The sequence below is a fragment of the Malus domestica genome, chromosome 15, assembly GCF_042453785.1.
Source record: "Malus domestica chromosome 15, GDT2T_hap1".
In the NCBI taxonomy this organism is placed as follows: Eukaryota; Viridiplantae; Streptophyta; class Magnoliopsida; order Rosales; family Rosaceae; genus Malus; species Malus domestica.
Window position 1 is genome coordinate 53,391,625 of NC_091675.1, and position 239,956 is coordinate 53,631,580.

Here is a 239,956-nt window from a genome sequence, read left to right on the forward strand (position 1 = left end):
ACTTTTAACCTCAAATTTTACTCAATTTCTCTCCAATGCATTAGAAAAGTTAGAGTCGTATATGACTCCAGAATCAAGTGCAAAGTCATTTGATTCTGCATTTGGCTCCAAGAGTCATATGTCTCTGCATTTGCCTCCAAACGTTATATTTGACATCTGAAGGATTGTATTAAATACACGTAAGTATTATAGCCAAATCCATTATTTTATTCTTATTTGATGTGGAAATGATATAACATTTGAAGTCAAATTTGACTCCAAAATTGACTTTCTAACTTTTAACTTTAAACTATTGCACGGATGATTGAGTTAGGACAGTATCAATGAGATTAGCGAAACCCGTCTGTTTCTCTGAAAATTTAACAGAACTTACCTGAGTCTCTGAAAATTTAACAAAATTGAGCTCATGTCTTCACAGTATTGAATAATGTCCCATGTTCGAATTCGTGAAAGAAGGGAAACAAATATAAAACAATCGAAACAAAAATGCAGTGGGAGTTCCCACTCTTCAAAACAATTATTGGAGCAGCTCGGGCCTTCAAGAAACCAGATAGCCGGACGAGATGGTGTAGAACGAAGAATTAGAGGATCAAAAATAGCCCATTCGCTTGGAGATGGCCGTACAATCTGGAATTCAAGACTGGTTAACATAGAGAACGGGCACCAGCCCCGCCATTTTTCCATCCCTGCCGGGGCGTTTCTTCTTCACCTGTAAGGAGTAAAAATGCCATACATTAGCAACTGATATGAATACACTATGTTGCCTCACTAGCGAGGACGTAAGAGAATGGCCCTTCGAAGAGCAACTAGAGAAAAAGAGGTCCAGATGAAAAATATTAGGCGAATTCTACTTTTAACGAGACAAAATCGAGGTTATCCAAGTACATTACGCTAATTGATTCATCTTGCTTCCTAGATATTGGAGTACTTAAAAGCACGAACAAGATTTTTTTCGTTTTCCTTTTGTTGTTATTTAGTACTATTCACTCTGTAAACTTACGTAAAACCAGCCATCCACTTCATACTCAATGTCAACCTCTTCTCCCGCTGTTAAACTTAACTGCAAGTCCAGAAAAAACCCGTATTAATCACCTTGTAAAAGACGGCAATGGTTAATTTTTCAACTTCTGCATCGTTTATCAAGCAGAACACCTGCTGCATGTTAGGAAAGGGAAACTCCATGCTTTAAGGTCAGACTGAATATTGACTTACCTCATCATCTCCACCAGCAGTGAAGTCATAGAGTGCCGTTCCATGCTGAAGATTTCCAGAAGAAATGCGTTCGTCATCGTGAGAACCATAACTCTGGGATCCTCCCCCAGCTAAGGGATTTTCAAATGACTCAAATCTTTGCGTGACAGGTGACGAGTATGGCGGAGGCTCTTCTCTAATCTGCAAAGAATTAGAAGAATTACAGTTATGAAGGAATCATAAAATTAAAAAACTAGTTAGAAGAGAGGCAATGAGCACTAACCGGAGAACCTAAACCCTCACCGTATGAGGGACCTCCCGTAGATGGATTGCTATATCTGCTTCCTCCAGACATCTCCTGTTACAAATAATTAACTCATCAAACAACTGAATCCTATATGGCAGATGATAGAGTGTATTTCAATTAAAAATCTATAATCCTCTCCGGGCATCAATCAGGCAATGAGTTTGTATGGGTAAAGAAAATGCTTTGATCTTAGTTCTTATAGCAAGTGATAACTGTGCATCAACCCTTTCCATGATACCTTATGCTTAGAAAAAATGTTCAAAATTCAAATCTTAAAAACATAAAAGCTATACTTCGGTCGAGTCATGGTTGAACCAACTTCATGGTATTGAACTGTAAAAAAATATTAGAAAGATAATAACTTCTTAATGCATAATGATTATCGCATGGTCAGTATCTAGAACTGCATTAACGTTCTAGAGCCTAATAAGAAATCTTAAGCCTAGAACCTCATGTTAATTATTGACTCAAACATGTAGTCAAAGTCCAAATCTTTGGGCTACTTTTGTGGTAAAAAATTGTTGGTTGGCATGCTACATGTGGGAAACAAAAATTACATGCAATTGTGCCTAACTCTTTTTGACTTGATGTTAGGCCTTTGGCCATTGATGTCTTTGAGAAGCTTTTCTTTGGCTATAAAAGGAGAGCAAGGTGCAACCCATAAGTATGGAGAAGTAGAGAAGAACAAGGAAGAGAGAAAAATAGCAAGAAGCCATTTGGCATAGAGAAGAATTTTCTCAAATTGTCTTGCTTTGTATTTTTGGTTTTCTCTTCCTATTGTAAGTGTGAGAGCTTGGGGTTATTTGGGTCTTTGGGAAATTGAGTGATAAACACTATTGTATGTTCTCATTGATTATAGTGGAATACTCCGTCGTCTCCAAACTGGATGTAGGCATTGCCGAACCAGTATAAATCTTGGTGTTCTTGTTGGTGTTGGTTTTATTCTGTTCTGTCTTACTATTCACTTACAGTTGAATGCCGCTTCCGCACAACAAGTGGTACCAGAGCCCAGTTCCATGAATAGTGTTGGCGCTACAGTTCCGTGAACAGTGAATTGCTACAGTATCTGTGAACAGTATTGTACCTGTGAACAGTGCTGTATTTGTGAATAGTGCTGAGTAGATGGCTGGAGATAAAGATGAATCTGTAAAGAAGGGGTCAACATCGTCTTCATCCAATAGACATCCAACCACTACTACAAGGTTAGAGGTTGATAAATTCAATGGCTCTAATAATTTTGGTATGTGGCAATGTGAAGTTATGGATGTGTTGTATCAACAAGAGTTGGATATGGTTCTGGAAGATAAACCAGAAGATATTGATGACAAGCAGTGGACGCGAATTAATCTTCATGCTTGTGCTGCTATTCGATCGTTCCTTGATAAGGAGTTGAAATACCCGTATATGAAGGAAACTTCTGCTAAGGAGTTATGGACAAAATTGGAGGAGAAGTATATGACCAAGAGCGCAGAAAATCGTCTCTTCTTGAAGAAGCGACTCTTCCGATTTCAGTATCGTCCAGGTATCTCTATGCACGAACACCTCAATGATTATAATAAAATACTTGCTGATTTAGCAAACCTTGATGTGAAAATTCCTGACGAGGACAAGGCACTATGTTTGTTAAATTCATTGCCTGATGATTATGATCATTTGACAACTACTCTGTTGTATGGAAAATCCGAGGTGAAACTTGATGAGGTGTCTGCGGCATTGGTGAATCATGAGTGTCGTAAGAAGGAACTGAAGACTCACAATTCACAAACCGAGGCATTTGTTGCAAGGGGTCGAACAGAGGAAAGAAAATCTGGGAAGCGGGGAAAATCTCGTTCAAAGTCACGAGGGAAGTTTCCTGCTAAAGATGAATGTGCTTTTTGTCGCCAAAAGGGGCATTGGAAGAAAGACTGCCCCAAATTGAAGAACAAAGAGAAGGAGAAAGCGGGTTCTGAAGCAAATATTGCAAAATCTGGAGATGATGATTTCGAGTTTGCTTTGGCTAGTTCATATGCTGATGGTCACTCAAATGAGTGGATTTTGGATTCAGGTTGCACCTATCATATGTGTCCCATTCGAGAATGGTTTTCTAATTTCAAGGAGCTGGATGGTGGAGTTGTTTTGATGGGTAATAATAATGCCTGCAAAACACAAGGGATAGGCAAAATCTGTTTGAAGATGCATGATGGAACAGTCAGAGAATTAAGTGATGTTCGGTATGTACCGGATATGAAGAAAAATCTCATCTCACTAGGTGCATTGGAATCCAAGGGTCTCAAGATCACCATGGAGGGTGGAGTTCTTAAAGCTGTGTACGGGGCACTGGTGGTGATGAAAGGTACAAGACGAAATAACTTGTATTTCTTGCAGGGGAGTACAGTTATTGGTGGAGCAGCTGTCACCGAAGCTGCTGACGCAGATAGCACAGACACCACGAGGTTATGGCATATGCGTCTTGGGCATGCTGGTGAAAAAGCGTTGCAAGGATTGGTGAAGCAAGGCTTATTGAAAGGTGCAAAGGCATGCAAATTGGAATTTTGTGAGCATTGTGTGTTGGGTAAGCAAACTAGAGTAAAATTTGGCACTGCTATTCACCACACTAAGGGCATTCTTGATTATGTTCACACTGATGTTTGGGGACCTTCCAAGAATGCATCTTGGGGAGGTAGCCATTATTTTGTCTCCTTTGTTGATGACTTCTCTAGAAGAATATGGGTGTACACCATGAAGCATAAAGATGAAGTCTTGAAGATATTCCTGAAGTGGAAAAAGATGATTGAAACGCAAAGCGGTCGAAAGATCAAGACTCTCAGATCAGACAATGGGGGTGAATATAAGTCTGATCCTTTCTTGAAAGTTTGTCAAGATGAGGGTATTGTGAGGCACTTCATGGTTAGGGAGACACCGCAACAGAATGGGGTGGCAGAGCGCATGAACCGTACTTTGCTTGAGAAAGTTCGGTGTATGTTGTCTAATGCTGGATTAGGCAAGGCGTTTTGGGCTGAGGCACTCACTTATGCAAGCCATCTCATTAATCGATTGCTAGCTGCTGCGAACGAGGGCAAAACGCCCATGGAGGTATGGTCTGGTAAACCTTGTACTGATTACAAGTTTTTACACATATTTGGTTGTTCTGCTTACTATTATGTCAGAGAAAGCAAGTTGGATCCAAGAGCAAAGAAAGCTCTATTTATGGGCTTTAGCACTGGCGTGAAGGGATACCGACTCTGGTGTCCAGATGAGAAGAAATTTGTTGTAAGCAGAGATGTGACTTTTGATGAGGCTGCTATGGTTAATCAGAACAAGCATGAAGGTGAAACTGAAGCGACCGAAACCATGAGGAGCTCAAAGCAGGTGGAGTTACTGAAGACTCCAGTTGTTCCAGTAAGGTCTGATGTTTCAAACACTAGTCCTACAGTTAATTCTGATGATGAGGACGAGGATGATGAAGAGGAGGCACCTACCCAAGAGCCTCCACAGCAACAAGACTATATTGCAACCAGAAGATCGAGAAGGGAAATCCGAAAGCCTGCTCGATTTACTGATATTGTGGCATATGCACTTCCCGTTATTGAAGATGATATTCCATCCGCCTACAAAGAAGCTGTCATGAGTTCAGAGTGCGAGTTGTGGAAGAAATCTATGGATGAGGAGATGAAATCTCTTCATAAAAATGAGACTTGGAAGCTGGTTCAGTTACCAAAGGGGAAGAAAGCAATTGGTTGTAAATGGGTGTATGCCAAAAAGATGGAATCTTTGGGAAAAGACAATGTAAGATTCAAAGCCAGATTGGTAGCTAAAGGCTACGCTCAGAAGGAAGGCATTGACTACAATGAGGTATTTTCTCCTGTAGTAAAACATTCTTCTATTCGTATTCTGTTGGCTTTGGTTGTGCAGTTTGACCTTGAGTTGGCCCAACTTGATGTCAAGACTGCGTTCTTACATGGTAATTTGGAGGAAGAGATTTATATGTCTCAACCAGAAGGTTTTAAGGTTGCTGGAAAGGAAAATTGGGTTTGCAAATTGGAAAAATCATTGTATGGCTTGAAGCAGTCTCCAAGACAATGGTACAAGCGATTTGATCGATTTATGATCGGGCAGAAGTACACAAGAAGTCACTATGACCATTGTGTATACTTTCGCAAACTACAAGATGGAACCTTCATTTATCTGCTTTTATATGTTGATGATATGCTTATAGCATGTAAGAGCAAAGTGGAGATTACAAGGTTGAAGACTCAACTAAGTAATGAATTTGAGATGAAGGACTTGGGAGAAGCTCGGAAGATACTAGGTATGGAAATTGAAAGAGATAGAGCGAAGGGCAAGATTAGTCTGTGTCAGAAGCAATATTTGAAGAAGGTACTACAACGTTTCAGGATGAATGAAAATTCAAAACCGGTTAGTACACCTCTTGCCTCTCATTTCAAACTTAGCGCTTCTATGTCTCCTAAAACTGTTGAAGAGAGTCAGTACATGGCTCAAATTCCTTATGCAAATGTTGTTGGTAGTTTGATGTATGCTATGGTGTGTACTAGGCCTGATATTTCACAAGCTGTTAGTATTGTCAGTAGATATATGCATAATCCAGGAAAAGGGCATTGGCAAGCTGTGAAATGGATTCTACGGTATATTCTGGGTACTGTGGATGTTGGTTTATTGTTCCAGCAGGATAAAGTTACTGGTACATGTGTTGTTGGATATGTGGATTCTGATTACGCAGGTGATTTGGACAAGCGTAGGTCCACTACTGGTTTTGTATTCTCTATTGCTGGAGGTCCAGTAAGTTGGAGGTCGATTCTGCAATCTACAGTTGCTTTGTCGACTACTGAGGCAGAATACATGGCTGTGACAGAAGCTATAAAGGAAGCCATCTGGCTTCAAGGGTTGCTTGATGACTTAGGGGTTCAACAAGACCATGTGGATGTTTATTGCGACAGTCAGAGTGCTATTCATTTAGCAAAGAATCAAGTTCATCATGCACGTACGAAACACATTGACGTGAGGTTCCATTTTGTTCGTGAGATTATTGACGAGGGAGATATTCTTCTTCAGAAGATTGGGACCGCTGACAATCCTGCGGATATGTTAACGAAGCCAGTTTCGTTGCACAAGTTTAAGCACTGCTTAGACTTGATTGGCGTTTGTAAAATTTGTTGATTGCCCCATGGGGGAATTGGGAGACGACTATTAGGAGTTCTACTTAGAGGGTTTGAGTCAAGGTGGAGATTGTTAATTATTGACTCAAACATGTAGTCAAAGTCCAAATCTTTGGGCTACTTTTGTGGTAAAAAATTGTTGGTTGGCATGCTACATGTGGGAAACAAAAATTACATGCAATTGTGCCTAACTCTTTTTGACTTGATGTTAGGCCTTTGGCCATTGATGTCTTTGAGAAGCTTTTCTTTGGCTATAAAAGGAGAGCAAGGTGCAACCCATAAGTATGGAGAAGTAGAGAAGAACAAGGAAGAGAGAAAAATAGCAAGAAGCCATTTGGCATAGAGAAGAATTTTCTCAAATTGTCTTGCTTTGTATTTTTGGTTTTCTCTTCCTATTGTAAGTGTGAGAGCTTGGGGTTATTTGGGTCTTTGGGAAATTGAGTGATAAACACTATTGTATGTTCTCATTGATTATAGTGGAATACTCCGTCGTCTCCAAACTGGATGTAGGCATTGCCGAACCAGTATAAATCTTGGTGTTCTTGTTGGTGTTGGTTTTATTCTGTTCTGTCTTACTATTCACTTACAGTTGAATGCCGCTTCCGCACAACACCTCAACAAATGTGAAAGTGGAAGTATATTATTAAAAAAAGTTAAAAAACAAAGAAAATATTTATTCGAATTTGACCAATGCATCTCATACCGGCCGTGAACTGAAAAGTGAAGGGTAGTTCATTCCGCCAAAGTGAGATGATATCGAAGTTTCAACTGATCCCGTGGATTCTGGGGAAGATGTCCCGGATGACCTCGCATCATCTTCCTACAATCCAGATGAATATAATTAGTGACAACCTCCTCATTGTATACATGATTACTCCAAGGTTATTGCATGCAATGCCAGCCCAGGAACATTATGTAAACACACATACCTCCAGCTCAGAAGTCTCCAAAAGGGTCTTCGCCCACATATCATCATAACTAACTGAAGGCCTAGAGATTATGTTCTCTTCATCAACATCGGGAGCATCAGTTCCAGCACCAGCAAGAAATTCATTAACCTAACAGGAAGTCGAGGTGAAATAGTCATCCATTTGAAGTGGACCAAGACATTCTACTGTAAGCCAATGTTGCATACAAACTATAGTCCCAATTCCACTTTCTAAGACAAACCTTAAACCAGTAATTTATAACACAGAAAAACAGTATCTACGAAAAATTCCCACTCAAATTCCTTTTAAAAGTTAGACTACAAGATTCAACAGAGGAAAGGAATAATAATAATATGTTTAATGATCTCTCAAATCAGAATTATACAAATACTGTTTTCAAATTTAGCGTTTGTATTGAGACATAAGATAGCAAGATGTTGATAAATATCTCACTTTTGGTCAGGACTAATATATTTAATTTCTTTCATCTGTAAAATTTAAAGTTTACTTTAGATCAATTAAATATTTTACCCTGCTCACTGCCGGTGCATTATTTCCTAAGAGTCCGTCATCACCAAGGTTTGCTGCCCAAGCATTTACAAGGTCATCATCAAGCACATCAGGATCTTCAGGTGCTGGTTTAGATTTGTACATAAGATCAGAAATTCCAGTAGCAACAGCTGGATCACTCAAACCAGTTGATGCACTAATATTGTGCCGCGTGCGGTAGATGTCGATAAGTTTTCCACTGTCAAAAGATTATGAAGGGAAATCAAATAAGAAATGCAGATAGAAAAGAAGGTAAAACTGGTATTCAAAAGAAATCACACTCGCCGTCAAATGAAAAGAGTTTTAGTATGTGGGAATCATCTCATTAAAATTTAGAGTTAGACCGATGATTATTGACACAGTCAATCCCTCATAAAAGTGCTTTGTAAGCACTAAGCAGTGATTAGTTGTAAATTACCCTCACTCTTGACTAATGCTCATACCAAATGGGACATGCTTAAAATCCTTAGACAAGGATCATAATAAACTTTTCTTCTATTTGCACCTCATAAGTACAGTGACAATTAGTTTAATAGTTACTTTGGACAATATTTTCTAACTGTGTCATGCTTAGTACTTTTTTTTAAGATTTCCAGGAGGTTTTGGAATTTGGAGCAAATTTCCATGTTTACATGTATACTATTTTCTGAGCAGTGAATAGATAACATATTTGAGGAATTATGGTTTTACCTAACAGAGAGATCGTCTAATTAAAGCATTGGTGCAAACTGCTGACATTCTTTTTCTGGACATTTGCTAAAGAACTAGAAAATTGCATCTCCACATTTCGGAATCAAGTTTTACACACAAAATAACAAAAACGCCTCACACCTCTTATTCTTTCAAATACAACAGATTAAAATCTGACTAAACAAAAAAATTACAACGGATAAATATATGTCAAATTAAAGACATAAAGCACTATAAGTGAGTTTGTACCTTATTGGCCCCATGGGCAGATACTTTGCTCTGGGGACGTAACAAAACAGCGAAACAAGATCAAGCAACCTTTCATGAGTTTCATATAGTTTCTTAAGTTCTTCATCTGTCCATTCCTTATTGGCATTGTCATGGCTGCGTATTTCCCTGATTATCCACACAACAAACTCTTGTGAATACCAAAAGAAGAATGACGCGTTTAAAAAAGAAATTTGTATCACTTACTTGATCAAATCATCTTGTGCTCTATACATTTCATCAAGAACATCTATCATGGGACTTATTAGAGCTCCAAGGCCTGTGCCACTTGCTCCTTGATCTTCCCCATTACTGAGATGCATCTCAGAAAACTGAGACTGCACTCCCCCATGTGCTAACGTGTGTAAGAATTCATAGATCTGTAGCCTAAAAGGTTCACCAGACCTTATTGCCAAAGTTGTAAGAGCTTGAGCAGCAATAATTCGAACCTAGAGAAACCCAAATGAACAAACAACATATTAGACAATCAAATGAGTAGAGGTGAGTTCACAGGTTAACAAATATGTGTGCACGTGTGTGTACATTCTGTAGTATCTAGGCCCCCATCCGAAAAATGTAGAGGGTGAGGTCACATGTTAGCCACGGAAAATCAGTAAACTAGAGTTTTATAGGTTACTCCTGCATGCCCACTATAGAGCCACCAACAGGCAAAGTATATTCTCTAACTACCACTACCATCGTTTCCATGCTTTAGAAACCATGCCTCAACAGAATATTGTAACCCTTAACCATGACTGCCAGACCGTGGTAGTACATAGGAAAACTAGTATTTAATTCACCCTGTTATCGTTCTAAGATAGAGTCAGTAAAAAATGTCAAATGCCTGACACTGAGGTGGAAACTAATACCTCCCAGCTGCCACTGAATGCACATCTCTGAAGCCTAGTCAATGCCCCAGCTAGAGTAGGATTACGAGAACTGGCGGCAGCAACCATTTTATCTGTATCTAGCATCATCAATGCAGTACCAGGAGGAGTTGAGGATTCCCACGCATATTCAGAAGCAGCATAGTTTGCATTTTCTCCAAGAAACCATACCTAACAGTACATTTGTTCAGCAATAAATAGAAAAGGATATGTACTACAGGTTATTTGATGGATGAATTGGAAGAGAAACAAATAAAGCGTCTACTTATTGGAAAAAAGATGCTTACAGCTGCTTGTACTAATCTCTGTAATGCCAGAGCTGACTGTGGATCAGACGCAGATACCCTGTCTACTGACGTAATGCCCAGCATTGACCCAGGTTGTGGTGGTGGTAAATCAAGAACTATGGTAACTGCTTCTAATGCTGTGTGTTTCCCATCAGGACCAGCTCCGACAAGACATGTCTGGAATCAGAAAGTCGGTAATGACAATTAGTTAAAATCACTGATACAAGTTGCAATCATCAATAGAGATTGTTTGTATGCGATAAAGCCCGTAGATATGCAAAACAACTAAATACAAAATGGAGTCAGACCATCACAACTGCACCAGTATCCTATATCCTCTTGCTCATTTTGGTGGGATAATGTTTACCGTATCGTCATAACTGACGCAAGCCTATAAATGCGCATAAGAAGCACTGGAAAACATACAGCAATAAATTCTTTCACAAAAAACACAGACTTCACTAAAAGAAATGCAAGAAAATAATACGATGGACAAGACATACATAATTATCTAGATAGATAAGAACTGCCTGTGGTGAGGATTGAAGGAAATTACCTTCCAAAGTAGTTGTAATACATCAGCATCAATCTTCCCTGGAACTTTAGTTGCAAAGATCCTTGCGATTTCAAGAAGAGTGACAGCCATATCTGGAGTCGCCTGACAATACAAATGGTTTAGCCGTTAGCTGTTATTGGATGTGTGATGTTGTTCTGGTTTGGGATTGTGGCTTGGTTTTCTATATTTTTTTACTCAGTGGTTCGCTTCCTCAGCATCTTTGTACCGAAGTTCATTAATAGAGATTTCTACACATATACACTTCCCAACAAATTACACACCATGAGATACTTTCTTGTCCACTACATACCTTAAAACGAGCATGCAAAGTGAGCAAAATATCATTCAATAGTGTGGCTGTCCAAGCTGGATCAGAAAGCTCTGATGCAATAATAGATTCTAGTTGATCAAATGAATCGTGGGGACTTTGCATCCAGATCAGTGCCTTAATTACCATTGCTCGAACATAGACACACTCGCAAGCTACAATTGTCCGCACAACTTCCATCAATGAAGCTAACAAACTAGCAATTGTATCCTTGCCACCTACTCCAGCAGATACAGAAGAAGTTCTTCGAATGCCTATGAGGTGGGAAGGGAAACCATGAAACATAATTAGATTGCATTCCACTATACTAACTATTCATCCTTTAAAAATATATAAAAGAATATGGCAAGTAAAAACACAAGCAAACAGTATAAGTCCTACATATTTCCAAAATACTTTGGGAGAAAGTACAGGCCTCATTTACATTCACCTACCTTGTTACAACATATCATGTGTTTTCTACCTATTTTACTCTTAACATGGAAAATTCCAACTTATGTTATGCTAGCCACAAAAAACTGAAATTAATATGGCATATCGTTTTCCCAATAACATGGAAAATTCCAACTTATGTTATGCTAGCCACAAAAAACTGAAATTAATATGGCATATCGTTTTCCCAAAGAGATTAAAGAAAAACAAAATTGAGAGTGAAATTTTAGATAAAAAGTATCAATATACACTGAAATGACTTTGCTAAATAAAAACACTCTAACCGGACACATTTTACCTTCCTGATCTTGAAATGGAGAATTCAAATAAAAAACCTATATATTTATAAAGCAATGCATATCCTGGAGAACCAGAATGATATAAGATCTTTCACTCTGTGAAATATGTTGCTTTAAAAATTCAATCATCAAACCTATGCCAGATAAACATCTGCAAAATTTTCATGCACGAACTGTTCTCAAGTATATTTGGTGCAAAATTCCCTGTGATAAAAGTAACTAAAAACCAAGCATGACTTTGGCTTGAAACATATATGAAGTTAATTGTGAATATTCCATAAATTTGTACACCAGACACGTGTAACTGCTGAACTAAGAGCATCCTTTTGTTTTATGTATAAGACGCATACTTTCATTACTAAAAATAGTGCAATACAGGGGACGAGTTGTAGAGCTCACACCAGATGCAGAATTCATAGCATACTCATAAATAATTAATGATAATTATAATAGCACTCTAATGCCTATTACTAAAAGGTCCATTGACACAATTACACATGCAAATTCTATATATATATATATATAAACCGTAACTAATAAGATATTTCCAGTGACTCACATCACTCATTGTATAGCTACATAATCTACACAATTATCATCAAAATTAATGATCATTGATCCTCTAAAATATTAGATGGAAGATGCTATGGAAGCTATGGACCAGTATCTAAAAGGTTACAACTTACAAAAGATCCTGTCAAAAGATAAAAAAGTTGGAAATTTACTTTCAGGATGTGCGGTTTCATTAATATTGTAATCCTGCGAATCAAGAGACTCAGACAATGTATTAACATGCACTGCTTCATCGATATCCTGTATTCCTATAGCAAATGCAGCAGCCCGACTCTTCCCCATCTCCTGCACAACTCTTGCTGCTGCATGGAGTACTGGCCTAGAGAAACTACGGAAAGAACTCTCCAACCTGTAAAAAACAGGAAGCACAAAATCAAGAGAATATAATTTAAAGTTTTTACGAAGAGAAAACTTTAGCAATACCACCTGAGCTTTGCCCCATGTGACAGTTGACCAAATGGAATTTTTTTATTTTTACCTTTATATTATTTTTGCAACATTTTAAGTTCAACCAGACTCCTACATATGAAAATATGCTTTAAAAACTACCTCTTAACATCAATTTTCACCGGGTTCTGATACCAAAACGAGAGAGAGAGAGAGAGATCCTTAAACCTTCTCATTACAAGTTTGATAAGGGGTTGTGGACGCCTTGTCTTGTGAGATTTATCTTTTGAGGAACCCTTCCCAGAAGGTGCTTCTGGAAACTTGAGAATCTCCCTAGTCAATCGGTACCACCCAGTACCCCGGTCTTCGGCCCTGCATATTGAAAAGGTAAGCAAATGAATATTAGAACTAAGCAAATGAAGAAAATTATATCCGGGAGAATATGTGGGTCGAACACTGAGTTATACAACAATCTCCGCCTAATTATGACCTTGTGATGACAAAAGGGATGCAATCAATATAAAAGGAAGGCTTATAATACACCTCTCTGCACTATCATGTTTTCCCAATATACATAAAATTGCCTCAAAACAGACTCTTTCGCTGGGATCCAGGAGAAGTTGATAAAGCACAGAATTGAACTGAGATTTAATATCGGGCCTCTCTGTAGACACATTTAAAAACAAACAAATAACTTACAAGGAAACAGAAATTAAACACAGAGAGAGAGAGAGAGAGAGAGAGAGAGAGAGAGAGAGAGAGAGAGAGAGAGAAGAAGAAGAAGAAGAAGAAGAAGAAGAATTCATCATATAGACTTACCATCCAAGGCTCGTGCTCTAGAAATTGTATAGCACAACCTCGCTAGAGCAACTCTAGCAAGAACATCATGCAAATGGAGGACATCCTGCAAAGCTCCTGATACATAGAACAAACCAAGGCACCACAAAATGCAGTAAGAACAAACAATTTGAGCATATTAAGATGCAAACAAACTTTACAATTTGAGATTTCAACATGAAAAAATAAATCTAAAATGGCATTGAACCAGATGAGACCAAACTCATTTCATTCACAAAACTCATTGCAAAAACATATCTTGTAACAGAACAAGTCTTTATTTTCTTTGCTTTCCTACAAATAGAATGAACAATTTCTAAAGGAGCCAGGCAGACAAAAAAAATTAAAAATGTTCTTTTTTTTTTCAACAAATTTGAAATGTTCTGGTCACCTATATTAGCTAAAGCCTGAGTTAAAATGATTGGCTAGAAAGCCTGTCTGAACCTAAGGCCATTTTCTTTTTCTACTGTAAAAATTGGATCCTATGTTATCTTTTCTTTTTCTCAGATTAAGAAACAAATATTGGGAAACATACCTCCAGGCTCTGCATGTTTCTCTGCACAAAGTAATGAATTGAAAAGTATTAGAAGCATAAAGATATGAAGCTTAGTTTCACACACAATAAGAAAGCGAAATCTTTAAAAAGGTTAAATTAATCAAATCACCTAAGCCCATTGCAACCGCATAAGGATCTTTTGTAGATAGCTCAGATAAAATTTCCAATGCATGCCGTACAGCAACTGGATCGGCAAATGAAACCCTGAAGTGTAACATAAACTTGTTTGACTTAGAGAACCAATTTCACAACAGAGGTACAGTTTCTAAAGATATCCCACCAATCATTGAGTAGTAATACGAATTAAGTATGTGCTGCAAGTTTAAGGATACATAAAAACAGATTCAAAGCTTAAAAAAGGACATGAGAAAAACAGAATGAGTCAGTTGAAAATGTTTGATCGAAAAAAACTTCTCCAACTAAAACTCAATCTCATGCAAGTAAAAATACGTATATGGCAGAAGAAAATATCGGAACCAAATGGATATGTGCCACATGCAATTGTCAAAATTGTATGAGGAAATAGATACGGAAAAATATTCTCAAGCAACAGCTCTATGCAATGAAAAGTTGACTACCATAATGAAGGAAAACACACCCTTGGGCAGCACGGTACAGAAATGCCTGGTTTCCTGGATCCAACGGAAGTCTCCTCAAAGCACTTAGGGCAGCATATTGCAAGTTACTCCGGATGATGAACTGAAGTTGAAAATGAAAATTAAAGAATGTATATAAAACATGGATTAACTAAAGCATACGTAATCAGCTCGGTTGGGAAATTCAACAACCATGGGATAAGGAACAAGAAAAAATGCAGGTGCATAGTAGAAGATTTTTTTTAGAAATTGTAAGAGGCTTTTGTAACCAAAAAAGAGAGGAGAGATGTTTGAATAAGTCAGGTTCTGAGCATCCTAATGGGCTCCACAGGCTTTGGGCACCCCCACCCCCCAGCTTTTACGTAAGCATACAGATTCAAACATCCACTTTCTCCAAATTCCAACAATTCCAAAACCCTAGTCACGTGATCATGTGGCCTCTTAAAGCCTATCTTAAACACCAGTGACCACCCAAACTTTCTTCTTCTTCTTCCTAACTTCCTCCACCTCATTTGCAATTAGAACGGCATCCAAAATCTGTCTTCCATGGAAAAAAGCCCCTTCCCCAATATTAAATCTTGTAAATAACTAACAGAAAAATTTAAGAAAAACTACATGACCCACTAATGATAGGTACGCGTTAGCATTAAGGTGTGCATCCAGTTCTCAATCATAAGAAAAAAACACTTGTACCACACATGTAGGGGAACCCGCCATTAATTACAATTCCATGCCTTCCAGCATAAAAATTAAAAATAAGAACCTTTGAGTAGATGTACTTTACCTCTTTATCGCCACCTTTAGTCCCAAACATACCTTTCTTGCGTTTTTGCCGGCCATCAGCAACCTAGAAATTAAATTGCGCAAAAGAGAGGCACTCTCAATCTCCTTTTGATATCCAAATCCATCCCTAAAACTAGACAAGATTTCAAAGCCCCACAACCACATTTAGATATTTGGATTCCCCCAAGGCATATACACAGGCAAATATATATAGTTTCCACAATAACAGAGCTTCATAAAGCTTAGAGTTCCCCCTTACATCTCATAATTTTGTTTGGCTTTATTTGGTTAGACAGTTACCGTCACTCTATACCAAAATTACTCTTTTCTACCATCAAGAACAAAATTCTAAGATGATTCAGACATAACCCGATTGTAAGAAACAAATGAGTTTATATGAGATAACCCAAACGCATACCTTATCAAGAATGCCAAACACAATTTCGTACAATTTGGACAGTATTTCAGAATTGGTTAAAGAAGCATATGTAAGAGCCTTCAAAGCTTGCAATCTTCGCGCATGAACTTCAACAAAAAATAATCAATGTCAATAAACAGAACCTATATCTCCCCTCGTAAAAACACACCCCAGATGATGCAATTACTTTGTCCCTGTTTAAGAACATCTCCCCTAATTCTCTTATGTGACATTAAGTTACTATTAAAAAGCAAAGAATAGTGAGACTATTAATCAGTCACATTGAATTAACATTAAAAAGAAAAGAAAAAATGTTACTTTCTACTCAAATGCATAAATACTTCTATCAAACCCTCACCTACAAGTAATGTAACAGCAGATAAGAAGATTTTCAAATTTATTTGTAAAACCCACTATCTACAAAGTGAGAATACTGAAGCTGCCATCACATAATTTCATAATTAAGTAAAATCAACAACACTCGTAAAACCCTAATTACAAAGAAAGCACCTGGCCACCAGGAAGCTGCAATTCCCACCTGTTATTCTTAAACAATTGAAAAAGAAGACTATACAAAGACTAACAGAATAGCTTGATGGAATATGCAGAACACTAGATAAGATCTCTCAGAAGTCTGGCTAAAAACTTCATCCACCATCTCTAGCACTATAACAAAAGGAAAATTAATCTAACCATCATATTCTAAACTATCATATAAAAGATTTCCATTTGAATGGCCCATTTTACATACGTATCGACTAACTTCTGTGCATATAGTTTAATAGAGTTTCTTTCTTTCAAAAAAAAGAAAAAGGCAAGAAATAGTTTAGAAGACCTAGGTCAAAACCCCTCAGAATTTAAAGGTTAGTTAACCAAGTCCATTTCACGCCACGTTCAAAGACCATATAGACTTAAAAAAGATAAAGTGTGTCCTTAGTATGTGCTGGAATATAGAACTTTGTGCATTGAGTTCTCTTAATAGACAGCATACAACTCTAAGTTACTCCGACACTGGAAACCATGAAATGCAGTGATAAAAAGAAGCCTATTAAACTACGAGAAACTCTGAAAAATACTTTACATTCTACATTAGCATTTGAAGCCTCTGTTGTAAGCTGATTCACTATTATTGGTACAACATCAGCTCTGGTAACTCCTCCAACAGCATCAATGTCAGCTAGGGCATCCCAGTTTGGAGTTGGGATCCCACCACCAGTGCTTACACCTTGTGCACCAGTATCTGATAAAATTCTGGCCAAGTAATAATAGACATATCGCAGAACACTCCTATCCTCACACTGCTGATTGAGCTGCAGAAAGAACAAAAACTTCTAAGAAAAACATGTATTTGAACGATAGATTGAATTATCAGTTATCAAAGCCAACATTTATGATCTCATAAATGTGTTTTAGGAAAAACAATAAGAATCTCGTTTCTAGTTTAACCCCACAACACGTGTTTTCTCTTGGTAAAACTAAAAACCGAAAAAGTTTATCTTCCTAACAGCATTTCATCATCGACATATCTTTGGTTTTTGGTTGGGAAATTGTCCAAAAGCACCAATGGAAGTAAACCAGAAATGAAGCTGCTCATAACATGAACACAGGAGAACAGAGCTCTCAAGAAAAGCAACGAGGGGTTCAGCGAAATATAATTTTGAGTCTTTGACCACTATAAGGATTTTCCTCAAAAGAAGCTCTCAGAACTCTGGAGGCACTCTATCAGAATCAATACTCCTTTTTAACAGATATGCAGGACTCATATCAAGGGATGGTAATAAATTGTGCAATTGTAGTTTTCATTCTTCATGAAACTTCAAGCCACTCCATCATCTTCAATATCCCTAACTTTGGCTATAGAAAACATATCCTACCAGTGGTGCAACACCTCACAAACCATACACACCAGTTAAGCTCGTTATGAAACTACTCTCAGAGAACAACAGTCATGGCAAGTTGGCAACTAAGATTCAGTTCCAACATTGAAATTAGCAATGTGGGCTTATTGAATTGATGTGCTAAGTATCTTTGTGAATATGCCGAGTGCCGAGATTCTTATTGTCTTTCCTATTTGGCACTCGTGCCTAAAGGCATCGCATTAACATGACAAAGGAACGTGGAACTAAGTAAAGGGGAAATATAACAAAGCAAAATAAGAATTTATAAAGTTTCATATGATCATATGGAAGTATTGCAACTGCATTCCATCAATAAGCTATATAACATGTAAACAAGCGAAAGTTACCATGAGAAGTGAAGGTGCGACGGAGGGGTCAACAGAATTGTAGACGGCAAGCTTGGGAAAGACGTGATTCACTAGCTGCTTCTGGGATTTTTTCTATTCGCAATGCAAAAGATATAGAAAACAAACAACACTTAAATTTTCAAAAGTAAACAAATAAATAAATGTACAAAAGTAGGTGCCGGAAATAGGTGAGTATTCAACAGCTACCTGATCGGATGTAGCAGCTAATTCGTGGATACTCCTTGCAAGTTCTGCATACGAAACAGGCTGCGTTGCGATTCCAATTGCAGTTAGGCCCAATAAATAAACCCTAATTCCTAATCTAGAACAAAAAAATTGATTTGATACGATTTGAAGTACCTTATTCTGCTTGTGCTTGTGCTTCTGGGGCATAATGTTGATGTTGGTGCGGACGGGATGCAACGCAGCTTTGGCGGCAGAGATGGTGTCGTTTTGAATCTGCATCAGCGCCGCCCTCTTCGACCTCTTCTCTCCGGCCGGCTTCCCCAGAGCCGTCGGAAGGCCAGCGCTGCTTTTTGGTGGAGAAGGCGCATGAGCCGCCGATTGAATCGACGCCGAAGACGACGTCGTCGAAGAGGCGGAGGACGACGCTGTGGACGGGTCCGACGATATCAGATCCATCAGCGTCTTCCCAAACGAGTCCTATACAAAAAAAAAAACCGCCATGCATTTAGAAGTTGATAATTTTTTCGTAAAGAGTACGAATAAGGAAAATGTGGAAGAGTGAGAAGAGGAGTTACCGCCATGGCTGAGCTTCTGCAGTCAGGGAGATTCAGGGAGAGAGACTGATGAGAAGAAGGACTTCCGGTTCCGGGATTTGGTTTGCGACGTCGTTTAAGGTGGTGCAACTCTGGAAACTGACAGCAGACAGTGAAGAACATTCATACGGTTGATAATACTGTTATCAATAAAATCGAGATTTTTAATAAATTATGTTAAAAAAATTACACGTGCAGCGATAAATACGTGGAGAAATGGACTCGCTCAAAAAGCAAGTCTTCCGGACTCTCTGCCACGTTTATCTTCTCTCCAATCAAACAATTCTGCATCGTGTTTGTTGTATTGATGTTTTTCTCGTATCATATCAGTTATTTTAATAGGTTGTGTTGTATCAAATTTGTTATTTTTATCGGTTCTTAACAGATGTTTGATTACAATCCGGTTCATCAATGAGTTGTGTAATTTCGTGTGGAATCAAGAGTCATGCAAAAAATTGATGTAGATAATGTTTATGATCATCTAACATATGATGTTTTATCGGATTTTTAACAAGTGACTTGATAACTCATCCACAAGTAGCCGTGATATTGCTTGCAACATTCTCGGCGTAGCATACTACATACGTTCAAGCATTCGGGATCAGTTTTGTTTGCCCAAAATCCTCATCCGCACTAGACTCGCATCTTGGTGAAAAAAAAGGGGAAGCGTACGCTGCGTATCCTCTTCCTTTCCCAAACCACTTTCGTGGAAGCTAGCAGCTAATGTACGACCCCGTACGGCTTGACGGTTGTAACTTGCATTGCAAGTTACGCGTTGTTGCCTTACCATGTATTCAGATTTTTATGCAGATAAAAATAAATGTCAAATTGCTCGTCACATTGAGAGAGTGCTCGCATATGAAACAAGTCATTTCTTTTCATTTTTAAAAGAGAACCAACTGGTGATTTCATCACGATAAATCACTATTTTGGGAGTTGAGAAGATTCACATAAGCATTTTAGCTTTCTCGGCAACGATTGTATTGAACCCAAGATGTCCTGTGTGGAATACGAACCTGAAATTCATCATCAACCATTTAGCCACCTCGTGATGGTTTATTGAACGAATCATTTAAAACCAATATATGGGCTGTGAACGATAATATGTTAGACAATGTATGGTATAGAAGAAGACATGGAAAAGATGAGTCGACTCGTACATGCATATAGTAAATGGGCTAACAGCACAAGAGCAGGCCCAAACAATGAGAGTCCAACACAACTACATACCAAGTTTTAGTCACATGGGTTGAATCTTTTTCTATGGGCTGTGTTTGTGAATTCTTAATTTCCTATATGTTTTTCGGCTTTTAAGCTGAGGTGGTTTTTGTTGGGCATAAAGTGTTTTTTTTTTAATCACTATAAGATGGTACAAAACAAAATAAGGAAGAAAAACCATTCAGAGTCAAACGTGAAAATTAATAACAAAAGCATAATCTTCATAAAAAGATTTGTTGCTTGAAAATAATTATGGGTCGTAAACAAAAAAGAATCAAAAGAAAAATAAAACACGTCTTCAAAACAAAATTTCAAAAAATAAAGCACGTTTTTTCACCGCGTTAGAATACCTATGAAGTAGACCTTGGTAAAAAATTACCCAAACTGATACACCCCACCCTACTGTCTAGTGGCCATCAATCTCAAGGTGTGTTAGCCATCATCTGGTTAGGTGATGTAGTATTGACATGCATGAAGTCGTCGCAGATGTAAATCTATCAAAAATTGGATAGAAATTCTCTTGAAATAGGGACAAGACTGAAATAAAACACGAGCAAAGAATGATAATAAATTCAGAGCATAATTACAAATAATACATAATACTGATAAGGGGTATGATATCCACACACTCCTTTTTACTTCTCACACATTCTTTGTTAATTTCTGTCCGTTGATCTTCTTCAATTCATTCAATCCGACGTCCGAAAGTTAGAAAAGTGTGTAAGAAGTAAAAAAATGTGTGTAGATATCACACCCCTATTGATAACTCTTAAAGTACTGTTCCATATACACCACCTGGTGTTCACAACTTCGCCATCAAATTTGAATGCCACCATTCATTCGATTGCCAATATTTAGTGGCCACCATAACCATTTTCCATCTTTTGCTTTTTTAATTTCTCGCAAGTGGGGGCAGGCAGAAATTTATTATATGGTATGTGTATGGTCCAAATTGGCAGAATTGCAACTTTGAAACGTGTCCAATTGGTGCACGATTTCGTGGAGGCAGCATTGAGCCAGCACCTGGATATCTAAAAGTTTGACATTTAGGACCATCCTTATACTACTCGGATACGGTCCAATCAAAACTGGAACTAGTACCTTCTTTTAATCATTCTTTAGTTTGTCAAGCATTATCTTAACGGAAAAGGGATTTGGATCCTCTCCTGACCCAATGGAGATGATTTTTTTACCAAGCATTATGGGTCCATCCAACGGTTATAAGTAGGAAGGTTTCTTTAAAGTTATAATAATGATAGTTGTTGGATGAAAATCTAACGGTCAACAATGCTTGGTCAGGAGGATCCTCTCCATTGACTCAGGAGAGGATCCATGATCCTAGCGGATCTTTTTTTGGGATCCCGAGGATCTCATGATCATAATTGTTTATCGATATCGTACGATCAATTTTCGTTAGTTACTATTTATATTTAAGTTTAAATTTTAAAATTAAAATATTTTATGATCGCACAATATACAATAAACGATTATGATCACGAGATCTTCCGGATCCCAAAATATAATCCGGCCAGAATCCTTTTCCTATCTTAACTGCAAAATTTATGCAGTATTTAAAAATACTTTTAATATAACTAAAAGTGTTATTGTTAAAAATATCAATGCCAAAGACGGTGTGACGTGTTGAACCGGATTAGAGCCTTTTCTATCCAGCTTGTGTGGCTGTTGGGCAGCTCAAGACTAGGAGCATACGGAGATTCATCGATTTATAAGAGCAAATTTGTAAACTTCACAAGAAGACGAAAATCGCCGACCGAGCTGATCCAACCAAGAAAAACATGAATTTTTTTCACAGAAAGTACTTTTATGTAGAATTACTTTTCAAGAAAAAGGAAAAAGTTCAACGAACTCTTAATATAAAACTTACATAGGGAGTGAAAGTTGAATCATTGACCCTTTGAAATGACGTGCTATAGCCCATTACCTCAGGTTGTACAAGGGAGACCTAACTTTTGTTTATGCTTGTTATGTTGCAAGAGAGGTTTTAAATTCGATATTCTAATTATTTTAGATGAAAGTTTTCAGATTTGATATTCACTAAATGTGAATTTGGAATATGTTATTATTAGCTTATTGTAAGATTTAGCTTGCTCTCTCATCTATTAGTGTAGATAATATCGTTGTTAAAAAAAAAAAACTAAGAATTTCTTGAGAAAAACTAAACAATCACCAGTTTGAAATGAATCACCTCACACTAATCATCAAAACCTACTTTTTAATAGTAAAGAAAATGACGCCTTTCTTCTCCTTTACAATTTTCTTAAGAGATGGAATGGAGGAGTGAGGATCCTCACCAGATCTCTTTGTAAGGATATTGGGAATTTTCAAATCACATTTGTTCATCATACATTGTGGGTTAGAAATCATTGTAAATTTTTTTATTTAAAATTGAATATAAATAGTACCTGATGAAAACTGATTGCATGATGTACAATAAACGGATGTAATTAGAGGATTTGGCAAGGATTCACTCTAGGAATGGAGGGGTTTGTGTTCTTAAATTTTATATATTTATGTTGGAGAACAATTTATATGGCACTTGCACACAGCCAGATGATGCCTCGTGTCAATAAATCAAACACATATGAATAAATTTTACACATATTTTTTTTTTTTTGACGCAAAACACAACTATAGCCGTATCCTGGCACCGTATAAGTCGTTCTCTTTATATTGAGGTTTGCTCCATGGATAATGAATTGTTATTAGGACGAAGATATTTATAACACCTCTTTTTATCTTTCAGACACCCATTTCAGTTTTTGGTACCTAGATCGAATGAATTGCAGAAGAAGTGTGTAGATAACACCACCTTTGTTATTATTCGTACTATCTACTATGTATGTGCTCATTAAAATTTTGAAAATAAAATTTACGAAGAGAGAATATATAAAATGGTTGCTAAGATTTTTTATGACGATCTTCAAACAATCCTTCATCTCTAAATAGATTGTTCGTATCTTTAGCGACTCTTTTTAGACAACTATATTTCATCACTAAAAGTTTATTTTTTTTTGAGACAAAAACATAGAAGAGTAAACGGAAACATAGTTACCTGGTTGTGAGGGTTTGAAATACAAAAATGTTACTCTTACCGTATATTTTGTATCATCTCTCCAGATTCTAATAGAGATGAGACTCACATGCGTTGGCATGTCTTTCTTCTATTATAGAGATGTACAAATGATGGTACAAATATGTGATAAAACATTACTTTTAAAAAAAAAAAATAAATCATTTTGTATTTAATTTACTATATTGACCATAAATTTTATTTTGATTATTTTTCTTCAATTTTGTTGACAGAGTTAATTTGATTTTTCTTCCTTTTTTCGGTTGATAAATTGTTTTTTGTTAACATGTAGTTTAGGTTATAAGTAGGTAATATGAAAAATAAACAAATAAATAAATTCTTCATCACAATTCACACGTGGCGATTTAATAATAGAGATGAGTAAAAGCATGATGCAATTCTAAGATTCTAAAAGCGTACTAATTTAGTTTAATATGGCAAACATCAATTATTGTCCATTTTTTTATAAATTAAAAAGTAATTAAATTAAAGGAAGAAGGCAACCATATATCCTTAGGTTTGGTAGTGAGAGGGATTGATAAGGCAGGTGAGGAGCACAGGTAGGCGAGTAAGTATTTCCCATGGCTACTCGCGCGAGTTGGTATTGGACGCTATGGTGGTTGCCTGCATCGCCCCAATTGGACAACAACAAGAACAAAGAGAAAGAGATCCCCTTCTGGCGTTCAGCCAAATTTAAACCGTCAAATGAGTCGTCATCGGCGGCGTGGCCAACGCCTTGCCAAAAGGTTAAGGGACGTGTAAACGTCTCGCCCAAGCGTCGCATCTGTTTTTAAGTTAGGATCTTCGATGGAAACAATACAAATTGGATTAGGATTCTCTTTCCTTCTTTTTTCATCCACTTTTATCCCCTCATCTCACATTATTTATTTTATCTTTCTTTTTCTATAAAAAAAATTAATATAACTTAACCGTGACCGATCAAATAAGAGGTGAGGGAAGGGGTGGAATAAAAATAAGAAAGAGAATAATTCTAATTTGAGATGTAAAAATTATATTTGTATTTCGTTTGACATTATTATGAATGTAATTTGTGTCTTTTGTCAAACAATAAATTGCCTTATAATGATTAAATCTAATCCGATACATTAACATCCACAACGAGGATATTGAACAACTAAATTGGCTCCCAATCATCGCACTAGATACATATTCTCTTAAAAAACATGAGTAACCACCATGTGAGCTGCTTTGTTACAATTTTGAGGAGACAATGAGAATGCAACTGATCTAAATTGAAAAGTTAACTCCAAAGAAAGAAGAGATTTTTCATTGTATCGGAAACACAGTCCGGGACATCAAATGTCACAAAACAATTGGTTGGGTACATAAAAAGAAATTTCAACCAATTTGATATACCTAGCTGTGTTCCCAGTGCACGGAAAATTTTTTTTCCCAAGGAAAGAGACTTAAAGGTGACTCATTTATTTTTCTGACCATAACTAAGGGACCCGCATCCCAAAGATGTAAATGTTAATTTTTATTTACATCTTTGAGCGAAGATAAGTATTTTACGTCATGCAATTGGAGAGCTTTACAACTAACAAGAAATGTAAAATGCCGACTTCAATACTAGGGAATTTAGGCCAAGGCACAAAATAAGCTAGTCATAATAAATTGGTATCAAATTCATCGTTTACGAAAATTGAACTTAAAATATCCCGTTGACAAATCAAGAAAAATACACTATAACGTAATGCTACTAGATTGTTCAATAAATCCTGTAAGTTTAAAAAAGATTCCTTCACTTTCTTGCAACAAAAGAAATACGAGTTGAAACACCTTTAAAATATTATTGTTTCATCATCACGAGGATTAAAAAGCCTTAAGTACAGTTGATTTTTGAAGGAATAATCCTTGAGAGAGGATTTAAATTAAAGATAGGTAGTGTCTAAACATTTGTAGAGTTATAAAGAAATACTTTGCTTGGAATCGAAGTTATGGGAATCTTGTCTTTTTTAAGTATTTGGCTAATGTTTAATTGAATGATGAAGCAAACTTAGCAAAGGCATGAACTCTTGTGGTATGCACGTAACACGTCTATGAAGGAAAAATGGAGGGTGGTTAGAGTTAGTAGGCATTTACAAGAAAAAGGGAAGAATTTTATGTTCAAGGGGATGACTTTTAGGCCTTTGGGTTTGGGTAGGGTAGGGAGTCCCTATTCCATTATTTGACCCAATTAATTATTACAAAAAAAATAAGCACAATTAGCCAACTAATCATGTTTCATCACAAAATTTCCTTAAAGCATGCAACTCCAAAAAGAGAGATTTTTCAGTGTATCGGAAACAGGATCCGATACACAAATTGTTATAATAAAATTAGTTGGAAATTCTTTTTCCTTCAAAATTTTAACTAATTATATTATAAGACTTTATCTATCATGTCGTATGTCTGACACATTGAAAATTTTCTCACATGGGATGACTTTTAGCTTGTGAGATTAGATAGGGAGTCACTATTCCATTCTTTGACCTGATTATTTTATTTTATTTTATTATGTTCAATGGAAAAATATTACAAAGATAAGCACAATTATAAAACTAATCATGATCACCACAAAATTTCCTTAAAGCATCTCCAAAAGAGAGATGCAAGTTTAAGATGTAAAAGCAACATTTACATTTCACTTAACATTTTCGGGAGATGTATATTTTATTTTTATTCTAATGAGAGGGAGATAAATTTGGGATGTCATTTATTATTCTCTCTTAAACTAGCAAGATCTAGATGCACATTTATGAAAAACCCTAGAAATATCATTTTTTAGATTAAATTTTGTAAACTAAATGATGTGACGCTTGATGGTTGGATTACATTTTTAATAATTAAAAAAAAAATCTAACCATCAACTGACGCATCCAGTTACCTACCAACATAATTTAAAAAGATGATGTATCTAACATCATCGTAAATTTATATCTTTCAACCAAAATGGGTATTTTACATCTCCTCCACTAAATTTTTTTCCTTCAATAATAAATATAAATGTCCATTCCAAGACATTTTCGATCTAACATGAAAAGAATATGGAGCAAAATGGAAGGACATTATTTGTCAAAAACTCCTTCTCACCATATTGCACTTGTCCCGCATGCCAATCTCGAGGGTGCATGATTTCAAAGACTTATGCGCACAAGTTTCTTGGTATCAATAATGTTGTGTTTGTGTCCTTTCAAATTGTACATAATTCCTTCTTCTTCTTTTTTTAATATACGATTTTGACGTCTGGTTTTGGACGATTTTTTTGCTATTCTTTTGTGCTATTATATTATCTTATGGTGATTTAATAAAACGCGTTATTTTAATTGAAAAAATCATAAAACTGGAGCAACGTACAAAATTTACATTCCATGAAAGAGAGTATTTTTACTCATCAACATAAATTATAGTGTACGTACAAATGATCATCTGTTACATGTCATTTCATATAATTCTAATTAACTTTCACATTAAATGTTATATTTTAAATTTTGAAAAAAAAAATAACTAAAGTTGAGCGAAATAACACATGACAGATGATTAGATGTATAGTGAGCATACATCATAACTTATGGTGGTGAGCAAAAAAACTTTCATGAATAAAATAGGGATGTGATATCCACACATCATTTTTTACTTCTCACACACTCTTCTAATTTTTTGCCATCAAATCGAATGAATGGAAGGAGATCAACGGACATAAATTAACAAAGGGTGTGTGAGAAGCAAAAAGGGGTGTGTTGATAGCACACTCCATAAAATATGGCTATTGAGAACCAACATAGGATGCCCCGGTAGTTAGGAACGAATTTCAAGCTCATATTTCATATAACATGTTCTGGATACGATTCTTAATGTTAGTGAATCACATAGTAGTGGCCCTTGTAAGTGGAAATGCATCTCTAAGTTTTCCAAGTTCTCAAAAGGATGAACTTTCATAACGAAGCCGTTAACTAGGTTTTTTATTATTATTTTTTGTTGTAAAAAACAATATGACTATTCGGGTAAATGTAGTTTGGCCATGATTCGAGTTTGACCATTCTCACATGGCAGTGCTTTGTAGGATTAATAGCAAATCAAACCTAAATTTGATGTAACCTTTTGTGGTTGTAGCTATAAGAGATGCTTTTATATTCTAGATGTATTCCAGATGTTGCCGATGGGACAATCTAAATTATGGGGGAAAAAAATTCAAATACTTGCTAATTTCAAATAAAGAAAACTAATAAAAATAGTTTGAAAACTTTGAGTTTTAACTAGGGGTGGGCACGGGCCGGGCGGGGCCCAAATTTGGAGGGACCGGACCGGACCCGCTTAAAAAGGAAATGGGCCGGGCCGGGCCAAGTATTGCAAAACTAATCACTGGAACCGGACCTAACCCGGCCCGTTTGAAACGGGCCAGTTCGGGACAGGTCCACAGGTTTTTTTTTTTTGGGCTTTGATACAGAGCTCCAGATCGCCACCACACCCAGTTCCAAATCGCGACCGCCTCCTCGACCTTGAATGACTCGCCGTCCTGCCACCGGTAATTCGATATCAAGATAAGCCATCAGTAATGAAACAGCAAATCAACCAATTTAAACAGAAACCTATGAATACCCCTAAATCATACCAAACCATCATAGAAAACCCCTAAATCAATAACCCAATCCCCAAATCCCCAAATCAAAAAAACCCTAACCCAACAGAATCCCCAAATTCTGAAACCCTAGAATCAAACCAAGCAATCACGAACAAGATTTAAACCAAAATTCAAGGTTAAATTGGGGTTTAAACATACCAGAATAAGGTCAAAGAGCGTAGGTTGGTCAACCTTGACGAATTCCTGATCCTAGCCCTTGAGATTGTCCTCAGCATATCTTCTCGTCAGCCTTGGCGGCGTCGACATGTTTCTTGCAATACTCAATGACCATGCCCAAAATCTTGCATTGACATTGGGCAGAGGAATGCCGTTGTTGGCGTAATCGTCGTCGATCATGTGCTTGATGGTCTGCGACTCCAAAGTCACAGCCTCCTCTACCTTGAACGACTCGCCGTCCGAGCTCTTTAGGGTGATCTTCTTCGACGACGGCGACATGGTTGGTGACGATGATAACGAGGAGTGGAAGGGTGAAATTTGATTCCGGTTGTAGTGAGAGAAATTTCATTTCGCACGGAAAAATATGATAAAAACGAGGAGTGGAGGGGTGAGTTGGGTGACTGGGGAATGAGCTATGTTTATAAACGGGCCGGTCTGGGTACCCATTTTTCTGTACTTCTAGACCCGACCCGCCCCTAAAATTTCAAAGCCCCTCCCCGCCCCGCCCCGTTTCTCTTTTAAAAAATTAGGAACCGGCCCGTACCCGCCCCGAACCTTGATTACCAGCCCTGACCCGCATTTCTTGTACCCGTTTGCCCACCCCTAGTTTTAACGATAAGGACAAAATAAAAGGTAAAGTGAATAGTACAATGATTGACTTTTTAATGTACAAATATGATTTTTCATTAAAGTGAACAGTATCAGAAGTTTTTCTTTTGCAAATATTTCAATTTTTCAAATGTTAACAGTTAAAAAAATATGCGCGTAGTTAAGTTGATTAGAGTAATATATTCTTTATTCTGCACCCATTTGGATTCTTTGCATATAGTTTAAATTAGATTAGAATAATGATCGGAAATGTCACTTCGTACAACAAGTTTAGTGGTATTCCTCTTCACTTGTAAGTGATAGGTCTTAAATTTAATTCTCACCAAAGTCGAATTCAATCCAAATTATTATGGCTAACCTATTATAAAGTTTAACCTACTCCATCACATCTAAGTTTAGATAATATCAATTGTATTCAAAATAACGCTTAAAAATATGGATGACTAGATTTAATGAATCACCTTTGTTGACCACGTTCAATGAATCATATTAGATGATCTGAAAAGTTATATTTAAAAAACAATGGTAGATTGTTATGGTAGTTAAGATCTTCATTTTCAACCTATTATGTCCTGAGTTTATGAGATACATTAAAAAATGTTGCTATTATTTTACCTTATAACTCAATGTTTTTTATATCCATAAAATGAAAAATTGAAACCAATTGTTAATAATATGGTCAGGACAATTTTATTTATTTTCATTTAAAAAAAATTGTTCACCATGAGGAATGGAAATGATGGCGTTGGTTATAATTGAAGAGATATATTTTCTATCCACTTGTATTATAACACGGAAATTATTTTTTTCTTTTAAAATTGGCCATAAAAAACATATGCAATGTATTTTACTGTTCTACCCTTTGCTTGTTCAAATTTTTTAGATTCATATTTCTTTTTGCTTGTAAGCACCTAACGTCATATTCGGTTACGTCAAAGAGTACGAGTCATCTTCTCTTAATAATAGTATATAAAAAGAAAACTAAGGAAAATGATTTGAAAACTTTGAGTTTTAACGATAAGGACAAAATAAAGGGTAAATTGAATAGTACCATGATTGACTTTTTAATGTAAAAATATGATTTTTCGTTAAAATGAACAGTACTGAGAGCTTTTCGTTAAAGTTCTCATAAATTAATAAACAACGCTTCTTAGAATTAAATAAAAACAATTATAAAACGTGGTCCAACACTACACTTTAATTCTTTTTGAAATAGCACGTCTAGCATTCATTCATTTCCCCTAAAATCAGAAAGAGTCTGACCCACAAGTTAATATGAACATGCAAACATACATACATACATACAAACATATTTTATGCATGCAAATGTCATGACACAACCATTTTTTAGTACCAGGCTGTTTTTGATGAGTTGGTGGTTGAGATATGTTCTAAGTTCTAACCATTTAAAATGGATTAGAGTTTAGTTTCTTGTTTGTTATGTCAAAATATGAAATTGATATGATTGTACATAATAAGTTATGAATTCACAATAGAATGAATTATGTAACTTATCCTTAAGTCTTTGCCAATCCAATTCTATCGTATCAAATCTGTTTAATGGGCTTACTTAGGAATAATATTAAATTGACACAAACTTATAAGACACGACTTAAAAAGAATAACCGTAATCCAAGTTGTTAGCCTCAAAATCATCCCCAATGCATGTATTTATATTAAATATGTACATTACGTAGTTCGTGTTGTTTTGGCAATGACGTGGTTCTTATGAGTTTACGCAATATGTAATTAATATATAAAATAGTCACTTAGTACTATGGTCTAGTGATATTCCTCTTTATTTATAAATAAGAGATCTTAAGTTTAAGGGAACTTTAACGAAAAGTTCCCGGTACTGTTTTTACTTTAACGAAAAACCACATTTTTACACTAAAAAGTCAATCCTGGTACTATTCACTTTATCCTTTATTTTGTCCTTATCGTTAAAACTCAAAGTTTTCAAACCCTTTTCATTAGTTTTCCTTAGGTTTAATTCTCGTCAAAGGTGAATTTGAACAAAATTATTACTAGCCAATTATGAAGCTAATTAATAAAACCCTCTTTGACAATTAAAAAAAGGTAAAAAGACAAATTAGTCTTCTATCACAAAAAAAAAATGATGGGCAATAATGTAATTTCACAGGTCCAAATTTTATAGTTTTTTATTGAAACATCACCTACATATAATGTTAAAATACCTCTAATATTTATAAAAAATAAAAAAATAAAAAAATAAAAACCTCCCACTCTCCCACATTCTCTCCCTCCCCCTCTCTCGTTCTCATTTTCTACAAAAAATATGTTCATACACACAAAGTGTGTAGGTAAATGTTAATATAAAATAAAGAATAAAAAAAACAAAAAACAAAAATTACAAGACTAAAATAATACCGTTGGGACGAGAGATGACGTGTGAAAGACACGGATAATACGTATGTGTATGCTGCACACATTCATTCTCTTCACGCCTTTTCATTTTCGTCTCATCCTCCCCCCGCAAAAATAAATATTAAATCCCTGCCCGAACCGAAACCCAACTCCCGACACAAATCTTGCAGAAACTCCAATCGAAACGAAACGAAACGAAACGCAAAAGCTGAGAGAGGTCGCGACGTTTCACTCTCTTTTAATTCATTCAAAATTTCAAATTATTAATTTGATCGGTTCGCGAATTCGAAATTCGTACTGTACGACGTCGTGCTGATTGATCATCAACTCAACTCAACTCACGCGACGACGACGACGAGACATGGTGGGGGGAGGCGGCGGCGGTGTAGCCATGGATTTTCCGGCCGACGAAAGGGCGTCGTCCTTCTCTTCGCCTCCGAGACTTCCCACGAGGCTCAGACGGAGGCTCAGCCTTGTCGACTGTAACAAGACTCCTAACACCGCCGAACAAATTCAGGCCAAGCTCAGACTCGCCGATCTTCGCCGTCAGGTTTCCCTCCCTCTCTGTCTTTCTCTATTTGTACTATTCATTTCTTAAATGCTGTTTTTCCTCCGTGGATTTTTGTTCTCGAATTTGTAATTTTCTGTTTGTTTACAACAACAGCAACAAAACCTTATCCCACTAATTTTCTGTTTGTTTACCGAGAAAATTTTGTTGATAATTTGGTACGGGAAAATTCAACGACTGAACTCAGCCATATACTTCAGTCAAGAACTGTTTTTCTTTATTTTCTTTTAATTTTAATTTTAATTTTAGGTAGGTGATGCTGATTGCTGACTTATCTATTTCGAAAGTAAGGATCCTTGAGTAGCTTGTTATCAAATTCTTGTACTTTTTTTATGAACATTTTGGTTCCAAATTTTGAGATGATATTCAAATTTATTTGTTTTCTTATTATCTTCTTTTGTACAATCTTTTTGATCGCAGTTGAACGGAAAAGGGTTTTACTTTATAAATTTCATATATCAAAAACACCTTGTGAATTTTGGTTAAGTCTTTGTTTTGTTTTTTTATTTAATAAAATTTAATTTTGTAGATGGTTAGATTGTTTATACCTTTAATTTAAAGCGTGTTGCTTTTGCTTGTGGTAGGTAAGGTTGTTTGAAATCTGGGTTTTCTTCCTTTTCACATGGGTGTCTCTGTTTTCAAGTCTGGAACAAGTAACAGCATTGTTTTTTGGTAATAGTATTTTCTTGTCAAGCGATGTGTTTTGTGGCGTAAAATTTTGTTATATCGTTTCTTAGGTCTGTTTGTATCTAGTTTTTAGTTTAAAATCTGACTTTTCGAATTTCGTTAATTGGTTTGGGTACAGGAACACTATGAAAAGTTGTCAAGCAAGGCACGGGCAAAGCCGAGGAGTCCCTCCCGATCTTCATCTGAAGAGGAAGACCTTGGCCAGCGCCTTGAAGCCAAGCTACAAGCTGCTGAGAAGAAAAGGTAACACTTGAATTTATATAGTTTAAGAAGCTCACTCTTCTTTGATGTTGTTGGCTTAGAATGACGCGTAGTTTCACTGTCCAATGTTTTCATGGTCCACAATGTTTTGAATGGTCCCTCTTTATTTTGAAGGATTTCACTCTTTCAGTTTTTCCTTATCATGATTGAAAATATTCTTTTTCATTCTCACCAGAAAGTGAACCTGGGATTCTCTTGGACGCATATATTGGGACCCAATTTTTTCAATTGATGTTGCTTACTGTTGAACCAACAGGTTGAGTATTCTTGAAAACGCTCAAATGCGCTTGGCAAAATTGGATGAATTGCGGCAAGCAGCTAAATGTGAGGTAGAAATGCGTGTTGAAAAGGAACGTCAAAAGCTTGGGTCTAAAGTGGAATCACGTTTTCAGCAGGCAGAGGCAAATAGAATGCTTATGCTCAAAGCTTATAGACAAAGAAGGGCTACTCTGAAGGAGAGGACATCTCAGTCCTTATTGCGGAAGATGGCTTGGGAGAAGAAGTACAAGGAGCGAGTACGTGCTGCAATTAGCCAAAAACGTGCAGCTGCTGAAAAAAAGCGATTGGCACTTTTGGAAGCAGAGAAGAATAGGGCTTGTGCAAGGATGTTGCAAGTGCAAAGAGTGGCTAAGTCTGTCTCTCATCAACGTGAGATTGAAAGGAGGGCAAAGAGGGAGCAGTTAGAAAATCGTTTGCAAAGGGTATGCATTTCATTTGGAGTTACACGAGCACAACTTATTTCTCTGTTCTACCAGTGGCCTTTTGTTGCTATTCTAGTGTTTCCTAATAAACTTTTTTTTTTTTTTGGTTATATATTTAGGCAAAGAGGCAAAGAGCAGAGTATCTAAGGCAAAGAGGAAAGCTACAGATATCTTTTCAAGTGAGTTGGAATAGGATGCACGAGGAGGCTGATCTTCTTTCTAGGAAGTTAGCAAGGTATGCATCCTTTGAAATACTGATTTCAGAGAGTTGTTTTGGTCTGGATCAAAGCCTTGTGGTTGTTTTGGTATTTCCCAGTAGATGTTTATTATTCTTTGTTGTGTTTGGCGGTATACCAGAGTCAACTGTATTTTTTTGGTGGTTAAAGTTTTACTTGTTTCTATGGTATTGAAAATTTTTAGCTTGTAAAATGCTATTATCCAATTTTTTACCCAAGTTTAAACTACAACTTTCAGCCTAAATGAGTGTTGATATTTAATAGGTGTTGGAGGGGTTTCCTCAGGCTGAGGAGAACTACACTTGCTTTGGCAACAGATTATGATGCCTTGAAAATTACTGAAAAGACTGTCAAGTCAATGCCGTTTGAGCAGCTTGCAATTTTGATTGAATCAACTGATACCCTTCAGACTGTGAAAGCTCTTCTTGACCGGCTTGAGAGCCGGTTAAAAGTTTCCAGGGCTGTTGCCTCAATAAATTATCCATCCAACTTTGATAACATAGATCACCTTCTCAAACGAGTTGCTTCCCCAAAAAAGAGGACTACACCAAGGCCATCTTTAAGGAGTAGAAACGCAAATAAATCTTCTTCCATCAGGGACACAGCTAGAAATTCTGTTAAATTATCAAGATATCCGATGAGAGTGGTTCTTTGTGCTTACATGATTTTGGGTCATCCAGATGCGGTTTTCAGTGGTAGAGGAGAGCGTGAAATTTCTCTGGCCAAATCTGCAGAAGAGTTTGTTAGACAGTTTGAGTTACTACTAAAGGTTATATTCGATGGCCCCATACAAAGTTCTGATGATGAGTCTGATCCCGCATTGCCCAAACATTTGACCTTCAGATCTCAGCTTGGAGCCTTTGATAAAGCATGGTGCTCCTACTTGAATTGTTTTGTGGGTTGGAAGGTTAAGGATGCTCAGTTATTAGTGGAAGATTTGGTGAGAGCAGCATGCCATTTAGAGCTCTCTATGATTCAAACTTGCAAGATGACTCCGGAAGGAGTGACTGGTGATCTTACTCATGATATGAAGGCTATTCAGAAACAGGTACGTTAGTTGTATATTGATTTTATTATTATTTTTCCTTTGTTTTCTTTCTTAAAAAATTTGTGTGACATATTTAAGAAGACTGGGTTTGTTCCACCATCAGCAAAAAGATCCAGCTTCTCTTTCTTTAATATCATTTGATTTATGTATAGGGGGAAAGAAGACAAACTGGCACACCCTCCACTCCATCTTAGGTTTTTATTTTCTATTATAAACTAACGGGTTTTACTCACCTTCCTCTTTCCATTTTCTACTTATTCTTGTGGCTTGCTTGTGAACATTTATGTTTTCAATTACAATCATGGCAAAGATGTTTGGGAAAATATATATGTCACTTTTCAAAAAGGAAAAGGGATGCTTGCTAACTTTCATCTCTTTCAGTGATAGGGGCCGATCTTTTCTATACAGTAAAAGAATAAGCTAAATATTGACTAGTTTTACTAATTTCCTTTGTAGGAGATTGTTCAACTTTGTCCTTCTTTTTTGACAATCTAGCAGTATGTTGACCTATTGGCTGACATTTTGAGTTATATGTTGGCATAGGTTACTGAAGACCAAAAGCTATTGAGGGAAAAAGTGCAGCACCTAGGTGGAGATGCTGGGATCGAGCGTATGAAATCTGCTATATCTGAAACACGGTTAAAATACTTTCAAGCAAAGGAAAATGGAAGCCCATCAGGGTTGCAGGTCACACACATTATTTCTCCAAGTCCCCCTAGTTCAACACTCAGTCCTTCTGCTAGTGCAGATAAGAGAAGTAATCCAGGTCGTGTAGTCCGATCCTTATTTAGGGAAGATGATACTTTTCATCATGGAGTTGTGTCCTCTGCTAGGAAAACCAGTTTGGATCAGCAGCTTGGATCTTCTTCACAAAAGTTGGTCACAGAGAATGAATTAATTGTGAATGAGTTTCTCCACGAGCAGAAGCAGGAATTTGCTGATATTTTTAATGTTACTGATGAAGATCCAAACAATGTTCAGGTTTGTGCATTTTCATATTTATAAATAATATTAGTGGTTGAAGTTAAAAATGTAAATATTATTGTTCTGGATGTTGACAGACTCATAAGTAATGCCTTTTCATCTATTTGTGGTCATATTTTGAGAAGGATATTTTGTTTGTTGTTACACATGTATTTACTGATGATGAGCCATAAATTTTACCACTTTTCTGATTGATGGGTATTATATTTTCCAGTCAAAGATAAGACAGACAATGGAGAAGGCTTTTTGGGATGGTGTAATTGAATCTGTAAAAGAGGATGAGCCCAACTATGACAGAATAATTCAACTCATGATGGAGATGAGGGATGAAATCTGTGAGATGGCTCCACAGAGCTGGAAGCAAGAGATTTTTGATGCTATTGATGTGGATATTCTCTCTCAGGTAGCAGCACCATTAATTGTCTTCTCTAACATTACTTCGCGTGCATGTATAGAAAATTAACTTCTATTCTTTGTCCTTAGGTTTTGAAATCCGGTAACCTGGACATTGACTACCTGGGAAAGATCCTAGAGTTTTCAATGGTCACTTTGCGAAGGCTGTCCTCTCCGGCGACTGATGATGAAATGATGGTCACATACCAGAGTTTAAGGAAAGAACTAGATGAGATATGTCAAACCAGGGACGACTCCAACTGCTCAAGTGTCCTGGCAATGATCAAGGGCCTGCGTTTTGTTCTAGAGCAGATTCAGGTATGTCTCCGGTTTTAGTTGTACATCTGAAAAAGGTTTCACATATTATGAATTTCTTTTGTGGAATAGAAACCTAGGGGCAATAAGTTTCCGAAGGGTAATAGTAACATCTTTCATTGAATTATTGGTACTGTACACGTATTTTTGTAGTAGTATTTGCGAGTTTTTTGCATGAGAATTGAAAACGTTTTCTGTGTATTTGATTGTTACCTTTTATATCTCAAAAAATTCTATATAGAACACTAGTTAGTGGATTCAAAGTGTCATAATGTTTATTGAAATACATATTGAAATACCAAGATTCCCCCAGAGTAATGTAACGTTGGATTTTGTGACAGGCGCTTAAACGAGAGATTAGCAAAGCACGTATAAGAATTATGAAACCTTTGTTAAAGGGGCCAACTGGTGTGGAATACCTGAGAAAAGCCTTTGCCAGTCGCCATGGGTCTCCCTCAGATGCCAATACCTCTATACCACTTACAGCACAGTGGCTTTCAGCAGTGTGGGATTGCAAAGATCAGGAGTGGCAAGAACATACAATCTCTTGCTCAACTCTGATGAGTGGTGATAATCCCTCTCAGGGATTTGTTCCTTCCACCGCCCTTAGAAGTGGTGGAAGCTTTCTGGTGAAATCAAATTCCCCTTCTACTTCTGCTTCTACTAATAGCACAGGTTTGAGTACGGAGATTACGTTTGTAATTTTTTTTATTTTGAGGGGATGTTTGTAATCGCAAAGTGGGTTCTGTGTTTCTTTGTTTAATACGTGTTTGTTTCCTTTGGACCAGGTATTCAACAACCCGAATGTAAGGGAGAAACAGTTGATTTGTTGGTGAGGCTTGGTTTATTGAAGTTGGTTAGCGGTGTGTCTGGTTTGACCGAAGAGGCTCTACCTGAGACTTTCAAGCTTAACCATTCTAGGCTGAGGGCTGTTCAGGCTCAAATTCAGAAAATTATTGTTACTTCCATAAGGTAACTTAGTGCGAGCATTCGGATTTACTTGAAACAATATGGGGGTTTCTTTTTTCTTTTTGAGTGCATAAAAAGTAACGTTCCTAAATGATCAACATTTCAGTTGTCTTTGCTTTGAGTGACTATATCATAGATTTCTAATCCCCGGTGAAAAATATGTAAATGCAGCATCCTTATTTGCCGGCAAACCCTTTTAAGCGAGAGGGTAGTAACCAGCTCTGTAGACATGGAACACATAGTATCAAAATGCACTGAGCGACTCTTGGGCACCTTGGACAGTGTTGAAGAAGCAGGCATGGAGGAAATTGTTGAATCAATTAGTGACTTCTCGATTGACAGTAACAAAGTTGTAGACAGTGAGAAGCTTCGGTCAAGGAAGGCAGTTATGGCGAGCATGTTAGGAAGGAGCTTGCAAGCTGAGGATCCCGTGTTTAAAAGGGTTTCTCGTGCTGTATATATGGCTGCAAGGGGAGTGGTTCTTGGCGGAAGTGGATCCCTAGGAAGAAAATTAGCGGAAACAGCACTCCGGCAAGTTGGAGCTGTTGCGCTGACCGACAGTGTGGGGGAAGCCGCGGAGGTTTTAGTGGTGGCAGCCACCGTATCGGTTAGTGTTTATGGACCTTGGTATATACATCTGACTGAGAACATGTGAAGGGGTTGTGTTTGTCGAAAATTATGACGACGTCGTACATGGAAAAGAAATAAAATACACACGAGTATATACATGGTGGTGGTGTGTGTTGTGTGTACAAGTTGTGGGGGCAGTGGAGATATGCAGTGTGTAATTTGTAAAGCTAGTTCTAGATTGTATGTAGCTGTGTAGATGTAAGGTATGGATATTTCAAATTCTTTCATGTAATGAAAAATAAAGATGTGAATATTTTCTAGACTAAATTTGGATTCAAGGTGCTCTGTGTTTTTTAAAATAAAAACGAAAACTAAAGTGAAACGGTTCCCCTCCTATCTGTGGTCGAGGGTGACCGCGTCGGTCATAATACCCCTAGTACTGATGTACAGCCTTTTCTCGAGTTGATAGAGTTGGGGTTTCATTTACCCACAACGGAGGAACCGCTACCACCAGGCAGGCGGCCACGGGTCATAACATACTCTTCGTTCAAGAATCTCAACGGAAAGTTTCACCTTAATTTTCAAAACACCTTAATTTTCAAAACTTCACGGCAAAGCGAATGTGAAAATAAATTGATTGAATGGTGATTTATGTCGGAATTTGCAAAATCGACTAAAAATCATGAGTGTTAATCCACATTTTTTTTGTAAAAAAAGGCAAATTTTTTATTTTCTCTATATTTTCTGTGAGCATTAAAGAAAATCTTTATAATGTATGTGGAAGCGGATTTACAATTTATTGAGCAACAAGTGTATATTTAAGCCGAAAAGTAAAAAAAAAAAAAAAAAAAAAAAAAAAATATATATATATATATATATATAGATGTTAAAATGTATATTTCGTGTATATTTGTTAAAATCACATGTAGGTGAGGCTTAAAACAATAATAACAAAATTTTGTTTTGTTAAATAGCTTTTCACCCTCTTTCGATTGACAAATAGAGTTCTATTAATATATAGTTTAGATTTAGATAAAAGAAAAATTAACAAAAAAAAAAAGGTTCAAATATATTTAAATTTAGGCTTTAAATCATTGATTTCAAGTGTTTAAATACGAGTTATAATAATTTTGCACAAAAAAATATATTTTGAAGAATATGATAGTTTGTTGTAGTGGTAAGAGAAATAAAAGGAAAATGTTCAAAAATGTTTCAGATTCTTGAGGGTGCCAGAAAGTTTTTTTTTATTTCTGTTACTACTTCAACAAACTATCATATTCAAGTTCTTCAAAATATATTTTTCAGCACGTGGAGCCCGACTCATTTTCTAAGGACCCGAGAATTCACCTCGTTATGCGTGCATCGAGTCTGCCTTGTCTTGTGTGCCTAGGTTTGTCTCGTTCAGCATGTGAGGTGTGGGCATCATTTTGCGTGCCATAAGCCCGCCCGTTTTGTTACGTCAGCGGCGCTCGTGTCGTTTTGAATTGCACTGCCCAATAATTTGAATCATTTTTGTTAATTTTTCTTTTATTTATCTTACCACTTCAACAAAGTATCATATTCATGTTCGTCAAAATACATTTTTCTGCGCGTGGAGCCCAACTCGTTTTTTGAGCATTTGGGAGTTCGCCTCGTTGAGCAACAAGTGTATATTTAAGCCGAAAAGCAACAAAAAAAGTAAAAAATATAGAGATGTTAAAATGTATATTTAGTGTGTGTGTGTGTGTATATATATATTTTAAATTAGAGATGTAAAATCAGCTATAGGTGAAGCTTAAACAAAAAATAACAAAATTTTGTTTTGTTAAATAGTCTTTCACCCTCTTTTGGTTGACAAAGAGGCAGGGGCGGACCAACTTAGGGGTAAGGGGGTCAGCTGACCCTTCGAACTCCAGTGAATCTCCATGGATGACTTGGGTGCTGCCCTTTTGAAGGTTGGACTTGCCCTTCATATATACCCTTTACTGGTTGTGATTACAATTGTAGGAAGAAAAAAAAAAACCAAGTAAAAAACTATCCAAAAACGCAAAGTAAATAAAATGGTGATCTCAGAGAATAACAAAGTATCATCATCCTTGGATAAACATATGAATGGGATGCAATGATATCAAACATTGTTAGTGTGTTTATTTGTTAAGCATTCATATGGAAGTAGCCTTGGAACATGTTAGTTACCCATAAAAATGAGGTATTAACAGGTTTGCAATATGCCTTTACAAATGACTTCAAGACTACCAAGACTCGATGAAATGATGATATGCATACTATTTTTGTTATAAAAAAATTGTGCGCGCTATTCTTACTGACCCCCTAATATTATTTCCTGGCTCCACCATTGCAAAAGAGGGTTCTATTAATATGTAGTTTGCATTTAAATAAAAGAACATTAACAAAAAAAAAATTAACAAAAAAAATGAAAAAGGTTCAAATACATTTATATTTAGGTTTTAAATCGTTGATTTCAAGTGTTTAAATACGAGTTATAATAATTTGCACGAAAAAAAATATTTTGAAGAACATGAAAATATGATAGTTTATTGTAGTGGTAAGAGAAATAAAAGATAAATGTACAAAAATGTTTCAAATTCTTTAGACCATCTCCAACCCTTGGGCTAAAAGCCAAATTTTTTAGCCCGGAAAATTTAGCTTTTAGCCCAGAAACATTTTTTCTGCTCCAACCCTTCTACCCTAAAATTTTAGCCCGGAATTATTAAAGAATGAAATTAGCCTAAATTTTTTTCTTAAATCAATTTTTATTAAAAAAATAAATATGTAGATTATTGTAAATTAATTTTATGAACATTTTAATCTAAAAAAATTTAAATTCCGATAAACATTTCGCATTTAGCCCGGGGGGAAAGCTGGGGGGTATTTGGCCCAGAAATAGCATTTGGCATTTAGCCTAAAATTTTAGCATGGGTTGGAGAGTGTTTGGGGGGGAGGGTAATTTGGCTTTTAGCCCAAGGTTGGAGATGGTCTTAGGGTGCCAGAAAGTCACGCGGAACTTTCTGCCACCCCAGGAATTTAAATCATTTTTGTACATTTTTGTTAATTTTTCTTTTATCTCTCTTACCACTTCAACAAACTATCATATTCATGTTCTTCAAACTATATTTTTCTGCACATAGAGCCTGACTCATTTTCTGAGCACCAGGGAGTTCGCCTCGTTCTGTGTGCACCAAGTCCGCCTCATCTTATGTACTTGGGTTCGCCTCGTTCTGCATGTGAGGTGTTAGTATCATTTTGCGTGCCATAAGCCCACCCCTTTTTTAAGCCAACGATGCTCGTGTTGTTTTGACGTGCACTGCGTAGGGTTGGCCTCAATTTGTGCGACGTATCCCGTCTCGTTTTGCATGCCTGAAGCCCACCCCGTTTTTTGTAGCGGAGCCCGCCTTGTTTTGCGTGACATGATTCGTCTCATTTTACGTGAGCTAAATCCACCTCGTTTTGTGCGCGTCGAGCCCACCTAACACCCTTTTTTTTTTTGACAAAAATGCAAATATTTTATTTTCGCAAAATATTTTTCCTAAGCATTAAGTTAAACTTTTTAAGGAATTTGGAAGTAGTTTTACGGTTTATTTAGTAGAGTATTTAAGCCAAAAACTAAAAAAAGGTGAAAAATATAGTAGTGAGGTAGAGAACTTTGTCAAATGGGGTTCTACACTCAAGAATCTCAATAGAAAGTCTCACCTTAATTTCAAAACTTCAGTGAGGCGAATGTGAAAATAAATAATAAACGGTAATTTATGTACGAATTTGCAAAACCGATTGAAAATTGTGAGTGTTAATCCACATATTTTTTTTTTGTAAAAAAATGCAAATTTTTTATTTTCTCGAAATATTTTCCGTGAGCAACAACAACAACAACAACAACAAATCCTTTTCCCACTAAGTGGGGTCGGCTATATGAATCCTAGAACGCCATTGCGCTCGGTTTTGTGTCATGTCCTCCGTTAGATCCAAGTACTCTAAGTCTTTTCTTAGAGTCTCTTCCAAAGTTGTCCTAGGTCTTCCTCTACCCCTTCGGCCCTGAACCTCTGTCCCGTAGTCACATCTTCGAACCGGAGCGTCAGTCGGCCTTCTTTGCACATGTTCAAAATCACCGGAGCCGATTTTCTCTCATATTTCCTACAATTTCGGCTACTCCTACTTTACCTCGGATATCCTCATTCCCAATCTTATCCTTTCTCGTGTGCCCACACATCCCACGAAGCATCCTCATCTCCGCTACACCCATTTTGTGTACGTGTTGATGCTTCACCACCCAACATTCTGTGCCATACAACATCACTAGCCTTATTGCCGTCCTATAAAATTTTCCCTTGAGCTTCAGTGGCCTACGACGGTCACACAACACGCCGGATGCACTCTTTCCATCCAGCTCGTATTCTATGGTTGAGATCTCCATCTAATTCTCCGTTCTCTTGCAAGATAGATCCTAGGTAGCGAAAACGATCGCTTTTTGTGATCTTCGCTAGATTGCTCCGGTCATTAGTGTGGATAAGTATATAAATGGATAGAGATAGGAAAGCAAACACAAGATGTACGTGGTTCACCCAGATTGGCTACGTCCACGGAATAGAAGAGTTCTCATTAATTGTGAAGGGTTTACACAAGTACATAGGTTCAAGCTCTCATTTAGTGAGTACAAGTGAATGATTTAGTACAAATGACATTAGGAAATATTGTGGGAGAATGATCTCATAATCACAAAACTTCTAAGTATCGGAGTGTGGTGTCGTCTTGACTTGCCTTATCTGTCTCATAGGTAGATGTGGCATCTTCTCTGGAAGTACTCTTCCTCCATCCAGGGGTGGTATCTTTAACTGGTGGAGATGCACAAGGTAATGTATCAATTTCACTTGAAGCTTACTTGTAGTTTCAGGCTTGGTCAAGCGCGATACAAACCATGTAGTAGGAGTCCCCCAAGTCGCCGAGCTAGGGGGTCTGCTGAAAGAGGTGACAGACAAGGTAAGCAATCAGAGCTCCGACTGATTGTTCACCTTCTCCCCATCTTGCAGCAGCATGAAGGATAAAGAGAAGAAAAATGAGAAGAGATGATATGAGATACTTTTGCTTTTGAAGAAGTAACTTTCCACAAGCTTATTCTTGAACTGAGCTGGAGGGTTTTCTGGTTTCCTCCAGAGTATAAGGCCGACTGAAGAATTTGAGGGTCAAAACAAGTCCATCAAATCTAGAGTACGTTCCACCCTGCTGATATGGGATACTTTTGCTTTTGACAGAGTAATGAATGTATCGGCACGTGTGCTGTTACGCTTGTCTCCACATGCTTCCTTGTATCCTTCGCACTTGCCCTATCTGTTCCTCAAGCAGATGCGGAATCTTCCCTGGAAACATAAGATGTTGAAGATGAGTACTCGAGAGCAATGCCAGGTAAGTAATCAGGTAAGGGGTTCCAGGCAGTCAGTTCCTGGCTGGAAGCTTGATTCCAAGTGCTGACTAATTGCTCTCTTTCTCCTTGTCTTGCAGGTAAAAACAAGGCCAAAAGAAAAGACAGGGAAAAAGCATGATATGGGATACTCTTGCTTTTAACCCTGATGATATGAGATATTCTTGCTCTAGTATAGCTTGTTTACAGAGGTATTATCGGGGGGAAAGAAAGCTGAATATTTCGAAAGGCTTCGTTGGGAGTGCCCTCTCAGATATGATGAAGGGTTGAGCATTTTTGCAGGTCTGCCTGTCCGTTGGGGATGGAGGTCGACATATATAGGAGTCTCCCTAACAACAAGTAGTAATGCTATTCCTTTACCCTGCTTGGTCATAGCACGGTAGTGGGAGCTGCCAGTTTCACATGTTTTAACTCTGTCAGAGCACTTTGAAAAAGTGGTCTGTGGTATCTGGCTCTCGAGATTCGGAGAACGATGCCTCTTCGATTTTTGAGAAAGCAATCATGCTGGGGGTATGACTCTCGAGATTCGGAGAGCAGTGTCTCTTCGATTTTTGAGGAAGTAATCATGTTGGGAGTCTGGCTCTCGAGATTCGGAGGGCGGTGCCTCTTCGATTTTGGAGCAAGCAATCTTGTTGGGAGTGTTGTCTCGAATGTGAGTAAAGGTTGGGCATGTTTGCTAGTCTACCTTGCCACGAAGCACAAAGGTTGACACACAGGGACTTTCCAATTATCCAGCAATGGTACTGTTCCTTTACCCTCTCTTCAATTTTGAGAAAGTAGTCATGTTGGGAGTCTGGCTCTCGAGATTCGGAGGACGGTGCCTCTTCGATTTTGGAGCAAGCAATCTTATTGGGAGTGTTTTCTCGAATGTGAGTAAAGGTTGGGCATGTTTGCTAGTCTACCTTGCCACGAAGCACAGAGGTTGACACACAGGGACTTTCCAATTATCCAGCAGTGGTACTGTTCCTTTACAGTTGTGGGTAATAATATGGTAGCTAGACCTTCAAAATTTATGTGTCTAAACTTTTGTTAGTGTTGTTTCTTTGCTATTCTTTTACCTTTTTTGGTCAGAGCGATGTAGTGGGAGCTGCAAGCTTCACGTGCTCAACTTTGGCAGAGAACTTTGGCAAAGTTATTTGTGGTACCCATGAGCTATTGTTGCGTGTGGGAAGTGGGTGATTGAACAGTAAGATTCATGTGCTTTCTACTTCACCAGAAGTCTTCGACAGAATGCCCATAATTTCTGCAAAGCTGAGTGTGCGTGTGACAGGTGCTGACAAGGCTAGAAAAGTAGGTGCATCTTCGATTTCTGAGATCGGCCCTCGTGGTCTCTGAGCAGCCCAGCTTTTGAGAAAGCGAGCGCCTCTTCGATTGATTCGGAGAACGATGCCTCATCGATTTTTGAGACAGCAATCATGCTGGGGGTCTGGCTCTCGAGATTCGGAGGGCGGTGCCTCTTCGATTTTGGAGCAAGCAATCTTGTTGGGAGTGTTTTCTCGAATGTGAGTAAAGGTTGGGCATGTTTGCTAGTCTACCTTGCCACGAAGCATAGAGGTTGACACACAGGGACTTTCCAATTATCCAGCAATGGTACTGTTCCTTTACCCTCTCTTCGATTTTTAAGAAAGTAGTCATGTTGGGAGTCTGGCTCTCGAGATTCGGAGGACGGTGCCTCTTCGATTTTGGAGCAAGCAATCTTATTGGGAGTGTTTTCTCGAATGTGAGTAAAGGTTGGGCATGTTTGCTAGTCTACCTTGCCACGAAGCACAGAGGTTGACACACAGGGACTTTCCAATTATCCAGCAGTGGTACTGTTCCTTTACCCTTGTGGGTAATAATATGGTAGCTAGACCTTCAAAATTTATGGGTCTAAACTTTGTTAGTGCTGTTTCTTTGCTATTCTTTTACCCTTCTTGGTCAGAGCGATGTAGTGGGAGCTGCAAGCTTCACGTGCTCAACTTTGGCAGAGAACTTTGGCAAAGTTATCTGTGGTACCCATGAGCTATTGTTGCGTGTGGGAAGTGGGTGATTGAACAGTAAGATTCATGTGTTTTCTACTTCCCCAGGAGTCTTTGACAGAATGCCCATAATTTCCGCAAAACTGAGTGTGCGTGTGACAGGTGCTGACAAGGCTGGAAAAGGCTGGAAAAGTAGGTGCCTCTTCGATTTCTGAGATCGGCCCTCGTGGTCTCTGGGGAGCCCAGCTTTTGAGAAAGCGAGCGCCTCTTCGATTTTTGAGATCGGCCTTCGTGGTCTTTGAGCAGCCCAACTTTTGAGAAAGCAAACGCCTCTTCGATTTCTGAGATCAACCCTCGTGATCTCTAAGCAGCCCAGCTTTTGAGAAAGCAAACGCCTCTTCGATTTCTGAACAGGCGCCTCTTCGATTTCTGAAGCTTCGTCGAGTGCAGATTTTTATAGGGGCTGGCATTAAGTTCCAAAGCACACTTAAATCTCCACCAGTAGAAGCTTCATTCTTGCACTTCTAAGATCTTGATTTGTCCGACCTCTTCTCTCTTCAACACCTTTGAAAATGTCTGGCCCCTCCGACCGTCGTTTTGACTTGAACCTTGTTGAAGAGGCAGCCCCGCCTTCTCCAGACAACATATGGCGCCCATCCTTCGTCTCCCCTACTGGTCCTCTTACCGTTGGGGATTCCGTGATGAAGAATGATATGACCGCTGCGGTGGTGGCCAGGAACCTTCTCACTCCCAAAGATAACAGACTACTTTCCAAACGGTCTGATGAGTTAGCTGTTAAGGATTCGCTGGCTCTCAGTGTTCAGTGTGCAGGTTCTGTGTCTAATATGGCCCAACGCCTATTTGCTCGAACCCGCCAAGTTGAATCATTGGCGGCTGAAGTGATGAGTCTCAAACAGGAGATTAGAGGGCTCAAGCATGAGAATAAACAGTTGCACCGGCTCGCACATGACTATGCTACAAACATGAAAAGGAAGCTTGACCAGATGAAGGAAACTGATGGTCAGGTTTTACTTGATCATCAGAGATTTGTGGGTTTGTTCCAAAGGCATTTATTGCCTTCGTCTTCTGGGGCTGTACTGCGTAATAAAGCTCCAAATGATCAACCTCTGATGCCTCCTCCTTCTAGGGTTCTGTCCAGTACTGAGGCTCCAAATGATCCCCCTCCGGTGCCTTCTCTTTCTGGGGCTCTACCGACTGCTGAGACTTCTCCTAAGCAACCTTTGTGAAGGCTCCCTCTTGTGTGCTTATTTTGACTCATGTATATGTACATATTTGTAGCTTATCGGGGATATCAATAAATAAGCTTTCCTTCATTTCAACGTATTGTGTTAAATACACCAAAGCCTTCTTCGCTAAGTTCTTTGAATTTTCTTTTGTTAAAGCTTGTATGTTGAAGCTTTCTGAGTGGAGCATGTAGGTTGGGGTAGTGTTCCCTTAATTTCCCGAGTGATGAAAACTTCTCGGTTGGAGACTTGGAAAATCCAAGTCACTGAGTGGGATCGGCTATATGAATCTTAGAACGCCATTGTGCTCGATCATGTGTCATGTCCTTCGTTAGATCCAAGTACTCTAAGTCTTTTCTTAGAGTCTCTTCCAAAGTTTTCCTAGGTCTTCCTCTACCCCTTCGGCCCTGAACCTCTGTCCCATAGTCGCATCTTCTAATCGGAACGTCAGTAGGCCTTCTTTGCACATGTCCAAACCACCGTAACCGATTTTCTCTCATCTTTCCTTCAATTTCGGCTACTCCTACTTTACCCCGGATATCCTCATTCCTAATCTTATCCTTTCTCGTGTGCCCACACATCCAACGAAGCATCCTCATCTCCGCTACACCCATTTTGTGTACGTGTTGATGTTTCACCGCCCAACATTCTGTGCCATACAGCATCGCCGGCCTTATTGCCGTCCTATAAAATTTTCCCTTGAGCTTCAGTGGCATACGGCGGTCACACAACACGCCGGATGCACTCTTCCACTTCATCCATCCAGCTTGTATTCTATGGTTGAGATCTCCATCTAATTCTTCGTTCTTTTGCAAGATAGATCCTAGGTAACGAAAACGGTCGCTCTTTGGTATTTCTTGATCTCCGATCCTCACCCCTAACTCGTTTTGGCCTCCATTTGCACTGAACTTGCACTCCATATATTCTGTCTTTGATCGGCTTAGGCGAAGACCTTTAGATTCCAACACTTCTCTCCAAAGGTTAAGCTTTGCATTTACCCCTTCCTGAGTTTCATCTATCAACACTATATCGTCTGCGAAAAGCATACACCAAGGAATATCATCTTGAATATGTCGTGTTAACTCATCCATTACCAACGCAAAAAGGTAAGGACTTAAGGATGAGCCTTGATGTAATCCTACAGTTATGGGAAAGCTTTCGGTTTGTCCTTCATGAGTTCTTACGGCAGTCTTTGCTCCTTCATACATATCCTTTATAGCTTGGATATATGCTACTCGTACTCGTTTCTTGTCAAAAAAACCTTATACATATCCTTTATTTCTTTAACAAGAAACCTTGTTAAAGAAATAAAGGATATGTATAAAGTTTTTGACAAGAAACTTTGCTCCGGCCATGTAAGACATAGGCGGAGTTTTTGACAAGAAACCTTGTTAAAGAAATATTTATAATGTATGAAAGCGAATTTACGATTTATTGAGCAAAAAGTAAAAAAAAAGTAAAAAATATAGAGATGTTAAAATGTATATTTAGTGTATATTTTTTAATTTAAAAAAATATTAGAGATGTTAAAATCACACTTTCAAGATCATTCCAAAATTCAATTCTTCTTAGGGAGAATGAATCGCGCTTGGCGGTGTTAATCTTCACGGCCTTAATCTTTCGAAATTAGACTTGAGCAATTCGTTATTAACTAAGAAGCAGATTCAGCATCTGCTTCTCAGCTAACAACCACCCAATTTAAGCGCATTTGAAAGAGTATACGAGTTTACTGCGCCGAATCTCAACGGAGCTTCTCTCGTTTGCGCCGATGTGGAGGAAGCTTGGCTAACACGTGCATGCTTGGAAGATTGTAACTTGGAGGGAGCAAAATTGGAGAGAGCCAACTTAGGGCTGGTTTGGTATTGCTGTGCTTTGAAAAAAAACTGCTTCTGCTGTGCTGTGAGAATAAACATATGTGAAATAAAGCAGTAGAGTGTTTAGTAAACTTTTTTGTAAAAGTGCTTTTGAAAAACAAAGCAATATTGTAGTGTTTGATAAACTTTTATGTAAAACAGATGTGAAAAAAAACTGAAGCTGAATGTTTAACAAACATAAAAAAGCTCCCAGTTTTTTTTTATAGCCACTTTTTTCAAAATCACCTTAGCACCAAGCCAGGGCTTAGAGTGTGTTTGTTTGGTATAAAAATTAGTTAGTAGTTTGAAGACTCTACGTTGTTGGATTAGATACAGCGTAGGAATAAGTCTACGAGGCACTCGTCAAATTAGATCGACGTCTCGAATTTACGTAAAAGAATAGATCAATCAATATGATACTAACCAAGGACCAAATTAATTACGAGACACAAACAAAATCATCTAAATAGCGGAGGGAAAACATTTGCGTTTAAGCCTCAAAGCTCAAGGGCATTAGCCTTCAAGAACCACCGTGAATAATGTCATCTTTAAGGCAGGAAGATTTGTGCGATGAGTACACAGATCACACCGAGTATCCGCTGCATTTCAGAGACATAAAGAGTCAACATCGTCAGTATATGTACGGAGCTTTGAAGAGCTAACCCTAGGTCGAAGAAATGAGTTTGTACTACACACACTTTGAATCGTAAAGGTTTCGTGGATAATTACCATCAGGCAGGCATCCCTCACGTGTCGCTTATCTGTACCAGAACCTTATTCTTCTTGCCTGCAGATAAAAGGAGAAGTTTTCCGTCCACAATGTCTTGAGGTTCAATTCTCTTATTTTCACTATCAACTCTGGAGTTGTTCAAGTAAAGCCCCCCTTGCTTCAACAGACGCCGGGCAGCAGATTTGCTGTCAAGCAAACCAGATGAAACTGAGAGATCAACAAGAGAGAGATCGAGGACCTGATGATAAGGGAAAGAGCAGGAGGGGACATCCTCAGAAATGGCTTTAATGGTGTTCCAGTCCAATTTAGAATCAGCACCAGGCCTCATTGCTTCAGTTGCCTTGAGGGCCTCATCTAGACCATCTTGACCATGCACAAAACGGGTGACCTCCTCAGCAAGCCTGCGCTGAGCTGTGTTGGGCAAGTATCCAGGTCTCTTCATCTCACTCTCCAACTGTTTGATGTCATCCATGTCCAAGAAAGTGAGAATCTTGAGAAACCTGACCACATCAACATCAGGAACAGAGAACAAATACTGGTACAACTTATAGGGAGACAACATGGATGGCGAAAGCCATATGGCACCATCTTCGGACTTGCCGAATTTGGTTCCATCACTCTTCAGTAGAAGAGGAAACGTCAAGCCATAAGCAGCAGCATCCACACGGAGAATCTTGCGTATGAGTTCAGTCCCTGCAGTTATATTCCCCCATTGATCGCTACCTCCAATCTGAACATTAATACCTTCATTGCGGAAGAGGTGTAGGAAATCATAGCCCTGCAATAACTGGTATGTGAATTCAGTATAGCTCATTCCTTGTTCTGACTCCAACCTCTTCTTCACACTCTCCTTTGCGATCATGCTCCCCACTCTTGCATATCGACCCACATCTTTGAGAAACTCTAACAACCGAACCTCTTTCCACCAATCATAATTGTTCAAGACGGAAACCCCACCCAGAATTCTCATAATTGTATTGGTAACTCCTGAGGTGTTTCGGGACAGAGTGTCAAGGTCGAGCTCAGGTCTCTCCAAGCTCTTGCCAGAAGGGTCTCCAACACGAGCGGTGGCACCACCAATCAAAGCTACGGGGTGATGGCCACATCTCTGGAACCATGAGAGGACGACAATTCCAATAAGGTTACCCAAGTGCAAGGATTCGGCAGTTGGGTCGAAGCCACAATAGACTTTGAGAGGAGGTAAATTGGGGTCGGTGCACACTTGCCTTAGATGCTCGCTGGTAAGGGATTCAAGCAACCCTCTCTCTTCAAGAATTTCAACCACATTTGGACGCCCAGACGAGGACCGAAAACACTTGACAGTAGAGAGAACGTTTGGATTCCTCAAGTTATTATGACGAAGGGTGGGTAACCCAGACGCAGTACTGAAAGGAGGAAAGAAGAATGGGAGACTACGGTAGTAATGGGAGTAGAGAAAGGCCCTTGAAGTGGTGGCTGCAGCCATTCTTAAATTCCTGCAAAAAAAAGAGAGATCTTCAGAACCATTTACACTTTTTCTTAATTTCATATATAGTCATAATCAAGAGTAAACCACCAATCTTCCCTCTGAACTTAGGTCACTTTCAATGAAAAATGATATGCCAAGACGTAATGATGCCGATGCCACTACTTCCGGTGGAAGTGAATGAAGAACTAGCAAGAAGCCAGGAAACCCACCTCTCAAAACCTTCAAACTCGAATGCATCTCTCTAAACAATGACTCTTTGGCACCCAGCCATCTATCTTAGTTGAAAGATTCGGTCAAAATTTTGCCATCATCTCCTTTGTTATATGATCAAAAGGCTGAAATCTAAAACAAAACGACGAGTGAATTTTAAAATCAAGTAAAAGCCTATATAGGTTATATTCAAAAGCCAAAACTGAGACCAAGCCTAAACAGAAGCAGGGCATCAGCTACAACCAGTGGCGGATCCAGGAATTTTTCTCCTACGGGTCAATGTGTAAAAAGTTCTCGATTTTTATAAGAAGAAAAAACCTTACAAGCATTGTCCACAAGGACGCTTTTTGAACAGGTCGCATTAATATTTCTTATCAACCATAGCAACAAACAGTCCCCACAATCATAATAATAGAGTGTATCAACAAATAGAGCTCTAAAACTGAAATGATGGAAATTTGCTCCAAACCTTGAAAAGTTTGAATAGAACATTAGAAATTGTTAAATACATTAATAACGAACGTATCAAACAAATAAACTTAACCAAAACCATGTCCATAATTTATATCACTGTTTCTAAAAAACCAAGTCTGTCCGTGATAAGTATACAATATGTAAGGATTTCAATTCATTTCTCATGTAGGAAAGTTGACATAGTCTTCTGTTTTTTGATAAACACTAGTTGTTTTATGAATGCACTAGACTAGTTTCTTTTAAGGAAGGCTGCGGCGTGCGCACCGTGCCACAACTTGCGCAAGGAATAGGCAGAAGCGCGCAGCACAAGCCGGACGCCCCATTGAGGCATTTTATCGGACAGTTGGAGGGCACTTTTTAAGGCAGACCCAAAACTCCAAAAGGTTAACTCCAGACTTCCCATGAAGAAAAACACTAAATTCCTAACTTGCTAAAATCCCTAAATCCCTAATTTAAAGAAATCGAATCAGAAAGTGAATTATAACTTAAAAGAAGAAGAAGAGAAGAGCAAAATTTGCAGAGGGTGGGGAAAGAGGAGAAGAAGAAGAAGGAGGGGGAAGAACTCACATGAAGTGAAGTTACATGCGGCAACAATGGCTGGCTGATAGTGCGGAGGAGTCTGAGGAGGGGGATTGGAGGAGTGGCAGTGGCTGGCTGCTGCACTTCACACTATCGGGTTGTAGGAGAAGATTGGGCGGCTCGTTTGGATATGTTTTTTTTTTTTAAAAGATTACTAACGAAAAATTCAAAAAAAATCTTTTTCTAATGAAAAATTATTTTTAAAGGTATAGTGAATAGTGTCAGTTAAAGGTAAAAATATAATTTTTCGTTAAAAGTGAACAGTACTGTAAGTGTCTTGTTAAAACTCCCTTTTTAAAATCATGAAAGTATTTTTAGATAAAATGTTTTTTTGTTCTAAAAGCACTTAAGTGCTTTCTGTAAGAAGCACTTTAGATGGTTTTCTAGAATTTACTTTCATTTTTTGGTTTCAAAAATATTTTCACTAAAAGCGCTTTCAGTCATTTTAAAAGTACATCCAAACGAACTCTGAGTTTTCTGCTTGAACCTTTTTTGTTTTTTCCTCTAAAGATTATTTTTTAATGTAATCTTTATTTTATTTGTTTTACACATGATAAGATAATTCAATTATTAATTTTTAAAAACATATTATTTACACTTAAGAATTACTACAAAACCGTAGTAATAAGTGACAATTCAACTAAATTAACTTAAATTATGGGAAGTCTTTGATTTTCACCAAAAGCAGAATTCAAACAACATTATTGTTAGTTTAGGGAGAGTTTTAACCCACTCTCCTACTCACCATTTAATGTAGATAATATCATTTGTCCAGAAGAAAAAAAAAGAACTTAAATTATGAGAGGAATTTAACATCTGACCTCGAATGCATGTACGAATGCATGTACGAACTCTATTAACTAACGGGAGTTTTAACGAAAACTCCGTCGTACTATTCACTTTAACGGAAAACTATATTTTGACACAAAAAAGTCAAACTTGATACTATTTAACTCAAAGTTTTCAAATATTTTTCATTAGTTTTCTTTAACTAATTAAGTTATAAGCTACTTATTTTTTTAATGGTAATGGTAAATAAAATAATGCAACCATTAACAACCGTACGGTAAAACTGGGTTTAAGGCTACCAACTGTAGTCTGTACCCAGCCCGTGTCAAAGAAGGAATCATCATCGCCAAATTTCATGGCAAACGAGGCTCACTTTCTCTCCACCTCTCTCCCCTTCCTCTCCTTCAACAAGGTAACCTCTTCCCACTTTCCCCTTTTCCAATTTACTGTTTGGTTGTCGAGAAAAATACCAGAGGTAATCAAAACGGAAGACCAAGATATCAATCAATCAACGTCAAAATTCTTTACTCTTCTGCTTTTCCAATTTACTGTCAATTTATTTATTTGTTCGAATAATTGATCCAATTAGGTTTCAATATCTGTTGCATTTTCTATCACTGCTGCTGTGTTGCCATGGCTGTTGCATTTCTGGGTTGCACTCATAATTTCAATTGTTTGGCGCTATATCATGACCAGGCTGTGCTCCCAGAGTTCAGGCAATCAAAAGGTTTGAGCTTTTTGGTGAATTCGAGAATCAGCCGAGGCAAGCAATCGAGAGCTTCAATGGAGATGCGGGGAAGTGGAGGTCCAATGACAAGTGACCACTCTGCAGTTAAGATTCCACTTGTACTGACTGTTGCTGGCTCCGATTCCGGTGCCGGTGCTGGAATCCAAGCTGATCTTAAGGCTTGTGCTGCTCGCGGAGTGTACTGCTCTACTGTCATAACCGCTGTTACTGCACAAAACACTGTTGGCGTTCAGGTTGTTATTTGATGTTGTTTTTCAATTTCCATGGGCTGTGTTCTGTTTGGTTGCTGAGAAAGCATAACATAAAAAATGGAAAAGAAAAATGTTTCTAGTGGTAATCGTTATCGTTCTTTTTATTTGATTGCTAGGGTGTAAACATTGTGCCTGAGGATTTTGTTGCTGAGCAGATGAAGTCTGTGCTATCTGATATGGATGTCGATGTGGTAAGTCAAAGTTTGTAAAAAAACACGAGCCATTATAAGTCAAAGTCTCGTGTTGTATTCCTTTAACATGGTGTTTAAACAATAAAACACGAGTCGTTGTAGCTTGTAAAGAACCTAGGTCACAGGTCCACCAGGTCATCTGTGAAATCAACCATTCTGGTACAATGACATATGTTTGACTGACCATCATCATGAACTTATAGAATTGATTAGTTTTTATTAATTGATTAGTATAGATGTTAGATTAGTTATATAGATATTAGATAAAAGTTAATCTATATGTCATAAGTAGCTAATGGATTATTGTAACTGGAGCCTATTTTTCTTTGTTCTTCAAAGCAGACTAGATATCCATTTTCTACTTGCAGCTCAGTGCATGTGTTCTTGAGAAAATATTCACTTCAAGCATAGGGGTTTCAGATTCCATGTCATCTTTCTGTATTCATCTTATTTTGGTATCAAACAGAACTGGCCTGATAACAGAGAACTGCAAATGAAACAAGTCTCAAATAGTATGGTAAACTTGAGCTGGAAATTAGACCCAATGATCATTCAATTCTATGACTGGCCGGCTTGTTGACATGTGTGTATGTGTCTGGTCATGTCTATGTAGTAAATCGAGACATCAACAAATATGAAATTGCATTAAAAAGCATGTTGGTTCCACTGAAGAAAAGCATAACTTATTTTGAATGGATGCAAATAAGTGCATGTTTGATGCAGAGAAGCTTATATGTTTTATCTTTGGATTTCTGCGTAATTCTGGATTCTGCAGAATGAGTGCAATGAGTTTCACCGGATGTTGAATTGTTGATTATAATATTCTTTTGCTGAATCACAAATTTGAATTTTTGATCATATTCGTAGTGTTTATATTCTCTGGTTGAATCTGTAAACTAATAACTTAAGCATTTTCAGAGCAAGAACTTTTCATGAATTGAGTTGTAATCTACTTCACTCTGTCTGTATTTGGCTAAGAGTTTAATCTTAGTGTCATAAATGTTATTTAAAATGCTATTATAAAAATGTCAGCTTTCACTTCCTCTGTACTTGAGGCATGCCTCTTTTGCAAACTTGTTTTTATCAAGAAGTGGTATTGATACTAAATTGGTTTTGAGCTGCTCATGATATGTCATTATTAGGTGAAAACTGGGATGTTACCTTCTATTGGCATCGTTAAGATTCTTCATCAACAACTTCAGGTGTATCCTGTTCGAGGTATGCAGTCCTATTAAAAATTGAACATTTATTTTCTAATGTTACTAAATGCTATTAAAACTTGGGAGCAGCCTCTCCATAAATGGGGGTAAGGCTAGCCGACATTCACCTCTCCCAGACCCTGCATAAAGCGGGAGCCTTGTGCACTGGGTACGACCTTTTTTTTTTTTTACTAAATTAGCATTTTTAATGAATTGGTAATATCATTGAAGGCAGCTTTAGTGGTTGACCCTGTTATGGTGTCTACAAGTGGAGATGTATTGGCTGATCCTTCAATACTTGCTGTGTTTAGGTATGCCAATCCTTTGTACATAAAATTGAGTAAATTCATAGTAATGCTATTCCTCTTCATGTTTGTAGCATAGTCATGTGCAAGCCGGTGCAACTGTTTATTCTCATGCTTGAGCCCCCTAATCTCCTGTTTGAGACTCATCACTTCAGCCGCCAATGACTCAACTTGGCGGGTTCGAGCAAATAGGCTTGGGCCATATTAGACACAGAACCTGCACACTGAACACTGAGAGCCAGCGAATCCTTAACAGCTAACTCATCAGACCGTTTGGAAAGTAGTCTGTTATCTTTGGGAGTGAGAAGGTTCCTGGCCACCACCGCAGCGGTCATATCATTCTTCATCACGGAATCCCCAACGGTAAGAGGACCAGTAAGGGAGACGAAGGATGGGCGCCATATGTTGTCTGGAGAAGGCGGGGCTGCCTCTTCAACAAGGTTCAAGTCAAAACGACGGTCGGAGGGGCCAGACATTTTCAAAGGTGTTGAAGAGAGAAGAGGTCGGACAAATCAAGATCTTCGAAGTGCAAGAATGAAGCTTCTACTGGTGGAGATTCAAGTGTGCTTTGGAACTTAATGCCAGCCCCTATAAAAATCTGCACTCGACGGAGCTTCAGAAATCGAAGAGGCGCCTGCTCAGAAATCGAAGAGGCGTTTGCTTTCTCAAAAGTTGGGCTGCTTAGAGATCACGAGGGTTGATCTCAGAAATCGAAGAGGCGTTTGCTTTCTCAAAAGTTGGGCTGCTCAAAGACCACGAAGGCCGATCTCAGAAATCGAAGAGGCGCTCGCTTTCTCAAAAGCTGGGCTCCCCAGAGACCACGAGGGCCGATCTCAGAAATCGAAGAGGCACCTACTTTTCCAGCCTTGTCAGCACCTGTCACACGCACACTCAGCTTTGCGGAAATTATGGGCATTCTGTCGAAGACTTCTGGGGAAGTAGAAAACACATGAATCTTACTGTTCAATCACCCACTTCCCACACGCAACAATAGCTCACGGGTACCACAGATAACTTTGCCAAAGTTCTCTGCCAAAGTTGAGCACGTGAAGCTTGCAGCTCCCACTACATCGCTCTGACCAAGAAGGGTAAAAGAATAGCAAAGAAACAACACGAACAAAGTTTAGACCCATAAATTTTGAAGGTCTAGCTACCATATTATTACCCACAAGGGTAAAGGAACAGTACCACTGCTGGATAATTGGAAAGTCCCTGTGTGTCAACCTCTGTGCTTCGTGGCAAGGTAGACTAGCAAACATGCCCAACCTTTACTCACATTCGAGAAAACACTCCCAATAAGATTGCTTGCTCCAAAATCGAAGAGGCACCGTCCTCCAAATCTCGAGAGCCAGACTCCCAACATGACTACTTTCTTAAAAATCGAAGAGAGGGTAAAGGAACAGTACCATTGCTGGATAATTGGAAAGTCCCTGTGTGTCAACCTCTGTGCTTCGTGGCAAGGTAGACTAGCAAACATGCCCAACCTTTACTCACATTCGAGAAAACACTCCCAACAAGATTGCTTGCTCCAAAATCGAAGAGGCACCGCCCTCCGAATCTCGAGAGCCAGACTCCCAACATGATTACTTTCTCAAAAATCGAAGAGACACTGCTTCCCGAATCTTCGAGAGCCAGACCCCCAGCATGATTGCTTTCTCAAAAATCGATGAGGCATCGTTCTCCGAATCAATCGAAGAGGCGCTCGCTTTCTCAAAAGCTGGGCTGCTCAGAGACCACGAGGGCCGATCTCAGAAATCGAAGAGGCACCTACTTTTCTAGCCTTGTCAGCACCTGTCACACGCAACAATAGCTCATGGGTACCACAGATAACTTTGCCAAAGTTCTCTGCCAAAGTTGAGCACGTGAAGCTTGCAGCTCCCACTACATCGCTCTGACCAAGAAAGGTAAAAGAATAGCAAAGAAACAGCACTAACAAAGTTTAGACACATAAATTTTGAAGGTCTAGCTACCATATTATTACCCATAAGGGTAAAGGAACAGTACCACTGCTGGATAATTGGAAAGTCCCTGTGTGTCAACCTCTGTGCTTCGTGGCAAGGTAGACTAGCAAACATGCCCAACCTTTACTCACATTCGAGAAAACACTCCCAATAAGATTGCTTGCTCCAAAATCGAAGAGGCACCGTCCTCCGAATCTCGAGAGCCAGACTCCCAACATGACTACTTTCTCAAAAGCGAAGAGAGGGTAAAGGAACAGTACCATTGTTGGATAATTGGAAAGTCCCTGTGTGTCAACCTTTGTGCTTCGTGGCAAGGTAGACTAGCAAACATGCCCAACCTTTACTCACATTCGAGACAACACTCCCAACAGGATTGCTTGCTCCAAAATCGAAGAGGCACCGCCCTCCGAATCTCAAGAGCCAGACTCCCAACATGATTACTTCCTCAAAAATCGAAGAGACACTGCTCTCCGAATTTCGAGAGCCAGACCCCCAGCATGATTGCTTTCTCAAAAATCGAAGAGGCATCGTTTTCCGAATCTCGAGAGCCAGATACCACAGACCACTTTTTCAAAGTGCTCTGACAGAGTTAAAACATGTGAAACTGGCAACTCCCACTACCGTGCTATGACCAAGCAGGGTAAAGGAATAGCATTACTACTTGTTGTTAGGGAGACTCCTATATATGTCGACCTCCATCCCCAACGGACAGGCAGACCTGCAAAAATGCTCAACCCTTCATCATATCTGAGAGGGCACTCCCAACGAAGCCTTTCGAAATATTCAGCTTTCTTTCCCCCCGATAATACCTCTGCAAACAAGCTATACTAGAGCAAGAATATCTCATATCATCAGGGTTAAAAGCAAGAGTATCCCATATCATGCTTTTTCCCTGTCTTTTCCTTTGGCCTTGTTTTTACCTGCAAGACAAGGAGAAAGAGAGCAATCAGTCAGCACTTGGAATCAAGCTTCCAGCCAGGAACTGACTGTCTGGAACCCCTTACCTGATTACTTACCTGGCATTGCTCTCGAGTACTCATCTTCAACATGTTATGTTTCCAGGGAAGATTCCGCATCTGCTTGAGGAACAAATAGGGCAAGTGCGAAGGATACAAGGAAGCATGTGGAGACAAGCGTAACAGCACACGTGCCGATACATCCATTACTCTGTCAAAAGCAAAAGTATCCCATATCAGCAGGGTGGAACGTACTCTAGATTTGATGGACTTGTTTTGACCCTCAAATTCTTCAGTCGGCCTTATACTCTGGAGGAAACCAGAAAACCCTCCAGCTCAGTTCAAGAATAAGCCTGTGGAAAGTTACTTCTTCAAAAGCAAAAGTATCTCATATCATCTCTTCTCATTTTTCTTCTCTTTATCCTTCATGCTGCTGCAAGATGGGGAGAAGGTGAACAATCAGTCGGAGCTCTGATTGCTTACCTTGTCTGTCACCTCTTTCAGCAGACCCCCTAGCTCGGCGACTTGGGGGACTCCTACTACATGGTTTGTATCGCGCTTGACCAAGCCTGAAACTACAAGTAAGCTTCAAGTGAAATTGATACATTACCTTGTGCATCTCCACCAATTAAAGATACCACCCCTGGATGGAGGAAGAGTACTTCCAGAGAAGATGCCACATCTACCTATGAGACAGTAAGGCAAGTCAAGACGACACCACACTCCGATACTTAGAAGTTTCGTGATTACGAGATCATTCTCCCACAATATTTCCTAATGTCATTTGTACTAAATCATTCACTTGTACTCACTAAAGGAGAGCTTGAACCTATGTACTTGTGTAAACCCTTCACAATTAATGAGAACTCTTCTATTCCGTGGACGTAGCCAATCTGGGTGAACCACGTACATCTTGTGTTTGCTTTCCTATCTCTATCCATTTATATACTTATCCACACTAATGACCGGAGCAATCTAGCGAAGATCACAAAAAGCGACCGTTTTCGCTACCTAGGATCTATCTTGCAAGAGAACGGAGAATTAGATGGAGATCTCAACCATAGAATACGAGCTGGATGGATGAAGTGTAAGAGTGCATCCGGCGTGTTGTGTGACCGTCGTAGGCCACTGAAGCTCAAGAGAAAATTTTATAGGACGGCAATAAGGCCAGCGATGTTTTATGGCACAGAATGTTGGGCGGTGAAGCATCAACACGTACACAAAATGGGTGTAGCGGAGATGAGGATGCTTCGTGGGATGTGTGGGCACACGAGAAAGGATAAGATTGGGAATGAGGATATCCGAGGTAAAGTAGGAGTAGCCGAAATTGTAGGAAAGATGAGAGAAAATCGGCTCCGGTGATTTGGACATGTGCAAAGAAGGCCGACTGACGCTCCGGTTCGAAGATGTGACTACGGGACAGAGGTTTAGGGCCGAAGGGGTAGAGGAAGACCTAGGAAAACTTTGGAAGAGAGTCTAAGAAAAGATTTAGAGTACTTGGATCTAACGGAGGACATGACACAAAACCGAGCGCAATGGCGTTCTAGGATTCATATAGCCGACCCCACTTAGTGGGAAAAGGCTTTGTTGTTGTTGTTGTTGTTGTTGTTGTTTGTGAAAATCTCTTGTGGGCCATGTGGTAGATTGATTAGGATGTTGAAACCATCTATTGAATGCAAAATGTGCATTCAGATCTGCTTGGCAGAAACAGAGAATTCTATTGAATGCAAAATGTAGATTGATTAGGATATTCACCGCTATGTTCTTGAATTGCTCCCTCGCCGTTTTTCCTTGGTTATTTCTTGGCCAATTTTCTGTCTTGGATATTTTTCTTCTTAAGTTAGAGAAAAGGTCTCCTTGTGTAACAGCAGATACTTGTCAAAAATTGTAATTTTGTGATACTTGTCAATAATTGTAATTTTTTGTGGTTTTTGCCCGCAGAGAGGAGCTTCTTCCTATGGCTGACATAGTAACTCCAAATTTGAAAGAGGCATCGGCTTTACTGGATGGAGTGAAAATAAACACAGTTTCTGACATGCTTTCTGCTGCAAAATTGTTACATGATATGGGTCCACGGTTAGTGATTGGAACAAGCTTGAGTTCTCAGTTCTCTCTTAATTGGACGATTTACAAAACTCTTGTTTTTTGCATTGTTGCAGTTTATTATAGTCCTTCCAATGTCACTCAACTGTTGGACATGTTTTTAATAAAGCAGAAATGTTAAATTTGAATGCATTGTGAGTACTGTTGAAATCACAAGAGAAGGCAAGCACTTCCCATTAGCTCACTGTTGCATAGTTGAACTTTTAAGGTGTATAATATGTATTCACAAATGTGACTAGCTTTTGTTTATTCTCACAGAAAAAATTCTTCCATTACATAAGACTTTACTAGGAATAGTTAATCATTTCACCTGGATAATCAACTAAAATGCGAAGGTTCATGTTTTTAGTTGTTAACTACTTCCAGTATGTCACACATTTGTAAAACGGAGTGCCCTTGAAATTGTATTAAGGCGTTTGTACTAAATGGTCATGGTCATTTCTTTTTGTTCATATGATGAGCATAAAACTGTTATCATGTTTGAACTTGTCTGATTGATGGGGCAGTTGGGCGCCAAATATTATATGATGAGGGTACAGAAAACCTTTTCTGGACTTGTGGGAAATAACAAATTCATCTATTTTCTCAGTAGATGGCTTGCTTTGTTTTTGGCCAGTTTCTTGGAAACAAGATTTCGTGATCATGGACTATGATAGACTAATTTGATGGGTATTAGTAATCTGTAAATATTGTGGGGTGAATTAGCCTTTGGTTTCTAAAGAACAGTCTCACAAGCTCTTAACTTCTGACAGCAAGGACCTTTGACATATTTGGCAAGGTCTATGGCTCTGTGCCATCCTCAGTATGTTGTCACCTATGTACAACAAAAATGAGGAGACAATGTGTTCAAGGGGTGTGTAGCCAAATATCTCATGGTCTGACGTTTAGGTTTAGGAAGAGTTGCAGTTAGATAACATTGACATATTATATCAAGCAAATATCTCTTGGTTTGGCTTCATTCGGCAACATTTTTCACAGAATTAATGCAGTGTAGTAGTTGGAGAATTTTGGAATAAAACTAAGTTTCTCTGTAAATGGGGGTAAGGCTAGCCGACATTCACCTCTCCCAGACCCTGCGTAAAGCGGGAGCCTTGTGCACTGGGTACGACCTTTTTTTTCTCTGTGTTGAAACTGTAGTTTGTTAAAACAAAGTGCCTCTTTGCTTTCAGAAATGTTCTTGTCAAAGGAGGAGACCTCCCTGATTCATTGGACGCTGTTGATGTCTTCTTCGATGGTAAAGCTTAAGTCTTGTGGAACCTTCACCGATGGTGATACTATTCTTTCATCTACTTAATGCATGAGTGTTCTGGAAAATTTAATATTTGGAATTGATATTGCAGGCGAGCACTTATATGAGCTGCGTTCGTCACGCATCAAAACTCGTAATACTCATGGAACTGGTTGCACTTTGGCATCATGTATTGCAGCTGAGCTGGCAAAAGGTTCTTCAATGCTCAAGGCTGTTAAGGTAATAACATATATGCTTCTTAATAAATCACATGCTGCAGGGAGAGTAGATGAAAAAAAAAAAAAAAAACTGGCTTTCTTTGTTGAGCACGTATTCTGAAGTAGTCACATTCAAGAACAGAAGATAATCATGGTTTGTTTGATTCCAAATAGCGGGGATAACTTGTGTCACATATGTGAAAATCCACTTTCACTGTGTTTAGTTTGTACTGAGTGGGATAACAACTAATATAGTATAATGTCTACTCCAATACCATAAACTCACCGGACAATTTTATAACCTTGTCACTGTTTGCTTTTTATTCTGCAGCGTTAAGGAATTTTTTGTATGCTAGTCAATTAGTTACTCAACTAACAAATTGTTGGTCCCATCTCTCTTACCTTCCTCCTCTTGTTCTACAAGGCTTCACCCCCCCCTCCCCCTATTTTTGATTAATTTACAACAATTTGGCCTTTTGGGATATTGCTTGGAGTTTTGATGCTAGTTGAGTTACATTTTATGTTTCCTATATCTCATACCTTGTTCTTTTGCTACTGCTGCTCACTCACACACACCTACACCAACAAGCAAACAGAAAAGCACTTACATTCACAAATGCAATTGAAGACCCAGAACTATTATCTTTTTTATCTTAATTTTGGTAGGCATCTAAGTTCTTTGTCGAGACTGCCTTGGATTATAGCAAAGATATTTCCATTGGAAAAGGTCCCCAAGGCCCTTTTGATCATCTAATGAACCTCAAGCACAACTCTGGTCGACAAGTCAGATTCAATCCAAGCGATCTATTCTTGTATGCTGTTACAGATTCGCGTATGAACCGAAAGTGGGGCCATTCTATCTCAGATGCTGTTAAAGATGCCGTACAAGGAGGTGCTACAATTGTCCAATTGAGGTTTGTTACTCATTTAATGCTCGTCATAATTCTTATAAACCTTAGGCTTTATGTCTCTGATAACCACGTACTAGTAATTCGGTTCTTTCATTTGTATGTATTAGGGCATCCATAACTAATCCTAGAGATGCCTTTAAGGTTGATGTTCATTCTTCATGTATTTTAGATGATCATTTCTTTTCTCTTGTGGAGTGCTATTTGTGCTTTTTACTTCAGTTTTCTCCAGGATTGACGAAAACGAGTTCAATCCCCAGGGCCTCCTATATTTCTGAGTTCAGTTTGCAAACATGCCAAACTTTATGAAGTAATGTTTAATAAAATAAAAAAATTGCGCTCCAACTAACAACTTAAGGAGTTTGCATTTGCTTTTAGTTTCACTTTGAGATTGCCTACTTGGAGCTGCGATCAACTGTCACCAACTCTTCTCAAGTATATTTTTTTATGTATTCTTTTCACATCAATCAAGACATCCACTCTATAAGTTTCTTGGCCTGAATTGAAATTTGCCTTCTCGATGGGCATTTGTTTGGATTCGTTCCCATAACTATTCTTATGAGACCTAATAAATTTCTGCTTTTAGTTTTCCATTTGTTCTTGACAATAATTTAACTTTGCTTTGCAGGGAAAAGGATATTGAAACAGGGGATTTTCTGGAAGCAGCTAAGTCATGTCTCCAAATTTGCCGTGCCCATGGAATTCCATTACTAATAAATGATCGTATAGATGTTGCGCTTGCTTCTGATGCTGATGGGGTGCATATTGGCCAGTCTGACATGCCTGCCCATGTTGCACGTTCTCTCCTTGGTCCTGAAAAGATAATTGGCGTGTCATGCAAGACACCAGAGCAGGCGGAGAAAGCATGGCTTGGTGGTGCTGATTACATTGGTAGTGGTGGTGTATATCCAACTAATACAAAGGAAAACAATCGCACTATAGGCTTGGACGGGCTGAAAACTGTTTGTTTGGCGTCTAAATTACCCGTGGTTGCGATTGGTGGGATCAATATTTCAAATGCACGTGAGGTGATGGAAATTGGTGTACCGAACCTGAAAGGCGTTGCAGTTGTGTCTGCTCTATTTGATAGGGAATGTGTTTTGACAGAGACTAGGAAGTTGCATGCAGTGCTAACGGAGGCAACAGCAGCAGCAGCAGCAGCAGCAAAGTGAAACATACGGGGATAAGGCCGGCCTCAATGCAAATTTTCATTTTTCTTGTGAGTGGCTAGAGAAGTCAAGTGTACTCGGTTCTCTTGGGTTCAACGCACCGGAAAAAGTTGATCTTGCTCAGCGGCGGAGTATGGACGGTTGTTTGCTTAGCGTGGGACGTTTTGTTGCTCGGTATGGACGTTTGTTTTTTCTAATATTTTGCGTAAAGGGGATTCGGGTTCTGTATAACGTAATGCAGCAGAAGTGCGATGTACTGCTGTAAATTAATTCATGATATGTTTCCATGTGCTTGGCTGCTGACTTGAGTTGATCGATCGATCGAAAACTTGAATTATTGAAGACTTTATTGTGTATTTATCTTCTTCTTGAGTAGATGTGAAGAATATAAAAATCCCCTTTGCTGTATTCGAACTCAATATCTGTCTCCCACAATTTGATGTTTGTTTGTTCCCCAGAAGTCAACTCTATCCTCACTGATGGGCTTTGGACCCTGGATCTATTGCTAGGGGGGGGTGCGAGTGCAACTTAGGTTGGGTCAACTCGAGTTCGTTCATTTCAACTTAATTTTAAATTTGATTGGGCGGGTTAGAATGAAGGAAAAACTCACCCAAATTCAATCCGGTCTCAATCCGATTATTTATTGGGATGGGGTGGGTTCTGCTTTTCTTGCCCATTTGAACCCTAACCTGAACTGATATCTAGCTCGAATTCACCTCATGCGCATTTTAGTCATCCCAGTTCATATTATTATAAGCTAGAAATATGTTTTTGGATTATTGTACTTGAAATTTGTTTTCGTTTTAATTTGGATAAACAAATAGTTTCTTTTACGTCTTTCTTTTAATTGAAGCCTTGATGTTGTTTGTAATTTAATTTCAATTTTAAAACATTAGAAGTGCTCTTCAAGCTATTTGGTTTATCGTTTGTGTGGATGATGTGTAAAAATTGGATTTAACTAGTATTGACGTTGTTTAGTTAAAAATTTAAAAAAAAAATCCTGCAAAACAAGGTGTTACAAGATTGAACTCGATAAATTTGTCAAACTAGAACCCTACCCGAATAAACCTACACACTTGAAACCCGAGCTCGAATGAGCTCGCATGAACCCAAACCCAACCCATTGCCTTGTGAAGGTTGGGGTCAACCCACCCAACCCGCTCGAGTTGCATTCCTATCTATAGCCTAATCCTACCCATCCCCTATCTTCAAAACAAGTTCAGCCAAGAACGTTAACTTGGAAGTTTGGAAACCCGGAATGTGAGATTGGTTGATTCTTGAGGTTAAAATGGGGATGTCCAAAGATAAAGTTTGTGTTGATTGTTATCAAAACATGGTAAGTGAAAAAATTATGAAAGCAAGCAAAAAAGCATTTTACCACCAAGAAATGCTATGGAGACTTTCAAAGTGGAACTTTCCATGAACTTTACCACCTCATGGTTTAACGTCAATTCTCGTGCTAACATTGTACAAAAAACATGAGGTATCAAAGAGTCCATAGCAAGTCCCACTTTTGAGGGTACTACCTAACAGACAACTGGACAAGCAATCACAAGTCAGGGTGATACCGAAATATATAACAAAAGTAATATGTTATAACTGAATAAACCTCCTTACATACCATATACCCCATTGGGGGGCTAAGTTTCCTTTTTGACAATCTCTTGTTCTAAAATAAAACGATACAACACAACCCGTTTAGGCTTTAACACTTCCCCCCTCCGAGCCTCCCACCTCCCTTAAATTCGAAAACAACGACAAAACATCTCATACCCCCAACCTTTGACTACAAATTCTACTAGTGATACATCCACAGTCAGTCTCAGCACCACACTATAATTTACAGAACTTTGTTTATTGAAACACCATCGCCTACGCAAAACAAAAAAACTGACTGTTTATACAAGCATAACGTTCTTGACCACGGAGATAATGAGATTTTTGATATTGAGGAAGAAACTGGTTCTCAGCTGAAGCGCACTTCTCCACTTGCATGTACTTCTTTGACTGTCTTGTCATACTCGTCTTCTTCTTCTTCCTCCTCGCCTTCGACATCTTCCTTTGTATCACCATCTTCTTCTCCCCAGCCAAAGCCTCCAATTGATCGGGAAACTGGAGGAGGATTTTTGGCTTCCTCCACTATCTTCATGATGGCTTCAATACTTTGGAGAGAAAAGGTTGGGTTTTCTTTTCTGTAGTAAACGGTTTGAGCTGCTTCTGTAAGCTCTCTAGGCAAGTTCTTTAAAAACCACGGGTGGTTCTTGATTTCTTTAATGGTGATCCTCTGAAACAAGAATTGAAGCCAGTTGAGCACATCATGGAAGAGTATGATAAGAACCAATATCAAATTCACTTATGCATCTAATGTTCAACACTAGCACAATGATTCAAACTTTTATAATTCATTTCTTTTTGTTTTAGGGGCCACTAAAACCTCGGCAGGAGCAAATCAGATGAGACTGATTGTAAACAAAATATACGAGGACTGAGATGCATACCTCCATCTTCTCATTCCGAAGGTTAAAACATTAGTTGGTTGTTAAGACAACAATTACGTTTGAGGTACCATCATGGATTTTTTATTCTTCCAAAGACTATCATGGTAAAGATTGCAAGGGACACTTTATTATACGCCTAGTCTAGTAGCCTATTCTGTGTCATCAGCCTATATACACAAATTAATTTGATGTTGTCATAACAAGACAATGAGCCAATTGCCATTAACCTACAAAGTTCAGAAACCTAAAGCTTTCTTTTTTAAGTAAATATTATTGAAACTTGCCAGGCAACATAGTATAATACATACCCTTCCTGAATTTGCAACAAAGATGCGAGAGAGGAGATGCCTACAATCTTGAGATATGTGAACATAGTCTGGGATCTTGTACTGAACAGACATTATTTTCTGCATCAAAAGAATGAAAAGGAAACTACACAGTTAAAACAGAAAAAGGTTAATGATTAACTTTCAGGGCTGAATAAATAGTAAAATTACATTAATGGTTTTCCTGAAATTCTTTGGATCTTCTTGGTCTTCAAATGGATAAGCTCCCACCAGCATAACATACAGGGTTACTCCACATGACCACACATCTGCCAACTGGATGAACAGAAACGAAAATCAGATAAAGGTCGTACCCAGTGCACAAGGCTCCCGCTTTACGCAGGGTCTGGGAGAGGTGAATGTCGGCTAGCCTTACCCCCATTTATGGAGAGGCTGCTCCCAAGTCTCGAACCCGAGACCTACCGCTCATGGGCGAAGGCACTTGCCATCGCACCAAGTGCGACCTCTTAGAAACGAAAATCAGATGATTGAAGTAAAAGCTGTATAATATATATTTTTTTGTTGAAAATTTCTATTTAAATTCTAAGCACAAAAGATTCAATGAACACGTGTATAACATCATTTAACTTCCTGCTCTCCCCAGGTAGGAGAACGGTTGAACTCCCTAATTCCTAGTTGTCATGTAAACAAACATTGCTATTACAGAAGCAAATAATTGAGCAAAAGAAAAAATGATCTGTGCTCTATAAATTATAAAGTCAAATACATCATGACATCTAATCTACCACTCCAAGTTTCAACTCATTTTCGTCGTCATTAAATGATATACCTGCACCTTCAACCACCTACTTAGCACAACAAGAAATCACATCTTATGACGAAATCTGGAAATACCATTCATTGTAATGACTGGCTATCAACTAATCCTTAGAACAATATACAAGTATCTTTAAAATTGTAGTGCATCAATTATCAGAGAAGAATGAAAATGACAGCAATGAAAAAATTGAAGGCTACCTTGCCATCATACTCTCTTCGAGAAAGAACTTCAGGTGCAATATATGCAGGAGTTCCCACAGTTGATTTAGGCCTTGAATGCAGCAAGGATGACTACACAAATAAAGTTCATCAGAATATAGAACTTTTACATTTACCTTGAAATAACAAAAGCCTCTGACAATATGTTCATTGTAGAATTAAACCTTAGAATAACCAAAATCGCAAATTTTCAGGCGTGGAGCTGGGCTGCCATCCAGCAAGGTATTTTCCAGCTTCAAATCTCGGTGGCATATTTGCTGCACAGAAAGACAAGAGAAAAATGAGAATCATGGGTTAAGGGAAAAATCCATTGGAGATCAGGAACTCTAACAACTCATATTATCTTCACCAGAGAATGACAGTAGCTAACTCCCGAGATAAGCTGCTGAAAAAAATATCTAGCCTGCAAAACCAACAAATTTAACTATTTAAGATGATGTTGTCTCTTAGAAACTTAACAAATTAGCCACATTGGACAAAACACATTGGAGGTTATCCAATCATAAGTATTGGCATGCTATAAGTATAGCTATCAATTTCTTCATCATGTCCGGGATTTTATTAGGACACAAGTACAAAAGTTTTAAAAAATTGGAGCTTCTCATTAATCAAGATCAGTGATCAAACCTCATCTTCACTGAACCTTCCTGCATTGCAAATCCTCTCAAAGAGCTCTCCACCAGCCGCATACTCCATAACAATAGCAAGATGTGTAGGAGTCAAAACTACCTGAAATTACAGAACCTCATATTAGCACGCTGAAACTGATAAGATTTGATTTGGATCCTTCAGAGTTTCAGAATGCAGGAGGCCATATCAATAAACACACACCTCCTTGAACCGAATGATGTTTGGGTGGCGAAGCGATCGATGGTTTATGATTTCCCTTGCCACATTCTCATCAATCTGCAACCAAACAAGGGAACGTACAGTTAATCCCATACACGTATACATATACACATAATCATACGAAAATAACAAAATAATCTGTTTCTTATGGATGCATTGAACGAAATGGAAAGATTCTAACTTTTTCGAGTACCAACTACGAAATCAAACGAGTGGGTTTTCCTATATGAGGTTTGTAATCCTAAAAGAATTAAACTTCAATGCAAAAACAAATACGTAAAAGGTGATACGAAATTACAGTGAAATTAAAAAGGGGGGGGGGGGAAGTAAGGACCTTTTGGCCGCGTTCGATGTATTTCATGGCAACGAGCTCTTTGGTCTCTTTGTTCCTCATAAGCCTGGCCACCCCAAAATTCCCAGATCCAATATCCTTAACAAGCTCGTACTTTTCCATTTTCTACGCTTTATTTATTCAAATTTTGCTGTTTGAGGCTCCGTATAGAAACTCCAATTGAGATACACACCTCGGAAGCTTGAAAGGATCGATTGAGCTTTCAATTCATGGATGATCTCCAAGCTCACACAACACCCAAACGGAGCAATTGGATCGAATTGGAAAAAAACCCAAATCCTGGAACCGAGATCAGCGTTCTAGAGAGATGGAGAGGGTGGGGGGATTGGGAAGGAAGAGGGTTATTGAATTGGATCACTTGCTGGATTTGATTTGGGGAATTAATTAGGATTGGGGATGCATGTGGTGAAGATTGAAAGAAAGATTATTCTATTAGTGGAGAGAGAGAGAGAGAGAGAGAGAGAGAGAGAGATTTGAGGGTTGATGAGCTGAGTGAGGGATCCAAGATGCGAGAAATTTCTTTGAAGGGTAGTAAGCAAGGAATCAAAACGCTTTTTAAAAATTCCAAACACTGGTTCTGAGCTTTTTTATTTATTTATTTTCAATTTTTTTTTAATTTCTCTATGTTATTTTTTTTCCCATTTTGACGTACTATGCATGACTTTGACTATAAATGCATGTACATGAGATCAAAGGATATAGATTGAGAGAGACATTTCTTCGCTCCAAAAAGGCGGTTGGGACCACAAATTTGGGATCAATTATCATCGAACCTCCCTTTGTAATTGTAGATGTTAGTATAAAAATGTTTTTTTTTTAAGGAAAACTAACAAAAATGACTTGAAAACTTTGAGTTTTAATTAAAATGACAAAAAGTTGTTGTAAGTGAATAGTATAAGGAGTGACTTTTTAAAGTAAAAATGTGATTTTTCATTAAAGTGAACAGTAGCGGGAGTGTTTCGTTAAAACTCCCATTTTTATTGTTATTATTTTGGTTTCGGCTCTTGGCAGTGACGGATCTAGAATTTTAACGTTGGGTGGTCCTAATCAAGGTACACTAGATGCTAGTGAGGTGGCGAACTGGGTTCTAGCGTCTAGGCCCCTAGATGGGGCCTAAGTAGGAGTCTATGTAGATTAGGTTGATATAAGTAAATTTATTATATATCACATGAATAAGATCTAAGCTTATATGTTCCTCTTCGTCGTAAATTAGATCTTTCTTCTTTGTTCTTAGCTTCTGGTGCACAACACTTGCCTAAACCGTTGGATGGTCTTCTCCCTTCTACCATATGCCCAGACTGTTGGGTGGTCCCGGGACACCCAAGTCCATGAGTGGATCCGCCTTTAGTCCTCGATCAACCAAATGATTACACTGCAACCATTTTTAATTAAATATTTTGATCGAATTCCTTAGCATTATTGTAACTATTTCATTTATGAATTTAATATTTTCACAAAATATGGCTTCTAAATAAATTCAAATGAGAGTAAATAATATTATTAAAAATATAATAATCACTTTAAAAATCAACACTAGGGTAATACTCTTCCCTAAGTTTAATGTACCAGCAATTATTAATATTTAAAAAGAAGAACTATTGGTATAAAATAAATATATGTAATTAACTTGGGTATGTTACCGCTTAATATTACGGTCTAGTGATATTCCTCTTTACTTATAAGTAAAATGTCTTAAGTTTGATGATCGCCAAAAACGAATTTGAACCATATTAATGCTAGTCCATTTGTGAGGTTGAACCCACCTCCTCTCTTAATATAGATAATAACGTTTGTTAAAAAAAAACTGTGTAGATTAACATACGGTAAAGAGGGTCTTTATCACAGGAATTCCTATGACTTTTCCTCCAACTCTTCTGTACTACCTCCATCTATGTGTGTTGTTATCAATGGCCCCACTACTTCATGTTAAATTCTTAATCTCCCATTGAGCATCTTCAAAAAAGATGTTAAATTATCCGCATAAGCTATAACAGTGAAAAAAGACAGTCATTAATTATTTCCAATCGAAATACCAAATTCTATGTATCATGACAAGAAATAACAGCAAATGAGCTTGCTGTTAAATTTGATAGCAGCTTCAAAAAAAAATTTGCTAAATATTTTGATGTCCACTCTCTCTGAAAGTCTGTGAAAAAACAGTAAAAAAATTCTAACCTTTTCGAACTTTTTCTTCTGAATCATCAGATCTATGACTATCTCTCTCTCCTCTCTCATCTTTCTCTCAACTTGGTACTGGTAATGGGATTTTGTACTAAAGTTTTTTTCTATACGGAGGTCTGGATTTTGCAGCTAAAATCTAGATATGTGCTGGAGATTTGAACTTTCTTACTTTTCCTTTGTTCAGACTTCCTCCTCCTTCTCGCAGTTCACAACCCAAATCCGCCTCAAAACCCCCAAATTCCCAAACCGCAGATCGCAAAATCTCCACGTCCTCGCCGTCGCCGTCGACCCACAACAGGAACTCCCCCAAAACAGCCCCCAGCGGCTCCTCAAAGAGCTCTCGGAGCGCAAAAGGGCGATTTCTCCGAAGAAGAAGGTGCCGCCGAAACGGTTCAGACTCCGGCCGCCGTTGGACGACAAGAGATTAAAATGATTTTTATTATGAATTATTTATATGTAAAATTTAAAGTATAAGAAAGAAATTAAGAAAAAAAATAATGTAATAAAATAATAGTTTAATTTGACATATTAGAAAGAGCAAAATATAAAAATATGTCAAAATGTCACATAAGCTGTCAAATTTAAATTTTAAATTCAAAATTTGCAGGCTTAGTGGTCTTTGCCCCTAATCATAATATGATTGCTTTTCAAGGCATTACATCAAAAGAGGTTGTTATTACTTTGACAAAAAGAAAAGGTTGTTATCACGAAATATGGTGAAAATCGTTTATTAAATTGTTGAAGAGAATCTAACATTTATTTTGGTTTGGTATAAGATCTTGAGGTTAGGTTTAGGGTTTGTTGTTTTGTAATAAAATATATTCATTATCTTCTTCTATACATACTCGTCTCTTTTCAAGGCTAAACTAAACTAATCTGCTATATGTATGATTAGTATAGTCTAATTGATAGGGTAATTGGGTTAAATAAAAAAAAGCTGGTCCATCGGTGCAAAAAATAGATAACAATTAGATCAAGAGCTTGTGCCCTTTCAGCGGCCCTTCCAACTTCTGCCTGGGCTTGCACCTGCCGGCTACATGAGTTGATAGAGTGGTGTGCACCCACGTGCACAACCCATAGCCAAATTGCTCATTTTGCCTCCAAGTTGAGTAGTTGAATTTTCAATGGTCAATCGACTGGACCGTTAGATTACCCACAGTAAAAAAAATTGTAATTTTTTTTTGCAGCTGCCACGTGGCGCAATTTGAGGCATCCAACATAAATAATTTTGAAATTTAATGGCAAGGATTATTGTAAGAGTAAGAAATAAAAAAAATACCAAAAATATATCCAAATTATTTAAGAAATAAAAAAATTACCAAAAAAAATCCTTTTTTTTTCTCTAAATACCCAACCATCTTCTTCATTCCTTGTATTTGAAATATATTATTGAAATTATACAATCATTTTATTTTCATAGAACATACTTACAAAGTATAAAAAAATAATAATATACATATTTATCAATAGTACCCTTACCCTTCACAAACAGGTGAACTTGCCATGGATGGAGCTGGCTTAGGCCCAGCAGGGGCGGATGCCCCCCCTCAATTATCTTTTGTTGAAAAAATATACTCTTTTAGTTGCTTGTGACATTAGTATTAACTATTTTATGCACAATTGTCATCGTTGAAAGAGCATAATCAACCATAAAAATTCTAAAGATGATTGAGTAATTGGATGAGAGATCAATGGATGAATGATAACATATTATTTTTTTATAGAGAGATTTTATTGTATTAGTAATGAAGTTGTCATGCAACGTTTCAAAACATGAAATGCGTTGAGGGATATTGTAATAAGTTGTATAAAAAAAACTTATGGATTAATATACAAGTGTTTTGTTGAGTACATTTTTGAACTTTTTAATTTGTGACTTTGTTATTTGAGGGTGCTTTTGTCCATGCAGATCTCTAACCTTGTCCTTGGAACTTGCACAAAGGTAATTGCTCTTCAGAGTTAATTGTAAATACAATTTCATTTCCCTTGCCCTTGCCGTTGCACTTCTAAAATGAATGGACTTGCTCTCACGGATCTCACACGGGATGCCTCCGCCATGTAGATAGCACCAACTGGAGTATGTGGTGTCGAGTTGAAAGGCATGGTGTCATCATCGACCTCTCCATGGTTAACTAGTGGTAGCTCAATCACTCTCCATGGATGTCCACTAATATGGAAAAGGATTGTCTGCCCTTCTTTTTTTCATGCCTTTCCATGCCCTCCTGTTTTGTGTGGTCACGGTTAAGCCATGTCAACATTTTATATTATTTTTTTATAAAGATAATAAGACAAAAATGAATAGTAATATAAAATGTTGATGTGGTTTAACCGTGATCACACAAATAAGAGGGCATAGAAGGACATAGAAAAAGGAAGGACATGCAATCCTTGTCCCACTAATATTGTCATCTTCTAATGTCATGTTACAACTTGAAGATAAAAACAAGGACCGTAATGATTTGAAAAGATCTCTCCAATAGAAAGAAACACAGACACGAAGAAAAACAAGATCAAGGATATGAAGATAGCCTCTTGTCGGGCACTTTTGTTTTGTTCATGTGCTTGTTTTCTCACATTCCCAAACCTCAAGCATCACAGTCCTTTGCCTAAAGCTTCTATGATTCAAATTTCATCCTGAAAGTAAGTAATTATAAAAACAAAAAAAATTTGCCCATAGATTTTCTCACGAGAGCAAGAGTGATTGACAATTTGTGTGAATCTATAGGTTCACCTTTGAAATGACTCCATGTGAAACCCTAGATTCTCTCAACATATAGTACGACTCTTCAAGACTAGTATGGTTCATACCAAAAAAATTTAAGAAAATAATGCCAATGTCGATAAATAAGTTAACAGATGATACGAAAGTTCAAACTCTGTTGAGATTGTCAGTCAAATCCTTAATGCGAACAAAAATATGGTGTTGTATAATCATGAGCCTTAATTTTGCCGATTCCCAATTCAAAATGGCTTGCACGGTGCAAACCCCGTCGCATGGTGTAAGAAGACTTCCAAGCTCTCCATTGGAATAAGATGAGACTTCCAAATGAGGTACATGCTCTCAATTTGGCAACAGTGCTAGTCCCAGGTTTCAAGGTAGAGGCCTCTATGATTTTTTTTTCTTCATAAAAAAAGGACCATCTTTTGGCTTCATCTCGACAGTCCACCTTTTTGAAAGCCGAGAAAACTCACAAAACCATTTTAGTCTCCCTTTGACCACCAGTAAGATACTTCCAAGGTAGAGCTTTGTATGGTAGGTATTGGGGTTTTTGTGAAAGGATACACATTACAAGGATGCCGATGTGATATTTGGTTGTTGTGAAACAACAATGATCCATAACAGCCCAATAAACTCAGTCTCCAAAGGACAAAAGACAGAAACAAAAAGCCCAACCATAAAGCCCAAAAGGCCCAAATTAAATTAAAGGAAAAAGAAAGAAAGATGCGTTCCGAAGTCTATCTTTTGAGAAGACTTTGGAGAGTAATTGAGTCGAGTCCGAGTGGCATCAGCCTCAGCCTCTGCCTCCTCTGCCTCTGGGAGAGATCACAACACAAAACATTACACCACCTTCTCACGCTCACCGTCCAGATCCCACCCTCGCCGGCGATCGCCATGTTCTCCTCCGTCCGATCTCTCTCACCCCTCCTCCTCTTCGTCTTCTTCCTCCTCGCTCCCGCCTTCGCCTCCGAGTCAGATCACAAGGTAAATTACTTCACCCTCTGTCTCTCTCTCTCTCTCTCTCTCTCTTCCATTTTGTGCTGCTCAAACCCTAACATTGGCTCTCTCACTAAATCCTGGTAGATCGCTATGTTTGTCCTTTTAATCTTTGAATTCGGATTCAGATCTGTAATTTGTACGGCTTGTTTGTGTATGTGTTTGTTAGGGTGAGATCTTAACTGGGTTTGCTTATTGGTCGTATTGTTGCTGTTTTTGTCTTATGGGTACCTACGATAGCGCTTATATTGGCGAATTGGGACTTGCAATGGTGATTTTAATATAGGGTTTTGGTATTATGATAATGGGTTCCAGGGGCCTCAAGGAAATCGATGACGAAATTTGTGTACGTTGGGGTTTATGCTTGCATTTGAGTAGATTTGCGCATGGATGCCTTTAGCATAGAGAAAGACTAGCTTCTCGAAAGTGCAGATCTTGGAACTTGAAAACTACTTTGTATAGATAGCTAATATCGCAATGCATCTATAACACTGAAAATTACATATGAATGCGATCCAGCTCCACCAAAAACAGGTTGCAAGTCAATCTGCAATCGTAACACAAGAAGCTTGCCTTACCATGTCAAAAAAAAAAAAAAAAAAAAAAAAAACTTTATGAGTGCTAATGTACCGTACATCTATCCATAAGTCGGGTACCCGTATTCATTCAACGAACTCATATAGTGTGGGATATGTTAGCAGCTGTAATGATTTTGGTTGATACTTGTAAATAGATCTACTTGAGAGGTCTTAGCTAGTTTTGCTAGTTGGTGGATTTCTTATCCACTATTTTGTAATTCATGCTATTGTTTTAATAAATTGTTACCGTTTATTCTCAAAAAAGAAAAAAAGGTTGCTTTGAAAACACACTAAGGTGGAGGCATCCTGATGCTCTAATGAAGCATTTACAGATGGCTGATTGCATTGAATTATAGATGTAAAAGACGTTAGGATGAAGCCTTTTTCTGTAATCATCACGTGTTAACTAGACTTTCACATACACTGTCATTCTGTCATCTGTATTATTAATCTAACTTCAAACCATTTGTTGACTAGTTCTAATTTCACACTTTCCTGTGCTGCTAGGATAATTGATCTTGGATTGATCCATGCTTGATCTAATTATAAATTATGTCTAAATGTTCTAATGCTCCCTTGCTTTCGTTTGCAGTATAAAACAGAAGAATCAGTTACCCTTTGGGTGAATAAAGTTGGGCCCTACAATAATCCACAAGAAACATACAATTACTACAGTCTTCCTTTCTGTCATCAATCTGAAAATGCTGCTCACAAATGGGGTGGTCTTGGTGAAGTCCTGGGTGGAAATGAGCTGATTGATAGCCAGATTGAGATAAAGTTTCAAAGTATGTGGACTTCCATGCTCTGCTATAATTTTTGTTGATGGATTGTGGTATTTAATTGCAACTTGATTTGTTTCATTTCTCTGTTCAGAAAATGTGGACAGGGCTACCATTTGCCAACTTGAACTTGACGATCAAAAGGTTAAACACTTCAAGGATGCAATCGAGAATAACTACTGGTTTGAATTTTTCATGGGTATGTTTTACATAAAATTATTTAATACAATATATATAGACAGTATGAAATATTTGTTTAGATTAAATCGATGTATGGTGTTTCTAGATGCATAAAAAGTTTTTGTTGGATGTCCTGAGTTAACATTCCAAAATACTTTTTGTTAAAAAAAAAAAAAAATCCAACATACTTATGGACTTTTGATTTACAAAATCGGTACTTTTATTGGTATTTAGTATGCATTTTTTTTTCTGGGGGAGTCGGTGGTGCGTTGGTTCCATTGTTATGACATCATTGCATTCCTGGATATACAATGTTATGGCAAGTGTGAAAGATGAATCATACTTATCTAGTGCATGGGAGAGAGTGATTTAGGAAGCAAAAGAGTATGGCAGAATTATCTTTAAATCAATATTAAGAACATTTCTCATGCTTATGTTTGGACAATAATATTGCTGATGCAATAAAAATATGTACTTGTATGTTTTCTTAGTCATATAAGATAGTTAAGCAAACGTGTGTTGTGACTGACAAGTCCATGCCTCATGACCTACAGTCTAATTGTTGCCAAATTCAATATAACCTTACAACACACGGAACTTGAGGAAACTTGATGCTTAACTACAAGAAATTTGTGTTAATTACATTTTCATGAACAGTATTATAGAGTCTATACACGTAGGAAATGCTCACAATTATCTGAAAAGTAGCTTTATTATGTGTTTGGGAATCTAGATCTTTGTGGGGATCTATTGCAAGGGTTTATTTTCTCTATGTTTTGTGGTCAATTCGTTTGGGGCATTCACTGATCCTATATTTTGTATCTTTAACATATTATCTTCCCTGGACGTTGCTGTGCTGGATGCATGTTCAGATGATCTGCCTTTATGGGGTATGCATCATACTCATTCCTTCAAATTTTGAGCTCACGTTTATGTTATCATCCTATTAAATTGATCTTCATCGTCTCATGACGTTCTAGGCTTTGTTGGTGAGTTGCACCCGGACAAGAACAGTGAAAATGGCAAGCATGTCCTTTACACGCATAAAAATATTATTGTTAAATACAATAAAGATCAGGTTTGTGATTCTCCATATCAGATGTGGCTTTAATAGTGGGCTTGAGGATCTATGATATTCATTATAGTTTATAATTTTGTAGATCATTCATGTGAATCTCACTCAAGATAGTCCAAAGCCGTTGGAAGCAGGGAAGAAATTGGACCTAACTTACTCTGTCAAATGGATTGCAACCACTATCACATTTGCACGTCGATTTGATGTCTATTTGGACTACCCTTTTTTTGAGCACCAAGTAATAACTGATTATGTGTTTATATGTTAACTTATTTTTATTTCTGACGCTGACAGCATATTATTCTAAATTCAGGAGAATTAAGTCTGCAAGGGATTTTAACATTGGCTGCTTAATAATGCTTTTTTCTTTTTGGTTTTTTAATGAGCTGTATGACCATTTTGCAATTTGCAGATACATTGGTTCTCGATTTTCAATTCATTCATGATGGTTATTTTCCTTACTGGTTTGGTGTCAATGATATTGATGCGGACTCTTAGGAATGACTATGCAAAGTATGCTCGGGAAGACGACGATCTGGAGACTCTGGTATGATCTAATGATTTTAATCATATCATCCTTCTTTTAGATGTTTTGTTATTTTTCTTATGTGACGTAGATAGAGATACAATAGATACCGTCCTTGTGTGGTGACTGGTAACCCTTTTGAAAATGTGCCTATTGTAGGAAAGAGATGTCAGTGAAGAGTCTGGGTGGAAACTTGTGCATGGGGATGTTTTTCGGCCTTCTCGAAATTTGGTTATTCTTTCAGCCGTTGTTGGCACGGGCGCTCAGCTAGCGTTGCTTGTTCTTCTCGTCATCTTACTGGCAATTGTTGGGATGTTGTATGTTGGGTATGTTGACTACTTGCTCAAAAGTACTTGGGATGCTATTTTGGGTTTTCCACTTTCCTAGTTTTTTTATTTAAATATTTTTTTATGATTTTCGAAATGTTTATGTTTGAATCATAAATATATAAGTCTTGCATACTTATATGTTGGTGTAATTAATATTAGGCCAGCGATGCAACACCACACATTAATCTTTCCCTGTCTTAGCTCTTAGCTTGTTATCTGATTTTGCATGCTAAATAGTTAATTACTATTTGTGTACCTGGGAAGAATTGCTAGAACTTTAATAGAGTATTATGTCTTACATCATTTTTTATTTGGTGTCTCAGGAGAGGTGCAATTGTTACAACTTTCATAGTGTGTTACGCCCTTACATCTTTCATTTCTGGTTATGTAAGTGGTGGGATGTATTCAAGACATGGTGGTACGTATTTAATTTAATTCATATGATAGATATGGTATTCATTCTGTTTAAGCCTTCTAACAAATCACAACAACCTTTGTTTGGATATTTCTGAGCTTGTGTTATTTCTGAAATATTATTCGTTGTTTTATCAGGTAAAAATTGGATAAAGTCAATGATACTCACAGCATCTCTATTTCCATTTATGTGCTTTGGGATTGGGTTCATCTTGAACACAATTGCTATATTTTACGGGTCACTGGCTGCTATTCCTTTTGGTACAATGGTGGTTGTTTTTGTGATTTGGGCATTCATCTCTTTTCCTCTAGCACTTCTTGGTACAGTTGTTGGAAGAAACTGGAGTGGTGCTCCTAACAATCCTTGTCGTGTGAAAACCATTCCTCGTCCTATTCCTGAGAAGAAATGGTATTTAACCCCATCTGTAGTCTCATTGATGGGAGGACTTCTGCCCTTTGGAAGCATATTTATCGAAATGTATTTTGTCTTCACATCCTTCTGGAATTACAAGGTGAAATTTCGATAACTATGTGCTTTTTATAGTATAGACTTGCTGATTAATAGATCTGAGTACCAAATAACGTTACAAACATTGGCAGTGCATGCCATTCCTTAGACAAAGTTACACTTACAATAGTTGGTCATTATGAGACCAAGCTTGTGAAAATTGTAGAAGTCACGAATTTCATTAGCTGAATTTTATGTCTTGAAAGCAATGATAGGAATCATTTGTTCGTGAAAGACTCAGTGAAGTTCTGTTACAGCACATATGAGAAGATTCTATATTGTTGAGAAAGTTGTTAGTCTATTGTGGCAAAAGTGCATGATTGTCGTTGAGTGTTGACGGTGATTACCATGAATGCTAACGTATTTCTTCGTCTTTGTGTCTTAACAGGTGTATTATGTCTATGGCTTTATGCTGCTTGTTTTTCTGATTCTCATCATTGTTACTGTGTGCGTGACAATTGTGGGGACATACTTCTTGCTTAATGCTGAGAACTACCACTGGCAATGGACTTCTTTCTTTTCTGCTGCATCAACAGCTGTCTACGTGTACTTGTATTCTATATATTACTACTATGCAAAGACCAAGATGTCGGGTTTCTTCCAGACCAGCTTCTATTTTGGATACACTTTGATGTTTTGCCTTGGCTTAGGAATCCTTTGCGGTGAGTTTTCTCTTATACACTAACTTGACTTTTATTTCCACATCAAGGATTTATAGATGTCAATTTTTTTGTTCTCGACTCTTCCCACCCAACCAGCATGGCAGCTGAAAAGTAGCCACTTCAAGGATTTGTAGATGTCAAATTTTTTTTTTTTGCTCAACTCTTGCTCCCACCCAACCAGCATGGCAGCTGGAAAGTAGGCTATCATGTTGTTGGCCTATGTATTTAAAGGCGTTTTTACAGTGGTCATTACTTTGTTGAACCATATGCTTGACCTGAGCATTAGTTGCCTAGTTACTAAGAAGAAATGTTTCTTCCTGAGTGCCATATTCTCCCACGCCTCTTGATTATAAACGCTAGAAAAGTAAAAAGTGCCAGAAAAATGTTTTAATCTGTGTTTCATTTGTTTCCTTTTTTGAATGTGCAGGAGCTGTTGGATATCTGGGTTCTAATTTGTTTGTAAGGAGGATCTACAGAAACATCAAGTGCGACTAGAGCATCTCCGCGAGGAAATGGACCTGATGGAGATTCTCTGAGTAGATTGGCCGTTGTTGAGGTACGTGGTCAGGGATGGGGATCCAGTAACCACTAGAGACTGAAATCACAGGGTTTGAGGACAGGGATGTATTCTTCTCTGGACTCGGTAAAGCCCTGAGATTTTTTTGTTTTCCCCGGCTGTAAGTGAAAGCCTTAATTTTAGATGCAGAGATTGTTTTATAATCTAAGTTAGCGGATGTCGAACTCCTGTTATTTCATTATTTTCTTTTTTTTCGACCTTTCACAAATAGGTGCCCCGTTACTCTCCGTCTCCGAAAACGAACCTTTGATTCTGAGTTATGTAACGACTTGTGAATTTTGATTCCATCTGTACCTTGCATATATAAGTATCATTGTCTGAAACGGTGAAACCACACATTGTGTCTTTACATCTTTGCACGATTTATTTCGAGTATTTCTTGTAACTTGTATGAATGACAATTGATTCCGTAATATTTTGTCGTGTCGATAAGGAAGATTAAGGATGAGCATGTCTCCAGCAAGAGCTGATAGCATTTATGCTCCTTTCCATGCCGTAAACGAGCTCTGTTTTTCGACCTGCATTGTACAAAATTTGCTATACACTGACATAAATCTTTGTATCATAATTATTTAACTTAAGATTATCGCTTTTCAAATGAAATCTAGATCCTCTTCGGATTTCAGAGTTCATGGACTGAGTGATCTGGATTACTTATCTTAAATCTTACGGCTTCCGTTAGTCCATACTACCATTCCACCTTACAAGAATTAGGGGTTCGGATCTCTCTCCCTCTTCCTCTCTTGAATAGTTCGGATTACGAGATCCGTCAATTCCGAACTGCGAGATTTAGAGGGGATCTGAATTCTGAAAATGATAGCCTCTTGTTTGTTATACAGGTAATGCTATAGTTAAATCCATCTTGGTAACTTTAATTTAACCAGTGGTGTAGAGAAGGACAAGTCCTCTAATTTTGTAGCTAGGAAGAGTGGATCTAGTGTTGTATGTGCGGCCACATGCTCATTTCACATCTTGTGATCTCCAGTCAATTTATGTGGTCATAAATGTTTTTCGTTCCCACCTCCACCAACCAAGAGGAGATGTTAACCTCTGTATTATTTACCAGTTTATTTTAGAACCAATATTAATTAATTAATTTTATCGGATCTAGTAGCGTGAGCTTGTAACTAAGCATGACATTAAGGTGATTTTGATTGCTTGTATGAAATTTAATTGAGGTTATGGTAGTCTTAGTCTGTTCACCTGGCATGAAATTACGCAAAACGAGTCCTTCAACCCTTGAGTTAGTAGGATAAAACTGCGTGTGGGGATAACACTAACCATTGAAATAAGACCAAAAACCTCGTTCAGAGGAGGATTGTGCCCGCCACGTTCACTCACTCTCTATGGTCCTGTGGTGATAATAAAAAGATAGAGTGATCCACAAGATGTTGCCACGTGGCAGATAAGGGTTGATGCCACTTCATCCTCTCTCTCTCATTTGTAGCCACTCTATTTCCACAAACCATCCCATTTATCAACACCGCCAAGGCTTTCACTCCCACTCTCTTTAGCCACAACACAAAAAAGCCTTGCAACCAAAGCAAACCAACAAACATGGCAGCCACAGCTCTCTCAGGCACCATGGTCAGCACCTCCTTCATCCGCGGCCAGCCGATGACCAGCCTGCGGTTATCCCCCAACGTCGGTCAGGCCCTTTTCGGGCTCAAGGCCAACCGCGGAGGGCGTGTGGCGATGGCTGCCTACAAGGTGAAGCTGCTCACACCAGAAGGGCCACAAGAGTTTGAGTGCCCCGACGACGTGTACATTCTCGACGCGGCGGAGGAGGCCGGGATTGACCTTCCCTACTCATGCAGGGCAGGGTCTTGCTCCTCGTGCGCCGGCAAAGTTGTGAGTGGGGGTGTGGATCAGTCGGACCAGAGCTTTTTGGATGATGAGCAGATGGACGGTGGATTTGTGCTCACTTGTGTGGCTTATCCGTCGTCTGACGTCACACTTGAGACCCACAAGGAAGAGGAGCTTACTGGTTAAGTGCTTTTGAGCTTTCTCATGATGACGTCATGTTTTGATGGCTGCTGGCTGGTTGGATCTGCCTTAAGTTTGTTTCAGGATAAGGTTGTCTTGTTTCTAATTATATGAGTTGCTTAATGTTTTTGTACTCTCATTTGTGGTATGGAGATCATTGTATCTTGTAAACTCACCCTTGTATGAATCTCTCTCTTTGTTTGGAAGTGCTTTTAGAATAATTAGAGGTGCTTTTAGATAATTAAAAGTGTTTTTGAGTTGCAAAAGGTTCAAGAAGGAAGAACTTCCCAATGCTTTTCCACGAAGCACTCTGGTTTTCATCAAAAATTTCAAAGTACTTGTATTAAAAGTGCTTGTGAGCAGGTACCCCAAGTTTTCTAAGTTTAAAAGTGAAGGACATGTCTTCAAACCAGATTTGGGAATCAATTTTAACATTGCTTAACAGGACATTAAGTGTTAAGACCTTGCTTACTAATCCGTAGTCGGAATTGTAGGAATTGAAATCAGGAGGAGTCGGAATTGGATTTTTGTTGATTCTGGTTACGGATTATCAAACACCCCGTAAAATTATATTTCACAATGCCAAAAATACATGTGAAGCCTTCAACTGGCTTCGAATTCTTGGCGGACAAGTCAAGAACTTCATGTTTTCTGAAACAAATCTAATACAGCATCCACTTTTTCTTCCACTCGATTGCCTTCATCGTCTTCGTCGCTGTTAGTAGGAGGCTGTGAATCACTCATTCTTACCGATTCAGATAAATACTCGTGCACTCGAAATGAGCATTCATGCTGAGGTGGTTGAGGTTCGGAAGTGCTGCTGCCGGTGCTCTCTCTCCTTCTCTGTGTGGATGTGACGGTGTCGTATGGTGCTGCAAGTCTTCTTCAACCTACTCACATGGAGAAGCACCGTATCCTTCCTTTCCGCCATTCGTTCTTGTAAATTTAAAAGATCTAACGGTCCTTTTTTTACTTAAGAAACTGGTAGGAATAATATCAGAATTTGTTGCAATACTTCATCATCTACTATGTAGCTATTCAATTGCATCTCTTAAAATTACGAGATGGTTCCTTGCTTTTAAGGCCAAATTACCATTAGGATAATAATTTTTACTCTTCTTGATAACGTAGTATTCAAGCGGGTACTTCACATTTCATAAAATAAGTCAACTGAAACGGAAAATATATCATTTTCTTTACGTGTTGATATTTCTATGAAATGTTCTCAATTTCTCACAAAATTAGTGCTTGTGAAAAGAAAATTATTTTAATGTGCGAACCAATTTGTGTCATGTAACACTTCACTAGATTGACATGAACACGATACATACGACTTGTCTATTAGGTTTAGATTCAACTAATTAAAAATCAAATTCTCCACTACTTAGTAATAAAGATCTAGTAGTATTTATTTTCACTTATAAATGAGAGATTTTAGTGTAAATATTACGTTAAAAAAAATCAGGACTCCAAAATGTATTCTTGACCAAAGAAAAAAGTGTTTCTTTCAGAAAACAGTTCAAGTGTTTTTTAAAGATTTAATTGCATTTTGACTAAAATATAGTTCAGAAAATATTTTATTAAAAACGCTTTCAACCATTTTAAAAACACTTTCAGCCACTTAGTACTACGATATAGTGGTATTCTTCTTCACTAATAAGTGAGAGGTTCTATGTTCAATTCTCGTTAAAGGCGAATTTGAACTACATTATTGTTAGTTCATTGTGAGGCTAAACACACATCACTCCTACTGTGTATAATATATCAATTATTCAAAATATAGATAATATCGATTGTTAAAAAAAAAAATTGAAAATTGAAGGGCAAAACCGAAATTCTAGGAAGAATAAATGATGCGCGCGTGCAGGATTTGGGGTTAATGTACACTGAGCAGCGAACCCTTTTCTTCTCTAAAACCCCGAACAGGCCAAAATTCTCAAAACCCTAGCCATGGCGCTGAGCTCTCTCCGCCTCCGCCGAACCCTAAGCGGTCTCTCCACTCTCAACCGCTCTCTCTCCACAACCTCCGCACTCTCAGCTCTACACTCCTCTTCCTCTCCTCTACTTCGCGCCCCCACCTCAGAAAAATCCCCTGCATCGCCGCAACAGTCCTGGAGGCTCCTCCTCCAGTCTCGGACTTTCAGGTCGTCGTCGGTTTCCTCCGCACGGCCGGCGTCTTACGGAAACAACCAAAAGGACGAGATTGACCCGAATACGGTACTGTTTGAAGGGTGCGATTACAACCACTGGCTGATCGTCATGGATTTCCCGAGAGACAACAAGCCTCCGGCTGAAGAGATGATCAGGAATTATGAGGAGACTTGTGCTAAAGGCTTGAACATCAGGTCTCTCTCTCTCTACGTGTTTATGTTTATTGTATTTGATTTTATAATATGTTTGGTTACTAAGAAAATTTGGGGTAAAATTACATTTGTGAACGAAATTGTTAATTTTGAGCTTGGTTGTGTAGTTTCTGTGGTAATCGCCTTGAGCCCTTAAAGGAACTGATAAGATGTTACACTGTCTTGCCTATGAAATATTTTACTTTTAGAAAGAAAGAAGGGGAGGGGAATGAATTCGTTTGACGATGTTAGTTCTTTTCGGGTCTTTTCGATAGTTGCCGATTATCGAATGTAATTCTGATTGGTCTTACTATAGATATATTATTGGCTATATGTGTATTGCTTATCAACCATTTGCTGGGTCCTGGATGCGATTCTGTTAATGCTACTAGTTCCTTGGCGTGTTTTCGGCTAGCTTTATGTTTGCAGCAGTACTGTATGCATTGGATTTTTCTTCTCTTAAGTTTTATTGTTATTCAGTGTGGAAGAGGCAAAAAAGAAGATGTATGCTTGTAGCACTACAACATATACAGGCTTTCAGGTTGAGATGTCTGAGGAAGAGTCACAGAAGTTCGAAGGTAAGTTTTGGATAGCATTCTGCGTTACCATTGAAAATGATAGTCTTGAATCCTGCTAACTTCTCCGTTCGACATTTAACAGGTTTACCTGGAGTAGTGTTTGTGTTGCCAGATTCTTACCTTGATGTACAGAACAAGGAGTATGGAGGTTAGATTTTAATGATCATGTTCTTTGAGAATAGCGGGTTGCAAATTTATCGGCAGATTCAACCAGTTATGCTGTTTTGGATTGGAGAGTTGTAAACAAATGAGCTAGTCCATCCATATCTAGCATTTTAATTTATTTAAGTTGTTTTTGATAAATATCAGGAGACAAATACATTAATGGTACAATCATACCAAGACCACCCCCAGTTCAGTATGGAAGGCAGCAGGGCAGATTCCGTGATAATAACAGGAACCGTGACCAACAAAGATATGATCAGCAACGACCATCGTATAATCCGCCAGGCAATCCCTCCTATAGTCAACAGGGTGCTATGCAAGGTGGAGGGAACTATGAGGCATCACAAAATTATCCACAACAAAATTATAGGTCACCAAGACAAGGAGAGAACACAGGTCCTATTCCAGTGAATACCCCCGGAGCGAGGGATGCTTATCAGCCAGGCAGAGATCCAGTACCTTCATATCAGGGCAATTACAACCAAGGTGGGCAGCAAGGTTATCGTCCCGAAGAACACAGGAACTTCCCACAAGGAGATCAGAGGAATTATGCTCCTCCTGGTCAGCAGGGATTTAGGGGAGAAAATAGGAATTATGGCCCCCCACATGCTGATACCAGTGGGCAAGGTTTGAGTGGATTTCAAGGACAGGGAACACCTGGAGCTTATGGACAAGGGCCGAGCTCTGGAGCTTATGGGCAAGGGCCAAGCTCTGGAGCTTATGGGCAAGGGCCAAGCTCTGGAACTTATGGGCAAGGACCGAGCACTGGAGCTTATGGGCAAGGACCGAGCACTGGATCTTATGGACAAGGACCGAGCACTGGAGCTTATGGACAAGGACCGAACCCTGGGGCTTATGGCCAAGGACCGGCATCTGGTAATGGCCAGAGATACCCTGGGCATGGAGGAGATGACAGGTTCCAACAAAGTAACTATGTACCCGTGGGACAGGCAGGGATTAACCAAGTAAGATATCCACTGTTTATGAATCTTTAACTTGTGGAGTATCATTACAATTTGAGCATGAGATGAGAAATTGATGGAATTTTCTGCAAATTTTAGATAGCTCATGGTTATTGGTTTTTGCAGGGGAAAAATTATTGATGACATGCCAGTGCCACTCAAGACAAGACGATGCAAGAAGGGATGTAGGAAGACGAGTTATAATCGGTGTATTTCTCATGTTTGATCTGATGGGAAGGGAGATTATTTGTCCTCCTGAAGTCTTTCCGTGGTAAATAATCTGCCAAATTCCTTTTGTGAATCCTCTTTCGTAGTGAAATGAGACGGTGAAGCTTATCTTGTTGCAGTAGTTTTTGAAACTTCTATTGGGACTCTGGTGATTTAGACTTACATAAGGTTGGTTCCAACGGTCTTCGTAATATATTAAATATTGCTTGAAAACGATAATTGAGATTGGTGATTGATTAGTTTGAACTCAATTACGTGCGTAATGAAAGCTTTCCGGTACCACCAAGTGCTCCCTGCGCTCCCATTTCCATCCCCTGGGATGGAAAGCGGCGGCAGAGCCGCTGCAGACTTGCAGCTTCATGGTGGATGATAACCAACAAAAACAGAAATTACGGGGTAGAAGAACCCCAGTTTATTACCCGATTTAGTTGTTCTATGGGAAACGCCCTGGAACTGGACAAGCTTCCTCTGGTACATGACCGGGAAGAGAAAGTGCTACAAAGAAAAGAAAGGTTTTCCGAGGGCATTACATTTTCGAGTGGATATTCAACAAGTTTCTTAAAGTTTTGGAAAAATAAAATTCAAAATGCAAAATTAAAGTTAGGTTGGTGTTTAGGTGGGCGCCTAAGCAGGTTTAGGTGTCATTTCTTAATTTTTAAATGCCTAGGACTAATCGGGTTGCTGGCCAGCCGACTACTGTTTAAATGAGACCTAGGCTGCGCTAGACGGAGATTTTTAGAACAATGCATTCATGTAACTTGAACTTAAAACCTCTCGTGTAAACCTCAAGCAGCCATAAGGTCCTCAGCTTTCCTGAAAACCTGTGCAAATCAATTTTCATTTTTTCTGTAACAAGGTTTCTTGTCAAAAACTCCGCCTATGTCTTACATGGCCGGTCCCAAGCCCGGATAAAGGAGGAGGGGGAGGGCGTCAGGTAGTCGACAGCCGGCACTCCATGATCACGTCGAATCCTTATGAAAATGAATCAAGAACAAAATCGCGCTAAAGCTAGGGCGTCATCCGTAAGTGGCGCGCTGTGTGGCCTGAGCACAGTGATAAGTGAGCAAGGGTCGCTGTATCTCCATCGGCACCCGGATGCAGTGTTAAATGAGTAAGGGGGCCATAGAAACTTCTTTTCGAACGACTCCACTCAAAGTTGTTTGGGAGCATATGCTCTTATCAACTTTACCCGGGACACACAAAAGAAGTACTTTGATCCTATTAGACGGGGGAGGGTGAAGAAGCTAGGACAGAAGGGTAGAGTTCAAGAGAGCAAAATGCGTTTAGGAACGTGGAATATAGGAACCTTAACGGGAAAATCTATGGAAGTAGTGGAAGTTATGGTGAGGAGAAGGATAAATATTATGTGCCTACAAGAAACTAAGTGGGTTGGTAGTAAGGCAAAGGATCTAGAAAACTCAGGGTTTAAACTTTGGTATTCGGGCACAAATAGAACGAGAAACGGTGTTGGCATCATCGTGGACAAGACCTTGGTACAAGATGTTGTAGATGTCAAGAGGGTAGGAGATAGAATCATGGCAATCAAGATTGTAATAGGACAAGAACTTATCAATGTGATTAGTGCGTACGCACCTCAAGTAGGGTTGGATACGAGTTCGAAGGAGAAATTTTGGGAAGATCTTGGAGACTTGGTGCAAGGAATTGCTCAGATGGAGAAGTTATTTATAAGAGGAGATTTAAATGGACACGTGGGCAGGGAGACAGGCAACTATGGAGGTTTTCATGGTGGCCATGGTTTTGGGGAGAGAAACGAGGATGGGGAAGCTATCTTGGATTTTGCAATGGCATATGATCTCTTCTTAGCCAACACCTTCTTTAAGAAGAGAGAAGAACATGTGATCACCTACAAGAGTGGGTCGTCAAAAACACAAATAGATTTTCTTCTAATGAGGAAAGGGGATCGTATAACTTGTAAGGATTGCAAAGTTATACCAGGAGAGAGCGTGGCTAATCAACATCGCTTGTTGGTGATGGATGTACATATCAAAAGAGTAAGACAAAAGAACAAGACTTGGAAGTGCCCAAGGACTAGATGGTGGAATCTAAAAGAAGAAAAACAAGCCATTTTCAAAGAGAAGGTAATCACCCAATGTGTGTGGGATAGAGAGGGGGAAGCTAGCCAAATGTGGGATTCCATGGCTAGTTGTATCCGAAAAGTAGCAAAAGAGGTATTAGGAGAGTCCAAGGGCTTTGCCCCACACCAAAAGGAATCTTGGTGGTGGAATGAGGAGGTACAAACAAAGGTGAAGGCTAAGAAGGAATGTTGTAAAGCCTTATACAAGGAGATGACTGATGAAAATGGTGAAAGGTATAGAAAAGCGAAGCAAGAGGCGAAGAAAGCTGTCAGAGAAGCTAAGTTAGGGGCTTACGACGATATGTATAAACGACTAGATACCAAAGAAGGAGAGTTGGATATCTATAAACTATCTAGAGCAAGGGAAAAGAAGACAAGGGACCTAAACCAAGTGAGGTGCATCAAGGATGAGGATGGAAAGGTTCTTGCTACAGAGAACGCGGTTAAAGACAGATGGAGAGGTTATTTTCATAATCTTTTCAATGAAGGACATGAAATGAGTGCTTCTTTAGGGGAGTTGAGTAACTCAGAAGAGTGTAGAAACTACTCTTTTTATCGTCGAATCCGGAAGGAAGAAGTGGTTGTAGCTTTGAAGAAGATGAAGCATAAAAAAGCAATAGGCCCAGACGATATACCAATCGAAGTGTGGAAACTTTTGGGAGAGACAGGTATAACATGGCTCACTGACCTTTTTAATAGGATTTTGAAAATGAAGAAGATGCCAAATGAGTGGCGAATGAGCACTTTGGTGCCTATCTACAAGAATAAGGGCGACGTACAAAATTGCATGAACTATAGGGGTATTAAGCTAATGAGTCATACAATGAAGCTCTGGGAGAGAGTCATTGAGCATAGATTGAGGCAAGAGACACGGGTTTCGGACAACCAATTCGGGTTCATGCCAGGGCGCTCAACCATGGAGGCAATCTATCTCTTACGAAGATTGATGGAAAGATATAGAGATGGGAAAAAGGATTTACACATGGTCTTTATAGATTTGGAAAAAGCGTATGATAGGGTCCCAAGAGACATTCTTTGGAGGATTTTAGAGAAGAAAGGAGTACGAGTAGCATATATCCAAGCTATAAAGGATATGTATGAAGGAGTAAAGACTGCCGTAAGAACTCATGAAGGACAAACCGAAAGCTTTCCCATAACTGTAGGATTACATCAAGGCTCATCCTTAAGTCCTTACCTTTTTGCGTTGGTAATGGATGAGTTAACACGACATATTCAAGATGATATTCCTTGGTGTATGCTTTTCGCAGACGATATAGTGTTGATAGATGAAACTCAGGAAGGGGTAAATGCAAAGCTTAACCTTTGGAGAGAAGTGTTGGAATCTAAAGGTCTTCGCCTAAGCCGATCAAAGACAGAATATATGGAGTGCAAGTTCAGTGCAAATGGAGGCCAAAACGAGTTAGGGGTGAGGATCGGAGATCAAGAAATACCAAAGAGCGACCGTTTTCGTTACCTAGGATCTATCTTGCAAAAGAACGGAGAATTAGATGGAGATCTCAACCATAGAATACAAGCTGGATGGATGAAGTGGAAGAGTGCATCCGGCGTGTTGTGTGACCGCCGTATGCCACTGAAGCTCAAGGGAAAATTTTATAGGACGGCAATAAGGCCGGCGATGCTGTATGGCACAGAATGTTAGGCGGTGAAACATCAACACGTACACAAAATGGGTGTAGCGGAGATGAGGATGCTTCGTTGGATGTGTGGGCACACGAGAAAGGATAAGATTAGGAATGAGGATATCCGGGGTAAAGTAGGAGTAGCCGAAATTGAAGGAAAGATGAGAGAAAATCGGTTACGGTGGTTTGGACATGTGCAAAGAAGGCCTACTGACGTTCCGATTAGAAGATGCGACTATGGGACAGAGGTTCAGGGCTGAAGGGGTAGAGGAAGACCTAGGAAAACTTTGGAAGAGACTCTAAGAAAAGACTTAGAGTACTTGGATCTAACGAAGGACATGACACAGGATCGAGCACAATGGCGTTCTAAGATTCATATAGCCGATCCCACTCAGTGACTTGGATTTTCCAAGTCTCCAACCGAGAAGTTTTCCTCACTCGGGAAATTAAGGGAACACTACCCCAACCTACATGCTCCACTCAGAAAGCTTCAACATACAAGCTTTAACAAAAGAAAATTCAAAGAACTTAGCGAAAAAGGCTTTGGTGTATTTAACACAATACGTTGAAATGAAGGAAAGCTTATTTATTGATATCCCCGATAAGCTACAAATATGTACATATACATGAGTCAAAATAAGCACACAAGAGGGAGCCTTCACAAAGGTTGCTTAGGAGAAGTCTCAGCAGTCGGTAGAGCCCCAGAAAGAGAAGGCACCGGAGGGGGATCATTTGGAGCCTCAGTACTGGACAGAACCCTAAAAGGAGGAGGCATCAGAGGTTGATCATTTGGAGCTTCATTACGCGGTACAGCCCCAGAAGACGAAGGCAATAAATGCCTTTGGAACAAACCCACAAATCTCTGATGATCAAGTAAAACCTGACCATCAGTTTCCTTCATCTGGTCAAGCTTCCTCTTCATGTTTGTAGCATAGTCATGTGCGAGCCGGTGCAACTGTTTATTCTCATGCTTGAGCCCTCTAATCTCCTGTTTGAGACTCATCACTTCAGCCACCAATGATTCAACTTGGCGGGTTCGAGCAAATAGGCGTTGGGCCATATTAGACACAGAACCTGCACACTGAACACTGAGAGCCAGCGAATCCTTAACAGCTAACTCATCAGACCGTTTGGAAAGTAGTCTGTTATCTTTGGGAGTGAGAAGGTTCCTGGCCACCACCGCAGCGGTCATATCATTCTTCATCACGGAATCCCCAACGGTAAGAGGACCAGTAGGGGAGACGAAGGATGGGCGCCATATGTTGTCTGGAGAAGGCGGGGCTGCCTCTTTAACAAGGTTCAAGTCAAAACGACGGTCGGAGGGGCCAGACATTTTCAAAGGTGTTGAAGAGAGAAGAGGTCGGACAAATCAAGATCTTAGAAGTGCAAGAATGAAGCTTCTACTGGTGGAGATTCAAGTGTGCTTTGGAACTTAATGCCAGCCCCTATAAAAATCTGCACTCGACGAAGCTTCAGAAATCGAAGAGGCGCCTGCTCAGAAATCGAAGAGGCGTTTGCTTTCTCAAAAGCTGGGCTGCTTAGAGATCACGAGGGTTGATCTCAGAAATCGAAGAGGCGTTTGCTTTCTCAAAAGTTGGGCTGCTCAAAGACCACGAAGGCCGATCTCAAAAATCGAAGAGGCGCTCGCTTTCTCAAAAGCTGGGCTCCCCAGAGACCACGAGGGCCGATCTCAGAAATCGAAGAGGCACCTACTTTTCCAGCCTTTTCCAGCCTTGTCAGCACCTGTCACACGCACACTCAGTTTTGCGGAAATTATGGGCATTCTGTCAAAGACTTCTGGGGAAGTAGAAAACACATGAATCTTACTGTTCAATCACCCACTTCCCACACGCAACAATAGCTCATGGGTACCACAGATAACTTTGCCAAAGTTCTCTGCCAAAGTTGAGCACGTGAAGCTTGCAGCTCCCACTACATCGCTCTGACCAAGAAGGGTAAAAGAATAGCAAAGAAACAGCACTAACAAAGTTTAGACCCATAAATTTTGAAGGTCTAGCTACCATATTATTACCCACAAGGGTAAAGGAACAGTACCACTGCTGGATAATTGGAAAGTCCCTGTGTGTCAACCTCTGTGCTTCGTGGCAAGGTAGACTAGCAAACATGCCCAACCTTTACTCACATTCGAGAAAACAGTCCCAATAAGATTGCTTGCTCCAAAATCGAAGAGGCACCGTCCTCCGAATCTCGAGAGCCAGACTCCCAACATGACTACTTTCTTAAAAATCGAAGAGAGGGTAAAGGAACAGTACCATTGCTGGATAATTGGAAAGTCCCTGTGTGTCAACCTCTGTGCTTCGTGGCAAGGTAGACTAGCAAACATGCCCAACCTTTACTCACATTCGAGAAAACACTCCCAACAAGATTGCTTGCTCCAAAATCGAAGAGGCACCGCCCTCCGAATCTCGAGAGCCAGACTCCCAACATGATTACTTTCTCAAAAATCGAAGAGACACTGCTCCCCGAATCTCGAGAGCCAGACCCCCAGCATGATTGCTTTCTCAAAAATCGATGAGGCATCGTTCTCCGAATCAATCGAAGAGGCGCTCGCTTTCTCAAAAGCTGGGCTGCTCAGAGACCACGAGGGCCTATCTCAGAAATCGAAGAGGCACCTACTTTTCTAGCCTTGTCAGCACCTGTCACACGCACACTCAGCTTTGCAGAAATTATGGGCATTCTGTTGAAGACTTCTGGTGAAGTAGAAAGCACATGAATCTTACTGTTCAATCACCCACTTCCCACACGCAACAATAGCTCATGGGTACCACAAATAACTTTGCCAAAGTTCTCTGCCAAAGTTGAGCACGTGAAGCTTGCAGCTCCCACTACATCGCTCTGACCAAGAAAGGTAAAAGAATAGCAAAGAAACAGCACTAACAAAAGTTTAGACACATAAATTTTGAAGGTCTAGCTACCATATTATTACCCACAACTGTAAAGGAACAGTACCACTGCTGGATAATTGGAAAGTCCCTGTGTGTCAACCTCTGTGCTTCGTGGCAAGGTAGACTAGCAAACATGCCCAACCTTTACTCACATTCGAGAAAACACTCCCAATAAGATTGCTTGCTCCAAAATCGAAGAGGCACCGTCCTCCGAATCTCGAGAGCCAGACTCCCAACATGACTACTTTCTCAAAATCGAAGAGAGGGTAAAGGAACAATACCATTGCTGGATAATTAGAAAGTCCTTGTGTGTCAACCTTTGTGCTTCGTGGCAAGGTAGACTAGCAAACATGCCCAACCTTTACTCACATTCGAGACAACACTCCCAACAAGATTGCTTGCTCCAAAATCGAAGAGGCACCGCCCTCCGAATCTCGAGAGCCAGACTCCCAACATGATTACTTCCTCAAAAATCGAAGAGACACTGCTCTCCGAATCTCGAGAGTCATACCCCCAGCATGATTGCTTTCTCAAAAATCGAAGAGGCATCGTTCTCCGAATCTCGAGAGCCAGATACCACAGACCACTTTTTCAAAATGCTCTGACAGAGTTAAAACATGTGAAACTGGCAGCTCCCACTACCGTGCTATGACCAAGCAGGGTAAAGGAATAGCATTACTACTTGTTGTTAGGGAGACTCCTATATATGTCGACCTCTATCCCCAACGGACAGGCAGACCTGCAAAAATGCTCAACCCTTCATCATATCTGAGAGGGCACTCCCAACGAAGCCTTTGGAAATATTCAGCTTTCTTTCCCCCCGATAATACCTCTGCAAACAAGCTATACTAGAGCAAGAATATCTCATATCATCAGGGTTAAAAGTAAGAGTATCCCATATCATGCTTTTTCCCTGTCTTTTCTTTTGGCCTTGTTTTTACCTGCAAGACAAGGAGAAAGAGAGCAATCAGTCAGCACTTGGAATCAAGCTTCCAGCCAGGAACTGACTGCCTGGAAACCCTTACCTGATTACTTACCTGGCATTGCTTTCGAGTACTCATCTTCAACATCTTATGTTTCCAGGGAAGATTCCGCATCTGCTTGAGGAACAGAGAGGGCAAGTGCGAAGGATACAAGGAAGCATGTGGAGACAAGCGTAACAGCACACGTGCCGATACATTCATTACTCTGTCAAAAGCAAAAGTATCCCATATCAGCAGGGTGGAACGTACTCTAGATTTGATGGACTTGTTTTGACCCTCAAATTCTTCAGTCGGCCTTATACTCTGGAGGAAACCAGAAATCCCTCCAGCTCAGTTCAAGAATAAGCCTGTGGAAAGTTACTTCTTCAAAAGCAAAAGTATCTCATATCATCTCTTCTCATTTTTCTTCTCTTTATCCTTCATGCTGCTGCAAGATGGGGAGAAGGTGAACAATCAGTCGGAGCTCTGATTGCTTACCTTGTCTGTCACCTCTTTCAGCAGACCCCCTAGCTCGGCGACTTGGGGGACTCCTACTACATGGTTTGTATCGCGCTTGACCAAGCCTGAAACTACAAGTAAGCTTCAAGTGAAATTGATACATTACCTTGTGCATCTCCACCAGTTAAAGATACCACCCCTGGATGGAGGAAGAGTACTTCCAGAGAAGATGCCACATCTACCTATGAGACAGATAAGGCAAGTCAAGACGACACCACACTCCGATACTTAGAAGTTTCGTGATTACGAGATCATTCTCCCACAATATTTCCTAATGTCATTTGTACTAAATCATTCACTTGTACTCACTAAATAAGAGATTGAACCTATGTACTTGTGTAAACCCTTCACAATTAATGAGAACTCTTCTATTCCGTGGACGTAGCCAATCTGGGTGAACCACGTACATCTTGTGTTTGCTTTCCTATCTCTATCCATTTATATACTTATCCACACTAATGACCGGAGCAATCTAGCGAAGATCACAAAAAGCGATCGTTTTCGCTACCTAGGATCTATCTTGCAAGAGAATGGAGAATTAGATGGAGATCTCAACCATAGAATACGAGCTGGATGGAAAGAGTGCATCCGGCGTGTTGTGTGACCGTCGTAGGCCACTGAAGCTCAAGGGAAAATTTTATAGGACGGCAATAAGGCTAGCGATGTTGTATGGCACAGAATGTTGGGTGGTGAAGCATCAACACGTACACAAAATGGGTGTAGCGGAGATGAGGATGCTTCGTGGGATGTGTGGGCACACGAGAAAGGATAAGATTGGGAATGAGGATATCCGAGGTAAAGTAGGAGTAGCCGAAATTGTAGGAAAGATGAGAGAAAATCGGCTCCGGTGATTTTGGACATGTGCAAAGAAGGCCGACTGACGCTCCGGTTTGAAGATGTGACTACGGGACAGAGGTTCAGGGCCGAAGGGGTAGAGGAAGACCTAGGACAACTTTGGAAGAGACTCTAAGAAAAGACTTAGAGTACTTGGATCTAACGGAGGACATGACACAAAACCGAGCGCAATGGCGTTCTAGGATTCATATAGCCGACCCCACTTAGTGGGAAAATGCTTTGTTGTTGTTGTTGTAAGGTTTCTTGTCAAAGTTATAAAAAGAAATGTAATTCCACCTGGATGCATACCAACAAAGGAGAAAAAAGAATGCTGAGAGCTTTAAAAGTTATCTCAGTGTTTTTAAGAAAACTGAAGAGAACTTAAACCCTCTTGGCCAACATATAAATACAAGTCAGGAGCCTCTCACCAATCCCCAGCATCGACGGTCATTTTTGCGACACGATTCCCACACCCGATGCTCCTTGTGCGTAGAGTCCTGCCGCCGCCCGCTGTATCAATTTCATCGTACCATCTTACATTGGTTGTTCGCTCCTAAGAACATGATATCAAGCTTTCGCTGCATTACTTGTCTGAAGAGTCATTTTTATGTTCATTGATGCCAACTCAGCAGCTAAATATCTGAAGACATAAGGCATTGCAACTGTCTCCATCCCTTTACTTGTGTTACAAGCATGGCAGCTGACCTTCTTGGGAGCTCTTACAGGGGGAATTCCTGAAACCGCACGCACAACCCGTTTTGGTTGGACGAATGAGGACGTTAGGATGCTTCCACATATGAAGCCTGTCATGCAACAGATATGCTGCCCCGTGCGCAAGCATGGAGTCCCTCTCCATTTCGCCAAAACGTATACCACCACCTCACTTTCGTCCCGTGATAGGCTGGCGAGTGATCTGGTCTACCGTTCCAGTGGAGCGTACCTGCACGCCAAATCGAGTACCACATGTAAGGCAACTGATGATAAAAATTGGGACACTGAGAAAATCTTGAAAGCTCGTGTAGTTATAAAACTTGAAATTGGTCGAATCTTTACCTGAAATTTGTCTGAAACCATATGTCGTAGTTGTTGATAATAAACAGGGCCAATAAAGTGAGTTCTGTGCCATAATCCCCGCTGTACAGAACCTCTACACCATGGTAGTTAAACCTCTTAACCTTCAACAATTCGCCAAGTTCATCAACAAGGGTTTTGGATTTTGGTCCAGTCTCTCCATTAGCGTTCTTTGAACTAGCAAATGGTGTTGCGTCAACATAATGTCCATGTAAGCTACCACCATGTGACAAGAAATGTTCAAGGTTAAGGGGTTTAACTACAGGAGTGTACAGGTAGTGCAATTTTTCAGCAACTGTTAACAACATACAGTAAAAATTAAATTGTTTAGGTTCAAGTACCTTTGCAGCAACCGATTCCAACAGCATAGCTATCGTCATTCTAGAAGGAAATTTATCACCAATGATAGGGTTTCTAGTGTGTCGAAAGCGTATGTTTGCCTGCACAAGAACGGTATAATGTTATGGCATATAATAAGTTATGGGATAAACATTTTAACAATGATTGACCCAGAGTTATGATGATAACTAGAGATATTCAACGAAACATTAGGAAAAGTAATGAACAAATCTCCCATGTTATTAAGTCATAAATACGGAGCATCTGCAGAATTGCAGATACATTAATCCCAAAGTAAGTATACCTATGGGAAACATGGCTATTAGCAATCATTAAACCCAAGATTTAATGTAGTCCCTAGAGACAAATTCTTTCCTCATTTGGTCACACAAAATTGATAGAAATTAATAGAGAAGTGAGGGGGACAAAAACCTTAAACTAAATCTTTTTCTGTGCAATCGCAAACCAAATAAGGTAAACGTAGATGAGCTTAAAGTTGACTCTCATTTCTCCATTGGCAAGCAAAACATGGTCCATAAAGACAATACAAAATAGGTACAAGCAATCATCAAGCACAGTTATCAATTAGCTATATATTGCGATTCGATATATTCAGACTTTTCAAATCCAGTCTCCGAGATCCAAAATTAGGAACCAAAGTAAATGTTGTCCACTTACCTTTTGAAGGAGCTTCTTCCCATCAATAGCAACATAGTCAACTATAACGGGTTCTGTACCTTTCCGTTTGATGGCTCTGGGCTTATGGAGTGTGGCATTGGTAAAGCTATAGTATTCTTCATATGGTTTTATTGTCTGAAATGCAACAGAGAATAAAGTTGAGTACAGAATTGCAACCACATATGTACTATATATACATTTATATTGTATGAGATTTTAGGCTTCAACTCTCGGGTTTTGAACTCTGTAAAACCCAAAAGTAATGACCTAAAATCTAAGCAATAAACAGGTGCCAGGGAAAAACTTGCACTTCCAGTCCGTCAACTGGCCAGAGGCTGCATTAGGACACCAATCATTAAGTCAGTCGACTGGCCAGAAGCTTGCATCTTGGACAAATCTCACATCAACAGTTGCACTGCCATGATCCTAACTTTCTGTGTTCAACATAATGCAGGAGAATATAGAGCACAAACTAAAATCCAGAAATGAATGCTAACCTGACCAACATAAGGAAGACCATCTGAATCAATCAAAGGATTTTTATCGACGTTACTTTTCTTAAAAAATGTTGGGGTGTTATCCGACCTCTTCTTTTGATCAGACGAGTCTATTGTTTCTGTCTGCCAAAACACATCATTTGGTAAGCAAGAGTATTTAGGTCCAAGAAGAAAACCATATGCATTAGTAAAGACATTGATTTGGTATACAAAAGCATAAAAGAATAAAAGAAAAATAAAATTCCTGAAATTTCTGTTAAAGCTTTCAACATACACAATAAGAAACAAGAATAAATTCATGTATACAAAACGCATTTGGCCAAATGAATACAAGATTTTCTAATAGATTCCATCAAGAACAAAATCTCCATCACTTTGTTCGGCCCTGCAGGATGATTATTTAGAAATTTTTGTGTGGACTCCAATTTAGTAATATGAATAAACTACTAAGCTGCATGGATTTTTAAGGTGCACATTCTTATAATTTGTAATATGCCCTTGAGGCTCAAACTCATATTTCTCGAAACGAGCTATACAGGAATGTGAAAAAAAAATTTAGCGGTAGGATTCCAAAAAATTTATACAAGATGGAACTTCTGTTGAACAATAACCAAGGACAGACAGGAGGGTAAAACAGAAAAGACCCTGACACTGATACATATTTCATGGGCTCTGATTATGATCTGACCAGGGTGTAAGATTAGCGACCACACTGAGCATTCCAGTTGGATGAATTTCTTCATGAGTTGCTGGGAAACCATCTTTCCTTCCACCATCTCGACCATCAGGACATCTTATTTCCATGAAAACCTAATAGCACATGGAGAAACCAGATAGTCATACTTTTAGGGTCTGATCATAATAAGCACCTGACTATCAAAGCAGAAAAATGATAAACGATAATTCTTATCATGGCAGAAAACATAATGTGGGTAAAAAAATTATTAAAAGAAAAACCATATTTACCTGTTCAAGGGGTCCAATAAGTTCAATATTCTGACCTCCAACGGAAGGAATTGAAATGTTCTTTACTGGCCGAACAAATCTAGAAGGGATAGTGAAAAGGTACAGACCAGGATATGCCCCACTCATGCTTAAGAGCAGTTTCATCGCCCAGTGAACAGTAACTATCTTTTGCATCTCTACTCTACACTGAATAGCTTTGACAATAGGCAATAAAATATTAGTATTTTTTAAATTTATAAAATAATACAAAATAATTTAATTTGTAATTTCGGATAAGATTTTTAATCGTTCTCATTGTGCCACGTGTCATTATCCAAAAAGACAATTATTGGTGATGGATTTCGATAAGATTTTTATTCAATGTTGTCGTGCCACGTGTTGTTACCTTTTCAGAATCGTTGAGGATAGATTTCCGATAATATTTTTAACCAATCACGTCGTACCACGTGTCATAATCTGTTTACAATATTTGAGGATAGATTTCGATCAAATTTTTAATGAATGACGGCATGCAACGTGGCATTATCTACAACCTAATCATTTCTGAATCCTCCATATAATCCACCATCCATCCTCAGAAATCTCACACCAATTTTCTGAAGATCTCTATCATTATTCATAGTTCCTTCTTCATCAAAATCAAAATCTGTATCATTATTCATAGTTTATGCTTCCTTCTTACAATGTCTTCTTCTTCAAGAATGATGTGGGAAATCGATCAACAAGAGGAATAATTGTTTAACCAATCATAATGAATGTTCAATATCCAAGTGGCCCAAAATGAGAGGGAAGAGGATAAGGAGCGTAGAAGGAGAGATGACGAAGCAAGAATGGGCAAAGCCTCACATTCCCATCAAGTCATCCAAGCTGTGGGTCAGATCTGCAGGCCCAACCATTCCGGAAACCTTGATAGAAGCAGACAACGACAAGGTATGAAACTCTTGGATGATTATTTTGTCCGTAATAGTGCATTGCCTAATACATACTTTAGACGTCGTTTTAGAATGGAACGACATTTGTTCAACAAAATCATGATTGCAACCATGATTCTTACTTTGTGCAAAAGAATGATGCTTTTGGTGATATGAGTCTTATTCCTGAGCAAAAAATTACTGTTGCCTTGCGGATGCTTACATATGGAGTATCTACAGACCAAGTGGATGAGATAGCGAGGATGGGGAAATCAAATATTCTTAAGTCCCTGATGAGGTGTTGTGGAGCAATCGAATCTATCTACACCGTAGAGTACCTCCGGAGACCTACTAACATGGATTTACAAAGGCTTATGAAAAAGGGCGAGATGTGAGGTTTTCCTGGGATGATTAGAAGCATCGACTGTATGCACTGGACCTGGAAAAACTGTCCAAGTGCATGCCAAGACGTTTATAGGGACAGAAAAGGAGCAAAAAGTGTCATTTTGGAGGCAGTGGCATATTTTGATACATGGATTTGGCACACATTTTCCGGGGTTCTAAGAGCTCAAAATGACCACAATGTCCTTGCCCAATCCCGAGTGTTCAACTATGTCCTGCAAGGATAGGCACCAAAAGTCACGTACTAGGTCAACGGACATAAGTACGATGGGCCATACTACCTAGCAGACGACATTTATCCAATATGGTCATCGTTTTTCAAAACAGTGCCCTGTCAGCGAAGTACAAAGGCAAAACACTTTGCAAGCTATCAAGAGGGGTGCAGGAAGGATGTGGAGCGTTGTTTTGGTATCCTCCAAGCTCAATGACTGATTGTTAGGGGTGCTGCCAAAATGTTTGATGTAGAGTCGCTTCGATCCATCATGATGACGTGCATCATTCTTCACAACATGATTGTGAAAGATGAGTACGATTATGATGTCGTTGATGAATATGAGCAAGACACGATGAACAATTCCAGAACACAAATATATTGTGCTCATGACGCCACCGAAGAACCTGTGCAACACGAGCCATTAGAAATGGATGGACGTTACAATGAAAGGCTCATTCAACGATATATTGCACTTCAAAGGCCATATATGCACAATGTCCGGCAAATTGACTTGATAGAGCACCAGTGGGAATTGAAACAAGCTCAAGATACTTAAGTTCATTTAGTGTGTTTGTTTTTATTTGATGTGTCTATTTAATTTCATTTGGTGTGTTTTTTTTTAGTTCATTTAGTGAGTTTTTTATTATTTGTTGTGTTTTTTTTAGTTCATTTAGTGAGTTTTTTAATATTTGGTATGTTTATGTAATTTTATTTGGTGTGTTTATGTCATTTGAATAAAGATTCTCTTAGTATAAATAAATTTAATCTCACTTTAAATTAAGTACTAAATTCAATAAATTGGAAACAACATATAGTACTTTATTCAATAAATAATAAATTACAACCCAAAGTGATTAGAAAATTATGGGCTCCGATTATAAAAAGTACTCTATTCATCATCACTTAACCAATTTGTGGTGCTAGGATTATCTTCTCTTGTTGTGCTAGGACCATTTCCTCTTGCTTGCCTCCTTTGCACCACGTCCGTTTTCTCCGACTTCCAAAAATATTTAGAATTTGAAGACTTTCCTTCTAAAGTTGTGTTCATAATGTCACGATCTCGTTGAGCCATTCTTTCTTCTCTAAACTGTTCTATTTCTTGCCTAAGTAGCTCTTTTTCTCTCTCATTAGCTTGAAATGCTCTCTCAACAGCTGCAACTTTTACCTCTTCTCTAGCCTTATCAGCCTCAAATTTCGCTATTTCCAGCGCCAAAGTCAATTCACCTTGGTGAGGACGTTCTTCCATATACTTTGCATAATCATTCTTGGAAGCACTCCCTTTACTCTTTGAAGTGTTCTTACCTTGAGGCCTAATTGGATAATGGGTTGACCCCGACGCTTGTTCAGGGGGGCGTTTCAAGCACTTCTTCTGCGTCATCTTCATGAACATGCAAGGCATGATCGGGTGTAGAGTGTAGAGGGGTACTGTTCATGAAAACTTCTGGATCGACAGACACAACTCTGAATTTAGGACAATCTTTGACAATATTCCAACATTCCCACTGGTTGAATGATTTGTTTTTGCTTTCGGTTTTGGCATTATACCAAGCTTGTACTTGAAATTCCTACACAATGCGGGAGAATAAATAATTATAATGAAAGTAGGTAACAAATAAATAATACAAACAAATAATTACAATGAAAGTAGGTAACAAATACTAATACAAACAAATAATTATAATCAAAGTAGCTAACAAATAAATAATACAAACCAATATTTGTTTATATTTGTATTATTTATTTGTTAGCTACTTTGATTATAATTATTTGTTAGTATTATTTATTTGTTACCTACTTTGATTATAATTATTTGTTTGTATTATTTATTGTTACCTACTTTCATTATACTTATTTCTTCTCCCGCACTGTATAAGAATTTCAAGCACAAGCTTGGTATAATGCCAAAACCAAAAGCAAAAACAAATCATTCAACCAGTGGGAATGTTAGAATATTGTCAAAGATTGCCCTAAATTTAGAATTGTGCTTGTCGGTCCAGAAGTTTTCATGAAAAACACCTCTCTACACTCTACACCCGATCATGCCTCTCATGTTCACGAAGATGACACAGAAGAAGTGCCCGAAACACCCCCCTGAACAAGCGTCGGGGTCGACTCGTTATCCAATTAGACCTCAAGGTAAGAACGATTCAAAGAGAAAAGGGAGTGCTTCCAAGAATGATTATGCAAAGTTTATGGAAGAACTTGATCGCCAAGGTGAATTGACTTTGGCACCGGAAATGGCGAAATTTGAGGTTGATAAGGCTAGAGAAGGCTAGAGAGGAGGCAAAAGCTGCAGCTATTGAGAGAGCATTTCAAGCTAATGAGAGAGAAAGAGAGTTACTTAGGCAAGAAAGGGAACAAGTTAGAGAAGAAAGAATGGCTCAACGAGATCGTGACATTATGAACACGCCTTTAGAAAGGAAGTCTCCAAATTCTAAATATTTTTGGAAGTCGGAGAAAGCGGACGTGGTGCGACGAAGGAGGCGTGCAAGAGAAGCGAGAGCAAGAGGAGATGGTCTTAGCACGACAAAAGAAGATCATCCTTGCACCACAAATTGGTTAAGTGATGATGAATAGAGTACTTTTTGTAATCGGAGCCCATAATTTTCCAATCACTTTGGGTTGTAATTTATTATTTATTGAATAGAGTACTGTATGTTGTTTCCAATTTATTGAATTTAGTACTTTATTTAAAGTGAGAGTAAATTTATTTATACTAAGAGAATCTTTATTCAAATGACATAAACACACCAAATAAAATTACATAAACATACCAAATAATAAAATACTCACTAAATGAACCAAAAAAAACACACCAAATAAAATTACATAAACATACCAAATAATAAAAAACTCACTAAATGAACTAAAAAAAACACACCAAATAAAATTAAATAAACACACCAAATAAAAACAAACACACTAAATGAACTTAAGTATCTTAAGCTTGTTTCAATTCTCACTGGTGCTCTATCAAGTCAATTTGCCGGGCATTGTGCATATATGGCATTTGAAGTGCAGTATATCGTTGAATGAGCCTTTCATTGTAACGTCCATCCCTTTTTAATGGCTTGTGTTGCACGGGTTCTTCGGTGGTATCATGAGCACAATATATTTGTGTTCTGGAATTGTTCATCGTGTCTGGCTCATATTCATCAACGGCATCATAATGGTACTCATCTTCCACAATCATGTTGTGAAGAATGATGCACGTCATCATGATGGATCAAAGCGACTCTACATCAAACATTCTGGCAGCACCCCTGATAATCGGCCATCGAGCTTGGAGGATACCAAAACAATGCTCCACATCCTTTCTGCACCCCTCTTGACAGCTTGCAAAGTGTTTTTCTTTTGCACTTCGCGGAAGTGGCACTGTTTTGACAAACGATGGCCACCTTGGGTAAATGTTGTCTGCTAGGTAGTATGGCCCGTCGTATTTATGTTCGTTAACCTAGTACGTGACTTTTGATGCTTAACCTTGCAGGACATCGTTGAACACTTGGGATTGGGCAAGGACATTGTGGTCATTTTGAGCTCCCGGAATCTCGAAAAATGTGTGCAAAATCCATGTTTCAAAAGATGCCACTGCCTCCAAAATGATACTTTTTGCTCATTTTCTGTTCCCATAAGCGCCTTGCCATGCACTTGGACAGTTTTTCCAGGTCCAGTGCATACAGTCGATGCTTTCAATCATCTCAGGAAAATCTCACATCTTGCCCTTCTTCAGAAGCCTTTGCAAGTCCATGTCAGTAGGTATCCGGATGTATTATGCGGTGTAGATAGATTCGATTGCTCCGCAAAACCTCATCAGGGACTTAAGAATGGTTGATTTTCCCATCCTCACTATCTCATCCACTTAGTCTGCAGATGCTCCATATGCAAAGCATCTGCAAGGCAGCAGTAATTTTTTGCTCAGGAATGAGACCCATAGCACCAAAAGCATCATTCTTTTACACAAAGTAAGAATCATGGTTGCAAACAACAATCATGATTTTGTTGAACAAATGTCGTTCCATTCTAAAACAACGTTTAAAGTACGTATCAGGGAATTCACTATTACGGACAAAATAATTGTCCAAGAGTTCCATACCTCGTCGTTGCCTGTTTCTATCAAGGTTTTCGGAACAGCTAGGCCTGTAAATCTGATCTTCTTGGTCTTACCAACGACTTTCTTTAAGAAGTTGCATAAAGTTTTGTTGAATGCTTCTGCGAGGTCATTGGTTGGGGCATGATACATGAAAGACTTGTGCTGCTTGAACTTGTATTTCTTACAGAGCTCGTCCATGAGTCTATTAGAGAACTGTTTTCCATTGTCTGTGATGATGTAGCAAGGCACACCATATTGGTGGATGATATGCTCATTTATGAAACGGGCAATAGTTTCCTTCTGAAGTAATTTGTTGCAGCTAGGATGTAAGCTTCTCCTGCAGATGACTTTGGTGAAATTGGTCCTATGACGTCCAATTCCTATGCATCGAACGACCATGAAGCAACTGTAGGGTGTAATGGCTTAGGTGGTTGATGTATGAAGTTGGCATGGAATTGGCAGGGTTGACACATTTTGGCGTGTTCTAGGCAATCCTTCACCATGCTTGGCCAGTAATAACCCATTCTTTTGAGCTGGAAATGTAGCTTTGGTTCAGACTGATGCGCCCCGCATACACTTGAGTGTGCTTTTTCCATGGCTTGATTGGCTTCTTCCTCACCTAGGCATCTCAGAAGTACTCATTCAAAAAAACGTCGGTAGAGTGTTCCTTTGTAGTAGAGGAAGCGAGGTGCTCGTCGACGTATTTCGGAGCGGTGTCTAGGATCATCTAGAAGCTTTCCATGCTCCAAGTAGTCGATCAGCGGTTGTCTCCACTCTTCAGCGTCGACTGGAAGTACTGAGATGACATTTGTATCATCCAGTAGCATTTCAGTGAAGAGCGGGATCATTTATCTTTGGCAGACTAGCACGTCTGCAGCTTCATCTTCTCCTAGTGCCATACTCGAAGCTAGGTCAGCGAGAGCATCGACCATTTGATTTTCTTTTCTTGGCACATGTTCCAGTGTCATGGCCTCGAACTTTTGTAGCAGTTGAGTTGCCAGCCGGAAGTATGGGACGAGATCATTCTTTCTTAATTCATATTAAGTCAAAAGTTAATTGATTATGAGCTTGAAGTCGCCATATACTTATAGGGTTGTGATTTCCATGTTGATCGTCATTTGGAGTCCGATGATCAGTGCTTGGTACTCAGCGACGTTGTTAGAGCATAGCTTGATTAGTTGGAAGGAATAGGGTAGTACTTGTCTTTGTGGCGACATGAATACTACTCCTGCCCCCGCTCCGTCATTTCGTGCGGATCCATTGAAAAACATTGTCCATGTCGGGAAGATATCGATGTAGAATACCTCCTCGTTAGGCAAGTCATATGAGATTTCCAATCGGCTGAGATTGGATGTTCGGCAAGGAAGTTTGCTAGCGCTTGTCCTTTGAAGGCTTTAGCTGGGACGTAGATGATCTCGTATTGGTTGAGAAGCAATGCCCATTTAGCTAGACGTCCTGCCAAAACTGGTTTGGACATGACGTATTTGACTGGGTCAGCTTTAGTAACCAAGTGGATGGTGTAAACATGCATGTAATGTCTGAGCTTCTGAATGGCAAACACCAAGGCAAGACACATCTTTTATATCGCGGAGTAGTTCAACTCAGCGCTGGTGAGAGCTCGACTGAGGTAGTAAAGTGCTTATCCTTTCTAGGATTCATTTTCTTGTGCCAAGAGTGTTCCAACTGAACTTTCCTGAGTGACGATGTACAATATGAGCGACTTCTCGGGCATAGGCGCCCCCAGGACAGGTGGACTTGATAAATACCTTTTTATGCTTTCAAGCATCCAACCTTCCAAATTTCCATGAATCCCGAAAGATTGAGAAAGCTCTCTTTGTTCTTCGTCAAATCCTTAGAGAAACATTCATCAAGATCAAGCTCCGAAGGCCCTTGAAGATCCGTCCATCAAGATCAAGCCCAACGGCCCTTGAAGAAATCCACGTAACTGTTCATCAAGATCAAGCACAACGGCCCTTGAAGAAATCCACACAACTATTCATCAAGATCAAGCGCCGAAGGCCCATGAAGATTCGTTCACCCTCGTTCATCAAGATCAAGCACAATGGCCCTTGAAGAAATCCACACAACTTTCATCAAGATCAAGCCCCAAAGGCCCTTGAAGATCTGTTCATCCTAAGATCAAGCCCTGATGGCCCTTTGGATCAACAACATCAACAAATATGCACTAATGTTCATCCCTAGATCAAAGCCCAACAACTCTTTGGATCAACAACCCATCCATAAATTTACACCTTACGAAGATAGAATAAGATGATCAAATTGTAAAAGAGATTGTAACCCCAAAATTAATACAAAATATTATTTTGTACACGTGTTCTTGTTTCATTCATCGCAGGAAAATTCGTGATTACAAATTTGGCACGGCCAGTAGGACCATCTCTACCTTTCATCTCTATCTTCAAATCCACAAAAGGCACAAATGACGTTGAGGAAGGTTCAAGCTGTTCCCGTAACCAACGCGGAGAACAAGAACTTCCTCGCCGCAAGTGGTGGCACTTTGGGCATCACAACTCGAAGCCAGGCAAGAGCTTTTTCCGCCGTCTTTTCCACCCCTGCATCAACTCTGCCAACGGAACAAGAGCACTCGAGGCACGAGCCCCTGATCACCCTAGCCTCGCTAAGTGCGCCGAGGAAGGAAAGCCCGAGAAGGTACTCCGAGTCCTTGCTCTTCGATGCCGATTTGAGTAGCAGCTCAACCATGCAAGTCATGACCATTGGGACGACTTCAATCGAGGAGCAACTAACTCAAATGAAGGAAGCCATTGCAAGGCTCACAAGGACCGCGAAGGAGAAAGACTTGCAAATCGTCGCACTCGTAAACCAACATAGGTACAAAAACATCTTAAGGGAACTGGAGCAGAAGACATACCCTTTTTCGGATCTGACATGGCCGCAATGCTAGATGACTTGTTAGAGAATAAGGTCATCGAGTTGCTTGAATGTAAGCGTCCGGAAGAGATGAATCGTGTTAACAATCCCAGGTACTGCAAGTACCATCGTATCGTAAGTCATCCCGTTGGCAAGTGCTTCATCCTCAAGGAACTCATCATGAAGCTGGCACAACAAGGGCGAATCGAACTTGACCTAGAAGACACAACCGCAACGCACACTACTACGATTGTGTTTGGATCATTTGATCTCGTGCCTCTTCAAGTGATGCATGACCATTCCCGTCAATGCTCAAATCACACGTCACCTTTTACACAACCATCACTAGGGCAAGCAACCAAGAACACCTACTAACGATGATGAAGGATGGACCTTGGTGACCGCTAAAAAGACAAGGAAGCCAATACTGCAAGCCACAAAGCTGAAGGTGGAGTAAGGGAGAAAGCACCGCTGTCATAACAATAGGAAGCCCAAAAGAAACATAAAAGTTGCTAAGCCAACATACGTTGGGAGATATAACCCGATTAGTGTTGTAATAAAGAGACACAAAATCCGAACAATCCTCTTTAACCACCCGACTAGGGCGAGCGTGCTTTCTCAATGTACCTTAGATAGTTTTTTGGACCAAATCGCAAGAAATGGCACTCGGCAGAGAATGCTGGGCAGTGAGAGCAATTCATAATTTTGATCTCTGGTTATGACTCATTCTTTCTCCCTGTTTTCCTTAGGCGTGAGATCAAAGGATCCAAACACAATCATAGTAGTGTGCGTCGTGGCCGTGTCTTCTAGGTCGAGTTCAGTTCCCCCTTGTTGTGCCAGCTTCATGATGAGTTCCTTGAGGATGAAGCACTTGCTGACGGGATGACTTATGCTACGATGGTACTTGCAGTGCTTGGGATCGTTAACGCAATTCATCTCTTCGGGATGCTTGCATTCAAGCAGCTCGATGACCTTTTTCTTTAACAGGTCGTTTAGCATTGCGGCCATGTAAGAGTTCGAAAAAGGGTACGTCTTCTGCTTTAGTTCCCTCAAGGTGTTTTTGTACCTATCTTAGGTGTGAGAAGGCTTACCTCTATTTATCTCCTTTGCTTTGTTCTTAGAGGAGATTTTGATGGGTACAGATGAGGTTTTGGTAGGGATAGTGTTGATGGTAAAAGTTTCCTTGGCGGGCTTCTTCCCATGATTGTCCACCTTCGAAGAAAACACCTTGTCCTTCTTGAAGTTAGTGATTGGCTCTTTTTTTCCATGATAGGCGATGCTCAACTCCATGTCGTGGGAACGGGTGGTTAACTTTTTGAAGGTCCGCGGTTTGATGCCTTGAAGGATGTAGTGTAATCCTCATTACATGCCTTGGATGCACATCTCGATTGAGGAGATCTTCGATAGTCTGTCTTTGCAGTCGAGGCTTAAAGTGCGCCACCGGTTGATGTAGTCAACGACTGGCTCGTCATTCCATTACTTCGACTTGTAAGCTCTAGCATGCTTACAGTGCGGCGGGTGCTGTAGAAGCGGTTCAAGAACTCTTGCTCCAATTGCTCCCAGCTGCTAATGGACTCAGGCTCTAGGTCCGTGTACCAGTCGAACGCATTCCTCTTCAGAGAGCAAACAAACTGCTTTGCGAGGTAGTCTCTTTCAGTCCTTGCGTTGTTACAAGTTTTGACCAAATAGGCGACGTGTTACTTTGGGTTTCCTTTTCCGTCAAACTGCAAGAACTTTGGCAGATGATAACCCCTCAGCATACGCAAGCTATCAATCCTCTTGGTATATGGCTTTGAGTACAACAGTACATCCCGCGAAGTGCCTCCACCTTGTGTTTTGACGGTGTTGGCAATCATGTCCTGGGGTTGCTGGATGGAAAAAGAGCCTATGAGTGCCGTTGCTTGGTCTGGCTTCTCCTCGACTTTTTCTATCGGAGGCTCCTCATCGTCCTCGTCTTCTTTCTAATGGATCAACCTTTGGGTCGACTTTCACGTTGTGATGTGCCTCCAGTTGGTTGACGAGTGCGGCAATTTGCAAGTCTTTCTTCTCTGCGGTCCTTGTGAGCCTTGCAATCGCTTCCTTCATTTGAGCCAACTGCTCATCGATTTAAGTCGTCCCGATGGTCATAATTTGCATGGCTGAGCTGCTGCTTGAGTCAGCATCAGAGAGCAAGGACTCGGAGTACCTTCTCGGGTTTTCCTCCCTCGGCGCACTTAGTGAGGCCAGGGTGATCACAGGCTCGTGCCTTGGGTGATATTGTTCATTCGGTAGAGTTGATGCAGGGGTGGAAGACACGACTGAAATAGCTCTTACCTTGCTTTGAGTTGTGACGTCTGAAGTGCCACCATTTTCAGCGAGGAAGTTCTTGTTCTTCGCATTGGTTGCGGGAATAGATTGAACCTTTCTTGACGCCATTTGTGCCCTTTTGCGGATTTGAAGATAAAGATGAGAGGTAGAGATGGTTCCACTGGGCGTGCCAAATTTGTAAACACGAATTTTCCTGCGATGAATGAAACAAGAACACGTGTACAAAATAATATTTTGTATTAATTTTGGGATTACAATCTCTTTTACGATTTGATCCTCTGATTCTATCTTTGTAAGGTGTAGATTTGTGGATGGGTTGTTAATCCAAAGGGTTGTCGGGGCTTGATCTAAGGATGAACAGTGGTGCATATTTGTTGATGTTGTTGTTCCAAAGGGCTGTCGGAGCTTGATCTTAGGATGAACGAATCTTCAAGGGCTTTTAGGGCTTGATCTTGATGAACAGTTGGGTGGATTTCTTCGAGGGCCGTTGGGGTTGATCTTGATGAACGAGGATGAACAGATCGTCAAGGGCATTCGAGGCTTGATCTTAATGAACAGTTGTGTGGATTTCTTCAAGGGTTGTTGGACTTGATCTTGATCAACGAGGATGAACGGATCTTCAAGGGACTTCGAGGCTTGATCTTGATGAACGATGAACGGATCTTCAAGGGCATTCGGGCTTGATCTTGATGAACAGTTGTGTGGATTTCTTCAAGGGCCTTCGGGATTTGATCTTGATGAACATTTCTCTAAGGATTTGATGAAGAACGAAGAGAGCTTTCTCAATCTTTCAGGATTCTTGGGAATTTGGGAGGTTGCATGCTTGAAAGTTTTAGAGTTTCAAAGCTTCAAGGATTTGGGGCGGGAAAATTTCAACGGTTCGGTTCAGTGTGGTTTCGCTTAAATTTGTTACTAAAATCGTAGGTTCGGTTTATGATGGTTTTGGTTCGGTTCATGCAGGTTTACGGTTCATGCCGGTTTACGGTTCTAACCAAAATTATATATATGTTTTTTCTAATTTTCTACTTCTAATACCAAACACATATTTCAACCACAAATTCAAGTAAATTTGAGTTTCCACTACTAGATCTACAAGATTTGTGACCGGAAGATAGAGTTTGTGCATATAAATATAAATCAAAATATAGAAAAGCTTATATCAAGACCAAAGTGTAGATTTTAAACAAAAACTAAAATGTACATAATGCATAATATACTGGAAAAGAAAGGAGAAAATAATGTAGAGGGAGAAAAGTGATAAAACAACAAAGGAGGGGGAGAAAGTGAAGAAAAATATTAGGCTTATGCACATGGTCTTCTTGGAAAAATGTCTTGTTTATATAAAAATAATAATAAAACAATAATTTATATTAAAAGCGGTTCGATCTGGTTCCTCCGGATCTTAATATTTCGAAACCAGAACCGGAACCGTTTGAAACGGTTCGGTTTGATTTTTGTTCCAGTTTTAACTTTTTTGGTCAACACGGTTTTTTACGGTTTTTTTTGTCACGGTTCGATTCGATTCGATTCGATTTTCCGGTTTGGCGGTTTTTATGCCCACCCCTAGTTGAAGGTTATCCATGAAGAAAAGATATCCCTACTTGTTTGTACCATACTTGACCAATCCCGAAACTACTGAGCATCGGTCAACATTATACCGTCAAGGACCCAGAAGAGCTTCCCTTCAACCAGGAGGCCAATCACAATGCAACACGTGTCGACATCAGAAGCCAATCACAGCGCGACACGTGTCAACATCAGAAGCCAATCACAACACGACACGTGTCAATGTCAGAACAAAACTAGAAACTCTCTTCTATAAATAGGGATCATTCTCCCACAATAATCTCTAATGTCATTTTGTACTAAACTATTCGCTTGGTTGCTTCGGTCACTAGTGAGGCTAAGTATGTAAATGAATAGAGACAGAGAAGCAAACACAAGATATACGTGGTTCACCCAGATTGGCTACGTCCACGGAGTAGAGGAGTTCTCATTCATTATGAAGGGTTTACACAAATACATAGGTTCAAGCTTTCCTTTTGTGAGTTTTAGTGAATAGTTTAGTACAAAATGACATTAGAGATTATTGTGGGAAAATGATCCTTATTTATAGAAGAGAGTTTCTAGTTTTGTTCTAACATTGACACGTGTCGTGTTGTGATTGGTTTCTGATGTTGACACGTGTCACGCTGTGATTGGCTTCTGATGTCGACACGTGTCACACTGTGATTGGCCTCTTGGTTGAAGGGAAGCTCTTCTGGGTCCTTGACGGTATAACGTTGACCGGTGCTCAGTAGTTTCGGGATTGGTCAAGTATGGTACAAACAGTGCTCCCCTAAGTTCCCGAGTGAGGGAAGCTCCTCGGTTGGGGACCTGAAAAATCCAAGTCACTGAGTGGTTCTGAGACTTCCGAGTATCAAGGTGCAGTAGCATATGGTGGGAGTCCCCCAAGTCTTCAGGCGAGGAGAGTTGCCGAATGAGGTGTCTTGCTTGCTACTAATTTGTCAAAGTAACGAAGCCTTGTTTTGATGTCACACCTTCATATATGCCTTATCCAAAAATATTTCAAGCTGGTTTTAGCTTTGCGAGGGCCCAAAATTTTTGTGTAGCCCAAAACTGCTCATTTGTTTTCAAGCCCACGAAAAGAGGGGATCCAGTGCATTTGTTCATTTTTTATTTGGTTGGCAAGCCCAAAGAGGAGAAGAGGTCTGTGCCCACTCCCCTTTATTTATTTTATTTTATTTTTTTTGTGAAGCCTAATGCTTTCTTGCTTCATGTCGGGAGGTAGAGAAATAATAACAATGAGACTCAAAGTTTCATCCCTTTGCCTGTGTCTTCTTCCCCATTTCCCTGGATTGTTCTCAATATGGCACTGTTCATTTATTCCTTTTGTCCGTCACTTTTTGTGGCCTTTAGCTTTTCTTTTGCTTTGCCTTTTCCTTTCTTTGCTGGAAAGGTTTTCATTTCCACTAAAAATCTGAATTATTCCAAAGCCATGTTGCAGGAAATGTGGGTGTTGGAGCCAAGGAAGTGAAGGAGGGAGTTAACGTAGAGGGAGCGGTAGCTCTTCAATATAACACCATTCTTTGTAGCTCAAATCGCAAGGTTGTCTTCATGAAAATTGTTCCTTAGCTTGTGAACTACAACATATCCAAATTTGAGATCCATCGGAGTAGTACAACTCCAGATATTCAGGTATGATGAGTGACTGTTCATCATTTTTCTGTTAACCCGTCAGACTTATTGTGAGCTTCGAAACTTCATGTTCTCTTGTTCAGATCAACATACTTTCTTCATCGAAGTTTTTCCTCACCTAGATCCAGGTTGAGGGTGAGTTGTTTGTCGTTCTCACTCTACATGTAGTTCTGGATTCGGTATGTTGCTTGCTCAAGCTCAACCGGGACAACTGCTTCTGTACCAAAAGCAAGTGAGAATGGAGTTTCTCCTGTGGAAGTCCGATATGAAGTGCGGTATGACCAAAGAACTTGGGGTACGAATTTTGGCCAACAACCTTTAGCTTTGTCCAAGCTAGTTTTCAGAGTGCGCTTGATTATTTTGTTAACGGCCTCAACTTGTCCATTAAACTGGGGATGGGCTGGAGAGGCAAAACATAAGTTGATGTTGAACTTAGAGCAGAACATCCTGAACTTCTTGTTGTTGAACTGTCGCTCATTGTCCGTGACTATCGCATTGGGAATGCCGAATCTGCAGAGGATGTTCTTCCATACGAAGTCTTGTATTTTTTCCTCAGTAATGGTTGCCAAGGGTTCTACTTCAACCCACTTTGTGAAGTAGTCAACTGCAACGATTGCATAGCGGACCTTGCCCTTCCCTGCAGGCATTGGGCCGATCAAATCAAGTCCCCATTGGGCGAAGGGCCAAGGGCTGATCAAATCAAGTCCCCATCTATCAAATTTCTGCAACTCATGCTCTTCCTCAGTGGAGCTGAATTTTGGACATCTTATAGTTCTTGAGCAGATGAACAACTTTCACGAAGGAAATGTTTCTATTTGAGTGACGGAAGTTAGAGTGTTGAAGCTTCAAACATGACGGTCAGATTTCTGCAAGCTTCAAAGCTGCTGCGGTGTTTCGAAGATCTGGAGATATTCAACCGTTAGTTTGTTCTGAATTTTTGATATGTTAAGGAAGAGATGATGAGGCACAACTTCGATGAAGAAAGTATGTTGATCTGAACAAGAGAAAATGAAGTTTCGAAGCTCACAATAAGTTTGACGGGTTAACAGAAAAATGATGAACAGCTACTCATCATACCTGACTTTCTGAATTTTTACTGCTCCGACGGATCTCAAATTTGGATATGTTGTAGTTCACAAGGTGAGGAAAAACTTCAATGAAGAAAGTATGTTGATCTAAACAAGAGAACATGATGTTTCGAAGCTCATAATCAGTCTGACGGGTTAACAGAAAAATGATGAATAGTCACTCATCATACCTGAGTATCTGGAGTTGTACTACTCCGATGGATCTCAAATTTGGATATGTTGTATTTCACAAGCTAAGGAACAATTTTCATGAAGACAACCTTGCGATTTGAGCTACAAAGAATGGTGTTATATTGTAGAGCTACCGCTCCCTCTACGTTAACTCCCTCCTTCACTTCCTTGGCTCCAACACCCATATTTCCTTCAACATGGCTTTGGAATAATCCAGATTTTTAGTGGAAATGAAAACCTTTCCAACAAAGAAAGGAAAAGGCAAAGCAAAAGAAAAGCTAAAGGCCACAAAAAGTGACGGACAAAACGAATAAATGAACAGTGCCATATTGAGAACAGTCTAGGGAAATGGGGAAGAAAACACAGGCAAAGGGATGAGACTTTGAGTCTTATTGTTATTATTTCTCTACCTCCCGACATGAAGCAAGAAAGCATTGGGCTTCACAAAAAAAAAAAATACAATAAATAAAGGGGAGTAGGCACATACCTCTTCTCCTCTTTGGGCTTGCCAACCAAATAAAAAATGAACAAAGGCACTGGATCCCCTCTTTTCGTGGGCTTGAAAACAAATGAGCAGTTTTGGGCTACACAAAAATTTTGGGACCTCGCAAAGCTAAAACCAGCTTGAAATATTTTTGGATAAGGCATATATGAAGGTGTGACATTAAAACAAGGCTTCGTTACTTTGACAAATTAGTAGCAAGCAAGACACCTCATTCGGCAACTCTCCTCGCCTGAAGACTTGGGGGACTCCCACCATATGCTATTGCACCTTGATACTCGGAAGTCTCACAACCACTCAGTGACTTGGATTTTTCAAGTCTCCAACCGAGAAGTTTTCCTCACTCGGGAAATTAAGGGAACACTACCTCAAACTACATACTTCACTCACAAAGCTTCAACAATACAAGTTTCAACAAAAGAAAAAATTCAGAGAACTTTCTGAAGAAGGCTTTGGTGTATTTAACATAATACGTTGAAATGAAGCAAAACTTATTTATTAATATTTTCGATAAGCTACAAATATGTACATATACATGAGTCAAAATAAACAAACAAGAAGGAGCCTTCACAAAGGTTGCTTAGGGGAAGTCTCAGCATTCGGTAGAGCCCCAGAAGGAGAAAGCACCGGAGGGTGGTTATCCGGAGCCTCAGTACTGGACAGAACCCCAGAAGGAGGAGGTATTGGAGGTTGATCATTTGGAGCTTCATTATGCGGTACAGCCCCAGAAGACGAAGGCAATAAATGCCTTTGGAACAAACCTACAAACCTTTGATGATCAAGTAAAGCCTGACCATCAGATTCCTGCATCTGGTCAAGCTTCATCTTCATATTTGTAGCATAGTCATGCGCGAGCCTGTGCAACTATTTATTCTCATGCTTGAGCCCTCTAATCTCCTGTTTGAGACTTATCACTTCAGCCGCCAATGATTCAACTTGGCGGGTTCTAGCAAATAGGCGTTGGGCCATATTAGACACAGAACCTGCACATTGAACACTGAGAGCCAGAGAATCCTTAACAGCCAACTCATCAGACCGTTTGGAAAGTAGTCTGTTATCTTTGGGAGTGAGAATGTTCCTGGCCACCACCGTAGCGGTCATATCATTCTTCATCACGGAGTCCCCAACGGTAAGAGGACCAGTAGGGGATAAGAAAGAGGGGCGCCATATGTTGTCTTGAGAAGGCATCCATGCCTCATCACCAAAGTTCAAGTCAAAACGACGGTCGGATGGGCCAGACATTCTCAGAAATGATGAAGGAGAATGAGGTGCAATAAATCTCTGAAGTAAGGGGAAAATTCCTATAAGCAATAACTCTCTGAATGTACTTCTTACACACAATTGGTGCCCTTATAAAACGAAAGGCAACAGGGTCGTTGGTTCAAAAATCAAAGAATCATTACTCTCCGGATTCCGAAGAGGCACCACTCTCTACACTCAACATCAACTCCTCGGGTACCACATATAACTTTGCCAAAGATCTCTGACAAAGTTTAGGCATGAGAATTTCGAAGTTCCAGCTACCCTACTATTACCCACAAGGGTAAAGGAACAGCACCACTGCTTGACAACTGGAAAGTCCCTATGTGTGTCGACCTCCGTGTTCCGTGGCAAGACAGACTGGCAAGAACGTCCAACCTTTACTCACATTCGAGAAAAGACTTCCAACATAAATACTTTCTCAAAAACCGAAATGGCGCCGCTCTTCGAATCTCGAGAGCCAGACTCCCAACATACTTTCTTAAAAACCGAAGCGGCACCATTTTCCGAATCTCAAGAGCCAGATCCCCGATGGGATTGCTTGTTCGAAAACCGAAGAGGCACAACTCTCAGAACTTCGAGAGCCAGATTTCCTTAGATAAAGCTTGTCTGTAATCTTCACACGCAACATCAGCTTTCCAGATACCACATACCACTTTTTCAAAGTGCGCTGACAAAGTTAAAACACGTGAAGCTGGCAGCTCCCACTACATTGCTGTGACCAAGAAGGATAAAGGAATAGCATTACTACTTGCTATTGGGAAATCCCTATATATGTCGATCTCCCTCCTCCACAGACAGGCAAACCTGCAAAAATGCTCAACTCTTTCTCGCATTTGAGAATGCACTCTCAACATAACCTCTCGAAATACTCAGCTTTATTTCCCCCCGATAATACTTCAGCAAATAAGCCACACCAAGAACAAGAGTATCTCATATCACCAGGGTCAAAAACAAGAGTATCCCATATCATGATTTCTCCATGTCCTTGTCTTTGTCCTTGTCCACACCTGCAGGACAAGGAGAAAGAGAGCAGTCAGTCGGAACCTGAAATCAAACCTCCAATCTGGAACTGACTGCCTGGGACCTTTGCCTGGTTGCTTACTTAGCATTGCTCTCGAGTACTCATCCTCAACTGCTATCAAGGTCATGAATTCCTCCGGCAAATACCTCATGACAGTTGATCAGATATTGGCTCTTTACACTGAAGCTGCCAAGCGTGGATGAGTCACTATGAATGAATGTTCTGAATGACCATTTAAATGCAAAGGTTGCACACCACTTCTGCCATGCAAAAGATTGAAGCAGAAGGTTCAACGATGAGCTGAAACAGATCACTACAGCACGACACCTTTCCATACCACATTCACAATTCTGTTAACAGCAAGAGTATCCCATATCATCAGGGTTGATCATACTCTAGATTTGATGGACTTGTTTTGACCCTCAAATTCTTGAGTCGACTCACTAAGGCGTCGTGAACTGCACGTGCCGATTCACCACTCTTGAATCAAATCCTTAAAGATCAAGCTACCAACGGTCCTTGAAGATATCACAAGCCCGATTCAAGATCAAGTGTCCACCACCCTGAATCAAATCCAGTTCAAGAATAAACCTGTGGAAAGTTACTTCTTCAAAAGCAAAAGTATTTCATATCATCTCTTCTCATTTTTCTTCCCTTTATCCTTCATGCTGCCTGCAAGATAGGGAGAATGAGAACAATCAGCCGGAACTCGAAATCACATATCTGATCTAGGACTGATTGCTTGGAGCTCTAATTGCTTACCTTGTCTGCCACCTCTTTCGACAGATCTCTTAGCTCGGCGACTTGGGGGACTCCTACTACATGGTTTGTATCGCGTTTGACCAAGCCTAAAACTACAAGTAAGCTTCAAGTGAAAATGATACATTACCTTGTGCATCTCCACCGGTTAAAGACACCACCCCTGAATGGAGGAAGCGTACTTCCAGAGAAGATGCCACATCTACCTATGAGAAAGATAAGGCAAGTGAAGACGATACCACACCTCGGTACTTAGAAGTTTCGTGATTACTCAGCGGCTTGGATCTTGCAAGTCCCCAACCGAGGAGCTTCCCTCACTCGGGAACTTAAGGGAGCACTGTTTGTACCATACTTGACCAATCCCGAAACTACTGAGTACCGGTCAACGTTATACCGTCAAGGACCCAGAAGAGCTTCCCTTCAACCAGGAGGCCAATCACAATGCGACACGTGTCGACATCAGAAGCCAATCACAGCGCGACACGTGTCAATGTCAGAACAAAACTAGAAACTCTCTTCTATAAATAGGGATCATTCTCCCACAATAATCTCTAATGTCATTTTGTACTAAACTATTCACTAGAACTCACAAAAGGAGAGCTTGAACCTATGTATTTGTGTAAACCCTTCACAATGAATGAGAACTCCTCTACTCCGTGGACGTAGCCAATCTGGGTGAACCACGTATATCTTGTGTTTGCTTCTCTGTCTCTATTCATTTACATACTTATCCTCACTAGTGACCGAAACAACCAAGCGAAGGTCACAAAACCTGACACTTTCTGTTGTACCAAAGTCCTCACTGATTTTGTGCATCAACACTACTAATCCCCCCAAAAAAAATAGGACTAAAAGGGACAACTTTTGTTCATGAGTAACCTCATCGTGGACAAAATAAGGAAATTATCATCTATTTCTTCCTCCAAAATGCCTTCAATGTAGTGAATAGTGCTACCCAAACCAATCCTTTTTAACAATCGAGGCCTTAGAGTTTTATTTTGTTATCAAGGTATTTTAGAGTTTTACTTTACCTTTAGTTAGAAGTTCAATTATTATTATGCTTCGCCAAAAGTTGTATTGTATATTTGTCTTATAATTCTTTAGAATCCATGGAAAAAATAGTTTCTGTAATCCAAACCATATTACGGAGGTCCCCAAATATAAGGGAAAAACAAATGCATCCCGGAAAAAAATTAAATTAAAAAGAATGGCACAACATGTACTTACTACAAGTGTTAGTCATATGATTCAACAAGCCACATGGTTCTCCATCAGGTGTATGCACAGGGCAATTTCCGCACACTTGTGGTGCGCAGTCCAGCGAATGATGCCCCTCGATGAACAGCACGAAAATGAGATAAGAAACGTAAATAGTTAAGCCTCTCTGACTGAACCGTCAAGCCTGCCCTCTAAAAATATATGTAAAGCACATAAAAATCATAAGCAAGCATCCAAATAATTATAAAGATAGCCTACTTGTAAACTTGAATATCACATATGAGATAAGATTCATATATAAAGAAGCGGCCACGTTCTGGGCAAGTTTCGCTTGTGAATAGCAAACCTCTTCCTACAAAATTTATGACATGAAAAAGTTCAAGCATAACCAATAAGCCATACCTGCTGCAAATCTAGACCAGATTGGGGTATTAAGTCTTCCAGTTTCCAACATATTTTCAACAGCTAAACTGATCTGCTTTGCAGGATTTTTATCCATAAGCTTCTTTACTCTAGCTACTGCATTATCAGGATGGAAGTGTCAATACATGAGAGAAAAAGAATGCAAGTATCTGATTAGGGCCACAGCTAAAAAGAGAGGGGACAAGAGGAATAATTCAATGATTTAATTTAAAAAATTAATACCGTTGCCAAACTCATAGTCCTTGTTTTTGTTGATCTCATCTTCAATAAGCTTTTTCGTCCTTTGCAACCACTCTTCTAGTTTTTCCTAGAAACCATGATAAACACTACGTGAACACAACGCTGAACTCAAATGCGTAGAAATTGTACTCTACGATAATCAGATAAGGGAATTAAAATATAAGTTAATTTGCTCCGAAATGAATGTTTATTGGGATAATGGTGCTAGAAAACCTACCCTCCAGTTGAAAGAAAACACAAAGGAGACAAACCAAGAAGGGCTTTACAACATCAAACAGCTACGGAAGAAATTGTTCATAGAAATGTGATATTCACTATTTCTGTACCATGTAGTTGTATTCATTCACTATGCAATAAGAGGTTAGGGTAACATATTCTCAGTTATGTTCCATAGCCATGAACACCAAATATCAGTAAGATCCAAACAAAAGCATGAATCTCTATCTCACAATTGAGTAAAAACAAGTGGTCAACAACTTAAGGATATCAAATGACTGAATAGACCCCTTTGAAGTTTTGGTCATGGCTCAGTTGCAAGTTAATTAGCAGGGAATACATTAGCCTTAGCCACGAAAATATTTCTATTCTACAACCAACCGCTGCATTATTACATGCTATATTTACAGATGCTGTTCAGAGACATACTACTCTTCTAAGTAAATACTTATCCTGGCACCCTAGACAAGCTTTAGAACATAAAATTCTTCAGGCATTACTGTTATATGCAGAATAGCAGAAAACCTTGACACTGTGGTGCACTTACTAGACATCAAAACATTTTTGTTTTCCACAAGAGTTACCATTATACAAACTTCCACACACACACACACACACAAAGTAATCTATTAAAAACAGAAGTTCAACTTTCTAGTTTCTACCTTGAGATATATTGTAATCAAGTGACCAGGGAGTAGGACTTCATGATTTTGCAAGGAATCTGGGTTGTCTGGCACAGAAGTCTGATCCACAAGTGAAAACAGTTTCTGCACCATAAATCTAAAGACGCACAAAGTGTGAGAAATGATGCACAACACTCCCACACAGGAAATTTTCATTTGCGCCCAAGAGTGAAATTAGAATACATATACACATGTAATTATATATATTTAGAGAGAGAGAGAGAGAGAGAGAGAGAGAGAGAGAGAGAGAGAGAGAGAGAGAGAGAGAGAGATAGCAGCTAACATGAGCAGATTGAATTTGTCATGAGCCTTATTAAGGTGGACCAATAAGTAATTCATTATAACAGCATCCCCCACCTACATATGAGAACAGTCAGATATAAGCAGCCGAACAACCCACCCTATTGGTAAAGTAGCTTTCTTTCCCCAACTCCGTTGAAGGACCAAAACGAGTCAAAGTTGGTAGAACAGGACTTACAACTGAAGGTCTTTCATTCTCCAATCCACCCATAAGAGGTTGGAAGTGCTCTCCTAATAACGATAGAAGGAATCAATACAAATGGTTACTATTTTAGTCAGATTTGAAAGACCATGATAAGCAACAGTAAGTACCAATGTGCTCTAGACATTCATGACGAGTGAAAAGTTTGAAGTCTCTCACTTCATCCAGAATAATTTGTGCCCTCTCACCCACTAGCTGAGTGCCAACAGCCCCTTTTCCTTTCTCATAGTTCTCGACATAGCAACATGTCAAACACTCATAAATTTCACGATCAGTGGTATCAATGAGAGCCTGTTAAGCATGTTGGGCGAAGTTAGCATAATCATATATATTACAACATGACAACTACATCTACAACGGAAAAAGGTCAAAAAAATATAAAGTAGGCGGTAGGCCACAAACAGAATAATACAGTAAAGGAACAGATGATGAGAACACAACACAGATCAGGCCCAAAAGCTATTATGGATTCCTAATGTTTATTGTGCATGTGCACGTGATAACTGATGAGATTCTGCACGCATGCGGTGATGTGTGTGGCTTTAGCGCTCTTTTCAAGGTATAAGCTGGAAAGTATTTTTGGCAGGAAGGCTTATGGCTGCCACAAGTCACTTTCTGATATGGCATCATGGTGTCAGCTTTTCTGTATTCCAATTCCACCAGTGGCCGACCATTTTCTCCACGTATTAACGGTCCTCTGATTCTTTGGATTTATTGTTTGACAAAAATTGGCTATATTACATGCTTGCTAGAATTGTGGTCTATTTGGAGACTTATACTGCACTTGTTTTGGGGGCATCTATCGTGATAATATTTGAGGACCTCATGACTCATAGCTAGGAGAACTAGCAGAGACACACCACTACATGCCAACTTGCCAGATTGCTTGGAGTAGGTGTAACTTGGAAAGAGACGGAGCACATTCGGTCAAAGTTAGCAACTACTACAATTATAGCTTGAGGACTTGCATTATTTTAAGCGGGCGGGATTGTTAGGACCCTTTGGGCCACCATGGGTTACTAGTATTTATTAGGCCCATTGCTAATGCTAAGCCCACTAAGACTACTTAATCCTAGCTATTCTTTTGTGTATTTAAACTACTATGTTCATCTAAAGTGGATATGAATGAAAAGAATTGTTATTTTATTTCTTTTGAAAGAAGTACGATATTGCACAAATGTGAAGGCATCGTACAAACACGAGGATAGGGTGCTAATAGTGGGCCTCGATAAAAACCTTGTCGGGGCTTTCAACCCGATTCAAGGGAAAAAGAGCATCCCGACCTTTAACTAGTAATAATATCCTCAAAAAGTAAATCAGAAATTACATCAGGTGGTTCTTCAAACCAAGAAATAGGACTAGCTAAAGTGAAACCCAATCTTGTGAGCCGATTTGCAACCTTGTTCGTCTCCCGTCAACCAAACACAACCTTCCAATGCTGAAAAGACTGTAGCATTTGCCTTGCATCCAGGACAACGTTACCAAACATACCATGGACAAGGGCTGTCATGTCACTCTGCAAAGCATTGACAACCATCAGTGCATTTGCCTTGCATCCAGAGTGCGTGCAAATAAGACTGCTGCTCGAGCAGCCAAATCTCAGCCAAAATTGCCGAGCTGATCCCCGCTGAAATGCAAAGTTGTAGCTGCAACAAAATCCCCCTTCGCATTGCGCACCACGAGCCCAACACCCCCTCGTTCACCTATCTCATCTCATGCACCATCGAAATTACATTTGACTTAACCCACACCAGGTCTCTCCCATTTTTGAGAGGTTGTTCGCCTGCTACCCTGTGATGAGGCATGCCATTTCCTATATTCCTGCAACCACGCTTGAGACTTACAAACCATTTCCACCTTATTCAAAGCCCTACCATTCTATAAAAAAGAATTGCGTTCTTTCTAGATACTCCATATCAAAATCAAAAGTAGTTCAAAGCTTTGTCATGCAAGTAACCTCGCCATCTCCACCAACCACATACGGAAACCTCAATGGATTTGTCGGTTTGTCCTCAAACCCAAAAGGCTAGTAAACCATAATGACGATGATCTCGAGCAGTTTAGAAACGCATGCTCCACATTTTCTGGAATGGGCAAGCAGCATTTGTGATCACTTTACGTCGCAACAAATTTTCTCGTGTTGGTAAAGCATTTAAATAGCACCGCCAGACACATATCTTCACCTTTTCAGGTACACCCGCTCTCCACAAAGCTTTCCACATATGTTTCAATTCCCCATGCATTTCAGAACTCGTAGTCTCATCCCCCCCCCCCACACACACACACACATCCTCCTGACCGGGCTACCAAATATGCACTTTTTGTTGAGAATAAACCATCATTCCCCGCCACCCAAATCAACCGATCTGGTGGTTTGAAATAACTCAAGGGGATACCTTGAATCAGTTTTGCCTCCTCTTCGTAGAATATACTATTAATTAACTCCTAATTCCATTGAAGACTACTGTTATCCACTAGCAAGTTATCCAATGTACTATCGTGCTCCACTCCAGTAAGAATAGGGCTTAAGACTTTAAAGAAGCCCTCTCTAGGCAGCCAACTATCCCTCCAGATTTTAATTTTTATACCATCCCCAACTCTCCATCTAGCACCTCGCTGAAGTACCACGCGTGCTTCTGCCACACTTCTCCAACAAAAAGATGCATTTGATCTTACCGAAACTTGTAAGAAGTCCGTAGTTGGAAAGTACTTTGCTTTGAAAATATGGGCAGCAAGGGACTCAGGGTGCTGGATTAAACGCCATCCTTGCTTAGCAAGTAAAGCAAGGTTAAAAGTGTATAGATCCTTAAACACCAACCCCAACCCCCCTCACTTTTCGGTTTACACATTTTACTCCACTTCATCAAATGGATTTGACGTTTACCCAATTCATGCCCCCACCAAAACTGAGCTACCATTTGACTTAGCTCATTGCATAGAGTTTTAGGGAGTAAAAAAGTTTGCATGGTGTACAACAGCACAGCTTGTGCCACTGTTTTTATCAGAATTTCCTTCCTCGCGCTACTCAACAGACTTCCTCTCCATCCATTAAGCTTCTTCCACAATCTATCCTTCAAATAAGCAAAAGTCACTTTCTTGGCTTTACCTACATAGATCGGTAAGCCGAGATAGCGGTTGCGGTACTCAACCCGTGAAACACCCAAATAGTCTGCAAGTAATTGGCCATCGTACTCATTAAGGTTTCCACTAAATAACACACAACTCTTCTGATAATTAACTGCTTGTCCCGAAGCATTCTCGTAAACTTCTAATAAGTGCTTGACCTCTAAACATTCTTGCAAGGAACTTCTCACAAAGATGAAGTTGTCATCGGCAAATAATAAGTGGTGAACATTGGGGGCCTCCTTACTTATCGCCACCCCTTTTAATTGGCTTTGTCTCCCACGCATCAAATAAGGTTGACAAACCTTCAACACATAGAACAAATAAAAAAGGTGATAATGGATCCCATTGTCTTATACCTCACTTTGGATGCACATATCCCACCGGCTCGCCATTAAGTTTGAAAGAATATGTGACATTAGCGACACACATCATAATAAGAGATATCCAATCCTCGATGAATCCCAATTTCCTCATCATTTGTTCCAGGAAACTCCACTCAATACGATCATAGGCTTCGTGATGCACAATCTCTAACACTGCGAGACAATTATCTGATATTAATCGTCCAAGTACAAACGCACTCTGAGCAGGTGAGATAACATCCGGTAATATGCTCTTCAATCTATTAGTTAAGACTTTGGAACAAATTTTGTATATAACATTACACAGACTAATCAAATGGAGTTGGGTCATCAACGTGGGATCTTTGTTCTTCGGAATAAGAGTGACATGAGTATAATTAATCTTTCGCAACATACCACCCGAAGAAAGAAGATACCGAACTCCATCACATACATCCTGCCCCACAATCTCCTAATGCTTCTAATAAAATCCAGGCGACATACTGTCCGGCCCCGGTGCCTTCATAGGGTGCATATGGAAAAGTGCATACTTTATCTCTTCATTTGTAAAAGGCAACAATACTTCAGAATTCATGGCTGCCGTGACTTTGGGTGTTACATGTTCAAGTACCATTGACGCGTCACAATAACATTTTCCATACCTTGTTTATCCTCATGCCAGCCACCTTTATCATCAAACAACCCACATAAACCATTCTTTCTCTGCCTTCTATTAGCTTTCTGGTGAAAAAAATCTCGTATTTTGATCCCCCAACCTCATCCAATTCTCCCTGGATCTTTGTCGCCAATGTGCTTCCTCTTGGGCCAGTAACGAGTGCAAACGATTATAAAGATCCTGTCTTTGAGCAATGGTAGTCTCAGTAAAAGGCTGACCAAATAAAGAATTTAGTTTATCTTCCGTCTCTACAATTGCCCTTGGATTTGTTCTTTTCGTGCGTTTTACCACTTTAACAATTGACACCTTGTGGCTTTAATTTTTTCTGTCACCTGGAACATGGGAAAACCTGTGAAAGTTGACTCCCAGCCAACCTTTACAGCATCAGCATAACCCTTTTGAATCGTCCACCCATCTTCATACCTAAAACTTCTCCGGGCTCGTAATCTTCTTTTAATCTCTCATTCCATCAAAATAGGAATATGATCAGATGGCGTGGGTTTCAAATGGCTTACCTGAAATTATGGAAACAAATCAATCCAACTTTGATTAGCTATAGCACGGTCTAGTCGAACCCTAATTTCCCCATTTCGTGTAGTTTCCCAAGTGTATTTGTTTCTAATAAACCCCAAGTCCTGGAGTTGGCAACTTAATAATGCACGTCGGAAACCCTCCATCTGTCTCTCACTGCGTAAGTCTCCACCTTCCTGTTCGTCCGTTTGTAAGACTTCATTAAAGTCCCCTATACAACACCATGGCAAGGACGAGTTGGCATGCAATCGCTCTAATAAAGTCCAGGACTTATGACAGTCGATCTCTGCTGGGTAACCATAGAAAAAAGTAACCCTCAAATGTCATGTATCCCCCAAACCTCCCACCTTGAAATCCATATGATTATTAGAATATGTTCCGAGTGAAAGATTTGCCTTCTCCTTCCACATTGCACGTAAATCACCAGATTTTCCTTGACTGGGTACCGTAAAAATAAAGTATAACTGTAATTGTGATTTTAAGTTCTCCATATGCTCTCTTGAGCTCTTCGTTTCACAAAAAAAAAATCACAACGGGAGCTTTTAAGAGAACCATTCTCTTTAGGGCCCGAATTGCACGGAGGTTCCTAAGCCCCCGGCAATTCCAACTAATGTAACTCATTGCTCTCGGCGGGGCTGATCCTCGTTAGCTGCCGCTGTTGAAAAATTCATAGACTTCATCACCACCGCCCTTCTCTTCACTACATCTTCACTTTTCCCACCCTCCTGCTCACGTGTATGTCTCTTACCAAGTTCAGGTAGCTTTGTATACACCTCTTTAGTTCACTTTCTCCCCCTGCCTCTAACCTCCACCTTTCTTTAACCTCTTCCTTGCATGGGACCACTAGGCCCAAAGACAAAAGGATCTAAGTTAAATGGGTATGATCCCATTACCTAATCAGTGTATGCCCTTCCTGCATTATGTTGAACTAATGATCATTCCCGAATTGGGGTGGGTGCATTTAGTTGTCCCACACTAATAGGGTATGCCACCTGCTACTCACCCCGTTCCTCATCTCTCATTGACCTGTAATAACATCATTGTTCTCCACAAATGGTATAATTGCCATTGATATGTCAATCATCTCGTCATCATGGGCAATCTTATTAAGATCCGGAATGCTGCACATTAACACATGTTCATCAATCACTCTTAGAGACTGCCCTAAGTTACCAAACGAATCCATGGGAACCCGAAAGATTTGGCTCTCATCTCTCTCTCTTGGTTGTGCTATACGCCAGTCCGTTTCGCCATTCTCCATCCCCACTTTGACCTCCCTCATGCCTTCATCACCATCCTTAGAATCTGGCACTTTCATGGACCACCCAACCTCCGAATCCAGACCAAACTTTTTACCTTGTGGCTTCCTATAGTCTTTACCTAATACATCACCTTGAACCACCTCTCATGCGGTTTTGCACGATCATCATCATTCTGTCCATTAAATTTCTCACATTGTTCCTCCACGTGGTCCATCATACCACATAGAAAAAATGTAAGAGGAAGCTTCTCATACCGAACATCCACATGCACCACCTTCCCATCTAATTGGACTGACACCCAACGACGCAACGGTTTCCCAACATCAAGTCGGACTCTAATTCTAAGAATGCTTCCGAACTGGAACTCTTTCTTACTTTGATCCAGTAAGACATATACACCCAACATATTTCCGATAAGTTTACCCATTTGCCTTGTCATGTAGCAAATTGGGAGCCCCTTAATTTGGACCCAGAAATCTTGATACGACAGTTGCACCCTAGCAGGATGAGTTAAGTCATCAGCCTCCTCAAGGGCCAACAAAGACTGCTTATTGTAAAGCCACGAGCCAACCTTCTGGATCGTAGTCCGTTCCTGCTTGATATTAAAGCCAAACGTGAATATGTCAACCTTCAATTCAAATATTAGCAATTGGCTTAGGTCTCCACAAGCTTCTCATTTGTCGCTTGAAATTTTCTTTATTCAGTGGTTTTCTTGTCAACACCTCCCCCACTAAGAACACTTTAGACGACTTAAGAGACAGTGCCTCATCTCTATCAACCACAACAATCTTCTGTTCATCTTCTGTTATTGCAAATTTTCCAGAAAACTTAGAAACCATATCCTCCATCATTGCAAAGGCCATACCTAACCACTCCCAACCCTGCACACAGAACTGCATGCACCGAGTCAAAAGATGGAACAACCTTCCCCACACTATGAAAGACGACCCCCTCGGAGTTAGTTATCGTCACCCTTAAGGTTTATCACAGCGGTGATTGGAATACCGAGAATTCCGTTAAGGCTTTCGACGCTCTCCTAGGGTTTCCTAGAGAGCCTATTTTATTTCTTACTTTCCTTGCATTTTCCTTTTCTTCTCCATTTCTACGGAATGGGTCCTATCATTGAAGGGTCGACAATTTGGATGAGCTTGATCTTACTGAGTAGAACCTTGAGACCCTTAGTGACAAGGTAATCGAATGACTCTATGTGGTGGCGGAAGAGCTCGCGCACCGTCGTGAAGTCCTCCCCCGAAGCCGGTTACTTCCCCAACATCTTCGTCAGCTTCTCCTCTCTATCTGACGACGTCGTTCTTCTGATTGTTGTTTCGCTCTCTGTTTAGTGAAGAAGGAAGGAAGGAAGGGAGAGGGGTTTTGTTTCTGCCTTCTTGTTTACATAGCTTTCATTAACATTTTAGGGTTTAGGGTTTTGGAGATTGTTTGGCAGATTTTTTATTTTTTAATTTTTTTATGTCATACTGTTGTGGGCTTTTGTTGTCTGTGGTTTGGGCTGAAGCCTAAGTTTTTGTTGGATGTACTCCTGACCCGCTAAAAAAAATACGAAATTTATAGTTTATTTTGATTTAATAGGGTCCTCTTTTTGTTTAATATTTTTTTATATGAAAATATATTTACACTAAGGAAAAGTAGTAATTGCAAATTTCTCTCTTTCTATTACTCCGATATAAGAATGAGTGAATTTTTATAGTAATTACAGGTTAAGGTTGTTTGCTTCAACCTATTACGTTTACAAGTTCAAAATTCTCCCACACTCCTTTATGTAAATTTTTATGTAAAGGCATTTTTTGGGAGTTCAGACTGTACTGACTATTTCAGTCAGATATAATTATGTGTACATCGAGCTGTACTTTGAACTAGATTAGTTTTATATGGTAATCGGAAAAGCAACAAAGTCCTTAAACCTTTTCTCGTGGATTACAAATGTTATATACACAATGCATTTGGTCGAATGCATGTATATGGTTACTGAATGTCTTTGTAGGCTGAGCACCTGGGTGGACTTGAGGATACCTATCAAGATCCTGAGAGCCTTGAATGTGTGAAGCGTGTTAATGAGATCGCTAAGCTTACCTAGAAAGCATTTGTGTCTGAAGAGCACAAGGAGATGAAGGCACTTGATGTTGTACCCAGTTCAGATCCGAAAAGATGGACGAGTGTTCGTTGCCTGTATATGAATCATTTCCTGATGGTGGTCAACTACTCGAAGCACCCACCAGTCTTCCGGATGCCCAAACAACGTAACCAGTTGATAATAACTTGGGAGTCAAGGCACCAACATATGATGCACATTGTGATGTTGTTACGAATCATTAGAACATGCCCTTATGATGTCATGAATTATATCAGTAATTGGTGTTCTAATATTCAGCCTTTTGTAAAGTAAGGGTAAAGTTGCGTACTAAAGATGTTCCTCCCTAACTTTCGCAAAGCAGATAACCTTATTGGGTTGCCCTTTTAATTGGTGTTGTATTGTCCGTATCCCATATGATAGTGATTTTTGGAAATAAGGCGTCATTTGTTTGATTGGAATGGTAGAATAAATATATGTTATAACGACTACACACTTTAACTAAAAGGAATGAAACCCCCTAACATTATTGATCGGAATGGTAGAATGCAGTTGAGATCGTAAACTACTAATTAGAATATGATTGTGTGATACTGAAACACTGTCACGTAGTATAATCAATTCACTTATGATTAACTACATATATAATCACCATTTTCAAAACTAGTAAGTTCTCATAACGGAAATTTATGAATTAAAAAAATAAACAAAAAAAGGGTTATGTGTTTAGCAAATCCAGCTATTTGATCTTGCAACACAGTTTATAAAGCGTCCCAAGAACAATGATGCACACAAGCTTGTTCAGAGGTTTACATCTATAAGATATAGCTTTCTACTCCCTCCGGATATCTGACCGCATAGCGCAGTGGATTAGCGCGTCTGACTTCGGATCAGAAGGTCGTGGGTTCGACTCCCACTGTGGTCGTTTCCTTTTAATTTCTTCATCCTCTTCTCCTCGCTCCTCAGCCAAATTTCCTAAACACACACTCTCTAGGGTTTTAGGCATTTTTTTTTGCCCCTCTCTCTCTCTTCTTCTTTGAAATCTTAGGTAAGAAATCGAACATTTTCTCTTCTGGGTTTCATTTATTATATGGTGTTCTTTGCTTTTCCTCTTCAATTCAACTAAAATTTCAATTTCTTAATTTTTTTTTTTGACGGGGTAAATTCGATTTAGGGTCTGAAAAAAAAAAGGGTAATCAAGAAAATGTAAGTTTTAGTTGGAATTTCAAGTCTTCTGATTCATTTATCTATCAGTTTGATTGCAGAGCTTCGCACATTCCGGGTAAAGATGGCTTCAGTGGGACAACCACCGCCGGCGCCGGCGCCTCTTAAGCGGCGGGAGGCTCCTGCAGCATCAAGAGAAGATGATAAGATGATCATCACTCCGCTAGGTGCCGGCAATGAAGTCGGCCGCTCTTGCGTGCACATGACCTTCAAAGGGAAAACTGTCTTGGTATGCTGCCATTCACACAACTGCATCATTATTTTTTCTGGGTATCGAATATATAATTGGTGTTTTCACTCTTCCGACTTTGATTTTTTTTTCTTGTTTCTTGCATTTGTGGCTGTGTGATTTCGTCTTCGTATGAATTGCAGTTTGATTGTGGAATTCACCCCGCTTATTCGGGCATGGCTGCTTTGCCCTACTTTGATGAGATTGATCCGTCCACAATTGATGTCCTCCTCGTAACGCAGTATGTATTTATCGTCAACTTATATACAAAATTTGGAGCTTTTGTTGAAATCTGTTGCTAAATTATATCAGAGATGACACATTGGGTCAAGAAAACTCTTAATTTGTTATGTTTTCTCTGGTTGAGTACAACATACTTTACGTTCTTTCGTTCTGTATTTCTTGTTTAGAGTTAGAAGCGATGAATGCTTAATAGGATAGCTGCTTACATGGGATAATTTTTCTTTGACTATTAGATGGCTTTGAACGTATCTTGATTTTCTTGTCAGTTGAAAATATTGTATATAATGATGGAACATTAGCTCAAATACCCAATTTACAGATCTAAATCCTCAACACCACTTATTTACAACAAAGAGTTTCCACAACAAAATGATCTAGATCCTATTAAGCTGAACTAATATGCATAACTATCCTAATCATCTGATTAGATCCTATTACATTTTATAGTTAAAAGTTACGTTACCTTGTACTTGACGATTCATTCCATTATACTAATATTCGGTCATGCTTTTTTCTTGCAGCTTTCACTTGGATCATGCTGCATCCCTACCTTACTTTCTTGAGAAGGTTTTCATTCTATGAAGGAATTATACAATAATTTGTATGTATTTTGTTATTCAGCGGACTAATATCTCTGTAACTTTTGATAGACCACATTCAAAGGCCGAGTTTTTATGACTTATGCTACAAAGGTTATCTACAAGTTGCTTTTGACGGATTATATAAAAGTGAGCAAAGTTTCAGTTGAAGATATGTTGTTTGACGAGCAAGACATAAATTCCTCAATGGATAGAATTGAGGTTTGTTGTCCTTCCATGGCTTATGTTTTCATTCCCACCTGTTTTCTTTCCACTTTCCAGCATAACCAACCTATCACAGATTTACGTTAAATTTGAGTTATGTTGTTCTCAATGATGTATTTTCTATCGCTACTAGTACTGTTAGTTATGTGTCTCATAGGGGATGTATATTTAGATGTATTTCAGTCGGCATTTTTTGACTTAATTAATTTGCAGTTGGGGACAGGGCGATTGGTGATATTAGTACTTTGAGTTGATTAATATTTGTGGTCACTGATGAACTCTCAGTCCTCACCATCTTTACGTCATTATCCATTTATTATTTACTGTATTCAGTACGCTTAACATGAATATTGAATCCTTAATCCTTTAAATCCGACATGAATGATATTCCCATGATAATATTAATATTAACAATGCATGATAATTGCAGGTTATTGATTTCCATCAGACAGTAGAGGTTGAGGGCATTCGATTTTGGTGCTACGCTGCCGGTCATGTCCTTGGTGCTGCCATGTTTATGGTTGATATAGCCGGTGTTAGAGTCCTTTATACTGGAGATTATTCACGTGAAGAAGACCGGCATCTCCGTGCTGCTGAGACCCCACTGTTCTCCCCTGATGTATGCATTATTGAATCGACTTACGGTGTCCAGCACCATCAACCTCGGCACATCCGTGAGAAGCGGTTCACTGATGTTATCCACACAACCATCTCTCAGGGGGGTCGTGTCTTGATTCCTGCATATGCACTTGGCCGTGCCCAAGAACTTCTCCTCATCCTTGATGAGTATTGGTCAAACCATCCTGAGCTCCATAATATTCCCATTTATTATGCTTCTCCACTTGCCAAAAGATGTTTGTCTGTATACGAGACATACACCCTTTCTATGAACGATAGGATCCGCAATGCGAAGTCAAATCCTTTCATTTTTAAGTACATATCACCACTAAAGAGCATTGAGAATTTCAAAGATGTAGGCCCATCGGTGGTGATGGCAAGCCCTGGTGGTCTTCAGAGTGGACTGTCAAGGCAGCTATTTGATAAGTGGTGCACTGATAAGAAAAATTCCTGCGTTATTCCAGGTTATATGGTTGAAGGGACTCTAGCCAAAACCATCATCAATGAACCAAAAGAGGTAACTAGTATGAGTGGACTCTCGGTACCTCTCAACATGCAGGTCCATCACATTTCATTCTCCGCCCACGCGGACTCTGTTCAGACTACTGCATTTTTGGACGAGCTGAGGCCTCCTAACATAATCCTAGTTCATGGAGGAGCTAATGAGATGGGAAGGCTAAAACAGAAGCTCGTGACCCAGTTTGCTGATTGGAACACCAAAATCCTGACCCCAAAGAATTGTCAGTCTGTTGAATTGTATTTTAACTCCCAGAAAATGGCAAAAGCTATTGGAAGGCTTGCTGAGGAGACCCCTGAAGTTCGTGAAACTGTCAGCGGTTTGCTGGTAAAAAAGGGCTTCAGTTATCAAATAATGGCTTCCGATGATCTCCATGTCTTCTCACAGCTGTGCACAGCAAATGTCACTCAACGGATTACTATTCCATATGCTAGTGGCTTCACTGTGATAAAACATCGGCTTGAGCAAATATACGGGAGTGTAGAGTCTTCAGTGGATGAGGAATCTGGAGTGGCAACATTGCGAGTGCATGATCGGGTGACTTTGAAGCAGGATACAGATAAACACATATCACTGCATTGGCCTTCGGATCCTATAAGTGACATGGTGTCAGACTCCATTGTTGCTCTTATTTTGAATATCAATCGAGAAGTCCCCAAGGTAGTTGTTGAATCAGAGGATATAAAAACTGAGGAAGAAAATGGGAAGAAGGTGGAAAAGGTCATTCGTGCATTTCTTGTTTCACTCTTTGGCGACGTGAAGCCTGGAGAAAATGGGAAACTAGTGATTAGTGTTGATGGGAATGTGGCGCAGCTTGATAAACAGAGCGGGGATGTAGAGAGTGAAAACGAAGGTCTCAAGGAAAGAGTAAAAACAGCATTTCGTCGAATCCAAAGTGCGGTGAAGCCAATCCCTCTCCATGCAACGTAAGCAGCTGCAGCGCATCAGTATATCTTTTTCTGCGTTTTGAATAAGTTTTGAATCTTGTAAAGGTATAGAGATGAACACTGGATACTAGTTAACAGTAGTTTCTGAGCTCGTATTTAGTACCAACTAAACGGGCAACTGACCTTTGTCAATTTTGTATGGACTAGTTTTCAAGAGTTCTACTCTTTTTTATTCGAATGCTATCGTTATCGTTCGTGTCTCTCGGAGAAGTTGTGGTTAAATCGTATTAATTTCAAGTAAGCATGTGTTTCTGTCGATTAATGCTGCTTTGTTTCAGACTGAGAAAATTAGGTGTATCTATTAATTTTGTGCAGATGCTTTGCTTGATTTAGAAGAGATTGTCACAGGAGGTTGTATATGTATAATACAAGAACACTATGATTGATTAAATCATCTAATCTCTCTTGTTTATGGGCATTTCATTTTCTAACACCGATCAATAAAACTAATTTTTCTTCGATTACGGTCAATAAAAACAATTTCTCTCGTTAGATGTTTGAAAATTAACATGCTTGAAATGTTGGACGTGATTTGTTAGAATATGCTTAATTTAACCGAACCAAAATGAAACTAATTACCAATGATTTGATTCAGTTTGGTTTTAATAATGGTATTGATTAAGTCCAAACCAAACCAAACCAAATCGTTGAGGACTAGTTGATTCAATTTTATTTTTGGTGTCAAACCATACCGCATCCACCCCTAAGTGATGCAAAAATGTACCAGGGGATTCCGGTATTTTTCGAATGCATATTATGTCCTAGGTTGAACTTGAATGCAATAACGCACCATATATACCCCGAAGTTTTTTCCAAAAGGAAAGACCTATGTAACAATCAGAACAGTACAAATTCATTTATGTTAGGCTCCTAAGTAACATGCTAAGAGTACATACTACACGGTTTCGTATATTGCAAGTTATACACAAAATTACATGACAGAGTTCCAGTTCGTAGAGAAAAATTGAATTTGGACACGAGCAATATCGCGCATCCTCCTCATCCAAGTTGACATGACACCCAAATCGTTCTCATCTCCGATTCCTTCAGCATTGCATTAACTTCCATAGACAATTTGATCTGAAGCCTTCGAAAGTAGACGGGGGCATTGAAGAAACAAATGGACCAAACTTTCAGCTACCTCTCCTCTATACATTATGATGACTCTGACTCACCTATACGGGTGAGATAGGCTTACGTTAAGCCTCCTCTTAAGTCTTTGGGAACATTAACAGCCAACTTTAAAAGCAAAAACCCAAACTACGAACAGTTTTGAAGACAAGCGGAAACACAAAAGAATCGAATTTATAAAGAATAAAGCTCTCAAAGCTTCAAACTAGGGTTTACTCAGCCTCAGTCTTCTATACATAACCTCATTATCTTAAGTTTCCTAATCTCCCACCAGATACTCAAACTAAAATTCCAAAATTTAGGGTTTCATAATCGCATACCTGTTCTATCAAGTTTCAAATAAGTACTGCAAACTCCGAGCCCTTATCTCATGCTTCGTGAGACTCCGTTGTTTTTCTTCACAGCCATAGATTACTTGTACATGCCCAAAAGAAGACAAGACTGAAGAATTCTGAAGGCAATCAAGAGTATGCTCTGGAAGCTGTGAACGATGATAGGAGACCTGCAGCCTGGGAAGGTAGAATGTCACCAATTGACGACATGGCGGCTGCTGATCTATCCTTGAATATGCCCACTTGCCCATCTGTTAGCATGGATCCTAGTTTTAAGCTCTCTCCAAATTTACTTCCAGCCTGCCAATCATAACGAATATCATTTTCAAAACCTGTATATCTCAATATCCTAAACAAATGGAACAGTTTAGCCGACCCCACTTAGTGGGATAAGACTTGGTTGTTGTTTGTAGAAGACGAGCAAAGAGAATATTGCGGTGATATCAGAAAAAACAAGAGGTGTGCTGTGTGCAATCCATACTTGCTTACAGACCTGACATGGTCTTTTATCTCATTACCATCTAGACAATTTACTTGTTTTAATCAAACCTAATAGTGTGAAACTAAAAATGTCTTGCGTTACATGCTTTAACTATGTGTCTCTACTGGCTTATTGTGAACCAGAAAAATTCATATTTCAAACAAATGCATCGCTATTCCAACATGAAACAATTTTTTTTAGAATGCAACTATAAAAATAGGAAAAACTTGTAACAAGAAAATGTAAAGAGATAGACAGCCTTGCCTGCATTAAAGAATTAAAGATTGGTACGGCAGAAAAACTCGAGTTATCGTCCAAATCAAGCTTACTGGAAAGATCTCCATTTGTATAAGCTTTCCAGGGACTTCTTGAAGAAATATCATCCGAAGAGATTGGAATGGATGCCTTAGCTGTCCCTCTTGAAGACAATGCTGGAGCACTTGAACACCAAGACAAAGTCAAAAGTTCAGAACCCATTATTGAGGAAGATACCCTTTGGCAATGAATATTTTTGGACATAGTTAAAACTGGAAAACACTAATAGAAACAGTCATATGTAGCGAATCGGCCAGTGCAACCCAATTTATACAGTTCATTATATGAATGAAATATGAGTAGACTCAAAACAGTAGTACGGGTTGTGCACACCTTGTAATGTAGCAACTAACATGGTAGAAATTTCAAAAAACACTAACCTGATGGGAAGGTATTTGAAGCGAGGAACTGAAGAGCATCTCATGATATTGGACTCTGAATTAGTAGGAAGTTTTTGAACAGTATCTGTGTACATGCGATTAAGTTGAACAAAGAATCCAAAGAGGACAGCATGGCGTTGGTAGGACTGCTTCTCATTTTCCCAAAGATACGACTCATACCTTAAATAAGATAATGTGATTAAATACACAAAGTCAAAATGCCTAAATAGTTATACAAATCATTAAATAAGATAATTCAAAACATAGGACCACAATAAGCACGACTTCTATGCTATAATAAGAACTCATTAGAGCTGTGGTTCCCCTATAGATGATTCACTAGTTGAATTATATTCCATAAAAAACATTGTCCTAATTTCCCATGCTTTTCTACTTAAGATCCAAATCCTCGGTTTCCCTTGTGATCATAACAACATACTAGCTGCCCAAGAGATCAACCAGGTAACTCCTAAATATTCATTTTTCTCTGAAGACAACCACTAGAGATAACCCTTTAAGCAAAACAATATGGGAGAAAGATGCATGAAATGAGACACCAGTCACATATCCAAACTTTTGGAAGTTCATTATATTTGTTTAGATTTCTAACTTTTTATTCACGAGAATAAATTAACTTACGTAAGCCAGTCTATGGGATCCAATCTTTGCGAAAGACGATTTATCAACCCATCAAAACGCTCTCTAATGGCAGATTTCGCGTGGCTTTGGTCCTGCTTCCGTCTGAAAGGACTTTTTGTCTTTAGGTATGCAAATGACTCCTCACTCGTATTAGAATCACCCCCAGAAAGGACATCGACAACAAATCTCAAATCTAACAGAACTTGCAAAACTCCTTTCTCTGACACTTGAGATCCACCGGCCTCTACAGTAGAAAGGAAGTCTCCATAAATACCAATGACCTACATGAAAGTATTGCAATCAATATTAAAAAAAAAAAAAAAAAAAAAAAAGACAAATGGTTTAAAGTATATTTCTAAACAATAATCTAAAGAAACAACTGGGAATTTTTCATTTTTCTAATGAACATACAAAACCGACATTTTCTGTGAATGGCAGAAGTAATCGTAAGCTACTTCATGAGGTAATAAAGATGTTTATTAAAACTGACACATAAGGGCACATAAATATAAATGCAAGAGTTGACAAAAATTCAAAATCAATACTTACAGCCCTGAGGTTGCAAGATAAGAAGATAGACTTCATGCTAAGCAATAGTAAAATCACGAATAGGTGTACATAAAACTGTAATAGAAATAAGAATGACCTATCGATGGCCGGCCAATGACCTGTTAGTCTAGCAGCATGTGAGCAACACATTGATGAATAGAGAAAAGAAATCAGATATCAAGCGAAGCTACATACCTTTTCCAACAATCTTAATGCAAACTTTTGCAGAATTGTTTTGTCAAGAACATGACCTCCAATTCGATGAACTTCTTCACATATGCGAAATAGAAATGAGACTATATAGAGAGAAGGCATGCAAGGGAGCCATATTCTCATGTCCGATTGGTTATCATCAGACTGCTCTTGCTTAACAACTGTCTCTTCCCAACCCTGCCCAAATAATAAAAATGATGATAGGTAAATTGTATTCAATCAACACCGTACTCAGCAGACCACTACCAGTGTAGCGTAAGTGCGTAACAGATAATCAACTCAGTCTTAAAGACAACATAAGCACCAAATATCTTCAAGAATACTAGTAAAATGTGCACTTAAACAACACATAATTATATGTTAAGCCATGGCTTTGATTTAAAACCACTTTTGAATCATCCACAAATTTACTTTTTCAGGTCTGTTCAATTAAACCACATCATTCGTCCTACATTGTAACTACACACAATTTTGTGGAGAATGTTTCTTTACGGTTCTAGAATGCTGTATAAAAAGGTTATATCTTCCATTTGGCCTACTTTGCAATCATCTCCAGTTAAAGCGGCTTATGGGCTAACAGTTATATTATAATAATCAAGACAAGCTTGCAGTATTAAGATTGGGCTGTTTAGATTCAAATGATTAAACCTATTAATTTCACTTATTTCTCTGATTGAAACAGATGGAGGATCATTTACACTTCCTAGTTGGCATCCAATGACTATCTACTAATCACGTAAGATTGCAGTCCATTCCACTTATACTAAATAAAATGCAAATAACAGCGTAAAGAACAGAAATAATGGAGAGCAAAATACGTTGAATGCACCTTACCCTCAGAGGAGTTGATGATGACAAAGCATAATCTTTTTGAAGATCACGGGAAAGAATAACTGAAAGCTCATCAGACAACCACGACATCCACAAAGCATGCGCACGAATTCGGAGATCTCGCATAGTTACATTAAGCTCTTCAAGTTTAGGGCTTGCACTTTGGCCTGCTCCAAGCAATGCAGCCGTAGCAGATGAAGTATGCCTTTTAGAACCTGAGGGGCTATCAAGCACTGGAGAATCAGTGGGAGCTCTAGATTGTCTTGACATGGGCGGGAACTTATCGAGAACTACAGACCCTGTTACATTTACCCAAGACCGCGGAGGACCAAGAATGATGGGAATGTGTTTGGAGTGGCTCTGCAATGCAAACAAGAGTCTCCCAATGAAAAGTGCCCTGTCAACAGTTACCGGCCCTTGCGTGTCTTTACCAATTTCCAAATTATCAAGCTCACTATTTAGTTGCACCAATATATTGGATATGGTCTGGCAACACTTATCTTGTAGATAAGGTGACAGATCCTTTAACCTAAGAGCTGCCTTTGGCGATTCTAAGAAACACAGCAAGTCATCAAGAACATCCTGACAACTACTATCCACCGCATCTCGAATACTACTCACTTGAGGACCAAAATAGAAATTGAGACAATTCTCTTCACAAGGCAGAGCACTAGCAGTACCTTTCTTAGCGTTATTCGATTTGGTTTCCACAAACCAAACTCCACCACCAGCACCAAGGAAATCGATGGGTTTGCCCTCCTTAATGTTCACGGCCTTCATGAGCTCCTTGAACCTGTATGCCACAATCACCTTCATCCTGGCGACGAATGCAGGTTCGAAGATACTGTCCCAGAGATCTGAATCATCTCCGAGAACAAGTTCACTCATTCGACTCCACGGCAGGTCAATGTTGGACCCGAACACGTTCTTGAGCCACTCCAAGCTCCCTTCTAATACCTCCTTGCTGTTCATGGTCTCCCTAATCAACTTCTCAGCCGAGGCGAGCTCGTGGCCGCTGCCAATCGCGTCGATGAGGAACCTCCCGTTGATCCTATCCACCATCCGGCCTCCGCAGTCGCTAAGCCAAGAGCAACAAGCCTTGGCAATGTAATCCTTGTCCAGCATTCCCATGGCAGACTCGAGTTTCTCCCGAAACGAATTCCAAAGCTTGATCTCCTCATCTGGATTGGGAATTCCACCGAACAATTGGGATGCAGGAGGACTACCCAATACCACCTTGTAGAACAACGGCATGTCACTGAGCACCCGCAAGAAGAGCTCACCAACCTGCCCCACAGTCACCTGAATCACCCGCAGAGCCTCGCACAGCACCGAAACGACGTTGGAGCACTGAGCATCGGGACGGCAAGCATTGAGTATCCCGGAAACCCACGACTTCCGAGTGTCGAGGAAGAGGGAAAGTACGTACTCGGGGCGGAGGTCGTCGATCAAAGCGACGGCGGCCAATGCGTCGGCGTAGGAGGAAACGGGCAGGTGGAGCTCTCGATCGAAGAGGCGGTCGCGGGCGCGCTGAGAGATCTGGGACTTGAAACTGTCGACGATCTGCCACTGGTGCTGGAGGAGAGGGAAGTTGGAGAGGAAGCGCACGTGAGCAGGGAGGGCGAGAATGGAGTGCACGTGACTGGCGCGGACGTAGCGGGCGGCGGACTCGAGAAACATGGACTCGTCGAGGCAGCCCCAGATGTTCTCCGGAGTGTCGACGAGGTACTTGACCCGGCAGGCGATTCCGTAGATGCGGTGGCGGGTAGGGTCGTGGCGGGAGGAGTCGGGGTTGTCGGCGGAGGATGCGGAGGATGCGGAGGAGAGGGAATTGATAGAGTAGTGGACGGAGGAGAGGTTTTGGGAGATGGAGTGGGAGGAGCGCTTCATGAGGACGATGGAATCGGCGGAGTCAATGAGATCGCGGTAGCGAGTGCCGACAAGTTGGCGGAGCTCCTCCTTCTTGGACTGGATCTGGCTGCGGGTGGTGGACTCGACGGTTCTGATCTCGGCAATGGGTTTGGAGCGGAAGAGGGACTCGGCATCTCGGGAGGCGGCGGCAGCAGCGGCGGAGGCACCGCTGAGGCCGTCGCCGGAATTCACTCTCATTGATTTTGGCGGAGGAAGATCACCAACTGAAGTATGGGAAGGGTTGCGAGCGATTAGATCGGCATTCTGCGCGTTCGGTAGTTTCTCGTTGGTGACACCGCAGGACTTGAGTGTATACGGGCATCCGTAGGAATGGCAACGGTTGAGTTTGAGAACAAAAATGCATATCTATTCTCATAAGTACGAATATTAATAAAAATTGGGGTGTGTATGTGGACGTGTTATCTACATATCTCATTTTATTTTTCATATATTTTTTATAATTTTTGTTCGTTAATCTTTTTCAATTTATCTAATCCGACGGTCGAAAATAAAAAAGATACGTAAGAAGTAAAATGGAATGTGTGAATATCACACCTCTAAAAATTTATTTGTACAACTGACACATTATAATTTAATAAATATTAATTCTTTAATTAAATATCTACATCTAAATCATAAAAAGCATAATAATACTTTTTGAAGGTGTTCTTCATAAGCGAAATATCATGGCAAATTAAAGGAAATTAGTTCCAAGAAAAGGGTACGGGAGAAAGGCGAAATAAATTATCAAATAAGTGCAATACTTCTGAATATACATATTATTCGCAACGGACGGAAATGGATGGAGGCGGATTTTATTATATCCAATATACATATTATATTATATTATTTGGTATGGCTAAGTGAATGGATATGGCGGGAACTCCTATAACCATATACGAACCGTGGGCATTTTACCCGAGTTTTCTGTTATATCAATCTATCCTTGTGTGATTCATGTTGAAGCATATACTTTGAGGTGGATGCAGGGTGGACGACACGATTTTTCCCATATCTGAAAAAAAAAGTTCATCTTCAAAACCATCTCATTTGGACGGTTATCCATGGTTATTAGATTTAACGGGTTGAATGGTCATCCTTAACCTCAAGCGGGAGTCTCTACTTTGATTTGAATCTAACCATCTAGAATTAATCGTATGGCCATGAGTATACATGACCCCCTACCTGTATAAAGCTTATATCTCTCCTCAGAGAATAGGTAAAAACTTTTTATAAGAAAAGTTAAAAACTGAAATCCGAGAAGACAAGAATCCCTAAGAGCGTTTTGTAAACCAATTATTTGATATGGAGATCCTTGCGATGATGCCGAAGGAATTACTAGTCCAACCTACCCAACTGAAGGCACCAGTACCAGTTGAACCCCCGAAGGCCATAAAAAGTATATCATGCAAATGATAGAGCTTTACCCCAGCACCGTGGGTCCCCAACGACTTGAGAATTTTTCCTTTCTCCCATTGATTCCTATGAATATAGGAAACTTGTATTTTTTCAAACACAAATCCTTTTTGTTTACGCTTCTAACTCTTAGTTTAGTCCTGGTTTATTTTGTTACTAAAAATAAAGGAGGAAACTCGGTACCAAATGCTTGGCAATCCTTTGGTAGAACTTATTTATGATTTCGTGTTGAACCTAGTAAGCAAACAAATTGGTGGTCTTTTCGGAAATGTAAAAAAAAGTTTCTCTCTTAATCACGGTCACTTTTACTTTTTTGTTATTTCATTATTCCGAGGGAATGATACCTTATAGTTTCACAGTTACAAGTCATTTTCTCATTACTTTGGGTCTCTCATTTTCTATTTTTATTGGTAGGGCCGGCCTTGGCCCAATACGTGTTGGGCGACCGTCTGGGGCCCAAAAAATTGGGCCAACAACATTATTAGGGTGATATATTTATAAGGAATTGTTATTAGCACTCAAAAAAATATTATTCTACACTCCTCATAAGTGTATTTTTCTTTCTAATTATAGAAAGTTTGGAGTGCAAAGTAAGATTTTTGAAGTGTCAATAACAATTCCCTATATATATATATATATGTGTGTGTGTGTGTGTGTGTGTGTGTGTTTTTATTTTTTATAATAGTATAAATTTATAAAAGTTAGTTAAATGATCAAGAAGTTTAACAAGAACTAGTGGTTTCTATCATTTAAAATTAATGGGGAGGTCTTGGGTTTAAAACTCTATGTGTGTTTATTTACTTTCCAATTTTTATAAATTTATTTTCGTAAGAGTATAAATTTATAAAATTTGGTCAAATGATCAAAAAGTTTAACTAGAAGTGGTTGTTTATGTAGTTTAAAATTAACAAAGAGGTCCCATGTTTGAAATACTATGTGTATTTATTACTTTCCAATTTTTAAGAACTTCTTTTCATAAGAGTCTACATTTATAAATTTGGTTAAATGATCAAGAAGTTTAATTAGAAGTAGAGGTTTTAGTTGTTTAAAATTAACGAGAGGTCCTGAGTTTGAAATACTATGTGCATGTTTATTATTTTCAATTTTTATGAATTTTTGTTTGGTTGTTAATTCCTTTTAATTACTAGCTAGTAGCTATGTGAGTTGCAATTTGTAGACATTCATTCCAATGCAAGTCTAACCTTCAACAAAGAGTAGACCAAAATTTTAGACCAAATTTGCAAATCACATGACGTGTCACCAATAATTTTAATTTAGTGCTCATTCATTGTTTATACATATCAATTAAAGACTCGAAATATAATTCTTTTTTTAGTCCCACATTGACAAGGTAAGTAAATAAGAAAAACATGTCACGATTTATTAAAAACACTTTTAAAGTTGAGCTAGAAGAGAAACAAAACTCATTATTTATCTACTTGTACGTCCGGGTTTTTTTGTTCTCTTCTCTCAATACAAAATAAATTATTTTTTCTGTGTTTCTAAATTTTTGAGTTTGAAGTGATTTTCTAAGTATAATTTTATCGAAGTTTTACGTGTGAAGACAAATCATTCTTCTTATATGGAGTTAGGGCACATTTTTTGGCATTGCCTTAGGCCTAAAAAATCTCAGGACCGACTCTATTTATTGTTGTTGTACCATATATTGGGCCTCAATATTTGAGACTCACTACTTAGCCTATCATGTATGTAAGAGGGGAAGATACCCTTATTCTATAAAAGGGATCCTTCACCTTCACTTTAGAGGGAGAGCAAAGGATGTCAAATATGGCTACTAGAGCAAACCCTAGCCTCTATAGTCTCTATGTACATTGTAACCCTCAATTTACATAGTGAAACTAGATCGACACCAGTGTGCTTGGGTGAACCACGATACATCTTTGTGTTCTTGTGTGTATGTGTGATTTACGGTTGGATTTACGTTGTTCCAAGATCAACCCGAGTTTGTGCATCAACAATTGCCATTACTACAGTGGGATTTCAAAGAAATGGGCTTCATTTTTAAGTTTCTCATTATCAGCAGGAGTCCCACTACTGTTAGCACCCATAATTTTTTTAAGGAATGAATTGTACAGGTTGGTTTGATACGTCTGCCTTACCAATTTGGCAGGTGCTTGTATTTTCTCATTCGAATAGAAAAGGGGCTCTAAACCTCTAATCCCTTATGTATGTACGACAAAAGTGTTGTAATAACGCATGTGGTTGGTACAATAATATAGTAAAACACATATCTTTTGCCGGATCCCACACACTAAAACGTTAGATTATAGTATAGCCGGCTTCTCACATCTCTCTTGATCAACTACTTATTCCCCTTCCACAAGTTGAAAGAACTATCCCCTCATCCCTCATCCCACATGTTGTAATAACACATGTGTGATTCCCGTTGAAGCATATACTATGAGGATGGGTGCAGGGCGGAAGACATAGTTTTTCCCATATTATAAAAAAAATTCATCACCAAATCCGCCTCATTCAGGCGATTATCCGCAGTTATCGGATTTAACGGGATAAATTATCATCCTTAGTCTTAGGCGGGAGTCATTACTTTGATTTGAATCAAACTGTCTAGGATTAATCATACGACCATTAGTATACATGACCCCACTACCTGTATAAAGCCTACCTCTCTACTTAAGAGTAGGTAATTTTTATTTTTATTTTTAAGAAAAGTAAAAAACTGGAACCTGAGAAGATATGACTTCCTAAAAGCGTCTTGTAAACCAATTACTCGACCTGGGGATCCTTGCAAGGTTGCCGAAGAAATCACTAAACCCATGGATGTGTAGAAAGTAAAATCTTAGTGAGTAAGAAAACTGAATATTAGAGAGAGAGAGATTAGAGAGAGAGAGAGAGAAAAGGTAGAGAGAGTGAGAATTGTGAAACTGTTTTCCATTACACATTGTATTCTCTGTACATGAAGTATTTATACATAAATACCAAAGCTAACTATTTTAGGTGACTTAACATTCCCCTAACTAACACACAGACTAAAGATCTAATCTGGTGCTTTACACATTTGATAACCGTGTGAACCTTCAATACTGTTAACACACCCCCTCAAGCTGAAGGTAGAAGATCGAACTGAAAGCTTGTCAGTCAAGGAGAGAAAACGATCAGCAGGAAGGGACTTGGTAAAAATATCAGCGATCTGTGACAAGGTACTAACATGTTGTACACCAATTTGTCCCAAAAGAACTTTCTCATAGATGAAATGATAGTCAATCTCAACATGCTTTGTTCGAGCATGGAAGACTGGATTGAAAGCTAGTACAATAACATTCTTGTTATCATAGAAGATGACAGGTGTACGAAGAAGGGGGAATGAAATATCAGAAAAAATCTTGTAAATCCACGAAATTTCTGCAGTAGTGTTTGCAAGAGGCCTATACTTGGCCTTAGTGGATGACTGAGCCACTATGTTTTGTTTCTTAGTACTTCAAGCCACCAAAATTGGTCCCAAAAACACATAATATCCGCTTGTAGAACGTCTGTCAACAGGGCAACCAACCTAATCATCATCAAACCAAGCAGTGAGATATTGAGCACCCTTTATAAACCATAACCCTGAGTCAATGGTGCCTTTAAGATATCGTAAGATACGCGTAACAGCTTGCAAATGAATGGTTCGTGGAGTTTGCATATGTTGACACATTTGATTCACTGCAAAAGCTAGATCAGGGCGAGTCCAAGTAAGGTACTGCAATGCACCAACAATGGACCTATAGGAAGTAGGATCTGTAAGTGAAGCGCCTGAGTGATCCAGCTTAGAAGAACTAACTGGAGTATTGCAGGGCTTAACGTATCAATTTTCTTTAGTAGATTCGAGGCATATTTTGACTGATGAAGAAATAGACCTTTGGAAGATCGTTTCACTTCAATTCCCAGAAAATAGTGAATATCACCAAGATCTTTGACATGAAAATAGCTTGCAATTGAGAAATAATAGTTTGGTAGACTTAAGAAGAACTACCAATGATGATTATATCATCAACATAAACCAAGATGAAAATGATAGTGGTGTCTTTCTTGATGAATAGACTAGTGTCGGATGAGGATGCAGAGAATCCGAATGACAGAATAGCCTAATAAAAAGCTTCATACCAGGCTCTAGGCGCTTGTTTAAGACCATATAGGGATTTCTTAAGTTTGCAGACATGAGTAGGCTTGGAAGTATCAACAAAGCCTGGGGGCTGCACCATATAAACATCATTTTTTAACTGACCATGAAGAAATGCATTGCATCTAGTTGATGAATGAACCAATCATAATGCACTGCAATGGAAAGCAAATCTGAATGGTTGGTGGTTTAGCCACGGGACTGAAAGTCTCGGAGAAGTCCAAACCTTTTTGTTGATGGAAACCCTTAGTAACTAGTCGGGCTTTATACCGTTCTATAGACCCATCTGCCTTGTGTTTCACTTTGAAGACCCATTTACAACCGACAAGATTGTAAGAAGGATGATGAGGCACCAAATCCCATGTACCAGTGGATTGAAGGGCTTGAAACTCAGCTTGCATTTTGAAGCTTAAAGGTAAGTAGTTGGTGCAGATGGTATTTTGGTGAGATGATCAACTGAAGATGGAAGAGGATGTTTGGTAGCAGTGAAACTTTTGGTTTATGACTACCATCTTTGGCTCTAGTGATCATAGAATGAGTATTGGGATGTGCTGCAATAGTTTGATTGGAACCCAATGCTACACAATTGTGATAAGAGACTGGTAAAGAGGAAGCAGATGGTGAAGGAATAGATGTTGGATCATTCATTGGTGATGCAGTTTGGACATGAGTACTAACAGACGGTTGAGCTTGAGGTTCTGAAGTTTGGGAAGTAGATGGCACATGTATACTAACTGAGATAGAATGGGTGATAGGATTGGAATAAGATAGTACAAAAGATGGAGCGGTTAAAAAATTGGGATGAAGATAGGGAAAAACATCATCATCAAACACAACATGTCTTGAGATATATAGCTTCTCAGTTACATGATCATAACACCCATAGCCACTGTGATTCAAGCTATAGCCCAAAAAAATGCACAGCTTACTCTTTGGTTCCAACTTGTGACCGGAGTAAGGTTTCAGCCATGGATAACATGCACATCCAAAAGGCTTCAATGTATGATACTTCGATGGAGCTTGAAATAATTTTTCCTATGGACTCAAGGAAGAATTTTGTGAAGGTAACCTGTTAATGAGGTAAACTGATGTTTGAAAAACTTCAACCCAAAATGTGGATGGTAAACCACTCTGAGAAAGTAAAGTCTTGCCCATTTCAACAACATGACAATGTTTCCTCTCAGCACACCCATTTTTTTCAGGTGTGTGAGGACAACTTAGTTGATGTGTAATACCTTAGGCATTAAAGAAATCATGAAGTGTTTTATTTAAAAACTCACCCCCTGAATCGGACCTTAAACATTGAACTTTAGAAGCAAATAGTGTTTGAACTTTGAGAATAAAAGTGATAAGAACTGAAGCAACATCCAATTTAAGATATAAAGGATATAACCAACTGTATTTGGTGAAATCATCCACTAGTATTAGGTAGTATTTGTAACCAGTACAAGAGAGTGAAGGAGAGGGTCCCCATACATCTGCATAAACCAAATGAAAATGTTTTACTGAAGTACAAGGCAACACAGAGAATGGAAGCTTAGAAGCTTTGCCCATTCGACAAGCTACACAAAATGGCAATTTATTTACTAAACTAGTTACAGGTAAATGATGATTATGTAGCTCAGAATGTAAAACAACACTAAAAGGATGTCCAAGCCTTCTAAAAGGATGTCCAAGCCTTCTATGCCAAAGATGAATGTCAACATTTGCAACCATCAAAGCACGAGGAGAAACTGTTATTCTAGAAGAGCCATTTGAAGATGTCTAGTAGAAATGGTAGAGGCCACCTTCACTAGGGCCCTGGAAGAGCATCTTCCCAAATTTTAGATCCTTGATGTAGAACCCAAAAAGATCAAAAGTTAGAGAACACGAATTATCATTAACAAATTTATAGACGGATAGCAAATTATGAGAAGCTTGAGGGACAAGTAAGACATCTTTAAGTCTAAAAACTGTATTAGGTGTGCGTCTAAAGGCATGACCAATATGTGATATCAACATACCTTTACCATTGCTCACAAATAGTTGTTCACTGCCAGTGTAGGGGATAACAGAGTTAAAGAAAGAAAGATCTGGAGAAACATAATGAGAAGCCCCACTATCTGTTATCTAATAACTTGGTGGAGAAGAGGCTATTGCAGACATAGCCATAGGTGAATAACTAGATAACTGAGTAGGGCTAGAGCCATGAGTAGTGCCAGAAGTTAGTGAAGAGGCAAATTGAGAAAGGCTACCACAATGAAGAGCTTGATGACCATGTTGATTGCAGAGTTAACATGGAATGGACTTTCCAGATAGAAAAGATGATTGACCAGATTGATAACCTCCAGATCGAGATGGACCAGCACCAAGAATCCCACTAGTTTGGTGATTGAAACGATTACCCCCAAAGTTACGATTTTGGTTGAATTTAGAGCGATTTTGGTTGAGACCTCGATAATTCCCTCAAAATCCAGAGTGATGACCAGAATTAGGAGATGATTGAGCAGTATAGGAATGAAATGGAGTGGATGCAGTTGCTTGATTTTTACGCTTTTGAAAGGAAATTTTCTCACTCAAAAGCAAACCATGAAGTTTATCAGAAGTAGCAGATTCAGTTCTGGTTTCAATAGAATCAACAAAAAATCATAATCCTCAGGGAGACCAGAAAGAATGTAGGCCACCAAATCAGATTCAGAAATCGGTTCACCCGCAACAGCCAATTTATCAGAAATTTCTATAATTGAATTAAGGTAATCAGTCATCGAAGAGTCACCTTTTTGGATCGTCTGAATCTTGGCACGAAGGCTGTGAACATGTGAACGAAAGACTCCAGCGAAGCGTTTTTCCAGAGAGAGCCACAAAGAACTAGAATCATCCATTCCAACAGTCAAAGGAAGAAGATCTTCAGAGATAGTCGAATTTATCCAAATCATCAAGATTTGATCTTGCTTACACCAAACGCCATACGCATGATTGAGAACTCAAGTGCCAGTAGAATCACAGACAAACTGAGAAGGACAGAGGTCGGTGCCATTGATAAGCCCTAAAAGCTTGAAACGCTTCAAAACGGGAAGAAATAGGTTGTGCCAGGTGATGTAATTGTGACAATTCAACTTAGTCGGAACCATACCTGCGATGTTTTGAACAATGATAGAGGCAATCGTGAGGGGATTTGAAAGCGTCAGCGGGAGGAATAGAGGCTGAGGAGGAAGAATTGGTAGATTTATCCGCAGCAGTCATGGCAAATTTCACAGAGAGTTGAAAGAGAAGACGAGAAAGATCTGTTTGGCAGGAAAGAAAATTGCCAGAAAATCAAGAACATGAAAGTGGGAGATCAACGTCGATAGACTCTAGCGATGATACCATATAGAAAGTAAAATCTTTGTGAGTAAGAAAACTGAATCTTAGAGAGAGAGAGAGAGAGAGAGAGAGAGAGAGAGAGAGAATGTAGAGAGAGAGTGAGAATTGTGAAACTGTTTTCCATTACACATTGTATTCTCTGTACATGAAGTATTTATACATAAATACCAAAGCTAACTATTTTAGGTGACCTAGCATTCCCCTAACTAACACATAGACTAAAGATCTAATCTGGTGCTTTACACCTTTGATAACCGTGTGAACCTTCAGTACTCTTAACAGGATGTCCCTTGCAAAGAAGAATTCGTATAGATTTTTCTAGAACCCCAGTTCGGCCTACCCAACTGATATAATCTAGAATACACTCTCCGTGCGCAGGCGCCAATACCGGTTGAAGACCCAAAGGCCACAAAAAGTAAAATTATCAAGCAAATGAAAGAGCTTTACCCCAGCACCCGCTTGTCCCCAGCCCAACTAAGCAAGTAGCCATTCTCCCATTGATTCCTATGAATATAGGAAACTTGTATTTCTCATTCACAAATCTTTCTTTGTTACTAAAAACAAAAGAGGAAACACAGTACCAAATACCTCAGCAATCATTGGTATAGTTTATTTATGATTTTGTGTTGAACTTGGTAAACGAACAAAAATGTGGTCTTTCCGGAAATGTTAAACAAAAGCTTTTCCAATCACATCTCGGTCACTTTTACTTTTTTGTTATTTTGTAATCCCAAGGGTATGTTACCTTATAGCTTTACAGTTACAAGTCATTTTCTCATTACTTTGGGTCTCTCATTTTCTATTTTTATTGGCATTACTATAGTGGGATTTCAAAGAAATGGGCTTCATTTTTTAAGCTTCTCATTACTTGCAGGAGTCCCATTGCCGTTGGCACCTGTAAATTTTTTAATGAATGAATCGTATGAGTTGGATTGATAGACCTTCCTTACCAATTCTGCGGGTGCTCGAATTTTCTCATTCGAATAGAAAAGGGGTTTGAAACCTTGATTCCCTTATGTATTTACGGCGAAGGTGCTGCAATAACGCATGTGGTTGGTACAATAATATAGTAGAACGCGCCTCTTTTGTCGGATTTTTATATTACAGTACAGCCTGATTTTCACATCTCTCCTGATCAGCTATTTACTCCCCTCATCCCACATGTTGAAGAATTATCCGTTGATATCTTAACCTATAAATAGATAAAGACTTTACTATAATAAAATAAGGCTCCGCATCGTGCATTTGCTGAGGCAGACCGATCTGGCATTTTTAAAAAGGGAAGGGAACTTCTCACCGGAAGAGGCAGTAGGAAAAGAGGAGGCGGGAAGCTACCGCTTCATAGGAGGTTGTATTAATCAGAGACGGAACTAGCCCCCTTGATTAGTGAGAGAATTATCTGGATAGATTTGCCACCAACGCAGAATCAAAGGCAAGAGACGTCGAAAGCTTCAGTCAACAGAGTCATAGAAGCAAATAGCAACGAAACAGAAGAAGCAAGTCTTGCGTAGAAAAAGCCACTTAGTACTACGATTTAGTATATTCATCTTTATTTGTAGGTAAGAGGTATTATGTTTGATTTTCGTTAAAAATGAATTTGAACTACGTTATTGATAGCTCATTGTAAGGCTTAACCTACTCCTCCTATATAAATAATAATGTTGTTAAAAAAAAAAAAAAGCATTGCGCAAAAATGTTCATAAATTTAGAGTTTCCAATCGGTTAAAGATGAGGAATTTGTTATATGGAATCATTTTTATTATCAGTTACTCGGTTTGAAAGATAGATTTATATTTATTAATATATTTTTTCGCTTTCTGGCAACTCGATTTGGGGTGTGGAAATGGATTAATGTTTGATTTGGGTTTAAATGTCAACATTTTTTTTGTGGGGTGGGGGGAGGGGGGAATTTTAAAGTGGATTAATCGTTTTAGGGGAAATTTTAAAACCAATAAAGTGTAGGGTATTCGTGTTGTTTTCGTGATATAACTGATATCTAATGTGTCGTAAGTTAAAATGAACTGGTAATATGACTCGATCCGCTAATATTAATGGGTAATATGATCTGACCCGATTTCCATAAAAGGCTAAATTGGATTAATGGTCCCCTTGGTGAGAGGATAATCGGAAGATAACCCCCGTGATGAAAAAATTCGGATTTAAACCCTCGTGATGAACTCCGTTAGGATTTAAGCCCAAAATTAACATTTATGTGAACTCTCCTTTAACCCAAAATTAACAATCCCACCCTTCCCCCAAGGATTTCATTGGATTTTAAAACCACGAAGTCTGCTGCGTTCAATCTCAATTTGTCCTGCATTTTTCTCCTTGCGTCGTATTTGAATAGCTGCAACATCAATCTTTTGATTAGAAAAGCAAAAGAAGAAAGAAAAATTGTGTGAGCGTTGAGATAGAGAGTGCAATCAAAGCAGCTACATTCTCACCATCAAATAAATGGCACCAAAAAAATCCAAATCCATCTCCCATCCAAAAGAGAAACCCATTTTCATGTTTCTTCAGTCTCCATAGACGCATCCAATAGAAGAAACCCATTTCCCTGTAAATGAAGAAACCCATTTCCCTGTAAACGTATTTTGGATTTTCATCGCCAATTTTCTCCTCCTATTGTTTATAATTGTAATATTCATTTTCGTTTTGCTTTTTGCAAGCAAAAAATCACAATCCTTCTGTAATCTGACAATTGAAAGATCTTCTTTGAAATCATTTTTTTTTCTCAAATGGGCATATTTAGGGAATTCATTGATTAATGGACAAAAGATATTTGAATGGAATCAAAAGCATGGATCAACGAATTCATAGCCTTGGATGAATGAGTTTTTTTTTTTTTTTTGGTTATGAAGGTTGAATGGGTTAGCAGACAGATGAGGAAGATGTTAATTTTGCACTTAAATCCTAACAGAGTTCACCACGAGGGTTTAAATCCGAATTTTTCACCACGGGGGCTATCTTCCGATTACCCTCTCACCACGGGGACCTTTAATCCAATTTGGCCATAATAAAATGAAAAATGTAATTCTAAAAATGTAAGTTAGATCAAAGAATCTAACAGAAAAAATTAATCTCACTTATATGGCTATTCTTGTAGTAAGATCTTTAATAGTTTTTTAAGGGGTTTTCTAACTTTAATCTTTGAAAAATATTGAAATTTAAAATAAATCTGGTGTTAGATTACATATTGATTATATTCTCCTGATGTGTCCTTGATTCAAAATAATTAATGTGTATTTTATTCAATGTCTCTCATTAAATATTTAAATTTTTTAATATACACATTTTATTTTTATTTTTTTGACCAAATTTTTTTTTCAATTTATTAATTTATTTAGCCTTCTTCAAACTTGAAAGACTCAATTAATGTACCTAAATGTTAGTACTGAAATATATTATATTAAATTAATGAACCTAAATGTGTGTGTGTGCCGAAATGTGTGCACCGAAATGTATGTACCAAAATATATGTACCAAAATGTATTATGTCCTTGATTCAAAATAATTAATGTGTATTTTATTCAATGTCTATCATTAAATATTTAAATTTTTTAATATACACATTTTAATTTTTTTTTGACCAAAAATAGTTTTTTCAATTTATTTAGCCTTATTCAAACTTGAAAGACTCAATTAATGTATCTAAATGTTAGTACCAAAATGTATTATATTAAATTAATGAACCTAAATGTGTGTGTGTGCCGAAATGTGTGCACCGAAATGTATGTACCAAAATATATGTACTGAAATGTATTATGTCCTTGATTCAAAATAATTAATGTGTATTTTATTCAATGTCTCTCATTAAATATTTAAATTTTTTAATATACACATTTTAATTTTTTTTTACCAAAAAAGTTTTTTCAATTTATTAATTTATTTAGCCTTATTCAAACTTGAAAGACTCAATTAATGTACCTAAATGTTAGTACCGAAATGTATTATAAATTAATGAACCTAAATGTGTGTGTGTGTGCCGAAATGTGTGCACTGAAATATATGTACCAAAATGTATGTACCGAAATGTATTATATTGAATTAGTATACCTAAATATTTGTATTGAAATATATGTACCAAAATGTGTGTACCTAAATGTATGCACCAAGATGTATGTACCGAAATGTATATACCTAAATGTATGCAACGAAATGTATTATAATAAATTTAGTGTACCTAAATGAAGAAAACAAAGTATATTGAAATGTATTGTATAACAAAAATTAGTTTACAACAAAATATTTTACGATGAATGAAATGAACTTTTTTGCCCACCAAGTAGAACTTGTCATGTTCCTTCTTCTCTCATTTCTTGTGGTTTGGGTTTCTTTGCCCACCAAGTAGAACGAGTATTACTATCTGCATGACTGATTACAACCACCTGACTTTTGTCTTATTTATGTTGACTGACTAATAAATTTTTCACGACGACGTTGTCTACCGTCTTGGTGGGGGATGGATGTTGACTCTTGACTGATCATAGATCAATTCATGCTTTTGATCGACATACATTTTTCCATAACGACTTTGTAGGTCTGGATGTAGAAAAATGACTTGACTCACTTGTAAATTACTGTTTATTAATGTGCATATAAATAGCACTCTAAATTACTCATTACTCACATCCATCACTTACTTGATATCTGTATGGTGAGAGTCATGATACTTGTTTCCATACTCGGCTTTCTTCTATCCATTGCGTCTTTTACACTCGGTTTATGCAATGGAAACCTGAATGTACCTTGCATAGAAAGTGAGAGACAAACACTTCTTATGTTCAAGAAAGATATTGATGATCCGTGGAATCTGCTTTCCTCTTGGGCTTGTGAAGGCGATTGTTGCAACTGGACCGGTGTTGTTTGCGACAATTTAACCGATCACGTCCATGAGCTCCACCTTGCTGGTTATTCTGATCAAAAGCTTGGTGGTAAGGTAAATCCTTTTCTACTCAATTTAAAGCATCTTAGCCACTTGGACTTAAGTCGCAATAATTTCAAAGGACTGCAGATTCCTAGCTTTTTAGGTTCTCTTAGAGGTTTAAGATATCTTGATCCCTCAGATGCAGGGTTCAACGGAACCATTCCTCATCAGTTGGGAAATCTCTCAAGTCTACGTTATCTCGACCTTTCTTACAACGTAGTTCGATGGTCGAGAATCTCGAATGGCTCTCCGGACTTTCTCTGTTGAAACATCTTAACATGAGTCTTGTAGATCTTACCCACGCAATTCATTGGTTACAAGTAAACACACTCCCTTCTCTGCTGGTAGAGTTACATTTGGCCAGATGCGAACTTTGTTGTGCGGAAGCGGCATTCGACTATACGTGAAAAAGTAAAACAGAACAGAATAAAACCAACATCAACAAGAACACCAAGATTTATACTGGTTCGGCAATGCCTACATCCAGTTTGGAGACGACGGAGTATTCCACTATAATCAATGAGAACATACAATAGTGTTTATCACTCAATTTCCCAAAGACCCGAAGAACCCAAGCTCTCACACTTACAATAGGAAGAGAAAACCAAAAATACAAAGCAAGACAATTTGAGAAAGTTCTTCTATATGCCGAATGGCTTCTTGCTATTTTTCTCTCTTCCTTGTTGTTCACCTCTCAATACTTATGGGCTGCACCTTGCTCCCCTTTTATAGCCAAAGAAAAGCTTCTCAAAGACATCAATGGCCAAAGGCCTGCCTATCAAGTCAAAAAAGAGTTAGGCACAATTTGTTTCCCACATGTAGCATGCCAACCAACAATTTTGACCACAAAAGTAGCCGAAATCAATTGTTGGTTTTAGACTACTTTTGTTTGAGCCAATAATCAACAATCTCCACCTTGGCTCAAACCCTCTAAGTAAAACTCCTAATAGTCGTCTCCCAATCCCCCATGGGGCAATCAACAAATTTTACAAATGCCAATCAAGTCTAAGCAGTGCTTAAACTTGTGCAATGAAACTGGCTTTGTTAACATATCCGCAGGATTGTCAGCGGTCCCAATCTTCTGAAGAAGAATATCTCCCTCGTCAATAACCTCACGAACAAAATGGAACCTCACGTCAATGTGTTTCGTACGTGCATGATGAACTTGATTCTTTGCTAAATGAATAGCACTCTGACTATCGCAATGAACATCCACATGGTCTTGTTGAACCCCTAAGTCATCAAGCAACCCTTGAAGCCAGATAGCTTCCTTTATAGCTTCTGTCACAGCCATGTATTCTGCCTCAGTAGTCGACAAAGCAACTGTAGATTGCAGAATCGACCTCCAACTTACTGGACCTCCAGCAATAGTGAATACAAAACCAGTAGTGGACCTACGCTTGTCCAAATCACCTGCGTAATCAGAATCCACATATCCAACAACACATTGACCAGTAACTTTATCCTGCTGGAACAATAAACCAACATCCACAGTACCCAGAATATACCGTAGAATCCATTTCACAGCTTGCCAATGCCCTTTTCCTGGATTATGCATATATCTACTGACAATACTAACAGCTTGTGAAATATCAGGCCTAGTACACACCATAGCATACATCAAACTACCAACAACATTTGCATAAGGAATTTGAGCCATGTACTGACTCTCTTCAACAGTTTTAGGAGACATAGAAGCGCTAAGTTTGAAATGAGAGGCAAAAGGTGTACTAACCGGTTTTGAATTTTCATTCATCCTGAAACGTTGTAGTACCTTCTTCAAATACTGCTTCTGACACAGACTAATCTTGCCCTTCGCTCTATCCCTTTCAATTTCCATACCTAGTATCTTCCGAGCTTCTCCCAAGTCATTCATCTCAAATTCATTACTTAGTTGAGTCTTCAACCTTTCAATCTCCACTTTGCTCTTACATGCTATAAGCATATCATCAACATATAAAAGCAGATAAATGAAGGTTCCATCTTGTAGTTTGCGAAAGTATACACAATGGTCATAATGACTTCTTGTGTACTTTTGCCCGATCATAAATCCATCAAATCGTTTGTACCATTATCTTGGAGACTGCTTCAAGCCATACAATGATTTTTCCAATTTGCAAACCCAATTTTCCTTTCCAGCAACCTTAAAACCTTCTGGCTAAGACATATAAATCTCTTCCTCCAAATCACCATGTAAGAACGCAGTCTTGACATCAAGTTGGGCCAACTCAAGGTCAAACTGCACAACCAAAGCCAACAAAATACGAATAGAAGAATGTTTTACTACAGGAGAAAATACCTCATTGTAGTCAATGCCTTCCTTCTGAGCGTAGCCTTTAGCTACCAATCTGGCTTTGAATCTTACATTGTCTTTTCCCAAAGATTCCATCTTTTTGGCATACACCCATTTACAACCAATTTCTTTCTTCCCCTTTGGTAACTGAACCAGCTTCCAAGTCTTATTTTTATGAAGAGATTTCATCTCCTCATCCATAGATTTCTTCCACAACTCGCACTCTGAACTCATGACAGCTTCTTTGTAGGCGGATGGAATATCATCTTCAATAACGGGAAGTGCATATGCCACAATATTAGTAAATCGAGCAGGCTTTCGAATTTCCCTTCTCGATCTTCTGGTTGCAATATAGTCTTGTTGCTGTGGAGGCTCTTGGGTAGGTGCCTCCTCTTCATCATCCTCGTCCTCATCATCAGAATTAACTGTAGGACTAGTGTTTGAAACATCAGACCTTACTGGAACAACTGGAGTCTTCAGTAACTCCACCTGCTTTGAGCTCCTCATGGTTTTGGTCGCTTCAGTTTCGCCTTCATGCTTGTTCTGATTAACCATAGCAGCCTCATCAAAAGTCACATCTCTGCTTACAACAAATTTCTTCTCATCTGGACACCAGAGTCGGTATCCCTTCACGCCAGTGCTAAAGCCCATAAATAGAGCTTTCTTTGCTCTTGGATCCAACTTGCTTTCTCTGACATAATAGTAAGCAGGACAACCAAATATGTGTAAAAACTTGTAATCAGTACAAGGTTTACCAGACCATACCTCCATGGGCGTTTTGCCCTCATTCGCAGCAGCTGGCAATCGATTAATGAGATGGCTTACATAAGTGAGTGCCTCAGCCCAAAACGCCTTGCCTAATCCAGCATTAGACAACATACACCGAACTTTCTCAAGCAAAGTACGGTTCATGCGCTTCGCCACCCCATTCTGTTGCGTGTCTCCCTAACCGTGAAGTGCCTCACAATACCCTCATCTTGACAAACTTTCAAGAAATGATCAGACTTATATTCACCCCCATTGTCTGATCTGAGAGTCTTGATCTTTCGACCGCTTTGCGTTTCAATCATCTTTTTCCACTTCAGGAATATCTTCAAGACTTCATCTTTACGCTTCATGGTGTACACCCATATTCTTCTAGAGAAGTCATCAACAAAGGAGACAAAATAATGGCTACCTCTCCAAGATGCATTCTTGGAAGGTCCCCAAACATCAGTGTGAACATAATCAAGAATGCCTTTAGTGTGGTGAATAGCAGTGCCAAATTTTACTCTAGTTTGCTTACCCAACACACAATGCTCACAGAATTCCAATTTGCATGCCTTTGCACCTTTCAATAAGCCTTGCTTCACCAATCCTTGCAACGCTTTTTCACCAGCATGCACAAGACGCATATGCCATAACCTCGTGGTATCTGAGCTATCTGCGTCAGTAGCTTCGGTGACAGCTGCTCCACCAATAACTGTATTCCCCTGTAAGAAATACAAGTTATTTCGTCTTGTACCTTTCATCACCACCAGTGCCCCGTACACAGCTTTAAGAACTCCACCCTCCATGGTGATCTTGAGACCCTTGGATTCCAATGCACCCAGTGAGATGAGATTTTTCTTCATATCCGGTACATACCGAACATCACTTAATTCTCTGACTGTTCCATCATGCATCTTCAAACAGATTTTGCCTATCCCTTGTGTTTTGCAGGCATTATTATTACCCATCAAAACAACTCTACCATCCAGCTCCTCGAAATTAGAAAACCATTCCCGAATGGGACATATATGATAGGTGCAACCTGAATCCAAAATCCACTTATTGGAGTGACCATCAGCATATGAACTAGCCAAAGCAAACTCGAAATCATCATCATCTCCAGATTTTGCAATATTTGCTTCAGAACCCGCTTTCTCCTTCTCTTTGTTCTTCAATTTGGGGCAGTCTTTCTTCCAATGACCCTTTTGGCGACAAAAAGCACATTCATCTTTAGCAGGAAACTTCCCTCGTGACTTTGAACGAGATTTTCCCCGCTTCCCAGATTTTCTTTCCTCTGTTCGACCCCTTGCAACAAATGCCTCGGTTTGTGAATTGTGAGTCTTCAGTTCCTTCTTACGACACTCATGATTCACCAATGCCGCAGACACCTCATCAAGTTTCACCTCGGATTTTCCATACAACAGAGTAGTTGTCAAATGATCATAATCATCAGGCAATGAATTTAACAAACATAGTGCCTTGTCCTCGTCAGGAATTTTCACATCAAGGTTTGCTAAATCAGCAAGTATTTTATTATAATCATTGAGGTGTTCGTGCATAGAGATACCTGGACGATACTAAAATCGGAAGAGTCACTTCTTCAAGAAGAGACGATTTTCTGCGATCTTGGTCATATACTTCTCCTCCAATTTCGTCCATAACTCCTTAGCAGAAGTTTCCTTCATATACGGGTATTTCAACTCCTTATCAAGGAATGATCGAATAGCAGCACAAGCATGAAGATTAATTCGCGTCCACTGCTTGTCATCAATATCTTCTGGTTTATCTTCCAGAACCATATCCAACTCTTGTTGATACAACACATCCATAACTTCACATTGCCACATACCAAAATTATTAGAGCCATTGAATTTATCAACCTCTAACCTTGTAGTAGTAGATGGATGTCTATTGGATGAAGACGATGCTGACCCCTTCTTTACAGATTCATCTTTATCTCCAGCCATCTACTCGGCACTATTCACAAATATGGCACTGTTCACAGGTACAATACCGTTCACAGATACTGTAGCAGTTCACTGTTCACGGAACTGTAGCGCCAACACTATTCACGGAACTGGGCTCTGATACCACTTGTTGTGCGGAAGCGGCATTCGACTATACGTGAAAAAGTAAAACAGAACAGAATAAAACCAACATCAACAAGAACACCAAGATTTATACTGGTTCGGCAATGCCTACATCCAGTTTGGAGACGACGGAGTATTCCACTATAATCAATGAGAACATACAATAGTGTTTATCACTCAATTTCCCAAAGACCCGAATAACCCAAGCTCTCACACTTACAATAGGAAGAGAAAACCAAAAATACAAAGCAAGACAATTTGAGAAAGTTCTTCTCTATGCCGAATGGCTTCTTGCTATTTTTCTCTCTTCCTTGTTGTTCACCTCTCAATACTTATGGGCTGCACCTTGCTCCTCTTTTATAGCCAAAGAAAAGCTTCTCAAAGACATCAATGGCCAAAGGCCTACCTATCAAGTCAAAAAAGAGTTAGGCACAATTTGTTTCCCACATGTAGCATGCCAACCAACAATTTTGACAACAAAAGTAGCCGAAATCAATTGTTGGTTTTAGACTACTTTTGTTTGAGCCAATAATCAACAAACTTTATCACATCCCAAGTGGTATTGCGAACTTGACAAGTCTTAAAGTTCTTGATCTATCCGATAACTATTTCAACTCTACCATACCTACATGGTTGTACAGTTTGAACCATCTTGTGTCCCTTGATCTTTCTTTGAATGCTTTCCATGGTGAAATTTCTAGTTCCCTTGGAAACTTGACAGCCCTTGTTGATCTTCAATTAGGTTCTAATCAGCTTGAAGGGGAAATCCCAGACTCATTGGGAAATCTTTGTAAGTTGACTTCTTTTGATCTATCGTCAAACAATTTTATGGGGAGGGTATCAGAAATCTTTGAAAGTTTGTCTCAGTGTAGTTATGGACGAATAGAATTTTTATATCTTTTGGATAATAAGTTTTCAGGTCATTTATCTGATCAGCTATGAAGTCTTAAAAACTTATTTCTTATTGATCTTTCAAGTAATTCAATATCAGGTTCCATTCCAGTGTCCTTAGGAAATCTATCAGGCTTATACGAGTTGGTCATTGAACACAATTCATTCGAGAGTGTTGTCTCTGAAGTTCATTTTACTAATCTTACAAGATTGAAAATCTTTATTGCAAATGAGAACTCCTTGACTCTTAAAACCAGCCCAGATTGGGTTCCTCCTTTTCAACTTGTTGAGTTGAGTTTAAGTTCTTGGCGTCTGGACCCATCAGAGTTGCCTACATGGCTTCAAAGTCAAAAATATTTGTCTGCTCTTAATATGTCCAATACAGGAATTTCAGGTACCATTCCGACTTGGTTCTGGAACATCTTTTCGTATGGTGGAGAAAACTATGTGGATCTCTCTTATAATCAGTTGTCTGGCGAGGTTCCAAACATAGTTTCTGCCAACTGGTGAAAACCAAAACAACATTCCGATTCAAAAATCATGATTGACTTCAGGTCGAATCAATTCAAAAGTTCATTGTCTCTTGTGTCTTCAGCAGTGTCTACACTTGATCTTTCCACTTCATCATTTTCAGGAACTCTCTCTCACTTCTTTTGTGATAGGAGTGATGTACCTAAAAACCTTCAAGTTCTTCATCTTGATAACAATTTCCTCGTTGGAGAAATTCCTGATTGTCTATTAAATTGGCCAAATTTAGATAACAACAATTTGACAGGGAAAATTCCAAGCTCTATCGGGGACTTACTTTCCCTTCAATCATTGCACTTGCGCAATAATAACCTATCTGGAGAATTACATGTGTCCCTACAAAACTGTAAGCAGCTGTTACTTCTTGACCTTGGTGGAAACAAGTTTGTTGGAAGCATTCCAATATGGTTTGGGCAAAGCTTGGTAGTTCTTAGTCTTCGTTCAAATAAGTTCCATGGCGACATTCCTGATGAACTCTGTAGTCTCATAAATCTTCGAATCTTGGACCTTGCGCATAACAATCTCTCGGGAACGATAACAAGATGTTTCCAACATTTGTCATCCATGGCCATAGCCACATCATTTGAGTTGGACAATCGGTCTGTAGGATTTGGTAGCCCTGGCATTATCCTATTTTCTGCTGGGGATAGTTATCTAGAGCATTTTGTGGAGGCCTACACAGAGAATGCAGTTTTTGTGACCAAAGGCAGAGAAATGGAATATACCACAATGCTTGGTTTGGTGGTTGGCTTGGACCTTGCAAGCAACATGTTATTTGGAGAAATCCCTCAAGAGCTGACCAGTCTCATTAGCTTACAAACATTGAATTTATCCAACTATCGTCTGACAGGAAGAATCCCTTCCAAAATCGGTGATATTGGGCTATGTCTTCCACTTCAGCTGAACTTGATTGGATACAACAACTTCTTCAATTTCTGCACATCAAACTTCCAACAGCTCTAGTTATCTTTTGTGACAATTTGTCCGCAATAGCCCTGTCATTCAATCTTGTTCAACATCAGCTTACGAAATACATTGAGATAGATGTTCATTTTGTGCATGAACGGGTTGCCAAACATCATCTCATGGTTCAGTTTGTATCTTCCAGGGAGCAATTTGCAGATATACTAACAAAAGGACTTAGTTCTCCTTTGTTTCGGTTTCATTGTACCAATCTCATGCTTGGTTCATCCAAACCTGAGATTGAGGGGGGATGTTAGGATATATATTAGTGTTATGAGATTATGACACTTGACAACAGATTGTGCATTTAGTTAGTTAGTTAGTTTGTTACATGTATTTGGCTTCTATATAAGTCTAAGTGTAATGACTTCCTGTGTAAGAAATATACACAATAATACATTCATCTCTCTCTCTCTTCTTACTTTCTCTCTCTAAGTTCTTGATAATTCTCTCTGATATATCTGTATACATATTAACAGGTCTAACGGATTGAGTTTTGCATGGTTCCCTTGAAGCCTACCTTTACATACATGAAGATTAAAACTTGCAGACTCGCAAACCAGAAAAGAATAAGACTTCCAGAAATACTAATTAAAATTTAATAACTAACTTCAAATTATTACTAGACTAATTTTCCATAAGAAGATAAAAGACAAACACAGAAAATGGAGCTACAGAGTTCTGGAGTTGTTTCCTAAGGCGGGATGCGGGAGAGAGAGGAAAATGGGGGCGGAGAGAAGAAGAGAAGGGACAATATGGTGGGCCCTACCTCTATGATTTGCTTACTTGTCGGATAACTATAACTTCATCTATTTTTATGAAGGAAGAGACAAGGAAGAAAAGAGAGGGAATAGACAACGAAATTGCTGCCTACCCTAAAATCAACATGCCAGCGTCGACATGCTACTCAATCCATGTCCATGTCCTCCCGCGCCACCCATCCAAAACCACCCATACTCATTGGCCTTCAACCGTGCCCCGTCACAATTTTATTTAATTGCTCCATAATATTACGCACTAAATTCTATATTACTCTAATTTACAGGGTGGGGGATTTGAACTTCGGTGCAATACTATGGGGACTTTGCCTCGGCCAACTGCTCCAACCCACGTTTGCTATCGCTCTTTAGATAGCTGAATATTGGCTTAGCAGGTACTGGTATGAACTTGAAAACCCAACTAATTGGCCAAGATATGGCTGCAATCCCAATGCATGCACCCCATTGTCCCCAACTTAACCGCTCTGTGTTTGCAAACTTGTTCAGAAGTTCCACCATCACCACCTGAACTGCAATTGTTACAACGAGGATGCCCCAAAACAGCCTGTTCCCCTGACTCCCTTTGAAGATATTAATCCTCTCCATATCCCTTGAATTAAGCTCATTAAACACTTGGCAAAACACAAATACATTGAAGATCAATGTGTTGTTTACCGTCTCACTAACACCAAATATTGATCTGCCTTTGAACTGCAAGACCAAGAGCACAACTATCTGGAACAAAGCTTGGGGTAAAAGGTTCCTCCACATGATGTTGGTGATCACGGGATCCGTCTGACCCACGGGTGGCTTTTCCATGAGCTCTTTGGTGGGCTTATCGGTGGCGAGAGCCAGAGCCGCCATTGTGTCCATAATCAGATTCACCCACAGTAGCTGGACCGCTGTTAAAGGTACTTCGCCAGCCGAGGCAGCTGCCACAAAGTTGACCACAAGAGTTGCAACATTTATTGTGAGCTGGAATTGAACAAACTTTTGGATGTTGGCATAAACTCCTCTTCCCCACTTTAAAACAGTCACCAAAGTTGCAAAATTGTCATCTAAAATGACAATGTCTGAGCTCTCCTTGGCCACTTCCGTTCCCTGAATCCCCATCGAGAGTCCTATGTCCGCTTCTTTGAGTGCGGGTGCATCATTCGTGCCATCACCTGTCACAGCTACTACATTGCCTTTCTGTTTCAAGCATTGCACCATAAGAAGCTTATCAAATGGCGAAGACCTCGCCATCACGTGAATTCCATCAACTTTCTGCATTCTTTGCTCCGGCGTGAAGTTGCGAAATTCTATACCTTCTACCACTGCTTCCTTGGCTTCCTGGTCAGGCCGGAGTATCCCGCACTCGCTAGCTATTGCTTTAGCGGTGAAAACATTGTCACCGGTGATCATTTTCACCTGCACCCCAGCTAACTGGCAAGCTTCTACTGCTTCCCTCACTCCTGGCCTACATGGATCCTTTAGACCTACCAATCCTACGAGGATCAAGTTGCTTTCTTCGAGCTTTTCGTACTTTTCGTCATTAATGTGCTTATTCTGAACTTGTTTGTGTGCAAAAGCAATGCATCGGAGACTGCTTGCTGCCATGCCTTGAATAATCTTCTCAAACTTCAGCCTTTCATCATCATTCAGATCTTTCGTGACACCAGACGCATCGTAGTAACTCGAGCATATTTCTAGTATCATTTCTGCAGCTCCTTTCCAATGTACATGGGTAGTATTGTCGGCCTTCCTTCTCATCAAAACCCCACTTCGTTTCTTGTGCGAATTGAAGACTTCAACATGTTGAATGACACATTGCTTCTTCAATTTCTCCATGTCCATGTGCAGCTCTAGAGTAGCCCATGAAAGAATGGCTTTTTCAGTAGGACTGCCCGAAAACTCAAATCCCGATCCTGAACTAGGCCTATAAACACTACCAGTTGTGTTAAACGTTACTCCTTCTCGGATTAAATCGAGAAGGCAATCAGAAATTGATGAATAACCAGCATCATCTTCCACAGATTCCTGTCCAAGCCAAAACTTTGTAACCTTCATCTCGTTGAGCGTCAGTGTGCCCGTCTTGTCTGTACAAATTACGGTGGCACATCCCATAGTTTCGCAAGCAGAGAGCCTCCTTACCAATGCTTGGTCCGCCATCATCTTCTTCATCGAATAAGCGAGAGTCAGAGTGACAGCCAACGGGAAGCCTTCAGGAATTGCAATCACGACAATAATAACTGCAACTGCTACCATGTCCACCGCGGCATTCACCATATCATCAATCTTTGTCTTGTTGCCCTCAAACTTACCAAATTCACTGTTGTTCTTCGTGTTGCCTGTGAAGTAACGCGCTACCAAGACCACGAAAACTAGGAATGCAACACCCAAGCCAATCTTCGCCATCAGCGGGGTTAGTTTACTTAGCCGCGCTTGTAATGGTGTCTGCTGATCACTGGTGTCACGGCTAATCAAGCTCATCATTTCGCCCCACGTCGAGTTCATGCCAACTGAAGCCACAAGCAATTCACCATATCCATCGACCACCTTGGTTCCTGAAAACAAGAACGGATTCAGGCCGCCATTAACTTCCACATGCTCACTTTCCCCCGTCATGCTTGATTCGTCCACGCTCAACGAATGTCCACGCAAGAACAATCCATCAGCAGGAACTTGATCTCCAATTTTCAAGAACACAACATCTCCAACAACAATACCAAGGTTCGAAATCTGTCGCCGCCTACCTCCTCTCACAACATCAATTGGAATGTCCTCACTTGCTTTGGACAACTTCCGGAACTGCTTGCTCTGCCTGTAGTCACTAAGGGCGGATACAACCACGATAAGAAAAACCGCGACAAAGATGCTTCCTCCGTCATACCATCCTTCTTTTAGTCCATGCTGCTTTATGCCGAATCCAAGTGAGAGCGCGGCGCAGCCTAAGAGGATGACAATGGTAAGATCCTTAGAAGCTTGCCACATAAAATGGAAGAGGCTTTTTGAAGGCGGCTTCTTGTACGTGTTTGAACCGAATGCTTCAAGCCGGCGAGCAATATTGTCACCATCATCGTCGATGCCACGCTCAGTGTCGGTTTGGAGAGCCGATACAACGCCATCAATGCCTTCGAGCTCTTGAAGAAGGTGTAGGTTTTTCTCCTTCATGAGTTGAGTGAGGCATTTGTTATCAATTTTGAAGCCATTGTCGAGGTGACAAAGTTCCATTGTAAGCTAAAGGCAGAGTTTGAATGGTTGTGACAGAATCAGCTATCGAGAGTATTATGTACAGAATCTCAGAGTCATAGAACCACCTGATGTCTTCATCAGAACAGAAGAAAAGGAAAAATATCCATTGGAAGTTGCTGAGAAATTGCTTGAACTTAGCAGCTAGCGTTGGCGCTATTTCTGACCTTATCTGTAGGGTTGGTGATTGGCGCACAACCAACAAGTCATACCGCGACACACCCCACCTGCCTCGTCCAACATCTATGTAGAATCAACCTTGCTTTTCCAACCGTGCCATATGCTTTCTTGTTTCTTTCATTAGCTTTTTACAAGTTAGTGGAAGTTTCTTTTTGCTCCAAATGGTTAAATATAAATTTTACATCCGTCATCCGGGGTAGGCTTTAGCCAATCAAAGCTAGAAAATTGTCTTCTGAGTCAGACTCCCCACCGGCTGTTGTGCTTTCTTTTTATTTTATTTTTTATTTTTAGTTTAAGTATCAGTTAGAGATAATTAAGTTTATATTCCGCTAGGCATTAGTACTTAATTTTATTTTTTATTCTTAGCGTAAGAGTTAATTAGAGATTGTTAAAAAAGTGTCAGTTAGAGATAAATAAGTTTACATTCTGCTAGTGCTTTATTTTTAGTGTTGAGTGTCGTTAGAGAAATAAATTTATATTCTATTAGTCTTCATGCACATGCTAACACAGATGCAATGGGCTATGCCATCCAAACCAATTGAGGGAAGTCGCATCGGTCTCATCGCAAGCACCTACAATGTCATTATAGATATAAAATGTAGAAGAATATCGCTATGCGTCACGAATTAGATGTCAGACACAATTCAACTTTTTATTATTACGGGGGCTACTTGCCACTCAAACCAACTGAGAGAAGTCGCAACCGTCCCATCGCAAGCACCTACAATGTCATTATAGATGTAGAATGTAGAAGAATCTCGACATGCGTCACGAATTAGATGGCAGACACAATTTGGCATTTTTATTATTATAGGGGCTACTTGCCACCCAAACCAACTGAGGGAAGTCGCATTAGTCCCATCGCAATCACCTACAATGTGATTATAGATATAAAATGTAGAAGAATCTCGCAATACGTCATGTATTAGAAGGCAAATACAGTTCGGCGTTTTTATTATTACAGGAGCTTCTTGCCCCTAAATACTTTTTTGAATCACACATTATGCACGACTTACAAAAACTTTCTTCGTCACACATCTAGTATGCATTTGTATTTGCATATTTTTGTTAAAACGTTAAACCAAATGTATAGTAAGGTATTAAATTTTCTAATTTTGCATACATTATTTCTCTTTACGAACCGTACACATGAAAAGCCTTGTTTTTATCACACATGTCACGTTTGACTTGCATACTTTTTTTTTTTTTTTACACTTTTGTCCTTGAAAATGCTCTAGAACACATCCTATTTTTACCCTCGCTCAAACATTGATTTTGGCTTTTTTTTCCTATTACACATTGCATATGTTTTTATTTTTCACTAGCCTCTCCACATACGCTCACGTGCATATAAGAAGCTTTCTTTAATCACGGGCGTTCGCGCCTCTTAAAATATGTTTTGTTAGCGGTTTTCTTTTTCATAATATGTTATAAAAAGAAAAATATACATTGGAAGTTGCTAAGAAATTGCTAGAACTTGGCGCTAATATTGACAGTATCTATAAGGATGGTGATTGGTGCCCACTCAACTGAAATACTTATTTTACCATGTAAATTCAGTTGCTTTAATTGATTTCTGAATAATTTAAAAATGGATGTGTTAAATTGTGAATTTCGGTTTCAAAATCCGTAGCAGAGCGCAAGCATTTTTATCAGCTTTGTTTCTAAAGTACCCTTAAACTTTAACACACCACTCCCCTACACACCGAACGCCAAATCCCCATGCCTTGTCCAACGTCTATGGAGAATGAACCTTGCTTTTCCAACCTCCACCATGTCATGTTCTTCTTCCTTCCATTAGACTTCTACAAGTTATTGGAAGTGTCGCTTGGTCCATTTAGTGCTTAGAGATTTTGCATACAATCACCAACTCTGATTATTGTCTGTAAAAAGCTTAGTGTAGTTGTACATGTTGCATACAATCATCAGCTTTATATTTGCCTTCCTATCTATTGGTCTTTGAAAGACGCACAATTCAAACTACACGAGAATCGAAATTTTTTTTGTTCTAAAAAAGTATTAGAGTTGCAACTTAGTATTACGATCTAGTGACAGTTCTCTTCACTTGTAAATGAAAGGTCTTGAGTTCAATTCTCACCAAAGGCGAATATGAACCACATTATTAATAACCTATTGCGAGGCTTTGCCCACCCCCACTCCCTTAGTGTAAATAATATTGTTTGTTAATATATATATATATATATATAGAGAGAGAGAGAGAGAGAGAGAGAGAGAGAGAGAGAGTTTGTGAGGGTGAAAATAGAAATAACTAGAAATTTAGCCCGTGCGATGCCAACTTGATGTGTTAGAATGGGTAACTAAATGTGTTGTAACTATTGTGTGTAAATATGTACAAAGTATTTATACAAAACATGTACAAAGTATTTATAAAATGTACATAATATTTGTTGACAACTCTACATACATATAAATAGTTGTTAAAAATCTAGCTACTCCTATTTCATCGATGTACAAATTGATGCTAGCACGAAACTCATAAGAAAAAAATGGAGGGAAGGAAAGAGGAAGAGGGAGCTTTACAGGCACCAAGAAAAGCAGAGACAAAACTTAAATACCGATGTCAATCAATGAAAGCTAAATAATCCCCATCCTGAAGGTTTTATATAACAAAGCACCAAGAAAATTTCAACACTAACTGTTTTTTCATACAAAAAAAGAAACAATGAAATAAATTTCCACATTAGGCTTATTTCAGATATTTAACATCTTACTTTGAAATTTCTTCCACGGAATGAGACTACAGTGTTCATTGACGACCATTGTAAACATAAGGTGGACAACTCTTTGACCATGTCATTAGACAATTACAAAAGCTTACTTTCCATGAGTTTGTAACTTACAAAATTCCAAACTCAATGTATCATTTGTGTCCTCAGCTTTCATTGCATAATCACGTTTACAATTGAAACATTAACCAAATCCAAAAAAAACAAAAATGCGACTCTCTATGGCTTTCTTATAACACAAGAATATCTCTAATTAGAGCATGCCACACACCAACACATTGCAATTATATAAAGTATTTTTCTCAGTGGCAAGTATTATACTCTCCTTTGGCCAAGAGGATATGAAATTGGTTGAGTATATTGTTCTACCCAATTGGATCAATAAGCTTAAGTTTGCACTGTACAAAACCATAAGTACTCAAGACATGAAATCAAATCTTGCACTTTACAAATCACATATGGGCAAAATAATAGCTTTGAAGAAACTGAAAGAAGCAGAAGGCTTTAGAACACAAATATACTTGAGGTACCAAAATATGGTGCTGAGGAAGTGTTTTCTTCTTATTTTGAGGGAAGAAGAACGCAGCTCTGAATTTGGACCCATTTTCTTAACCCATGGTTCCTATAACCCATAAATAATTTTAGTGTCGTTCAAATAACAAATACCCCAGATGAATTGAAAAACTGCAGAGATTAGTTTCATGAATACATACTGAAGCCGAAAGCCATAGTTAATCTAAACAGAGGGTTTATTTAATCTAAAAAGAGGCAAAGACATACATACCAATCCTCCGAATGTTCTCTGCACAATGTTCTGCTTCAAGAATGTACGACGGCTTCCCCTGCAGTACAAACTCCCACCCAAAGCACATGCCACCATGCTCTTCCCTGAACAAACAAAATAAATTATACACAAGTAATGAGCAACTTTCTTTCGGCATCATAATTAATCTATAGTGTTGTTCAATAATATACTACCACCATTTTAACACAAGTATGATTCTAAATTACATCTGTTCTTATAAAAAAAAGTTTATATACATAAATTTCAATATGTCTGCTTACAATTTTTAAAGGGAATAGTGGTGATAAGATTAGGGATATGCTTTAGACATCAACGCCTTATGGATAGCCCTTCTCAATCCTTCAAGTGTAGTCTAGTCCTTCATATTAAGCATGGCCTAAATGCTGTAACAATCCAAGATAACTTGTATGGAAATGAATTGACAATGAAGGTGGGTTTTTGTCTTTTGGGTGATCTCATGATGCAAACGTATACTGGAGGATAGGTAGCTAAAGCTATTTATGCTTCGTTCACTTTTTAGTATCTATTTGTAAAGTGCGAAGTTCTTACCTCAAAGTTTGCCTTATATGTGACAGCTTTCTCCATGTATGCACCATTGAAAGTTGAACTACTGAAATCAGATTCCCTCATATCTGCTGATGTTAAATTGGCTCTTCTGCATCAGTCAGTTACATTGATGTGAAAATGCAGATACTAATGACAAAATTAGTCTTGTTCTTTTCAAATCAAATACATTAGCTTTAGCAGGTCGTTCATTATGGAGGGTAGCTGACAAATGCAACAAAGAAAAACTACAATTTGCGGAGAAAAAAATTTAATAAAAACCAAAATTTTGAGGAAAGAAAAATTGAAGTTTTTTTCTTATGTGAGGAACCATACCAGTAATTTATTCAATCAAGGGTTTTTCTTTGAGCTATACTCCCACTTTTCAACTGAGAATGAAATAACAAAGAAAACACACAAAATAAAAGGCCTAATTTCCAAATTATTTTTAAAAAAATTAAAAATTTAATTTGAATCAAACTGAAGAAAATAGGTCAAATTAAGTAAATCCCAGTAAGTGGAAAAGTATATGGTGAGTGATTATTTACCTTGAAAACTCACATAGTTTGGAATGGATCATCAACAATCTCTGGAGACTCCACTGGATCCACTATGATATCATCCTGCATGGTTCCACTACAAATGGTAATGCCATTACGAAATAACGCAATTTTCTTTGGATCAAGAACTTAAAACAAAAAGCAATTTCATATTGTTCAACAAAAGTCAGAAATCAATAATTCACACACATTCACAGATCTTCGTAACAATTGGACAACTACAATTTAAACTAAGCGCATAAAAAATTTCTTGGAATTCAATCGAAATCAGCAGAAGATAAAAATTACGCAAAAGAAATGCACAGTCCTGGCATTGGAATTGAAGTACCTGAAGTGGTGTAACTGGGCCCAGCGTCCACCATTTCAAAATCCCCAAATCGGCTTTGAACTACAAAACCCAAATAGAACAAAAACTAAGCAGAATGAGTAGGATTTAAAATGTAGAAAACACCAAATAAAAGAAGGTGGACCACCACTTGCGCAAAAACCATATTTGAGTGTTAACATCGAGCAGTAATAAACCCAACAAAGAAATCAGTCAGGTAAAACTAACACTCAATTCAAATTTTCAATTGATTGTTTAATTATGTAAATCTCACCTTCAATTGTTTTAAAATCACAAAAGTTGTTAACTATGTCATCTAATAATTTAAGAAAATTTAAAATGAACCCGATTCACTCCAAATGCTGATATTATATGTTCACATATATACTTATGTTGATGCACAAAATCAACGAGGACTTTGGTACAACAGAAAGTGTCAGGTTTGTGACCTTCGCTTGGTTGCTTCGATCACTAGTGAAGATAAGTACGTAAATGAATAGGGACAGGGAAGCAAACACAAGATGTACGTGGTTCACCCAGATCGGCTACGTCCATGGGGTAGAGGAGTTCTCATTAATTGTGAAGGGTTTACACAAATACATAGGTTCAAGCTCTCATTTTGTGAGTTCTAGTGAATAGTTTAGTACAAAATGACATTAGAGATTATTGTGGGAGAATGATCCCTATTTATAGAAGAGAGTTTCTAGTTTTGTTTTGACATTGACACGTGTCGTGTTGTGATTGGCTTCTGATATTGACACGTGTCGCGCTGTGATTGGCTTCTGATGTCGACACGTGTCGCATTGTGATTGGCCTCCTAGTGGAAGGGAAGCTCTTCTGGGTCCTTGACAGTATAACGTTGACCGGTGCTCAGTAGTTTCGGGATTGGTCAAGTATGGTACAAACAGTGCTCCCCTAAGTTCCCGAGTGAGGGAAGCTCCTCGGTTGGGGACTTGCAAGATCCAAGCCGCTGAGTAATCACGAAACTTCTAAGTACCGAGGTGTGGTATCATTTTCACTTGCCTTATCTGTTTCATATGTAGATGTGGCATCTTCTCTGGAAGTACTTTTCCTCCATCCAGGGATGGTATCTTTAACCGATGAAGATGCACAAGGTAATGTATCAATTTCACTTGAAGCTTACTTGTAGTTTCGGGCTTGGTCAAGTGCGATACAAACCTATAGTAGGAGTCCACCAAGTTGCCGAGCTAGGAGATCTGCCGAAAGAGGTGACAGACAAGGTAAGCAGTCAAACTTCCAAGCAAGCAACCCAGGATCGGAAGTTCGACTTCGGCTTCTGGTTGATTGTTCTCCTTCTCCTTGTCTCTCATTCAACTGCCAGGATAAGGAAAAGCAAATGGATAAGAGATGATATGAGATACTTTTGCTTTTGAAGAAGTAACTTTCCACAGGCTTATTCTTGAACTGTGCTGGAGGGTTTTCTGGTTCCCTCTAGAGTATAAGGCCGACTCAAGAATTTGAGGGTCAAAACAAGTTCATCAAATCTAGAGTACATTCGACCTTGATGATATGGGATACTTTTGCTGTTGACGGAATAGTGAATGTGGTATGGAAAGGTGTCGTGTTGTAGTGATCTGTTTCAGCTCACCGTTGAACCTTCTGCTTCAATCTTTTGCATGGCAAAAGTGGTGTGCAACCTTTGCATTTAAATGGTCATTCAGAACATTCCTTCATAGTGACTCATCCACGCTTGGCAGCTTCGGTGTAAAGAGCCAATATCTGATCAACTGTCATGAGGTATTTGCCGGTGGAATTCGTGACCTTGACAGCAGTTGAGGATGAGTACTCGAGAGCAATGCTAAATAAGCAACCAGGCAAAGGTTCCAGGCAGTCAGTTCCAGATTGGAGGTTTGATTTCAGGTTCCGACTGACTGCTCTCTTTCTCCTTATCCTGCAGGTGTGGACAAAGACAAAGACAAAGACAGGGAGAAAGCATGATATGGGATACTCTTGCTTTCGACCCTGATGATATGAGATACTCTTGTTCTTGGTGTGGCTTATTTGCTGAGGTATTATTGGGGGGAAATAAAGCTGAGTATTTCGAGAGGTTATGTTGAGGGTGCCTTCTCGAATGCGAAAAATGGTTGAGCATTTTTGCAGGTTTGTCTGTCCGTGGAGGAGGGAGGTCGACATATATAGGAATTTCCCAATAGCAAGTAGTAATGTTATTCCTTTACCCTTCTTGGTCACAGCAATGTAGTGGGAGCTGCCAACTTCACGTGGTTTAACTTTGTCATAGCACTTTGAAAAAGATGTATGTAGTATCTGGAAAGCTGATGTTGCGTGTGAAGATTACAGACAAACTTTATCTAAGGAAATCTGGCTCTCGAAGTTCTGAGAGCTGTGCCTCTTCGGTTTTCGAACAAGCAATCCTGTCGGGGATCTGGCTCTCGAGATTCGGAAAGCAGTGCCGCTTCGGCTTTTAAAAAAGTAATTATGTTGGGAGTCTTTTCTCGAATGTGAGTAAAGGTTGGACGTTCTTGCCAGTCTGTCTTGCCATAGAACACGGAGGTCGACACACATAGCGACTTTCCAGTTGTCAAGCAGTGGTGCTATTCCTTTACTCTTGTAGGTAATAGTAGGGTAGCTGGAACTTCGAAATTCTCGTGCCTAAACTTTGTCAGAGATCTTTGGCAAAGTTATATGTGGTACCTGAGGAATTGATGTTGCGTGTAGAGAGTGGTGATTGAACAGTAAGATTCACGTGCTTTCTACTTCACCAGAAATCTTCGACAGATTGCCCGTAATTTCCGCAAAGCTGAGTATGCATGTGACAAGTGCTGACGAGGCTGAAAAAGCAGGTGCTTCTTCGATTTCTGAGATCGGCCCTCGTGGTCTCTGAGCAGCCCAGCTTTTAAGAAAGCAAGTGCCTCTTCGATTTCTGAGATCGGCCCTCGTGGTCTCTGAGCAGCCTAGCTTTTGAGAAAGCAAATGCCTTTTCGATTTATGAAGCTCCGTCGAGTGCGGATTTTTATAGAGGCTGGTATTAAGTTCCACATCACATTTGAATCTCCACTAGTAGAAGCTCCCTTCTTGCACTTCTAAGATCTTGATTTGTCTGACCTCTTCCCTCTTCAACACCTTTGAAAATGTCTGGCCCCTCCGACCGTCGTTTTGACTTGAACCTTGGAGAAGAGACAGCCACGCCTTCTCCAGACAACATATGGCGCCCATCCTTCATATCCCCTACTGGTCCTCTTACCGTTGGGGATTCTGTGATGAAGAATGATATGACCGCTGCGGTGGTTGCCAGGAACCTTCTCACTCCCAAAGATAACAGACTACTTTCCAAACGGTCTGATGAGTTGGCTGTTAAGGATTCTCTGGCTCTTAGTGTTCAGTGTGCAGGTTCTGTGTCTAATATGGCCCAACACCTATTTGCTAGAATCCGCCAAGTTGAATCATTGGCTGCTGAAGTGATGAGTCTCAAACAGGAGATTAGAGGGCTCAAACATGAGAATAAACAGTTGCACCGGCTCGCACATGACTATGCTACAAACATGAAGATGAAGCTTGACCAGATGAAGGAATCTGATGGTCAGGTTTTACATGATCATCAGCGGTTTGTGGGTTTGTTCCAAAGGCATTTATTACCATCGTCTTCTGGGGCTGTACCGTGTAATGAAGCTCCAAATGATCAACCTCCGATGCCTCCTCCTTCTGGGGTTCTGTCCAGTACTGAGGCTCCGGATAACCACCCTCCGGTGCTTTCTCTTTCTGGGGCTCTACCGACTGCTGAGACTTCCCCTAAGCAACCTTTGTGAAGTCTCCCTCTTGTTTGTTTATTTTGACTCATGTATATGTACATATTTGTTTGGAAATATTAATAAATAAATTTTTCTTCATTTCAACGTATTGTGTTAAATACACCAAATCCTTCTTCAGAAAGTTCTCTGAATTTTTTCTTTTGTCGAAACTTGTATTGTTGAAGCTTTGTGAGTGAAGCATGTAGTTTGAGGTAGTATTCCCTTAGTTTCCCGAGTGAGGAAAACTTCTCGGTTGGAGACTTGAAAAATCCAAGTCACTGAGTGGTTGTGAGACTTCCGAGTATCAAGGTACAGTAGCATATGGTGGGAGTCCCCCAAGTCTTCAGGCGATGAGAGTTGCCGAATGAGGTGTCTTGCTTGCTACTAATTTGTCAAAGTAACGAAGCCTTGTTTTGATATCACACCTTCATATATGCCTTATCCAAAAATATTTCAAGCTGGTTTTAGTTTTGCGAGGGCCCAAAATTATTTGTGTAGCCCAAAATGGCAAGCCCAAAGGGAGTCAGAGTAGAGGGAGCGGTAGCTCTTCAATATAACACCATCATCTGTAGCTCAAATCGAAAAATTGTCTTCATGAAAATTGTTCCTTAGCGTGTGAACTACAACATACCCAAATTTGAGATCCATCGGAGTAGTACAACTCTAGACATTCATGTATGATGAGTAACTGTTCATGATTTTTCTGTTAACCCGTCAGACTTGTTGTGAGCTTCGAAACTCCATTTTCTCTTGTTCAGATCAACATACTTTCTTCATCGAAGTTGTTCCTCATCATCTCTTCCATAACATATCAAAAATTCAGAACAAACTAACGGTTGAATATTTCTAGATCTTCGAAACACCGCAGCAGCTTTGAAGCTTGCAGAAATCTGACCGTCATGTTTGGAGCTTCAACACTCTAACTTCCGTCGCTCAAATAGAAACATTTCCTTCGTGAAAGTTGTTCATCTGCTCAAGAACTATAAGATGTCCAAAATTCAGCTCCACTGGAATTAGCTTCGCACTATCTTGATGAAGAGTGTGTGAAGCTTTTATATGTTTTGGTGTTGAAATTTGGTATTGTAGGTGAAGTTTTGGTGACACCATAAATTGATTTTGCTTCACACTATCTTGATGAAGATAGTGCGAAGATTTTGAGATTGATATTTGTCCTCCATTGATGATGCTTTTGGTGGCACCATAAATTGATTTTGCTTCACACTATCTTGATGAAGATAGTGCGAAGCTTTTGAGATTGATATTTGTCCTCCATTGATGAAGCTTTTGGTGGCACCATAAATTGATTTTGCTTCACACTATCTTGATGAAGATAGTGCGAAGCTTTTGAGATTGATATTTGTCCTCCATTGATGAAGCTTTTGTTGGCACCATAAATTGATCTTGCTTCACACTGTCTTGATGAAGATAGTGCGAAGCTTTTGAGATTGATATTTGTCCTCCATTGATGAAGCTTTTGGTGGCACCATAAATTGATTTTGCTTCACACTATCTTGATGAAGATAGTGCGAAGCTTTTGAGATTGATATTTGTCCTCCATTGATGAAGCTTTTGTTGAATTTCCCAATTTCCAATTTTTTTTTTTTGGGAAAACTAGAAATTTGAAAATGTGGGAGAGACAACGTATACAAATTTTGCTTCCACACTGTTGAGCGAGAGATTGTGATGCAAGCCACATCTTGTAGTAGTCGAAGGTTTGAATGAACCATATAAATTGAATTTTCTTCGAACAGTCTTGATCAAGAGCGTGTGAAGCTTTCTATGAGTTGTAGTGTTTGCATTGTTACAGAGGAGAAATGTCTGAAGCATATGCAAGAGGGCTGAAGAGCTTGATCTTCGTATACCATGCACTGAAGCCATTGTTGGCTTGCAATAAGACTTTGTTGGTGACTATAGCTCTTGTTAGGCATAAGTGCTCCCCTAGTTGAGTTGTAAAGCTTGAGGGTTTTTGATTATTTGTGAATGCTAGGAGTTCACATGTACAAGTTGTACCACTCGTCTTCTGGTTAGTGGAATGAATGGTGGGTTGCTTTCATCACTTGGTTGGTGGTACGAATGTGAATTCCTTAATCACCTTTCATCACATTTCATCACCTGGTTGGTGACATGAAGGAGAGTACGTGTTGTACATTTCATCACCTGGTTGGTGGCATGAAGGAGAGTACGCGTTGTACATTTCATCACCTGGTTGGTGGCATGAAGATGAGTTCATTCTTCACCTGATTGGTGATAAGGGTGGCAAGTTTCCAAATAATATTAGAGTACGGGTTGTACATTTCATCACCTAGTTGGTGGCACGAAGGTGAGTTCCTTCATCACCTAGTTGGTGAGAATAAGGGCAATGTGTCGAGGCACATTGTGGCAAATGTCGAATGACACAAAGTGTGTTGAACCCTTTCGAAGCACAGTTGGCTTATGTATGGATGTGTTGGAATGTATGATGTTTATGTATGAATGTGTTGGAATGTATGATGTTTATGTATGAATGTGTTGGAATGTATGATGTAGATCCTTTGTATAGTCTTGTTGACACATACTTAGATTTTGTTTTGTATTGGAAACATTTGCGTTGAAGCTTCAACACTTGAGTGTTTCATTGATCAGAATGTAAAAGAGTTTAGGGCCGAGTTGGCTAAATCACATCTTTATTGAATTCAAACCAAATGGTCTTTGTTACATAGGATGCCGAACGGCTGTAGCTTAACACTTGTACAATGTGAGTCTATTTGTAATACTTCAAGTGGTCAGCATTCCATGGATGGCCAAGGGTCTTGCCGTCGGAGCTTCTGAGCTTGTAGGAGCCAGGGCGGCTGATGCCGATGACCTCGAATGGTCCATCCCAGTTAGGACTGAGTGTTCCTTCACTCGGGACTCTATCATAGAGTAATCTTTTCTTCAGTACCCAGTCTCCCACTTTGAAAGAGCGAGGTTTGACCCTTGAGTCATAGTAGTTGGAAATGCGCTGCTTGTAGGCGACATTCCTCAGGTGAGCCTGATTTCTGTGTTCCTCGACTAGATCCAGGTTGAGGGTGAGTTGTTTGTCGTTCTCACTCTGCATGTAGTTTTGGATTTGGTATGTTGCTTGCTCAAGCTCAACCGGGACAACTGCTTCTGTACCAAAAGCAAGTGAGAATGGAGTTTCTCCTGTGGAAGTTCGATATGAAGTGCGGTATGACCAAAGAACTTAGGGGACGAATTCTGGCCAACAACCTTTAGCTTTGTCCAAGCTAGTTTTCAGAGTGTGCTTGATTATTTTGTTAACGGCCTCGACTTGTCCATTAGACTGGGGATGGGTTGGAGAGGCAAAACATAAGTTGATGTTGAACTTATAGTAGAACATCCTGAACTTCTTGTTGTCGAACTGCCGCCCATTGTCCGTGACTATCGCATTGGGAATGCCGAATCTGCATAGAATGTTCTTCCATACGAAGTCTTCTATTTTTGCCTCAGTAATGGTTGCCAAGGGTTCTACTTCAGCCCACTTTGTGAAGTAGTCAACTGCAACGATTGCATAGCGGACCTTGCCCTTCCCTGCAGGCATTGGGCTGATCAAATCAAGTCCCCATTGGGCGAAGGGCCAAGGGCTGATCATAGGAGTGAGTGGCTCGGGAGGGTAGTGAGGGATAGTTGCGTAGCGTTGACACTTATCACACGAGCGAGATATTCTAATGGCATCTTGGTGGTAGGGGTGGGCGCGGTGCGGTTTGGTGCGGTTTCGAATGAAACCACAACCGAAACCGAAACATTTTGCGGTGCGGTGCGGTGCGGTTTTGAAGCCAAAACCGAAATGAAACCAAACTGTTCGGTTCGGTGCGGTGCGGTTTCAAACGGTTTCGGTTTGGTTTTTTAGCAAAAAAATGTACAATTTAAAATATACACCTATTTATGCATAAGACGGTCTTATTTTTCTCGTATATTAATTAATAAATATGCAGTAAAATTGTAGCAAAACTGCATAAAAAACAGCAGCAAAAACTGCACAAAACTGCACCAAAAAATAATGCAGCAAAACTGCATAAAAAAACAGCACCAAAACAGCCCCAAAACTGCACCAAAAAACTGCACAAAACAGAACCAAAAATCTGCACCAAAAGTGCAGCTAACTTGTACCAAACTTGTACCAAAACTGTAACAAATGACAATTACTAAAATTGAGACAACATCCAATGCATTAAAGGATTTAAACTTTAAATCCTTATGCATGACATCTACTAAAATTGAACTTGATCACCAATCACAAAACCAAACCGTTTGGTGCGGTTTGATTCGATTCGTGTTTCGGTTTCGGTTTTCGGTTCCAAGTGCCCACCCCTACTTGGTGGAGTGTTGGCCAATAGTATCCTTGGCGAAAAGTCTTGTGTGCTAGGGATCGAGACCCAGCATGATCTCCACAGACTCCTTCATGTATTTCCCAAAGGACACTTTCCGCCTCAACAGGTGTAAGGCATCTTAGGTATGGCAGGGTGAAACCGCACTTGTAGAGTTGGTCATTAATGATCAGGTAGCGGGCAGACTTGTATCGAATCTGCTTAGCTTGGACTTTGTCAATTGGGAGGGTGCCATGAGCAAGGAATTTATAAATTGGGGTGATCCAACTATCTTCTTGTTGTAAATTGCACACCTCAGCGACCATGGTGCTTGGTGCTGCCAACAATTCGACATGAATTTTTCTCCCAATCTTGTCTTCCACTGCCAAGGCGAGGCGAGCCAAAGCATCTGCATGACTGTTTGCTGCTCGAGGAACTTGGGTGATCTGGTAGTGGAAGTGCTTGAGCAAAAGTCGTGTTTGCGCAAGATATGCTGCCATAGAGCTATCCTTAGCATCAAAGTTGTTCGTGACTTGGTTGACCACTAATTGGGAGTCACTGAAGATATCAATTCGTTTAACCCCGAGGTGTTTGGCCAAACGTAAGCCTGCTAGAAGGGCTTCGTATTCGGCCTCGTTGTTCGATGCCTTGAATTTGAAACGAATAGTGTATTCCATCGTCACTTTGTCGGGGGTAGTGAAGACTAATCCTGCTCCGCAGCCCTGTTAGTTGGATGAGCCATCAACATACAGACTCCATGCTGGGGTTGTTGATTCTATCTTCTGAGCTTCCGATGGTAATGAAGCTACTGCTTCAGGTGTAGAAGCAATGTCAACAGGATATGTGAAGTCGGCTATGAAATCTGCTACAGCCTGACCTTTTTCGGCTGGTTTTGGTTGGTAGGAGATGTCAAACTCACCCAATGCTATCGCCCATTTGATCATTCGCCCAGACGTGTCAGGACTCTGGAGTATCTGTCGAATAGGGTGATTGGTAAGCACGATGATGGCGTGTGCTTGGAAATAAGGGCAAAGTTTTCGAGCAGACATGACCAATGCTAGAGCTAATTTCTCAATGTTGGAGTATCGTGTCTCCGCATCTTGTAGGGCCTTGCTAGCGTAGTAGACGGGCCTTTCGACACCACTGTCCTTTCGAATAAGAACAGAACTGACTGCTGAAGCCGAAACCGATAGATAGATAATGAGAGTGTCACCAATTTTTGGTTTGGAGAGCAGAGGGGATTTACTCATGTACTCTTTGAGGTTCCTGAATGCCTTGGCACATTCCTCCGTCCATGTAATGTACTTCTTATTTCCCTTGAGTGCTTTAAAGAAAGGAGCACATCTATCTGTGGCCGTAGAGATGAATCTGGTTAAGGCTGCCACCTTGCCAGTAAGGCTTTGGATGTCTTTTGAAGTTACTGGCTCTTTCATGTCGAGGATTGCTTTGATATTTTCGGGGTTAGCTTCAATGCCTCGTTGGCTGATCATGAAGCCTAAGAATTTGCCAGAGCCCACGCTAAAGGCACATTTGTTGGGGTTCAACCTCATTCGATACCTCTTTAGAATGGTGAAAGTTTCAGATAGGTTGGTGATGTGTTGGTCAACATGTTTGCTCTTGACTAGCATATCATCAACGTAAACTTCCATGCTCTTCCCAATCTGTTCGGCGAACATTGAATTGACCAGTCTCTGATGAGTTGCTCCTGCATTCTTTAGGCCGAAAGGCATGACTTTATAGCAATATAGTCCCTTGTCAGTAGTGAAGGCCGTGTGTTCTTGGTCTGAGGGGTTCATGAGGATTTGGTTATATCCTGAATAAGCGTCCATGAAGCTCAAGAGCTCACACCCTGCCGTAGAGTTTATAAGTCTATCAATGAGAGGAAGAGGGAAACTATCCTTCGGGCATCCTTTGTTTAGGTCGGTGTAGTCGACACACATTCTCCACAAGACCTTTTGAAGCAGGAGACTTTCCTTGGTCGGATTTTTCTTAACAAGGACAACATTTGCTACCCATGTTGGGTAATTAACTTCACGGACGAAGCCTATGTCCTTGAGTTTTTCGACTTCTGCTTTCATCGCCTCATATCGTTCAACATCATAAGATCTTCGCTTCTGTTTTACTGGTTTGGTCTTGGGATCAATACTCAAGTGGTGACAAATGATATCGGGAGAGATGCCCGGCATATCTTTATATAACCAAGCGAAGACCTCGACGTTCTCTTGTAAAAATGAGATCAGCGACAACCGAAGGGGTGGTGACAAAGTTGTGCCAATCTTCACCATGCGATCTAGATGGTCTTTGGAGATAGAGACATTCTCTAACTCTTCAGCGGGTTGTGCTTGTTGGGTGAATGAGTCATCTCGAGGGTCGTCGGGTTGACTGTTGCTATCATGAAAATCCGAGTTGGCTTCATCTTGACTGGTATTTACTACCTGGTTATGTACAGAGAAGGTCTCCTTGGGGAAATGCAGGTGTTGTTGCTTAACTGAAGTGTTGTAACATGATCGAGCACTAAGTTGATCTCCCCTGATGTATCCATTTCCGAAAGGGGTTGGAAACTTCATCAACAACATATGTGTGGATACCATGGCCTTGAGATCATTGATGCCTGTGCGCCCAAAGATGACATTGTATGCCGTCGGGCAATTGACCACTAGGAAGTTAGTGGTAATAGTAGCTGTGTAGGGTCATGTACCAATGGTGAGGGGTAAGTGTATACTCCCTAAAGGTTGTACGATATCGCCAGAGAAGCTTATCAGAGGAGAAATCGAGCGATCGAGCAAGTGTTCAGCTACATTAAGTGCCTTGAAAGCTTCAGCAAACATGATATTGACTGAAGCGCCTGTGTCTATCAGGATTCGTTTCACATCAAAATTTGCTATGTGAGCCTCCACGATCAGCGGGTCGTTGTGAGGGTATATGATACCTCTTTCTTCCTCAGGGTAGAAACATATTGGATCCCAGTTAGGCTTTTGATACTTGTCTCCCCTGATGTCTTCCACGTGAAACACTTGATGGCCAAGTCTCAAAGTTCGTTCACTGTTTTTCATGGCCCTATTGGAAGATTCAGACATGGGTGTGCTGCCGCTTATGGAATATATCACATTCACCTGGCGTTGGTTACGGTTATCCCTTGGAGGGTGAAGGAGGAACTGATCAATTTTTCCGTCACGTGCCAAAGCTTCAATATGATCACGGAGGATGATGCACTTCTCGCCATCATGGCCATTATACTCGTGGTAGCAACAAAACACGCCCGTGTTCTTCGTGGACTTGTAATCTGGTTGTCTTGGCTTTGGCTTTGGTATCAGGTGAGCTATACTGGGGTAGATGGACGCGCATGTAGCGTTCAAAGGTGTGTATGTCTCATACCTCGGGGTAGGGCCTATCTTGGCACGTGATTGGTCCACTGCGTTGACTGCCTGGGGACGGGCGTTATTGTGACGATATCCTGAGTTATCGCGATAGTGCCCCTTATTCTTTTTATTAAAATGAGATTGGTGAGGATGGAAATCTTTCCTTTTGCCCTGGGATTGATATGTCTGCTGACTTGGCGAAGCATTAAATGAGGCAGGGGGTGTGCTGCTACCGTTTGGAAGGTTGAGGTCTTCTCATTTGGTTGGATCTGGCCTCCACTCCCTACTTGCTGATAAGGGGTGACTGTAGGGGGTTTCCCTTGATATGTCCTTGCCTCGGCGGAGGCATGGTTGTAAGCTTGTGTCATCACCTCATAGTAAGTCTTCCATGTGTTGGCGTTGATCATGTACTTGAAGAAACAGTCACGTAAGCCTGCCGTGAAGGCCTTAAGGGTGGTCTTGTCATCTGCCTCAGAGCAGCGAGAATACTCATGGCTGAAGTGGCCAGCATACTTTCGTAATGACTCGTCCGGCTTCTGGCGAATAGTGTACAAGTCATCTGTAGAATGCAAGCGATCAGTCTGGAAGATGTGTTGAGAGACAAACAGCTTCCTCAACTCTTCAAATGAGTCTATTGTCTCAGGTAGAAGACGGCAATACCAGTTTAAAGCTCCGCCAGAGAGGGTGGAGGGGAAGAGAAGGCACCGTTCTTCGTCGGTGTGTCTCCGGTATACCATGGTGGACTCAAAGAGGTTAAGGTGTTCAATCGGGTCTTCCCTTCCAGTATAGAGTTGTAAGTCAAGCTTCTGCTTTGTCTTCGCTTGGAGAGGGGTGTTGAAGATCCTTCTTGTGAGGGGGCCAGGCCTGGGTTGGTTCCAGTCAGGTATCTCGGCTTGATGTTCAGCCTTCAACTTGTTTACTTCATCCAGGAGCTGTAGGATAAGGGGGTCCTGAGTGGAGTCGTGCACCACTGAAGTTTTCTTCCGTAAGTCCCCATCGCCTCTTGTAAGTAGGAAAGTTTGATCAAGATAGTGTGATTTTTCCTTGGACTCATCACAATGACTCCTAGAGTAAGTATGTCGAAATATTTCCGAGTCCCCTGTACCTTCATGTTCTTCTGGGACTTGTTGCCCATTCCCTAGATTGGCTACTGGCCTGGGTCGTGGAAGAGGACCGAGTCTTTCAGAAACTCTTGGGTCATTGATCTTCGAGCTTATGTGGATAAGATTCTCTCGACGTTGCTTTAGGAAGTCTCGACAATCGCGATAGACGGCTTTTGATCCTTCCACTCCTTCTGTGAAGAGGTGCTTTCCTCTACTTTTTCTGCTTCGGGTTGAAGCAGATGGGTTGAAAGAAGTCTCATGTTGATTATGACCTCGATGTGTAGCTCGATCCCTATCAGGGATGTCCGTGTTGGATATCGGTGACCCTCCGTGTTGGGGGGCATTCAGATGATTGTTGACCTCAACAAGGGCAACGAGCTTATGTGTTTGAGCATGCCTAGCCTCGTGAAGCATCTCGAAAAGTTTTTCATATTGTTCTTGGAGGACCTCATTCTTCATCGCCATCTTGTTATTCTGAACCTCTAGCTCATCGACTTTAGCTTGAAGAGTAACTCTATTTCCTTCCTGCTTTCGTTGCTTCATACTAGGTCCAAGGGGGGTGTCATTCTGTGTGCTATGGCTTCTTTCGCTCCCCATGTCGGAGAGAGATGTTTGGCCAAAAGAGAGTGTACGAGCGGTGGAAACCAGCTTGACAAAGCTGAAGAGAGTGGGAATAAGTGTCGTTCCCACAGACGGCGCCAAATGTTGATGCACAAAATCAGCGAGGACTTTGGTACAACAGAAAGTGTCAGGTTTGTGACCTTCGCTTGGTTGCTTCGATCACTAGTGAAGATAAGTACGTAAATGAATAGGGACAGGGAAGCAAACACAAGATGTACGTGGTTCACCCAGATCGGCTACGTCCACGGGGTAGAGGAGTTCTCATTAATTGTGAATGGTTTACACAAATACATAGGTTCAAGCTCTCATTTTGTGAGTTCTAGTGAATAGTTTAGTACAAAATGACATTAGAGATTATTGTGGGAGAATGATCCCTATTTATAGAAGAGAGTTTCTAGTTTTGTTTTGACATTGACACGTGTCGTGTTGTGATTGGCTTCTGATATTGACACGTGTCGCGCTGTGATTGGCTTCTGATGTCGACACGTGTCGCATTGTGATTGGCCTCCTAGTGGAAGGGAAGCTATTCTGGGTCCTTGACGGTATAACGTTGACCGGTGCTCAGTAGTTTCGGGATTGGTCAAGTATGGTACAAACAACTTACAACAACAAAAAATTCTGTTTTGAGCCCCTAGGATCAAAAGAAAAACAAAAAACACTAATTCCAATGCCTAGATATATAAACATCGCATAAAACACTCATTTGCAAATGAGGGGCACACTCATATAAAGCTATATGTTTATATGGGTAGCAAATAAGCAGTACAGATGCAGACACATCTATAAAGCTAAATCAGATCGATTTCATAATCATATTTTGCTCAAGCTTTTATCAAGGGAGACATGCAAAATCATACAGAAACATCCATTAGTAAACTGGACAATTTCAATATATATGGAAGCATGCATGAAATCACAGAGAGAAAATAATAATACAACTTTACCTTTGAAGTGTTATTGCGTCAGGATTTGGGATGGAGATCCGACATGCACACATTTGGGATGAGAGAAATGGGGATTAAACCCAGAAGGCGGGATTTTCCGAAGAGCAAGGAAGAAGAAGAGGAGAAATAGGGGGGTGTTTAAATGGGGAGAAGAAGAGAAGCGAGCTTCCCTCCATAGTTGAGGTTCAAGCCCGTGGGAGAGGAGTTGTGTGAAGCCAAAAATATTCACAAGACGACACATGGATTTTTGACAAAAGAAGACAAAACTACCCTTGAGGCATACTGGGATTCCTACGCGCAAGCAGCGGGCAATTATCTCTCAACCAAGTCAAAAGTGCCCAAAATAGGTATCAACTTAAAACCTAATTTATTCATATATGTCCTATTTCATTATTTAGCTAATCAATTAGCTAAATACTATACTTATTCCATAATTCCTAAAACATTCCTTCTAAAATAATGATAAATAGCTAATTAATGGGTTAATTAGCTAATTATTCCCTTAATTAGCATTTAGACCATTCACTTTACCCTAACTCCCACAAAAAGGCCGGTTAACTTTCATCCCCAAAAGAAATCAGCCTTTCCTTCTACCTTTTTTCCTTTGTATGACAAATAATTAGCCAAGTTAATTAGGGAGTTATTGGCTAATTATTTTGTTACTCCTAATTAAACCTAAATTAAACCCAAAAAACCCTAGCCACCTCCTATCCCTATAAATATACTCTCATTCTCACCAAAAAGCCAATTCCAACACTTTGGCAAAAATCCCAAAATTCTTTAAACACTCTTTTTCTCTAAATTCTAACTTTGGCATCGGAGGTTCTTCGGCCAAAGCCCCCCCATTCATTGTGGGCGCGTGAGGCTCTTGGCCTTGACCTAAGGTGTTAATTGTTTTGTAGGTGCAATTTTGTCCAAGAAGAAGAAGGCGGAAATTTGCATCCACAAGTTGCAGAGAGAAACTCTGTTCAGCTAGTACTAATTCAATTTACAGAAAAGGGGATTAGGGTTTTTTGGAATCAGAAAGGGATAGACAGCCTATGTTGTGGTTCGTGTAAAATCGAGAGAGAGAACTGGAGTTCGTAGCAAATGGAGGACTATTGGAAGCAAATGAAAAGCTAAGCTTTGTGAGAGAAAGAAGTGGAAGCGGAAGGAAAATTCAAGATGCAGTGGAAGGGGAGCAATCGACGATGGTCGACACGTGGGCAGCATGGACAAATACGTAAATTCATTGTGCCAAGGACGGGGAACAGAGAAGAAAATAAGGGCATTTCTGTCATTTCACTATTTATAAACAGTGCAAACGGTGCCAAATAACAGCGTTTTAGTATGTGTATAATGTAATATATCCTATTTTGTCTTTTTACAAAATTAAAATTTATAAAAGTAAATAAATTTGTCAAGTATTCTGAACCACATTATTGATAACCTATTGTGAGGCTTTACCCATCCCCACCCCTTAGTGTAAATAATATTATTTGTTAAATATATAGATATATAGATATATATATATATATATATATATATATTGTTGTAGCCCATATTTAATTGAGGGGTGCGGCATAGAGAGAAAGAGAGTGAAGAATAGGCTTGAGGAATTGTGTGTTAATTCCCCAGTCATTGTGCCTTTATTAATAGTAATAAGGAGGAAAGAAACTTGCTCTCCAAGTAATACAAAGTCTATTAGGAAAGATCTTCTAGATCCCAAAGGATTCATAATCTATCTCTACTTAGGATTTACACAATCACAATATGTATTAGAACATATGTCACATCACTCCCCATTGAGTGTGCAAATACTCAAGTAGATGGTGCATCAGATCTTCAGGCAAATGTAGAAGCAGCTGATGAAATCATCTCGTCTAGTTGGCACAAATAACGAATGTGAGTCTTAAAAAAAATAGAAGAATGCATGGGTGGTAAAACTCACAAAACCTCGTTATAACAAAACCCAAGGTGGGACAAAAATCCATAGTCAAAGGAGAAAGGTGAGAAGTTGCATTAAGTCAAAATTATACGTCTTCGGGATGCAAGTAGAACGTACACAAGAGTATGACTAACCCAAGATGGGTGCCTCATCAAAACCTAATCAGGTAGCAAAAGCTCAGTGGGAATAATGCTCCTAAGCGTAGGAAAAAAGAATACATTAAGGTCACGTGAGTATACTTCTGGATACTCTCTCTGAGTTTAACAGAACTTCCAAATGAGAACTATAAGCATTGTATATGAATAGTTAGGCATACCAATTCCTTGGACAAGCTTCTGGAAGGTAGACTTTGATAATGACGTCGTGCAAAGGTAGGCAAGGTTTATGCCTAGCAGTTTCTGACACGATCCGTTAACCTGACACGATACAACACGAAATTAACAGGTTTTCGGGTCGACACAATAACTAATCAAGTCGTTATCGGGTAACCTGATAACCACCTGTTAAGATAATGGGTTGGTCCGGGTGTACACGTGGGTAACACGATACACGATAAGCAAAATATTAATTTAATAATTTTATACCCCTAAAAAATAATATAATAATTATATTTATTATATTAATTTAATAATTTTATACCCCTAAAAATACTATAACAATTATATATATATATATATATATATATATATATATATATATTATATTATATTAAATTTAGAAAATTGATGATCATTGGATCGATTGAGATTTAATCTCAACCGTCCATTGTACATTAGGTTGGAGCCTAGATTATCCTTCTCTTTCATTCACTCTCGATCTCTCAAGACTTTCAACACTTTGCGCCGCTCTCCTTGAATTCGCTCATCTCTCTTGCATCCTCCTCCGTCCACTTTCTTGTACTCAACTCCGGTAGCTACAAGAAAACCACACACAGTCAAGCACACACTAAAGGTATGAATTTTGTAAAAGGTATAACATGCAAGCTTTGAGTTTCATTGGTAAGGTTTTAACTTTTGAGAAAGGCTTCACAGCCTTGAAAATAAAAACTCTTTCATTTTGCATATCCTTGCACATTTTATATTTTGTAGTAGACTAGTAGTGTATTGATACTTTTTTATTATGCTCTTGTTTTGGAGTGTAGATGTAGTACATAACGACAAATGTGTTTTAAATTTTTGAAGTAATATTTATGTGGCAATGTGGTATGTACAAATTTAAAAAAAAAAATCTTAATGGGTCAGGTCATTTTACTTGTTGGGTAAAGTGGCCCGGCCTGTTAAGGACCCGTTAAGGTAACGGGTGTGACACGGCACAACCCATTAAGATAACAGGTGTTACAGGAAAACGACACGAACACGACAGACACAACCCGTTTGCCAAGCCTAGCAAGGTTGTCTAGATCAGACTGTTTAACTTCAATCTTGTGATGCTTATGCTGATGTAGACAAAATATGCTTGGCATTGACTTATTGGATGTATCATGATCTGTTCAATACACACAGCGTTGTCTTCATGGATCGTTGTTGGGAGTTAACGATGGATGAAAATCACATAGAGTTCAAATGTGTTCACGTTATGAGATATAGTGAGTCTTGGAACAATTCAAAGGTTTCGCAACTAAAGGTCTATATCACGGACCTCTAAGATATTGCGGTGTTCCTTAACGGTAAAGACATAACCATTTGGGAACGTACCTTGTGTGGTTAGATAGATAATCTGATTTAACGAATCCCACAAGGTAGGCATCATTCTGAAGATCATGGGGATGTGATCTATTTTGAGATGCATAGGGATAGATAAGCCCAAATCCGTAGTAATGGAAAAACGTCTTTAACACCAATTTGGTGATGGCGTGTAGGTGCAGTGCTGTTTTATGCCATAAGATTATCAGCATATAAAATGTCTGATCTAGTCCATTTGAGCTAAGTACAATGAACGCCAATGGTACTTATATATGGTTGCCTCACGTTCCAATATGGAACCTTATGTTTCATACCCTTCGTAAAGTTCTCATTTACATATAGCGTACAAATGATCATGGTATAATCAGATGTAACACATTCTGGGTCTAGTTCGACTGGTGGACTAGAATACCATTAGAACTAGCTCGAAACTTCAAGTCGAGGTAATGTCGAGTTTCCCCTAGATCATTTATCTTAAAGTTCGACTTTAGGTGTGAGTCAGTTTTTTCAACTCTAGCAATTTTGGATATTGTACATGTAGGGCATATATCCTTAACTGATCAAATATTCACTTAGACGGGTATACCACATCCGCCCGGATAGTTCTGCATTAGTAAAATGAAGGCATCATCAAAACCGAGAGGGTGTTCTTGTGGTCCAGAACTATTTAAATCAATACATGTAAGTACTTTGGAAACTCCATGTAGGTTTCGTATCAGGATCCCAGATATACTACAACCACGTTAGTCATGCTGCAATCAATCACATGGTGTATGAGAGAAGCCTTGCGCCACAAGACATAATATTGCACTATTTCATTCATCTCATTTGTCATGGATTGATTCTTCTAGTTGACCAATCAGTTATACGTTGACAATAATCAACGGAATGTGGTTCGTTATCGTCGTTTTTCATTTATGTCTGTAGTTTCCATATAAATGAAACATCATCTATGATAATCTCATTCCAATTCCATATCTCATCCAAACTAGCATATAGGGTAATGAATATTCAACTTCAAAACCCAACCGACATGCAATATCCATCGAAAGTCTTTGATGTAAATTCTCCAACTTATCAAATCAAATAGATTTGATCAGATAATCAGGATGGTGAGCCTTGAGCTTGTTAATCTAAGCCACCAATGTGGAGAATGCAGCTTGCGGACAACAGCCACACGTGTGACCAACGTGTAAAAGCATCAACCAATACCATAAAATATCTAAATGGTCCACATGGTGGTTGAATCAATCCACCAATGTCCCCTTGAATCCTTTGTAGAAAAGATGGAAGGTGTTAAGGCATGATATGTTTCCAGGTATGATGTTTTTACTTCTGGTAAAAGGATGCTCAAAACTGCGCATCATGGATCATTCTAGATATCCCAAACATACATCTATAGTGAAAATTCCCTTGGAATCTTAGGCTTCTGGCCGGCCACATATTCGGCTTGAATGGGTGTAATCCACTCGTTAGGCGTTCCATCTTCTCTAGAATATGCTTGTGGCTATATTTATAGGAAGTGCAATATGGTAATAAGCCAAGGACTTTTACTTCATTTTCTACATTGGTTTCAATATGGTGATAATGCTCTCGAAGATCCTTAAAGCTCAAAATGCGTTCTTCCGGAACGAGTGAGTATAAGGCTTCCCTTTATAGTAAAATTAGTACCATTGGACAATATAGGGCAGTGCCATGCCCCCACAATCAGGTTAAATAAGCCTGAAAGGTTGTCAGGGGATGATTAAGTATGAAGTTAGCATAGAACCATATTGCTAACTTCCCCACAAAACATACCTAAGCAGGAGTTGATTGTATTAGGCACATGTGGTAATTTTTGTTAATTAACTCTTATTCGAGAATAATAGTGACATCCAAACACCAATCTTAAATCCAAGAACAAAATAAATTATTCATAAAGTAAACCAAATATACACGGGGGTTCAGCCAGTGCGACCTTCCATGTCAAATCTCGCTAGACAAAAATGTGTTAGGTGGAGCAAAATTAGTCTCACATATTGACTATGGGAATAGTACTCTTCAACAACATTGGTAGAAGCACAAAAAAATGCATAACCAATGATCTATTTTGTCATAACTGAATTAGATTTTGCAGGATTAAGGTTTAGGAATACTATCCCTTATTCTTGAAGTTTTAAGTATTAGGTGCTAAGGATCATGCTTCGAGCATGATGCCACCTTTTAGAAAACCTTGATTCTACCATATGTTGTAAAACAAACTTGAAATGAGATTGTGAGAGAGAGACAGACATACCTAAACTTAGGTTCGATAGGCTTCAGCAGAAGCTGGAGGGGTCTGTTCGGTAGGCCTCTGCCAAACCAGAACAATATCGTTCGGTGCACCTCTGCCAAAGCAGAGCATGAAAGTCGGTGCATCCCTGTCGAAGCAGGGCACCACCATTCAGTAGACTCAAGCCAAAACTGAGTCTTCAGGCCAATAGGAAGAATTGGGTGAAAAATATAAAGCCTAAATAAATTGGACCAAAAACATAAGCCCAAAATTGGGAGTGTTATGGGAGTAGGCCAGGGCTACAAGCCTAGTAGTTCAAGATTTGGGCTGCATAAGCAAGCCCAGACACAGAGGCCCAAATGAGGGTGCACTCTAGTGCCTCGCGATGCAGGTGCACTGGGTCACCAGCTATTGGCTAGGATTTGGTGTTACACGGAGCGAAGGACAATGTGTGTGTTACGGGCCGAGATAGGAGTAACAGGGGGCTGTTGCTGGCAAGCCTAATAGAAAATAATTTTTTACTACAAGCCAAGGTAAGCCTAGGCCTAAAAGGAAAAAAGAGTCGTGTGTTTGTCCAACCAGGAATCCTAGCCCTGCTGGGTGAGTTCACCGGGGAAGAAAACCGGAGTCGTCGCTTCTGTTAAGCATTGTAGAAGTAGAAGAAGGAAAAAGAGAATATTATTATCAAGGTTCTAAAAAACGCTAGGCACTAGTCGGGCGGCGGGCTAACGCCTAATGCCTAGGCGACCTAGGCGGATTTAGGTAAATTTCTTGTATATCTTGTAAATAAGTGCACATTAACATATCCAAAAAATTATACTTGTATGAAATTCATGGATAAGATAATAAAAGAATAACAAAATACAAAAAAAAAAAGTATCTAACAAATCCAAAATTTAAAAACACATTAAGCATATATGCCATATAACTTAAAGCATTTTGAATGATTATATCTAATTTAAAAAAAATAAAAGTAATAATATTGGGTTGGATGGTTCATAATAAAGAGAAAATTCTGATGTCAATATGGTGGTTCATAATAATATTTTTTAGAGATCATATTAATTTATGTTGAATTTAAAGAGAAATAAAGGTGTTAAACATGTGGATGTGGAAAGGGCACACCCATAATTACCATTAATTTATGTCAAATATGTGGATGTGAACGCATGGGAACTCTGCTGTCTGCACCAATACTTAATGGTGACATCTTCAACCTGACACACCCATCATTTTTTAGGAGAAAAAACAAGGAACCGAACTGACAGCCTATGGCTTTTTACACAAAGCAAGCAATTTGATGCTGGCTGTCCAAATTTGATTGGAGAGAAACTAAGAAAAAAATTAAATAAGAAGAGTGTGTATAGTGGTCACGTGGTGTGAAAGGAAGAGAGAGAACGTCTTCGTCTTCGTCTTTCCTCTTTCGCCAAACCGAGCGAGAACCAGAAAAATCTGCATTCTTGAAAACATAACAAAATTGAAATTCCTGGACCGCCTAGGCCTAGGCCACTCAGTCGCCCGCCTAGGACGCCCAAGGGCCGCCCAGGCTGTCTCGGCGGCCGCCTAATCCCTATCTCGATTTTGAGTTAATCCCCTCGGCAGGCCACTGCCCAACGCCTAGGCGGCCGCCTAAGCCGATTTTTAGAATACTAATTATTATCACTTCAATTCTTTTCGTGAAAGAAAAAGAGAGTCAAACTCATTTTGGGAATATCGAAGTATGTGTTGAAATTGAGTCCTCTTGTATACTTGACTTTTAATCCAAACGTTCATTTATAAATCTAAATGGTTGTTTGATAACTATTTCTTAATTATATTTTTTTTTTAAAAAGGAAAACCAAAATCTAAAAACTAAAAACTAAAATGGTTATATAAGTCTGTAAAAATTCACCCATTTTGTTTAAGACTATGGTAAAATATGTCATAACCTTTAGATTTTTGATGAAAAAATAACCAAGAGAACAAGATGATCTCGGTCTCTAGGTTTTCTACCTCTAAAATTGTGAACTGACATTTCGATTTGGTTCCTAAATTATTACTTAAGCGAAAGCTAAGTTTCTAAACTAGTCATTAAAATCATTAAAACTGACAATTTCATCCCTACTATAAGATTCAAAGCTAGTCTATCCAATTTTTCATCAATTTAAACCATGTTACTTATAGATGACATACTTTATGGAGTAATACCGTTATTGTCTTGTCAATAAGCCATTAATATTGCATATAAATTACGAATCAAATTGCCAACATACCCTCCAATTTTTCGCCATAACCAAACTTCATATCTCGAACCAAGTCCTAGGAGATTGCTTTAGACCATATATCGCCTTTTTTCATCTGAAAACTTTCCCTTCCTCCCCCTAAGCTCGAAAACCTTGTGTCCTCCCACTTAACTATAGTTAAATTTATAATTTATTTTATAAAAAAATTAAAAAAATTAAAAACTTAAAACATAAATAAAATAAAATAAAAAACCCAACAGTGTCCAAAGCAACCGTCTATATCCCCTAGCCGCCGACCAATTCTTCATCTCTCTTGCTCCCTTTTTCACTGTGTCCCCTCTTTCTTCTCCATTGTTGTTTATTCCATCTTCACCATCAACGGCTCCACAACCATCATGATCATTTTGTACAGTGAGATGGAAATTAGAGGCGCTGGAAGCGACGGCTCCACATCGAGCACATCATTTGGTGGGTAGGCCCACGCACCACTTACCATCTCCCATCGTCGTTTTCGAGAACCGCTGCGAATCTGGCCTTTCTCCCACCTCCACGACATCATTTGGGGCTTGGTGGATAAACCTTCCCTTAATTTTTATTTTTTTTTATTTTTTGGATTTTGGTGTAGAGGGAAGGTGGAACAATGTCGATGCCGCGGAGGGACGCGGGGGTGGCAATAGAAGAGAAGAGGAGGGGACCCGAAAATGGTGGGAGGATTTTAGATTTGGGACGCTCAAATTATATAGAAGGGGAAAATCGCAAGAGATGAAATGGTTGAGATAAAAATATTAATTAAAATTTTTAGAAAAATGCTAAAATGATGATTAAAGTATTATTATAATAAAATATTAATAATAAATGAAAATTTTAATCAGGTTAAGTAAGAGGCAGGTTTAGACCTAGTTTAGTACAGAGATGATTATGAAAAAAGTTGGTATAAAAAAAAAGTTAGGAGCTTTTTTGTGTTTGGTAAACGTTCAGCTTCAGTTTTTTTTCACAGTTTTTGGTGAAAAAAAGTCAAAACAAGAAGCTGCAAAACCCAACTTTGAAAAAATTGATTTTTTTTTAACATCTATTTTACATGAAAGTTTACCAAACACTCTACAACTTTATTTCACAGCCACTTATTCTTAAAGCATAACTTGATCATGAGCGAATTTGTTGATGTTGCAACAGAAACAATTTTGATTTTTACGAAGTACAACAATATCAAACAAGGTGTGTGTTAGGGAGTCGAGAACTTGAGTGAGAGAGAACGTGAATGAAGCAAGCGGCTGGGGAGGATGAGGATGAGGAGTCGGAGTCGGAGCAGGAGAGAAGAAGGGTCCCTTCTCTTTCAAGCGCAGCAGCAGCATCCAGCGCCGCCCCCAAGAAGTTCATTGGCCCTCCCTTTCCCCTTTTCCATCGCCTCCGCAGCCGATTCGATCTCCTCCGCCTTCCAACAATGTCAGTATCTACAATACCAATACCAACAACATTAATAATAGTCTGAGCGCGGTTGTTGCTGGCGGCTGCGGTGGCGTGAAGGGGAAGAAGAAGACCGGAGGAGCCAGGCTTTGGATGCGGTTTGACCGCTTCGGGGGATCAGAGATCGTCGAGTGTGACAAGAATGCTATTATTCGACGCGCTGCCATTCCCGCCCGGGACTTGAGGATTCTCGGCCCTGTCTTCTTCCATTCCTCCAGCATCCTTGGTACTCCTCCTCCCTTTTTTTTCTGATTTTGTCAATTACCTTACTTTATATGTGAATTCTCTTCTGGGTTTTGCAAATTTTATTAAGCATTGCAGCTGCATTAGGGTTAGGGTTACTTTATTTGCTGGTTTTTTTATTGTGTAGCCATAGCAGACCATGATGACCAATGGAAATATGTTTTCTCATTTCAATTGCAGCTAGGGAAAAGGCCATGGTGGTTAATTTAGAGTTTATAAAGGCTATAGTTACAGCGGAAGAGCTTTTGTTGCTTGATCCTCTTCGGCAGGAGGTTCTTCCATTTGCGGATCAGCTAAGGCAACAACTTCCTCAGAAAAGGCAATCCAGGATAGAAGAAGCAAGTCCACTTGATGAACAAGTTAGTGGAATGAATGTTTCAACCGGAAGGCAATGGTTACCTGTTCCTGAAGCCGTTGAAGGTGTGCAGTGTGATCTCCCATTTGTGTTTCAGGTTCTGGAGATTGCATTAGAAGTTGTCTGTACATACTTGAATTCTAGTGTAGCAGACCTTGAGAGAGAAGCCTACCCTGTTTTAGATGAACTGGTTAGAAATGTTAGCACCAAAAACCTTGAACTTGTGAGGAGTTTGAAAAGCATTCTTACACGTTTGCTTGCACGTGTACAGAAGGTATGTTTGCTTAACCCTTCTTCTTGAGGGATATCATTTGTCATTATTCATATTTTTTCAGATGATTTGCTATGTTGCATGTCTAATTTCAATTCTTTCGGGCATTAATAACCTGACGCAACTTGGACTTAAAATGTTTGTCATTTGATAGTTTTTGTGATATTTTAATTTGTTTTGAAAACTGAAAAAGGTTTTAGAAGCCACTGGTGCCGTAAATAATTTAACACTATCCAATATGAATATAAAGCAGTAAATCCCAGATTGACATAAATAACCTCATTAAGTGTCTCCACAGAATCTGCTTCAAGAATATTTCATGAATTAGGAACTGAAACAAACAGATACATCAATATGTCAAAGATAGAAATTTGTAGTGGTAGTGCGCTCGTGAAATGTCATTCATGTCACTAATAAAAGCATCTTTACGTTCATTCAGCATATATTTCTGGTCACCTAGTCACATCTGGTTGGTTGTCTGGGCTAGATGCTATGGTTGTTTGGCTCACTGAATAATTTGATTATAGTTGAGAGCCATTGTCATCAGCTCTTGTTTTTTTGGTGCGTGGGATTGAATTTATGTGGTGCATGGGTTTGAGTGTTTAGCTGTTTCCAGATTGTGCAGAGTACAAAGAGAAGTTGATACTCTTTACTATTTGACAATATGCTACAAAAAGTTTCTGTAAAATGGGGACTCAGCATACATGTTTTATCTGTATGCCACTATTTAATATTTTTATTTTTATTTCTTTTTGAGTTAAACAAATCCGTTGTCGTCCAGCGGTTAGGATATCTGGCTTTCACCCAGGAGACCCGGGTTCGATTCCCGGCAACGGAACTTTTGTGTATTTAACACAATACGTTGAAATGAAGGAAAGCTTATTTATTGATATCCCCGATAAGCTACAAATATGTACATATACATGAGTCAAAATAAGCACACAAGAGGGAGCCTTCACAAAGGTTGCTTAGGAGAAGTCTCAGCAGTCGGTAGAGCCCCAGAAAGAGAAGGCACCGGAGGGGGATCATTTGGAGCCTCAGTACTGGACAGAACCCTAGAAGGAGGAGGCATCAGAGGTTGATCATTTGGAGCTTCATTACGCGGTACAGCCCCAGAAGACGAAGGCAATAAATGCCTTTGGAACAAACCCACAAATCTCTGATGATCAAGTAAAACCTGGCCATCAGTTTCCTTCATCTGGTCAAGCTTCCTCTTCATGTTTGTAGCATAGTCATGTGCGAGCCGGTGCAACTGTTTATTCTCATGCTTGAGCCCTCTAATCTCCTGTTTGAGACTCATCACTTCAGCCGCCAATGATTCAACTTGGCGGGTTCGAGCAAATAGGCGTTGGGCCATATTAGACACAGAACCTGCACACTGAACACTGAGAGCCAGCGAATCCTTCACAGCTAACTCATCAGACCGTTTGGAAAGTAGTCTGTTATCTTTGGGAGTGAGAAGGTTCCTGGCCACCACCGCAGCGGTCATATCATTCTTCATCACGGAATCCCCAACGGTAAGAGGACCAGTAGGGGAGACGAAGGATGGGCGCCATATGTTGTCTGGAGAAGGCGGGGCTGCCTCTTCAACAAGGTTCAAGTCAAAACGACGGTCGGAGGGGCCAGACATTTTCAAAGGTGTTGAAGAGAGAAGAGGTCGGACAAATCAAGATCTTAGAAGTGCAAGAATGAAGCTTCTACTGGTGGAGATTCAAGTGTGCTTTGGAACTTAATGCCAGCCCCTATAAAAATCTGCACTCGACGAAGCTTCAGAAATCGAAGAGGCGCCTGCTCAGAAATCGAAGAGGCGTTTGCTTTCTCAAAAGCTGGGCTGCTTAGAGATCACGAGGGTTGATCTCAGAAATCGAAGAGGCGTTTGCTTTCTCAAAAGTTGGGCTGCTCAAAGACCACGAAGGCCGATCTCAAAAATCGAAGAGGTGCTCGCTTTCTCAAAAGCTGGGCTCCCCAGAGACCACGAGGGCCGATCTCAGAAATCGAAGAGGCACCTACTTTTCCAGCCTTTTCCAGCCTTGTCAGCACCTGTCACACGCACACTCAGTTTTGCGGAAATTATGGGCATTCTGTTAAAGACTTCTGGGGAAGTAGAAAACACATGAATCTTACTGTTCAATCACCCACTTCCCACACGCAACAATAGCTCATGGGTACCACAGATAACTTTGCCAAAGTTCTCTGCCAAAGTTGAGCACGTGAAGCTTGCAGCTCCCACTACATCGCTCTGACCAAGAAAGGTAAAAGAATAGCAAAGAAACAGCACTAACAAAGTTTAGACCCATAAATTTTGAAGGTCTAGCTACCATATTATTACCCACAAGGGTAAAGGAACAGTACCACTGCTGGATAATTGGAAAGTCCCTGTGTGTCAACCTCTGTGCTTCGTGGCAAGGTAGACTAGCAAACATGCCCAACCTTTACTCACATTCGAGAAAACACTCCCAATAAGATTGCTTGCTCCAAAATCGAAGAGGCACCGTCCTCCGAATCTCAAGAGCCAGACTCCCAACATGACTACTTTCTTAAAAATCGAAGAGAGGGTAAAGGAACAGTACCATTGCTGGATAATTGGAAAGTCCCTGTGTGTCAACCTCTGTGCTTCGTGGCAAGGTAGACTAGCAAACATGCCCAACCTTTACTCACATTCGAGAAAACACTCCCAACAAGATTGCTTGCTCCAAAATCGAAGAGGCACCGCCCTCCGAATCTCGAGAGCCAGACTCCCAACATGATTACTTTCTCAAAAATCGAAGAGACACTGCTCCCCGAATCTCGAGAGCCAGACCCCCAGCATGATTGCTTGCTCAAAAATCGATGAGGCATCGTTCTCCGAATCAATCGAAGAGGCGCTCGCTTTCTCAAAAGCTGGGCTGCTCAGAGACCACGAGGGCCGATCTCAGAAATCGAAGAGGCACCTACTTTTCTAGCCTTGTCAGCACCTGTCACACGCACACTCAGCTTTGCAGAAATTATGGGCATTCTGTCGAAGACTTCTGGTGAAGTAGAAAGCACATGAATCTTACTGTTCAATCACCCATTTCCCACACGCAACAATAGCTCATGGGTACCACAAATAACTTTGCCAAAGTTCTCTGCCAAAGTTGAGCACGTGAAGCTTGCAGCTCCCACTACATCGCTCTGACCAAGAAAGGTAAAAGAATAGCAAAGAAACAGCACTAACAAAAGTTTAGACACATAAATTTTGAAGGTCTAGCTACCATATTATTACCCACAACTGTAAAGGAACAGTACCACTGCTGGATAATTGGAAAGTCCCTGTGTGTCAACCTCTGTGCTTCGTGGCAAGGTAGACTAGCAAACATGCCCAACCTTTACTCACATTCGAGAAAACACTCCCAATAAGATTGCTTGCCCCAAAATCGAAGAGGCACCGTCCTCCGAATCTCGAGAGCCAGACTCCCAACATGACTACTTTCTCAAAATCGAAGAGAGGGTAAAGGAACAGTACCATTGCTGGATAATTGGAAAGTCCCTATGTGTCAACCTTTGTGCTTCGTGGCAAGGTAGACTAGCAAACATGCCCAACCTTTACTCACATTCGAGACAACACTCCCAACAAGATTGCTTGCTCCAAAATCAAAGAGGCACCGCCCTCCGAATCTCGAGAGCCAGACTCCCAACATGATTACTTCCTCAAAAATCGAAGAGACACTGCTCTCCGAATCTCGAGAGTCATACCCCCAGCATGATTGCTTTCTCAAAAATCGAAGAGGCATCGTTCTCCGAATCTCGAGAGCCAGATACCACAGACCACTTTTTCAAAGTGCTCTGACAGAGTTAAAACATGTGAAACTGGCAGCTCCCACTACCGTGCTATGACCAAGCAGGGTAAAGGAATAGCATTACTACTTGTTGTTAGGGAGACTCCTATATATGTCGACCTCCATCCCCAACGGACAGGCAGACCTGCAAAAATGCTCAACCCTTCATCATATCTGAGAGGGCACTTCCAACGAAGCCTTTCGAAATATTCAGCTTTCTTTCCCCCCGATAATACCTCTGCAAACAAGCTATACTAGAGCAAGAATATCTCATATCATCAGGGTTAAAAGCAAGAGTATCCCATATCATGCTTTTTCCCTGTCTTTTCTTTTGGCCTTGTTTTTACCTGCAAGACAAGGAGAAAAAGAGCAATCAGTCAGCACTTGGAATCAAGCTTCCAGCCAGGAACTGACTGCCTGGAACCCCTTACCTGATTACTTACCTGGCATTGCTCTCGAGTACTCATCTTCAACATCTCATGTTTCCAGGGAAGATTCCGCATCTGCTTGAGGAACAGATAGGGCAAGTGCGAAGGATACAAGGAAGCATGTGGAGACAAGCGTAACAGCACACGTGCCGATACATTCATTACTCTGTCAAAAGCAAAAGTATCCCATATCAGCAGGGTGGAACGTACTCTAGATTTGATGGACTTGTTTTGACCCTCAAATTCTTCAGTCGGCCTTATACTCTGGAGGAAACCAGAAAACCCTCCAGCTCAGTTCAAGAATAAGCCTGTGGAAAGTTACTTCTTCAAAAGCAAAAGTATCTCATATCATCTCTTCTCATTTTTCTTCTCTTTATCCTTCATGCTGCTGCAAGATGGGGAGAAGGTGAACAATCAGTCGGAGCTCTGATTGCTTACCTTGTCTGTCACCTCTTTCAGCAGACCCCCTAGCTCGGCGACTTGGGGGACTCCTACTACATGGTTTGTATCGCGCTTGACCAAGCCTGAAACTACAAGTAAGCTTCAAGTGAAATTGATACATTACCTTGTGCATCTCCACCAGTTAAAGATACCACCCCTGGATGGAGGAAGAGTACTTCCAGAGAAGATGCCACATCTACCTATGAGACAGATAAGGCAAGTCAAGACGACACCACACTCCGATACTTAGAAGTTTCGTGATTACGAGATCATTCTCCCACAATATTTCCTAATGTCATTTGTACTAAATCATTCACTTGTACTCACTAAATGAGAGCTTGAACCTATGTACTTGTGTAAACCCTTCACAATTAATGAGAACTCTTCTATTCCGTGGACGTAGCCAATCTGGGTGAACCACGTACATCTTGTGTTTGCTTTCCTATCTCTATCCATTTATATACTTATCCACACTAATGACCGGAGCAATCTAGCGAAGATCACAAAAAGCGATCGTTTTCGCTACCTAGGATCTATCTTGCAAGAGAACGGAGAATTAGATGGAGATCTCAACCATAGAATACGAGCTGGATGGAAAGAGTGCATCCGGCGTGTTGTGTGACCGTCGTAGGCCACTGAAGCTCAAGGGAAAATTTTATAGGACGGCAATAAGGCTAGCGATGTTGTATGACACAGAATGTTGGGTGGTGAAGCATCAACACGTACACAAAATGGGTGTAGCGGAGATGAGGGTGCTTCGTGGGATGTGTGGGCACACGAGAAAGGATAAGATTGGGAATGAGGATATCCGAGGTAAAGTAGGAGTAGCCGAAATTGTAGGAAATATGAGAGAAAATCGGCTCCGGTGATTTTGAACATGTGCAAAGAAGGCCGACTGACGCTCCGGTTCGAAGATGTGACTACGGGACAGAGGTTCAGGGCCGAAGGGGTAGAGGAAGACCTAGGACAACTTTGGAAGAGACTCTAAGAAAAGACTTAGAGTACTTGGATCTAACGGAGGACATGACACAAAACCGAGCGCAATGGCGTTCTAGGATTCATATAGCCGACCCCACTTAGTGGGAAAAGGCTTTGTTGTTGTTGTTGTTGTTGTTATTTCTTTTTGAGTTAGAAGCATGTGTCTGTCTGATTTCAGGTGAGGGATGAACTCGAACATTTGTTGGATGACAATGAAGATATGGCACATTTATATTTAACAATGAAATGGATGCAGAATCAACAGCCTGAGGCTTTGTTGGGGCGTTCTGCTTCAAATAGCATCTCTGCACCCTATTTACGTCGGCTTAGTTCCAACAGAAGTGGGAGCTTGGTAAACAGTAACAATATGGATTACGATGACGTAGAAGATCTAGAGATGCTGCTTGAGGCATATTTTATGCAACTGGATGGAACCCGTAACAAAATATTATCTGTGAGTGCTAATTGTTATGATCTACTATAACCACTTTATACTAAAGAAATTGACTATTAAGTTCAGTTTACACAAAAACTTCTTAAAGGATCTCGTCCTGGAGAACTTAACCTTTTACAAAACAATATTAAATATCATTTTTCACCGTTAGCTTGCGTTTTAATGCAGGTACATCAACTTTGATTCAGTTCCAGATAACGAATTTTAGGTTAGATTTCTAAATGTTGCTTATTTTCTGTGCGAAGTTCTGTGGTTGCACTTGCTCCTGGAATAATTTGGAGGCTTTGGAGACCTCTTGTGGGTTTCCAGTTGGAACTAATTTCGCTATCATTGGTACATCCATGTTACATCTATGTTGCAAGTGTGCAACTTCAAGTGCATCCATACAATTATACACAAATGCATAAAACTTACATGCAAGCACATCACATTAATATACTACAAGTGTGCAACTTCCTTGGGACTGCTTATCTCTTCTTAGCGAATATCATTCTTTGGTGTGCAAGGGAAAGAAGGCCAGGGTGATGTGGCGTTACCTGGTCTTGGTGGTGATATGGGTGGTTTGGATGGAGAGAAACAGGAGAATTCTTAAGCTGACGATGGATTGTGTTTTGAGGAGCTTTGGGACAGAATTTGTTTTCAGTAAGCGCTTCGGGGCACCAGGATCCTCGCCGGATCCATTCTCTAGGGATCCTGTGATCCTGTCCGTTCATCGTATATCGTGCTGTCCGTTTTTGTTAGTTACTATTTACATCTGAATTTTAAATTTTAAATTTTAAATGATTTATGACCGCACGATATACGATCAACGGACAAGATTGCGGGATCCCTAGGGAATGGATCCGACGAGGATCCTGGTCCCGCTTCGGGCTTTTGTTTCCTCGGAGTTCAGAGATACCCCTTTATCCCTAATTTGGATTGATTGGAAGGCTGCAAAAAACAAAAAAACAAAAAAAAATTAAAGAAATGTTTCCAAAATCATGGCAAAAATTGACTGTAGAAGATCAAACAACAAATGTAAATAGTAGTATTTAGATCAATAAAAAATGGAATGCATGAAGGAATTATCTTAAATTCAGAGGCTCGAATTCAATAAGCCGAAAGAACAAAAATGCAGCTGGATCAAAGTTTGTTCTGTTGCATAAACCAAACAGATTCTAGTTCCAACTCAAATTTTCCAACAGAGTGGAGCTCAAGAAACCAAAACCTTCTTTCAATGGCAAGGTATCAAAAGCCTTCTTTTTCACTCATAAAGCTTTAACCACCACCTCAAATTCTCCAAAAAAAACCCAAATCCATTTCCAAGTTCAAATATACACTAAAAACAGAATATTTTATAGATAACTCGCATACTGGGGAGGTCGAAGAGAGCATCTAAACCGAATTCTTTTTAAGTTGCAGCCCCTTTTAAGTCTTCAAACTATTTTCCTTGAGTTGCATATTCACCAAGGCTGCACTGCATCCATCAGTGTTCTAGTCTCCTGTAAAAGCAACATATGAGTTTTCCTAACTTCAAAAATACAACCAACAGAGTCAAAAGTCTTGATATGCATTATGAGAAGAAACCATCATTGAATCTGTGTGCAATATATGCATTTGTGGGTGTTTAGTGTTTATCCGAGTCCACCATTGTTTGTGCTATGAGTATTTAGGAGTGCGAGTGCGTGTGTGTACTTGTCGCCAAAAAAATTAAGATTTTACTTTTAGTCGATCAATCAAAATTCATCCAAATACCACTTGGTTTTGGGAATCCTAGTATTCTCCCAATGTTTAAGATTTAATATTCATTTTTTATCAGCTTAAAGATTTTTTCTATCAATTGATCATTGGTCCAACGAAACTCCACATTCGTTGCAACCCCAAAGGTAAAATACCCCTCCTGGCGTAATACCAACACACTAATAAACATGGTATTAAAATATGTGTCTCAATACATCATATTTGCTACTGCCATTGATAGGGAGATTAATAACAGACCTCTCGCAATGTTATCGTGTCATAGTAATAATTTATTTACTTCTTTTATTGTAACCAAACCTATACCAGTGCATATGCTTCCTAGGAGGTTCAACGTGAGAGCTTGATAAATTGATGAAAAGGATTGGAACAAAAGTAATTTTAGTGCCTTCTTCTTCATTGTGGCTACCGACGAATCTTCGCGATTTCCATTTAGGAGGAAGATATGTAGAGCTTTGGATTTTATTGATGCTCGGGTGTTCTCACCACCTTCTTGCCTCAAATTGGCCTTGTTGCCTCTGTTGCTCGTGGGTTGTTTCCTGCGAGCTTCCTTCAATTCGTGGTGCCGATCTTCGATATGCTCTTTGGAGGTTGTTGATGTTTTCTTTTTATCCACTTTGGGGGCTCAATTTGGCATGATTTCAGGCAACTAGTTCGAGTTTGGTGGTCCTTTGATGGCAGCAGCGGCAGAGGATGTAGGCTGCTTAGGTTTTTTTTGTTTTTTGTTGGGCTTGATTTCGTTGTACTTTGGAGGTTCATACTTTTGTTGTTGTGTTTGTATTGTGTGGGCCTCTTTCTTATAAATGTGTATTGTTGTTAATAAAAAAGCAGCCCATTGACAAAATAAATAAAATAATAATAATATTTTAAAATAGAGATTACAAATTGATATACACGTAGTAAAAGAATCAGTGTCAATTTCTCCATGTTATAGCCATTCCACATAACAAATCGTCGGCAAACAAAATCAGTTTTAGTTTTTTGAATTAAAGAAAAAGCCAAAAAACATTTTAGAGAGTCCATTAGCAAGTCAAAATCATAATAGCCATAGCAGACAAACCCAGAAAAAAGATAGAAACAAATAAAATCATTCAGATTTTATATACGGTTGGTTTCTCAAGTAGTGTTTACATATTCATTCAGATTATGCATGTATTAGGGCGTTTTAAGCAGAACGGTAGTATAGTATTCAGAATTTATATTCAAATGAACTTCTTACTATTCTACTTAAAACACCATCTACTCAAAACTAAGTGAAAATTGCATCATTTTTATAAAACATTGAAAAACATATGAACTCATGCCCAACTTTGATTAATTTGACATTAATAGTTGGCCAATTCAACATTCAGAGTTGATAGAAGAGTATATAACAACATTGGAAAACATATGAACATGTCCACCTATTATCATATCCGACATTGCAGTTGATTAATCTCACATAAATTCACATCAAAAGAACCATAAATTTGATGAAGGATTGTCAAAAAACCCACAATTTAAACGAAAAAAAACCCACAAATTTAAACCAAAAATTCTATAAAATCATGAGAAGTTTAATAAAGTCCAATTATATTAATCACAAATTTGATCATACAAATCTTCACATCCGATAAGTTTAGAAGGTACATCGTATCTCTACAAGCCAAGGCTCAAATTTCCTTGCTGCCGCCTTCATTCGATGAGTTCTGATTCAAGCAGTCACATACATCATAATAAGTTGATGTATTCAATGGGAATGAACTTATCAGAAATTATGAAACCAATTGAACACGTATAATGTAATGTCCGCAATTAAATAATGAGCATGAAAAAATGACTAACAGGGCAACACAAACTGCTCAACTTATGAATTAAAGCATCCAATATTTAGAAAATAATTGAGAATTTTCATGGTCAAATTAATAAGGAAAATTATGATTAAAGAAACTCGATTGTTTCAACTGCTAATTCTGACCAAGCACCAGTAGTTCAACATATTGCTTATGATGAAAATTATTATATATCAGTGGTGCAAATTAGCAAGGTAATAATGCCTTCAAATTTAAATTCACCAATTTCATAACCTTCTCCATCAGTACCTTCACCTTCTCTGTCAATAGCTTCACCTTCTTTGTCAATAACTTCACCTTGTTCGTCAGTACCTCACCTTCTCCACCCCCTCCTCCTTCATCACCTACTTCATCAACTCTCAATATCACCAAAATTCTAAGGGGGGGTGTATTCAATTGGGAATTTGAGAGATTTTAATGAATTTATAAATCCATGGATTTTTATGGACTCTAATTGATTTGTAGAGATTCCATGTAAAATTTTGATTCAATTCCCTCAAAATCTCTTGGGGAGAGGTGAGATTTATGCTTAAAATACACTACAAAATCTCTCCAATTTCCTCTAATTCCTCATCTTTTTCAAATTCTTTAAAATCAAATTCTAATTGAATACACTTGGAATGTTATAAACTTATTTAAAATTTTAATTAAATACACCCGGATTTCTAAGGATTTTAATAAACTATCTAAAATCCTGATTGAATACACATTGAATTTCAAATAATCACTTAAATTCCTGATTGAATACCCTTAGATTCATTAAAAGAATTAAAATCCATCAAAATCCCAATTGATACCCCCTACACGACTATCCAGATTTTATACTAATTTTTTTATTTGCCCTGAAATAGGAAAAAAACCAAAACAGTGATCTGTTTTCTCAAGCATATATGCTTGCTGAGACATCTTTTTTTAATTTTTTTTTTGTGACTTGTTGAAGGTCCTGATCATTTGTAATCGTTGAGGACAACTTATATTGCACGCTACAATTGTTGCTAAGAATATGTCCTAGTACTTTAAGTATCATAATACAATTTTTAAAAATATTTTATTTTAAGTTTTTAACTAATTGTATCATAACACTAGTTTGCATATTATGTGGCCTCATATGCTAATAAAAGGATTTGGATCCTCTCCTGAGCCTAAAGAGAGGATCCTCCTGATCAAGAAGTGTGAGCCGTTGGATGAAAATCCAATAGTTATAATTATTATAACTTTAAAATGACTCCCTTATTTGTAGCCATTTATACCACGTAATATGCAAACTAGTGTTATGAAGGGGAAGAAGGACGGAGGAGCCAGGCTTTGGATGCGGTTTGACCACTTTGGGGGCTCAAATCTCATCGAGTGTGACAAGAACGCTATTATTCGACGCGCTGCCATTCCCGCCCGGGACTTGAGGATTCTCGAGCCGGTCATCTCCCATTCCTCCAGCATCCTTGGTACTCGTCCTCCTCCCCTTTTTTTTATTTTATTTTGTCAATTATCTTACTTTATATGTGAATTCTCTTCTGGATCAAGGTATGCTCTTCAATCAAATATTAGAAATACTGACCCACAGAATTCTTGTTTGGGTTTCTTAAGCCCACTAAGAACAAGTCTACTGGATGGTGGAAGGCAAGGGCAAGGGCCCAAAAGATGCCCTTTGTGAAGTTTCAGATTCTCATTAACGTTAGGGTAAACTTTACAAGGCTTTATATACTAAGGTCATCTCCAATAGAGGGCTAGTCAGAGGGCTCGTTTTAGCCATCTGGCCCTCCAAGATATTAATATTTTAATGAACAGTACATGGTCATATTTGCATACATCTCCAATCGAGGGCCAAAGGGTCATAGGGCTCATTTTAACCCTGTCACAAAAAACCGTCTCCAACCGAGGGTCAAAGGGCCAAACATAATTTATTATTTAAATTTAAAAACTACAACAACTTAAATTCAAATCCAACAACTTAAATTTTGTGAGGAATGGTGAATGAATGGTTTAGGTATTTATAGGAAAAAAATTAGAATTTTTTAGAATTTAAAAAAAAAGGCCCAAAAAACCTTAAAAAATATATATATATATATATATATATATATTTGAATCCAACGGTAACGCAAACTAGTCGTTGGATTCAAATTTCTTTTTAAGCATTCCTGTTGGTTATAACCGACATGATTAATGTTTTTTCTGGCTAGCCAACCCTCCAGCCCTTTGGCCCTTTCAGATTCTGTGGGGCCCTCTCAGATTCCACGAGCCACCTGGCCTAGCTCTCGGTTGGAAACAGTTTCAGGCTATTTTCGATCATCTGGCCCTCTGGACCTTTTGGTTGAAGATGGCCTAAGGGCGTGTTTACCAAACCGGAATGAAAGTGTGGGAAACGGAATTGCACGAATTCCAAGTTATTCAAGCATTTACCAAACCGTAGGGAATCAACATTCACGTGGGACCCATCCAAAATACGGAATACAATTCCTTAAATTCTCGGAATTTGATTCTCAATTTGGAGGTGGGAATTGAGTTCTTGGAAATAGATTCATCAGGGATCCAAGTTTTCTACCAATAGTGTCCATATGCTTTTTTGGTAAACCCAAATACCCCTCACAATTTCACCTCCCCAGTTCCATGACCAGTCTATAGACCCATCTCTCTTCTCCCCAAACCCACCAATTCCTAACGGATGAGCTTCGACTCCGGTGAAATCCCGACCCCATTCTCCTTGCCCTGTCGCCGCAAACTAGCAGACTATCCAAAACCCATGCATGAACTCACAAATAGAGGGGAAAATGTGTGGCGTGGCCGCATGGTCATCTTAAGACTAAGAACAGGGGGTGGGGAGGAGCTGGGTTTGGGATGTAGGGGGGAGAATATTGTTTTTTGGGTTTTTTTTTTTGTGATTTTATATTTTTATAAATTTGTTAATTATTTATTTTGCTAAATAGTTCTGTTTTCATATAGCTAATTGGATTTTATGAGCATACTTATCAAAATTAACCATTAACTGGCATATAAAAATATTATTTATAACAAGGGCAGTTTAGTAATCAAATGGGTTTCAATTCCGGTTCATGTGAGTTAGTAAACAACTTTTATGTAATCAACATCATTTTTACTCTGATTCCAGATAGTTTAGTAAACAGCTTCAACATGAATCCAATTTTGATTCCACCCCATTCCATCTTCTCCTCAATTCAATTCCTCCTACTCTGATTACGGATTAGTAAAAAGCCATAAGAGGTCTGCAAAACATAGGAGTCTTGAAGCAGCTATACAATTAAATGCAAATTACAAATAAATGATAATAGCTCATCCTAATTGCCTTTGTGATATAAACCCCATCCTGACTACCCTTGTCTACACCCTCCAACCCATTTAACAACGAGTACGGCTCCTCTCTAGATCTAAAAAAACTAAGACTAAAGATTAAATGATCCAGACCGTTGAAATTTGATTTAACAACTACAAACAGGGGACTCCCTCTAAAAATTATAATAATTGTAGTTGGTGGATAAATTTCAACGGTCCGAATCATTTGATCCTTAATTTCAGTTTTTTTAGATCTAGGGATGATTTGTACTCTTTAACAACCTCGAACGGTCCAATTTTACAAAGGCAACTGAGAGAGATTTTTCACTGTAACAGTCACACATGATGGTACACCACTTGTCGCTATATAAATGATGTGATATGTATGTTAAAAATTTAATAACTTAAAAAAAAATATTCCCAATACTCACATAAAAACACATGATGTACCACATGTATTTCTGTTACAACTAAAAATTTCTCGGCAACTGGTGGGCCATGCAATACCCGTCCAAATGCCTGAGCAAGACATGTTGGCCTTGCGCTAGTTTAAGCTTTTTACTTTCAAAATAATTCTTTATGTTTTAGTGACAAAAGATACGAATTTACATTGCAACTTGAGCCATCATTTACTCAAAACTACAAAAATGCCATTGAAAAGTAGCACTTCCTCTATAAAATCCAGTTGGGTTAAATGTACATCTTGAAAGGGGTGTTTGCCGCCCACAGCACCACGTGTATAGGACTTTCAAATCCTTGACCTCGGTTCTTGTTCTCTTCTGTTGAAATTAAAATATCCATTGGTACTTGAGTGAAATAAAATCATCGGGGCCTTGTACAAGGCCCAAACTTATTTTAGTTCCAAGCATCTTGTTCTTTTTTCTTTTTTTTTCTGGGAAACCTTAACGGTACGAGATAAATTTTATTAATAATGAAAAAAAAAGTTACACCTAGTCAGGGGAGACATAAACCTTACCCCTTATAAATCAGAGATAACAAAAACAATACACAAAAAAGAAAGGGAGGACATAAACCATACCCTTCTAAAAACGAAAACAATAAAGATACAAAGAAAATAAGGGGGACATGAAACCTAACCCCTCTAAAACGAAACATAAAGGTCTAAACCTGCAAAACAAGTTGAGCAACACCAAAAAGTTAGGAAAAAAAAAAGTGAGACAAATATGGATGCCAAGATGCACATTAATTTGAGAAGCGATAGCCAAGCAGGCCAACATAATCTGAAAACAATGCAGCAAGCAATTGTCATAGGAGAATCATGCCAAGTTAAAGTTGGAGAAGACAAGCCCATGTTAGCAAAATTGTCCGCAACAAAATTACCTTCCCGATATATGTGAGATGAGTAGAAAGTCATTTTTCGAATGCAGTCCAAACAAATAGATCATTACGTACGAAGATGCCATGGAGGATCAAAATCAAACAGTTGAAGAGCAGAAATAACACTAGAGCTGTCACTTTCCAACCAAAGACAATGTCAACCCAGCTGATATGCAAACTCTACACCAATAATAATTGCATATAATTATGCAAAAAAGAGAGTTGCAATAACTAATCTATTGGTAGAAACCACCAAGAAAATGACCATGACAGTTCCTGAAAACTTCATATGTATTAAGTTTAATCCAAGGAAACCAAGGAGGAGACCAAAGGATAGGAAGAATAGTAGGCGCCTTGCGAGAGATAGGTCGGATCCCCATCGAAGAGATGATTCGAGTGTCAAAACCCTAAAAGTAACCAGTAATAAACTTTCCACCATGAACAATCGCATAATTGATAGACAAGCAGAGATGATGAAAATATAGTGGTCGACCTTAAAAAATAAACTTATTTCAAGCCTTCCAAATAGCTGCAATAGTAGAAAGACTCGTAAAAATCCAAAGATTATGCAACTGTTGGGAAAAGTGCTTACGCGCATAGATATCCCCAAAAACATCCAAAGAATCTGAAAGAAGCAAAGAGGTACCAAAATGGCATGCTAACCACCTCCAAAGCTGCCTAGATACCCAAACATCTCGTTCCTTTTTTCCCTTCCTAATAATTAGGAATGAATATTGTCTACCATTAACAGAGGTGAATGATGAAAAAAAGTGATGAATTTTATTTTATTTTCAAGGCACAAGTAGTTATTATTTTCATCTACAGAAAGAATAAATGGAAAATTTTCAGATTGACCAAGATGAATTTAATTGATCTACAAATAAATCTTTCGATTTGAGGACTACTCATTCCTAAAAAAGGACACGTATTTCATAAAACTGATTAAATAGATCAATTATTGCAACCACATGCTTTTGACTGACTTACAAATTTTTCCATAACGACTTTGTCTACTGTCTTTGTAGGACCGGATGTAGAAAATGAAACAATTACCCTAATATAAACAAGGAAGAAAATGAAAGATTTAGCTCTGAGTACTTATCGAATAGACATTAAGATACTGCCAATCCTCAGACCGCAGCCTATCATCATTTGAACACTTGTTCAAATTTACAATTCTTTAGATTATTAATGGTATTTTATTATGAACACTTGTTCAAATTTACAATTACAATTATTTAGATTATTAATGGTATTTTTGTGACAGCCCGTCCCTAATTTTAAGAATTTTTAAAATTTTAATAAAGGATTTTACAAAAATGCCCTTTGAGGCACGCATATCATTCGAGGTTAATCGTTGTGTCGTGCCATCTAAGATTTGTTTTCTTGACATATCCTCGTAGTACTCGTCGTTACAGACGCGTGGGCGCAGACGGTTCGTGATTTGAAGTTATATCGAAGAAGTTATTAACGTTTGAAATTTGGGATTTTAAGGAATTACAATTTTAGTAAAATATAGAAATTCTTTTATGAAAATGGACGGCCCAGATTTAATGGAATTTGAAATGGATGGCTGAGATGAGGGAAAGGTTTTTGGTGTGTGTATGTGTATGAGAAGAAGAACAAGAAAACAGAAAAAGAAGAAGAGGGATTGGGCAAAGCTGCCCAATCGGAGAAGAAGGAGGAGAGGCGAATCAGAAGAAGAGAGAGGGAAAAACTGACCAACCAGAGGAGGGAAAGGAGGAAAGGAGAGAGGGCGAGAAGCGGAGGAGAGAAGGAAGAAATGGGTTTTCCCCAACCCGTATACCCGCGCGACCCGTGCTTCCAATCGGCGGGTTTTCGTCGTTTTCATCCAATTTTCCAACGAATTGAATCAAGGTACCACTTCCAATCAACATCTAGGCCTTCCCTCTTCACGTTTCACCCCAAGAATCATTGAATTGCATGGTGATTTCGCGAAGAACACCCACACGGGTGCCGCGACCTTTTTCTTTAAATTCATCAAATTTTGAAATTTTTTCTTTCAATTACTAACACCATTAGCATTCCTTTAGGACCTAGAACAAAGCCCAAGAGGTAGTTGAGGCGTTGGAACAATTTTGAAGGTCGAATTGGAAACACCCAATTCTAGGGTTCTTCACGGTTTTGGTGAAATTGAAGAACTTCCAGGCCAAATTGGCCTTGGCCACAGGTATGAAAGTTGTTCTCCTCATTGAGATCTTCAAATCTGAAAATTTTGGTAATTTTTGGAAATAGTTGAATTTTCCGGCGAGCCGGGGCGGCCACTCGCGGTGGCCCACGCGGCGGCGCGTGGCCAATGGCCCGCCAATGTCATTATTAGCCTGTGTTTGAGGTTCTAGGTTCAGTTTTGATAATTGATAGACGTAAATTGAATAATTGAACCTAAGTTGGTTATGATTCGTGGTTAGGTGAAAATGTGAATTGACGATCCGACCGTTGGATCGTCATCAAACTTTGATACGTTGTAATACGTAATATTTGAGGATTATAGGAACTTACGGATTGGGAATCCGATTTACGGATCTTCCGGAATTGAAGTTGTAAGTTCATAAAATAGAATGTTAACCGTCACTTAGTTTTGGAAATTGACGGAGATCCGACCGTTGGATGGTAATGAAATTTTAGGATGTTGTCCTAGAGGTATATTGTGGACCTCTGGAAGTTACGGATTTGAAATCTGAGTTGCAGATCATCCGGATCGAACTACGTAGTGACGTGTCTTATATAAGTTATGTATTCGATCGGCAGGATTTCTGAGGTTGGATTTGATTATTGTTCTAGGCACTGATCGTCACAACGCCTTGATGTACGGTGCTAGGGAGTTGTTGGGCGAACTCCAGGTGAGTGGGCAGTTTTGATTTCGTATTACCTATATACAACTGTTTTTCCCAGAAAATACGCTTTTATGAAAGTTATGATTTCAATTGCCATGCATGCAATCGTTGAGATAATTAGTTTGATAAATGATGCATATATATATGAATTGATGCGGTGGACGTACATGTGAGTTTTATTAATATGCAGATGATTTATTTTATATGAATTGCATTGAAAAGCTCATAACCTGCACCTAGGTGATAGTGCTTATATTATTATTCACCACACCGCACGCTCGTCTTGGATCCAAGTAGGTGGATGTCGTACAGACCATGTGAGGGTTCCGACATGCCAGTCGTACAGACCATTAGAGGGGTTCCGACTGGTAGGTGACCTTAGATATGCGCGCTGATGATTGATGTGAGAAGCACTAGAGCGTATTTATACACCTGTCATCGTACAGATTACCTTATGTAGTTCCGAGTGACGTGCAGAGTTAGACCGTACAGGTCACCGAGGTGACTCCGGTTGGATTAGATGTTAAGCTTTAGAATCAGCCGTACATGACCACTGTAGGGTCTCCATTCACCTGATTGATATGGATGCATTCTGATTATGTTTTCGACACTTGGCATGGCATATTTTTCTGAAAAGTGTTAAAGGATTGTGATTTGAGATTTTTGCTTATATATATGCTTATATATATATATGTTTATATGCTATTTTCTGGGAAAGTATACAGGTTTTACGGCGAGGGGTTAGAAATGTTTTAAATGAAAAGTTTTCGAAAAACTTTGTTTTACTGACCCACTCAATTTTATTTTGCGCCCCTCCAGGTCCTAGATAGCAGAGCTTTGGTGGCCACGAGGAATCTAACGGTGTTCTGACAGAATTCACAAAAGTAGGACTCATCATCGGGTGGGTCATCTTAGTAATTGTAATTTTTTTTTTAAAAGCTTCCGAACTGTGTAAATGGTTACGTCACTCTCACGTGACGGCCAGCACGCCCTCCTTCGGGACGGGGTGTGTCAATTTTATTATGAACACTTGTTCAAATTTACAATTCTTTAGATTATTAATGGTATTTTATTATATAATTCCAAAGGTTGAGCAAAGACTTCTCCTCCAATTTTGTCTTATTCCTGCTGATTGACTTATAAATTTTCCACAACAACTTTGTCTATCGTCTTTGTGGGGGATGGATGTAGAAAAAGGAAGCTCTTTTCATAAAATTCCAAGGTTGAGCAAAAGACTTCTCCTCCAATCATATGTTTCTTTGGAAGAAGAAGAAGAATAAAAAAAAAAATCATCTTAAGACAAAAATGGAAATAAGATCAGCCCTAGAATATTATGCAATATTAATGTTGAGCTGTCAATTATTATGAATCGTGTTTGTACCATACTTGACCAATCCCGAAACTACCGAGCACCGGCCAACGCTATACTGTCAAGGACCCAGAAGAGTTCCCCTCCGACCAGGAGGCCAATCACTACTCGACACGTGTCAAGATTAGAAGCCAATCAGAGCGCAGCACGTGTCGACATCAAGAACCAATCACAACATGACACATGTCAATGTGACAAAGCTACAAGTTTTTCTATAAATAGGGGTCATTCCCCCACAATATTGCCTAATGCCATTTGTGTTAAATCATTCACAAGAACTCACTAAATTGAGAGCTTGATCCTTTGTACTTGTGTAAGCCCTTCACTACTAATAAGAACTCCTCTACTCCGTGGACGTAGCCAATCTGGGTGAACCACGTACATCCTGTATTTGCTTCTCTGTCTCTATTCATTTACGTACTTATCCTCACTAGTGACCGAAGCAACCAAGCGAAGGTCACAAAACCTGACACTTTCTGTTGTACCAAAGTCTTCGCAGATTTTGTGCATCAACATTTGGCGCCGTCTGTGGGAAACGACACTTATTCCTACTCTCTTCAGCTGTGTCAAGCTGGTTTCTATCATTCGTACACTTTCTTTTGACCAGGCATCCCTCTCCAACATGGGAAGCGAAGGAAGTCACAGCACACAGAATGACACCCCCCTTGCACATAGTGCGAAACAACGAAAGAAGGAAGGAAAACGAGTTATTCTTCAAGCTAAAGTCGATGAGTTGGAAGCTCAGAACAACAAGATAGCAATGAGGAATGAGGTCCTCCAGGAGCAATATGAGAAGCTCTTCGAGACATTCCACGAAGCTAGGCAAGCTCAGACACGCGAGCTTGTTGCCCCCGTGGAAGTCAACCATCAACTGGGTGCCCTCCAACATGGAGGGTCACATGCATTCGACATAGATATCCCTGATAGGGAACAGATTACCCCTCGACTTGATAATCAACATAAGGCTTCTCTTAACCCAGTTGCTTCGACCCGAACCATGAGAAGTGGAGGGAGACACCTCTTTGCTGAAGGGGCAGAAGGATCGAAAGCCGTCTTTCGCGATTGTCGGGATTTCCTGAAGCAACGTCGAGAGAATTCCATCCATATAAGCTCAAAGATTAATGACCCAAGGATTTCTGAGAGACTCGGTCCCCTGCCACGGCCCAAGCCGGCCACCAATTTGGGGAAGGGGCAACAAGTCCCAAAGAGACATGAGGGTACAGGGGACTCAGAGGTGTTCCGACAGACATACCCTGGAAGCCAGTACAGCGAGTCCAGGGAAAAATCACATGCCCTTGATCAAACCTTCCTAATTCCAAGAGGAGATGGAGATTTACGAAAGAAAGCTCCAGTGACACATAACTCCGCTCAGGACCCCCTTGTCCTACAACTTCTTGAGGAAGTAAACAAGTTGAAGGCTGAACGTCAGGCTGAAATACCTGACTGGAACCAACCCAGGCCTGGCCCTCTTACAAGGAGGATCCTCAACACCCCCCTTCAAGCAAAGACAAAGCAAAAGCTTGGCTTGCAACTTTATACTGGAAAAGAGGACCCGATTGAGCACCTTAACCTCTTTGAGTCCACCATGGCATACCGGATGCACACCGACGAAGAGCGATGTCTTCTCTTCCCCTCCACCCTCTCTGGTGGAGCTCTAAATTGGTATTGTCGTCTTACACCTGAGACGGTAGACTCATTTGAGGAATTGAGGAAACTATTTGTTTCCCAACACATTTTCCAAACCGATCGCTTGCACTCTGCAGATGACTTGTACACTATCCGCCAGAAGCCAGACGAGTCATTACGTATGTATGCTGGCCGCTTCAGCCATGAATACTCCCGGTGTGCCGAGGCAGATGACAAGACTGCCCTCAAAGCCTTCACGGCAGGCCTACGTGATTGTTTCTTTAAATACATGATCAATGCCAATACTTGGAAGACTTACTCTGAGGTGATGGCGCAGGCTTATAACCATGCCTCCGCCGAGGCAAAGACATATCAGGAGAAACCCCCTACAACCATCCTTTATCAACAAGTGGGAGGTGGAAGCCAGACTCACCTAAATGAGAAGACCTCGACTTCCCAAACAGCAGTGGCACCTCCCCATGCCTTGCATAATGCTTCACCGAATCAACAGACATATCAATTTCAAGGCAAGAGGAAGGATTTCCATCCTCACCACTCTCCTTTCAGTAAAAAGAGTAAGGGACACTATCCCGATAACCAAGGGTATCGCCACAATAACGCTCGCCCCCAGGCAGTCAATGCAGTGGGTCAAACCCGCGTCAAGATACCCCCTACCCCAAGGTATGAGACATACACGCCCTTGAATGCCACATGCGCGGCCATTTACCCCAGCATAGCTCACCTGATACCAAAGCCAAAGCCGAGGCACCCAGATTACACGCCCCCGAATAACGCGGGCATGTTTTGTTGCTACCATGAGCATAACGGCCATGATAGCGAGAAATGTATCATCCTCCGTGATCGTATTGAAGCTTTGGCACGAGAAGGAAAAATTGATCAATTCCTCCTTCACCCTCAAAGGGATAACCGTAACCAACGCCAGGTGAATGTCATATATTCCATAAGTGGCGGCACACCCATATCTGAATCTTCCAATAGGGCCATGAAAAACAGTGAACGAATTCTGAGGCCTGGTCACCAAGTGTTTCACGTGGAAGACATCAGGGGAGGGAAGTATCAAAAGCCTAACTGGGATCCGATATGTTTCTACCCTGAGGAAGAAAGAGGCATCATCTACCCTCATAACGACCCATTGATCGTGGAGGCTCACATAGCCAACTTTGATGTTCGACGAATCCTCGTAGACACAGGGGCTTCGGTCAATATCATGTTTGCCGAAGCTTTCAGGGCACTCAGTGTAGCTGAACACTTGCTCGATCGCTCGATTTCTCCTCTGATAAGCTTCTCCGGTGATATCGTGCAACCCTTAGGGAGCATACATTTACCCTTTACTATTGGTACAGGCCCTTACACGGCTACCATTACCACTAACTTCCTAGTGGTTGACTGCCCAACGGCATACAATGTCATCTTTGGGCGCACAGGCATCAATGATCTCAAGGCTATGGTATCCACGCATATGCTGTTGATGAAATTTCCAACCCCCCATGGCAACGGCTACATCAGAGGAGATCAGCTTAGTGCACGATCATGTTACAACACTTCAGTTAAGCAACAACACTTGCCCGGACCCAAGGAAACCCTGTATGTACATGACCAAGTCACAAAGACCAGCCTAGATGAAGCGAACTTGGATCTTCCTGATAGCAACAATCAACCCGATGATCCTCGAGATGACTCTTTCACCCAGCAAGCCCAACCTGCTGAAGAGTTGGAGAAGGTACCTATCTCAAGAGATTATCCAGATCGCATGGTGAAGATTGGCACCACATTGTCACCACCCCTTCGGTTAGCATTGATATCTTTTTTGAAAGAGAACACTGAAGTCTTCGCCTGGTCATACGAGGACATGCCAGGCATCTCTCCCGATGTCATCTGTCATCGTTTGAGTATTGACCCCAAGATCAAGCCAGTGAGACAGAAGCGAAGATCTTATGACGCTGAACGATACGAGGCAATGAAAGCAGAAGTTGAAAAACTCAAAGGCATAGGCTTTGTCCGCGAAGTCAATTACCCGACATGGGTAGCAAATGTGGTCCTTGTTAAGAAAAATCCGACCAAAGAAAGTCTTTTGCTTCAAAAGGTCTTGTGGAGAATGTGTGTTGACTACACCGACCTAAACAAAGGGTGTCCGAAAGATAACTTCCCTCTTCCTCTTATTGACAGACTTATAGACTCTACGGCCGGGTGTGAACTCCTGAGCTTTATGGATGCTTACTCAGGATACAACCAAATCCTCATGAACCCTTCGGATCAAGAACACACAGCCTTCACTACCGACAGAGGACTATACTGCTATAAAGTCATGCCTTTCGGCCTAAAGAATGCAGGAGCGACTTATTAGAGACTAGTCAACTCAATGTTCGCCGAGCAGATTGGGAAGAGCATGGAAGTTTACGTTGATGATATGTTAGTCAAGAGCAAACATGCTGACCAACACATCACCAACCTATCTGAAACTTTCACTATTTTGAAGAGGTATCGAATGAGGTTAAACCCCAACAAATGTGCCTTCGGCGTAGGCTCTGGCAAATTCTTAGGTTTCATGATTAGCCAACGAGGCATTGAAGCTAATCCCGAGAAGATCAAAGCAATCCTCGACATGAAGGAACCGGTAACTTCAAAGGACATCCAGAGCCTTACTGGCAAGGTGGCAGCCTTAACTAGGTTCATTTCTAAGGCCACAGACAAATGTGCTCCCTTTTTTAAAGCACTTAAGGGAAGTAGGAAGTACATTACATGGACTGATGAATGTGCCGAGGCATTCAAAAACCTCAAGGAGTACATGAGTAAAGCCCCTCTACTCTCCAAGCCCGAGGTAGGAGACATTCTCATTATCTACCTATCGGTATCAGCTTCAGCCGTAAGTTCCGTTCTCATTCGAAAGGATGGGAATATTGAGCGACCTGTCTACTACGCTAGCAAAGCCTTACAAGATGCGGAGACACGGTACTCTAACATTGAGAAATTGGCTCTGGCATTGGTCATGTCTGCTCGAAAACTCCGCCCTTACTTCCAAGCGCACTCCATCATCGTGCTTACCAATTATCCTCTTCGACAGATACTCCAAAGTCCTGACACTTCAGGGCGAATGATCAAATGGGCAATAGCGTTGGGTGAGTTTGACATCTCCTACCAACCAAAGCCAGCTGAGAAGGGCCAAGCAGTGGCAGACTTCATTGCCGACTTCACATATCCGGTTGACATTGCTTCTACACCTGAAGCAGTGGCTTCATTACCCCCGGAAGCTCAGAAGATAGAACCAACAACCCCAGCATGGAGTCTGTATGTTGATGGCTCATCCAACCAACAGGGCTGTGGAGCGGGACTAGTCTTGACTACACCCGACAAAGTAGCAATGGAGTATGCTTTTCGTTTCAAATTCAAGGCATCAAATAATGAGGCCGAGTATGAAGCCCTTCTAGCAGGATTACGTTTGGCCAAACACCTCGGGGTTAAACAAATTGATATTTTCAGTGACTCCCAATTGGTGGTCAACCAGGTTACCAACAACTTTGATGCTAAGGACAGCTCCATGGCAGCATATCTTGCGCAAACACAACTTTTGCTCAAGCACTTCCACTACCAGATCACCCAAGTTCCGCGAGCGGCAAACAGTCATGCAGACGCCCTGGCTCGCCTCGCCTCGGCTGTGGAAGACAAGATTGGAAGAAAAATTCATGTCGAACTGTTGGCAACACCAAGCACCATGGCCGCAGAAGTATGCAACTTACAACAGGGGGATAGTTGGATCACCCCGATCTATAATTTCCTTGCTCATGGCACCCTCCCAAATGATAAAGTCCAGGCTAAGCAAATTCGATACAAGTCTACCCGCTACCTGATCATCAATGATCAACTCTATAAGCGAGGTTTTAGCCTGCCATACTTAAGGTGTCTTACGCCTGCCGAGGCGGAAATCGTCCTTCGGGAAATACATGAGGGAGTCTGTGGAGATCATGCTGGATCTCGGTCCCTAGCACACAAGACTTTTCGCCAAGGATATTACTGGCCAACACTCCACCAGGATGCCATCAAAGTATCCCGCTCATGTGACAAATGTCAACGATATGCAACTATTCCTCATTCCCCTCCAGAGCCTCTTACTCCTATGATCAGCCCTTGGCCCTTCGCCCAGTGGGGACTTGATTTGATCGGCCTAATGCCGGCAGGCAAGGGCAAAGTCTGTTACGCAGTCGTTGCAGTGGACTACTTCACAAAGTGGGCCGAAGTAGAACCCTTGGCAACCATTACTGAGGCAAAGATAGAAGACTTCGTGTGGAAGAACATCCTTTGTAGATTCGGCATTCCCAATGCGATAGTCACTGACAATGGGCGACAGTTTGACAACAAGAAGTTCAGGTTGTTCTGCTCTAAGTTCAACATCAACTTATGCTTTGCCTCTCCAGCTCATCCCCAGTCTAATGGACAAGTTGAGGCCATCAACAAAATAATCAAGCGCACTTTGAAAACCATCTTGGACAAAGCTAAAGGCTGTTGGCCAGAATTTGTACCCCAAGTTCTTTGGTCATATCGCACTTCATATCGGACTTCAACAGGAGAAACTCCATTCTCACTTGCCTTTGGCACAGAGGCGGTTGTCCCTGTTGAGCTCGAGCAAGCAACATTCCGAGTCTAGAACTACATTCAAAGTGAAAATGACAAACAACTCACCCTCAACTTGGATTTAGTCGAGGAACACAGAAACCAAGCTCACTTGAGGAATGTCGCCTACAAGCAGCGCATCTCCAACTATTATGACTCTAGGGTCAAGCCTCGTTCTTTCAAAATAGGAGACTGGGTCTTAAAGAAAAGATTACTCTGCGACAGAGTCCCGAGTGAAGGCACACTTAGTCCAAACTGGGATGGACCGTATGAAGTCATTGGCATCAGTCGCCCTGGCTCTTACACACTTAGAAGCTCCGATGGCAAGACCCTTGGCCATCCATGGAACGCTGATCACTTGAAGTACTACTACAAATAGACTCACGATGTACAAGTGTTGAGCTATAGCCGTTCGGCATCCTATGTAATGAAGGTCATTTGGCAATGAATTCAATAAAGAGGTAATTTAGCCAACTCAGCCCTCACTCTTTTACATTTATAGCAAGCGATGCCGGAACCCTTCTCAATCAGAAAGCAATCCGTCTTCCACAGTCACTACAAAACAAGCAAATGAAGACCGTGTCAAGCGCCAAAAAAAAAAAAAAAAAAAACTTCACCCGAAAAGCTTCATCCAAAAAACTTCACCCGAAAAGCTTCACCTCCAAAGCTTCACCCACAAAGCTTCACCTAAAAAGCTTCACCCACAAAGCTTCACCCAAAAAAAAAACTTCACCCGAATAGCTTCACTTAAAAAAGCTTCACCTACAAAGCTTCACCTAAAAAATCTTCACCTAGAAAGCTCCCTCTACATACTTTCATCTACAAAGCTTCACCATCAAAGCTTCACCTCGAAAGCTTCATCTACAAAGCTTCATCTACAAAGCTTCACCATCAAAGCTTCACCTAGAAAGCTTCATCTACAAAGCTTCATCTACAAAGCTTCACCATCAAAGCTTTACCCAGAAAGCTTCATCTACAAAGCTTCACCATCAAAGCTTCACCTCGAAAGCTTCATCTACAAAGCTTCAACACCAAAGCTTTACCTACAAAGCTTCAACACAAAACCTTGCTCCAAATAAACAAATTTTGTTCACAAAACCCAAGATGCCCTTGAACTTGTACAAAAACACTTGGGTAAACATAAACATTTTTTGTTTTACACCCACAAGGGCCCAAAATTTTCCTTCTTATTTATTCATTTATATATGTTCCCAAACATATTATAATAGATCCAACAACAAGCCAAAGTCCCAAGTTTCATAATGGACAAAAGTACAAGCAATTCATCAATAATGAAGGTGCTACAAAAATTGGAATCTGCCCCAAAATAGAAATCCAACCCAAGAGACTTTTTCTTTCTCTCCCTCTTCCGCCTCCTTTCATCTATCAAATTTCTGCAACCTCTGCTCTTCTCCAATGGAGCTGAATTTTGGACACCCTATAGTTTTTGAGCATATGAACAACTTTCAAGAAGGAATCGTTTCTGTTTGAGCGACGGAAATTAAAGTGTTGAAGCTCCAAACATGATAGTCGGCTTCTTGCAGATTTCGAAGCTGTTGTGATGTTTCGAAGATCTGGAAATATTTAACCGTTAGTTCATCCTGAATTTTTGATATGTTATGAAAGAGTCGATGAGGAACAACTTCAATGAAGAAAGCATGCCGATCTGAACAATAGAAAATGGAGTTTCGAAGCTCACAACAAATCTGACGGGTTGACAGAAAAATAATAACCAGTCATTCATCATACCTGGATTTCTGGAGTTATACTGCTCCGAGGGATCTCAAATTTTGATATGTTGTAGTTCACGAGCTGAGGAACAACTTCAATGAAGAAAGCATACCGATCTGAACAAGAGAAAATGGAGTTTCGAAGCTCCCAACAAATCTGACGGGTTGACAGAAAAATAATAACCAGTCATTCATCATACCTGGATTTCTGGAGTTATACTGCTCCGAGGGATCTCAAATTTGGATATGTTGTAGTTCACAAGCTGAGGAACAACTTCAATGAAGAAAGCATGCTGATTTGAGCAAGAGAAAATAGAGTTTCAAAGCTCACAACAAATCTGACGGGTTGACAGACAAATGATAAACAGTCACTCATCATACCTGGATTTCTGGAGTTATACTGCTCCGAGGGACCTCAAATTTGGATATGTTGTAGTTCACAAGTTAAGGAACAACTTCGATGAAGAAAGTATGTTGATATGAACAAGAGAAAATGGAGTTTCGAAGCTCACAACAAGTCTGACGGATTAACAGAACATTGATGAACAGTTACTCATCATACTTGAATTTCTGAAGTTGTACTACTCCGATGGATCTCAAATTTGGATATGTTGTAGTTCACAAGATAAGGAAAAACTTTCATGAAGATGACTTTGCAATCTGAGCTATAGAGAATGGTGTTATCTTGCATCCACTCAGGCTGATTAGTGGAAACGAAAAGCAATTCCACCAAAGAAAAGATGAAAAAGAGAGAAAAGCTACTAATTGCACTTGATCTTGTCTAGTCAATAGCATGCAGCATCAAACACACAAAAGTTGGAAATATTTTTAGATAAAGCATATACGAATGTGTGACATCGAAACAAGGATTCGTTACTTTGACAAATTAGTAACACGCGAGACGCCTCATTCGGCAACTCTCTTCGCCTGAAGACTTGGGGGACTCCCACCATATGCTACTGCACCTTGATACTCGGCAGTCTCACAACCACTCAGTGACTTGGATTTTTCAAGTCTCCAACCGAGAAGTTTTCCTCACTCGGGAAATTAAGGGAACACTACCTCAAACTACATGCTTCACTCACAAAGCTTCAACAATACAGGTTTCAACAAAAGCAAAAATTCAAAGAACTTTATGAAGAAGGCTTTGGTGTATTTAACACAATATGTTGAAGTGAAGCAAAGCTTATTTATTAATATTTTCGATAAGCCACAAATATGTACATATACATGAGTCAAAATAAACAAACAAAAGGGAGCCTTCACAAAGGTTGCTTAGGGGAAGTCTCAGCAGTCGGTAGAGCCCCAGAAAGAGAAAGCACCGGAGGGTGGTTATCCGGAGCCTCAGTACTTGACAAAACCCCAGAAGGAGGAGGCATTGGAGGTTTATCATTTGAAGCTTCATTACCAGGTACAGCCCCAGAGGACGAAGGCAATAAATGCCTTTGGAACAAACCCACAAACCGCTGATGATCAAGTAAAACCTTAATATCAGATTCCTTCATCTGGTCAAGCTTCCTCTTCATGTTTGTAGCATAGTCATGGGCGAGCCGGTGCAACTGCTTATTCTCATGCTTGAGCCCTCTAATCTCCTGTTTGAGACTCATCACTTCAGCAGCCAATGATTCAACTTGGCGGGTTCTAGCAAATAGGCGTTGGGCCATATTAGACACAGAACCTGCACACTGAACACTAAGAGCCAGAGAGTCCTTAACAGCCAACTCATCAGACCGTTTGGAAAGTAGTCTATTATCTTTGGGAGTGAGAAGGTTCCTGGCCACCACTGCAGCGGTCATATCATTCTTCATCACAGAATCCCCAACGGTAAGAGGACCAGTAGGGGATATGAAGGATGGGCGCCATATGTTGTTTGGAGAAGGCGTGGCTGTCTCTTCTCCAAGGTTCAAGTCAAAACGACGGTCGGAGGGTCCAGACATTTTCAAATGTGTTGAAGAAGGAAGAGGTCAAACAAATCAAGATCTTAGAAGTGCAAGAAATGAGCTTCTACTGGTAGAGATTCAAGTGTGCTGTGGAACTTAATGTCAGCCTCTATAAAAATCTGCACTCGACGGAGCTTCAGAAATCGAAGAGGCGTTTGCTTTCTCAAAAGCTGGGCTGCTCAGAGACCACGAGGGCCGATCTCAGAAATCGAAGAAGCACCTGCTTTTTCAGCCTCGTCAGCACCTGTCACATGCACAATCAGCTTTGCGGAAATTACAGGCACTCTGTCAAAGATTTCTGGTGAAGTAGAAAGCACGTGAATCTTACTGTTCAATCACCGCTCTCCATATGCACCATCAACTCCTCGGGTACCACATATAACTTTGTCAAAGATCTCTGACAAAGTTTAGGCACGAGAATTTCGAAGTTCCAGCTACCCTACTATTACCCATAAGGGTAAAGGAACAGCACCACTGCTTGACAACTGGAAAGTCCCTATGTGTGTCGACCTCCGTGTTTTGCGGCAAGACAGATTGGCAAGAACGTCCAACCTTTACTCACATTCGAGAAAAGACTCCCAACATAATTACTTTCTCAAAAACCGGAGTAGCACCGCTTTCCGAATCTCGAGAGTCAGATCCTCGACGGGATTGCTTGTTCGAAAACCGAAGAGGCACAACTCTCAGAACTTCGAAAGCCAGATTTCCTTAGATAAAGCTTGTCTATAATCTTCACACGTAACATCAGCTTTCCAGATACCACATACCACTTTTTCAAAGTGCTCTGACAAAATTAAAACACGTGAAGCTGGCAGCTCCCACTACATTGCTGTGACCAAGAAGGGTAAAGGAATAGCATTACTACTTGTTATTGGGAAATCCCTATATACATTGACCTCCCTCCTCAACGGACAGGCAAACCTGCAAAAATGCTCAACCCTTTCTCGCATTCGAAAAGGCACCCTCAACATAACCTCTCGAAATACTCAGCTTTATTTCCCCCCGATAATACCTCAGCAAATAAGCCACACCAAGAACAAGAGTATCTCATATCATCAGGGTCGAAAGCAAGAGTATCCCATATCATGCTTTCTCCCTGTCTTTGTCTTTGTCCTTGTCCACACCTGCAGGACAAGGAGAAAGAGAGCAGTCAGTCGAAACCTGAAATCAAACCTCCAATTTAGAACTGACTGCCTGGAGCCTTTGCCTGGTTGCTTACTTAGCATTGCTCTCGAGTACTCATCCTCAACTGCTGTCAAGGTCACGAATTCCACCGGCAAATACCTCATGACAGTTGATCAGATATTGGCTCTTTACACTGAAGCTGCCAAGCGGGGATGAGTCACTACGAAGGAATGTTCTGAAGGACCATTTAAATGCAAAGGTTGCACACCACTTCTGCCATGCAAAAGATTGAAGCAGAAGGTTCAACGGTGGGCTGAAACAGATCACTACAGCACGACACCTTTCCATACCACATTCATTATTCCGTCAACAGCAAAAGTATCCCATATCATCAAGGTCGAACGTACTATAGATTTGATGGACTTGTTTTGACCCTCAAATTTTTGAGTCGGCCTTATACTCTGAAGGGCACCAGAAAACCCTCCAGCACAGTTCAAGAATAAGCCTGTGGAAAGTTACTTCTTCAAAAGCAAAAGTATCTCATATCATCTCTTATCCATTTGCTTCTCCTTATCCTGGCAGTTGAATGAGAGACAAGGAGAAGGAGAACAATCAACCGGAAGCCGAAGTCAAACCTCTGATCCTGGGTTGCTTACTTGGAAGTTTGACTGCTTACCTTGTCTGTCACCTCTTTCGGCAGATCTCCTAGCTCGGCGACTTGGGGGACTCCTACTATAGGGTTTGTATCACACTTGACTAAGCCCGAAACTACAACTAAGCTTCAAGTGAAATTGATACATTACCTTGTGCGTCAACATCAGCTAAGTACACCATTCCCGGATGGAGGAAAGGTACTTCCAGAGAAGGGCAGATGAAGATCAGACCACACTTCGGTACTTAGAAGTTTCGTGATTACTCAAGGGATTGGATCTTGCAAGTCCCCAACCGAGGAGTTTCCCTCACTCGGGAACTTAGGGGAGCACTGTTTGTACCATACTTGACCAATCCCGAAACTACCGAGCACCGGCCAACGCTATACTGTCAAGGACCCAGAAGAGTTCCCCTCCGACCAGGAGGCCAATCACTACTCGACACGTGTCAAGATTAGAAGCCAATCAGAGCGCAGCACGTGTCGACATCAAGAACCAATCACAACATGACACATGTCAATGTGACAAAGCTACAAGTTTTTCTATAAATAGGGGTCATTCCCCCACAATATTGCCTAATGCCATTTGTGTTAAATCATTCACAAGAACTCACTAAATTGAGAGCTTGATCCTTTGTACTTGTGTAAGCCCTTCACTACTAATAAGAACTCCTCTACTCCGTGGACGTAGCCAATCTGGGTGAACCACGTACATCCTGTATTTGCTTCTCTGTCTCTATTCATTTACGTACTTATCCTCACTAGTGACCGAAGCAACCAAGCGAAGGTCACAAAACCTGACACTTTCTGTTGTACCAAAGTCTTCGCAGATTTTGTGCATCAACAAATCGAATTACTTGAAAGGCACACAATATGATTTTAAGTTATGAATCGAATTACTTGAAAGACACAAACTGATTGGCTCTTTGTTCAACTCAGTTTGTAATTCCCACATAGATATGTCTACATAAATGTATCGAAGACTACAAAAATAAATGAATAGAAAGGAAATAATGTTAAATACTTAGAAAATATCCAACTACAAAGTAATAACTTGAAAGAAATGCAAAATACAAGAGATACACAGACATGTTTGGACCCATTCGGGCAAACTTTCTTGCTAGTCAGGCAAGTTTGTGCAGGTTGTTGAAGTGATTTGAAAAGAGTTTTTCTTACAGGGAATAAATACTACATGCAATGTAGCACTCTAGATGTCTACAATGAGACATCTAATTCTAATTTTCTCAATTAAATATCCAATAGTACTAGAGTAAAATAAGGGCATTCGGACTTTGTCTACCGCCTTTGTCGGGATGGATGTAGAAAAATGATTTCTGATAAATATAAAGAGTAGGGCCGAGGTTGGACCTTTACTCTTTACTAATGTGTTGTGTGTATATATAGCACTACTCTAAATTACTCATTCCTCACATCCATCACCTACTCCATATCTATATGGCGAGAGTCATGAGACTTGTTTCCCTACTCACCTTTCTTCTATCCATTGCGTCTTTTACACTTGCCTTATGCAATCGAAACCTTAATTCACCACCTTGCAAAGAAAATGAGAGACGAGCACTTCTTATGTTCAAGAAAGATCTCAATGATTCTTCAAATTTGCTTTCCTCTTGGGCTGGTGAAGGCGATTGTTGCAATTGGACCGGTGTTGCCTGCGACAATTTAACCGGTCATGTCCGTGAGCTCCACCTTGCTGGTAATTATGATGAAGAGATTGGTGAGTTTCATAGGCTGGGTGGTAAGGTAAATCCTTCTCTACTCAATTTAAAGCATCTCAGCTACTTGGACTTAAGCCGCAATAATTTTAAAGGACTGCAGATTCCCAGCTTTTTGTGTTCTCTTAAAGGTTTAAGATATCTTGATCTCTCGAGTGCAGGGTTCAGCGGAACCATTCCTCATCAGTTGGGAAATCTCTCGAGCCTACGATATCTCAACCTTTTTGAAAACTATGGTTTGATGGTCGAGAATCTCGAATGGCTATCTGGTCTTTCTTTGTTGAGACATCTTGGCATGGGCTATGTAGATCTTACCAACGCATCTCATTGGTTACAAGTAAACACATTCCCTTCTCTGCTGGTCGATTTGCATTTGCCAAGTTGCGAACTTCATCACAAGCCAAGTGGTATTGCGAACTTGACAAGTCTTAAAGTTCTTGATCTATCCGAGAACTATTTCAACTCTATCATACCTACATGGTTGTACAGTTTGGGCCATCTTGAGTCCCTCGATCTTTCTTACAATGCTTTTCATGGTGAAATTTCGAGTTCCCTTGGAAACTTGACAGCCCTTGTTCATCTTAACTTAGCTGGTAATCAACTTAAAGGGGAAATCCCAAACTCATTGGGAAATCTTTGTAAGTTGACTTCTGTTGTTCTATGGTCAAATAATTTTACGGGGAGGGTATCAGAAATCTTTGAAAGTTTGTCTCAGTGTAGTTTTGATCAAATAGCTTATTTAGTTTTGGGATTTAATAGTTTTTCAGGGCATTTATCTGGTAAGCTAGGAATTTTTAAAAATTTAAGTTCTCTTGATCTTTCGTATAATTCTATATCAGGTCTCATTCCAGTGTTCTTAGGAAATCTATCACGCTTGCAATACTGTACCATTGATCACAATTCATTCGAGGGTGTTGTCTCTGAAGCTCATTTTAGTAATCTTACAAGATTGGATACCTTTACTGCAAATGAGAACTCCTTGACTCTTAAAACCAACTATGACTGGGTTCCTCCTTTTCAACTTTCTGAGTTGAGTTTAGGTTCTTGGCGTCTGGACCCATCAGAATTGCCTACATGGCTTCAAAGTCAAAATCAGTTGTCTGTTCTTAACATGTCCACTACAGGAATTTCAGGTACCATTCCGACTTGGTTCTGGAACATCTTTTTGCGCGACTGAGGAGGAACCCTTGTAGATCTCTCTCATAATCAGTTGTCTGGAGAGGTTCCAAACATAGTTTCTGCCAACTGGCTAAAACCAAAACAGCATTCCAATTCAAAAATCATGATTAACTTAAGGTCGAACTGGTTCAACAGTTCATTGCCTTTTGTGTCTAGACTAGATCTTTCCAATTCATCATTTTCAGGGACTCTCTCTCACTTCTTTTGTGATAGGAGTGATGTACCTAAAGACCTTCAAGTTCTTCATCTTGATAACAATTTCCTCGTTGGAGAAATTCCTGATTGTTTATTACACTGGCCAAACTTGACAGTTGTGAAATTAGATGACAACTATTTGACGGGAAAAATTCCAAGCTCTATCGGGGACTTACTTTCCCTTCAATCATTGCACTTGCGCAATAATAACCTATCTGGAGAATTACATGTGTCCCTACAAAACTGTAAGGAGCTGTTACTTCTTGACCTTGGTGGAAACAAGTTTGTTGGAAGTATTCCAATATGGTTTGGGCAAAGCTTGGTTGTTCTTAGTCTTCGTTCAAATAAGTTCCATGGCAGCATTCCTGATGAACTTTGTAGTCTCATAAAACTCCGAATCTTGGACCTTGCGCATAACAGTCTCTCGGGAGCGATACCAAGATGTTTCCAACATTTGTCATCCATGGCCATAGCCACATCAGATTTGGACAATCGGTCTACATAATTTGTTACCAATTTTATCCTATTTTCTACTGGGTATAATGATATTGAGGAGTCCTACTCAGAGAATGCAGTTTCTGTGACCAAAGGCAGAGAAGTGGAATACAACACAATTCTTGGTTTGGTGGTTAGCTTGGACCTTTCAAGCAACAAGTTATCTGGAGAAATCCCTGAAGAGCTAACCAGCCTTATTAGCTTACAAACATTGAATTTATCCAATAATCTTCTGACCGGAAGAATCCCTTCCAAAATCTGTGATATGGGAACATTAGAGTCGCTTGATTTTTCCGTGAACCAACTTTCTGGCGAAATTTCTCCAAGCATCTCCAATTTGACATTTCTCGCTTATCTGAACTTGTCCTATAACAATCTGATAGGGCAGATTCCAAAAAGCACTTAACTTCAGAGCTTTGATCAGTCTAGTTATGTTGGCAATAAACTTTGTGGACTTCCATTGGAAGAGCGTTGCATTACAAATGAGGCCATGCCACACGTTGGTGATGAGAAGCACAGAGAAGGTTATTTACTTGAAGACGGTGGGTTCTATCTGAGCTTGGGGCTTGGATTTGCATTTGGGTTTTGGATTGTTCTTGGTTCATTGATGTCTAATGTGCCATGGAGCAATGCTTTTTCTCATTTCCAAAATAGCATTGTGAAGAAGCTCTATGCTGCAATTGTTGAACGTTATTAACTATTTTGAGCAGTTAGAGCGAGTTTGTGTTGTTTGTTTCTACTTTTCTGCTGTACAGATGGAGTGTTACATTGTTGTATGCTTCTTTATGCCAATTTATTTTATCTTTTCTTTGGTTTTTTTTCTTTTCCATAATAAAATTGTAAGATTTGCTTTATAAATATGAAATTTTAGATACAGTCACGAGGAACTATATATATAGAACAAATCAAGGGATTGAGCTGCACGAAAACCGTTGCATGTTAGCGCATCTCTTGCTTGATAGCATTGTTCCCTGCTCTAACTCCTCTAATTTCCCTTTGCTTTCTTTATTACTTATCGCACATGCCTAGGCTCAATGTCACTTCCCAAACCCTTTCCCAGATTTATGAAAGGTGAAACGTTGAAGGTCGGCCCCTAGGGAACTATTCACCTTGGGAGTGGTTTGGCCATCAAGCTACTTTGTGAGGTAGGGGACCAGATTGGTGACCATATATATATATATATATATATAGTTAAAGTTTGAAGTGAGCCTCATAACTAATCTCAATTAAAAAAAAAAAATATTCCTTCCCTTAAAGGGCTTGTGTGTATATATTCTTAAGTAAGATGAGTTTAATTATGATCTCTCTCATAGATATGCAATTTTGTCAAGCATATATGATGCATGAGCTATCTGTCTTCTTCTTTTCTGTGACTTGTTGAAGGTCCTAAATATCTATAATCATTGAGGACAACTTACATTACTGTTGACCCTAAAAACTACCAAGCCTACGTGGCGCGCAGGCTGAGTAATCTATAAGCTAACTACGTCATTCGGTGAATGCGGGGCGTGCCAACTCCTCGGCCGAGGAGTAAATTTGTTGATGTTGCGTTGGGTGCACGGTTGACTTCTGCGTCTTGCGATTGCGGCCGAGAAAGGAACACGTCTCGGCCTCTTGGGCTCTCGAACCTGAAGACAAGGTTACTATTCTTACGAAGTTCACGAATCGCCGTCGTCGGATTCGGTCACAGTGATGTTATTCGTCAGAGTAAACTCTCGCCGAATCGACACCAAAGTGTAAGGACACAAATACTCAAAGCGAATATAAGTCTTAATAGTGAACGTGGTTCGGCCGTCTGAATGCCGAACTCTAAATCCCACTTGGGAGTATCTAATCATAAAATAACTCGACGTGCAATGCGCCGAGCTCAGTAAACTGTAACACCTCACTTTGCCGAGAAGGCTAATGAGATGACCTCAATCAATAAGGATTCAGAAATCCTTCTCGACCGAGACTTGGATAGGTAACCAACCGTCCTCGCCGCAGTGCTGTTGATGCCAACGGAAGATGTGTCAGCGAAAAGAGAAAATAAAAATCTCAATTTGTTGAGAGAGTTTGCGCATGGCAGTTGTGTGTTGAATTGGAGGGGCCTCGAATGTTGTCCGCGACTTTGTATTTATAAGAACGAACTGCCTCACCCTCAAGTTGTAGCCGCATCACACGATTCTTGGAATATTACTCTAGGTAGAATAATCATCACTTAATCTCGCTGATTATCCTATACGCGCAATTGCATTAGGATAATTGTCCCTGTTCGTCGCAGGAATCTCCTGGCGGACGAGCACACAGCTCCCCTGGGAGAATGGCGTCGGTTGAGGGTATCTGTCGTACTTCTGCTTTCTTCTTGGGCTCGCTCGGGCAAGCCTTTGTCGGGCAGATCTTGGTCGGGCAAGACACACTTCGGGCAAGGCTCGTCGGGCAGTTCTGAAAAGAGAAGGGCAGAGTTAATTTGAAAGGGTGCCTTTGTGGGGCCTTAGGTGTAGGCCTTAAGGCTCACAATCAAGATTAACTTTGTCGTGCTCAGGCGTGCCACTGCCATCTTCAGTATGGCAGATGTTGAATGGGTGTTTAAGCTTTGATTGAATATGTATACGCCCGAGAAACCAAGTTAGATATAACAGGTGCCTTTGTGAGGCCTTAGGTATAGGCCTTGAGGCTTCCTGTCAAACTAAACCAGCGCTTGGATGTATCATATTTGGTCTTTTATGGTTGCCAGAGTCTTATCACTATTATACCTTTGATTATCTGAATCCAAGAGGTAGGACGAACCCAAATGAGTGCCTTTGTAGGGCCTTAGGTATAGGCCTTGAGGCTTCCCATCAGAGTTAATCCTTATACTCGGACCAACTAGACCGCAACATGAAATGAAGCTAAATAGATGCCTTCGTGGGGCCTTAGGTGTAGGCCTTGAGGCTTTCTATCAGAATTCACTCCATGCTTAAACCTTTTCTATGAATCAAGATATAGTAGCAACAAAACGGAGAAATAGATTGATTACTTGCGCCCCAAGTAACTTCGGACTTCTCGCTTATCAAGGATTGTCGTGGATGGGTTGAGTCCACATAAGGTTCTTTTTTATGCCTTGAGGCCAAGGACTTTTAAACTGATCTTTAAATTACATGCCCGCGGGCTTAAAACTTAGATCTGATTTGAACTCTGACGCGATTCAGATCGGATTCAAGTGCTGAAGACTTATTTTCATTATGACTTTGCTAGAAATAACTTGTATATAACTGGGAATATATAACATGTTATTGTGCTTTTAAAAGAAAGAAAAGACAAAGACAGAGCAAAGATAGTCGGGTAAGTTTGAACCTTATCGGCCAAGGCTGAACTTCTTACAAAATCTATCTTTGTGGCTCTGTCAGAAGTCTGAAAGCTTTTAGAGGGGTTGACGGGGGAGAAGAGGATACAAAATGAATCGATACCACCATGAACAAGGTAGCAGAGCTATTACAGGGGTTTGGGAAGGTTTATCCCGAATGGGATGAAGGCTTGTGCTGACTACAGCTTCGTTGAAGGCAAATCTGGCTTGAGCAGAGTTTTGGCTTTTGTTTGTTTGTTTGAGTGTCCTTAATTCTGTCTTCTCTTCCTCCTTTTATAGACGACTTCAGCTTGGGTTCCTGTAGCAATAGCGGTGCCCGAATGCGGTTTGGTGATGACTCACTAGCTTTTTTACATGAATGCCACCAATAAAGTACTTTATTGGGCTGTGTAGTGACTGAATAGCCTATCCCCTGTGGTCTTTGAGCAGGTAAGCAGGTGGCCTTTGTAACTTGTGCCCAGCCGAAAGCCTCTTTCCTGCCTCCTAAGTTTTCCTCTGGGCCTTGGGTTTGGGCCGACTTTCTCTCTGGCCCAAAGTTCAGATTTTATCCCAAACAGTCCCCTCATCACTCGTCGGCCAACTGGAAGTCATCACATACATCCTGATAGAATTCTAAATTACATTGAACCATAGATAATCATTATCATCTCCTCCACACGTTAGCCAAAGATAGAATCCTAATAGAACTCCTTATTTGCTGCATGCAAAATTAAAAACCACCACCTCATCAAACATTGCCAATGATAACCCACGTGTATAGCAAGCCTGTAGGTCTTTGGCTACTCCGAAAAGCCATTCTGACCACATCACTATTTCAATTTAATCTTTATCCCATGCATAGATTAATTGCATGAAATTAATCTAGTAGTAGATGCACTGCCACATGCCGAATATCTCCAATTAATTTGAATTGTAGGTTAGAGATATTATTTGCATCACGTTTATCTGGAACAAGAGAAAAACCAAGATAATTCACTATTAAAAAATAATCATTATGATTAAAAATCATAATATTATCTCTTAACAATAAAATTATCTTAATTTCTTCATATGACAATGTGAAGTTATGCACATTTAACGGTCTTGATTGAATGGGCTGATGGTGTAAATTTGGGTCTAAACAATTACACACTACATTTATTGCTGAGGACATGGCCCGATACTCTAAATATCCTGATAGAATTATGTAAAATATATTTTTTAAATTTTCGATCAATTGTATTATAACACTTGATTTATCTAATTATCTTGGCAATGAAAATTTCCACAGCGTGGCCTCGAATGCCCAATAAAATTCCCGCGTTCCTTATTATATTGTGTCACCAAGGCGCCACCTGTATAGAAAAACAATTAAAAACTAAATAAAGTGTGTTTGGGAGTTGAGAGAGAGAGAACGTGAAAGAAGCGCCTGGGGATGATGAGGAGGCGGAGTCGGAGTCGGAGCCGGAGAGAAGAAGGGGAAGAGAAAGATCCATGACCCGCTTAAATACACACACCGAACGGGAAGAGAGAGAGAAGCAAACATGGGGAAGGGTCCCTTCTCTTTCAAGCGCAGCAGCAGCATCCGGCGCCGCCCCAAGAAGTTCATTGGTCCTCCCCCTTCCCCTTTTCCCTCGCCGCCGCAGCCGATTCGATCTCCTCTGCCCACCAACAATGCCAATATCAACAATACCAATACCAACAACAATAATACTAGTCTGAACGCGGTTGTTGGTGGCGTGAAGGGGAAGAAGAAGGCCGGAGGAGCCAGGCTTTGGATGCGGTTTGACCGCTTCGGGGGATCAGAGCTCGTCGAGTGTGACAAGAATGCTATTATTCGACGAGCTGCCATTCCCGCCCGGGACTTGAGGATTCTCGGCCCTGTCTTCTCCCATTCCTCCAGCATCCTTGGTACTCCTCCTCCTCCCCTTTTTTTATCTTATTTGGTCAATTATCTTACTTTATATGTGAATTCTCTTCTGGGTTTTGCAAAATTTATCAAGCATTGCAGCTACATTAGGGTTAGGGTTACTTTATTTGCTGGTTTTTTAATTGTGTAGCCATAGCAGACCATGATGACCAATGGAAATATGTTTTCTCATTTCAATTGCAGCTAGGGAGAAGGCCATGGTGGTTAATTTAGAGTTTATAAAGGCTATAGTTACAGCGGAAGAGGTTTTGTTGCTTGATCCTCTTCGGCAGGAGGTTCTTCCATTTGCGGATCAGCTAAGGCAACAACTTCCTCAGAAAAGGCAGTCCAGGATAGAAGAAGCAACTCCACTTGATGAACAAGTTAGTGGAATGAATGTTTCAACCGGAAGGCAATGGTTACCTGTTCCTGAAGCCGTTGAAGGTGTGCAGTGTGATCTCCCTTTTGAGTTTCAGGTTCTGGAGATTGCATTAGAAGTTGTCTGTACATACTTGAATTCTAGCGTGACAGACCTTGAGAGAGAAGCCTACCCTGTTTTAGATGAACTGGCTCGAAATGTTAGCACCAAAAACCTTGAACTTGTGAGGAGTTTGAAAAGCATTCTTACGCGTTTGCTTGCACGTGTACAGAAGGTATGTTTGCTTTACCCTTCTTCTTGAGGGATATCATTTGTCATTATTCTCTTTGTTATATTTTGCTATGCTGCATGTCTAATTTCAAATCTTTCGGGCATCAATAACCTGACACAACTTGGAGTTAAAATGTTTTTCATTTCATAGTTCTTGTGAGATTTTAATTTGTTTTGAAAACTGAAAAAGGTTTTTGGAGCCACTGGTGCCTTAAATAATTTAACACTATCAAGTATGAATTATAAAGCAGTAAATCCCATATTGACATAAATAAATAACCCCATTAAGTGTCTCCACAGAATCTGCTTCAAGAATGTTTCATGAATTAGGAACTGAAACAAACAGATACATTAATATGTTAAAGATAGAAATTTGTAGTGGTAGTGCGCTCGTAAAATGTCATTCATGTCACTAATAAAAGCATCTTTACTCTCATTCAGCATATATTTCTGGTCGCCTAGTCATATCTGGTTGGTTGTCTGGGCTAGATGCTATGTTGTTTGGCTCACTGAATAATTTGATTATAGTTGAGAGCCATTGTCACCAACTCTTGGGAGCAGCCTCTCCATAAAATGGGGGTAAGGCTAGCCGACATTCACCTCTCCCAGACCCTGCGTAAAGCGGGAGCCTTGTGCACTGGGTACGACCTTTTTATGGGATTGAATTTCTGTGGTGCATGGGATTGAGCGTTTAGCTGTTTCCAGATTGTGCAGGAGTACAAAGAGAAGTTGATACTCTTTACTATTTGACAATATGCTACAAAAAGTTTCTGTAAAATGGGGACTGAGCATACATGTTGTATCTGTATGCCATTATTTAATATACATATTTTTATTTCTTTTTGAGTTAGAAGCGTGTGTCTGTCTGATTTCAGGTGAGGGATGAACTCGAACATTTGTTGGATGACAATGAAGATATGGCACAGTTATATTTAACAAGGAAATGGATGCAGAATCAACAGCCTGAGGCTTTGTTGGGGCGTTCTGCTTCAAATAGCATCTCCGCACCCTATTTACGTCGGCTTAGTTCTAACAGAAGTGGGAGCTTGGTAAACAGTAACAATATGGATTACGATGACGTAGAAGATCTAGAGATGCTGCTTGAGGCATATTTTATGCAACTGGATGGAACCCGTAACAAAATATTATCTGTGAGTGCTAATTGTTTTGACCTACTATAACAACTTTATACTAAAGAACTTGACTATTAAGTTCAATTTACACAAGTGCTTCTTAAAGGATCTCGTCCTGGAGAACTTAATGTTTTACAAAACAATATTAAATATCATTTGTCACCGTTAGCTCGCGTTTTAATGCAGTTGCATCAACTTTGATTCAGTTCCAGATAACGAATATTAGGTTAGATTTCTGAAATGTTGCATATTTTCTGTGAGAGTTCTGTGGTTGCACTTGCTCCTGGAATAATTTGGAGGCTTTGGAGACCTCTTGTGGGTTCCCAGTTGGAACTAATTTCACTATCATTGGTATATGAGAATTGTAATTTAGAAACCACTTAGTTGTGCATGTTAAGCATGATTGGTTATTGTGTTAATCCGTCCTTGAATATTGCTCATGTTCGTATCGTGTTCATTGGATGTAGGTGCGGGAGTATATTGATGACACGGAGGATTATGTCAACATACAACTTGACAACCAACGAAACGAACTCATTCAGCTCCAGTTGACATTGACCATTGCATCATTTGCGATAGCAGTGGAGACCTTGATATCTGGGATATTTGGTATGAACATCCCCTGTATATTATACACCAAGAAGGGGATATTTGAGCCCTTTGTTGGGGGTATTACGGCATTTTCCGTGTTACTCTTCTTTCTCATATTCGGGTATGCCAGGTGGAAGAAGCTGCTTGGTACATGAGTCGAGCCTGTCATCCGTTGTAGACCAGTGGCTTTGTAAGTAAGCTTGTGTATACATGTTGTATGAGCACAAGGAGTTTTTTAGGGATTTCACGACTTCGTATGCTGCCAGATTCATTTCGAATTACACGGCATGTAGGTTAGTATAGTGTTGTATATGTGAACAGATGAATGAATTTTCTTCGCTCAAAATTAACAAGCGATTACGTTAACAAGTTGGAATTGTTGTTCAATTGTAGCTTTTGTTCAACAACAGTTTTACCCAACGACGTCATTTCGGTGATGGTTGGCTTACGTTTTGTGAGTTTGGCGTAATTAGGTCGTGCTTGTTGTCACATCCCGCTCTCACGATTTTGTTTCTGGGAATTCATACAAGAACTTCTCACTGGGTCACCCATCATGGGAGTGACCTCGTGCGCTACTCGATTAACTTCGGAGTTTCGATGGAACCCGAAGCCAGTGAGCTCCCAAAAGGCATCATGCTAGGTAGGGATGAAAATATATATTTAAGGATCACTCCTCTGGACGATGTGGGGTGTTACAATCCACCCCACTTAGAGGCCTGACGTCCTCGTCAGCACACTTCTGGCAAAGGATTGGCTCTGATACCATTTGTCACATCCTGGCCCGAGGTCCACCACATCCCAGGCCCACTCCACCACCGTAGCATGATATTGTCCGCTTTGGGCTTACTATTCCCTCACGATTTTGTTTTTGGGAACTCACGAGCAACTTCCTAGTGAGTCACCCATCTTGGGAGTGACCTGGCCTCCTTCTCGCTTAACTTCGGAGTTCCGACGAAAATCGAAGCCAGTGAACTCCCAAAAGGCCTCGTGCTAGGTAGGGATAGGAATATACATTTAAAGATCGCTCCCGTGGTCGATGTGGGATGTTACACTTGTTGCTCTTAGTCATTATTTACAAGCATTCTCTTTACAATCGATGTTTCGAGTTCAAATCTTTCCTTGCTCAATATCATTTGTTTGTGTGTATACATAGGGATCCCCAAAAAGTGGCACCATCTCCAATCCTAATCTAAAACCTAAAAATATTTAGCCCAAAAAATTTAGATTTTAGCCTAGAAACAGCTTTTTTACTCCAACCCTTTTGGCCTAAAATTTTAGCCCCAGATTATCAAAAAATGAATTAAGGCTATTTTTTAAAATTAACTTTTAAAAAAAATAATTACGTAGACTATCCTAAATTAATTTTATGAACATTTTAACTTAAAAATATTTAAATTCCGATAAATTTTGAAAAATCACTAAATCAATACATGAAAATCATGATAAACCACATAAACTTAAAAAAAAAAATTATTCTAGCCATTGGAAAAAAAAAATTAAATTCCGATAAATTTTAAGATTATTCTAGCCATTGGATTTAAATTTGGACCGTTAGATCTTTTTTTTTTTTACCGTTAGATTTGATTATATTCGATTTAAGCCGTTGAATTCAATAAATATATAAATATAAAACAAACAAAAAATTGAATGTGGACCGTTGGATTAACCAACGGTCCAATTACCACCATCACCCGATGAAGAAAAGTAGCCGTTGGCTACAAGACAAGGCTCACTTTTCACTCCCATCCGTGGGTCCCAGCAGCTTTTGTTGGCTAAATTTGTGACCGATATTTACCTTCATTTTAAGTTTTAGGTTTTAGGTTAGAGTGGATTTGGGAGGGAAAAAAAGGAAAAAATTTAGGTTATAAGCCACTATTGGAGATGGTCTTATGGGGCTCAATCTATAATGAACTTCGACGATCCGACCGTTTAGGGTTTGCGATTTCTGGTAGGCAGAGGCAAAATTAGGTTGAATAAATGTGGACATGTTTGATTTATATTGTACTGAGTTTGTTGTCTTGTTGCTGACCTTATTGATGAGGAATTGGCTGTCTCCCATCATGCAATTTTTATGTGCCGACCCCTCCTCTCATCTCCTCTCACTCTTCCTATTTGTCAATACATTATTAATTAACTAATTAACTGATTAATTAACTAATTAACTGATTAATTAAGTAATCAATTGATTAATTAACTAATTGATTATGTTGAGATAATAAATGTCGTTGTCAACAACTCACTCCACATTGTTCATTTATACTTTGCGTTTGTAATAAGAAAATAAAACCAAAGGAAATGCTTGTGTGCAAAAAAGTTGCATAACTCCACAAAGAAAAGCTAAAATGGCCCTACCAGTACTATTAACATTCTAAATTGGGGTTATGTTATTGTTGGTTTGGAATTAGGGTTTATAATAATCTAAATTATTGACTGAAGAGAATATTATTATCACTTCAATTCTTTTCACGAAAGAAATAGAGAGTCAAACTCGTTTTGGGAATATCGAAGTTTGTATTGAAATTGAGTTCTCTTGTGTACTTACTTTTAATCCAAATGTTCATTTATAAATCTAAATGGTTGTTTGGTAACTATTTTTTATTTATAATTTTTTTAAATAAAAAAATGAAAAATGAAAACTTAAAAACTAATAACTGAAATGGTTATTAAAAGTCTGTAAAAATTCACCCATTTAGTTTAAGACTATAGTAAAATATGTCATAACCCTTGGGTTTCTGATTAAAAAATAACCAAGAGAAGAAAATGATCTCAGTCTCTAGGTTTTCTACCCCTAAAAATTGTGAACTGACATTTCGATTTGGTTCCTAAATTATTCCTTAAACGAAAGTTAAGTTTCTAAACTAGTCCTTAAAATCATTAAAACTGACGATTTCATCCCTAC

General features: G+C 39.7%; 16 protein-coding genes, 3 long non-coding RNA genes, 2 other non-coding genes and 1 pseudogene across 31 annotated transcripts; 13 read left to right on the top strand and 9 right to left on the bottom strand.

The window, feature by feature from the left end:
• Window positions 1–304: 304 nt before the first annotated feature.
• LOC103402562 (uncharacterized) lies at window positions 305–19,322 on the bottom strand. Its single transcript, XM_029094543.2, has 27 exons — window positions 19,032–19,322; window positions 18,631–18,933; window positions 18,478–18,537; window positions 18,271–18,363; window positions 17,107–17,335; window positions 16,026–16,132; window positions 15,609–15,671; window positions 14,827–14,927; window positions 14,338–14,432; window positions 14,208–14,228; window positions 13,655–13,750; window positions 13,379–13,499; window positions 13,064–13,207; window positions 12,601–12,797; window positions 11,127–11,398; window positions 10,817–10,918; window positions 10,261–10,437; window positions 9,956–10,144; window positions 9,294–9,535; window positions 9,069–9,215; window positions 8,112–8,328; window positions 7,581–7,709; window positions 7,355–7,471; window positions 1,475–1,549; window positions 1,213–1,392; window positions 1,001–1,060; window positions 305–709 (listed from the first exon to the last, which is right to left on the bottom strand). The coding sequence occupies exons 1-27, from the start codon at window positions 19,170–19,172 to the stop codon at window positions 635–637; spliced, it is 3,753 nt and encodes a 1,250-aa protein (XP_028950376.2). The 5' UTR covers window positions 19,173–19,322; the 3' UTR covers window positions 305–634.
• Window positions 19,323–31,186: 11,864 nt separating this feature from the next.
• LOC103416428 (uncharacterized) lies at window positions 31,187–38,212 on the top strand. Of its 2 annotated transcripts, XM_029094313.2 has the most exons (12): window positions 31,301–31,703; window positions 32,306–32,393; window positions 32,527–32,651; window positions 32,926–33,370; window positions 33,490–33,605; window positions 33,871–34,654; window positions 35,198–35,635; window positions 35,853–36,041; window positions 36,122–36,349; window positions 36,688–37,021; window positions 37,135–37,318; window positions 37,487–38,212. In XM_029094313.2, exons 4-12 carry the CDS (start codon window positions 32,951–32,953, stop codon window positions 37,968–37,970), a joined length of 3,177 nt encoding a protein of 1,058 aa, XP_028950146.1. In that variant the 5' UTR covers window positions 31,301–31,703; window positions 32,306–32,393; window positions 32,527–32,651; window positions 32,926–32,950; the 3' UTR covers window positions 37,971–38,212. The 2 variants fall into 2 exon arrangements, with proteins under 2 accessions (XP_028950145.1, XP_028950146.1); XM_029094312.2 differs by lacking the exon at window positions 32,306–32,393 and having other exon boundaries at window positions 31,187–31,703.
• A 10,504-nt stretch (window positions 38,213–48,716) lies between these two features.
• LOC103402523 (tyrosine--tRNA ligase, chloroplastic/mitochondrial) lies at window positions 48,717–51,967 on the bottom strand. Of its 5 annotated transcripts, none has more exons than XM_008341272.4 (4): window positions 51,800–51,967; window positions 50,758–50,890; window positions 49,080–50,555; window positions 48,717–48,949 (listed from the first exon to the last, which is right to left on the bottom strand). In XM_008341272.4, the coding sequence occupies exon 3, from the start codon at window positions 50,543–50,545 to the stop codon at window positions 49,097–49,099; it is 1,449 nt and encodes a 482-aa protein (XP_008339494.2). In that variant the 5' UTR covers window positions 50,546–50,555; window positions 50,758–50,890; window positions 51,800–51,967; the 3' UTR covers window positions 48,717–48,949; window positions 49,080–49,096. The 5 variants fall into 5 exon arrangements, with proteins under 5 accessions (XP_008339494.2, XP_017178118.2, XP_070669930.1 ...); XM_017322629.3 differs by having other exon boundaries at window positions 50,758–50,883; window positions 51,800–51,928; XM_070813829.1 differs by having other exon boundaries at window positions 50,768–50,883; window positions 51,800–51,925.
• Window positions 51,968–52,867: 900 nt separating this feature from the next.
• Window positions 52,868–64,256, top strand: LOC103425403 (thiamine biosynthetic bifunctional enzyme TH1, chloroplastic). 2 transcript variants are annotated; one of them, XM_029093919.2, is made up of 10 exons: window positions 52,868–53,012; window positions 53,297–53,581; window positions 53,716–53,790; window positions 54,933–55,008; window positions 55,225–55,300; window positions 60,153–60,287; window positions 61,484–61,548; window positions 61,655–61,782; window positions 62,427–62,674; window positions 63,297–64,256. In XM_029093919.2, exons 1-10 carry the CDS (start codon window positions 52,956–52,958, stop codon window positions 63,838–63,840), a joined length of 1,689 nt encoding a protein of 562 aa, XP_028949752.1. In that variant the 5' UTR covers window positions 52,868–52,955; the 3' UTR covers window positions 63,841–64,256. The 2 variants fall into 2 exon arrangements, with proteins under 2 accessions (XP_028949752.1, XP_028949751.1); XM_029093918.2 differs by lacking the exon at window positions 52,868–53,012 and having other exon boundaries at window positions 53,188–53,581.
• A 1,547-nt stretch (window positions 64,257–65,803) lies between these two features.
• LOC103425402 (serine/threonine-protein kinase SRK2A) lies at window positions 65,804–68,963 on the bottom strand. The gene is given in 9 exon segments (NM_001320014.1): window positions 65,804–66,121; window positions 66,644–66,742; window positions 66,833–66,937; window positions 67,640–67,732; window positions 67,825–67,917; window positions 68,010–68,063; window positions 68,288–68,389; window positions 68,492–68,566; window positions 68,844–68,963. Coding segments are annotated over 9 exon segments (1,059 nt in total).
• A 5,498-nt stretch (window positions 68,964–74,461) lies between these two features.
• Window positions 74,462–80,710, top strand: LOC103402525 (transmembrane 9 superfamily member 1). The gene is made up of 12 exons (XM_008341275.4): window positions 74,462–74,745; window positions 75,928–76,120; window positions 76,209–76,313; window positions 77,167–77,184; window positions 77,275–77,372; window positions 77,455–77,607; window positions 77,782–77,916; window positions 78,055–78,221; window positions 78,548–78,642; window positions 78,777–79,150; window positions 79,535–79,808; window positions 80,236–80,710. The coding sequence occupies exons 1-12, from the start codon at window positions 74,485–74,487 to the stop codon at window positions 80,301–80,303; spliced, it is 1,941 nt and encodes a 646-aa protein (XP_008339497.3). The 5' UTR covers window positions 74,462–74,484; the 3' UTR covers window positions 80,304–80,710.
• A 408-nt stretch (window positions 80,711–81,118) lies between these two features.
• Window positions 81,119–82,577, top strand: LOC103402526 (ferredoxin-like). Its single transcript, XM_008341276.4, has one exon. The coding sequence runs from the start codon at window positions 81,943–81,945 to the stop codon at window positions 82,375–82,377; it is 435 nt and encodes a 144-aa protein (XP_008339498.1). The 5' UTR covers window positions 81,119–81,942; the 3' UTR covers window positions 82,378–82,577.
• Window positions 82,578–84,215: 1,638 nt separating this feature from the next.
• Window positions 84,216–86,865, top strand: LOC103402527 (multiple organellar RNA editing factor 1, mitochondrial-like). Its single transcript, XM_070813337.1, has 5 exons — window positions 84,216–84,716; window positions 85,194–85,291; window positions 85,374–85,439; window positions 85,601–86,421; window positions 86,545–86,865. Exons 1-5 carry the CDS (start codon window positions 84,322–84,324, stop codon window positions 86,557–86,559), a joined length of 1,395 nt encoding a protein of 464 aa, XP_070669438.1. The 5' UTR covers window positions 84,216–84,321; the 3' UTR covers window positions 86,560–86,865.
• Window positions 86,866–96,717: 9,852 nt separating this feature from the next.
• On the bottom strand, window positions 96,718–99,311 carry LOC139187553 (DNA-directed RNA polymerase I subunit 2-like). Its single transcript, XM_070813338.1, has 6 exons — window positions 99,154–99,311; window positions 98,876–98,997; window positions 98,188–98,306; window positions 97,691–97,825; window positions 97,015–97,113; window positions 96,718–96,889 (listed from the first exon to the last, which is right to left on the bottom strand). The coding sequence occupies exons 2-6, from the start codon at window positions 98,970–98,972 to the stop codon at window positions 96,869–96,871; spliced, it is 471 nt and encodes a 156-aa protein (XP_070669439.1). The 5' UTR covers window positions 98,973–98,997; window positions 99,154–99,311; the 3' UTR covers window positions 96,718–96,868.
• A 19,833-nt stretch (window positions 99,312–119,144) lies between these two features.
• Window positions 119,145–125,351, bottom strand: LOC103437462 (DNA-directed RNA polymerase I subunit 2). Its single transcript, XM_070813061.1, has 9 exons — window positions 125,222–125,351; window positions 124,232–124,419; window positions 121,361–121,541; window positions 121,227–121,279; window positions 121,032–121,105; window positions 120,728–120,845; window positions 119,832–119,916; window positions 119,589–119,705; window positions 119,145–119,377 (listed from the first exon to the last, which is right to left on the bottom strand). Exons 1-9 carry the CDS (start codon window positions 125,349–125,351, stop codon window positions 119,343–119,345), a joined length of 981 nt encoding a protein of 326 aa, XP_070669162.1. The 3' UTR covers window positions 119,145–119,342.
• Window positions 125,352–130,123: 4,772 nt separating this feature from the next.
• On the top strand, window positions 130,124–130,197 carry TRNAR-UCG (transfer RNA arginine (anticodon UCG)). Its single transcript has one exon. It is a non-coding gene; the product is annotated as a tRNA-Arg (tRNA).
• On the top strand, window positions 130,145–134,053 carry LOC103402533 (cleavage and polyadenylation specificity factor subunit 3-I-like). Of its 2 annotated transcripts, none has more exons than XM_008341280.4 (6): window positions 130,145–130,320; window positions 130,527–130,725; window positions 130,869–130,966; window positions 131,490–131,535; window positions 131,619–131,768; window positions 132,202–134,053. In XM_008341280.4, the coding sequence occupies exons 2-6, from the start codon at window positions 130,561–130,563 to the stop codon at window positions 133,834–133,836; spliced, it is 2,094 nt and encodes a 697-aa protein (XP_008339502.2). In that variant the 5' UTR covers window positions 130,145–130,320; window positions 130,527–130,560; the 3' UTR covers window positions 133,837–134,053. The 2 variants fall into 2 exon arrangements, with proteins under 2 accessions (XP_008339502.2, XP_070669437.1); XM_070813336.1 differs by having other exon boundaries at window positions 130,194–130,320; window positions 130,538–130,725.
• Window positions 134,054–134,684: 631 nt separating this feature from the next.
• On the bottom strand, window positions 134,685–140,993 carry LOC103413707 (conserved oligomeric Golgi complex subunit 1-like). 2 transcript variants are annotated; one of them, XM_070813333.1, is made up of 7 exons: window positions 138,728–140,993; window positions 137,876–138,070; window positions 137,132–137,412; window positions 136,493–136,672; window positions 136,062–136,236; window positions 135,305–135,616; window positions 134,685–135,028 (listed from the first exon to the last, which is right to left on the bottom strand). In XM_070813333.1, exons 1-6 carry the CDS (start codon window positions 140,831–140,833, stop codon window positions 135,446–135,448), a joined length of 3,108 nt encoding a protein of 1,035 aa, XP_070669434.1. In that variant the 5' UTR covers window positions 140,834–140,993; the 3' UTR covers window positions 134,685–135,028; window positions 135,305–135,445. The 2 variants fall into 2 exon arrangements, with proteins under 2 accessions (XP_070669434.1, XP_070669435.1); XM_070813334.1 differs by having other exon boundaries at window positions 134,685–135,092.
• Window positions 140,994–154,181: 13,188 nt separating this feature from the next.
• LOC114821510 (receptor-like protein EIX1) lies at window positions 154,182–162,084 on the top strand (annotated as a pseudogene).
• A 468-nt stretch (window positions 162,085–162,552) lies between these two features.
• On the bottom strand, window positions 162,553–166,364 carry LOC103425404 (putative calcium-transporting ATPase 13, plasma membrane-type). The gene has a single exon (XM_008363483.4). It carries the CDS (start codon window positions 165,945–165,947, stop codon window positions 163,050–163,052), a length of 2,898 nt encoding a protein of 965 aa, XP_008361705.2. The 5' UTR covers window positions 165,948–166,364; the 3' UTR covers window positions 162,553–163,049.
• Window positions 166,365–169,232: 2,868 nt separating this feature from the next.
• LOC103431808 (uncharacterized) lies at window positions 169,233–171,232 on the bottom strand. 2 transcript variants are annotated; one of them, XR_011576274.1, is made up of 6 exons: window positions 171,129–171,232; window positions 170,789–170,876; window positions 170,577–170,629; window positions 170,247–170,352; window positions 169,677–169,780; window positions 169,233–169,576 (listed from the first exon to the last, which is right to left on the bottom strand). It is a non-coding gene; the product is annotated as an uncharacterized lncRNA (long non-coding RNA). The 2 variants fall into 2 exon arrangements; XR_011576273.1 differs by having other exon boundaries at window positions 169,233–169,780.
• Window positions 171,233–193,966: 22,734 nt separating this feature from the next.
• Window positions 193,967–202,201, top strand: LOC114821667 (magnesium transporter MRS2-4-like). The gene is made up of 5 exons (XM_070813062.1): window positions 193,967–194,030; window positions 194,618–195,016; window positions 195,214–195,662; window positions 201,482–201,757; window positions 201,926–202,201. Exons 1-5 carry the CDS (start codon window positions 193,967–193,969, stop codon window positions 201,938–201,940), a joined length of 1,203 nt encoding a protein of 400 aa, XP_070669163.1. The 3' UTR covers window positions 201,941–202,201.
• Window positions 196,426–196,497, top strand: TRNAE-UUC (transfer RNA glutamic acid (anticodon UUC)). The gene has a single exon. It is a non-coding gene; the product is annotated as a tRNA-Glu (tRNA).
• A 9,399-nt stretch (window positions 202,202–211,600) lies between the features above and the next one.
• On the top strand, window positions 211,601–213,834 carry LOC139192405 (uncharacterized). The gene is made up of 4 exons (XR_011576551.1): window positions 211,601–211,827; window positions 212,004–212,140; window positions 212,752–212,810; window positions 213,624–213,834. It is a non-coding gene; the product is annotated as an uncharacterized lncRNA (long non-coding RNA).
• Window positions 213,835–222,174: 8,340 nt separating this feature from the next.
• On the bottom strand, window positions 222,175–222,639 carry LOC139192082 (uncharacterized). Its single transcript, XR_011575886.1, has 3 exons — window positions 222,537–222,639; window positions 222,356–222,448; window positions 222,175–222,272 (listed from the first exon to the last, which is right to left on the bottom strand). It is a non-coding gene; the product is annotated as an uncharacterized lncRNA (long non-coding RNA).
• Window positions 222,640–227,274: 4,635 nt separating this feature from the next.
• On the top strand, window positions 227,275–230,351 carry LOC103402538 (receptor-like protein EIX2). The gene has a single exon (XM_070813339.1). The coding sequence runs from the start codon at window positions 227,325–227,327 to the stop codon at window positions 228,777–228,779; it is 1,455 nt and encodes a 484-aa protein (XP_070669440.1). The 5' UTR covers window positions 227,275–227,324; the 3' UTR covers window positions 228,780–230,351.
• A 3,002-nt stretch (window positions 230,352–233,353) lies between these two features.
• On the top strand, window positions 233,354–237,426 carry LOC103402535 (magnesium transporter MRS2-4). Of its 2 annotated transcripts, XM_029094701.2 has the most exons (5): window positions 234,135–234,686; window positions 234,889–235,337; window positions 236,209–236,484; window positions 236,934–237,075; window positions 237,188–237,426. In XM_029094701.2, exons 1-5 carry the CDS (start codon window positions 234,320–234,322, stop codon window positions 237,253–237,255), a joined length of 1,302 nt encoding a protein of 433 aa, XP_028950534.1. In that variant the 5' UTR covers window positions 234,135–234,319; the 3' UTR covers window positions 237,256–237,426. The 2 variants fall into 2 exon arrangements, with proteins under 2 accessions (XP_028950533.1, XP_028950534.1); XM_029094700.2 differs by having other exon boundaries at window positions 233,354–234,686; window positions 236,934–237,426.
• Window positions 237,427–239,956: the final 2,530 nt, after the last annotated feature.

Bases quoted from the DNA above. Each gene is read 5' to 3' on its own strand.
- LOC114821667 (XM_070813062.1), top strand. From the start codon at position 193,967: ATGTCGATGCCGCGGAGGGACGCGGGGGTGGCAATAGAAGAGAAGAGG. The intron at 194,031-194,617 runs GTGGGAGGATTT...GATGAGGATGAG, and splicing joins GAGGAGGGGACCCGAAAATG to GAGTCGGAGTCGGAGCAGGA. The intron at 195,663-201,481 runs GTATGTTTGCTT...GTCTGATTTCAG, and splicing joins TGCTTGCACGTGTACAGAAG to GTGAGGGATGAACTCGAACA.
- LOC103425403 (XM_029093918.2), top strand. From the start codon at position 53,234: ATGGCTGTTGCATTTCTGGGTTGCACTCATAATTTCAATTGTTTGGCG. The intron at 55,301-60,152 runs GTATGCCAATCC...TTTTGCCCGCAG, and splicing joins TCAATACTTGCTGTGTTTAG to AGAGGAGCTTCTTCCTATGG. The intron at 61,783-62,426 runs GTAATAACATAT...TAATTTTGGTAG, and splicing joins CAATGCTCAAGGCTGTTAAG to GCATCTAAGTTCTTTGTCGA.
- LOC103402533 (XM_008341280.4), top strand. From the start codon at position 130,561: ATGGCTTCAGTGGGACAACCACCGCCGGCGCCGGCGCCTCTTAAGCGG. The intron at 131,536-131,618 runs GTTTTCATTCTA...AACTTTTGATAG, and splicing joins TACCTTACTTTCTTGAGAAG to ACCACATTCAAAGGCCGAGT. The intron at 131,769-132,201 runs GTTTGTTGTCCT...TGATAATTGCAG, and splicing joins CCTCAATGGATAGAATTGAG to GTTATTGATTTCCATCAGAC.
- LOC103437462 (XM_070813061.1), bottom strand. From the start codon at position 125,351: ATGGTACTTGAACATGTAACACCCAAAGTCACGGCAGCCATGAATTCT. The intron at 121,106-121,226 runs GTAAGTCCTGTT...TCTCATATGTAG, and splicing joins AGAATGAAAGACCTTCAGTT to GTGGGGGATGCTGTTATAAT. The intron at 119,706-119,831 runs GTATTAATTTTT...CTGATAATGCAG, and splicing joins GGACTATGAGTTTGGCAACG to TAGCTAGAGTAAAGAAGCTT.
- LOC103402527 (XM_070813337.1), top strand. From the start codon at position 84,322: ATGGCGCTGAGCTCTCTCCGCCTCCGCCGAACCCTAAGCGGTCTCTCC. The intron at 84,717-85,193 runs GTCTCTCTCTCT...ATTGTTATTCAG, and splicing joins GCTAAAGGCTTGAACATCAG to TGTGGAAGAGGCAAAAAAGA. The intron at 85,292-85,373 runs GTAAGTTTTGGA...GACATTTAACAG, and splicing joins AGAGTCACAGAAGTTCGAAG to GTTTACCTGGAGTAGTGTTT.
- LOC103402562 (XM_029094543.2), bottom strand. From the start codon at position 19,172: ATGTTCTTCACTGTCTGCTGTCAGTTTCCAGAGTTGCACCACCTTAAA. The intron at 9,216-9,293 runs GTAAGTGATACA...GTGGATAATCAG, and splicing joins GCACAAGATGATTTGATCAA to GGAAATACGCAGCCATGACA. The intron at 710-1,000 runs GTAAGTTTACAG...TACTCCTTACAG, and splicing joins AAGTGGATGGCTGGTTTTAC to GTGAAGAAGAAACGCCCCGG.
- LOC139187553 (XM_070813338.1), bottom strand. From the start codon at position 98,972: ATGGTCGAGATGGTGGAAGGAAAGATGGTTTCCCAGCAACTCATGAAG. The intron at 98,307-98,875 runs GTCAGATCATAA...TTTGGCAGACAG, and splicing joins GTCGCTAATCTTACACCCTG to AAACAATAGACTCGTCTGAT. The intron at 97,114-97,690 runs GTAAGTGGACAA...GTTCTTGTGCAG, and splicing joins GGAAGAAGCTCCTTCAAAAG to GCAAACATACGCTTTCGACA.
- LOC103425404 (XM_008363483.4), bottom strand. From the start codon at position 165,947: ATGGAACTTTGTCACCTCGACAATGGCTTCAAAATTGATAACAAATGC.
- LOC103416428 (XM_029094312.2), top strand. From the start codon at position 31,515: ATGGTGGGGGGAGGCGGCGGCGGTGTAGCCATGGATTTTCCGGCCGAC. The intron at 31,704-32,526 runs GTTTCCCTCCCT...GTTTGGGTACAG, and splicing joins TCGCCGATCTTCGCCGTCAG to GAACACTATGAAAAGTTGTC. The intron at 37,022-37,134 runs GTTTGAGTACGG...CCTTTGGACCAG, and splicing joins TGCTTCTACTAATAGCACAG to GTATTCAACAACCCGAATGT.
- LOC103413707 (XM_070813333.1), bottom strand. From the start codon at position 140,833: ATGAGAGTGAATTCCGGCGACGGCCTCAGCGGTGCCTCCGCCGCTGCT. The intron at 136,673-137,131 runs GTAAGTTAATTT...ATCTTATTTAAG, and splicing joins GATCCCATAGACTGGCTTAC to GTATGAGTCGTATCTTTGGG. The intron at 136,237-136,492 runs GTTAGTGTTTTT...TTGGTGTTCAAG, and splicing joins TTCAAATACCTTCCCATCAG to TGCTCCAGCATTGTCTTCAA.
- LOC103402535 (XM_029094700.2), top strand. From the start codon at position 234,320: ATGGGGAAGGGTCCCTTCTCTTTCAAGCGCAGCAGCAGCATCCGGCGC. The intron at 234,687-234,888 runs GTACTCCTCCTC...TTTCAATTGCAG, and splicing joins CCATTCCTCCAGCATCCTTG to CTAGGGAGAAGGCCATGGTG. The intron at 235,338-236,208 runs GTATGTTTGCTT...GTCTGATTTCAG, and splicing joins TGCTTGCACGTGTACAGAAG to GTGAGGGATGAACTCGAACA.
- LOC103402538 (XM_070813339.1), top strand. From the start codon at position 227,325: ATGGCGAGAGTCATGAGACTTGTTTCCCTACTCACCTTTCTTCTATCC.
- LOC103402526 (XM_008341276.4), top strand. From the start codon at position 81,943: ATGGCAGCCACAGCTCTCTCAGGCACCATGGTCAGCACCTCCTTCATC.
- LOC103402525 (XM_008341275.4), top strand. From the start codon at position 74,485: ATGCGTTCCGAAGTCTATCTTTTGAGAAGACTTTGGAGAGTAATTGAG. The intron at 74,746-75,927 runs GTAAATTACTTC...TTTCGTTTGCAG, and splicing joins CCTCCGAGTCAGATCACAAG to TATAAAACAGAAGAATCAGT. The intron at 77,917-78,054 runs GTATGATCTAAT...TGCCTATTGTAG, and splicing joins ACGACGATCTGGAGACTCTG to GAAAGAGATGTCAGTGAAGA.